Below are 275,477 nucleotides of genomic sequence, written 5' to 3' on the forward strand. Positions count from 1 at the left end.
TTTAAAAAAATTAATAGATTTTAACAAGTAATCTTTAATTAACTTTCCCCACAAACTCCAATCATGAAAAGTAAAACATCAACAATAATAACAACAAAAGTGAATTATCATCATCATCAACAACAATACAGCAAATATCCTCGTTCCAAAAAAAGAATGCAAAGAAAATAAAAGAAGAAAACAATCCCATGTGGAATTCATTGAATTTCATAGACCTTCTCCTTGCTTATTAGAGACCAGAAGTGGCTTGAAAGAGTTTGGTTTTCTAAAGCATGGTTTCGGGATTGTGTAAAAATAATTTTAAAAAAACTGTGATAAATAAATACGAATCCATAGTTTTTTTTTTTCCTGGTGATCTTCCCATCCTATAGGGTTATAACCTTTCGTGAGTAGGAGTTACGCTTCTTCTAGGAATTATGCTCCTACTCGGTGAGTAGGAGTATAATTCCTTCTGCCACAAAAGCTGGAGGCTCGCTGAAATGTCACCAAGGTACTCTTTTTCATCCTTCTTTATTTAAATAATTTCTCAACGATCTCAAATCATATAAATAGTTTTGCTGATGACAGAGCACTCAAGTTTCTTCTTTTTTTATTTCACAGACTTTGTAGTGTCAAAGAATTTGAACATCAGAAGCTTCCATAAACGTTATCTTAAATTTTGATCTATGGCAAGCGTTGGAAGCGTGAAGACAAACTCTCTCTTTCTCCTAAAAACCCTCGCAAGTATGTTTAACAATACTCAGTTTCTCAACAAGATCAATTCGCAATCAGTAATGTACAAAGCACTCAAATATAGATACAGATCAACTCAATGATATGATACTCTACTTCCCAATAAGATCTAATCTGGATTCCCTAGCTGAAAGTTAACCCTTCTCAGCCAAATAGAACTCATTTTTATTGCTTCCACCTCTTCTACCACGCACCTTCTCACCTATACAAATCCGAATGTCATCTAACTTTAGAGTACTTTCCTCACATTTGGAGCTTCAGAAAAAATTCTCCAAATACTAAAATTCTTGATTCGTCCGATTAGAGAAAGTTCACTTAACTTCTCTTCGAATTACTCCAACCACTTTTTCACAGGTAGTCTATTTCTGTCTTATGCTTGTTCTACAGGTATTCTCATGTAACTATTCCACCGAAATAATTCCATTATTTTCCATTTTTCCTTTAAAATAATGACTTTAGTGAAACTACCTAATCAACTTTTCCAACTTCTCTTCCATTCTCTGGAACAGTCTCACCTAGTATTCCAGAGGACTATAATTCAGCTGTTCAAAAATAGCATCAATAGGTTCCGTCTCTCTTTCTAACTTCTAGTCCACACAATGATGTACAGAATTAATGTAATATAGATCTCTCTCTCTCTCTCTTTCTCCCTCTCTCTCTCTCACACACACACACCCACATATACACACGTGCGCGCAATATTGGGACTGGCGTTGGGACCCTCTGCCATATTACCGTAGCACATTTGGATGGGCAAACAACATGTATCATTTGACTAGTAAAAGATCTGGGTTATATTTTCATGCCGACGTAGTAACTTCATTTTGGAATAAAATGACTGTTTGCAACCGAAGGCGAGTTAGTTAATCTCATACGGATATAGCTGGTCTTCCTCTCATAAACAGATGTTGTTGTTTTTTTAATTATGGTCAAAGTAAAGCGTATTATGGGCTGTTAGGATGAAACCCTGCTACTTGAGACTGAATAATTCACCATCAGTTGAAAAGTCTTTACAAGGTCTCGCATTCTAAACGGGACATAAACTGAACTCAGGTCTTTCCAGCTAAAAGACATTTGAGATACGAAGGCTTTCGGCCCGCAAACAGACAATTCACTTGATGTGTATACAATGTATCAGGACATAAGGTGGCTTGAGTGATGGGTACTTGAAGTAGTGTAAAGACCTACATTTTACTCTGGGAGATGCCTACGCAGGATTGGTCGAAGAGTCGACCAATCCTGCGTAGAAGAGTCGGGAATCTGGATTAAAACTCATAACGAGAACCTGAGATAAGAAGGTACCTCGTAACCGATCAGCGAAAGCCTACCCAATGACTACTTCTTCATCAGCATCGCTATCCCAGTACAATACTAATAACAAGTTTATCAACCCAGTATCACATTTATCGTTGAAAATTCAAAACACTATTAGGAAGTAACCAAATGATGGATACTTGAAGTAGTGTAAAGACCTACATTTTACTCTGGGAGATGCCTACGCAGGATTGGAATCAAGGATTGGAGTGTCGGCAACCTGATCGAGGAACATATAATTCACAAATACTGTAAATACGCCATCATACTGGTACGAACCTCAAATATTAAGCATAATCTTGAAGCCGGTGTTCATTATCATATTACCAATGTAGCCAACGAATTCCATTTTCTTACTACTACCATCGTACATATCAGGTATGAAAACCAAATGATCCCAAGGCTTCTCTCCTAGCAATAAAACCAAATCCTTAACGAACATAAAATCATAATCATCAAATGCCTGATATGCCTCGTGGGATGTACAGGTTAATGTCATAGTACTACATGAAATATTACATTATTACTAATTTGCAGGCCTGGTTGGCCGAGTGGTCAGTGTAATCGCTCTCCACCCAAAAGGCTGTAGGTTCGAATCCCGCCGCGGGCATGGATGTTTGTGATTACCTGTGAAAATACTAGTGGTGGTGGTGGACGGTAGATGGCATTGATGTAGATGATAATGGTAATTGCGGTTCGTTGTAGTTGGTGGATTGAATGGTGGAGACAGCTGTAGAGTAGATGCCCTCCCTTGATGAGTCTTTGGACTCCCTGGAGGGTCACGTAATAATAATAATAATAAATACTAAATTCATATCGACAATTTTCCTCCAAATTAATCTATTATCTGTCATAATTCCGATCTTGACAGATCTTATATTTCGTTCTTCTAAGGCACTTACTGTATCCATTCACAATGTCTTGGTCTTCCTCTAGGTCTTTTTCCTGTCATTCTGACAACAGAAAAAAAAACTGTTTTATTAACCTTTCTCTCCCTCTTACGTGACCATACTACTTGACATTAGCTCTGCTAATACATTCCTGAATGCTAACAGCATCAAGTTCTTTCCTAATATCCTCAATTTTTAATATGATTCTGCCGCTGTTCATTTCCTAATATTTCTCAGAAGTCTCATATCTGTGCTGTAGTTTTTTTTATAAAATGCTTTATTTCTAACCCGCTCTCAGATCCAAATATTTTACAGTTGTATAGGTTCACCATGCAGCACGAAGTTGAAGTTTTCAATATTTCTTTCTATTTTTATTGTCTTTGTCTTTTTATTGCTGATATTGCTGATTTACCAAATTTATTACAACAGTTATTCAATTTAGTCAGGGAATCTTGCAAACTTGTATTGGATTTATTAAGGAGTATAACATCACCTGCATAAAGCAAAGAGCTAAGTTTGAAATCTATAATTCTGATATCAGGTCTAATGCCACTTCAAGAATAACATTGGAGATGAAGAATAACATTGGAGACAATGTGCTCCATGTCACATACAACTTATTTACAACTCAAATATAGACTATGTATTACTCGATATAATGTCCTATTTACTCCATATGAAATCAAAAGATCGTTAATTCCCTTGATCAAATTACACCCTTTTCTTTGTTCTGTTTAATCCTAAATCAAAATTATAATATTTACATCGTAATATTAAACCTTTTCAGTGTTGCACATACTTTGGGCAAGCAGAAAAAGGTATTACACAAAGTATCGAAGAGCATGTCAGAGACGCAGATTACCAGAGACTAGATCACATTGCTTTTAAAGACAGGCGCTGCCTTCAGTCAATACAGATAACGAAGCCGAGAGACACGAAGTATTCTGAAATGCTTCAGAAATCCTACACCATTGCTACTATGAAACAGAAAGAAAAATCTTTGAATCTACAGAGGTCATGTTAAATTCCGATCATCTAAACAGAAATCCGAGTAATAATCTTTCCAATTTCTACTCAGCTGCGATTCAACTACATCGCTCACAGGAGAGAGAGAGAGTGCCCGAGCATAACAGACACATGCCTAGAGTCGGGTTAAATGACCCCCATCAAAAACCGTAATTATTGTTATCTAAAACTGTATTTGTGATGTTTATGTGCTGTTTTTTATACACAGTTCTTCGATTACAGAGAAAGTCATTTCGATTACAGAGAAAGTCCTTTGTAGTAAGGATGAAATCAGTGCTGTTTTAAAGATGTACCTACATATTTGATTGTTGTTGCTTCTGTCCAGCATATACATATTCCCAAATCCTTAATTTTGGAGAACTTGGCTATAATAAAAAGATAATGCAGATATATTAATGATTGTTCTCCTATTGATCCTTATTTCCAACGTCTTGCTGTAACACTTGACCATCTGAGAGGGGTCCTTAATCCTCTACGAGGAACTACATGGATCAAATTATGATTTTTCTGACGACTTTGGATTACATTATTCTTAAATGCGAGTCGAATTCCAATTTTCTTAGAATTTTTTTTAATAAATTTATCTAAATGTAAGTAAATTATTAAAAATTCGAACTTAAAACTTGTCTTCTGATTTTGGTTGTGAGCTGTATTAATGTTTGAACCGTATTAAACATTTTCGGTTAAACAAATTTTAATTATAATTATCTTAGCGAAAAGTTTTTGGAGTCAGAAAGGCTTAGTTGTGATTAACAATTCTTGATTGGGAAAATGACAATTGTTTTTCCGTATAAAGTACAGTTTTTTTTCTGCAATATGGTAAGATGCTGTTATACTATAAAAAAATCATTAAAATAATATTTTATATTTATTTTGTGTATTATGTAAGTATTAATGAGGATTAAAAGGAGATAGGGGGCGCGAGTTTATAAATAGGAACATGGCGGCTGTTACGTATAGGTTTGTTGGTACGGTTTTGTGTTTAGACAGACTAAGCTTTGTTGCTATATTAATTAATAATATATAATTATTTTATGAATTTTAAATATATTAAACTGGTTGTAAGAATATGCAGCTATTTTATGTAGAACGAGTATACGTTTTCAGATAGAATGAATGTTATGTATTTATTTTGTGACGCTCTTTATATTAATATCGGATACAAATGCCACTTTAATTATAACGCCAGGTTTTCGTTTCAATGCTGTATACTTGTATTATACCCTACATTTTGCCTTTATCTTTTGCTGTTAACGACATTTTGATTTACCCTTCTACTGCCGGTATAAGGAAAAGTTTGTTAATATGAGGTATATCAATAGATGATCTCATTTAACCTGTTACATGACGGTTCTATCAAGATTTTGTTGTTATCAGCCTTGTTAGTATTCTTCTCTGCTGTTAGTACATCGGAAATGTTTACTTCCCTGGATCACCCACATAATCATTCTCTTTCACTGTTATCTGCATTTCACTATTATCTGCTTGTTCCACAGATCTCATTAGTCCGACTAAGTAGCTTTTATTCCAGTGGACTGAACTAAGTATCCATTTTTAGCGGTCGGCTCGCGACGCTAGTATTGGTTCGTTTGCATGGCAATAGAGTGTCTTTTACTACAGTTAGTGTTTCTAGCAAAGGGCCAATGTTTGTGTAACAAACGTTGTAACTACCAAACCATCGATTATCTCATTAATCCTGTTTATTCTGGGTTAGTCTTCCCTACTCAGTCCCACGATAGACAGTGATGTCCAGATGCAGGTGACGGATAGCCTAATTAAACTGTACTGCCGCTGGCTGAATTAGCTCAAGTTGCAGACCACTGTTAGTTGGGTGGCATTTTCACTTATCGATTGTAGGGGGGTGGGAGGAAGGGAGGGGAGTGCAAACGGTAAAAATAACGGCGTTATTAATCTGTGCGTTACGTCATCGGTAGCGAGATTAATTGAATATGGTAAATAGCCGTTTGGCGAGTAAACATCGTGTAATGGATCGTTCCTGCCACCTGGTTTTCCATGAAAAATAACTTTGGTATACAAATTTTGTGGCCGAAATAATTCGACGTAATTTACTTGGCGATATTAAGTAGCTGCATGAATCGCACGTGCGGCTAAGTAAGCACATCAGCATCCACCAGGTATTAACCCCTTTGCTTAACACCTTACGTATGCAGAAAAATTTCTCAGCGTATCGTCGAATTTTTAAAGATTGAAAAGAAAGCTTAAACCTTTGAGGAACGTAACGAGGAAAAACTTAACCTTCACGATAGCACCAATAAACCAATGAAGTAATATTAGTTGCATTTCTATTTGTAATTCATGTAGTAAAATAAAAAAATAAAGAAACATAAAACAGAATTTTTATATTAACGAGGATAAAAAATATTAATATTAGTCTGCCGCCTTTTTTTTTTTTTTGCTTCAAATGTTTTTATCGTAAATATTTATCTCTGATATAAATATGCGATAACTTCCGTTAGAGGGCACTGCATCAACTTTTAATTATGAAAATATTTTTCGCTTTTGAATACTGTCCATTGTTGTACTTCGATAAAATGAATAAAAAAATACGTATTCAGTATGCTGGTCTCGATTCAGCAGGCTTTTATGTACTACATTTTATGTAAACTTTCCTTGCCTGAATCAAATCTACAATTTGGACTTGGTGAGATTCAAATACTCTGTCGCATTCCCATCGTTGGCACTTCACGGAAGCGTGAAATCCTTAGGCCTAAGCCATATGCATTCTATATCCGTACATAGATCTGCTGACGGGTGGTGTTACTAGAATAACGACCTCCAGTGCGTTCTGTGGTTCCGTCACAGCATGGTTTGGGTATCAACTCTGTGTTGAATAAGTGCAGCCATATTGCTCTTTGATGCGTAGTGTTTCCCAATATGGAACATTGGCGATGCGTAGGGAAGTTTAAGAAGGGATGAAAGGTGTCTCTACGGTAGGGTTCGAGTATGCAGTTAAGAAGCGTGGGGAGAGGGGAAAGAGGACGACTGGTGTAGAGACGATATGGAAAAAAAAAAAAAAAAAAAGGGCGGCTAACAGGGGTGTAAATTGAAAACGTCTGTCAGTAAGCTGGAGGGAAAATTTCATCTAGTTGATTTAAGTCAGTAGACCTGAAGTTTTCTTTTCTGGTTCATTATACTAATCTGCCTTAAAGGCATCTGTTTGCAATGGCTTTACAGTACGAGAGAGATGGGTGGGAGCTGAAGATGAATTAGTAAGAAACGAGACATTTCATGAAAGCAATAACCTAGCGTATAACTCTGGTAGAACAAGAACCGGTCTTTCCGACAGGCCTCCAGGGATGCTGAGTTCACAAACACTAAAGGAAAGAATGCACTGTAGCATTTTTTGCTTGTTTGTTTCTTTATTATAGACGTCACTCCTCTAGTTTTCTGTTATTTACACAAAAGTTTTTCGACATGTAGTTCAGCCTGTAAGTTGCCACGTTTGCAATCCATTTTTCTCTTGTCAACGTCTTTAACCTACAACTTAAGGGTATTTAGGATAAGTTTCTTGCTTGGTTTTACAATTTTTATTTATTTATTCGTATGGAGTTTCCTCCCTTTTTCTCCCCCGTCCCTATTGGGGCGAGTTGAGCTCCCTCATGCGGGGGGTTAAGTATTTATGGTTGTAGATCCGTGTGTGTTCACGGGGCCAATTTGCCTGCTTGCGGGATGAAACACGCCAGATAAACTGGGGAAAAAACTCTGCTGTCCACGCCCAAGACCGGCTAACTTGGCTATGGCTGAGGAAGATCCTCAAATTCCTCTCGTCTTCGACGGGAGTCGAACCTGGGACACTCCTTCCCCAGTCATATGGTTGCGAAGCGCACAGCCACTAGGCTAACCGCGCGGACTTGGTTTTACAGTAACTACCTGTCACACTAACCAGTGTAGAAACGTGAAAGAAATTATCCATATTTATTCCATCGCATCTCATCATTTGGCTAAATGATATAGCCTTAAATCAGTACAAAGGAACAGGGATGCTTTGCTAGTCCCGTTTATCCATATAGATGCAAATATTCTGATTACAGTCGAGCCTTATGGGAGTGGTGTATAGTCAGAATGACGTATAATATTCGCCGTGATACTATTCCATGTTTAAGCTATGGTCGAACGGCCGCACGCCCTGTAGAAAGAGGACCCTACACGTGGTGGCGTTGGTATGTAGGAGCTGACACGTGACGTGATGGTTTTGACAGCTGCCTGACTCTCGCTTTAGTGGAAGATGGGGAAGGAATAGACGAGCAAGCTGACTCCGGAAATGCGGGTGAGTGAAAGGTGAAATTGACTGAGCAGGACTGCCTAATCTTAGGGCCATCACGACGTCTGTGTGAGGGATTTAAAAATCACCTCAGATCCCGTTTCTTACTCGGGAGTCCCGGGGAAAGTAATCTTTATGTGTTTTTATTGCATGTGATGGTGGAGATGGGGCGCTTGGAGTCAAAGAAAAACATTTGCCTTCGCTTTGTCAACCAACGGACACAACCCCCCTCAACCATATGTGGAAGAGAAAGTTATTTTTATCCCCATTTCATTCTTTTTTGCATTTATTTGATTTTTACCGCATTTCCACGGAACCAACAGTAGTAAAAACCATGGCGATTAGTACTTTACACAGTCTTTAAGTTTTCACTAAATACCTAATAAAAATGCAATAATCGTCGCTCAAATACAGTTGTAGTTTACCGCCATCTGCTGATAGACTTTGTAAACACTACAATCGCTCTCACACTAGTGATATTATTGATTTCACTAAGATATTTTGAATTGCAGTTTTGGTATCATAAATTTTGTAGAAACAGTAAACTGCTTTTGATATTATTTTTAATTTTAATTTTAATTAAATTTTTTTAAAGAAGCTTATGCTAATGTAGTAAAGCATTAATTTCAGTTGTATTCGTTAATTGCAGATAAAAAATAATTTACTTGTCTGTATTTATTATTATTATTATTTCGCCATTCTACTTCCTCACTAAGCATTTCTGATTTTGCTTGTCTACTATAAATTCCTTAGATTTACTTATTAAATATATTGCTTTTTACCCCCTTTTGCTTTGACGGTACTTGGATAAGTCGAATCTATATGCCGTCTTTCTCCGATACTTCATCACTGTTGTTTTTTCCTTTATTGGGATTTTACCAGTAATCTCCAAGACCGTAGAATTCGCCGGACTCAAAAGAACCCACGCTGTGATTCCATTAAGACAAGATACCTGATGGACTAAGCAATGTGTACTGTAATTTTTTTGATGTGACCTTTCCATACAAGGAGGTTATCTGATTACGTGCTGCAAAGTGCAATGTCATAAAAAAAAACAGGCAAGGGGCACTACGACTTCAAACCGAGGTTGTAACTTCATTTTTCTTGAACAATTTTATTGTCCGTACTCATCTAAAAGGAATACCATGCACGTCAAGATGTCCCACGGTAAAGCGCCCTCTCAGTATTATTGAATTTAGATATACTGACATAAACAATTAGCCATTGAAGTTGCGTACATTTTAAGCAACTGGGTGATCAGATTGTAGCGCTTTCTTCACAATTTTTGTACTTAATTTCATTTTACTTTTCTTATTAAGATAACATAATGAAATCATCCTGAATTCTACTTCCTTGCCATCGTACCTCATGAAAATAAAATAATTATTAAGCCTATTCTTCTTCTTATTATTAAATCCAGTCATTAGAAAATGACCTTTTTGGACCAATTTCATACTTGTTTATTTTCTTTTTAATCACCCACTATGTAACATAGACATTAAGTATAAATCGATGTATATAATACTATAGAACAATTGCTATATTCAACGCTTGATTTCTACCTTCTCTTTTCTCTCGTTGGTGAATAATGGCAGGAATTGGGCCTATTCTTCGAGGTCGTTCTCTGTTTTCTTCTTTATTTCCATGTGTCCATAGTCTGTTTCTCCCGATATTAATCTTCAGACTTTCTCTTTTCATCTGTTCATCTCTGTAATTCATTCCTCTGAAATCTTTATTGCATCTACTTCAATAAGCAGCTGACAAACAACTCATGAGGAATTTCTTTCTTTGGTCCTTTTTTTCACTGCTATTTCGAGGGCTTTCTTACGCTTGTCTTACTTGAGTTCTTCCATAGATTACATAGCGATCTCGGGGAGGAAAAGGAGTTTATAGTTTTGTAACAGTATGTGACAATAGTGAGTGGGATCGCCGATACATAAAGCAAATTTTTCTTCAAGTTTTCATTTTTTTTATCTTGTTTTGATTTTCTTTTACAGTCTGTGTGCATTTTAAATCCCAGATTACTTAATTCTGAGTTTACATAGAAAACAGAATTTAGTTTGTTTTGAATTTCTAAGTAGTCTAGGATTTCAGATTCACATCCACTTGATAGAGTTTAAAAGCTGAGTATCGAAAAGTTAGTGGTCTTGGTATCTGCCATTGCTATTCCGGTTTGAATGGATAGGGTCTCCGCTTTGCAACCAACAGTTTATAAGTTCAAATCTCATCATAGCATGGATGTTTGGGAAAGACTCAAAATATGCTTTTTTATGCAATATATGTATTTCGATAAAGAAAGATAGCACATGCAATATAATACATTGAAGCCAAAATGTGTGAGAAGTATATGTGTGAAATATTAATATGTTTCGCTTAACCAGTATTTCTTGAAAGTTACATCCGCTTTCTTAAAGTCAATTTCCCCAGAATAAAGTGCACGCATAATGATAAAAGAAGAATTAAAAATCTTATTGTAATTATTAGTTTTAGTATCAGCATTAACGTCAGAACACAGAAAAACGCTCTTTGTGGTTTCATACCCTAATCACTGCCTATTTCTCAGTATATTCATTGCCTGACTATTTCATTCTACTTCTGATGTAATGAATAGGACCAGATAAATTTTTTTTTTTTTTAAAAATCATGATTTTTCACGAACGTTAAAAAAAGCAAAACAGTATCCTATTAAGGGTGCAATTATCGAAGGAAGTAGACTAATTGCGACAGTTTATGACAGAGGAGAAAGGAGAATAAAGTTCTCCTTTAAAAAAACAGCATTACGCAAGTTACGAACAACTCCTTACTAAGGTTTCTAGATAGTCTACTAATACTTAGGGTGAGCGCCAGATGTATCTGAGCGAAAGGACAAGTGCTATTACGGATCAACTGAAAGGATAAATGAGTCAGATTCAGACCTTGATCAGTCTTTTTTTTTTTTTCCATGTTCTTAAATTATATGCACTCGTACGAGCGCGCGCACACACAAGAACCTTAGTACGTACCAATAATTTAAAAGCAACGATAAGAATCGCGATAATAATAAGTATTGAATGGATTTCTTAAGTCATTGAATTATAGATGATCTCTCTCTCTCACACACACACACACGATTCTTAAATTATATGCACTCGTACGAGCGCGCGCACACACAAGAACCTTAGTACGTACCAATAATTTAAAAGCAACGATAAGAATCGCGATAATAATAAGTATTGAATGGATTTCTTAAGTCATTGAATTATAGATGATCTCTCTCTCTCACACACACACACACACGATTCTTAAATTATATGCACTCGTACGCGCGCGCGCACACACAAGAACCTTAGTACGTACCAATAATTTAAAGCAACGATAAGAATCGCAGTAATAAGTATTGAATGGATTTCTTAAGTCAATGAATTATAGATGATCTCTCACACACATACACACACACACACGCTCATCAGGGATGCATGCAACAGTTCTGTTTTAATCGACCTAATAATTTGTAGACAGAAGAGTTAAAAGAAGGATAATCTGGGTTAATAAGTCTTATGCATCGGTGGTTGTTGTTTTGGAATTACGGCCGAAGCCCCCCCCCCTCAGATTTCGTTAAATTATAGAACCACCACGATACCGTAGCACACACACATTATATCCAGTGGTGAGCTATAAGGGGCTCGCGCGAGCCCTTTGTTAAATTTTTCTCAAATTTGCGAGCCCCTTGTTGTTGTTTAATAATCTTGTAGAACTAGAAAATACCACCGCGGAATGTATACATGCTACTATAATTGCTACTTTAAATTAATATGGATTTCTGATAACTATTTAAAAAATCATTTCATTGCATTTGTTCTGATGGAGCTAGTGTAATGTTAGGAAACAAATCAGGTGTTGCAATCAAACTTCTACAAAAATTTCCCAACGTTGTGAGTTGGCATTGCCCTCATCGTTTACACTTAGCAACAGGCAATTCGATAAAAAACATTAAAGAAATAAATTATTTTGAAATATTTATGGAGATAAATTATATGCTTTTTATCATCAATCACCAAAAAATCACCGAGAATTAAATACGATTACAAAAGACCTTGGTATCGAAATTTTAAAGATCGGCCGTGTATTTGGACCACGATGGGCAGCTTGCAGTTTACGAACGGCTCTTGCTTTGTGGAGAAATTATCCAGCTTTATGCAAGCATTTTGCATCGAACGATAAATATAAGGGCTTTTTAAACCGACTTCTCAATTTGAAAATTTTAAAAGATCTAGCATTAATGATGATATCCTACAGGAATTATCATATCTGTCAGAAGCTCTACAAAGTCGCAATATAAGTATTATAAGGGCTAAGTTAGGTTGTTTTTTTTTATTTGCTCGACGATGCGAGCCCTTTGTTAAATTTTCCATAGCTCACCACTGATTATATCTCTTTTTAGACTGAGACCTGCATCTCCAATCTTTCCTGGCACAACCACATTTCAATTATAGCTTCTGCAGCTGCCAAAAAACTTAGTGTACTTTTTCACACAAGACACTACTCCACACCTTCACAGCTGCTAACTCTATACATTCTTTCTTTCTTAAGTAAGGTTCTGGCGCTAGCGTACGGTGCGTGTTCTTTTCTGTCCAAGTTTGTCTGTTTTGTAGGTTGAAAAACCCGACTTTCCAGGAGGAAAAATCTTTCCCACCTTCGTATGCGACACGCTAACTCACCTTCATTTGAAAAGTCTTATGAAGGTTTTTCTTTCTGAAAACTCCAGTTTTTACTTCAGAAAAGAAAATCTGTAAAAACATAGTACTTAACTATGTACACTTCTCTATTAAATGAACATCAACATCATTTGTGTTTAATTTTTTTTTCTTTTTTTTTTTTTTTTTAATTGGTCCAAAACACTTTGCCCACTGAGTTTAACTGAGAGACAGTCGGCAGACACCGAACATTAAGAACTACGTGACTCTTTTAATTCTTTCACTTTTGTTATTCTTTAATTTTCGTATTTATTCTTGTGTTTCACGCGCAACTTATTCCGTCGGCTACGCTTCGGTGATTACATGGAAATCAATAACTTCATTTTTCTACTGCTGAATAATTAAGCTCTTCATGAAGTTATTTTTTGTCCCAGTAATTATTTTTTTATTGTTAAATAGCATTCGAATCTTCTTAATTTTGTTCCTTTGCTGCTGTCATACATATTTTAAAGTAATCTGCTTAATTTCGAAAAGCGTGCTTGTTTGCTAAAAATAATGACGTTATTTTGTGATTACTTGGGAAAATTTTCAACCGAAAAATCAAAAACGAAACGAGTTAACAGTGTGGGGATTATTAAAAATAATGTATGTGCCGCGAAGTTCTCAAAAACAAAATTGTAATTATGATAATAATAGCGGAAGTAAACTAACAATATTTATTTTAGTTACGCGTGATTAATTTCTCCACCAGGGGGAACTACTAATTAATATTTACAAATACTTGTATTAATTGGCGTTAACGGTAAAATTAATATTTGTGAAGCTGAAAAATTTGCAGTTCACTTTCCTAATGAAATGTGATACAGTATAAATGTTCTTTTTTTTTTTTTTTTTTAAACATACTGTGCTTATTTCGAGGTAATGTAAGTTGCAATGATTATGTATAATTTTCGTATTTTCAAAACCTAGAACTTATTATTCCTTTGCCACAAATTTCTCAAAAACAAAATTCCAATTGTGATAATAATAGCGGAAGTAAACTAAAATATTTATTTTAATTATATTTTACGTATAAATAAAAATAAATCGGCTAATGCCTTTACTTGTTAATTTCACCGCTAGGGGGGAAACTACTAATTGATATCGAGTAAGAGTATTATGTGTTTGTGCTTTCTATAAACGATGACAAATTGAAAATGAAATATTTTAACTATCATTGACGATTCATGTTATTCTTCGTATTAAATTGAACACTTCGTGTGGATATTGAGAAGGGTCTGGTATTCTTTAAACAAAGTTGAGTAACCAAAAATAATAAAGTATATTTTCCTCAAATTTGAAGTTTTTTTTTCTTCTAATTTTGTATCAAATTAGATATTTAAATTGATATAATGAGTTTGTCCTGTATTCCTAACAATTTTGATTGTTAACCCTAATGATTTCTATCTATAATATCAACATGTATAATTTTAAGTAATTTACGTCTTTTTACAGTAAGTTTAATAAGACAATGAAACTTTTTTTAAAAAAAATTTAATGCAGTGATATTTTTGTCTTTTAATATTTGACCTTAAATAGTACTTTCAATGTTTGTTGGATTCAAAGACGATTGAAATATTCTCTCACTTTTTGAATAATCGATATTCACATCACCTGATTCCAATCGTTGCTCATGGGATGACTATGGATCTCCTAAATCGGTAGCTTCAAAGTTTCTGAGTTCTCTAATCTCAGATATCAAATTCTGAGCTCTGATAAAAAAAAAAAAAAATATATATATATATATATATTAAAATCGTGATCTGATAAGACTTCAGTACCAGCATTTTGATTAGTAAAATTTTCCCAATTAAGGATATTCGATACTGATTTATTTTTTCAAGAAGAATTTAAAGTTATTTTAAGTTTATTATTATTATTATTATTATTATTATTATTATTATTATTATTTTAATCGGAACCTAAACTTGCTTTTCTTTTTTGGCTTCAAGTACCCTTCATCTTCTGACAGTTTCCTAAGGTGATTCCAGGTATTATTGTGGTACTCTTTTGATAATAATATTTATTTAATCTATCTGAATGTGGGATGAATTTATCATGGCTTAGAAATCGTTAAAAAGACATTCTAAGAGAAGAAAATTGTTATCCAATATTAAAAAAAAAAAAAAAAAAGAAGTTCGTTGACTGATTTTCTCATTCCAGAAAGTTAAGGTAACTTACAACTTCTCCTTTATTTTTTTATTTTTTATTTATTTATTTATTATTATTTTTTAACCTTCTAGTTATATGAATGGGTAACAATATATTCCTGCTCTCTCTCTCTTCTTAGTATAAAGTGTTAAACCGCTTTGGAATATAAACTTTTGTGGTAAATTTAGAATTGACAATGTTACAAGATAAACTTCACGATTTTCAAGAAATAGGGGGGGGAAAACCATGAATACTGATTTTAGGCACTTATCTGAAGCGCAAATCTTTTCAATTTCAATGTGCTAGGTTAGTATGAACTAGCTTTTCCCTTCTATACTTAAAAAACCATCCATCATTTTCTGTACCCGACAGACTCACTAGTTCACTGTACAGTCTAAACGTGTTCTGGAGAAACTCGTGGTTTAGGCTCGATAACTATGCTGTTAAAATATGCATGTAGTAGTTTAAAAAACTGTAACGCGCTTCTATGGAATTAAGCCAGTTGTAGTCTTGATTTTTCCTTTCCAGTTTCAAATCATGCTCTATTTAGTGACTAATTGGTGAAAATAATTAATTATAAAATGTATTCGGTTATATTGGAGCCTGAAATCAAAGGATTACCAGCGAACGAGTCCAAAAAAAAAGGGAGGAAAAAAAGGCATAATTATGAAGTGTTGGCCACCAAGTACTCCCCCCCCCCTTTCACCAAGTGAAAACAATTGAAAATTGCAGCGTAGCTGATAGCTTGACTCAGATAGCGACATAACATATAATTTCCTTACTGAACTCCACGACATAATTTTAAACGATAATGAAGCGGCCAAAAAAAAAAAAAAAAAAAACTTCACAGTTTTAGACTGCGCAATTAGAACTGTGTCAAAAGCTGACGTACTAGGGAAACTTTAACTACTAAATTTAAAGTCATGCTGCTATTTTGATAGGTCCCAATGTTTTATTCAAACGGAATCATACTAGGAAAAAATTCGTTCGGAAACTATATTTTTAAAGGGACACCCGCCATGATAATTCATTTACGGTTTCTGTAATTATTAAGTTGCTCTATTTAGAAACAGGAAGAAGTGTTTTTGTTTTTTAAATCTACAGAGAACTAAGGATTTATGTATATTTATGCCTCCGCTGTGGGTCCGACCGCTCACCCGAACACACTACTAGGAAAGAGACTTTAGCGGTTGTTTATAATCACATATATCAAAGCCGGCTTTACTCAGGAAGACCCCCTATTGGGGTGTGAATGTTGAACAGCAGGAATCCAAGAATCCCCACAGGTCTCTAGGGGATAAACAGACTTATTTATTAAACCGAACGAATTTTAGATGAGTTTTGGAATTTATGCACGAAAAATACGTGGGATTTCTCTTTCACCCAAGAAGTTGGAATATCGATGAACAACGCACAGAATTTCCTTTACAATAGTCCCGAATGTTCTCCAATTCTTGATTTTCACTTTTCCCCAAGTCTGGAGTGCTTCTTAGGGTAGAGCAGATAGTGGTTGAGTGATGCTCGGAGTTACGATCTGTCGAAGCATGCCTAGTCCCTTTCCCACAAAAGTGATAACACCCCCTTGAAGAGGTCCAAACCCAAGTTATCGTTCAACTTTCTAAAGTACACGAAAATCCACTTTCAAGCACTCCCCTTTTACGGGCGAGCTAACAGCTGTCGAAGCGATGGGAAGAGGGGGTCATGACCTTTATTATTTAGCAGTCTAACCACGGAACTAGTACAACGATTGGCTAGTTTACCTGGCTTCGCTATTGTTAATGCGTTTCCGGCAGCTATCTCAGAACTGCATTCCCCACTTCCTGCTGTCTGCGTCACTGAGATAAAGGACATAGTGGGCGGTTAGGACCTGAAAACAATGGGCAAGTCGAGTTTCAGCAGGTTCAATGATTGTCCTCCCCCCCCTCCCCGATTTTTTTCTGCCATAAAAATGTTAATTGTTAACAATTTATGGGGTAGAAATCACAGTTATTAGTATAGCAACAATGGCGGCTATGGCCTCACGTCACATGACTTACAGTAGGGTTAAAGTTGGTGGATTTTGCCCAATTGAGATACTTCATAAATTTTGTTACATTGAAATATATATTTCACTAAGCTTTCTTTAATAATGGGAATGTGATTTTTTTTAAAAGATGGATTATGAGTTTTCATGATTGATCTAAAGTGCGGCAACTTAGAAGTAGGTAACACTCCTTGGAGAGCCACAGCTGCAGACAGAGATAAGCACCACCCGAGGAGGAAATGGTACTAAATTTACAAACATATTTACCGCCGTTAGGAGGGGGCTGTGTAAATTTGATACTTTTACCATCTCTTGCTGCGAACTCCTTTATTAGATGCGCTTTTGGAGGACAGATCGTCCCATGTCAACAACGCGGTTTACCAGCTGCTTCACTGAAGGGACTTAAGCCTAGACGGACTGGTCCGATAAAGATCGTCAAAAAAAAAAAAAAAAAATGGCAGAGGTAAATTAGGTCTAATTGTTAGGCAACTTTGCATAGTATCTCGATACAAGCTATTTCTCGCTGTCTACAATGGCCACGTCAGGAGGAAAAATATAGATAACTATGAAGCGTTCCTATTCAGAAGCAAACTGAACAGAATCACCTGCCACTTCCACGTTCACGCAGCCAGTTAAACTATCTCCGAAAACGTTTTGCAGCTGAACGACACGAGACAGCGTCAGTCGCTCACCACCACGTGCACTTTATCAGCACTTCCGTCGGGGGAGATAAGTCGACCTCTCCCCGCCCAACATTAGCGTTCGGACGCACAGAAGGGCTCGTTTTCTTTCCGTATTACGGACGGAAATGGGCGATTCCTGATGGCGAAGAGGCGTGGGAGAAAAAGAAAGAGCCCACAGTGGCTGGAAACCCTACAGATGGCGCTCACGTCTTAAGAGGGGAGATAACGGCGTAGATAGCCACCCTGCACCTGTTGAGGATATTTTTGCCTCAGAAAGACCAACAGGGCCGTCCATTAAGCAAAAGAGAATGCTTCGGGAGATTGCTGACTTTATCGCACGTCGCCATAGTGCAGATAAGGGGTTCCGCCTGGCGTCAGAAAGGAGCCGTAGGACGAAGTTTCCATCGGAGCGTTACCAACACTAATTCTCTTTTCTACTCTGGGTTCCGTAGTCCTCTAGGAAAGCTGGCAGCAGTGCTTCTTAGAAACCATCCTTTGCCGAGATAATACTGATACGCACTCATGGGTGGCAAGCGACTAATGGTATCTCCGAGTCTGTTTTCTTGAAATCTTTCCAAGAAATCTTTTTTTTTTTTATTATTTCATTTCTGGAAATTATTTCATTAGCAGTTGCCAAATTAGCAGTCGGTGAAGAAATACTGGATAATTATCCGCGAACTGCCCTTAATTCAACCTACTGATCGCTTTTTTTGAAGATTGAACACTGAATGAAAGATTTCGGAATAACATTGGTCGATTATTATTATTATTATTCGTATGATGATATAACGGCCGTGAGGCCCCTTTTACGGGGAAGTACGGCACCATCTCAATCCCCCCCTCAATTTTATCCGGGCTCGGTCCCGGCTTAGCTGACGAATCAGGCCTACGGGGCTGGTTTGCCTGCTTGCGGGAGGAAAAACCGCCGATGAACTGGGAAAAAAAAAAACCTGCTGGCCACGCCTAAGACCGGCTAACTTGGCTATGTCTGGGAAAGACCCTTAGCTCCTCACATCAGACGAAAATCGACCCTACGACACTCTTTTCCCAGGCATAGCCACTGGGCTAACCGCGCGGATCAGCATTGGTCGATACCTTATTAGTAACTGTTGAATTAAGAAATAATAATAATCACGAGTCACATTGTTATTTCGTAGGCCCGAGGAAAGAGGGCGGGACAGTCGATTTTTCTTTTACTGTCGTGAAGACAACTCCTTCCCCTTCTTATCCACACACACACAAAGTTATTTAAGTAATGAAATTTTTCGTCACCGGTGTTAAAAGTTACATGAGTAACATCTGCCTCAGACTGTCAAACATCAGATTTCATAGAGAAATTCTACTATACAAATCAATTAAATAAATTTACTGATCGCCCAAATTTCAGATATATATTTAAATCATTCTTTAAACGTTTTCGACTCCTTTTAACCTTTCAAATTTTTGAGAAAGAAAAGAAAAAAAGTTGCAACCCACAGTTTGTGATCTTTACGCACGCTAAGGATGCACGAATTCTGTCATCAAGACAGCTTTTATTCATATCTTGCAAATACCAGATGTTGCCCGTGGCATCATTGCAGTGAGTTGTTGCGGGTTCAGCCTCGTGTAAAAGACACCTTTCCTGCACAGCGTAACCTCATTACGTAGTTACATAGTTGAAACTAATACTATGCACCATCGGACGGCCTTTTGGTTTGATTCGCTTCGTTCGGCATGCATCTTGACGTTATGCAAAATAGCTCGATAAATGCTGAAAGACTTTATGTAAAGTATAATTAATAGTTGAGTAATATACAAGAGAGGTTCGAGGTTACGTGAAAATATCCGGAACTGGTGAACAACATAGCAACTTGATTTATTCAGAATATTCTGGTGCCTGATAATTAACTCCTGGTGGTAACAAAAAAAAGAGAGAAAAAAAAAGGGGTCGTGTGCATTGTATATTTTGGACTAGACTGAAATAATTTAAACATGCCTCCTGGGCACGAGATTAAAGCATCCGGCTATGCTACTGGAAGATGGCTATTACGGCAGTCACGACATGGTCGCCAGATAGACTGCAGCATTTAGATGACCAGACATCAACCTATTTCGCAAACTGCCATCTGGTGGCACGAAACCGAATCGCAGTCTTTACCAGAATTACGATTAATGTTATGGCTCTTTTAAAATGTTGGTAACGTTGCAGATAAATCAGGGTTGAGTTTAACCGTGTTAATTGGACGCACGGCGGTGGTCTGCCCTTGTTGAAGACTTCTTACTTTTTCTTCTCCTAAGCTGTTTTATTGTCATCGGCGATAAAAAACAGCGGAGAAAAAAAAGTTACAGTTGTGCGTTTCCGTCTGGAGTTTTTCGTTTCCCAGACCCAAGGGAGGTTTTAAGTCTCAGTTCGCGGTGGTAGCCCATGTTTACTGCCCACGATTTCTCTGACTTATCTGGTCTCCATAATTCCTCGAGAACTCACGAACTTCGGGCTTTCGGAACCGGTTCACCCCGCGTCCTCACGACGGAAGGCAATCCCGCAACGTAATGTGAACGGCGGGGGGGGGGGGGGTCATCAAGTGCCGCCGCGGGTTACCGTCTTTCGTGACTCTGACTAGTGTGCAAATCACCGCTCGCAGTGCATAATCCGGGCTGAACGGCTCCTCAGCAGTCGGGTCGGATAATTAGGTAACGTGACCCTCTCGTGCCAGAGGTTAGATGGAAAACCTCGGATACCAAACCGAAGGGGTTTTAGATGTGCTCTGGCTTTTGTCTGTTCCGCTTTCACGACAGCCTTCTACCTGACATTTTTCTCTGACCCGTCGACATACCATCGTAATGAGCAAGGTTTGCTTTCTTTCGTTCCGTAGGTGCTGAGACTACGAATCTCATCGCAACGATAAACTAAAGTAAAACTGGCCTGACAAGGAAAAATCCATTTTGTATTAAGTGGGGGAAGATCTTTTGCTCATCAATACGTGCATCCGTTTGTGGAATGTCCTGGCTCAAGTTCACGGACAAGAAACGGAAATGTTACTTCGATTTCCCCAAATAAAAGAATTACGTACAGTAAAACAAAATATATTTAAGACTAAACACACACACACGTAACCACAGTAATAAGATTTATTAAGAAGTAAATATTTCGTCCTAAGTATCATAGGACATCTTCAATACACTTAATTCAAACAATACTAGGAATTGCATACAGTTAGGGTGAATGCTTACAATGGAATCACTCTACGCGTGCAGTAGCTTGTTTTAGAATTAAATTAAAATATATCTGAAAAAAAGTATGATATTTAGGAGACTTAGGATATGATACTTAGAACATAACATTTATTTATTAAAAAATCTTATTACTGTGGTTACGCGTGTGTGTGTGTGTGTGTTTAGTCATGAATGCTCCACAGGTTTTATTATACAACAAAATATACTTAAATCCTGTGCTTATTTTTTTTTCTTTTGCATAAATGTATGTTTACTATAACTCCAAATCCGTGTTCCGTATTTTGATGCTTCCTGTGTCTGATGTTCATCGCTTTATTTTTCAAATTCTTTTCGTTTTTGCAGATTGACAGAAAGTTACTTACAGTCTGATCATTTTATTTGTTGGAGGCACTTATTATGTCAGAAGTTAAAGAACTTATGTCTGTTTTTATCCTGATCTCCTCCACGATCCCCAACAGATACTGCTTATCAGTTCCATATATGAAAAATAATACAAACGTTTTCAAAGGGATAAGAAACTTTTGAAGGAAGTTCTCGACTTTATAATTTCAGAACATATACAGCCTATACGCACGTGCAGGATGTAACAATATTAAACAAAATTAGGAACTTACGAGTGAGAGAAAAATTGTAAAATACAACCAATAAATGAGTAGATGCAAAAAACGAAAAGCAAACAAAAAAATTTAAAAAACTCTAGCTGGATACCATTGGAGTGGATAGCACTGCCGATCAACAATAGGTCTTGATTTCAAATCCTACCATTGAAGTGGACGTTTGCGAATATCTTTAGATAGTAGATGAGTTTTATCGTCCGATGTGAGACCACTTACCCGCTCATTGAAGGACTCGAGTGACCTGAATAAGTTTAACTTTTCTTTTTTTTTTTTCAAGTGTGATCATATTAAAAAATATATACTCTCGGGGTCGAGTGGATGAAGCCTTTGCAAAATTTATTAGTTGTAAAAAACAAAACAAAAAAAAAGTTTAAATAATAAGATGAATTTCTTCGCCTTGCGTGACACTACCGTCTTGATTAATGGGAATGTGAAGTGGCACAAAGTCACATTTAATATTGCGAGTAAAATTAGATTACCGACGCCTTTTTACTTGTCCAAGATAATCAGGTATCATAAAAGAGACAATGGAACAGAAGCGTTCGAAATAAATAAAAAAAATTATATAAAATGAAACATTCCTATAATTTTCAAGTTTGACTCACATATTTAATATAAAATATCACGATTACATTTTCTTTTATTCAACAAAAAAAATCACAAAATTCATTTCTGAAGGACCCTTGGGTGATTTCCACAATAATCCAAATCAAATCAACAGTTGTGTTGGTTACGCCTGAACATTTTTTTTTTACTTGTTCTCATAAAAAATAATCCCGCGGTGACAAATAAGGATTTTTTTTTTTTTTTTTTTTTTTAAGGGGAAGAGGTCACGAGAATTTATCTCTGTGACTGATGAGGCTGGGAAATCTTTCCCCTCAGTCAAGCGAAACATTAATTAGAGGCGGGTACGCAGTTCCATCTTGTTGAAACCACAGACATTCATTACTTCTTATCCTGTTCGGTGGACAAGTCTTCATCACATGAAGATAATAATCTGATGTCATCATAGTTACTACCACTGCTGCGTTATGAGCTTAAAAAAAAAAAAAAAAAAAAAAAAAAAAAAAAAGTAGAGGGACCGTAGTCTGTCCTTACCCTTTTTCTCTCCTCCAGTCCTTCAGTTTTGTTAATTTATTCTTTTATTAAAATAAATATGACTCTAAAAATTCCCATTTTTCCAGAGTGTTTTGGGAAACACCCGTCCATCTTTAGTAAACCTCAAAAAGAGAAAAATCCAAGTCTTGGAATGGTGCAAGTCGCATTGTTGATTTCCAGGGATTGTTCTGAAGCTGAATGTTGATATTCATCTTCAATAATCTCTAGATATGAATGCTAATACTCCGTATACGGAATAGCAGTCAGTTATTTTGATAACTTGAGACGATACACTAAAATTTTGTCTTTTCTTCAGTATTAAATGAGTCTGTTATGTTGTATAGAACAGCTGTGTGCTAAAGTAACAATTTAACGCGTCGAACCAAAGAAAATAGAAACAAAAAAAGTCGACAAAAAAAGTTACTACTGACAGTCTAAGGAAATCTGTTATTGAATGCTTAATGAAGTAACCAGACTGATTTTATTGGGGATCAACTGCGGCGTTTGTAACATGTTATTTACATTTTCAAATTCTGTTCAACGATAAAGCTAATTTTGATTGTAAAGAATAACATCCCTTTAATTGGTCTCTTTATTTGGCTTGTTGACCAGCAAATAAGTGGAACAGAAAATTAATTTTTAATAAAATCTGGGAGAAAAGGAGACTCCAATAAGACTGCCCTTTTAGAAAAAGTTAATCAAGTTAGTGACTAGAATAATTTAATTTATGTATCAAAGTTACCAAAATTATAACAATAAATTTTTATTTAATATCTTTTATTTATGAAACCTTATTGATCTGTTCACAATTTTAAACGATTATTCAATAAATACAAAAATTTACAAATCACGTGTATATAATTGAAAGGCGACAACCGTTTCATCTCATAGTTCATCAAAGTTCAAAGTTCATCTCGTTAAAAAAGCCATTGTACATTTTCATTTTACTTTTAAATAATAATTACTTTTTTTTTTCTTTTTTTTTTCTTTGGAACAGTGCGGGCGGACTTCATCCTTAGAATCGATTTTAGAAAAATGCAGGTGGATTTTTGGAAGCATAAAGAGCGTCAGAAAAAAGAATAAAAAAAAATAGAAGTAATAAAGAACACACAGAAAAGAATAATATCATATATAGGTCATATTGTGAGACGTGAAAGTCTTTAAAAAAGATTTATTAAGAGGAAGTGAGAAAAAACGAAAATCCATAATAGCCAACCTCCTGCATGGAGATGACACTTGATAGAATAGAACAGGATGGGATGTGGCTTTCGTTCAGTTATTTATTTCTCTTTGTTGTTTATTTTAATGTTCTTTCTTTCATCAGACTTTTTTGTATGGTATCAGTGTATACTGTTTGATAATAAGAATGTACTAATATACGATCTTTAAACTGTTAATCGCTTAAGGATATTTTGATTGTTTTGAATTCAGAATGTACAAAATGAATCTCCAACAAAATTATTAAATTCGGGACCTAAAGAATATATCGTTTCGCGGACTAAAAATATCCGTTTATATAAGATTAAACTATTAAAATCACGAGCATGCACACAGGTATTCAAATACTTAATCACGTGTATATCATGGTTGAACACATACACGTGTGTTAAATGCGTGCATCGTCAGCCAGCAGTTTTGTTTGTGATTTCTATTTTAGATCAAGAGTAGACGCCAAATATTGAAGTGCCGCTGAGTTACTCTCATGACAAAGATCATTAGGGCCCAAATTCGATTTTCTGCAACTCCTGTTCTAAGTTAAATTATCGATCCACTGCTTTGTTGGACAGATATTCAAGAGGACTCATCCTACCGAATTTGAAGCGCTAAATCCAAATAATGAAAGTATTTGAGAGCTTTGAATTTGATGGGAAGAAGTCTCTGTAGCTAGTTGTTAACGATAATGCCCTTTGGCTGAAAAAGATTTGGTTTGGATGCTGTCTACAACCTTTTAAGGGCTATTGAAGACGAGTTAGCGTTGGCACATGGAGGGGTGTTTCTTCCTGAAGCTTTTTCTTCAGACATAATAACAAGAATGGAGTATGGATGACAAACAAAGTCATGCATGTTCCATTCTTGCATTTTGAGATGATACCCAATAATCTGACCAACCTTGCATTCACCTAGACAAACAAGCTAAATAAAAAAAAATAATAATAACTTTCTAAATCAGGTATTATTTCAGCCATTTGAAGACAATGGAACTGACACCACACTGACCTATACTGTTCTGTCCAAAGTTTTTTAACAGGGCGGAGCCTGTTATCCTTGATGCTACACAATTGTAGGAGGCGTAGGGGGTGGTTTGCTGCACCCTAAGTGAGTTAGTTTAATCAGTTGGGAAGAAAATAGCTTGCAACACCCAGAACCTTGGAAATTACGTGACAATAAATTGTCCCGAGAATCGGCCACAGACTGCTCTTAATTTGATATTCTTCCACAACTTTAGAATGAAAGTAATACGAGTATTGAGGTCACCGAGAGAACAATTCCAACCCTATAAACATGTCTTACGAGGCATTGTAGCTTAGGTAATGTATACTCAGCGAACAAGATAAAGTTAGACTCCTGACTTTATCCAAATAATTATTCATTTTGGGTTGTCGTTGATGAAGCCTATTTAATATCACGTGATAAACAGCACACATAAGTGTTTGAATTTTACTCTAGTTTAGCAAACATGGGATGAGATTTAAACATAATTGGTATGATGATTCCCTTTATTAGAAATATCGTTTTACACTATCCGCAAATTTGTTGAGGAAAAAATTACTTTTTTGGTGATATTTGTATTAGTTAGAGAATTAATGTTATTCACAATTAGTGGGATTTAACTTATTAGCTTACTAATCCTCAAGTAGCTAAAAGTCTGAGATCATTGACCCAAAGAGACTGTTTTTTTTTATGTTATTATGGTACTGACTTAATATGACTTTTTTGTATAAGATCTATACTTATTTATATTGAGTGGCACTTTACAGTGGTGTTCAACCTTTTTTACTACGCAAGCTACTTTTCTATAAAAAGTTATTCGGCGATCTGCTCTCTTATATAGATCACGTTCCCACAACCTGATATCTGATTACGCACAAATAAACAACCATATAATCGTTTACAATTGCTTATAATCGTATTCACTCGGCTCGCTGTTTGACTTCCACTGATCCAAATTAATTCATTTACCCGGACTTATAAGAAAATTACTGATTTGACAATTTTAACGAAAAATAAATAAACAATAGCAATACACACTTAAAGCGAATTAAAAATAATACAAAATAATGATAAATAAAATATTATGTTTTCAGTTTTAATTAAATTTGTAAGGAAGGAGGAATACACAAGAGATCGACCAAAAATCGCTCCGCGATTGACGGGTTGAACATCCCTGCTATATGATATATAAAAAACAGGAAGAAAGGCCAAGTGAAAAAGAAAGATAAAAAAACAATACTGCCAGTGGTTCAACGAAATAAGCTAAAAACTGTAAAACTCTCCAGACATAATGTGCTTTTTTTCCGTGGTCTGATGGGAGGTCATTCAAATCTGGCGGCAGTGGAGCCAACAGTTCGAATTAATATATCGGATAGACAAAAAAGCAGGCATTCGTTTTTGTGTATGAAGTTGTGTGGCAAGTGGGATTCCTTATAGATCATTTTGTTGGTCACGAGGCCATGGCTGGCAAGAGTTCGAATCCTGATATCGAAATTAATTAGTCTAGATAACAAATCCTGTCTCCGTGGATTGCACAATATTCAGTTCTCTGTTTAATAGGTAATGGATGCCACTGATTGGCTGCCTTCCTTTTAGTCAGTTATTCCTTCAGTGGCACGTTACTGTTGCTTCGCACAGGGATATTTAGAACGTGCGACACCTAATTTCCAAGTAGCCTTCAACCATTAAATATTCTTATTGAGACTTTTTTTTAATCTTTCACCAGGAAATGTTCTGACTTTAATCCGCAGGTTTTTTTTCTTTTCTTTATGCAATTTGTTCTTTTATCTGATTTCATTTAAACGAGTTTGAAACTGAATAGACGGAAAGATAACACTGTGATCAGTAAATACGACCCACCCTTTCAGTATTGGGCGTATAATAAGAATGACCTCGCTTCTGCCATTTCAACTATTCGTGCTGGAGAGTAGCCTATTTGGTACGTGATGGGTGCTGCTCGCCAGCTGTTCCACATTAGCTGCACATTTGGAATCAATGACCAGAGCAGATTGGTTAGTTTGAACAGAATATCTATGAAGATGGAAGTTCTGGTTGGTCGTTTTAGAAACACAGAATAAGACGAATTCATCCATCTGTTAACTGCGTCTTCTCCAGCATATTTTTATGATTTTTTTTCGGAGGGACAAGTGCCATGTGTGATTAGATGATAGCATTTACTTGTTAGTTCATGCTGTTTACCTTGAGCACCATCTTGAGTTTTGAAATAAGGAAAAAAAAGTCACAGAATCCAAGATCCGGAGTGTAAAAGAGAGTAAGGAATAACAGTTTATAGCGTTCTTGGGCAGAAATGAAAAAGTCAAGTGAGAGGGAGTATTGTTAGTATAACATTGAAATGCTTGACAGATCCTAATGAAATTTCAGACTGATTAGTCAGCTTGCAGTTGGCTAAACGCATCTGTTTCGACAGATGTCCTTTTGAACATGAAAATCAGTCAAATAGTCCAGTTCACCTCACTTTCCTCTCTCTCTCTTTCTCGCTCTCCGAAGATAAGTTTTATCATACACCCTCTGTCCAAAAAGAAACCAAGCTTTTCGAAAATAGAAGAAATCAGTGGCGCTACCTGTTGTATCTTTTTTGTTGTCGAAAGCGGCAACCTTCATTAGTGTTGTATCAACTGTTTATGACACTTGTTTCATCAGAAGCCGAGTTATAGTGCCAAGAGTGACAATGTGTTTTGACGAACGGTCGATCGTCACGATATTCATGCCGTACGCGAATCAATCGCTTCAAAAATTCGAAATAAAACTCACCATTGACCGTTGGCCAGGGGAACGAATTCTTTGTGGATAATGCTCTTGGAATCGTAGAAACAAATCAGCATTGTCTTTACTTTTGACTTCTCCAAGCGACTTTTTTTTCGGATGCCCCTCTTCTGGTGGCCTAAAGTCAATACTCTGGCGCTTTGTTTCGGGCTCATACTCAAAACACTACGTTTCGTCACCAGTAACGATCGTTTTAAGGAAGTTTGAATCCTTACGAGCGGTTTTATTAATGAGGTCCTTGCAGTGTTCAATTCGATAAACTTTTTGGTCTTCGGTCAACTTGTGGGGATTAAATCCCGAATTCAATTTACGAAGGCCCAAACTCTCGTTCAAAATATTGTGCACAGTTGATTTTGCAATTACCAATTCATCTTCAATCAATCTCACGGACGATTTCTGGTTTTCTTTGATGAAATCACGCACTTTTTGGATGTCAACTTCGCTCAGTCCAGTTTTCGGATGGCACGGCTTTTCGGCGTCCTCAAGCGTCTCACGACCTTTGAAATCGCTTAAACCACTCGTAAACTTGAGTACGGGATAAGCATTCATCACCGTATGCTTTTTGAAGCATTTGATGCGTTTCGGTAAAACTTTCACTAAGTTTAACACAAAAGTCAATCGCAGCTCTGTTTGAAACTCATTTTCCGTCAAAACACAGTCATTCTTGGCACTATAACTCGGCTTCTAATGAAACAAATGTCATAAACAGTTGACACAACACTAATGAAGGTTGCGCTTTCGACAACAAAAAGATACAACAGGTGGCGCCACTAGTTCCCTCTATTTTCTAAAAGTTCGGTTTCTTTTTGGACAGAGGGTGTAGCTAAAGTTTCTCTACAATGAGCAGGACACCCAAAACATTGCTTTTAAGTATAGCAATATTTTCTAATAAACAGTGGAATAAACAATGAATGATTCATCTGATTTCATTCTTTCTCCACCTAGCGGAAAAAAACTTTGTGATTACTACAGTAGCGTCATCTGGTGTTCAGTCTGGAAAGTTTTTGATCACAAATCGAAAATCAGCTTACAGTTCCTCCTTAAAAAGCCACATAAATTGTCTTCTTGTGTAATGTTGTTTTTGTCTTATGATACTTTTTAACGTGTTTTGTATTGGTCGAAAGGAGAAAATGTGCGGAATAAAAAAAAAAAAAAGGTTTGTTTTCGTCGAATATTAAAGAATTCTTTCAGTCAATTCCTTATCAGCAATCGTTTGTCCGTATATTGTTTTCTAATACTGATTAAGTACACGGAATGATCCACGATGCCCCCTTTTATGAAGTGCGAAATCTCAACACATTCCTTTCTTGCTGTATTGAGAAGTTCGATAATACGCGGAGCTTTTCTGTAGACTGTGCTTATCTTACAGAATAATCAAGAGTTTCTCCAAGCCTTTTGAAAAAAAAAAAAACTCCATTTCTGTTGAATGACTTTTTACAGCCTCGCATGCCTTCCAGAGAGTCTCTCCCGTTTGCGTTTATGACCGGAGGGTGATCTCGATCCTGGAAGCCGACGCAGGCTAATTATAAAAATTAAACTGTTTGTTTTTGAATCTGGTAGCCTGAGGTGCACGTTCGTCTACTCCGCCCGAGCGATCGCCAACGGTTGTCTCGCCCATGCCATCCGATGGGGAGGAGCTACCTAAATAAGGGACGGAGGTCAGCATCTCACATGGAGCGCGTCTGTTAGAATAAAGGGGGGGGGGAGGTCGTTTGCTTGGCTTTCCTGTCCTGTCTTCGCGTACAGTTTAAGTAAAACAAAACACATATTAAAACACAGATCGAGTGACAGACGTTGTATAATCCTGTATCCATGACGGTGGTAGGTGGCGCTCTCACACTGCTTGCGCTCACAACATCCAAACAGCCAAAAACTCAACAAAAAGTTTAAATTTAATCCAATAAACCAATGTTTTTGGAAAGTCGACCGTTTCCAGCCAATTGCTTGAGTTGTTTCTCAATCAATTAAAGGAGAGATGGTGGAAGTAGATACAGACGAGTACTGCTTATGAACTCTCTGCTCATATCTCCGGTCTTTGCAAAATTCCGGTAGAACATCAATAATTTGTGAACAGCGCCGTTACATTTTCTCAGGATAATATCACTCATGGCGCCTCCTCAATGGGCGGATTTAAACTTAATTCTGGCGGATTTATAAACATTAGGAGTGCAATTGAATCTATTACGATTTTTAGTATGATAAAGCAAATAAATCATAGTATTAGTTTAATTTGTTTTATAATTCGAAATCATAGCTTGGTTTCTATTTTTTTTTCTGTTATTTAAATGAAAGTTTATTATATTATTTTTATTTTTTTGATTTTTGTGTTCTCATCAACTGATTTGTCACTATTTCTACCAGGTTTTAGAAAATACGATTATTATTATTATTATTATTATTATTAAGAGAGACCTCTAGGGAGTCAGAGACTCATCGAGGGAGGCCACATACCACACACACCCTTATCATACTTATTCTTGAATTCATTCACACTGCTTGCGCTCACAACATCCAATGGCAATCCATTCCAATCACGCACCACCCTCTGAGAGAAAAAATCTAGCCCTCACCCCCATCTTGGCGGTCTTCATTCTCAGCTTCCAAGGATGCCTTCTCGTTCTTTTCCCACCCTCCATAAATTGAAAAATTGCATCAATTGAAATCCTATTAAAAATTATCACAAACATATTTTTACAATTTTTCTAAGGTATAATGATAAATATAGTGTTCTGAGCCTCCGTAGCTCAGTCGGTATAGACGAAGCTCTTTGGTCGGAAAGACCTGGGTTCGATGTCAGTGACGTGAGGAACCCTTATCTGGTCTCTTTCGACTAAAGGTGAGTTAGCCGGTCTCATATACGGAGGTAGAGGGATTTTTCCTAGGAAACTCGGGTTTTAAGTCCCTCAGAGTAGGCAAACCGGTCCGGTGAACACACGCATCTACACACACATAGGACATTCCTGGAATAAGGATTAATCGACCTATTCCGTGGGATTTTTGATGCCTACACGGTGGAGTGTGTAGGTCTACGCTTGAGCGTAAATCAGGGATGGATAATGATAATATAATTTTTTTGAATAAAAACATAAAAAAAATCTATATGTGAACAAGAAACGTAAAAATATTTATTAGAAATTTGGGAATCCTAAATCGGGGTGCAGAAAATGTAATCAGGTGAATGCGATCTGCAGTGTAGAAGAGAAAATCTGATGGACACAATTTAATTTACAGATGAGCTACAGTTTTTTTTTTTTTAACTTATTGGGAACAATGAAGTTCCCAATAAGTTAAAAAAAATTAAAAAAAAAAACACTTTGTTTCATCGTTATTGCATCTTACCTATGGACTACTCTCTGAACTGGATGGCCTGCATTTAGTTGACTGCCGTTATACACGAATTATATCATTCGAAAATTCAATGACACGTTTAATGGCTGAAGAAATATGGCGGCCACTAGAAAGTTCTTGTGTGATGAAAAAGCGAATTTTAATTACTATTCAACAAAAAATTATAAGCTTTTATGTGAAAAGGCAGATGCACACCAATCAAAGTTATAAAGTAGAAGCTCAACAAGACAGCGCTACGGGAAAACTGTAAGATGTCAGTGAGGACCCCCCCTCTATTAAACCGACTTTGCCCTACGGTAGTCAAAGACCAAGCATAAGTAAATATTGCAAATTACTGTTGTCACCTTCATCACACACACATAAAGTTGCCATCAGCATAATTGTGTGTGATTATCCTTTCTCGATGTAGCATTTATGAATTTCATACATAAGATGGAGTTAAACGATCTGTTAGTCTAGTAAATTGCTTCCAGGTGTCGCTGATATATTCTTTACTCAATTAGGCATCACGCAGAGAAAAAGACTGTTTTTTAATTGGTACAGAAGATGGAAAGCAAACATGATAATAAGTAGTTTGGATTTACACTGCTGACACATCCCAGATAAGAAAGCAGTGACTGACACGAAGCAGAAAGATTAAAGACAAACTATCGCGTTAGCTGTCAACTCCTTTTAATACGCTGCTAATAAAAACGTGCATAGACTTCGGAACAAGAGAAATCTTAATGGCAATTACTGTGTTTATGGCTTGATAGAGCAGCGACACTTTGGATAAAAGTTATGACATTTGGCGAAAATGAATCCTATCACAACATATTGTACTCTGTAAGTCTTGTCGGCCATTTTGTTCCCACAAATGGAGCACAGAAATCTTGTTCATATGGAATGCGCTTTTAAATAGGCCACAAATTGAAATGAGTTATATAAGCCTATTAAAGATCTTAGAATCATTGATTGAGTATGATTTTTTCTGACTCTTTCTGTTGGTCTATAAATGAATGTTGTTCAATTCCCTACCAAGTTTCTACAGAGATGAGATCTTTATTTGTCCTGAATTTGGCCACGCAAAAACATACTTAGACAGTTACATGTCTTTAGTTGAATTCTTGGATTTCAGTTCATTATCTGACTCACTGCATTACGAGGGTGGTGTGAAAGGTTCTAGGCCTAACGATAAAAAAAAGGAATTTATAATTTCAAAATTATTTATATTTTTCAACATAATCTCCCATAAGACTACGTTTATTCCAGCGATGCTCTAGCGAGATTATCCCGCCCCTGTAGTGGTTCTCAGTAAGATCTGCAAAATACCGTTTTACAGCTACAATCACCTCTTCATTGGAAGAAAAACGCTGACCAGCGAGGAACAGAGTTTTAGTTTGAGGAAGAGATAGAAGTCAAAGGGAGTCAAATCTGGGGAATAGGGTGGATGTTCCATCAATTCATAATGCAGATCCCTTAATTTTCCCATTGCCAAAACACCTTTGTGGGCAAGTGCATTGTCCTGATGAAAGATGATTTTTTTCTTCTGCAAACCGGGTCTTTTCTCACGATTTTTTTCTTCTAGTCTGGTTAAAAGATCGGAATAATATTCCCCGTCGGAATAATAGTCACCCTTTTCAAGATAATCGAAGCATCCCAAAACACCGATGCCATGACCTTTCCTGCTGATGGAGCCGACTTTGTCTTCTTTGGCGCTGAACAACCGGCTTCTGTCCACTGTTTTGACTGCTGTTTGGATTCTCTTGTGTAATGGTGAATCCAAATCTCATCCATAGTGAAAAATCGATGCACAAAATCAGTTTTATTCTTATTAAAACCTCCAAGCAGTGTTCAGAGATTTTCATGCGAGTGCGTTTTTGATCTGCTGTGAGCAAGCGCGGCACCCATCTTGCGCAAATTTTTTTCATATGCAATTCTTCGTGCAAAATGTATTCTACACGTTCGTTTGAAATACCTATAATCTCAGCAATTTCACGCGCTTTGACTCGCCAGTCATCTAATACCATATCATGCACTTGATCACTGATTTCTGGTGTTATTACACTTTTTTGGACGTCTTTCAGGTGGATCATCTTCAAGGCTGGTACGGCCACGTTTAAACTCGGCAGCCATTTCTTAATTGTCGGAAACGAAGGAGAAGAATGCCCATAAATTTCGAATGAATTTCTTTTGGCGTTAAATCTCCTTTTACAAAGAATTTTATAACCGCCCGATACTCAATTTTATGCATTTCAAGGGATACACACAACACTTTGGCTTCCGACAGCTGTATAAAACAAACTACTTGATAGACTGACGTGCAATTTCACATGGATGATTATGACAGATGTACCAACTTAGTAAAAAAAAAAAAAAAATCTTGCCGATTAGTGTTGCCATCTATGGTCGAGGCCGAGAACTTTTCATACCACCCTCGTATATTCGAATGAAAAAAAAAAATATATATAGACGTACGAGTTCTAAAGGTAGCCAATATTTTTCAAAGAATTTTTCCTCCTAATGATATATGGAACATTGAAGTTGTCTTACTATAGTAAGATAACTTTTTTTGTCCGTACGGTAACTTTTTTTTTTTTTTTGCCCATCTCCATTTTTCAATATCGTTTTTATGTGTTCAGTTGGATGTCAGTCTTTCTCACTTATATTCAATGAGTTCTCTTTTTTTTTTTTTTTATTGTCGTAGACATTCCACTAAGACATGTACAAATTATAGGGTTCAAACTTAATAAAGCACGAAGATTGGTAATGGACGGGAAAGTGGAGGTAGGGAAACAAAAAAGCACCTCTCTGACAGAAGCGCTATTGAAGACACTGATGACAAGGACTACCCATCAATTCTGGATGGAATTCGCAGAATGTCTTTCTAACGTCCTAACGGAGAAGGGGAACAATAAAAGCCGAAAGTGTAACATTCGCTCCAAAATAGACAAGGACCAACATAGACAACGCACCACCAATAACAAATATACGTCGAGTCCGATCAAGAAATATCGAGACTGACTTAGTTTCTGATTCGGTATTAAAATTTTCTCTTCGGTACTAAAATTCCACACGAGAAAGGCTTTAAGCCTCTCGTACACTTTGGTGGGTGGGCTAAGGACAGACCAAACATACAAGTTTCTTAAATTGTTTGACATAAGCAAGATTGTTGTGTCACACCCAGCGATGAAAGTCATCTACCATCTGCAAGCCAAAATCAATGTCCAGGGTCGGATTGTAACCCGCAGCCTGTTGGTTGTAGGCGAGGGGGAGGTGCTAACCAAAGGCCTAATACGCTAGCTGTATATTGATTACATCTCGGAGATATTTGCTTATGCAGTGTCGTAAATTTTGAGTCTGGCGCACTTTAAAATTTTGGAGAACCTTGGGAAGTTATTTTGTATTCCTAGGAAATATTAAGATAATCGCATGTATATACCAATAAATTATTCTTTTCCTTATTTTCATCGTAAGGCGCACATTTTGGACATATAAAATCAATAGTGGTTTCCACTTGACAGTTATGCTGTACGAGTTCTCTTGAAATGAAATTCGCTTACGATTATTATTATTATTATTATTATTATTATTATTATTATTATTATTATTATTGTCTCTTTCGGGCTTCCATGCAGTCACATGATTCATCGTGAGAAAGCCATATAAACCGTACTAGTTTCTGCCTTCTTGATCGATCCAGGGGTACGGCAAGGATATTTGCCGCTCGGGTGCAAACTTTTATTGGCCGTCCCTAATACTACGTTGTATAATCCAAATTAGATATTAGCTACATAAAATGTCGCCCTATCAATGTTGACGCCCGGGTACGGTGCACCCCTTGCACCCTTGGGTTGGCGCAGCCCTGGATCCAATGTTTTTCTGCATCCATCGCCTCATTCGCACATGACCAATCAATTCATCATCACAACGCCAATATACCTCAACTTCAACTCCTTCATGTTGGTGCCTTCACTACTCGGCAACACTTTTCACCCTCCCACCACCCTGCATGTATTCCATGCTTTCTCTATGTAGCCCTCCGTACTTTCACTTAATTCCAAACTCAATCCTTTCTCATCAGTTTATATCTCCATCATATCACTTCTTTCCCTGTTCCTGTTCGACCAGCTCTACAATCCACATTCTTTCCCCACAGTCATTGTAGTCAGCATTCCATAATCCAGATATTATTATCCTGGTTATTATTCACCGAACTCTCTCTCTTCGGTATTTCTTTATCTTTCGAAATCTGTTGCAGTTCAAATGTGGACGAATCAAAACCTTCTGCAATTAACAATAACTCCACTTGCAAACGGTGACTGTCATCTTTCCAACAATAAATAAATAGTGGATTTGATAATAATTCATTATTATTACTATCAATATAATACATTATATCCCATCTTCTTCACGGGTGCAGAACCAATTTCATCAATCTTGGAAAAATCCAGCATTATGATTCATACGTCTCTAAATATGCGTTATCAGTCCAACTACGTGCTGCCTAATATCACGCACTTAGTATACTCTTTCAATTTTAGTATTTACTGCTTCGTTTCCATAGCAACATTTATTTGTCCTTTTGCTTACTATAAATTTATAAATGTGTATTCACGATATTTCTGAGAGAACTTAGGCTCGTTCTTAGTTAAACTGTGAGTATACAGCTGTTTTGCTTTGCCCTATTACGTCTTCAATTTTCACGCTTTATGGCTATTTCAATATTTTGTCTACAATCTCAAACAACAGTCACATTTTTCCTATTTTTATTGTATTACTAAATTAGTTACGCAAATGCTTCGGTTAAAGGGGGGGGAATAAAAGGGATGGAGAGGAGAAGAATGGATAAGCATATATAAAAAAGAAAACTGCGTTCACTGCTCTGTGGACAAAGGTTGTTGGCGGGAAGGGGGGGGAGGGTGATAGCGAAGGAACAAAGCAAACAGAGAGCTAGAAGAAGGCCGACTTGCCTTAAGCGTTTTGCAGCGAGGGTTGCTAGAACAAAGAAGCCTTGTTCTGGCAGTCGGCCGTGATTAATACGGCGTTCCTTCCGCCAGCGGTCATTCTGCGAGGTCAAGGCATTGTGACCTTGGTACGGCAAGATAAACCCTATCATTTGATTCGTTTGGAAGCGAAAGGTGAGGTCACATTCTGAGGGTGGGAGATGCGATAAATCTGTTCCCTTCCCCACTCAGCCCCCCCCTCCCTCTCGATCTTCCAGCACGCAACGAATGTGTGTCCAGTAAATAATTAGCGTTATGGCACTAAGACAAAGAGGCGGCCTTCACAGACAGCTCGTGCTGGTCTCGCAGCCTAACAGGATGCCCCCACTTACTTAGCTCCACCCACACAACTCAAATATTATATCAAGCAAACGGGTGTATAAAAAAAAGGGGAGATGCGTGAGGTTTTTTTTTTTTTTCCCTATTAATAATGCAACTCATTTTACAACCACATTAGCTGTTATTGGAAGATTGGTGCACTGAACTCAATTCGCAAAGGAATGTGTCAGAGCATCGAATACCTTGCAGCCATTCACCACCTTTGATCTTCACAAACACAAGAAAGATAATTACTTTCAAGTATTTGATAAGACTAAGGATTATTTGGAAATTACTTCAACCTTATTCTGTCAACTTCAGTTAACCCTAATTTTTATTAATGTGATATAGCGTTCGTTTATGTTTGTTTTTAAGGCAGTTTATTTAAATATATTTTACGTAGGCTACACGTGATTTTGCTAAGCTTTTTTTTAAACCAAGTACACCATTAATATTTAAGGTTCGTTTGTTACTGAAATCAATTGAATCATAGTTAGGTCAAGCGAGATAAGAGGGACCTTCCTCCCTCACACCTGGAGCAGATGGGACCATAGAACACCTGCCTCACTGATTACAGAGCTGTGCACGTGTTGCCCGAATGCTAACAAGAAACGTCAGTTTTCTTTCTAGACTAGGGTGTTCTCGTTTTCGCAGAACAAACAGTGTACAGTTCTAGTGTATGCGCTAAACAAGGAAGAAAACCGGACGAGGGGTGTAGTGACGAAAAGAACGACAGTAAAAATACCCCGAAATGCGCAAGTGTATGTCTTCAATTGTTGCTAATTTGATGTATTGAATGTTTTCTCAGGGTGTCTTGCAATGGGACTGGTTCTTGTTGTCGGTCTATTTCAGTAGTTCTCAGGGCCTTTTAGCTGCTCCCATTACAAAGAAACCACAGGGGATTTCAGGTGGAAAGGGCCATCAGCGTGAAACGCAACACTGCCCGTTTGTTCGAAACTCGGAGATTAAAGCAGAACGAGGGCTCAGACGACATTCTCAAGTGTCCATCTGCCAAGTGTCAAATTTCATCACTTCAACCAACAATGAAGGACAGGAAAAAGACAGGAACTTAGATTGTCCCGAACAGATAGTTGCCCAAGTAGGCCATTTGGATGTCGGACCCACAGGTGAAGATAGCATCTAAGGGGATAAAATGTCTTACGAAATAAGGACGTTTTGTTCGTTGCAGCCAGGCGGGTTTGTATCGGAGGTGGAAAAGAGTTGAGGTCTACTTCTGAGACCTCAGATATTCTTTACACTAATCCTCCACTGTTCTGTAGGGACAAAAAGCGTGTAGCCGTTTGGTGTAACGTAGATGGGGGATGTCGTAAACAACAGACGTTGCTGCGTTATCCTGTCTGTCGTATGTTCACGTAAACAACCAAAAACTTCTCGGATACAGAATGTGATGAAACGAAACTTAGTTTATGTAATACGATATAAATAAAAATGTAATAAGGAGTATTCTTGCATTAAATATTGATAAACTTGTCTGGCTTAAATTAACGTTTTTATTTACTTTTCTATAGCAAATTTTGAAACAGAAATTAAAAAAAAAAGAATTTTTTCTTTAATTCCCTACTTAAATGTGTTTTAAGTTTTGTATGCGCGGTTTATTGAAATTAGAAGAATCGTGTGATATTAGTTTGGCGAGGATGATGATGATGATGATATAATGCAGAGTTCGCGTTAATGGTGATTGAACTGCTAAACGGTGTACGTGGACGTTACGTGCATTTGTTGCTTTCATTGATAGTAACTTATTTAGTTAAGTCCTGCAGTTCTCAATACGATTTGTGTTGCGATAGAAATAAACAGAGCATCCAGTCGATCCTTCTAAATTACACAAAGGATTTCAGAACTTGACTGATCTGGATGGATGGATTGATGAAAGGATAGCACGTGATCGAAACGTGGAGCATCCCTTCTATTGTAGTAAAGTAATGCCAACTGGTGTCAATAAAAGCAGTGAAACAAACGATCGATTTTAGATTACAAACACTAGGATTTACTATTATGTCTTCAACACCCAAAACAAACAGCTATACTAACCACGCAATGGACCGATATAAAACCATCATATTGCTATGATAAGTTAAGCCTATCTACATGGGCTACTATATCTGTCCATTGAGGGTCAAGTAATCTGGCTTCAGTGTGTCTGAAGCCAGGTTATTAGGTCCTGACTTGCCATTGCGCCTAACACGTAAGGAGAAGATGGGATATTTACATATTTGGTGCCGAAACTTGTATTTAGGGAAGTTCAATAGTAAAGGTAGCATCTACTTCAGTCTAAGAGGGTAATCTGGAACTTGCAATTAGTGATGGTTTGAATTGGAAATTAGATTGGGAATGCCTGAGGGTTCCAGTAAATCAAACATCCCCACAACAGTGAGATGGACACTCCAGAAAAGGTTTCGTAGTTACGTTACTATTCCTAAGTGTAGCTTGGTTACAGTGAGTAAATTTCTTTTTCATTTTATTGATATATTACGGACAAATCAACTGTGTGGTCTTCAGCTGCTTTGTATGTTTTTGCATGATGAAAAACCAGTTTTCGAAATCCTTTTTGTATTTCTCGACCTAAAGAAAATTTTGAATAATGTAATCAGATTTATTTGTTTTACGGTAAATGCTGACTTTCATTTATTTTTATCTTTATAAGCGGGGAATTGTTTTATCCAGATTACAGTGGAAATTTCCCAGGGAAAAATCCAAACTCGATCGAACCAAATCTTATAGCATTTCCTTCAAATTATAATCGGAGTGAAAATGTGGCATGCCTACCCTACCAGTTTCTCCTCCCTTAAACAAGGCAAAATCAATGCGATAACAATCCCAGGATTCGACTTCAAAACATAAAAATCTACAACAGCTTGCTGAGAAGTAGCACAGGGTTTAAGTTACCGTTCGGGAAAATATGGCTTCAAGGAAAAGGAATTGATGTTAATCCCGAAAGTAGAATAAATAAATAGCTGCACTGATTTTAGGCGGGGTTGCATCCCGAAATAAAATGGAATGTATATTATATCGTCCTTTCCTATGAAAGTAGATGAGTTTTCCAGATCCATTTAAAGCACTCAACTAAAGTAGCAAATGTGATTTCAATTGAATGCCTTTTTCGTCTGTCTTCTATATGAAATTGAATTCCGTCTCATTAGCCATCCAGTAATCGTTATTGTACCGAGACAGTGAAACAAATACAGAAAAGCTTAGTACTTTGTGCAAGTTCATTTAAGAGTTGATCAGTCACTGGATTTTTTTTTTGTTTGTTTCCAATAATCGAAAGAAATGTCAGAGTGCTCGACTCTCTGACGATCATAAATGTGATTGGATGGGTTTTGACATGAAACAATTCACTTACGTTTTTGATAATGTCATAGGTAGGATGTGCTCTTTGTAATCTGTCATTTCCGATAACTTATCTACTTCCATCGAGAGAGAAATTAAAATGTGAACGAATGCTAAAACATGAAAATAAAGAACTAAATAGAAGAGAGAGAGAAAAAAAAAAGCAAACACGAACTAGATTGATAGTAAAAGGGAATTGCCAGTGGATTTTAAAAATCAAGATTGACTAACTCGGTACTTGGCAAAAATCCTCCTCAAAAAAAGTTCTTATAAAATTTAACTTCAAAGGAAGTTTGTAGTTGGGTTTATGGTATTATACGTCTGTCCTTACACGCGCTTTTTGTGCTGGAAATAATTATCTTTTAAGTTCTATACAAAAACAAACAGTCTGTGTGGAAATCTTTGAAATCTTCGTTAATTTGTACAATTATTGTTACAACAAAGTAACCAGCGCTTATAAAAGTTAACATTATTCTTCGGGGGCTTGAAAACTATAACTCACGCGCACATACACAAATGAGGCAATGAGAGAGAGAGAGAGAGAGAGAGAGACCGAAAGAGAGAGAGGAGCGGCTTCTTTTAAGTCGGCAATGACGAAGAGCCAAGTGGAGACGTGTTTACTCTCCAAGTTGGATTTTTCTTTTCTTCTTTTTAAACCCAAATTTCCGACAATGAGACTCTGGCACAGTTCCAGCCACACGATGGCACAAGAAGAAGAAGAACACATGTGTAAGAAGACCTCTGTTTTTCTGATTCTAATACGAGCCAATTGTAACAGTCACTGTATTATTTTTGTCTGACAATCTTCTTTGTCCATCCATTATACATGTATAAATGTCATACACCATGTATGACAGAGCGAATCTAGGAATGAGAGAGAGAAAATAGAAAGAAAAAAGAAAACAAAGAAACTAATGAAAGAATAAAAGGGAAAAATGCATCGATAGAATCCACACACACACACACACAAGAGACAGTAAGAAAAGATGTAGACTGAAAAAGATACTGTCACAGATATTCTTGAAAAAAGAGATCAAATACAAACAGCTTGCAATCCTACGTTCTTTGCTTAGTGTTATAAAACTTTATTTAATGTTTTTTTATTAAATGTTTATTTATCTAGATGGACAAATTTATTTATGTACATGTACATGTTTATTTATCTAGATATATCTCACATGCACAAATTTATTTATGTACATGTACATGTTTATTTATCTAGATATATCTCAGATGCACGAATTTATTTATGTACATGTACATGTTTATTTATCTAGATATATCTCACATGCACAAATTTATTTATGTACATATTTATTTATTTAGATGTACAAATGACCTTCAAAGGTCATCTGTACATCTTGTAAAATCCTGTCATTTGTAAAATTCCTTTGAGCAATTACGGTAAACATCCGAAATAGCATTAAGACTTCGACCAAAACTGGTTTTCTGTAATTTCGCTCTTCCTTCGTTCTTTTCCCCTAATGACAGCGTTCCAGGGTTGTAAAAAAAAAAAAAAAAAAAAAAAAAAAAGAAACGTCCAAAACAATTTTCTCGAAGCACTGTGTTTTGTCAGTCACAAGGAGGGAAAGACAGTACGGAATGAGAGAAGAAGGAAGATTCTAATTATACGAAGAGCGTAGTACTGGAATTCAGTCATCACTTTGATACTCACGTGACTGGCTAATAACAGGTCTGGTCCCCGTATGCTGCCAGTCAACTGACATTGTTAAATATGCTTTCTCAATACCTGACATCCTTTGGGAGTAGCGCTCGTGTTAAACTAGAAGACGTCCGAAATGATTACAACAAGGGATTTGCGGTGAACCAAGTTTCTGTTTTGACCTGAATGAAGATGTGCTACTGCTAAGGCCGCTGCTTTTATTTTCTTAGTTAAAAAGAAGACAAAAAAAAAAACGTACGTGCGGAACTTTCGCTCTGTACGTTTGTGAACAGCACGTGCATCTGTAACACCCGTCCCCCCCCCACCCCTCTTCTGCTCTCTATCCTTCCTTCTGCCTGAGTGCGGGCATGTTTACATAGACTAATGGAAGTCCATCTAATCCTTCCAGGTCGTCAACTACAACCTCACGCCAACGAATCAAGCAAGGAAAAGCAAAACACTAAAAGCCCCTCAAAATAGAGATTATCTGACAGCAAACCAGTTGAACTGATCACGTGGAACGGATTAGTTACAAATGTACCCTAAATTCGAAATGTTCTCTTTTTTTTTTTTGTTGCAGTGTTAGCTGTGGTGTCACTGCCTTGATACAATAGGAATCTAATGGATACGATGGTCTAATGGCTGGTTGGCTACTAACTTGTAATCTTACCGTTAATCTTCTTGTGCACTCCAAGTGGCTTATAGACCCCACGGTAGACACCCATTAACACTTCTTTCCCCCCACCCTCCATCAAACACACTATTCAACCCTATAGACAAACGGTTATCTGGTCTTTCTGTTACTTAGAGAAAAGAGGCGACTCGGAGTCTGTGTGTGTGTGTGTTGTGTTTAGAAACACAAGAGCCTTCAGATACCGAAGAACCTAAACAATCTTTTCCTTTTGACGCACGGTACGTAAACGTCACTACAACCGATGGCATTGAGGTCGAACAATTAACCTTCTCTGACCTCTGTTGTGTGTTATTTAATTAATAATGTTATCTGTGTCGGACCCGAACGGGACGAGATTGCTACATGATGCTTTTCTCCGTCACTGCGGAAAATGTGATAAACAGAGTAATCATATAAAGTCTCCGGTGACTCTGTGTGTGTGTGTGTGCTCGCGCGCACACTCCCGGCAGCCGCTAGTCGCTTTAATAGAAACTTCTCTGAACCGCAGACATCCGACAAGAGTGGCATCATTAACGTTTTTTTTGCCTCCCGTGCAGTTTTTTTTTTTTTTTATAAACACGCCATTTGTTGTATGTGTCGACTGACCTTTGACCTAACACTGCACGCATTATACCCCAACCCTTCTGATAGAATTAAAAAAAAAAAAAAAGTCTAATTATGTCTCGAGAAATACAGATCACTGACCAGATACTATCGTAAGTAATTTGCTTGTCGGCTAAGTGAATCAAAGTCAAGAATCCGATTTTAGAAATCCTGTACACAGTATTATATCTGATATTGTTTCCACTGTTTTCTCTAAACCCACAAACACGTCTAATTTAATTCTATAGCCGCAAGTCAAATTTCGTCATCTTTCCCCTTGTCTCCATTCGCTTTATAACCTTGCCTCTGACATACAGATAAACCGTGTAACTAGTTCATATCGACATGGGAGAACCAGATCTTCGCATTTACAATTATACGTTGTCATTAGTCCTTGTGTTTGCTTGACCCTCTGACAGTACAAGCCGCTACTGAGTTCGTTAATAGAAATTCAGATTAATTTAGTGTTAAAGTGATGTGTCACCAGTTTAATCTCCGAAGTCCAATTACCTCACAGTATCGCTATTCGCATAAATGCTTTCATCTGCAGCCAAGTCATTCTGATTGTTAGTTCTCTATATTTGGTTGAGTGAGTGTTAATATTCCAGTATACACGGAATTATAAAGGAATGAAAGGAGGAAAATATATTCTATCGCATACATAGAAACGCATAATACTTACTTAATTTTTTCTTATAAGAGAGATTGTTTTTTCACTTCTAAATAACCCGATTAAGATAGACAGGGCTAAAAAATCTAGTTGTTCATCAGAAACTGAATCCTACTTAGATGGATGACAATGATGAACGTATGAGATATCGATTAGTTTCGCATGCGTTATCAGCAAGTAATTCATTTAATTTATAGACACTCATTCATATGATGGGATTGTAACTCCATAATCTTTCATTATTTCAGTAGTAAAAAAAAAAAAAAAAAAAAAAAAAAAACGCCGCTTTTATCTAAGGTTCCCCTCATAGATTTCATATTCACAAATTCAAAGCAGATATTTTGTATAATCCCGGTACTTAAGTGCTGCTTTACCAGTTCAAAGTTTAGGAGATCAAAGTCTCATACACCTCTTATGAGCGAATACTTCCGCTTCGGACTATCCAGTCCTTACTCCTCCATTTTATTTTTTTTTTAAAGGCAACACAACAGCAATAAATAGAACTATGTGCTGACATAAATTGAATTTTCTTAAAACATTATAAATTGTCTGTAAAACTTTAAATGCCTTCGTAGCGCAATCGGTAGCAAAGATGCCCTTTCTTCGATAAGATCCGGGGTTCGATTCCGTAGCTCAGTCAGTATAGACGAAGCCCTTTGGTCAGAAAGACCTGGGTTCGATTCCCGTCAGTGACGGGAGGAACCTTTATCTGGCCTCTTTCGACTAAAGGTGAGTTAGCCAGCCTCAGACGGAGGTAGGGGGTTTTTTCCATCGGGAAACTCAGGCTTTTTTGTCCCTCAGAACAGGCAAACCGGGCCTATGAATACACATGGATTACAATCATGAATACGTTCCAGCCATATGCCGGTCCTGAGTCCGGATAAAATGGGGGGGGGGAAGCAATGGTGAACTTTGTGGGCAATGCCTACAAAGTCACTTACGGTCGGAAACGACTGAAAAGGGAAAATCAGATCAGATCAAGATTTTATTATTTTGAAAGAGACAGGTAACTACTAATTTGTGAAAATGTTTCGACAAGTTTACCCTATTATATTGATTCAATTTCCAAACAAAACGCATTTTAGAGGGAGAGGTATATGGCCGTAAAATATAGGATGTTTGATCAATCTACTCTTGGTACCTTCCCTCTGTTTATTCACATAACTTGGGATTTAAAAAAAAAAAAAAAAAAAAAAATTGGACCGACCCCTTGAAAAGCAAATGCTCTGCTTAGAATCTGGAAAATTAATTCTCTTCAAAGTATGTTTCTTCTACATATATAAGCTTGTTTCTAGCATTGCTGTGATTGCTGGAAATATTTGCAGCGTAGTAGTTTTCTGGAGCCTCCGCAGCTCAGTCGGTTTCTATGATGCCTTTTGGGATAGACCTGGGTTCGAATCCCGTTTAGAACCTTTATCGGGGCTTTTCATCTGAAGGTGAGTTAGCCGGTCTCATACAGGAAAACTGGCTAAAAGAAAACGCGCAATACAGACATAGAAGGCTACGGTAATAAGGATTAACCACCCTGTTCCATCGGATCTGGTTTCGAAAGTCTGCATATTAGTGTGAATCTACGCGTAAGAGCAAAACATAACAGAACAGAAACAATGGTGTTTATTCTACATTGACGTATAGATGCCCTCGTCCTAGGTCCAAAAATGGCAATCCATTGTAATTTATCATCATCATCATCAAGAATATTGTGGTGTGTGTCTCTTTACTCTACAGACCCCAAATAATGTTGCATCTAAAAATCTTTTTGAAAATACAGTGCAAGTTGGTGCCGAATGTGCAGGAGCATTGTCATGAAGTTTCCATTCCATTGCGACGGCGCGCTTTAAAACTTTCCAGCGCGAATGTTCATTAAAGGCGCAGCCGAAATCATCAACTTTTGTTTGTAAGACCACTTGTAAAAAAAGTTCCCCCAATCTATTTCCATAAAAAGGCATTTATTTTACGAAATCTTACACTTAATTATACTCTTTTTTTTTTTTTACAAAAATACAAAAAAAGTTCTGTTCTTAATTCAACACATGCAAAGTTATCAGTTAAATCTGAGAGCACATAATAAACAGCGAGTTTACTTTATCCTCTCTAAGAAGTGATGTTTTAGATTTTTTTTTTTTTCCATTTGATTTAGAACTGAAAAACTTCACTGAGTTGTACAGTTTCTAATTGGCAGTTTAAGCTAAATCCCTAAAGCAACCTCTAAAGTTGGGAAGGTATCTTCCCAAAGCTAGAGCTTTTTTCTTGATGTAAAGAAAAAGCTCATGTTGAGACTAACGTTTTTTAACAAGTCACACACACACCACTGACAACAATTGACATGATACTCACATACGCGCCCTCACTAACAACCCAGTGCTGTTTGACTCACGCTTTTTATACATCAGTAATCTAATGATAGATTTTTAGAAAAAAAAAAATTACTATCGGAATATCGACTTAAAGTGTAAATAGAATTATAGAGTTAACCTTTATAAGGACTTTCAGCGAAGGGTGAGTTGGCCGGTCTCGTACCGAGGTGGAAAGTTTTCATCATGCAAAACAGGCAAAGTGACCAGAAGAACATGCGCAATTAACATAAATACTTTTATCTCATAGCCTTAGTTGCCTGTTGTAATTGCAAATAATCACACTTCACTACAGACAATAAACGCAATGAATCTGATGGATTCAGACATCAGAACAATCCCACGTTTGGCCTTCATAGGTGGAACTATTATAAAAAGTAATTCAATAAAACATTCAGTGCTGTATTTGGAAATTTAACCTAAGTTTAAAAACAATTCAGTTTGCTTCTTCATATGAAAGATCGCATTAATACAGAATTCAATATTTAAATGTAGTAGAAATGGGAGTTTTAAAAGAAAGTTCTTCGTACACATTAACGCGTTTTTCGTTTTGCTTTTATCAGTTTTGTTTAGCATTATCGAAACACCTGTCTATTGTTTCTATTATATGTGGAGGCTTTTTATCTCTTTTTTGGCGTGGTGATTGAATCGCAGTGTACACTCTATTCCAACGTGTTCATCTTTATCCATCGTATCCTTTGTTACCACACGAGTAGCAATTCCTCTTAGGCAGCCTTTTGTTAGACGAGCTACAATCTAAAAAGCCATCAAACAAAATTTCCATGGCTATTTATCCGATAACACTTGTTTCAGTTACAGTCCTGTGATGCAATTCCTGAAATAATTAGCTTGCCCTTTTAATGTTTATTTGTCTTTATTTTATCCACGAACTAATGATTTAAGATAAAAAAGCAGGAAATTTAATACATAAATATATTTTCTTCATTATGAGTATAAATTGTTGTATTTTTGTTTATGCAGCCGTCTTCTGAATTAACTGCGCAGTTAATTTAGTAGACGCATTTAACTGCGCAGTCTCTAATATGACACGTAATAGTAATACTTTTATATAGTTAAATACAGATCATTGCGGCCAGTATTTGCCATTATAATTATTTAGAATACCTCGTAAAGAAATTGAAAACGATACGTTTTATATGCTTAAATGAAAAACGTGTAAAAATGTTTTACACACACACACACACACAAAAAGATCAACATCAGTATATGTTGCTTGCCAATGAAAACAAACGTAGAAGACATTCATAGTACGATTTACGTTTTGGTACCCATAAGCACTTTTTTTTTTTTATTTCAGTTTATTTATTTATTTTTTTTTTAATATAATCATACTAAAATACAAAGCCGATGGCTTCTTTTTGGCATATTTAAGATATCAAAATGGAAGATAGATCCAGCCATAAATTTTTTTTCGGAAGTTTCTTTAGTATCTTTTATTTTTAGCTATAAAATATGGCTGGATATATAATATCCTCCATTACTGTTATCTTTATACCAAGTTTCCTTATTAATAATCAATAGCATTGATTGCTTCGTGTATACAGTAATTTAAAATTATTCTAACATTACCTTATATTTAAAACTATTCAAATTTACGTTAATTTTTTTTTTTTAAAATATTCCTTTTATTTTCACTTGGTATATTCCGGTAATTGGACCACATTTTTTTAAAATAAACTATATAAAACACAGTGAATTAATAAAAGACCCGACAAGTTTCGTAAGTCGTTTGACTTACATCTTCAGGGGTAAAAATTAACTTTAAAACTTTAAGTTAACTTTAAGTTTAAAATACAAAGAAAAGAGAAATTATTAGTAATAGTTCGTGCTATACAGTTGTAGCCGTCTGACTATTCATAAAATTAAAAATCAGAATGCAGATTCAAAGCAGCGCTGAATTTAAACAATGCTGGCTGTTGTTCACGTTCATAATGTCTGAGGTCTGACTGAGGTATATTTTTTATTAAAGCTGACCAAACTTGGTGGAGAATTTTTATTGTATTGTGTTGGTATTTTAATCACGTTTGCAGCTTCTTTAAATTTCATTATGTAACAGTTTTTTCCATATACGACATGTTTGTTTTCTGCCAGAGTACATTGTAGGAAGTGGTATGGAAAGCTAGACCTGATTTGTGTTCTCTTCTGTTTTGCACATCCTATTGGTGTTCGTTCATGCGAATTTCCCCAGATCTTCCTGTCTGTCCTACGTAGCAGATGCCGCAAGAACAATAAATTTTGTAAACACCTGGTTTTTTAAAAGGATGATGAGGAGGTTTTGGGGGATGTAGAAATCTCGAAATTTTTTTCCAGCGGCAGAAAGGCTACTTTGATGTTATATTTGTTAAGTAATTTAGCCATCTTGTCTGTAACATTTTTGATATATGGAAGCGTAATGGCGTTTTGGAAATCTTGTTTCTGAGAGATGCTTGTAGAAGGTGTGTGGAGGAGGATTTTTTTTGATAGTCTTGGTTTCATAACCATTCTTTTGAAAGATCTGTGTTAGATATTCTAATTCTTCATTTGTCTGTGCTGAATATACCATGTGAACTTCTAAACCAGAGAAACCTCTACTTGCAATATTCCTTTTATTGTTATTAACAGGAGGGCCAAAGAGCCGTTCCCCCCCCCCCCAAAAAAAAAGAAAAAGGGAAAAAACACTAGAAAAATTTCCAAAAATCTTTTCCTAATTAATTTTTTTAAATTATTATTTTTAAGTATGTTGCGTCGTGTCTTCTATTTCTATACTACTTATGAATTAGCGATCATTGCAGATGCTCAGTCATAGGTCGTATGCGATGCGTGTATCGTCTGCTCACCTCCGCCCCCCCCCCCCCCCTCCAAGATTAAATCCTGAGTGCGCTACTGGTTATTAATATAGCATCTAATTTATATTGAGTGAGACTTGAACTTATATAATATAAATTAGATGCTATTTGACAGAATACACTTAGTTATTTGACTTTTCATAAGTTGAAACGCTGACATTAACTACTGATATATTAATCATCTTTCTTGTGGTGAATGCCATCTTTAACACTGAACAAACTGAATCTTCTACCTCTTCATGTATGCAGAAATCTCAATTCTCTGAAATCGAAAGTCAAGGAAAAAGACCCATCTATTCGCACGTAGCTTTCTTGGATGGGCCCGACACACTATTTACATTTTACTTTTCTTTCCACATTATTTGATCGGTTTCCAGCTACACGTCATTAGCAAGTAAGTGTCAACTATGACCTTCGGACTAAACGCACTTCATGCATCAGGATAGTGGCTATGAAATGCCCGGCAATTTTAAGAAGATTAGAACCTTAATTCTGCCATTCCAGTTCGGCCACCGAGGCAAGGACACCGCCACATGTCAGCGAGTGGAGAGCTCCGCTACGGAACACACAAGGCGGGGGGGGGGGGAGAGAAAGGTCAACGTAATTATGTGGAATTAATGTCAGTTATGGAAATTCATTTCCTGCAGGTATTTCTCCGTTTGCTCGTCAGAGGAGCCATCAGCACACCACTCGGTCGATGACTCTTCTCGCGCTAATGAAAAGGTAATTTGCAAACAGAACTCCGCGGCGACGCAGTTTTCCATTTGGAAGAGACTTCGAATAATGAGCCCGATGGTTTGTTGGAATTCAATCCTTTATATAATACTTTTGACGTGGAGGTGGCCTTGAACAGCTGCGCACAAAGCGGTTTCCTCACAGTTAACTCTACCCGGTGACGACAGACTTTGGCTTTGATCGAAGATACTTAATCAAAGTTCTCACCTGTGACAGGCCAGGTAAGCCAGAGCTAAATTAATTATCACATGGCACCGGGGAAGAGATAACAAAAGCTGCCGAGGTGAAGATAGGAAGCGGTCGCTTGTCTGTAGATCTTGAGCAGGAAACCATTTAAGACATGTATCGTCCAAGAAACAATCAGTCATTTGCATTTCTCATCGTATGCCTATGCAAAGATCTTTCGCTTTAGCAGTTCATTCTCAGAATGTCCTCGGCTTTCTCAATGAGCGAATGACCTTCCTTACTTCAGCGCCACCTCTGGGTGTAAACAGAAAGTTTTCTTTGGAGATTAATGCACTGAAAAAAATTGCTAAGAGCGTTTGGCACTCTAAAGAGATAGCTTTATTATTAAAGTTGTATGAATTGACAACATATTTATTGATTAATATAAATGAACACTTAAAACAGGTTTGTATTTTGCCAATTATATATTTAGTTTAATCCTTTATCCAAGTGTAAGCAAACAAAGTTTGCACATGAAGTATTTTCAGGACTGGGGAAACTCGTGGCAAAGGTGGTATAAGGAGATACTAAGGCAAGTTCTCATCACTTGCCTTAGTTTCTCCCATAATGCAAAGCACATCTCCTTGCGGACATGTATAATGCTATGCATTAAGAGATGATTCACTACCCAGACCGGTTTCGACCTTTATTGAGGTCTCATCTAAGGTGGAAGTAATGGAGAAGTCATATTTCCATATGCCAGTTCCACATGCACCTTTTTGGCAACTGGCATATGGAAATATGATCTCCCCATTACTTCCACCTTTGTATCACCACCCCTGGGTCTGACTCGCACTGATGAGACCTCAATAAAGGTCGAAACCGGTCTGGGTAGTGAGCCTTCCCTTAATGCATAGCATTATAGATGTCCGCAAGGATATGTGCTTTGCATTATGGGATACTAAGGCAAGTGATGAGAACTTACTCCACCTTTGTCACAAGTTGCCCCAGTCCTGAAAATACTTCAGGTGCAAATTTTGTTTGCTTACATTTGGATAAAGGATTAAACCAAATATATAATTGGTAGCATAACCAAGTGAAAAAAAAACTTCTATCGAGTTTGTATTTTATCTACCTTTTATTTTCTGAAATCCCTCACCATGCCCTTCGGAGACTAATAGAGTTCAAAATTGTTTAACTGACTAAATTTCACGTGCATGTAGATATCCTTAAGCCTTCAGGGCGCAGTTAGAAGAACGTGTCCTTTGGTTAGATTCCTATTAAGGACTCCCAGGAACATTTCTTAGGCTTTCCAACTAATGTTGAGTTTGCTGGTTTCAGTGGGAAATGATGGCGATGGGTTATCTTTTGCAAAACACAAAAGCTAACTAGTAAACACATGTATCTGACAGACATAATCCACTTCTATCTTACTTGATTTTACTTTAATTCTAAGTAACCCATTTCCTTCTTTTATATTGGCCTGCGGATTAACTGTGCATAAAATAAAGGACTACCTAATGTGAAACTAAAAGACAAATTCATAAGGAAGAGGGGGGGGGTATACTGTACACAGATTTCGCTACAAATCTGGTGCACTGCCATTAGAGTCGCGTTTGTAGCTATTCTAATTACCGTATTTTTTAAAATATCTCCTTCGAGATTATATTTATAATACGATACAAAGATATACAGTGGGTGATCATATTATTAGAGCCACCTCCATAAATTACGGTAAGAATTTTACATTTCAGTCAGTTATAATAAACGAAAACCTGGTTACGCGGAGTTCTTTATATATATATTTTTTTATTAAATAATTATGTTTACTGATTTTAAATATACAGTTGACAATACTGTACTGTTGGTTTCATAACCTGTCATACGGACGTCATTTTGTGTTTAGATTCTCAGCCATCTTGTTCAGTTGCGTTTGTTTATAAGTTATTGAGGTTATTCAAGCGTTTCAATTACTTTTGGAGTGTTCTTATAATATGTTGACGGTAAGTAGTTTATTTAGATAAATTTTGTATAAACCATTTGTATATGGTCTATACAAATCTTGAACAGAGTGTATTTTTACCATGAGCAAGGCCAAAGATCTTTCTCCAATGAAAATTTCATTGGAAAATAAAACGCTCTTAATGAATACTGAACATTTTCAAAGGAAGATAGCATCAATTGCTAATGTTTCACGAGCGTCAGTGGGACGAATAAAAAAAAAAAAAAAAAGATGCAAATATTGAATTGGCACCGAAGCTTCGTTTGAAGAAATGTGGCTGAAAAAAAATTATCATCCCACGGGATGAAAGAAAAATTAGAGATATTTGCGTGGAAAACAGGAAGGCACCTCGGAGGGTTCTTACAAAAATGATGCAGGATGCTACCATTAAGATATCTTCAATGACAGCTCGTCGACGCATTATGGACTTGGGCTTGAACAATGAAGCAGGATCAATACATCAAGGTACTGGAAACCAAGATGCTACCCCAGGTACAGGATTGGTTCCCAAATAACGATTTTACATTCACGCATGATTCTGCTCCTTGCCATAACGCAGAAAAAAAAAAAGTAACAAAATTCCTGAATCACAAAAAATTCAAGGTTCTTGACTGGCCCCGAAATTCACCGGATTTCAACCCCATCGAGAACCTTTGGGAACTGATGAAACGGAAATTTTCCAAGGAACTTGTCACCAGCAAACGCTAATTAATAGAGCGTTTGATTGATGTGTGGCACAGGAATGAATCAATAAAATTAAACTGCGCCAAATGCATAGAAAGTATGCCCAAAAGAATCGAAGCAAGTAATTGCAGCAAAAGGCGGCGTTATCAAATATTAACCTCATAATTATTTCTATAGACATTTTTATTTAATTATATAAGCATACTTTACTTTTTTAAGTGTACCATTAGAGGACTAATTTTAATAAAAACAATTTGATGTAAGAACATTGACAATGTGGTTTTAGAAGAACTATTCAGGATGATACTAAGATATAAAAAAATCTCACGGTTGATTGATATCTTCCATATGGTTATACTATAAAAGCTATATTAATAAAGAAAAGGTGTATTTGAACATCTCTCTAGACCATTTGCAAACACTTTAAAATTATTTAATATTTAAATAGGAAAAAACTAGTATTTTAAATGCAACTATATTTTAAACCAAACTTGTGACAGATCTTTTCCCATCTGCTAAGAATTTTATACATGCGCAGCCATCTTATTCTAATCAGCTGGTATTAGAATACCTACCTACCGATTATAGGGTCAATCTGGTTAATCCATCTGATTTTTAGCCTTCCATGGCCGAAAATCAGGTGGATTAGGTTAGATTTCATGATCATCTTGTATTCCTGGCTATTATTTTATGTATTCATTAATTTTTCTACGGTGTTATGCAAAAGTTAAAATGTACATATCAGCGGCTTTGCTACAAGAGTAAAAAGTCCAAAATTGTCATTCGAAATAGTTGTTATTGCTATATTTGTATTTAAATATAGAACTTATTTTTAAATTCTCTGTGTGATATATAAATTCTGAAACATTTTTTTTTTAACACTTACAAAGAGAAAGAGAGAGAGAGACAGATATACTTCGAAGGGAGAGAAAAAAAAATACACACAAAGACTGGCAGAGTTTTGGAATGGCGCCCACATAAAATAGGTTAATTAGAGTCGAAACTGCTGTAGGGTTAAGAATCACATCGGTTGCAATGGCGCTCACGTATTTAAGAAGTGACTTTTAACTCTAACCTTTAATCTATGAAAGGAGTTGAGACAGACCTCCTGTACATCACGCTAATGCAATGTTTACATTTCCCCCAGGAAGACAAACACCCGGCTGATAAGCACACTATCAGGTCTGTGTTTTATCAGGAACAGAAATATAAACGCGAGTCGGTAAACATCCCTGCCGACCTGAGTGAGACAACATAATAAAGACTCACCTTTGCCAGTGAGACGACATGACTTCCGGTGCTATGAAATAGTATTAAACATTGTTTGATTGTTTGATCAGCCTCGGCAATTATCTTATTGTCATGGCTACGGTTCTAGACCCAGATCGTACTTGCACGTTTTGAGTTGTAGTTACTGTAAACTGTTGAAAGTTACGCGGAAAACGGTTCCATCATGAACGCCTAACAGACACTACTAGGAAACGTCAATACCTGTTCCGTGAGTAAAAGAGCAATTAATTAGCACCCTATACCTCTTGAAGTTTGTTTTTTTTTCTCCCCTCCTCCCTCCTTTAGCTTTTGTTTTTCGATACTTTTCTAATTAGCCTTTTGGCAACACACCAAAGTGTGATCAAGGCAACTGCTTGAAACTCCGATCAGTCTACGTTAATTAATCGTAACTTTTTTCTTTTTACGCTCTTTCTAAGAAAGAGTCCTAAGCAAACCTGTGTAAACAGCTATAAAAGGTAGTTTGCAGGTAATAAGCAATTAATAATACAATTTTTCTCTTCTATTGAAAACTTTGGGTAAAGAAAAGTCCATAACAATTGCATTACTTTGTAATTATTTCAAATGTCTGAGAAATTTCTAGCTTCATTTATAAAATGTAATTAACGAAAACACGACGCCCTGACCATTAACCTTTAAGTAAATATTGTATCTTTTCACAGAGTAAGCGATAATCCATAGCTCAAAGCTTTACTTTCGTCTGCTATATTGACAGGTAAACGCCACCTGCGATTTCATACAAAGAAAAAAGTTTTACAAATTGATTTAAAATACAAAATTAAAATAAACGGCATTATATTAATATAGTAATAATTGAGTGAAGTATTAATATATGCATAAAATATATGAATAAATATAAATAAAAGCAATTAACCTTATTATAATTATAATCAATAAATAAAGTTATCCAATAGCCAACAGATTTGCTTTCGTATGCTATATTGACGCAACGCCACCTGCGATTTCAAACAAAGAAAAAAGTTTTCCAAATTGTTTTTGTTTATGCAATTAAATAAAATACAAAATTAAAATAAAACTGCACATTATATTAATATAACAATGACAATAATTGAGTCATATATTAATATGTGCATAACATGTATAAATAAATATAAATAAAAGCAATTAATTTAATTATAATTATATATAATATAATAAATAAGCTGACTAAAAAAATCGTATGTACTTATATGCATGCACAAAACTTGTTTTCATTTATTTTATGCAATATATATTAGCAACAGCCTTCAAATGTCTTATAGAATATGTTTCAAGATCTCCGATGGAACTCACTTAATCAATTCTGCTTTACAATTCATCACTACTAAGTGTAGGTCTGACCCTAGAGTAGTGGACAAGGGGCTGTTCATGCATTCACTAACCGTACACTTAATGACTTGGCAGGTTTCCTAAATTTGGTGTACTGCTTCTCCAGAAATAGAGCAAAATAAACATCACTTTTCTTTAAAGATATACCAGTTAGACGCTGATGTATACACTTGAATGTCATTAACTTAACATTGTACACGATTCCGTTTTTACTCCATGTATTCGTAAATATTTTGGCAAATTAGAAGTACAGTCAAAATAAGATAAAACAAACCATTTAGATTATAAACACATATAAGGAGTAATCATAGATCTCATTAATTGCAAAAAAAAAAAAAAAAAGTTAGTTTTCTTCGGAAAAAATTAGTAGTGTTATAATACTCTGTTGGTCTGAAGAGAAATTACATAATAATAATAATATTATAGTCCTACCTAAACATTTCCGGAAATCAGTAAGTAGCTGGATCCGTCTCCTAGTCGTCGTCGATACTTGAATTCATAGCCACAGTGATTTTGAACACTCTTCGGGACGAGAGTATCTAATAGCTATATATTTGTCTGAGTTCTAAGCTTTTTTTTTTTTTTTTTTTTGAGTTATGCAGGTAAAAGCTTGATTTTTCCTGAGAAAAAACTCGACTTGCTTGTGCAAGAGAAAACGAACTAACTCGGTAACCTGCTTCAAAGGGTTCTTCTAGTCGGCGACTTTCTTTAAAAAATGCATTATCAAAATGAACAAATTCAATTATTGTGTGTGTGTGTGTGTGTGTGTGTGTGTGTGTGTGTGTGTGTGTGTGTGTGTGTGTGTGTGTGTGTGTGTGTGTCATCATCATCATCAACCATTGTCAATCCACTGCTGGATGAAGGCCTTTTCAAGATTACTCCAAAACTGCCTGTTCATGGCTCTCCTTTCCCATGTCACTCCTGAAATTTGATGATGTCATCAGTAGCTACGTTTTCCTCTCATGGAATCCAATCCAGTACTTCTTTTGTCCATCGTTGATCTTGTCTTCGAGCAATATGCTCAGCCCATTGCTACTTCGGATGCTTCACTCTTCTAATATATATATATATATATATATATATATATATATATATATATATAAAATTCATCAAAGCTTGATTTGCTTCCTCAGTCTTAAGAAAAGGCTGGTTATATTCCACTGATTAGAGCCCTACCCAAGGGCCTATGAGTTGTGGAAATACTTTCTGAAAATGAATGCTGTGCCGAACAAAGCGGCCTTTTGCAGCTGCCCAATTTTTAATCCATCTAACTCGAGTGCTTCTAGATGTTTTTTCAATGTTTTAGGGATGGCGCCTAAAGCACCTATTATTATGGGAACAACTTTCGTTTTCTTTTGCCAGATTCATTCAACTTCGACTTGCAAATCGCGATATTTTGTAATTTTTTCATTTTCTTTGTCGTCAATCCGACTATCTCCTGGTACTGATATTTCGATAAACTTAACACCCTTGTTTTCACTTTTTTCAACCACTGTGATATCGGGTGTATTACATTCCAAGCTTTTGTCAGTTTGGATTTTAAAATCCCAGAATATTTTAGCTTTTTCATTCTCAACCACTTTCTGGTGAACTTTATACTTCCAATAGTCTTTAGATACATTAAACCCATAATTTTTACATAAATGCCAGTGGATTATCTTAGCTACGTTATCATGCCTTTTACGGTACTCAATTTGTGCGATTTTGCTGCATCCACTTATAATGTGGTCTACCGTTTCTTCCTTTTCTTTGCACAATCTGCATTTATTGTCTTCTTGAATTTTTTGTATTTTTGCCTTCATAACGTTGGTTTTAATGGTCTGTTCTTGTGCTGCAAAAATTACCGATTCTGTTTCTTTCTTTAGTGCTCCATTTCTCAACCATTGCCAGGTGAAGTTGCTGTCAGTCTTGTCCTCTATGCTGTGAAGGTATTTTCCATCTTTCAGTTCTCACTTTTACTTGGTTGTTTTGTATTCCAGTTTTGTCTCCATGGGTTTAAATAAACCCTCTTTCCTTACCGCAATTAGAAATTTTTCCGTTGTTTGCTGCAGATAATCATTCAAATTTCGCTTTCTTCTTCAATAACTTGCTTCACTTGTAATAATCCTCTACCTCTTTTTTTTGCGTGATAGATAGAGTCTATCAATGTCACTGCGAGGATTGAGGGCATGGTGCACTGTCATTAATTTTCGAGTTTTTTGATCTAAATCTTTCATCTCTGTCCATTCAACAATGCCTGCTGAATATCTCAGAACAGGTATGGCCCAGGTATTAATTGCTTTTATCACATTTCCAGCATTAAGCATTGACTTAAGGAGTTTTCTTAGTCGTCTTATGTATTCAACTCTAGTTCTTTCTTTGATCTTATTGTGCAGAATTTGTGATGCTTCTAAAATTCCCAAATATTTGTAGCTATCTTCGAATTTTATTGCACTGATTATTTAACCATTGAGCCATATATATATATATATATATATATATATATATATATATATATATATATATATATATATATATATATATATATATATATATATATATATATATATATATATATATATATATATATATATACGGGAAAAAGAATAGAAAAATTATATAGGAAGAATGCAGGATAACAGATGGGCAAAGAAAGAAAAGAGAAACTGCTGGATCCAAACGGAAAGAGAAGTAGAGGAATACCCAGGAGAAGATGGCGGGATGCTAGGCTTAACAGCGAAGTATATATTTGTTCAACTCCAAGTCCTCAGTAAATGCACATTGAATGAACATCATATTTTGTTGCATTTCATTAAAACTGCTGTGGAAATATCAAACACTTAAGCGTAATTTCTATTATACACAAGAACTTGAAGTATGTCTCAGAATGGAGTCCACCTCATTTGGAAAGAATGTGTAACTGCACTGATTACTATGGATTTGTGTTATCAGTCAAGTCTTTTGACGAAACCATCTTTAGAACCACCTGTATTCTTCGGTGCACAATCGAATAAATGCTCTTCGTTTGGAAAGACCCCGGTTCGAATCCCGTCTAGAACGAAGAACTTTTTTTTTAAGGGTTTTTGAATTGAAGGTGAGTTAAAAAATCTTATACTTAAGTGGAAGGATTTTATTCTTGCAACTTCTGTTCCAGAAAATCAGACAAACGAGCCTGATTTGTATGAACCTTGGCTGTAACGCTAAACGATCCCAAGCAACTTAGAAACAAAAGATTATCGTGAAGATGCTGAACAAAGATGATTTTAGAACTTAAAAATGTTCGAATTTCCAACAGGATGCAGTATGTGTAATCCCACGGTCCCTATCCAGTTCTGATGAGGGGGACGCCTTATCGGTAAGGGTTCTGACCCCGACAAGAATTTCATTAAACCTGTCCACACACTCCCACTAAGAGGGGGGGGGATTATAGATGATTGTTAACACTGTCATCTCTGCATGCCGCTCTTTCCCCTGTTTCCTTTAGGGGAAAAGGAGGTCGTAAAATTTCGTTAAACGTGCAGTTTTTAAAAGAACCGTAACAATAAAACGTTAATATATTTTGTTTTGTACGGCATTTGGTCTATGACTTATTTATACGAAGTGTTATGAGAAGTTTATTCCGATGGGAGTCGATTAAGACCTCTACTGTGGGACAACATTTTTCGATGGACCTACATAGAATTATTATTATTGTTATTATTTTTATTTATTTATTTTTTAACGACAGGATCGATAGCTACGTTTGTGAAATCTAGAATTCCACTTACCAAACCTTGCACTATTCGCTGAGAGATGAGATGAGACAGCGTGTATAAGACGCATTTAGATACTAGAAGATTTTTCTAAGATATCCTGCAAATCCTAGTGGAGAATGCAGGAATGAATAGTCGACAGGAATACACACACACACACACACACACACACACACACACACACACACACACACACACACACACACACACACACACACACACACTGCTTCGAGTGGGTTACGCACAAATTATGTCTTAAATAATGCTTCGCAGTCTAGTGTTTATTTTCGCACTCGGGCTGCTGTTGATTTTTTTTTTTTTTTTTTTTTTCATGGTCGCAGATTCGTTGTCAGACTTAATGTTATTTTAGTGCCTGGAGAACAGTGAACCCTCAGGCCCACATAGCACAAATTTCTTATATCTCTTTTTAAAGAGAAGTTCATCTACCTCTCGAGACGTTAAGTCTATACAGCAAAAATTTGGAAAATTTTCCCAATTATTTTAAATTATGCTTAAGATTTCACCAAAGGAATTGGGGGGGGGGGTGGTATAAAGAAACAGAACACTTACCTCCTCTTCCCTCTTTCCCTCGTGGTCGATTACAGAGAATGCAGCCTACCTGGAAGATGAGAAAGAAGATCGACAAAGTGGTAAGACACATTTCTTGCTGTAACCCTGGTTACCAATGGTCAACAAACGATGGTGCTTCTCCCTGAAGGTTAAGGACCGTGTAGGTGAAACACTCGGCACCTGGATTCAAACATCTATCGGTAGCAATCCTGGCGTTGCAGTGGCAAATCAACTCCTACACTTCACAGATGACAGCAATCTTCATAGTCAGTCGCTGTACTGCATAACTGATTGATGTGTTTCAGACTTCGTTGAAGATATCCGACACGCTTGTCAAGAAACTTATACGCCCGTAAAAACCACGTCGACACCTCACTCCAGGAGCGCCACCGCTTGCTTTCGTCAGATCTTAAATTTGGTCGATCGGGTTTTAAAGTCCTCCGAGAGTCGAACCAACTTGTGCGAGCGGCTCGCGGGTGTCTCGTGAAAGAAATTTCGTTTCCGTTTCTTCACTGTCCAACGCCATCAACATATTTTCCTGACACCAGCTCTCTCTCTCTCTCTCTTTCTCTCTCTCTCTCTCCTCCGATCTTTCCAATTCACGGCCGTAGGGCCGCCTCGCACGTTCTTCGTAACTGGAGCACCTCGTGCTTGCTGGGAGTAAGCTAACCGTTTGTTACAACTGTTCTAATTGGTCAGCTGCGAAGCCTCTTTTTAGTGGTCTAAAGATAAAGTGACATCGCAACTCCGAATACACCTGCCACGTGTAGTTACCGAAGCTCCTTGAACTGGTGTCGGCTGATAAATTCTCCTACACTCGCTTCCCGCTCATTTATCACCCACGACATCGCAAAAGGTTTTTTTTTTTTTTTAAGTTTATTATTTTTTTTCTGCAACCTCGCAATTCTTCCTGGTGCAAGAGGTGAAATTAAAGTAACTTTTTGATAGACCTCAGAGCTGATTTCTAACATGAACGCAATGCAAAACAATCTTTTGTTATTTTCCTGTTTAGTCTTTCTCTTTTTCTTTTTTGAAACTTTTACTTCTTTATTTATTTTTTCTTTTTTTTTTTTTTAAATTTTCTCTCCCGCTGTCTTCATTCTTGAACTTCCCTCCTTTCGAAACCTGGCTTATTTATCAGTAAAAATTAATGACGGTAGTCGATATTGCTACACTTGCGACATCTACTGGAATTTTACTACTACTATTTGATAGAATAAATTCCTGTGCTTTTCATTGTTAATAGTAAGCATACATCTGTAAGCAAACTACTCAGTATACGCATGCGTACTTGGAAATGTACTGTCAGAGAACAACTCAATGGTTGAAAAAAAGAAAAAAAAGAATTCAAATGTATTTAATTCAAGTCCGTATTCGCTTTACATGCATTTAATTAACGACTTAGTAGTCCGTTAATTAAAAGGCTTTTTAAATCACAGAATGTTCGCTGTATTTTTTTTTTTTTTTTTTTTTTTGGTAACATGTATTATTAAATCGTCTGCTGCTATTTACTTCTTACAAAATGAGGGTTAGAAACATCTGTCTTCCAGAGGCAAAGATTTTCAGTTTACTCTAAAATCAACAGACTTAACGCGTGATTTAAAAAAAAATACGGAAATGGCTTTATTATGTACATTTAACAACAAGACTTAATGTGGATGGATCTCAGTACTCCACGAGAGGTGGGTGGAAGAAGGAGATTGCATTTCTTGATTCATAACTAGAAAATGAATAATTTTCCCCCAAAAAAGAAAAAAAAGTATTCTATGCTATAATTTCTCTGCATCAGTTGCGCATATAAAAAATAATTTTCCTATCGATGTTTCTGACTGCATAAACCTATTACACATTCAGATATAAACAATATCAATGATACCTAACCTCTGGCACGCGTTTCAAATGAGTGATGCGCGAGACAGTATTTGTTGGCACGCGAGATCATGTCTTAAAAGAGAGTATGATGTGCTTTACTGTAGTTAGCGTTTATAAACAAAAAACTGATTTGACAACAATGCGCCTAATACTGTAAAATCTTCACTTCTCTATAAACGTTTTTGTAACAGAAAAAAAAAACACAAACTTTATTATACATAACTTGTGTTGCGTGTACATCAAATTTAATTTTTTTTTTTTTTTTTTTTTTTTTTTTAAATTCCTTGCTTCTCAAAATACGAAATCTTTAAGCGACTCTCGTATTATTCACCGTTCAATATTTTAGCGTGCAGGATCAAACTTGATGGCGTTAACCGTGACAGAATGCGGGAGAAGTCCATTGAAATCTGAAGTGGCAACTGAAATTCATCTCATCTAGGGGTGTTTGTCAGCTCGCTTTTGTATTGTCACTTTCATTTTGGAAAAGAATTACTCACAACTTTTGAAAGCGATGCTATTTTACAGACAAGTGAACGCAATTTTAGAAAAAGTCTCTGTGGGAATGCACAGTTTATAGAATAGCCGAGAGATTTCGCTAAATTTCGATACAGACCTGATTTCACATTGGCGTTGCGTTATAGTCCGGTTTCAAATCTTCGAAATAGTCCGTGCAATTCGAGTTTATGGTTTGTTTTATGTTTCGTCGCAAGTCAAATAAAGTAGGCCTAACTTATTCGTCAAATAGTTTACGGAAAGGCTGTACTGGACTAGTCTGCAGGGTTTGATTTAGCTTCATCGAAAAAAATAAAGCAGATCGGGCCATTTTGACAGTAGGGTTTCATATAAATTTAGTTTTTGAAATGAAAATTAACTTTGTCATTTATTTTTCCACCAGCAACTTAGTCTAGATTTAAATAGGACTTAAATTTTTTTTAAACCTGAATTTAAATTATCTGAATGTATTCTTCAACTGAAAGTATTATGTTCGTATAAAATATCTGGGTAAAATAACGTTTTCTTTTTAGGTTTTGAAATATTGAATTTGTTTAATTTCAAATACGTAATTGATAATACACAGTTGTTCCATTTCTGATATTTCAAAGCAATTTTGAAAATCAAGTATTTATATATTTCTCTCAGAAATGCAACTTGGATACCCCTGATACGTCGCCCACCCTCCCACCAAGCTATCACTGACGCAGGGTGATGATCGCTCTGAATCCTAGGTCCTATGGCACGTGAAGTACGACCATCCACGGCATAAATCTGATTATCTTCCTACCTATTAAGCTGATATCTTTGTGTCTGTTGTTCGCGTACCGCTGGAGAAGTGTCTTTGATTTTTATCACCCTCTGCCTCATAAGTTGTGGTTTTAGGAAGTGTCCAGTAGAACGACAACAGGCTCTCACCCCCCCCCATTCCCAATTAATCAGTTAGTACACGTGACATCGTTCTCTGTGAAACGTTCATCCCTCGTGACATCATTTTCTGCGTTCTCACAGGATTATAACGGAGGTGTGCCTTCACAGCCCTCACAAGCTGTCGTGTCCTAACGCAGAGTGCTCGACCTGTTCTTTGGGGGTCAGATACGTCTTCTGTATCGTTATAACGGTTAATATTCCGATACACAAACATCCTACTGATCCCGAGTGTTTTTAACGTATTGAAAACAACAGATGGCTGCATTCCAACCTCGTGAAATGCATGTTTTTATAATCTCCCACCGCACGTTATCCCGTACAGCTAGACAACTCTTTCTCTATATCTACCGCGAGAGAGTTGTCTCACTTATAATTACTATATCTTATATAGTAATTCATAATCAGGCAATTTTGTTTTGTTTAATTTTTTTCTACTACAAATGCTCCGATCGAAACCAATATTAAGATGACTTGGCAAATATTAATGTCTAAAATATTAACTTTCATTAATCTCTGTCCAGACAATGAGGAATTAATACCATCTGTTAAAACATTGCACTATTTTACCATCGAGAACAGAGTTCTATCTGTCTATATGTTCACTGGGCATCTACAGATACCGTATAATCACTCCAATTCTCAGTGAATGTGCCACACCAGGCTTCGCGATGTAGTCTTGTTGTTTGCTTTTCTGGCAGCTTCAACTCTCTGAAGATCAGTCACTCCACACACGCCATCCATCCATCTCATTGATGGCCTACCCCTGCTTCTTTTTCCAGGAACTTTACCTTCTATTACTGTTCTGAGAAGTCCTCCTTCCATCCTTTCAATGTGTCCAAAATATTTTAACTTTCTTCTGTCAATATCCTTAAGGAGCCTTAAAGTTCTACTGATCTTTTCTAACACCCATTCATTTGTACGCCTTTCAGTATATGATATCCTCAACGCCTTCTGTAACACCACATCTCAAAAGCAGATATCCGTTTCTTATCTGACTTCTTTAGGTTCCAAGTCTCGCATCCATAAGTCGCTGTTGGAAAAACAACTGCATCCAAAATCCTCAAGTTTGTTCCCATGGAGATAGATCCATCCTTCCAGATTTTAGACAAGTCTCAGGCTGTTTTTTTTTTTTTTTTTTACCCATTCCTAACTTTCTTCTGATGAGAACAGAGTTATTGCTGTATAATTTCGACAAGTTTTGTCTTCCTTTTTGTCCCTCTAGTGATCCGATTAAAGCAGCAAGTAGGATGACTCAACCACATTTTTCCACGGATTCCAAATATCAAATTCGAGTAAAATCTCTATTTAGCTAGTGTTCCGGAATAATTTGCACCCTTACTTATAGGAAAAATGAATCTTATAGGTGCTTACTTGTTTTTCAAGACAAATCTAGAATTTTTGACCGTGAAGGAATGAGCTTATCATCTAACGATAAGCCTTGACGATACAATAGGGCGTGTTTCTTCATACGAGCATGAAGGAGCAAGGAGAGGGTAGAAAAGCCAGCTGACACAAGCAGGGCCGTCACCAGATTAGATCGCGCCCTGAGGCAAACAATTAAATATCGTCCCTAATGGATTATACACCCCCTGTCCAAAAAGAAACCGAACTTTTCGAAAACTAGTGGCGCCACCTGTTGTATCTTTTTGTTGTCGAAAACGGCAACCTTCATTAGTGTTGTGTCAACTGTTTATGACATTTGTTTTATCAGAAGCCGGGTTATAGTGTCAAGAATGACAGTGCGTTTTGACGGACGGTCGGTCATCACGATATTCATGCCGTACGCGAGGAATTGTCGCTATCAATCGCTTCAAAACTTCGAGATAAAACTCACCATTGACCGTTTGGCCAGGCGGAACGAATTCCGTGTAGATAATGTCCTTGGAATTGTAGAACAAATCAGCGTTGTCTTTACTTTTGACTTCCCCAAGCGACATTTTTTCGGAAGCCCCTCTTCTGGTGGTCTCCACTCAGCACTCTGGCCCTTTGTTTCAGGCTTATACTCAAAACCCACTTTTCCTCACCAGTAACGATCGTTTCAAGGAAGAGTTTGAGTCCTTACGAGCGGTTTTAATGTGGCCCTTGCAGTGTTCAATTCGATACATTTTTGGTCGTCGGTCAACTTGTGGGGATTAAATCCCGAATTCAATTTACGAAGGCCCCAACTCTCGGTCAAAATGTTGTGCACAGTTGATTTTGAAATCCCCAATTCATCTTCAATCAATCTCACGGACGATTTCGGGTTTTCTTTGATGAAATCACGCATCTTTTGGATGTTAACTTCGCTCAGTCCAGTTTTTGTGCGACCTGGCTTTTCGTCGTCCTCAAGCGTCTCACGACCACTTTGAAATCGCTTAAACCACTCGTAAACTTGAGTACGGGATAAGCATTCATCACCGTGAAGCATTTGATGCGTTTCGGTAAAACTTTTACCATGTTTAACACAAAAGTCAATCGCAGCTCTCTGTTTGAAACTCATTTTCCGACCGTTCGTCAAAACACACTGTCATTCTTGGCGCTATAACTCGGCTTCTAATGTCATAAACAGTTGACACAACACTAATGAAGGTTGCCGCTTTCGACAACAAAATGATACAACAGGTGGCGCCACTAGTTTTTTCTATTTTCGAAAAGTTCGGTTTCTTTTTGAACAGAGGGTGTAAGACAAAAATATAAGAAAATCTCCAATTGCTATTTTGTTTTTGTTACAAGAGAAACATTAATGCAAATCGTTTACATAATAATATTAATTAAATGTGGGGATATCGCAGAATAAAACTGTTTATAAGCTCTTCTAAATTTAAATTATAAGCAATGTCCGTCTCTATCGATGTAGTTGCTAGACCAACCAATCTTTCTTGGATTATTTATTTAATTCTTTTTTTTTTTTTTTTTTTTTCTGAGAAAGAAACCCTTTTGGTTTGTCGGGAGGATGGTTGATTTGAATAATGTGACGATCTGGAGTTTGGAATCCAACAAACTAATGGATTACGCCAGGAAAGCTTATAAAGTAATGTTGTGGTGCTGCCAAGTCTGATTTTTTTTAAGGGTATACGAAAATCATCTTATTTTGGGTTAGGAAAATATTAACACATGAATAATATATATATTGATTATACTTTTACAAACCTAATTATAAATAAAATGTTATTGCTTCATCACATTCTGTTGATAATATTTGATAATACTGCAAGATGATTTGAATAATTTTAATTTGGAAAAGCTCCTGGAAGTACGGGATCATTGAATCCAAGGGATGAATCGGCTTAAGGCCGGCCCTGTTAATGTTGCAAGAGTTCAATTTTGATAATTTTCTATTCTATTTTTTGTAAATACATCCTGTATTTACATATTCGAATAATATTTTAATCTCAATGTCCTTTTGCGAATTGAATTTTGCGTATTTTTTTTTTCTCTCTTTAATATCAATCCTTCGCATGTATTCATCTTCATTTTAATCTTGTTTAGGCAAACAGCCACGTATTTGCTAGCTAACAGCTTAATCATACGTTGACATTCGATTTTGTTTACATTATTACAAATGTTGGAACATCGATAGATTTCTAGTAAGTCTCCGAAACAGCTGGAAGACAATTTTGACTGTTCTCCTAGTATATTTTCAGAATTGAGATGATTACCAATTGTGGTAATCATCTCAATTGTCCACGGTTGCCAGGAGAGCGGTCCACTCACAATAAACATTAAGTTCAACAACCCTTCTACGAGTAGCCAGAGATTTTCCACTAGAAAAACGAATAAATAATGTTTCAAACGCTGATTCACTGAAGGATGGTGATAAATGGATTTCTCTGCACTGTTGTGTTTTTCCTGACATTTCCTATCTTTCAAAGAATGTGCCCCCCCCCATTCCCCCCTAATGCCTATAAAAATACTCTTTTTTTTTTCGCTTACATGTCATCTTTTTTTCCCCCCTCGCCACTGTCGCCAAGCTCTATCTGTCTCGTGAAAGACTAAAATAGCCAACAGTTAAAAAAAAAAAAAAAATCGGCAGTCGCGCGACACGTGATACACGACGCGTCTCAAACGACAATAATCCCGTCATTTACTTCTCGCGCCCCTATAGTTATGTAAAGAGATTGGTTGTCGTGGTTACAATTGTCCCTCATGTCGTCCCGCGGTGAGCAACAATCCAGCGTTGTCTAAGATCACGTGTGGTTAGACGCATGACGAGTCGAAAGTGTACTGCCAGGTTCGGCCGGATATTGTGTTAGGGACAACTGGTTGAGTGGTTGGTCTTTTCGTTAAGCCCTCACTTTTGAGTAATACAAAGAGACCGCAAGAGGGGCTGGACCAGCTGGAAAACGGGTGTAGGACTCAATAGAGTTGTAAAGAGATGTCTTGTGGCGTGCTTAACTGCATATTTAACAGCTAGTGAGTTTCTCCCGTTGAAGATACCCATGCGGGTACCCCGTTTTCACACACACACACACACACACACACACACACACACACACACACACACACACACACACACACACACACACACACACACACACACACACACACACACACACACACACACACACACACACCTGTGAACGTTTAATTCGCCCCACAAACCATTTTACCAATGATTTTACACTCTTATATAAGCAGACGAACGTCATGTACAGTATTATGTTCTTGGCTGTCGTCATGGTGATATGCTATTACCATGACGACACGAGGGAAAGCTTGTAATTGGTCTGTTTACTTTTATAAATACGCCATGTTTTTTAATACAAATATTATTATCTATTTAACATTTTTTTTAGATTTTTGATAAATGTTAGTTGTAGATTTGAACGTAAGTTTCCAAAAAGAAAAAGAAAAAAAATTGCAGCATAAAAAGAATTTCGAAAAAGAAGACTGAAATGTCAGAATGCTATATCTACACGACGTGTTGAAATATAACTAATATAATCGAATAACTTTTAGTAAGAGATAAAGACGAAACAAATATTAGTAATTCGTACTACAAATTTATTCAAATATTAAACATATAACTATATAAAAATTGGAGATAAAATATATAAAAAGTTTTAAAAAAATATCCACACAATCATTATTCTGAACATATCTTCAAGTTTATTGCATAAATCAAATACAATATAATAATTGACAGAAAGTAAAACGTGAATACGTCTGCAATGAATTCCTGCAATGTCACAGAACACAATGGAGGGAAAAAATCCATCTTGTTACACTTAAACCTCTGGAGTCAACTCGAAATAGTGTAAATGTATTACCTCTTAGATATTTATATGCTTACAGTGACTGCTGTTATTTCTAAAAAGAGATAATAAATATTTAAAAGAAAATGTTTGATTGACAAGACAAAATATAGTTCCATGTTAGGCTTAATGGCCTGTCATGACCAAGCAATTTGGCTTCTCGGTAAACTAGCTAATGCTCGGATAAAGCGAGTAATTCTATCGGCATATTGTATTATGTCTGTCTGTCTCACACAAAACTACGTTGAAATAAAATATATCAATCTATAACGCTTTCTATTTCCCAAAGAGAATATTGTAAGGGCATTTAGCCTTTGAGAGGCACTAGCCATCACGGATAGTTGGTCTAAGCCTGTCATTGATTTTATTATGCATATAGGGAGGAGAGTACCACAGACAACAGTCATCTCGGGTTTCCTAACACTGTATATTATTGTCTGAAATAGCGTGAATTCAATAGTTAATTTTTCCGCACATTTAAGTATTTTTTTTTACTTATAGCATTTAATCTATACTATCTTTGAGTAGACTAAACAGTTAATCTCTTTATCAAATAATAGAGTAATGAACCCATACTTTGGAAATGTGTAGAAATTTATCATATAATTATTTACTAGCATTTCAAGATCAAAAATATCATAGTTAGCACACAAACGGTTAATTCTAACTCACATACACATACATACATAGCTCATGGCAAAAACATGATGTTAAAAAAGAGAATCATGATGTCATTATATATTAACGGAATTGAAGAATTTAAAATACTTTAAGTTAAAACTTTGAAGGAAAACACAGATCTAATCCAAGAAGTTGGAAAATTAAAATAAGAGTTAAAAGTAAAAGTCTTAATATGTTATAATAAGGAAAAGAAACATATATATATCATTATAAATTCAGATCTAAGTTCGTAATCCAGGTTACAGCTTCAGGAAGCGCTTGTAAAAAGTCATTCCAGTCATTCTGATAAGCACGGAAGATGCATTTTGTTACAATATGTTGCATAGTCTGTCGTGGAACACCACAGTCACATTCTGGAGATGTTTGTCTGTTCCGTTTATATAGAGTATCTCCACATAGGCCAGGCCATGATTTGTCCGAATTCTATTTAGTACCATCCATATTTTGCGAGGTAGATCTGATCCTGTGATGATTTGATCACCTTTAAAGATGTTATGCAAATGTTCTTTCGTATTTTCCTTCCATGTTTCTTCCCACTTTGATAAAGAATTAAAATTATTTAGCACTAGTTCTTCTGCTGCTCGTAGTGACGGATGGCGAGATTTGAATCTATTGACGTTAAGAGTTGGGAGATCCTGATGAATAGGTAGATTCGGATTACCAACAATTTTTTGGAATTCACGGACTAAAGAATTCAATCTACGTAGTTCTGTAGGAATAATGCCTGCTAAAAGAGGTAACCAATATGTTGGGGTCGATCTAATAGAGCCTGTAATTAATCTTAAGGTATTGTTCAATTGAGAATTGATAATCCTTGTGTGAGGGCTATTTAGCCACACGGAGCACAATCATCAGCACTTGAGAATACCAAAGCAAGGGCTGTTGTCCGAAGAGTAGAGGCTCTAGAACCCCAGGTAGTGCCACAGAGTCTCTGTAGGATATTATTACGTTTCCTTAGTTTATATGCCAAGTTTGAAAGATGTTGCCGGAAAGTGAGAGAACGATCAAGTGTGACTCCCAGGTACTTAGGGAATATATTATATGGAAGTATAATGTTGTTCAATTCAATTTTTAGTTTCACATTTGCGAAGTTATTATTTAGATGAAACCAAGATATTGCCGTTTTGCTCCCATTTAAACAGAGTCTCCATCTTTTAAAATATTCATCCGTGTCTAACTCACATTTCAAATGAGATAGATTAAAATATAGGGATCGTCTGAATAAAATGTCTAGTCTTTTGCCCAGAAATATATCAGAAACACTCAGGACATTGAGGAATTCTTGGTGCACTGTACAAGAGTAGAAGAAGAATGCCAGAGGGCAGTCTTATGTCTGGATGGTGGTACCATCTAGATCAGTTTATTTAGCTTTCACTGCCCATATCAAAATTTTAGTGACATCGGCGCATCACTCTCAGGCAAAAGAAATTTGGGAAAGTTGTGATAATATTCATTCAAACACAAATAATTATAAAAGTATTTATTTTTTAAACATTTACTTTTTAATAAATTACAGACACGTGAAGCATGTTTAATTATTAAATAGATTTTTAATTATACGAATCTAATGTGCACACAGATCTAGCGGAGTTTCGACAATGTGGTTTGAATTTAAACTTTTTTTAATGCAAACGGTTTGAACCAAATGGTTTGAACATGATCGTGCCATCAAATATAGTTGGTACATGCCAAGAAATATTTGTTTAAAACTTAAAAGGGCACCCTCACCACACTTTGAAGCACTGATCTAGATGCAAGGGAAGTGGAAGCATGTAAGAATGCATTTGGGTCCAGTAGCCTTGGCAAGTGATCGGAAGCTTAGACGGCTGTTTAAGTATGGGGAATAATTTTACATTTCTCCATAATTCAAAGAAAAAACTTTGAATTCTACATAATTTAAAGTCCGATTTGAATCTGATGATGACTACTTTACATTAAGCCTAATGCGAGACTCTTCAAGTTTGGCATGCTTTGACTTTGACAGTGGCCCTAATACCCAGGCACTGCCTTTGTGATGGAAAGAATCACGCAGAGTGTAGTTCGGGTAGTTAGGGGGGGGGGGCAATAATTGTTAGGCCCGCAAGTTTCTATGAGAAATATCAGGTGTGGTTTTGATGTCTGTAAGTGGTGTTATACGTTGTTTATATTAAATTAAGAGTGCGAATGTTGGTAAAGTGTACACTTACGGTTTTTTTTTTTTTTTTGGCGTTATTTTCTTGCCGGAGTTTTTTATTTTCTGGTTCACAATCTTACTATCTTAAAATTTAAGGTTAGTAAGGAGGAAGAAAAGTTAATTAAAGAGTTAATTAAAAAGCTAATTAAAGATAAATGGGCTTACAATCTGTGTGTTAGAGTGAAACTCGCAAACATACCTCCTATGCATTCACTATTGATATCCAAAATCTCAACTATGATACTATTCTTCAATTAAGTACCTTCAGATTTTTGTGATCTTGATTCCATTCCTCCTCCAGTTTTTAATGGTTCTGTTGCAGATCGTGAAACTTTACCCAACAAATATCGCTTTGTAATACATATATATAATACATATATATATGTATTATATTTTATATGTTTTCATACACATATATAATACATATATAATACTAAAAAAAAAGATTTGTGAATACTGAATAGTTTTTAATACCATAAGAAACTAAAAAATCGATCATACAAGACGCAGTATACACTCAGTAATACTAGTTAGGATAAGGAATGCAATATGGCTGCAGTTGGATGGAGTGGCCTCGTTGCTTTTAATCTTTCAACTCTTAAAATAGCCAAGATATGACATTTATTAAACTCAACTACAAGATATGTAGTTGAGTTTAAAACACACTCAACTCCAACTAAGGAATTTTCCCTCTTATTTCTCCCGATATTGCCTTCTACTAGGGAATAAAAATTCATTTTCTTTTTGCTAATTTGTAAGTTTTTGATAGTTTTAAGGAGGCAGTACTATTTAGAGGATAAAAAAAAAAATCGATTTTTTAATATTATTTTCTGAAAGTATGTACTTTTAAAAATCTGTTCCTAACCTTTTATCAAGAAATTCGAAAAATTCTCGAAGATATAGCCTGTTATTCAAAGCGGTGCGCAGACCAGAATCGGAGCGCTCACCGCTCTCGCTTGTTAGTTAACGTCCTTTATAAATTGGCACGGCTATTTCATTGGAATGAGCAGCTGGCCCAATTGCTGAGTCGAGATTTGGATACCCAATTTTTTTCTTATTCTTCTTATTATAACCAGAAGACTGATCTAAACAAAAATGGCAATCATCTACGTGATTTTTCGGCTCACGCCAAATCATTGGAATGCCAAAAGCTAATTTTTGGCGTTTTCCCTTGCTCCACTGTCGTCAATTTTCTACACATGACTTACACACTTTATTTGGAGCCCATGACTTGTCCTGATCTGCAATTTTTACGTCAAAGTATGCAAAGTACACTTTCTTAACGAAATCAGTGATATTTGTCCTTTGACTGGGAACAGTAAAGCTGCCACAAATGTAGCAGAAGGAATCTACACTATTGACAAAATATCGAGTAGTAGACATGATGTATCTTCTTCACTGCCGACTAACATGCAATTAACAAGACAAAAAAAACCAGAGACTTTATTGAAACGTTATAAGCGCTCATCATACTTTCATGATCGATTAACGATTGACTGATTTCGATCGTTCTTTGTCCTATGACGCATATAACATTCATTTGTTTTAGGCAGTTGTCATCGCCTACTTTTCATCACCTGAATGTGTTAGGTCGGTTATCGGCCTCTCTCGCATTCAAAGCGCCAGTACATGCCGTTGCAGGTTCTTACTCATTTATTCGTTTACTAACAAGCGAGAGCGGTGAGCGCTCCGATTCTGATCTGCGCACCGCTTTGAATAATAGGCTATATCTTCGGGAATTTTTCGAATTTCTCGATAAAAAGTTAGGAACAGATTTTTAAAAGTACATACTTTCAGAAAATAATATTAAAAAATCAATTTTTTTGATCCTCTAAATAGTACTGCCTCCTTAAAACTATCAAAAACTTACAAATTAGCAAAAAGAAAATGCCATAGAGGGAAAAACTTGACGTGATAGAGAAAAATGGGTTTGATATTTGAAATCAGCGCACCCAAATTAGTAAAAAACAAGTGTCAGATCATAATCAACAGAAAAAAATTTTTTTTTTGTTGGCCAGTGTTATTTAAACATACAATGAACAATTATTATATACACCGTATGCATTGTGCAGAAATGATTACGTTCCAAATATAAAGTACTATTTTAAAATGAAGACAGTTTTATAGCCATTTATCCTTGCAGTATTAATAGTGAATAGAATGCGTGCTTATTTTATTCATCACTGTTAAATATTATAATTTTGTAAATAATCCTTGGTGAAACCATACGTAGGAAAATAAAAAATTCTCTGAGGATAATAACTGAACATTCGTTATTGTTAAGAACATGGATCAAAGTAACAAGGAGATGTTAAATCGTTCTTTATCACAGCCAGCTCTTTTGTATACGGTAATTGTTATGTATGAACAGGTTTAAGACCTTTTCTTTCATATGAAGACATTTTTGCACTCCGCTATGAAACACCAATTTATTCGCAGCGTGAAAAATTTTTCATCCTCTTCGTACAGCAATTCCTGTTTATGCCTTAAAGGTGTTGAATAATTAGAACTAATGGGCAGCTGAGGCCGGCATTAATCATTCTCCAATTTTGCATAATTTCTGTGTTGTGTTTCGCACTATGAATCAAAATAAAAATTACATCGTTTGAAGGCCGGCATTCTGGGACATTGGCTTAAAGTTGGAAATCATTTAAGCCATGTTTCCACGAACTGTTGTGGCCATTAATGGTTCTAAGAATGTAAGATTGAATTTAATATAACTTATTTTACTGGAAAATGATATATTCTTGAATAGAGCCAACTTAATAAAAGCTTCATTGAGTTCGAAAAATCATCTTGGTAACAACAATAACAACGATGTCCTTTAATTGGAAAAACATTGGTTCGAATCCTATCTAGAAGGCGAGGAACTTTTAAAAAGTATTTTTTCAACTGAGGGTGAGTTAGTTGGTCTCATACAAGTGCGGGCGATTTTTTTTTTTTTTTTTTTTTGTCTCAGAAGCTCGGATTTTTCATCCCTCAAAAACAAGCAAATTTGTCTGAAATACACTTCGTGATCATCGTTGGTATTTCGGTCGTTCGAAAAACCTTCATCAGGACTTGTCAATTAAAGATAAGTTATTTGGTATCAGACAGGGATGGAAGGTTTTTTCTTCTAGAAAGTTGGGTTTTTTCTTCCTTCAAAATAGGCACACCGGCTTCAAAAAAAAACTTAAAACCCTAATAACTTAACCCCCCCCCCACACACACAATCTCTACTCACCGTAAATATCAAAGAGAGAGAGAGAGAGAGAGGGAGAGAGAGAGAGAGAGAGAGAGAGAATGGTATTATTTGATACATTACAGCGTAACATTGTTGTAATCATTTATTAAACTTGTGATAGCTTCTGTGCTCCCTCTAGCGTAGAGGAGTGAAAATAACATTTTGAATATTTGCGTAGGGATAGTATACATCTAGGTTAATCCATGTTATTGCTTCTTTAGTGTTCCAAATATCTCCGAAATCCAGAAATTCTCAAGCATACCACAGCCTTCTTTTATCTGCGACCTTCCACCAGTACACGCGACAAATCAACTTATCTTTGACAAGTTTACCAAACAACGGTAACGTTTGACGGTAATCCCACACCACCTAGTTAACGTATCGTTAACCCCTGGGCCCATCTCTTTAATAACTTCCCTCTGTTGCCCACTTATAGTTCAGGGAAAGGGGGGACAAGTGGGATCTACTTACACACCTCTAATCTTTCAAAACATGTGTCTAGTATTGCAAACGTATTTCAAAAGTCGGATGGCTGTTGCCTATTCTTCGACGCATTCTGCGCTTGGTCGACCTTTCACCTTGACGATTTCTACGTTGGGTATTCAATTTAAAAAAAAAATAAAAAACGCAAACTCCGGACAGTTTATCGAGAATTATTTACAGATCCATTTCCGTTTGCTAACTCTTGCTCGGTTATGTTTATATAAAACTATGACATCGGCAATTAGACACTTCGCATTTGGTTGCCGGCTGGCCAAGAGTTGAACGATATCCCCTCTGAGAGTTCGTCCGATTCTGGCTAACGTCAAAGACTAACACTACAAAGAGGGGAGGGGGGAACGCGCAAAGGAAGCGAAGTACGAGATTTTGACGTTTAATGCTCTCTCGCACCTCGGGTGGGTGGCCTGACAAATATTTATCGTAGCTACCACCCCCTACTGGCTATCATACTCTGGAGATAGCCTCCTTCATCTCAAGTTTCCCAGCTTGTCAGTGACCGTTACTGCAGACAGATGACGGACCGAGAAAAATTGACTCCGCTAATGAGGCTAGAGGCTGAAGTTTGTTTGGTTATTCAACTCTCTGTTGTAATCGGTTTTCGGTACACCACCCTGCGTGTGTTTGGGCAATATAAGTTTAAGGCGTCGACGTGAATTGAACGAACGCAGTTGTCGCAGGGAAGTGGAATAATGAAGTATTGAACCCATTTGGAAGAAAGCACAATTATGTTGTTATTATTACTCCAATCGCTTCGCTGTACTCTAAATGACTTATTATTGCAATCTCCGACTGCAGCTAATACTTATATCATGCCATTTCCTCTTGGGAAGCAAACGGGAATACCTATCACTAGCATGTTCATTAATCATAGGTAACTGTTTCTGTGACCCTGACGCTAACCTTCAGGCATGGGTGTTACCTAGGAGTAGGGTTTTCCTCCCTTCTTCCGTCCTCCATACATTTATGTCACGCTTGGGGTTGCGATCTTTCATCAGCACGTCTAAATTCGAGAAGATGAATTTTCCGAGTTAGAAACACAGACTAGTGGATCTTCTAGCGTGTCTGGAACGAATATTCGCTTGTCTTTACATTAACGTTTTGATCATTTGGATACGATAATTTTCGGAAGTAATATTGACGCAACCAGTATCCACAGTATCTTCTCGTTAAGCCTAACGACTGAACCATTAAATTTATTTTAATATCAAACTTTTTTTTTTAAATGTATAAAAACCTATTTATATTTATAAATTATAAATACTTGCTATTGTGCTCTTAGTGAGCAGTTGTAGTTCTATCTAGAATTTTGGTTTTTCACGTCACCAGTTTATTTACTACGTTATTAAAAAATAGTTTTTTTTAATTACATAAAAGCTAAAAAAAAAAAGCTCATAATAGTAGAGGGCGCTCCACATACACTGTAAAACATCGCACTTGATTAGTCAGTTCACATTAACTTTCGTCTGCTAAACCATTGAATTAATTTTAATATTTCTTTAAAAATGTATAAATACCCATTTATGTTTATAAATTATAACTACTTGTTATTGTTCTGTTAGTGAGAAGTTGTAGTTCTATCCAGCATTTTGGTTTTTCACGTGACCAGTTTATTTACTACCTTATTACAAAAAAAATTTTTTTTTTTTAATTACATAAAAGCCAAGAAAGCTCACAATAGCAGAGGGCGCTCCACATACACTGTTAAACATCGCACTTGATTAGTCAGTTCACTTTAACTTTCGTCTGTTAACCATTGAATTAATTTTAATAGCAACTTTTTAAAATGTATAAATACCCATTTATGTTTATAAATTATAACTACTTGCTATTGTTCTGTTAGTGAGCAGTTGTAGTTCTATCTAGCATTTTTGTTTTTCACGTGACCAGTTTATTAACGACATTATTAAAAAAATATTTTTTTAATTACTTAAAAGCTAAAAAAAGCTCACAATAGTAGAGGGCACTCCACATACACTGTAAAACATCGCACTTGATTAGTCAGTTCACTTTAACTTTCGTCTGCTTGCTGCAAAATTTTTTTTTTGACTGCTCATAAAGTCAAAACACCTCTTTCACTGCTAACATTTTATGTACATACTTAAGGACAATTTCCATGTTTATCGTTAAATGTTGTTGATCCGCAGAAACACATTTTCTAAATTTCCCACATATCTGCAGAATCGTAAACTCGGTGCCCATAACGTATGCATTTGTTATTACAGAGAGAACTTGGTAGCAGCTTAGAATTTATATGGTCTTTTGAAGGCGTACAGAAAATTTCAAGCTCAGTACTGTCAAGCAGTCATTCTGTTGGGTTGGGTGTGGGAAAAGTGTTACAGACAAACAAACGAACAGGCGCCAGACAGTAAGGAGGCTGCGACAGTTTTGACATCGGCCTTGGCATGACAGAAAATCGACCTTCCAGAATTTCTGTAGGTATTCATTTAAAGAAGCCAGTCATAGTGCTCTAGAATCTTGGTTAGTTTCGTTCTGTAAGTGTACGCATTAATATAATGGTTCTTTTTTTTTTATTATTATTCTGTAATTCTTAATCTAAAAATCTATATTAAAAGTGGCAAAAAATTTGATGACTTTTTTATTATGGCGTATTTTAAAGAAAGTATTCATTAAAATATAATTTAAAATATCCAATTAAATAATATATTTAAATAACATAAATGTAATTTAAACAATCAGTTAAATAATATATTTAAATATTCAAATAACGTAATTGTTATTTAAATAAAATTCCATTTGTTGTGTACTATCGTTTTGAATTTCTCTTTTTTCCCGTTACTAGCCTAGTATCCATTGGTAGAAAAGCGTGAACTTTTCTACCAATGGTAGCAGATTAAGTCTTGAAACAATACACGTTTCGTCCTTAAGTCCTTAAAAGGACTGGCTTAAAGGGGCGAAGCAAGAATGCTTTTCATCTTCCCCGTTATCTGTAGAGGATAGTGTAGGGATAAAGTGTTATTGAGCTATTAAAGCTCTGATCATGGCAGAAGGATAACAGCAATAGTCGAACCTCAGTTAGAACTTCTTTGGCTACAGCATTGCCATCCATTATCCTCCCTGTTTCGAGCACTTGCAACATATACTTAACAATGGTTCATTTTAAAAATTAAAAGGTGTCGGAAATTTTCTTTATTATTATTATTGCTAAAGCGCTTTTATGTAAAATAAATGTCATTTTATGCAAATTATTTAAATTAATAGTTTAATAATATTAATACACAGAAGTTAAAATATATGTATGTATATTTGATTCGTTTTTTTTTTTTTTTTTTTTTTTTGCTGGCGATGTTTTTCCATCTATATTATTTATATGCTTGAAGTTATTTTAATCAAACTGTTTATGTGATTACACCGAAAGAAGGCGCTGTGATTTCGTAAGTAGAGTACATTGGAAAGTAACAGCAAAGTTATATTAGCGCATAATAAATAGCAGTCAGTGAATTTCCTTAAAAAAATTTGAATTTAATTAAACTATTGTTTAATTAAACACCCAGCAGTGTTTCATATTTTATTTAGTATGTGTCATAAATGTCATACATTTAGTATGTGTCATACATAAATAAATAAGAAAAACACGAAACAAAGACAGAACGTATGCGATAAAAAATAAAGTGTAAATCGATGTTATACAATATTTTTGATTACAACCTTTTGTTAGGGGGAGGGATATCCCGGTTCGAATCCCGTGGAAAGCAAAAAAAAACTTTATAAAGGCTTTTCCTTCCAAAACTTGATTTTTTTTTTTTTAATTCCTCAAAACAGTCCAACTGGCCGAAGACTAAACCAAATAAACACATCTGAAATTAATTTTGTTGGGATAAGCTCTTCATAGAAATAGTTTTTATTAATTTCCATGAAGAAAAAAATCGCGCGCAAAAAAATCACTAAAATTAAAAAAAAATGTATACGGGGTGCTTCTAATCCTACACAAATCATTTTCCCTACTGTAAGATTAGCAAATTTCATCAATTACCTTTTTCAATTTTCGGTTGCAAGCAAACCTCAAGTTCGATCACTATTAATGATGTTCCTACCAGCTCTTCTTTGTGATCTTAGGTAATCTTTAATTAATTTTAACCAGAAAGATGACTTTTCACTACTCACTACAATCAAAGGGAATGATTAGCTGCCGCCTTAATAGCGCTGCCTTTTCGACAACATGATAACACGATTGAAAAGCAGTTCATTCCCTGTTCAAAGCTGTTTGAAATGATTAGCTTGTATTTTTTAACGAGAAATATATATTTATATTTTGAATTTATTTTAACTGATTGCTCAACGCCACATTGCACAATAATGATTATATATTATTAATATATATGTTAAACATACCCAGAAATTTTATACTTGGTTTTAATCCTTTTCCCAAGTAAGCAAAACAATGTTTTGCACGCGAAATATATTCACGTCTGAACTACTTGTATGTAGAGGTTAATGACTTCATATCACTTGCCTTAGTATGCATCCCATAATGCAAAGCACATCCCCTTTCAGGCGTGTATAATGCAATGCATAAGAGGAAGGGTCACTACCCAGAGCACTTTCGACCTTGATTGAGGTCTCTCCATTGGGAGAGACCTCAATGAACTTAGCATGCGTGCTGAGTTACACCAGACCCGGGAGAGATACCAAGGTTTTTTTAAAGTCCTTAAAAGGACTGGCTACATGGTCGAAGCAAAAATGCTTTTCATATTCCCCGTTATCTGAAGAGGACAGTGTAAGGATAGGGTGTTATTGAGCTATTTAAAGCTCTGATCATGGCAGGAGGGTAACAGCAATAGCCGAGCCTTATGTGTAAGTAAAACCGGCTGTAAAAATTCGGACGATCCCTAAGCCACTCAGTTGTGGGCGAAAGACCGTCCATCCCAGCGTTGGCTCCACTCAGTGATGGCCTTCCACCCACCACCACCGAGCAGAACCGTTCATATTCCGAAGAAAAGCATTCACCGACAAAGCCCCTCACCGGGCCGTGCTGGAAAACACTTTCCCCGGAGACTCAAATTGCTGCCTTAAGGCGAAAACCTTACTCTCGAATCTCTGCGTTCCCAGGGGTTAACAGCAATTGCCGAACCTCAGTTAGAACTTCATTGGTGATACGTAAGTAAAGCCAATATCTAAACATTAAGACGATCCCTAGACCACTCAATAGTGGACGAAAGACCGTCCATCTCAGCGTTGGTTCCACTCAGTGATGGCCTTCCACCCACCACCGAGCAGAACCGCTCATATTCCGGAGAAAAGCATTCACCGATAAAGCCCCTCACCGGGCCGTGCCGGAGAACACTTACCCCGGAGACTCAAATTGCTCCCTTAAGACAAAAATCCTTAAGAGAGCGAACTCATATTAGCAATAGCCGAGCCTCAGTTAGAACTTCATTGACTACAGCATTGTCGAGATACCAAGGTTGAAGTAATGCAGAAATCATATATAACTCATATACAAGTAGACAAAAGGTGTTTGACTTTCTTAATAAAAATCTCTAGATGGGAAAAAGATGTAGAAAGTTTTTACCTCGGGTATAACACGTTAAAGATACCAAGAAATTTGCATTATGGGATACATACTAAGGCAAGTGATATGAAGTCATTAGCCTCTATATACATGTAGCTCAAACGTAAATATATTTCTGCTAAACTTCTGCTCAAATAATAGACTAACAATAACCAACACTCTCTTTAAACATCCAAAACCCCAAAGAAAATGGACATGGATATCACCAGACAGACAAACCAAGAATATGATAGACTAGATTATTGTGAACCAAAATGGAAATCAACTATCCTAAACTGCAGATCCTTCTCTGCAGATTGTGGATCAGACCATAAGCCAGGATTAGCAAACCTGAGAAAAAAGTAAAAATCTGGAAGCACTTTCGGAGTCAAAAGGAGTCTGAATGTAAAAAAAATACAAGACAAGAATATTCTAAGAAAATATCAACTAGAACTAGACAAAAAGCTGAAGGAACTACCCAAACAGAATATAAACATCGAAGAACATTGGCGCAAATTATAGGAAATAATATTAAATTCGGCAGAAAAAACAATAGGTTACACAGAAGGAGAAAGTAAAAAGGATTGGACCTCGAATGAAGTAAAAAGGTTAAGCGATCAAAGGAAAAGCATGAAACTAAAACAGAAATATAACAGAAATAAATATAATAGATTAACCAGAGAAATTAGGAAACTAGTTAAAAGAGACAAGAATAACGGGTTAGAAGAAAAATGCCAAATGGCAGAAAAGCTATCAAAAGAAAATAACCTTCATGGATTATGTAAACAAGTAGGCTAAATTAATAAGACAACAAAAATGATAATGATCAAAAACAAAGAGGGACAACTAATTGGAAGTAAAACAAAAAAGAATGGCCAGATGGGAAGAATGCTTCAAAGATTTATATAATAAAAACAGCTCCCAGGATATTACGATTCCAGCCACTGAAATGGAAGAGGAAACAAATATCTTTACCAAGGGAATAATAGCACACAGCATCGAAAAACTCAAAACTAGGAAAGCACCTGGCATTGACCAAATACATGCAGAATTCTTAAAAGCAGGAAAGGAACCATTAAAAACTTTATTTGAATGGATCTACGAAAACGAAGCAGTGCCTACTGATTGGACCAAATCAGGATCTACATAACTCCTATATACAAAAAAAGAGATAAAACGGAATGCAATAATTACAGAGGCATTAGCCTCCTCAGTATTCCAAGTAAGGTTTTTACGAAAGTACTCCAAAAACAAATTAAGCCATATACAGAACTGGCACTAGGAGAAGAACAAGCCGGTTTCAGACCAGGGCGAAGCACAGTTGATCAACTATTCACCTTAAGACAGCTAATAGAAAAGACACTCGAGTACAACCAAAGTTGCTACATACATTTCATAGACTTTCGTCAGGCATTTGATTCAATCCGTAGAAGAGAAATATGGAAAATAATGGAAGAATTTGGAATTCCCAACAAAACCATAAGAATAATAAAGAATCTGTATGAGAAATCTGAAAGTGCAGTAGGAATGGAGGATACCTTAACCAACTGGTTCCACACAAAGAGCGGAGTAAGACAGGGATGAAATCTGTCACCAGACCTGTTCAGTCTTACGCTGGAAGAAGCAACCAATAAGGCCTTAATATATGGGAAATATATGGGGGAATGTAACAAATTTAAAATTTGCAGATGACATTGCATTATTTGCAAGCACAGAAGAAAATCTATTGCGAATTTCTGATAAAATAAAGGAGGAGTGTATAAAATCTGGATTAAACATAAATATAGACAAAACAAAGATTATGCAAATTGAAAAAGAAGCATCAATCTGAAAATTGAAATTGATAGTAAGAATCTAGAACAGGTAGAAAACTTCACCTACCTTGGAGGAGTTATTGAGTACGATGGTGAAATTATAAAAGATATAAACAGACGAATCAGTCAAGCATCCCAAACTTTTGGACGACTTAATAAAATATGGAAGTTGAGAGACATCAAACAAGTAACAGAAGTAAGAATCTATGAAACAATGGTCCTCCCAATACTCCTCTATGGAAGTGAATGCTGGAATCTCAAAAAGACTGAAGAGAAAAAATTATTAGTTACTGAAATGGGTTGGCTAAGAAGATTACTTGGAGTATCTCTGCTGGATCGACTAAGAAACGAAGACATAAGGAAACGACTAAAACAAGAAATAACAATAATAGACAAAATCAAAGAAAGAAGACTGCGATGGTTTGACCATGTAAACAGAAAGACTACCATCTAAAGCCATGAATACAACGATGGAAGGTAAAAGATCCAAAGGGCGGCCCAGAATTAGATGGATAGAGAAAATAAAAGAGGACCTGAAATCCAAATCACAACAAGCGACACCAAACTGGACAGAATTGTTCGGACTCTCCCGGGACAGACAGAAGTGGAAAGAGTTCATTCGGCCTCATCAGATGGAAGAGAGAAGAAGAAGAAGAAGAAATATATTACACGCGCAAAACTTTGTTTTGCTTACTTGGGAAAAGGATTAAAACCAAGTATAAAATTTCTTAGTATCTTTAACGTATTTTACACTCGAAGTAAAACTCTTTCTACACACACACACACACACGCACACACACACATATATATACGAGGGACGTCCAGAAAGTAAGTTCCGTTTTTAAATATTTTCACTGCACCGCTGCGATCGCAATGATGCGCATGCGTGCTGAGTTTGTTGATTCGTTAGCAAAACTTTGGTGCTATTTTCAGACATTCTGACCAAAGTGTGCTCATAATGTCTAAGAAAATCGAATCGCCCGCTGCATGTAAAATCGAATCAAATCCTTAAGCCAAATACTACTTTTCTACAAATTATGTAGAAAAATGTCTACTTTAATTTCCAATAAAGTTTTTCTTTGTAAGCATATTTTTGTTTCTCTGACAGCTTGTTTATTCACTTGTATGAAGTGAATGTTTATTCACTTGTATGAAGGTGAAAGATAATCACAAGGCATCCATGCCCACGGCGGGATTCGACGCAGCCTCTTGGCTGGAGAGCGGACACGCTAACCACTCGGCCAACCAGGCCGGTTCCGTATTTCTGGCAAATGTGTTGGAAATGCAATTCTCCTGTTTGCAAATTATCTTCTTTGCCTGCTTTTATTACGTGTGCACAGCAAATTACATTTATTACATTATCATTAATTATTATCCATCGACTTTCTTATATTTTAGCTCTGTTATCATTTCATTGAGCCTCCGTAGCTCAGTCGATACAGACGAAGCCCTTTAGTCGGAAAAACCTGCGTTCGATTCCCGTTGGTGTCGTGAGGAACCTTTATCTGGTCTCTTTCGAGGAAAAAGTGAGTTAGCTTGTCTCATATGAAGAGAGGGTTTTTTTTTTTTCACCCGGAAACTCGGGTTTTTCGTTCCCCAAAACAGACAAACCGGCTCCATAAACACACACACGGATTACAGTTAGAAATACTGCTCTTTGGGGGATGCAGCAAGGGTGGTGATCCGGCTGCATTAATTACCTGTAAGTCTTTTCCTTAGGGGGGGGGGTGAACTCAACCCGTCACAGTGGGGAGATGATATATTCTTCATCATCATCATCCTGTCTATCAAGGATTTCGGCCTAGCATGGCCTGTTCCGGCCTTAGAAGTCATCGTTGAATCGTTTAAGAGGACGTCCTGGTTTTCTTTTCCCTAATGGCTTGTACTTTAAGGCTTGTTTTGGTAATCTTTCTGTTTTCATTCTTTGAACGTGTTCCATCCATCTATGTTTATATTTTTTAATTTTTTCTATTACTGGTTCTTGGTTTAATTCTTTCATAATATCTTCGTTTCTTTTGTGATCAAATAGGGTATACTTTGCAGTTTTTCTCATAAACTTCATTTCTGCTGTTATTAATCTTCGTTTGTCTTTTTGTTTTATGGTCCAGATTTCGCTTCCATACATTAAGACCGGTAGGGCTAATGTATGTAATGATAATAAGTAATGATCTGATGTAATACTGATATTATTTCGTCCATTAAAATATAAAACAGTAAAGGGCTTAAACGAATCACTTTGTCCAATTTCTTAATTCATCTCAATTTCTTTGGTTTCATTATTGCGGTATCTTATTGATACAGGGTGGCCCACAAGTCGTAGAAAGGACCTTGTGAAGCATAAGTTATTTTAACGTCACCAAATTTTTTTATTAGTTATGAAAAACCAGATGACGTAAATGCATTCCATTTTCAGCTTCGCAAACACTTTCTATGAAAGACGTATGAGCCACCCTGTTCATTTATTATCAATATCCCTGATAAACAATATCTATTTAAAATATATTGGAATTTTATACTATCGAATGCTTTATGTCGATCTACAGGCCGCTGAATTGGAAATTTTATAACCATGTGCGTAAATGTTATTTGCGCAGCGTATATGACTTGGTCACGTGCGTCACCACATGTTCGAGCCAACTATATAATGCTGCTGGTCAGTAACCGTCAATAGTGTTGATCACTTTCGGAGTTCGAAAAAGGGCTTATTGTGGGTACCCGTTTGGTTGGAACCACGATTTTGAAAACAGCAGAGCTCACTGGTTTTCAAAAGGGTGAGTTATTACCCAGGGTGTTTAATCAGTGGAAAAATAACCCACTTTGCTTGTCTAAGAGGCATAACTGTGATCCTAAGACAGTCTGCCAGTAACGAGATTGCGGTCGTCTGAGAAGGTGTTTACGGACAAACAGAACTTCTTATGTGCAACAACTGACCGAAGCATTTAATGAAGACTGTTCCTGAGCAATATCTCACCGTATTATGCGCGGAGAAAAGAAGACGGTATTGGCAGTTGCTGAAACAATTGATTTCTGCGAAGAACCAGAAAATTAGTTTACACTGGTGTCAGGAACACCGTGATTGGACACTGGAAGACTGGAAAAAATTCATATGGTCTGACGAGCCATGGTATACCTTGTTCTGTACGAACGGTAGGCAAAGGCAATAATTTAAAATAATTTGGAGGATCCCATGAAGTAATGAATCCATATTGCCTTGTAAACACAGCTCAAGGGTTTGGAGATGGTGTCATGTTCTACTGGTATGGAACGGTTTCTGATATCGCTGGACGGTCGGGTGTCCCTCAAGGAATATCTGAAATTGTTGCCAATCAAGTCGTTCCTGAAATGTCGACTTTTTTTTTTATCCAGCAGGTAACGGTTTATATAATAATAATAATAATAATAATAATAATAATAATAATAATAATAATAATAATAATAATAATAATAATTAACGATTTTAAGAATAGAATACACAGTCTTTGCTTATAAAGAAGAACAAGTAACAAAAATTCTTTAATGTAAAAAATAAAAAACAAACAACAGACTAATTGAGCCCTCTTGTATTCTAATTTTTTTAGGCGAAATCTCATAAACTGTAAAGATAATTTATGCATTGTCATGTAGTTAACGTAGCTACCAAAAATCAACGTACAGTCAGAAATCCACTTTTTAGGTGAGTACCCGGATGCTTGTTAATATCCTTTTTATGATATAATAATGTGTCTTCAACAAGCGATTGTTGAAAATACAATTGTTTTCAACAATATGAAAATAAATACAGTACGTCTGCTGACTGAAAAATGTAGAAAACCGATACGCTTAACTTGCGGATATATGGTGCTGCTACCTAGTGGTAGTTTTGACTACCCGTATCTCTAAAGAAAACAGTTATTTAAATTGTTTATTTCATGGAAGCAGCGAGGTCTTGAAGTTCATTATTATCAGCAGTTCTATCATAAACATGTCTCACAGGAAAGAACACGCTTGAGTCCCGATGAAGGAGGATTTTGCCACTTCGTCAAGTGTGTATAACAGAAACAAAGACATCTTGTATGCTTAAAAAGCACTCGGTTGAAATTTGAGCAATAACCTCTCGTCTCAAGTGGATAGAGATATTTAGAAAAGCACATTGCCTTTCCTCAGGGTGTCATTTAGACTTGGCGATAACAAAATCTGTCTCTGTGAACGACGTATTGGAAGGGAATTTTGAATGCGAAATCATTCATAACGCCCAACACCCCTTATAGAGTTAAAGAGGTGCTTGTGCGATTTTAAGAGGTGGGCAACACCTGCAAAGTTTATTACTTATTATTTTTTATGATTCTATAGCTCTTTTCACTCTTTGATCTTGAACAGAACTGTCAGTTGCACAACATTTTTAAAAGATGGCGTTGAAATGCATCATCTCTTTTCACTATGAAACGTTAGTCCTTATAAGGACTGTCTTAAAAGGGCAAGGCAAGAATGCTTTTCATCTTCCCCGTTATCTGTAGAGGACAGTGTAGGGATAAGGTGTTATTGAGCTATTAAAGCTCTGATCATGGCAGGAGGGTAACAGCAATAGCCGAGCCTCAGTTAGAACTTCATTGGCGATGTTTAAGTAAAAAAAATAATGGAAATAATAAATTATTAACAATAATAATAATGGAAATAATAATAATAATAACAACTCTAAAAAGTCGGACGATGCCTAGACCACTTCATAGTGGCCGAAAGACCGTCCAACTCAGTGACGGGTTTCCCCACCACCGAGCAGAACCGCTCATATTTCCAGGGAAGGGCATCCACCGACAAATCCCCCCCCCCCCAAGAGACTCAATATGCTCTCAGCAAAACCCTCTCACCGGGAGAAAACCTAAGAGAGCGAAACTCAGCGTCCCAGGGGGGTAACAGCAACAGCCGAGCCTCAATTAGAACTTCATTGGCTACAGCATTGCCATCGATTACCCTCCAAGGGCATTAATTAATCACCGACTGTTTAAGTAAAGGGTAAAATCTCAAAAAATCGGACGATCTCTAGGCCACTCCATAGTGGGCGAAAGACCGTCCTAATCTCAGCGTTGGTTCCACTCAGTGACGGGCTCCCCGACCACCGAGCAGAACCGCTCTAATTCCGAAGAAAATCATTCACCGACAAAGCCCCTCAGTGGGCTGTGCCGGAGAACACCTTCCCCAGAGACTCAAATTGCTCCCTTAGGGCAAAAACCTTAAGAGAGCGAACTCAAATACTCTCGAATCTCAGCGACCCTGGGGGATAACAGCAACAGCCGAACCTCAGTTAAACTTCATTGGTACAGCATTGCCATCCATTACCCTCCAAGGGTAATGAATGAATCAATCACTGCATCTCACGGTCGATTCATCACCCACAATGAAACGTTACATGAAAAATAGATATTATATACGAATGGCATTTAAAAGAAAAATTGGTGTGTTTAGAAAAATTTTATCATTAAACGATAATTATCATTTTTTTTTTCTGTAATGATAAAGTCTAATTTATTAAATATAGTATTTTTTTTTTATATATAATCGAGACAAATAATATCAGACAGTGCAAACTTCAGTTTATGTTTATCTTGGTTAGAAGCAAAAGATTTGGGTGAATTAACGGCCTTATATGGAAGGAGCAGAAAATTTCGTCTTGGAATCTAGGACTTTTCATCCCGGAAACATGCAAACCAACCATAGAACACACATATATTTGCCTTAGATTTCAAATCTAATTCCTTAGATTTGAAATCTAAGGAATTATCAAAGAATTTTTGTACAGCTAAGCCATATTTTAAGCCGATCCAATGCCCTGTCGACCCAAATTTTAAACTATAATTTGGTTTATGTATGACTAGAGCATTAGCTCGCGTAGCCTGTAATTTTTTTTTTTCTTTAATTAATGAATATGAATTTCTTAGGAGTTATGTTTCTTTCCACTTATATTCCCCCCACTGACTCTGACAATAAACACACCGGTGCAAAATTCAAAATTCAACGTGCATTCCAAATTCCAACGCCGAACGTTTGGAATGGGGAACATCTTATCACTAAGCTAGGAACGGATCGTATATTTCGGTCTTGACGACGTAACATTTGTCGTCATGGAAACCCAGATGCTTTAGATTATTATCATATTAAAGTGTCACACCGGGTAATGAAATTCGTATACTACATAAGGATTTTCATAGAAGTCCGATGGCATATCAGAAGTTCTTGAAAATATTTGGTTAGTACACGACAAAAAAAAAAAAAAAAAAAAAAAAAAAAAAAAAAAAAAAACATTGCGTAAATGTTACAGCAATGATTTTGTTCCTATTACTAAATTTGCGTGCTTTATATTTTTGCATTCCATGAAATAAAACAAATGAAGGTTACAAATAAAGATTTATTATTTTTATTAAATAAAATAAATAATTTTAATTCCTTATTATTTCTCAAATTCGATGCATCCACTTCCCAAGTTTGCACGTCAGTTTTAGATTGTTCTAAGTCATATTACGTGTAAGAAACAGAAACGCACTGTTGGAGATTTTCTTCCTTTTAAAAAAACAATACAAAAATGATCGACTGTCAATTTCCCGGATGTGGAAACTCGTTGTTCCAAACGAACATATTTCTCATTGTTATCAAATGAGCGCGCAGCACCAACTATGACACTGCACGCGCGCCTTCAATTGTTTCCAACTTAACGCGTATATATTACACGAAAGTGGGAAGAATGGCATTTTTTTTTAAAACAATGTTGTTTGAATTGAAATGATAAAAATAGATTGAAATAGAACACAGCAAAAGGTTGAATGTGTTACTTTCTGTAGACATTAGGATACACATTAAAATTTCTTGCACAAACATTACACAAACTATCTTTATTTCTTTGCCATTAACACAAGACTAAATTAAGATACTAAAAGAAGAAACCACTCTTTGCGGTGACCTCTAAGTTGAATTGAAGAGTGCATCTTCTTTATGCAGGTATAGAATGGAGTATATTTTTCAAACGGTGCCATTTTTTTCTACGAAAATTTCCCACGAAGATGGATTGGTTGCCAGGGGCATTGAGCGGCTGCCTCACTCATCACATTTAGCACCGCGAGACTTCTATTTTATGGCAAGCAATTAGAGATAAAGTCTGTCCTCACAGACCTAAGACCATTTTATAACTGGAAGAAGCAATCATCGCCGAATTTTAAAGTCTTACAGTAGATTTATGTCATTTACGGATTTTCCAAGTCCCCGTCTCTCTTCCATCCCCCATCCAGCCAATCACATGATTAGGGTTGTATAAAGAATAAAATAAAATAAAAGTGCATATAGAATGCTTTAAGAGAATATTATCATTAAAAAAAAAAAACTCAAACGTAATGTGTTTATTTATTTAATGAAAATTATTTATTTTCGATGTCTTTTTTTTTAATTTCCTTTTTAATTCAATTTGCATGCAAAGATTCGCTGTCAAAACCATAAAAGCCTTGACGTTTGCACATTTTTCAAAGGCTTTATGCAATGGAAAGAAAAAAAAAATGACAGGTTGAAAAAAAGTAATTCAGAATCGCCTCTAGAATCACCAAGGGACTTTTCTTTGTCACCTTTGTTATTAATATTTACAGATCTTTATGAGTTTCAGTCGATTTATTTAAATTTTAATAACATGCAAATACAGATACGCGTTTATAGCCAAAATGCTGGCGACTGTTTCAACAATATAGATGACTACGTAACAATGTATTTAAAGCACGCAAGCGCAGACATTTGCTTGTAAACAAAGCGTTTATTTATTTATTTATTTATTTATTTATTTATATAGTAGTTGATCGGAAACTTAAGGTAGAACAGAAAAGCTTTGAAATCGTAACGCCTTCTGTCAAAGGGTGGTGACAGCTCTCGTGCAGGAGTTAACCAATACAGAACGTCCCAAAGAATACATCTCTTAGGGGGGGGGGGCTGTCGTATATTTAATTTTCGATTTACATAGACCCTATTTTGAAGCTACGTAATAGACAACTTTTGAGTAGCCACGTTACTCTCCGTGTGTGTGTGCGTGCGTGCATATATACCTCCAGCTGGAAGGTTGTCTGAACAACCCTAGAGACGGACGCTTATTGTGATGGATGCAGGTGCACAGTAGGGGGGGGGGGGAGGAGGAGGGTTAAGATCGATTGCTCGCCCGATATTAAAATGAAAAAAGCAAAAGTTGCATGAATAGAACCGTACGTCTTCAATCACGTGATTTCGTATCTGATGGTTAAAAAAAAAAGTAAGAAAGCAAAAAAAAAAAAAAAAAGGAAGGCAAGGCAGATGATTAAATATTTCATTCGTGGACTCTTTAAGAGCGCGTGACGTCACCGAAAAAAGGAATGCACGATTCTCCTCTCTCTCTCTCTCTCGCGAGGATTGCTACGAAGCACGTGGGCCTAAGGAAAGCGGCGTTCCTGTTCGTTTTCAGAAGCGCGACATCATTCTTTGTCCGCACTCCACTCCGATGACATTTATAAAGCGAAGTCGTAAGTGTCCCGAACACAGCGGCTCCTCTTTGGCAAACGGATACTTCGTTGATCCGTCCGCACATAAAAATCCCCCCAAGAGGGAATTAATGAGACAACCATGGTTGCAGCTTACCCGTCCCTAATGAGCTAAGCAAGTAAAACTACTTGTTTGGTTTAAATTAGAAAACAAGAATTAATGCGTGTGTGTGCAGGGGGGTATTATTTTCCCCTTTAACCAGAGGTTACTGGTCATACTATTGGGAAACAAAATTCTTAAGTCATGCACAAACTGCGACCATTTATAATTGCCGCTGTGCAACGCGTGTTTTGGAATTAAGGCTTAGATGACGACATAAATAAAACCCAGATGGCTATTGATTCCCAATGTCGTTAAGGTCCAAGAAGGGTGCAATAGGATCATATAAAGCTCAATTCTACCAGGGTTTAGGTTTTAGTCGTTCATTAAATCCCGCTCCCAGTCTGCAGCGAATTTATGCTGGTTAAAAAAAAAAAAAAAAAAAAATAGCGTGCAGGATCTCTAAATAAAAAAAAAAAAACGCTCATAAAATACGTTGATTCATTAATTTTGTCTTCCTTTTTCCAAACGACTTTTTAGTATTATGCGTTCCATTGTTACTTGATTTTATCTTCAATATTAGCATTCCATTGTTGCGTGATTTTTTTATTTTTTATTTTTTTTTCATTGATCTTTTGGCAAATTCGGTTATTTTGTTGATGAATTGCATGCAAAGAGCTAAATTGCTTTATTTATTTAAAACAATTTAGACGAAAGTCTATCGTTCGTAATCTATTTATTTCTTTATTTTTAAATTTCAGTGAATGCTGATTAAGTTAATGGTTTAAATCTTTTTGGTTAGACGAACATCGGAATAATAAAAAAAAAAAAAAATCACGCCTTATCACACGCCATATTAAATCGAAAAATCACAAAAATAAAAAAGTTCGATACACGTAAAATGAAGTATTACGAAATAAAGAATATAATATATATCTTTTTCAATAATCGGCGAGGACTGTAGCGCCACTCAGATAAAGTGAGCATAATGAGAACTAATGTATATAACTAAGTATGCAGTATACGTAAAACTCATTAAAATTCTGACTGCTGGAAAAATAAAACTAAATCCTCTCAGTGCCCTGCATTTTTCGAAAGAGGTGGGCAAAACTCTTTTAGCCCTAACTAACTATTAAGAAATCGGTATGCAGATAATCTTCATCCTTTGATGGCACTGATAGTTGAACTCATGAGTGCTAATGATTTCGATGACTACGGAAAACAAGTGCTGCCATCTCGTGGCTTTAAATCCTAACACTCACCTTGTTATCTGTAAATAGTAAGAGTTCCACAGTCGAAACACGAAAAAATCAGCCTACAATGGTATTTCTGTAGTCGATGAATAGAATTAACCCTACAGCTGTCTTTCTTCTATCGGTCGTTTTTTTTTTTTTTTTTATACTCACTAATTTCAGTTTTCATTTTAGCTGTCATCCGTTACAGCAGTAGCGACGTCACCTGGCAACCCTCAGCAAGAAAGACGTACTTAAACGATCTCAAAGTGAAGGGGAAAAAAAAAACGTAATTGTTGCATTGCATATACTCTATTCATGCTGTTAATTGTGTTTAGCTTATTATAAAACAACAATACTGATTCCGTCACAGAGCATGCGCAATAGATGCATTCCGAACAATATTATTCAAATGCTTTCTTTGGCTGTACAAATTGAGTTTCATTATTTGCTTACATTTTAACGGTATTTAGGGTGACCCATTTGGACCAATCAGATCCAATCGCGTTTATATATATAGTACTATTATTATTTTTATTTAGTACTTTTTTTTTTTGCTGTAAACACTAAAATGAATTGATTATCAGAAAAAAAAAAAAACTAGTCTACAACATGACAAACTAGTGGAATAAGTTTTTATTCTATTTTTATATTGTGTTTGAAGACCGATTATATTTACACTTGTTTATTTTGCTTCTTTTATTACAGACTCGCTTTCATTCTGCTTCCTTTGTTGACGTTGTAATGATTTGAGTAAGAAAGAAAAGCAGACGAGATATTTTCCACAACAGCGAACAATAATGAAAGCAGTAATTGAATACCATATAAACAAGTAACAATGATTTTACAATTGCTTTTCAGCGTGTAGGAGAATGTGCTGCCATCTATTGTCAATTATGGAAGTCGAGGATTGTATTTTTGTTTAAGGAATTGAATACAGTAATCCCTCGATTAGTGCGTCATTTTTTTTTCGATACCCAAATTCGGTTAGTGCTTCTCTAAAATTCTCTAAAATAATTTAGTTACCGATTTAAACATTTTACAAAGTTATTTTTTAATGGCATACTACACTATTTCCATGTACACTACGTATACTATGTTCTAAATTTTTACTGCCAATATTTATGTCGTCTGCTATAGTACACCCACGGATTCGAGACCCTTCGACACTTCTGCGCATGTCAGAAGAAGGAGAATCCATTCCGATAATAGGGTAATTGATGCGTCTTCTGGGATGAGTTGTTTATTATTACACGTCGGAAAATTAACTTCTCTTTTGTGATCATTGTAGTTTTTAAAGCGGTAACTATTTTGCTTGTATAACAGTTGGGAAATTTTATCTAATAAAGCACGTGATTTTCGCGTGTTGGCGACCAATTCATACGCCCTCCATTTCTTTCTCCCCTTCAATGATAACGTCCAAGAGTTAATTAAATCTCATTCTGAAGAATTGAGTGATTCCGACCTGCTAAATTTAGATGCACAGCGGGAAGATCCCGGAGAATATGAAAACAGTTTACCCACTGATAGTCAGCCAAAAGAGATGTCACAGAAACAATTTGAAAATAGTTTTCGTACAATCGAAGTTCTTAAGCAGCAATGCTTCGAGGCTGACCCTGATGAAAGAGAGAAGCAGCAAAATTTGCAGAAGAGTAGAAGAGGCAACAGGGCCATACCGTCAATTGTATGAAAAAAAAGAAACAGAATGCCCGCCAAACTACGTTAGCTCAATTCTTTGTTAAGAAGCAGAATAATAAATTTATATTCTGAATATGTTTTATTGACTTTCAGCTTCATGGTTTTCCTTTAACTAGGCCCTGAGACATACTCTAATTGTTTTATTTAAAAAAAAAATAATTAAGGGTCAAAAAAGAAATCTGAGGAACGAATTACACATTTTCTCGTGGGTTATATTCGATTAGTGCGTTTTCGATTAATGCGCCTGTTTTAAAGAACGCATTAATCGAGGGATTGCTGTAGTATTAAATGCATTCAGTTATCAATAGTATATTATTTTGTTCTCAAAACTTATTTTATTTATTTATCTATTTGTCATTATTATTATTATTATTTTACTTTATTTATTTATCTATTTGTCATTATTATTATTATTATTTTACTTTATTTATTTATCTATTTGTCATTATTATTATTATTATTTTACTTTATTTATTTATTATTATTATTTTACTTTATTTATTTATTTATTATTATTATTTTACTTTATTTATTATTATTATTTTACTTTATTTATTATTATTATTATTATTATTACTTTACAGACGTAATTTAAGATCTTCCAATATACGCAGACGATACAGGTATAATATGGCAGGCCTGGTTGGCCGAGCGGTTAGCGTATCCGCTCTCCAGCCAAAAGGCTGCGGGTTCGAATCCCGCCGTGGGCATGGATGTTTATGATTGTCTGTGAAAGTACTAGTGATGGTAGTCGGCAGTAGATGGCGTTGATGTTAGATGATGAAGGTTTGTGGAGTAATGAGACGAAGAGTTGTAGAGTAGATGCCCTCCCTCAATGAGTCTTTGGACTTCCTGGAGGTGTGATGTAATAATAATAATATCCATCCATAATAATGCAAGTAAAGCCCAAACAAATATGCCTGTTGTAAATAGGTAATCACAATATTAATGATAATTTTAATAAAAAAAAGAGGATGAAATTTTTTTAAAAGAAAAATATGTAATCAAGTATGTATCATATGCAATAAAAATATTATTACTATTATTATTATTAATAATTTCAGGATTAAAAAACCAATAGCCAAGGATCTGAAAGGAGACCACGACAATACCCCAATATACTTGTCCGAATACCTAACGCCATATTATCAGAAACTATTCTACCAAGCAAGGAAAGTAAAAACAGAAACAAATTACCACTTTATATGGATAAGAGACAGCAAAATATTCCTTAGAAAGACACAAGACGCAAAACCAATCGAAATAAAATCCGTAGAAGACTTCAACAGGCTGCCACATTGAAAGGAATATTGACAACTCTTAAAGAAGGAACAGCACACCAACCTACATGAATGAAGACAATCAAGCAGACTTAATCACCCCGGAACATGATAATTGCCACATTCTGAAATCAATAACAGAATGGAATCAATCCTCAAAAAAGGATATTTTCCACATCAACATCAGAAGCATTCAAAAATACTGGCTGACCCTGCAGGCTTATCTGAAGGAAGATATAGACGACATAGACATTTTATTACTGACTGAAGTATCTACGACAAACGAAGAGGCATCCTCCTACCAAATGCCACACTTACAACACAAACACTGCAGACAAACAAAACGAGGTGGAGGCATAATAATATTTACCAAGCATAAACTAGAAGTAACAGAAATAAACTATGAACTAGAATACGCAGAAAACATATGCATCGAAATTAAAAACATCAAACAAGAAAACTCCCTGATATTAAACGCAATATACAGACCACCCAACTTAAGCACCACAAAATTCCTAGAACAACTAAACAGATGGCTTTCAACCACCGAAGTAGGCTCCTCAGAGTACTTGATAATAATAGGAGACATTAATATAAACATTAGGAACATAAATAACAACACAGAACAATACCTAGACCTATTATCGGCACATAACATAACCCCATCCATACAGTCGTATACACGAGAAGAGATAGTCGGAAACACAACAACCTCAACCTGCATTGATCATATAAATATAAGGGCCCCTCCAAACAGCCACACAGCAGCCGTCATAACATGCAAACTGGCAGACCATTATTTCACAGCATTACAGTTACACACTGAACCAGAACCCATAAAACTCGGTGAGACTACAAAACAGTATCATAGCATTGTAAACGAAGCAATAGTGAACGATGAAATCAGAAAAACAGACCGGATGCAGATAGCAACTTTAGACTCTGCTGAAGCTGTATATAATAATCTTAAACTTGCATTTAACAAAATATATAACAAAGCATTAACAAAAATAAAAATATGCCCCCAAACGAAATAAAATCCATGGATAACAGATAACATACTAACAGACATACAAAGAAAAGATGCCCTATGGAAACAACTTAAGAAGTCGCCAAACAGTATCGCTTTAAAAGCTGAATACAAAAGAAAACGGAATCTCCTAACAACACAGATTAGAACGGCAAAAAGAAACTATTACAGCAACAAATTAACAACAGCTCAGAATGACATAAAGGAAGCCTGGAACCTGATTAATAAAATGCTGCACAATATACACAGAACCACTGCCTCAGAAACAATAAAACACAGCTTTGCCTGCGACCCCAAATCCCTCAAACAGTTGGCAAACAACTTTAATCAGCACTTCGTGCACTCTGTCCAAAAACTACAAGAAACAACCTTTCCTCACACATACGAACATTCTCCACTAGGTCCACGAGCAACCCAGTCGATGTGGTTCCCCACAGTAACAAAAGAAGAACTATCACTGGCAATTCAACAAATTAACCCTAACAAATGACCGGAATCAGACCAAAAGACATCAAGAAACACTCAACCAACCTATTTCCAGTTATACAAAAACTGTTAAATAAAATCTTCGAAACGGGACACATACCTGAAACATTAAAGACTGTATTAATCAACCCATATACAAACAGGGAAAAAGAAACATAAGTAATTACAGACCCACCGCCACGTTGCCTGTAATCAACCAAATCATGGAGCGCATTGTGCATCACAAACTCTCCACATACGTTGAAAAATTTCAAATCATACCCAAAACACAATATGGCTTTCAAAAAAAAATAAATAAATAAAGGAACAGCAACACTCCTGGAAGATTTCACAGACCTAATAAACGCTGCATTGGATAAAAACAGAATAACATTAGTGGTATTCATTGACCTAACAAAAGCATTTGACACACTAACACACAAAACCTTGTTAACGAAACTAACGCATATCGGAATTGGAGGTCGTCTACTCCAGTGGTTTAAAGCATACACGAAAAACAGAAAGCACACCACACGTATAGGATCAGCGTACAGCAAAGAGGTACGGTAATCTGTGGAGTACCGCAAGGAGCTGTCCTATCTCCCATTCTATTTAACATATACACACACGACATAAGCCATGTTCCCTTAAAAAGTAAAATCTTCCAGTACGCAGACGACACGGCCATAGTATCCATTCACAACAACGCAAATATCGCTTACACAAATATGCAACACGAGATCAATCACATAACTAACTGGTTAACCGAAAAAAGGCATATATATAAACCCTGGAAAAACAAAGCTAATGATATTCAAAAACCCTGCCCATAGAAACTAAATATCTCACTATCCGACATTAATCCTCCTATACACAAAGCGCAGAACCTAAAATCACAACCATCACACAGGTGAAAACAACAGGCTATCTCGGACTTCACTTCGATGCTGATCAAAGTTGGAATAGCCATACAAACTACCTTCATACCAAGCTTAGGATAATAGCAAGCAAACTATACGGATTAAAAGACATTGCCCCAACCCACGTAAAAATACTAATCTATAAAGCATTATCTGAAAACATTTTAAGATATGCAATCACATCATACGCATTCTGCGCAGGCTACAGACTTAACAGGCTACAATGGCTGCAAGATAAAATGGTAAAACTGATCTTCTGGGAACAACCCACTCTTATGCAGGAAGCACAGACAAAACATAAAATATTTAAGGTGAAACACTTACGCCACTACACAGTCATGTTAAAACATTACTAAAGCCCAACCTATAGAGTAACCAGAACAACATATCAAATAACAAGCCCACAGTTAACAAGAGCTGAAACAGTCGCTATATCAATATTATAGCGAGAATGAAAATTAGAGCAATTCCTCTTTCTCTCTCCCCCCCCCCCCCCCACAAACCTATGACAAACCCCCTCTCAAAAACCATCACTACAAGAACACAAAGAAACAAACACACCATGTCTAAATCCAACCCTATTTGCAAAAAAAAAAAAAAAAAAAAAAGGAGAAGAAAAAAGTTAAACTGTAATAGCAGTTGAAGTCTTCCAAGCACGTACCAACAAACAGTAAAATCAACACCTGGCTTGCGACCAGTGTGGAAACATAACCATGAAACCACCGCCATCTATCATCTTCCTCAGATAAGCTCTGCTCCCCCCACCCCCCCCCCCCCCCACCCCCCCCCCCCCCCACCCCCCCCCCCCCCCACCCCCCCCCCCCCCCACCCCCCCCCCCCCCCACCCCCCCCCCCCCCCACCCCCCCCCCCCCCCACCCCCCCCCCCCCCCACCCCCCCCCCCCCCCACCCCCCCCCCCCCCCACCCCCCCCCCCCCCCACCCCCCCCCCCCCCCACCCCCCCCCCCCCCCACCCCCCCCCCCCCCCACCCCCCCCCCCCCCCACCCCCCCCCCCCCCCACCCCCCCCCCCCCCCACCCCCCCCCCCCCCCACCCCCCCCCCCCCCCACCCCCCCCCCCCCCCACCCCCCCCCCCCCCCACCCCCCCCCCCCCCCACCCCCCCCCCCCCCCACCCCCCCCCCCCCCCACCCCCCCCCCCCCCCACCCCCCCCCCCCCCCACCCCCCCCCCCCCCCACCCCCCCCCCCCCCCACCCCCCCCCCCCCCCACCCCCCCCCCCCCCCACCCCCCCCCCCCCACCAGCAAAGGTAGTAAATGTTTCACAGAATGAAGAACACTTACCTCTATATATAAATATCCCGTAGATCAAATCGATCTACCAGCATCAGTAGCAAATATTTTACAAAATAAATAAACTTTTCTTCAGAAAATCATAACGACTATTTAAATCACTGATCACATATATAAACACTTGGCAACCGCCATTACGCCCCGCCGTTTATCCTTTCTGCGATAGCTACCGTTAAACTTCGTAAAATGTCAACAGGCCAATAAAGAAATAAAAGTCTCTTAATATAATATTATAATATGAAATATTTAAAGGTGCGTATAATATTTCTATAATTTTAGAAAATATTTTAAAAATATTTAAAAATATTTATATTAGTACTAGGTAGAATATAAGTTGCAGTATTATTACTAATAAAATAAGATAAACTATTAATTATGTATGTGAATGTACTGTTAAACGACTTTACCCCTGTAGTTAGTTATACGCATTCGTGCTCTGAGGTTTTTTAATCCTTGTGTATATGCGGGATGGTGGCTATAAATAAATTACATCATCATCAGTATATGATGAGATTACTGCAGTAATGCAAATGAGACATTTTCTACAAAGGGTTAACTTTTCAAATTGTTCGCTGCTTTTGTGATCATTTATTCAAAACTATCACTACAGATAATCAAAATATATACATTTATATTTATATATGCGTTTATTTATTTTTATTGAGTTTGTCAGGTTCATTTAAACGCAGCTTTAGCTTACTCTTGTGAATCATTTAGTGGATACATCATCAGCAGTGTCAGGGACAAACAGTGCATATATGTGTGGCCTGAAACTGGCAGTTGGTTAGCGGAGTTAATGGACCGTAGCTGAACGGACAGCAGTTTACGGTCATTTCAGCAAACAGTTAATTGGTTCGGACTTTTTTTTTTTTTGAGGGAGGTTATCCCCCCCACAGTATTTAAACAGCCTGAATAGATGTTTGGACATCTGGAAGTATTGACAACCTCTAATGTACCGTGGACATCAACAGAGAGAACTCGTCCCCAGTTGTAAATGGTAGCATTGTATCGTCTGTAGCTAGCTGAAGATCAGATGCGGCCCAATTCCTATCTAAAATTAGTTTAACTCCTTAAATAGAATTAAACTCTATGTGGTCAACGTAAACAAACCAATTGGAAAGTGAGTACGTTATCTACTAGGCTAACCTAACTTGGCCAGCTTTATCAAAACATTCTAATCGAAAAAAAAAAAAAAAAAATTGTTGAATTCAAGTTCATAAAAATACCGAAAAGTTGAAAGGTTTCATGCTCTCCTAAATGAACTCATTTTTATCTGGAATAATCGTGTGGGATCGATTTCGTTGTCAAAAATTCGCAGCTTAATGTAAATGGCACAAGAAGTGAATTAAGTTGTACTACAGGCAGTAATTGGCCGCGTGATCTGGTGGGATGGGAACAAGTTCCTCGTATCTTTAGTCTCAACACGCACACGTGGTATATCAGCAGAAGATAAGCGCACAAGTTAAACGCCAGGGAATTTTGCTTAAGAAAAGCGATTTCCCTACAAACGTAAGATAAGTAAGTGGGTTTGTTGTGATGTAGGCACTTTGTTATCTGCTTGCTGACTGCCTGGATGTCACTATTGCAGCTTTAAGATGTGCTTTGTCTCGTTCGACGACAAACGTTCACTTCATAGGTGGCGTTGATAAAGTTTGATTCACACGTTGAGCAGGAGCTCCCCTGGTGGTGATTACTGTAAACTTTTTTTAAATTCTAAAAAAAAAAAAAAAAAAAAAGTGATCGTTAATGAACTTTTATTTTTTTCTTGTAGGAGGATTACTCCTGGATCCCTTGCCAACAGATGATCCTGAACCGTCCAATGATCCTGCGTTTCTGGAAGAACCTCAGGATACTTACGTCATCAGAAACAAACCGGCTACGCTAACTTGCAAAGCAAGGCACGCGCTCCAAGTGTACTTCGAATGCAATGGAAGAGCGGCCCACCATCGTCACCACAGCCAACAGGAGTTTGTAGATCCCATGACCGGAGTGAGACACTTGGAAGTGTCCGTGGATGTCTCTAGGAACGAAGTGGAGGAGTACTTTGGGTTAGATGGATACGGGTGCGTCTGCTTGGCCTGGTCTTCGATTAGGAAGGTGAAGAGCCGAAGAGCTGGAGTCAAAGTAGCTTGTAAGTATCATCCCTCTTTGGTTTTAATTAAAGAGGGAAAAAAGTCATTCCTTCTGATAGTTTGGTTACTTTTTTTTTTTTTTTTTCTTAAATCCTAAATGGTCCAGTTTGGGCTTTTTACACGTATTCAATGGGAATGGGGGGGGGGTGTAGTTCTTTAATCAAAACTGCGGAACATATTCCGATTCTAATAGATTCGTACCCCCCTGTCATTTTTCTCCACCCCTCCCTGAGTATTTACCATCGCGAAGTGCAAATCTCCCTTCTTCCAGAAAGGTTGATTAAGCCTCGCCACCGAAATGCCTTCGCCATCACCGGAACGAACGAAAATTTAACGTTTCCGCCTTCGAGATCGATATCGCAGGGATGAACAAGTGGGATTAGGTGATAAACCCGTGATTAATCATAGTTCGTAATTGACTGGCTTAAAGTTGGAGAACGCCAGCTCGGGGGCAGCAGCATCCTACCCCCAAAACATGGGGATGCGCCAAGGGGTGAGGAGACGAAGAAAGAAGCGTGCGGAACAGACGCTATTTGGCTAATCAAGTTTTACTGACAACAAGAGAGCCGTAAAATTCGCCCCCCCCCCCTTTCTCTCTCTCCTATCAATCGATTCCACTGACCGCCGTAGAGGACACCGAAGCCTTCGGTTTCCGGAAGTCGAACGAGAAAGACGCAAGGCTCCGGCTCTTTAACCACGGGATTTGGCAGTGTCGTCTAGTCGGGACCTGTGTGCGTGCGAACACATGCACACACACAAAACCCCCTCCGCTCTCGCCTAAGACTTTTGCGGCAATCGAAAATGACACGAACCACGTCCTCGCAGATTGCACGAGACTTCAAATATCCCCCTTCCTTTTTCCTGCCCTCTCCTCTTTCACAAGAGATGATGTCGTTATTCATTTTGTTGCATCAAGAGCTATCGATTTCCGCTGATTTAAGTCTGGCTGTGCTATTGACTTCTCTCCCCTCCTCCTCCTCCTCGATAGGGTGTAGACAAGGCCATTCATCAGGGAAACAACACCTCACTATCTGCGGCGAGAGCGACGGAATGGAGTGCCTGCCTGGCGCACAATATCGGTAACCACACACTTCTCTTTGTCGGCCTGTCTCGCGCGCACGCACGCAAAACTGCTCCTGGAAATAGGGTCAATTTTTTTTTTTTTTTTGTAAACTCGTACTGGAGACTTTCGGCATTCGCTGACTTTATGAAACAATTTCGTTATGGCTACAAATACTTGAATTGCATTTCGTGTTTTAAGTGGGCCACTGCTTTTAATTTTTTTTTCTTTTCTTTGTTCGGACCTTGTAAAGAAGTTTATTTTCTCACAAGCGATTGTTTTGTAACCTTGTACATTTTCATATCTTAGCAACTCTGTGTTTTTTTTTACCCACAATTCCTTTCGGCGCATATCATTAACTCAGATGAATGCTTCTCGTGTGTTCTGAATATCAGAGAACAAGAGCACTTCTGACATCGAAGCCATTACAATCAAACATTAATGTTCTCCGAGTCATTAAGTAAAATGTGTGAGCCATTTAAATTAAAACGAGGGAAAACTCAGATTTGCGTGACTAGCAGATGTCTTCTTATATCAGAAATTTTAATGCGGCCTTTCCATAGATTGTTTTAAGCTCGCTTGGAAAGATAAGTTTCGAAAAACGGTAACTGATCAACGACCATTTTAACTTGAAGATAATTTTTCAGTTTATTTATTATTATTTTATTTATTTATTTATTTTTCATTTTAAAAGTGAAAAAAAACTATCCACTCTTTACGTGTGCTATGTGGTCAATCTCACAAATGATTATAAATTAAATACAGAATAAAATCCTTGCGATTATAAGTAATAAAAAAAGTTCATTATTGTGGCTTCTATTCTACTTGTCATTAAACGTTTTAAAACATTTAATATCAAAATAATGCAGGTAAAATTGAAGCCTACAAGTCATTTGCAAGGTAAAATCGAACCCATTTGATTGCGTGCTGAAACTGACAGAAAGGAATTTTATATTAAAGAAAAAAAAAATCGTTCAAAAATGATTAGGCACACACATACTTTGTTTTGAAAACCGTACATAAGTAAGCACGAGTCTCCACACGCGATTTCTGTATCAAGTGCACGAGAATGCTTTGAAAATAGCTTCATTGTTAGAAGCTGAAAATTATATTGAATAAAGGATTTTTTTAAATTCATTATTACGTTTTGCGTGTAATACGTTATTTTTTTCCCCTGAGAATCAGAAGACTTATTAACAAAGTCTGCTGTATATTAGTTTGTGTATATCACAACAGTAATGCAGAGAAGTTCACTTACAGTAATTGATGTGATATCAAACAATACACGTAGGCTGATTTTTCTTACTTAAAACGACGACGAAAAAAAGACAAAAAAAAAAAAATCGACCACTAGGTGTGTGATCTATGCAGGATCAACAAAGGTCAACGCTTCGCTATCCTTTCAGTATCGTATAACTGTGTGCATTGTAGTGCGTCAATCCCCCCAAGCGAACATGAAACACAATACCTGTCTCGCATTTCAGCGTGACTACAGGATATTAAATCGTAATCACGTGCAGCTGTTTATTTGCCGACTTCCTGTTGTCTTGGAAACACCAGGAGAGCTATAAAGCAATGCCATACGGTGGACTACAAGAAAATGTATTGTCTGCCATCGGGGAAATGGGAAAAACATCAAAGATCGCACGACTTCGGTAAGGGCATGAGTTTCTTAAGCTGCGTTTTAATGGGGTTGAAGGATATTAAGACATTTTTTAAGACATGCCATGACGTCACTGCGTCATTCGACTATAGATCGGCAATTCCATCGTTTACCCCCCCCCTTCGTTTTATGTAATCTATTCTTGGATAAACAGCCGAATTGAAAAGACAATGTGCGCGAGATTTTAAGACTTTTTCCCCCCTTCGAATTTCATTTCAAAGAAAGCGTTTTTCTTTTGCCTCCTTCATCGCCATCTACAACCTTCACTTTAAGGCACTAAAGTTCGATATTTTTCTTTCCGCATCACCGTGAGGCGAGGACAAGCAAAGGGATAGAGGTTGGCGGCGAAGGGGGGGGGAGGAGGAATTGGAATCGCCGGCCTGCTTTTACCTTTCTCGGTCACGTGATGAGTATGTTGACACGAACTCTATACGGAAACATTTCTGCCAATCGATGTTAGTCCGAATCTGAAGGGGGGGGGGGGAGGAATCGTTGTGCGCTAGTGACGGGAAAGGAGAGTTTCTCTACATTTACGGAGGCTAGATACGCTCGCGAGGTAATAATGCGGAAAGCTCACATTTTCAGTTGTTTGAGACTGCCGTAACTTCTACTCTGCCCTCACTGCGAACGAAAAAAAAAAAAAAAGGGGGAATGGGGGGAGGGGTGCGATTTGTTTGACTGTTAGAATGGTGGGAGGGTGCTTTGAAGAAACCTGAAAAATTCCTAACGATTCAGAAAAAAAAAAAAAAAAAAAAGTATGACCGTGCCAAGTTCTTGTACGATGCGAAAGTCAATAACTCGGCACTGTAAAGGTGTTCGAGAAGGGGATGGAAGATAGGTTTAGGCCGCGTGATAGCAACGGCGGCATACACGGCTGTGACACTTCTCTATTGATTGTTCCAAGTTTAATGGAAGCTGGCAAGTGTGGCGTGCAAAAACATGTGTCGAGTTGTACACATATATCAGATAGCATGAGGGATCAGGGCCAGTGCGGACAGTTCCCGACTAATAGTTTCCCGTAGAGTTGGATCTCGTCAAAAACGCTACGGAAGGTCTCGCACACACCAGCCAAGCATTTTAATGAGCTTAGAGCGAGTTGCGATGACAGCTACCATGAATATGCTTACTTTAGAAATGATGACCCTCTCGTCATAAAAATGCCTCATTTCGTAATAACACAGAAAAACGTAATTTAGATCAAAGGGGGGGAAAAAAGTCATTTCGGAAGGTTTTTGGCCCTCGTATGTAATTCTATTTCAAAGAAACATTTCTGCATCTTCAAGCATTTCCGAGTTTGAAGGAAGGCCAAAACTTTTCTCTTTTTTATTTATGAGTAAAGTTGCGTTTCTTCAGAAACAAGTCCAACCGAGGTCCCTGTGGCCTTCAAGATTCTCTAAACAACGGTGTTGGCTACAAGCTTGTAATGCGTTATCACTTCGGGATTGGAGATGACAGTTCCCATGACTTATTTCATAAAGTTAAAAAAAAAAAAATGTCTTTTATTCTGTTTGTTTCTTCTTCCGCCTCTTCTCATCATTTAAATGTAGCATGTTTATTTTACCGCTGCATATTTTGAATAAGAACGAATCATGCAAAAAAAAATTAATAATAATAACTCTTTATTAACGCATAAAATGCATGTTATAACAAAATTTGCATTCTTCCATTTAGAATCCATGCAGCTGCTGTAAATCTTCTGTTTCTGTCTGAAAGAAAAGGCATCTACTTAAAAATATTAAAGTTAATTTTTAAAATTGGTATCTTTATATTTTCAATTTTTCTCTCATTTATTAAGACCCTTACACCGCTATACTCATGTTAAGTGACCTCATAGCCTTTAATTCCTTCCATCTACTTCCTTATAGGCTATAAAACAGTTTAGAGGTGGATTAAATGCTGGAAAGTTAACAGTAGAATCCACCAAAAACTACTCATTCATTTAAAAAAATGTACTAAAATTTCAAATTAAAAAAAAACTTTTCAGAAAAAAAGGTTTCAGCTAAGGGGGGGGGAGAGATAAAACAGAATTTGAGTCGCATCTTAGGAATGGATATCTGGAAACGCTCTTGTAGAAGCTAAAAGTTCAAACAAAAAATTGTACTAAACAAATTACAATTCTTGTTTCAATCTTTTGATGAAGCACGAGCTAAAAGAACTTGCTACAACACTCTCATCCAGAGTAGTCTAATACGATGATACCATTTTCCTACTTGTATATGGGAAAATATTGCTCTGCATTGAGTTAGCTCAGTATCTCCATGGGTCTAGCTTCCACTGATGAGACTTAAATGTCGAAACTACCAGGAGTAATGATCCATCCTATAATTCATGGCATTACACATGTTCGGTTGCATTGTTGGGATACCGAAGCAATTGATATGAAGTCAAGTCTCTGTTATACAAGTAGATTTAGATCTATATGCGTTCAGATCTATTGCACGCATACTTTTTCTTTACTGAACGATTAAAACAACAATATGATTTATTAAGTATAATTATGGGGTCTCCATAAAATAACTTTCCCTCTTTGGAGGCATCTGTAGCTAAAACCAATAAACGGAATGAGACCAAATTTTATATTGAGACTTTGAAGGCATGGGGAGATGATTTCCGCGAAAAAAAGATTTAGTACCAAAAGTCGCCGATAGGGGAAATTTCGACGCTGGCGGAGCCGAAAACAAGCGGATAATTACATTAAAGGCAGATAAAATGGAGTGTAAGCGACAGCCGCGTCTCTCATTCCAGCTGGATATGTGGCGCGTTACAATGATAATAATAATAATAATTAAACTAAAACAGCAACTTGCGAGAGACACAGAAATCAATGTAGTGATTGAACTCGCAGGAAATAATGTTTTATTCATTAGAATCAGGGTCCCCTGGACCACATACACGATTTTCAATGTATTGACCTTTCTTGTGTACAACAAATTGCATCCGGTGTGCGACATGTTCTACGGCTGAGCGTAAGGAGTCGGATTGGATGTTCATAACAGCCCGTTTTATGTTCTCTTTGAAGACATGCAAGTTGGGAACGTCAATAGCATACACAACGGATTTCAAATACCCCTCACAGCCAAAAGTCACATGGAGTGATGCCAGGGGATCGAGGTTGCTATGCCGTCGGAAAGAACTGACCGACAACCCTCTCATTACTGAAATGCTGGAGTAAATGGCCCGCATTTCAATTATCATTATGGCGCGTTACAATGATAATTGTAACGCGCCACATATTCAGCTGGAATGAATGACTTACACCCTCGAAATGTTATTATTCCATTTTATCTGCCTTTAATGTGATTATCCGCTTGTTTTCGGCTCCGCCAGCGTCAAAATTTCCCCTATCGGCGATGTTTGGTAATAAATCTGTTTTTTCGCGCGGAAATCATCCCCCCCCCTCCATGCCTTCAAAAGTCTCAATATAAAATTTGATCTCATTCCGTGTATTGGTTTTAGCTACAGATGCCTCAAAGGGGGGGGGGTATTTTATGGCCACCCTGTACAGTACTTGATTAACTGACAGGTAACAAAAAAAAAAAAAAAAAAAAAAAAAAACATCCAAAATTTAAACGAACAAAACTTGATCTTAACTTGGTTTCCAAGGATGTTTTTTTTTAATTTTTTTTTTTTTATATTATACCCTTTTAAGAATGATTTTATTGGGTATCTTATTACATTTTTTATTCAAAAAGTATACAATATTTAAATATCGGAGATTTTCTTGCCTCAACTCTATTACTAACCGTAATGACAAATTATCAGCAGCTACCAAGCGGTTTTAACACCTAGTATAGACAAACATTAAAAACTTTGTGCGCATCCCTTGCGGTCAAACAACGTAAAAGGGAAATCTTTCATTGAAAGTACCGCTGCACACCACCTGTTATGCTTCGGTGCTTAACATTTACTCGTAAGAAGATGGATAAGACAATTTCCTTACGCTGAAAGCAAGCGAAATATGTTCTTCAAACATCTGGATGATGAAGTGGGGGAATGTGATGCTCTTATTATTTATAACCCTCGGGGGTTGAAATACTTTACAGCGGGGATACGAAAATTGCGGATACTTTATCCTCAAACGTTTTTTGGCAACCCTTTTGAACTCAGTCAGAAGAATCCACTCGAAACCATAAAAAAATTTCATCAATTAATAGATGCAGGAGGATTCAAGCTCAATTCTCTTAGCTTAAAACGTATTTTGGACTCGCTTATAAAAATATTTTTTTTAGAAGCTTTTTTCGATGTACAGGAAAAGCTTTGTTTTACGACTGACAAATCCAAACGGAAGTTTAAAATATATTTGCCGCTTTAGTTTCAAGTGATCTTTACGATTTATTTATCCAATTTATATTTCTCTTAGGCTAATACAAAAGTTTTACGAGTGGCGATGAGCGTCATACGACTGACGTATACAAAACTCGTATATTTCGTTCTTGACAATGCAAGTTATTGATGTCGCTATGGAAACTGAAGCGTTACGTCGCATCCGTTTTGAACCAACGTCAAACTACATTATGTGAGGGTTTAGTCAATCAGGGGCGTAGTAAGTGGAATAACCTTATGAAATTTCGAAGTAGGTAGGCGGATTTACGAGGGAAGTCCGAAAAGTTCTCAGCCTAACAATGAAGAAACGAATTTATAATTTCAAAATTATTTTTATTTTTCAGCAGAATTTCCCTTAAGACCAATACATTCATTCCAGCAATGCTCCAGCGCCATTATCCCGTCCCTGTAAGATTATTATTATTATTATTTATCACCTCCAGGGAGTTCAAAGACTCGTCGAGGGAGGGGCATCCACTCTACAACTCTGCTTCCACCACTCACAATCCACCAACGCCATCTACCGCCGACCACCACCACTGGTATTTCCGCAGACAATCACAAACATCCATGCCAACGGCGGGATTCGAACCCGCAGCCTCTTGGCTGGAGAGCGGACACCCTAACCACTCGGCCAGCCAGGCTGGCCAAGTGGTTAGCGTGTTATATATCCTACATGTTCATTTGAAATGCCTACTTGATAGAATGACTTGGAATTTCATATGGATGCTTATGACAGCTGTACCAACTTAGAAAAAAAAAAAAAAAGATCTTGCCGAAAACTTTTCAGACCATCCTCGTACATGCCGTTAAAAACATCAGAGATAAAGAATCCACATTTTAATTTTTGTAGTGTTCTTTCAGTTAGCTTTTTTGTCCGTGCTTTAAATAATTGTTTGAATATACCATTATATCCTACTACAATTGGCTCTTGTTGAATGCTGTTTCTATGGTTGCAACAATGACGTTCTTTAACAACAATTGAAAACAAAACTGATTGGTAAATCGCAAATAAGATCGCAAATTTTATTGAGTCTGTTTAGCCTGACTATCTCATGCATACTAATGACCAAATAGTTGATGCGAAATACATCAATCACGAGACAGTTGAAATCCTGTTCTCTTGAATTACCGAGTAATTCAAGAGAACAGGATACAGGATTATACGTCGATGTTTTCCGCAAAGGAAACTCACGGAGTCGGCACATTAACCCGCACACCCTTTTTGTGCAAAACAGGATTCGGGAGTGATCAATCCTGTTATGAACCATTTGTCTAAATCTCGCTTTGAAGGTTTCTCGCTATTAATAGCGTGACCTTTTTCGGTCTGTTCGACCTCAGGTACACTTTCGTCGAGCGACTCGTGTCCGTCAATGAAAAATCGCGTAAAAATGAAAAATTAAAATCCCGAAACCTCCTCCCATTTTTCGAAATACGTGATGTTGACTTTATCTGTTACTCGTCTATACCCCGCAGTTTAACCTCTGACCTCTTTTTTTTTTTTTTTTTTTTTCAGACTTGAAGAAGCATTTTGCGAACCAGCCACTGAGCACCAGCGTGGAGATCGAAGGTCAAATTTCCCTGCAGTGTCTACCTCCCGAAGGCGAACCTGTGCCCGAAGTGTTCTGGTTGCGTAACAGCGACGTCGTCGACACGAACAAGGAAACCAATTTCATTATCTCCAATGAGGGCAACCTTCTCATTAGCCAGGCCCGCTTGGCCGACATGGGCAATTACACGTGTGGAGCGAAGAATATTGCCGGACAGAGGTTCAGCGAAACGGCCACGATGACCGTATACGGTGGGTAGTGTCCATTTGATGTTTATTTAGAACTTTTAAACGTCGCCTTAAATTTATTCTGGTATGCAAATTATTTGTTTATAGCTTCCCCTCCATTTCGAGTGAAGGAAGACCATAAAACTGTTTTCCAGGCCTCAAAATGCCACACCATAAACTCAATATCAAACTTCACATCTTAAATCATGGAGATTTCAAGTTTATGTATTTTAAACTATTAAGAAGCTACCCTCCCCCCGTAATGTTGCAGGTAATTAATGTCAGAGGTTCGAACATGCGCAGCACCCAAACTGTGTGCGTGCGTCCTTGAAGTAAATGCATAGAAGATAGATCCACATCATCGTTCTTCCAAAATCCCATGGATTCGCCGTTAAAATATAAAATTGTGTAATAAACTATTTTTTTCGACTTCTCCATCTACTTGAGCCGAAAAAAATAAAGAAAACCTAGCATGGTATGCATAATTTACTGGATTCGACTTGTGGACTTCAAGAAAACTCAGTTTTCAATCTCTCTAAAAGGATTTCTTGTGTTTAAATTCTTTTATCATCATCAACTCATCTTTTAAGATTCAAAAATGAAATTTTAAAAAATGCACGCCTTCCATACTGAATCATCTTATTTGTGGGCCATTGCGTGTCCAAGAATTAGTCAGAATTGAGCTAAATGTGCAGGAGCATTGTCATGGAGGAAGTATCATTTATCAGACGTCCAAGCGTGCAATCATTACGAGCATATATTGTTCCCAAATACAAAAGTTAGCACTAAAGACTTAGGTGCTGATTTCTCATTTGTAATTGTTGCAGGATGTTTCCATTACATCTTTAAAGCGATTGCACTTGCTGTTGCCTCCAAAGGGTATTTGCCTTCATACGTGTTTCTGGTTATCGTCTTTTCTCAGAGATATAAAAAAAAAAATGCGACACTCGGTAATTGACTTTCTAATTAATTTTATTAATTTTTCATGAATACGAGGCCACAATTCACAAAAAATATCGGATTTTATGGAGTATCTATGGCATCCTCGTCCCTCCCGTGGAGTTATGACATGCATCCTTTGGACTTCGATCTCTTTCGTAAATCAAAGAACGTCTGCGAGACGCTTCGCTACCATTGACGACGTTTCTGCTACAATATGACAACAAAAATATTTTTGCTGACAGGAATTCGACTTAAAGCAGAATGGAGATTCATTTGAAAGCCTGTAAATGTATTTTGTTGAACGTTTGGATTAAGAAGAGCAATACAGTGTGTAGGACGTTCTTGAGAGGGACTCCACTGCATCTTAGACACAAAATAATAACACCTTCTCAACTGAAGAGTTGCTAGTCCAAACAATGGATTAGCCAACCACCTGACGAGCTCCTAAAATGGCTAAACATCTTGCTGATCGTTAATATTCAGTTAACGCCTGTCTGAAGATTTCATGACCACTTTTTTTAACGATAGGTCGATACTTAACTTTAATGTACGTCTACAAACTTTGTTTTAAAGAGGAGGGGGGGGAAGAAGTGACCTGTTTGCTAATGAAAGAGGCTAAAAGGAGGCGGAGGAGGGGGGAAAAAAAGAAAAGAAAACGTTGCAAAAGTGTCAAGAAAAGAAGACACTATTGTACTTCACAGAAATTTCGCATTCGCTGTGGTTTTTCTGCCAAACTTGGCGAAGTGGATGTGACATAGTCTCGTTTCCATGGTGATTGATGAAGTTAGACAGTCTCGGAGATGGGTTATCCAGAAAAGATGTTTGGTTTCTGACAAGCGGTGACAGAGCTGTCGACAACGTTTTTGATTCAGACAGTGCGATGTTTGTGTAGCGAGTGGCCCTCAAGTAGCCCATAGATCATCTCATTTACTGACAACCTCGCTTCGAAAACTTTCCAAAGAAAAATATCCTCGACGAAGAGAACTCCCTTTGTCTTTTGCACGCGTCTTTGTGTTCGAGAGCGGAGGGAGGGGGGACGACACAACCAACGACGGAAAGATAGCTGTTTCATTATATAAGTGATTATCTTGTTGTTTATGTAAGACACATGTTTGCTGTCGACCAACCACTCCAATACCCGAAGAGAGATCGTTTGCCAAAAACCCGTGTTTGTATTTAATTTATAACACGTCACAATTACGCAAGCACGTGCATTTGAGAGGTAAAAAAAAAAAAAATTGATTTTTTTTTTCAGGAGAAATTTGATATGCTTATTGATTTTCAGATATCGGGATATTTTACGAAAATCGACAGTGTCAAGACAAGTTAACGTGGTTGGGGGGGGGGGGGGGAATGCTACCTGTATTAACGCAACATATTTCGCCAAACTTAATTTATAAGACTTTTCAAGTAGTTACTAGCCCAACAAAAAGTGACTCCCTACTATTATTATTTTTTTTAAAAATATGCACAGTTGTTGGTTTCCTTAATCGGTATTTCGCACCCCCCCCGCAATTTTTCGTTTCGGTTGATACCTTCTTAGTATCGGCAAATCAAGTAATACGAGGTGTGGCTATTAAATAACGAGACTGGTTGCAAAAATGTGGTTTATTATTACAATTGTACAACTTAATTGTTATCCCCTTCAACATACTCCTCTCCTCTATCTATACACTGTTGCATACGAATTTTCCATTGTTGGAAGCAGTGCTGCAAGTCATCAGGTGTTTTCTCATTTACCTCATCCACTGACTGAAAATGAGTGTCCTTCAATGCGGATTTCAACTTTGGGAAAAAGGTAAAAGTCGCATGGAGCTAAGTCCGACAAGTAAGGTGGATGGTCCGACACTGAGATCTTCTTATCAGCCAGCTTTACATTTTGGATTCTCATCAGCTTGGATTCTCCATCAGGAGAATCCAAGCATTGTTCTTTCACAGATCGGGTCTCTTCTTCCTCATTCGTTCGCTCAGCTTGGCCAGAACCTCAAGATAATAATGTTGGTTAACTACGTGACCCTCTGGCACCCATTCAACCATTACCACGCCATTGATGTATTAAAAAAAAAAAAAAAACGATCAGCATTGCCTTCAGTTTTGATTTATTCATTCTTGCTTTTTTCATTCTCGGTGGCGTGAAAGTTTTCCAGTGCATCAATTGTCTCTTTGTTTCTGGACATAGCTCCATGCGACTTTTACCTTTTTCCAAAGTTGAAATCCGCATTGAAGGGCACCCATTTTCAGTCAGTGGATGAGGTAAAGGAGAAAACAGCAGCGTTACTGAAGCAGATAACACCCGATGACTTGCAGCACTGATTCCAACAGTGGAAAATTCGTATGCAACAGTGTATAGATAGAGGAGAGGAGTATGTTGAAGCGGATAACAATTAAGTTGTGCAAATGTAATAATAAACCACATTTTTGCAACCAGTCTCGTTATTTAATAGCCACCCCTCGTACAAAATACGTAAAAGGATGCCGTTAAATCTACAATTTCCTCATTCTCAACTTCCGCTTTTGACGGTTCACTGAAAATTAACAACAAAAAAAAAAAAAAGAAAAGAAAAACGTCAATGCCCGGATGTACTTGATAAAACGGAAGAAGAAATAGCACGCAGCAACAACAAACCGGAAATGGAATAATAGTTTAACTTCTAGCGAAGAAAACAATCTTAAAAGATTCAGTTATGTTTTCTTTTTGTCCACTTCTCAAGACAAACTTGAAGGATTTCTATCTCCTTAAGAATGTACTCTGGGGTGCAGAAGTTGCTTTCGAGATCTGTAAACGGTGCTTTAAGGGCCGATAATTTCCCCACTTTTTTTTTTTTTTTTAAACCACTTCTGGCGTGCGTATAACCTTCGTAAGTGCGTCCGTAACCGGAAAGGCGGCGGGTGTGACTTAGGAAAGTGGTGATTATGAGATTTTTATCGTCAGCGAGAGCAGGCCGATTAAGTGTGTGTGTCGGCCCATTTTCCCGAATACAAAGTCCTGTTCTGTAGCTCGAACACGTTCATCAATCATATATCATTCGGTTGGATAACATGGTCGGTGCGTTGCTTCTCTGCCTCCTGCACGTATATAAAGGGGATGGGTGGGTGGTGTCTCGTAGATTGGTGAAAATGACCGGGAAGAAGGAAGACGATGTTTCCGATACTTTATTTGTATGTAAATCCCAAGAGAGACGACAAACTATCCCACTTAATTTGTTGTAGCAAAATTAAACTCCAATCAGGTTCGGTGTAGACTGCGCTAAGTAGGCTCTAAGTAAAGTAGGCTCTAAAACTTCAAGTAGGCTCTAAGTAAAGTAGGCTCTAAAACTTCAAGTAGGCTCTAAGTAAAGTAGGCTCTAAAACTTCAAGTAGGCTCTCAACTGCATCGTCACAAGGGTAATCTTGTTCGATAAAATACTCTTGAGATAAGCAATCTAAAACTGTTTAGGTTTAACTAATATTCATTTTTAAGTGAATTCATAACTTAAGCCTACTGACCAGATGCTATTCGGACATCAACCACATGTTTCTTAATTTCGTACTCAACTGGATATTCATCACAGTATTTTTAAAATGTTTTTATACTCCACTCTTTTCTTCGATTCGTGCGACTTGATTTTCAAATTGCGACAAATGGAAGTTCTTTGGTCGGGGAAAAAAAAGCACGGGTTCGAATCCCGTGTATGGCACAAAGAACATAAAAATTATAAACCGAAACTGAATCAGTTACTTTCATAGAGGAGATGGTAAGAGATTTTCTTTTCCTCAAGGAAACTTGAGTTGTTTCGGGAGAGGGCTCGCTAAAGCAGTTAACGCACGCCCCATTAACAAACATATACAACGCGTCGCATTCTTTTACACGGCAACAAACAGAACGAGATTCTTTGACCGTTTGATGTTTAGCAAAACAAGTGTTCTCTGCCAGGTTGGCAGGAAAAAGATACAGATATAGGTGGATGGATACGGTAAAAACTGCCTTAGAAGATAGAAATATAAGATCTGACAATGTTGAAGCCTTTGGAGGAAAATTGTAGATAGGAAGTTAGTAATGATGTAAATTTTTCATGTAGTACTATCATATCCTGTACACCCTTTGAGGGTACACGTCAAGAATTTGATCATGATAACCATTTAATAGCCAAAATTTCGTCTAGGGAAGTTCTTCAGTCTTGCAAGATTTTTCTATACTTTGGTAATGTCTTAAGGTAGGGTTTCTCAAACTTTAGATTGCTGCGTGGGATTGGGAACAGTATTAAAATAAACAACGAAAGAGCACCGATTTGAATGAAATTCGGACGTAACTTCCCCCTTCTAAACTCGATAAAAAATAAACTACTCATCTTAAAGAATATATCAGGGTACATTCCCTCCCCTCATTGTTCAGGAGAAACAGGTGATCGTGTATTGTGAAGTTATCACTTAGTTTTTCATAAGATCCCCCGTGAACTTGCCCGTCATTCTGTGTATCTTCCTTGAACGATCTGTTCCCGACTCCCCCCCCCCCTGCCGCGATGTCAAGTGCTCGTTCATCACGCTAAACAAACTGACTGCCCCTTTGTTGGCCTTCCATTTGGATCGCTGACTGGTTGGTTGGAGCTGCTGGCTGTCTGCGAACCATCACCGTGAGCCGCCCAGAGAGGGGTGGGGGGGGGTCAAAAACAGTTTGGGCTGCATGCATCACCGGAGAAATGAGTGCCGACTAAAGGGGGAATGGGTGGGCTGTGGTGACCCATGTAGACAGATTGAGATGATGTACGGAGCTAGGTTTTAACTAGGTCCCTGGCTACACTCGCTGATGGAGTGAAGCCGTAAATGGCCTCGGGGAATCTTCGTTGTCATGGTGATGTGACAGATAGGAGGACGTTAATGAGCTAGTGTATTGCCGTGTGCCCGCCAGGTGCAACGGGTATGCAGGATGACCTCTATCAGTTAACCCTAAAAATTGCACTACACTCACTCCTTCCATTGTGTGTGTGGCCAGGATTTAGTGCTTAGCGAAGCACTAAATCGTGGCATCAGATGTCTGCTTCCAAACATCAACCTTTCCTTGTAGACAGAATTGCGCGAGGCATCAGTTTAGGTTTATTTTTTTCAAACTTCTCATTCGCTTATGGTCCGAAGAAATTCTAAATGTGGCTTTATACTTTGCAAATTCAGTGGAATAATCATCTCGAGAATATGACGCATGGTTTAAACTGTCTTTTGCAAAACTAAACAGTATTGCTTTGAGTAAGCTAAAAAACCCAATCTCCACACAACTCATCCAGCTTTCCTGAAATAACAAAAGACACGTCTGTACTATGGATATGGAAAATGTGGGATTCATCTGGAAAAGGACGTTGGTATTTTTCGGAGGTGTTGGCTACGGATGCGATGTTTATGCCAGAGAAGGTTAATAGATGAACGTAGTCTTCCTTGCTCGAGACAAGACTCTTTCAGTAACGGAAGTTGACGAGGTCCCGACCTCACTGGAAGGGTTCGTCTGTTTCCTTACGATAAGGAAACAGACGTTTAAAACATTGCTTATGAAAGATCGCTGGAGAATATTCAAGATTTTTTTTCTTGAAAACCAATTCCCTGAATATTTTTATATTTTATTTATATTGAAATTTTATATTAAATTTCACGATGCGTGGCAGCACCGTACGTGTAAAAAATTAAATATTTTAAGCTCAAGTGAAGGTTAATTTTCCGAAGCACAATCTCCTAACGAGACGATGATCGATTAATTACTCCACTAATGAACATTTATAGCCATTTGATTGGTAAGCGATCACCACTGCTAACAGAATTCATTTCTTTGTATGCCGCTTCGCGCATTCTCGCCGAACTTGCTTCGAAAAAACTTGTTTATTTTTATGTTTATCATTCAGCGGAAGCTTCCCGAGTTCTGAGGAGCTACTTTTGGCAACTCGGCATACGTAGTCAAAAATCCAGAAGAAACCACTCGATCAACAATAGGATGAAGATAGCGAAAAACAGTGTTGTTCGTTCCACAGCCGTCGGAAGCGGGAATAACAACAGGTGTACGTGAGGCTGTCGCATCACTAAGTTCAGCTGTTCTCATTTCCACCACGCTCTCTGGATCACTGCAGGACGAAGTGGATAATCTTTCCCGTGTCCCGAATATATCTCCGCACCACCACATGATTTAATGAGCAGGTAGGGGGAGGAGCCGACCTGCGAGGTCTTGGCATCTGTCTTCTCCTGCCGCTAGCAATCAACCCTCGGTCAAGGTCACCGACTGCAACCGAGAGGCCTCACTCACAGCGGAAAAAAAAATAAATAAAAATAAAGCTTCTAATGCTCACGTGTGACGGAGCGGTTAGCTGCGCCATTGCCAACGGTTTTTCCACGACAGGGATTCATTCAGTGCAGGGGGCTGTCAGAGGTCATACTGCAAACGCGCGCGTCTCCTCTGTCAGGTATAAAGTTGTCTTATCGGGAATGGTGAGGTCTTCTTCATTTAGTTGTCAATTGCTTGTTAGAACGAGCTCAGTTTTTTCTTCTTCATCGATATTAAGGTGGAAAGTGTGTTCCAAGAGAACGTGCCCCAAATTGCATTACACTGCCTTCTTGGGTCGATCCATAGCCATCGTCTTGATAGTTATACGATATTAGCATATAACAACTGATACCCTAGATGCATTGTACCAGTTAACGTCTTCCCCCATAACCCCTATACCTAAAACGTTGTTCTTAGTTTTCAGGTTGGGGTCTTGATTATCTTTCATACCCCCCCCCCCGTGAGGTACTGACAATCTCTGGGTCGAAGTTCATGACTTTGGATACAATTTTTATGGCCAAAACTGTCGCTTTTTATTTCTTTATTTATTATCCACAGCACATTGATTAAATTCAGAATTCACAACACAGAATTAAGTCAAAACTTTTAAAAGTAACAAGAAATTCAATTTTTTACAGTAAACTGAATTCTGTTCCTCGTGATGATGAAACTTTCTGGCATCATCACGAGGAACGTGATGATGCCAGAAATTATGAAGTCTCCGATTCTCCTACACCGTAAGGCTGACCTTGATCCATTCTCATTGTAACGCGATTACTGTTATTTATCAATTCGGATCATGCAATTGATAATAATAATAATCGTTAAATCAGGTAGTGTATATTAAATCATCCTTCAGGATGATTTATTCGCCAGTGATGTTTTTACAATTTTAAATTGGTGCCATCTGTTCAAAATTCTAAGTTTTTATCCGTTATCGTAAATAAATCACACAAACTTTCTGTGGTTAACTTATACAGTTGTCTCCCAAAATATTCTATTTAGCGTTTTAAAAAAATAAAATAATAGCCGGCAAGAACAATTTCTGAAAAAAGTAGCCTTGACGTGAAAAGCTAACAATTTATCAGATTCTAACAGATTACTTCATAAAAAAACCATTTTTATATATACAAATCAAAACCCCTAGCGGTGTTTCTACAAAACAATTTTATTCAACAATGAAAACTCGTCCCTGGTGGTGGTTTTGTGCAACAGTTTTAACAATAAGAATTCGTAGGCTGTTTTTGCAGAAGTAAAATTGCATCGCTTCTATAAATTCATTTTTATTTACTTGCAGAAAGGTTACCGAATAGTTTTATACAAATAAATAGAAATCAGTTATTATAGACTGCGACCTTTTTGCAAATCGCAAACGAATAAAATAAACCCCGTCTTCCCAAGACGATTACAATAACGGCTTTAAGTCATGTCGATTCAGTTCTTCCAATTTGCGACAAAGAAGATTTTTTTCTGCGAACTTAATTATTTTTCGTGCTATATATAACTCCTCAAGTTTGAAGCATTTCACGGAGACACAAAACGTTAACGAATCCCATCAGAATAGATACGACACTGTGTCGCCTGCTCCTGCCAGTAGACTACATGATAACCACCATAAAATCAGGCCTTTCAATAAATATGCAAATGATTCCTTTTAAGGTTCATCCGCTGTATTATTCTCAAACTTGCATCCGCCTATCGCGAAGGAGCAATGTCCGTATCATTGCGTTTTCAGAAAAGGCTTTCTCCTTGGTTCAGCTTCGGCACGGAATTCAGTATTGAACTGTGACCAAGGAATTACGATAGATTGCTTGCTGCGGTCATTAAGGATCTTGGAAGAATCTTAACTCACTTTTAAAGGATCTCTCCCACCCCCTTTCCTTCTAAAAACATCAAAGAGTAAAGTCAACTTCCCTTAGATAAAAACAGCAATAAAAAAAAAAAAAAATCGAGGAAAACAAACGAAGTCGTTTAACTTGGCGCCATCTTTATTATGTTGTTTGTTACTTTATGATATCAATAAATCAAGAAAGGAAAGCCTCATAACACAATGTTGGAATTCTTCAAGGACTCAAAAGACAGCGAAATATTTTATTTTATAGAAATATATTTTCTTTTATTAAAACAATTTGCTTGATAAAATATTTTATTTATACACCGTTTGTAATTTCAAATGTATATCATATAAATAAATCCTACCACATGCAATTTTTAATAAGGACAGTGAAATGCGGTGATTAATACCCTTGGAGGGTAATGGATGGCAATGCTATAGTCAATGAAGTTCTGAGGCTAGGCTATTGCTGTTACCCTCCTGCCACGATCAGAGCTTTAATAGCTCATAACACCTTATCCCTACACTGTCTTCTTCAGATAACGGGGAAGATGAAAAGCATTCCTGCTTCGCCCCTTTAAGCCAGTCCTTATAAGGACTTATAAGGAATTTTTAATAAATTATATACACACACACACACACACACACACAGTGGTATCTCGCTAATCCGAACTAATAAATAAATATATATATATACACACAGTGGTATCTCGCTAATCCGAACTAATAAAAACCGTGCTCGTTCGGATTAGCAAATTTCCCCCCAAAAGACAACAATAACTAGCGTTTAAGACAAAAATAATCAGATTCTAATGGTACATCAATGATAGAAACTGATAGAAAAAAAGCTACTGTACTGTAATGTAAAACAAGAAATAATACAGTACACAAGTTTATTTTAGTAAAAAATTTAATTTCTTGTACCTGTATTATTGAGGATTCTGATATATAAAATTGCATAATTTTAAGTTTCACAAAATAACACACAAAAAAGGTTTTTATTTCTTTGTCACTGATTTTCTTTTGTTTCTTCGAAGCTAAATCTTTTCGAATGCTTCTTCTAGGAGCTGCATTAGCAACAAAATTTTGTGGAATGGCGTATCATTTGCTTAGAACATTCTATACACATATTAAACTGTCAGCTGCCTCTTCACGTTTTCCTTTTTTTTTTTTTTTTTTCATTGAGTTCTTCATCATTATCATCGTCTTCTAATTTATTAGAAGATGATGATGATGGTGACTCTACATAATACATCATAAATATGTAGCGTCATATTTCTAATTTCAGCATCTGATTTGATTTCGATTTCACTTTCGGTTCTGCCCGTAATCCATTCCGTAACATCTGTTTGTGAAATTTCAACATCTGGATTTATATTTTTAAGCGCATTATGCACGTTTTGAATTTCCTCTTTTTGTGTATATTTGTGATTCATGCCGACAATACAGTACGTACTGTACAGTATAAAAAAAAGCAAACGTGAACACACAATACATCAAAATAGGCCTCCAGTCGACAGTACGAAACAAATACTGTACTGTAATAATTATTAAATAAAAATAATAGTACACAAAATAATAATACGTAATAAATAACATTTTTTTTTTCTTTCAAACCGCAGTTCGGATTACTGGAGGGTTCGGACTAAAGAGGTTCGGATTATCGAGATACAACTGTGTGTGTGTGTGTATGTATGTATATATATATATATATATTTAAAATAAAATAAAATAAAATTTTATTTTATCATCATCATCATGCATATCAAGGATTTAGGCCTAGTATGGCCTGTTCCGGTCTTAGAGGTCATCGCTTAAGAGGACGTCCTGGTTTTCTTTTCCCCAATGGCTTGTACTTTAAGGCTTGTTTTGGTAATCTCTCTGTTTTCATTCTTTGAACCTGTTCCATCCATTTATGTTTATATTTTTTAATTTTTTTCTATTACTGGTTCTTGGTTTAATTCTTTCATAATTTCTTCGTTTCTTTTGTGATCAAATAGGGTATACTTTGCAGTTTTTCTCATAAACTTCATTTCTGCTGTTCTTAATCTTTGTTTGTCTTTTTGTTTTATTGTCCAGATTTCGCTTCCATACATTAAGACTGGTAGGGCTAATGTATTGTATACTTTTAGCCTGGTTTGTTTTTGAACTAGGTTTGGTTTAAATATAGAGTTAATTACTCCTGTTATTTTTAAATATTTTGCAATTTTTACGTTTATATCTTTTTCATTTTCATATGTGATCATACATCCTAGGTAGTTAAATGAATTCACCTGTTCTAAGATCTTGTTATCTATTACTATTTTAGTTCTTGCTGGATCTTGTCCTTTAAAGGCCATAGTTTTTGATTTTTCTGTTGATATTATCACACCATAATCTTTGGGTATCTCATTTAAATCTAAAATAGCTTTCTGTAAGTTATCTGCAGAATTTGTAATTATTATTTGTTCGTTGGCATATTTTTTATATATATTATACATAAATATTCTCTCTATATATTATATTATTACATTATATATATTATATATTATTATATAAAATAAGTTTTTATTTTAGTTTAGAGTTTTCAGAAGGCCTGTTTGAACATGTTCCTGGCCTATATCGCTCTCGATGAGAAAACATGCACTGATTATGCTTCTAAGTAGAAGCTGCTGTTGTCATGGAAACATGTTCCTTCTTATCGTACGGAAAGGAAACAATTTTATTAAACGTAGAGAAGATAAATTAATAAGAACAGTGATCTGTACGTTGCTTTATTCCTCATAACTGGTCTTAAGCATGTATCATACCACGACTTCTCCCAGATAACTTTTACCTCCCCCCCCCATTATAAGGGTGTCTGAAAGGGTCTCATTCCCTTCGTGGTAAGAAAGAAACAAATTTATGAGACTTTCAAATTAAAGTATTAACCGGTCTTGTACGGAGATGGCTGGGATTTCCTCCCTTAATCTTGAGCGTGTTTGTCTTCTGTGGACTGAAGAATATACGCAGTTTACAAACATGATCCACTCTCCTCAGTGTTATTTGTTTTGGCGTAATCTAAAACTCCAGAAAGGGAGAACGAACCTCTTCCCCCCCCCCCCGGCGGGTGAAGTTGGATACTCCTCAGGAAAGAGAGCTAAGGAATAGCAAACAGGCTATAAGGTTGCAGGTGATTTAACTCGCTGCAGCGGTAACTACGGCTCTTCAGCAGTAATGAGTGTTCGGTTTACTGTGCCAATGAGGTACAGTAAAACGGACCCCAAGAACTGCAACAAGGAAGAGTTCATTATCCTTGACCTGGTTGCGGCCAATAAAAACTGTAATTTCTTCTTGTTAGCACTGCAGAAAATGAAACAATCCGAAATAAAAGCGTACGTTAAAGATGACACTGACGGAGAAAGGCACGTGCGAAATTGTCAGGTCGCAAAGGAATCGAAACGTCTTAAACCAGTATTTAAATTAAGGGGATATTAGATCCCACATTGTTTTAAATCCGAATAAGAAACTTAAAGATTAGAATCGGAGAGTTTCATGCCGAATATAGTATAAAAAAAAAATATATAAAAGTATCGGCGAATTACTAGCGTGAGCTAATGCAAGTAGTCCTAGAACGTAGTCCAAACACTGTTTTTAATTTGACTTTCTTCAATGAATATAAATTTTATATTCCACTTTGTATATTATAAAACATAAATCGAACTGAACTCGGGAAAGTAAAATCCAAGTTAACGCGATCCACGAGCTTGATGTCTGCTTCAAAGAGTTTGAAATCATCTGGATATCACAAACCACGGGGGATCTGAGGTACTAATTTAGTCATTTTCAATCTCAAATCCCCATGGTTTGTGATATCCAGATGATTTCTTTCTTTTTTTTTCGGTAGCAAGTCATTTACAGCACTAAAGCCACATTCAGCTAAATATGACGATGGGAAGGGCAACAGCATTTTTTTTTTTTATTGCAAAACTAGTTGAATTTCGTTTCTGTCTCGTCAGAAAGCCATGCCATTGTTCCTTTTATGTTGAATAAAGTTCTAATAGACTCATCATTTTGCTTTTCTTCTTCTTGATACTGTATTTATGTTGACTGCTGGACTAGAGTAGCCCGTTTTTCTCAGAAAGTCAGGGTTGCAACATCGACAATTCATCGCCGACAATGGTGAGTTTTTTTTTTGAGTATATCGGTGATGAGGTGACCAATGCAACATCATTTTCTAATTGCCCCCCCCAAACTATTCAAATTGCCCCCTACGTTGAGAAACACTGTCTTAAACATATGTTTATTATAAAAAATACGAAACCTAGTGGCCTATGTGCTTCGCAAACATATGCCAGGGGAAGGAGCGTCCTAGGTTCGATTCCCGTCGACGACGTGAGGAGCTTAAGAATCCTTCTCAGACATAGCCAAGTTAGCCGGTCTTGGGAGTGGACAGCAGGGTTTTTTCCACCAGTTTATCAGGGGTTTTTCCTCTAGCAAGCAGGCAGACCGACCCAGTGAACACACACGGCTACAGGCATAAATATACTTACGGCAAGGTAGGCAACGGGAAACCACCTTGCTCATAATCATCTCCCTAGTATGGTAGCATACCCCACCAGCCGTATGGCTGAGGGAATAGAATAAATTTGCATCGTTGTGCAGACAACTTCCAGTAGGTTGGATCTTCCTATTTGACCCTCCCTCTAGTAGTTATTCTTGTATAGTTTTTCGTTTATATTTCGAGATTGGATTTTGAATGACCAACCTTTTTGATCATAAAGAAGTAAGTTCGGAAACAATAGTATTCACCTTTAAGTGTGCTACTGATTTTTTTATTTTTATTTTTTATTCTAAACAATTGAACTACTGTTCAATTGTTTCAATGCGAGTAATTTTTTTTTCTTTCTTTTCATTGTAGTGAATGGAGGTTGGTCGACTTGGAGTCCGTGGAACGAATGCAGTGTTCGCTGTGGTAGGGGTGCCCAGAGTCGAACTCGCCTGTGTACTAATCCAGCTCCTCTTAATGGCGGAGGACAATGCGTTGGCGATGCTATCCAGAGGTCCGATTGTACCAATTTGTGTCCAGGTAAGTTCGGAATGTACTTTTATTAATTATTATTATTTTTTTCGGCTGGTAAACAACGAGTGGGAGGGGAGGAGTCAGTGCCGTAACGAAAGTGAATCTAGGGATGACTTCTATGATTTCTATTTTGTACATATTATAAACAAATAATTGGAAGCGCAAATTTTGAATTCTTTTGCATGACACGCGGTAAGACACTGGGGGTTGCACGCGTGTGTGTGTGTGTGTGTGTTGATGAAAAGCAAGGCAAAGTGTTTACCGAGCCACGACACAGATGTGGCCTTCGTTTCCATTCCACACACCGTTAGACAAACCGTTGTTGACTTTCTTATTCGTAGCGGTACGCAAAACCGCGCGTGCCGATTGTCTGCAGATACATAACGCAACTTTCGTGGCTTATTATTGTTTTTTTCTTTCTTTCTTTTTTTTTTTTTTTTTTTTTTTTTATCTATTTTCCAATCATCCCGAACTGGGACCGGACGCGGTTACCATGACGACACAAGTCCCAGAGGTAGTCGAGTTTTACTTGCAGTTTTTCTTCGCTTCGTCTACGAGGGACAAGTCAGAAAGCCGTCAAGTCGGCGGCCTCGCGAAGCGTACAGCATTCTTCCACCTGTCAATCACCTTGACGATTTATCTTGGCGTTCCACCTTTCCTGCGAGCCAGGAAACAGACTTAACTGAGCAAGATATGTGGCCGCAAAACGTTACCTCAATCGCACGTTACTTGTGCCGTGAGAACAGACTTAATGTAGTGGAAAAATTGCGGTTTTTATCCTATAAATAGAGATGAAGGGGAAGAATTGTAAAAGACGGGAAAACCAGTGGCCTTCTTTCAATCCCTACCGGAGTAAGATTGAATTGATAAACCAAAAAGTTTTTTTTTTTTTATAAACAACACAAAATCCTAATGTGAAAAATCTGAGGTAAATATTTAGAAAATGTTCTGATTTGCTGCATTTCTTTTAATGCTCCGTATGGAAAAAGAAAAATTCATTGTTCACTTCAAAAACATTACATTTACTTTTTTGCTTGCTCGCTAGAGGGCGCAACTAACCGCTCGCTTAAAAGTTCCATCGATTGCCGCGGTGTATACAATTTCTGGTTCAGGTTGCCGTATTGTGCATTAATGATGCCACTACAATGGAACTGTTTATTCAGTCGAAGAACACAGACCAGCATTTTTTTTTTTTTTTTTTAATCCCAAACAGGTTGGCCTGACAAAAGTCCATTACTTCTAGGTGGGCGGTACGCTGGAAGTCTTGTCTACCACGATTTTTTTTTTTTTTTTCCTTCTTGTTTTAAAGGCAGATGTGACAAGAATACAAAACAAAGATGACGCCAGCAGTAAATTAAAACAAAATAATAAATTAAACTAATAGATGGCCTCCAGAGAAAATAGGAAAAATGTCAAATTAAAGCCATGCTACATGACTACATTTTCAAATACAGCATACTCTCGTTGTGCTACCGTGTGAAGCCTTTCAAACGCATTTATACGAAGTAGTTGCTAGGAATCTGCATACACAACAATGAGATCGCTAAAAAAAAAAACAAAAAAAAAACAATTGACTATTTCCTCCACTAGAGGGCGGCTGTACAAACATGTGTAGTACGCATTTAGAAAACTAACAACTGAGTTTTGCGGAATAGAACGTACGGGATATTCGTGTGTCGTGCCCCAGGAAATGTTTCTGCGTCCCCCAATGGGTCGTTATGGAAGATGACAATGTAAACATTGCTCGCCGTCTGTCGAGCCGATAATTGTGTTCCGCCACTCTCGCCTTGCAATCATTAATTACTCTGTCATCTCGTCATTAGCAGGCTCTTCGTTCGGGCCGTGAGCTGCCTGGCTCTACCGAATCTGTCGAATGTTAATTAGTGCTCTGTTCCACCCGGGATTCGATCTCCGGTTTGCTCTCCCCTCCAACCCCCCCCTATTCGGGGTCCCTATCCAGAGCATCCTTTTCTATACGTCCTCAGACCTGGCTATGTTGGAAAAAGGAAATCGCCTTTCTTCTAGAAAAGCGCCAAATCTCCACAGATTGTTTTGTGACAGTCTTTTGCCCCCCCCCTTTTTTTGTTTATTTTGTATTGCTATCCCCCCCCCCCCCCATCTGTAGCTTCCGTACACTTCGGATTAAGTTTCCTTGTCGCTCGTCTGGCTACTACAGCTTTTATAACGAGAGGCCATTGATCGGTGGTTTTTGGGGGCGTTGTTCTCGCTAGGTTTAATAGTGACACCTTTTAATTAGCACCACTGATCCCCACCGAGTCGATGGGAAAAGCGCTTTTTTGTTTTTCCCCTTCTACGCATATACAGCACTGCTGATAATGCCATCAGTTTTTTTTCCCCCCCAGACGCTGAGGTTGTCATTAGTTTAATTACAACTGATAAGTAGCTCCCATAATCACATTCCACAGCCAGATGTCAGCTTTACTTTCCGTAGCCGTTTGTTTTGTTGTTTCCCCGATCGATAAAGCGAGTTTATTTTTATCGACAAATGCAACAAAACGTGGGAATTTTAGTACAAGGAATTGACGGAGCGTAGAAGAATACAATGCGCTCAGTCATAAATCCAATCTTATAAGTATGAGATAATAGTTTAGAAATGATTTCTGCATGGCATCTATTATTCATACCACAATTGACACAATCGAGCACATTTAATGTTTTTTTTTTTTTTTTTTATATAACCGAAATCGTAAATTTTAGTTAGCATAATTTTTAATTACCTTTTTTTTTTTATTTTTTATTTACGTTTTCAATAGTAGCGAAGCGATAGAAACAAGTCTTCTATTTGTAGTCGTATTCCTTTCTTCAATCAGCGTTATTGAAATTTATATCGGTAACATTACTAATTATAAATACATTATATAAAACTGCATATTTCCATAATGCCTATTCTTGTTTAATCACGCGCACTAGCTTGCACGGACTTGCAGTAGCAACTGTTACTATGTCACGTGTCTCGCGCTGAAAGTTTTAGTAGACTTCGTCTATTTTTATCACGTATTTGAGAAGTTATATAATTAGTCGATTATTAACTGGGTAAAAATCTCTAATAATAAGAATTTAACAGAATAAACATCGGATTCTAATTTATTTATTTTTTATTATTTTTTTGAATCGGAAAAGATTTAAACCAAATTGGGACGCATGTATTTTTTAGCAGTCAGACCATTACAAAATATAATCAAAATTCGTCAAGTAATGTAATCTTTGGAAATAAAACGACATAAAACTAACTACACAGCAGTTTTGGTAGAGGCTAATAACTTGGTGCATTAATTTGTAAATGTAAGTCAAGTAAAGGAAAACATACGAAGGGAAAAAAAATTATCCTCGTTAAAAGTTTGCCGATTTATATTTTTTGAGATTCTACCGTAACAGTTATACATTTTCTAAAGATATATTGTGATCGAACTAAATGGTTCAAGTGGAAATATTCCGAAAGAGTAACCCTGACGCGCTCTAAACTTGTTAATTCTGGGGAGATTTTATAGACAGCTGACTTTGTTTATTATGACTAGAATTACTTATGATAGCCGATGTCTAGCAAAATAAATATTCCAACAAGCATAGGGTTGTAATATATTCCGATGAATGGCAGTATTCATCGTTAATGAGGCGGCAAACAGCTGCACCAGCAGTCTTGAGACGTACAAACACTGTAATGAGGTAAAATGCTATTTATTATAAGGAATTACTGCAAACGCTTCCGACACGAGCTCTTTAATCATATAAAGTGTTAAGCAATGGACTGATTTATCTATCTTATGGGGGATGAAAACAAGAATTGCCAACTAAACTAAGATATCCGCATAATCTGAACTCGTATTGAGTGGTAAATTCTACAAATGGATTCTGGCATTAGTTGGAACTGAAAAGGAAAAAAAAAAAAAAAAATGGTAGCCGCTCTTTTAGTAGCTCGCAGAGGAAGCGGGCAGAAACCTCACAACCCCCTCCCCCCCTCACACGAAGAAACGCACACACGGTGCACGTGCTTGTTTTCTCCGCCTAGGCCCATCATTATCTGCTGATAGCTCCTACCTGAGGCTAGGAGGAAGACGGGGCAACCCAGACAACCACTTGTTTCTGTGATTTGCTGCAAGGAACCTTTATGACTACGCGGGCATCTAAACGAAGAACTTCTTTTGAGTGGGCGTTTCCAGTTTGGACATTCGGAAAGGAGTTCGGTGTGCGCACTTTTTAATTACGATATCCGACCTTAGCCAGACGTGCATTACAAAGCCCAGATTCAAGCTCGCTCCTTACTTTAATCGTTCTTTTCCGAGATATCTAAACTCGCTTGTGACTATAATTGGTGTAATCAGAACGATTGCAATAACCGGTTCTTTGTCGGTCCTTCCCTCCCCCCCTCCCCTTAAGTATCATTCCACTCATGTTGTCCGATGCTGGGGGGAAGATGGAGTACTCGCTTTTTCCTCCGGGGTGATTTAATGAGATACTTGGAAGTCTAGAATTGAGTCCAAGATCGGAATTGCCGATGAATGTCAGTTGTTTCTCTTTCAAGTTATTTCGTCTCATTTTCTAATCAATCTAACTCAAACAGTTGAATTTAAGGTGCGGCGAAATCGCATTTAAGAGTGGAAAAATTCCGACGTACAAACCAGGGAAGTGTATGGGACAGTTTCACGTACATGAGAGAAGAATGTACTTTCAAAAGAAAAAAAAAAGTTTTTAATGTGCCTATCAACCAGTGTCGGCTTGGCTTGAAATCGTGGGGGTGCTGCAACTTTCGAAATATACATACACACTGTAAGTACAGTGTATACGTGTTTGGATAAAATATCAAAATTATGGTAAAAATTTAAAAAAAATTAAATATGAAACAATATTGTTTATTATCGATAAAATTATACAGTTTAGTATAATTCAAAATTGCTTACAAATAAAATCCATTATCATAACCCCAATAATGTTCTAAAATAAAAACTATAGCAAATGTTATGCCTTTAATTGTAATGTCCAAATATTTAAAGAGACGGAGTAAACACGATAAGCACCACGACCACTCTACTACTGGCGCAAACTGCATATAAACAACAGTGGAACTGCACGAAGAACAGTGCCGCATTACGCTAATAGCTCGCATTTCAATATGACGTGCATATGCTTGCGCGTGTAGCAATATGACACTGTGGTAAACACAGTGCTACTAGCGCCCTCCTAAGTGCTACAAGATGGATTTTTATTATTTTTTATACAAAATAAGAGAATTGTATAGGATTGTTGACGATAAAATTAAATATTACAAGCAAAGAGAAATAAATTAATAAATATATTTATATATCGAGAAAAATTGGGGGTGCTGCAGTTCCGCAGTGCCTATGCACGAGCCGCCCCTGATATGAACACCAATGACACCACAAATATCAGCCATTATTATGACAATCGGAAAACAAAAACACAGCCAAAGAAATAATAAAGTATTATATATCTATCCAAAATCTTCACTAATATAGTCCCGGATGGATACATATGGCGATAATGAATATTTAGCAAAATAAATAATTAAGTTAAAATTCAACACTCTATTTGACCCCAATCAAGAATTCAGATTCTCAATATTTCCTTTCTAATCATGCGAATGGCTTGAAATGTTTTAAAAATAATCCACAAACCAAACTTCCCTATAGATTTTTCCTACCAATGCCGAATACTACCTCGACAAGACTGCGACATCTTTTATATATCTCGTGCAAGTAAGGACTTGCCATAGAATGCTTTCTGATCTTCACACGCGCATGTTACTGACATCCTTCTTCAAGCAACCGGATGACAAAGTCGACAAAAGCTTTTTTATCAACCACTAATTAGCCACACTACATAGCTATAAGGGGTGGTGAAAGTCACGAGAATCGGTATTGTTGTGTAACAACCTTTTTATGCTCCTACTGACATGCAATTACTAGCGCTAATTAAGTTTTTCTGCTCATTAACGTGCGTTTGATATGCCGAATTAATTTGATGACATAGTGAACTGAGTTTAGTAGATTGCACGAAGTTAAGTAGTTTGAAGAAGATATAGGTGTTGATGGAACGCCGAGGGAAGCATGTGATGGCATTTTCATCCAAGTTGTATTAAGAATTGCTTAAGCCTGCAGGCAAAGTTGTTAAAGCATTTCTATTTACATAAAATTTCGATGTGTACTCTTAAAATATGTTTATTTTCGAAATATTCCTTTTTATTTATATTTAATTTATTATTTTTGATTACAAAAATTAACAATCGCTAATCAGGTTTAATTAAAAATGTCTTACCTTTATATTATTATCAATTTTGAGTTCTGGAAATACAGATCTGATGTTTTTCATGCTTCGTGGAATCATAAACTGCTAAACGTCATTAAATAAAGATTATATATTTAACTATTTAATATTTATCAGTTACTCACTAGAATAAACAACGAAAATACTGTATAAATTAACTGTAAAAACCTTATGCACTAATTCGGTAGCCACAATGTTTGCCAAATGGTATTAAAATCCATTTGTCAAAAACAAAAGGTTAATATATCATCTGCTAATTGTGCGCGTGTAGAACAAAAACAAATTACTAAAAGAAATCGCTGGTTGGCAAATGTCCAAATCACGTGAATAAATTAACGAAAGAAATTAGCCTAGCGGTAAAAAGCTATACTGTCATTTCAAAAACGAAATATATTTCGAAAAGAAAAAGAGCCCAAAAATAGCGTTTAATCATTAAATCCAAGTTTTTTTTTTTTTTAAACGATTGTTCATATTTTCTGCTAACGAAAGTTGATCACAAAAACAAAAATATATCATTAACGTAGAGATTAATAACATTCAAGTCCCAAAGAGGAAAAAAATGATGGAAAACTATATAATAAACATGAATGGAGAAAGCTTTTTTAAAAATGAATAAACATAATTCACAATGACAAGACTACTCTGGGAAATTAAACATTTAATTTTGGTTACAATTTCACCAGTCATTTTATTCATTGAATGCGTAGGTGAGGAAGCATTTCGATAACACACTAGACTTGTCCGAAAAGAAAATAAGAAAAATTTAAATCATCTTGGTTGTTCTAACATCATTTCTTGCTTTAGGGGATCTCGGATTGGAAATGCGCGGAGGATTAATAGTGTAGCGACGTAAATGTACATCAACGAGGACATATATAAATGGAAAATAGGCTCAGAATTACTTCTATAATCACGGGAAGAGAGAAAGAGCGGCGAAGCATCAGACAACAAAGAGTAAATAAGGTTTATTTATTCGAATTGAGAATTATAATCAAGATAGCGCAACGTACAAACAAGATTCCCAGTTGGCCCTTCGCTTAATCAATTATAAATTGCAATAACAATTAAGAATTAACATCTTGAAATTTAAGGGGGGTCTATTTTTATGTTTAATGTTAATTATGCTTTTAAACAAATGGCTTGCTTCCAAGCTGGTTCGCTTCTAATTTGCTTTGAATTATCGGAAAGAGTCTTGCTTTTAGATATTCGCTAAGTTCTTGAACTGGATTTAGATTTGAAATAAGGCAATCTGACACAGTTAATGAGTTGGTGTGCGCACATTGCGATCATTGAACTGGTGATCTTATTGTCCAAAAGATTTATTTTAAAATCTTTATTTTAAAATGATCGAGTCTGAAAGTTTTCAGATATATTGCAGAAGTTTAAATTAAATATATTCGCTGCTCTATTTTGTGTGTGTGTGTGTGTGAGAGAGTCGTGATATTTTCTGTTCGTACTTTGAATCTCATCGATAGACATAAGGGTTTTTGACCTAACAGACAAACCAGCCAGTGAACATATCGTGCAAACGGGACATTGTCTTCGTTGCTCCGAAATTCTTAAATTACTTATTGTATTAATATTCATATAATGGTCTATATTAGAATAACGCAACCCTTCAATTTTTTTCCCCTTTCTTTCTATTTTGTACAGTAATATACTTTATCTTCACACTTTACCCGTCCTTTAACAATAATTGAAACATGAATACACGGTACTAATATATTATAGGTTGATCAACCAATCGCTCGTGTATTGGCTCAACATAAAAAAAAAATAAATAAATAAAATAATAAAATTCTTGAAGGTTTTACATTTTTTAACTTCATCCGTGTGTGTGTAGGGGGGTACATAACTTAGATTTTTAAGGGTTACGAATTTTAACAACAAAAATCATCAAAAATATTGCAGATTGTCCGAATGAAGCTTTGTCCTTGGCTCCTAGTTTCCAAAGGGTTCTCTTCACTGCAAGATCCGACCGAATAGGGTAATTAATCTTTATTCCCCATACTTTTCTATGTATTACCGTGTTCTTGTTGGAGGTAAAATCCCTTGCCACCTTCGTATGAGACCGGTTGCTTTACCTTAAATTAAAAAGCCCAGATTCTTCGCGCGTCGTGGACGGGTTCAAAGCTAAAGGGCATCACCGAAGCGGAGTGAGCTATAGAGGCTCGGGATTGACAAAAAAAAAAAAAAAAAAAAAAATTGACTTACATGTTAGAATAAAAATAGAATTCGTCTCTTGACTATCGATATTCCCTGTTCAATTTTATTATTCACGTTTGCATCGAAATGTGTGCTCTGAATAGCACAAATCTTGGCTATTGATTTTTTTTAAGAAAAAAAATTACTTGTATGTTTAACATGCGTTAATAAGCAACATTTTGCTTGTTTCGTCAATTTTACGATAAAATATCAACTTTCATCGTATTACGGACAGTGTATTCGTAAACCTGTTTTGTATTATTTTTTACAACCCTTTTAAGCTATTAGTGTACTAATAAAAACGACTCTTGTCATTTGCAGAGTTGATATGAGCTACAATAATGAATAAAAACAAATCGAATAAGCCCACAACGGATTTTAAGTTGATTTTCAAACCTATTGTATAGCGACAGAGATGGAATTTCGGATACCACAAGAGCGAACTAATGCAAATCTCGTCATTAAATGCAAAATAATCAGAACTCCTTTTCCATCCTTTCATTTTAAAGCAAATGACATCTCAACAGACACAAAAGGATATTAGGGGTTCGGAGAAACCATCGAATAAGTCTACAATAATTACACGATCTCTCTCTCCGAGAAACGAATTTCGTTTCGAAATCAATATTTACATTAAGATTAAAGTCGGGATAATATCAAATTTTGAACAGATGCCTCTCTTCGGCATGCGAACGCGCCCCCTGACGGCAAGACGTCACATTAATCCCGTACATGTTTTCGATTACAATTAGCATTCGAAACGTGCTATTGATCAGACGACAGAGATATTTAAATTGAGGTTAACCTTTTCAATTATTACATCGACATTCTCCGATGTCTGACCTCGTTCGTTCATCTGATACATTCTTGGACCTCATCACTACCACCTGTCACACCATTCCTTGTTTCACCGCTGGCTGGGTCGTCATTTTCTGGCTTTTTCGTAATGTCAATATTTCCTGCGCGCGCTCTGTGAGAAATCCACTAGCCCGGCAGAGTTCCGCTGTTATTTCTTGTTCCATTGATTTGGACCGTCGTGTGCAGTGATTGTTTCTTGGGGGATGCTGCTTCTTCCGCATCAATTCGTTCTTCGGCCAACGCGATACGGACAAAAAAAAAAAAAAAAAAAAAAAAATTGACCTCCTGTTGGCAGCAACGATAGTAGCAGAATCGTCGGCAAAAGAGACGCAGACATGAGGTTGCTACTATTTAATCGAGGGTGATTGAAAAGAACCCTTGCGAACAGATGCTAAAAGGAGCGTTTCCGATATGGTGACCACAGCCCTGGGTAGTCTTCGTGGAATTTCTGTAGCAATACCACGAGGATGTTTTTGTGCTGTTTTTTTGTTAAGCTATTTTATCCCGGAAAGACGAAGATATTTTCAGTGTAAAGTGCATTTTTTACCGCTCATGCGAGAATAAACTCTTGTCTTCTATTTCAACGCATTGAAGAATTTAACAGAGAAAGGAAACTATTCTTTCTAACATGAACGTCTTAAAAATATTCTGGTAGCTTTGTTTTTATCCGAATTTATTTTAAAGTCAAAACCGAACCACAACAAAATCTGACTTGTAAAATGGACTTGAACCATCTGTTAGGTTTTCCAACAATTCACTTGGAATGTTGAGACAGTAGATAAACCCACAATCTTATCCTTCCCCCCCCCCCATCTTTCTCCAACGATGGCACTCTCATTTTTCCCCTCTTTCTAACAGCTACATGCCAACACACTGTCTTTGGTCTATTCTACAGCAGCGTATTGTGCTCCTGTGTGGCTGAACAGCGCGCGTGCTTCTTTAGTCGACGTCCAGTTGAATCAAACTATGAGGATAATCTCTGGAGTTCTAAGATCTGCTACTGGCTTCCAACTCTCAGTAATATAGCCCCTTCCTCGCTTCGCAGAACCCAAGCTTTAAGCAAATTATGGATAAAAAATAATTGGAATCAGTTCCTTGCCTGTCCACCAAGACATTTCCTTTCACACCTCACAAAGACTGAAATCCACGCACCCTTGGAGGAGGGCAATACAAATGAACGACCAGAACTTCGACCTATGCGAGTCATGGGGAGAGTATTGGTTTCAACGTACCTCCAATCTTCAAATTCCCATTTCAAATCCAATATTTCGTCTGGAGGGCTTCCATCTCCCTAGACATGTATACACCACTTTAAATGGGATCAGAACAGAACATGGAGATTTAAGCATCTCTTGCATAAATGGAACGGGTCCGATACTCCAAACTGTGAATGCCGAAGCGGGATCCAGACTATCGATCGCATTGTGCTTGAGGCTCATTCTCAGTCACTAAAGAGGACATTTTTCAACTGACCCCAGAATCTGTGGAGTGGATCCAGGATTTAAGCATTAAGCTCTAACTCCTGATTCTTACTTTTAATGTTTATTCATATCAACCCTTTTTAATGATTTTTACAATTGTTTTTATGTTGTTTTATGTAATATCCCGAGACCTGTACATCATACGCTAAATAAAAACCGCTACATATTGCCCTAAACTACGCGATATCTTTCCATCCTTGTTTTAAGCTATGGCTCGAGTTCTTTATTGTGCCACGACAAATATTTGCGTTACACAGTAGAACAGTTTAAGACTTACACAGCCATATTAACGTCTGGCTAACAGCAATCTTTTACTCACAAGGCAAAGAAACTCTGATAGACTTTGTTTACATAGTAAAGTGGCTCTTTCCGGAATGCTAACGTACACATTCTTCCGTGTTCGCTAATCATTTCGTTGTCACCTAACTAAACAACGAAATGTGATATTCAGGTACGAACCTCCGGTGGTGTTACGGACAAATTGATGATTCTTCTCCAGATACTTTCGTCTTTGTCAACTTGTGTTAAAGCAAATCAAGTGTTTTGCCACCTAAGCATAAAAGTTTAAATAACTTGACCCTTTAAAGAAAGAGTTTCTGTACGTGTTAGTAAAATGTTTTAACGTTTTTCTTAACCATGTATTATAGTTTAAAGCAATTAAAAAAAAATCCATTTCGTTTTTTTCTGAGTACGCTCGCATTTTCTGGATTATGTTCATTTATAGATAAATCCTATAAAGGCAGCAGGCGGAGATCTTTTATTCCTAACTTGTGGAAATCGGTGGGTAGTCGGTCTCCTCCCTTATCACTTAACGAAAACTGAGCCTATGGCTATCGATGACTTAAGGCATTTGGGTCTTAGGGAGTATTGTTAGGAAAATACTGCCATTTTGTGATCCTAAACCGTAATAACTCTTATTGTTGAAATAGTGCCAGTGCTACCGTTAATTTTTTCTGGATTACAGAATTAGAAATCTGAGTTTTTCCGGAAGAAAAAAAAAGCCCTACTTGCCTACTGCAAGGATCGACTTGGAAACTGAATGAAAAAAAAAGGCCTAGAAAAAAAGTTGGTGACTACAATCGAACTTGAGTCTTTTTTTTCTCGTAAGTTTTAACATTATGAAATCATAAACGTTTTCTAAAGAATGCAGGCCTTTTTTTTGACCATTCTTTAGATAAGTTGGATGAAAATAATTTTGGCTTTTTTTGGGTAAAGTTTTAAGCCTATTTTGCGATCATAAAATTAGCACTATCGCGTAGACACACTTTTTGTGTCTAAAAGAATAATTTTTTTTATTCCACTTAAATATTTAATTTGTGTACAATAAATCCAGGGCAATGCAAAGGTATCTTTAGGAAGAAAGTGCCATCCAGAGACATTTTGGATAATTTTTGTTTCATTGCTATTATTATAATTCAAAACTCGTCCAAATCCCCTATTTTACAATTTTATCCCAAACAGACAAAGATTGTACAAAGTTGTATAAATTGTATGGCTGGAGAATGATAATTTTTGATATCCTGTGCAAGCTTTTACTAAAATCAAAACAAAATTAAATATATGCATAATTGACAATGTTTCCAATACTTATCCGATCCAAACGCTGTTAACAAAATCGAAGTTTTAGAACAAACCAGAAGTTATTCTGAACAACTATCCAAGAAAAATAACTGTATCGGGTTTCCATGTGATAATAGATACATTGATCTCACTTAAAAAAAAAAAAAAAAAAAAAAAAAAAACTATCTTAGCTGCCAAACAGAAAGCTGGGGCGAAATGGCTGTAATAGGCTTCATCTGTTTGTAATCTCTGGGATTGTGCAGGGATAGCTTTGGCTCTCAATTTCTTTTTAAGTTGTGTGTTAAGTTCATGTTGTACAGTATAAGTGCCCGTTACAATAACGGGAATGCAAGGAATAGAGGCCAACACTATACTAAATTGCAGTTGTTCCTTTTTAAGTAGAAAATAATCCCATTTAACTCAACTGACGGTTGTATTTTTTTTTTTTTTTTAACTGTCACTGACAAAATAATTGAAAAATTCTTAATGGTGCTGTTATCATAGAAAGTGTAGAAAATTGCACCAAGGATGAACTCGAAAGGGTTTTGTTTTATCCACTTCCTCCCCACATAAACTAACAACATGATTAAGATGTAACGTAAACCATTTTTTTAAAACGCCTGCTAAGTAATCTGGGTTGCCTCCTCCGCACGTGCACATTAAGGAGCACTTGATCAACAGGTTTCGCGCAAACATTTTGTTCAAATGTTAAACTAATATTTAGTTCTTATTTCAGTATTTTTTTTTAAACATTTTTATTATAACATAATTTTGAATAATATTCTAATTACTAACAATCAAATAAAACAAGTATAGATGGTGGTTCTGTTTTTCATTTTTTCCGACTTTAGCTTCATTTTTTTTTTTTTTTTTTTTTTTTTTTTGTCGTCCTGGTGACACACACGAAAAGGCAGCTTGCGTTATTCACAACCAAGTATTTCATCTCTAATTCGATGAATTCAGCTATCGGCTTGATGTTGTCCGTGGACACATTGAGCATTTGAAATTGTGGTGAGTGAAACTTTAGGCCTTGCTTCATACTTGGTAATTTATTTTGTAAATGTACCACAGTTTCATTATTAAATATAATTATTTGAAATCGGATCATTCTTTTTGAAACATCCTGTATTTTATTTTTTTCGTTACGATATAAGTTTGAGACTTCATATGTAGACATGCACGCATAAAGATAAAATTCTTCAATAAAGCGAACGCCTTTTTAATTTCAATTTGTACCATTTTAGCCCTTCATTTTTGGTCATCGATGTCGAATGTATGACTTAAAGGTAACGAAAATAGGGTAGGTAACTGCCATCATATCGTATTTTTATCTTCCAAATATTGTGTATTGTAAGGTAGGTTTTACTGGATAAAAACTCACTTTATTCAGCACGAGATAAAACTTACAGCATCCAAGATAAACTCACTTCAAGAATTGAGTGAGATAGCAAGTTAAAATTATTTGTTAAATTTTAGCGACGTAATTTTCGTATATTTTTTTAAAAATTTAATATTGTTTTAGGTTCTCTTCATGTTGTTTATGTCGGCAATGCAAGATTTTCCGTTCCCAGTATTTTACTCAACCATCTAAAGGCCAAGTGTCATCCATTGGCTGCGTATCTTAATAAATCTATACGTGGTTCGTGAAGTGATGGCATGTATTGGGTTTCTCTTATAGTACAGAATAAGAGTGCTAAAAGAAACTAGAAACGTACCCTAAATATATTTGAGATGGTTTTAATTCGATAGTGAGAATGGAACCTTAAAATACGTCATGATATAGTTTACAAATAATGCTGTTTTCCAACAGCATTTAAAGATTTCATAAAGCTATCTGTTGCATGAGAACTATAACATCGGAGGCCATTCAAGTTTACAAAAAAAAAAAAAAAAAATCACTGAAAAAAAAAAAAAAAAAAAAAAAAAAAGAAAGTCAAACCAAGTTGTCTGTTGTCAGTTTTATCACTACCGCTTTAAACTTTCCAGAACACTAACGGAGATAGAAAAGCATTAAGAATAGGTTGAAGCCGGCTTAGATGTCGTGCTTATAGAGGATTTTACCTTCGATGGCGGTTTCCAGGCTTTACTAGGAAACGTGACAGTCGAAATTCTCAACGGTCTTGACAGGTTCATGTTCAGAGGGTGATTTAAGAAGCGCTAGTGTCTCTATACTGTCTCCCCAAAAATATACTAAAAATCAAAGAGTTTGTGCCTTCACCGTAGCGATCGGCGCACTGTCTACGGCAATGTCTTTAGCCTTGTCTCGTAAAAATAATTTACTCCGTAGAATACCAAATTCCTTGGATCCTTCATCATCGACCTTCTGTTTGAAGCAAGCTTCTGTGGGACTCACTCAGCAGCAATCACGCACGTGTACGGGGGGGGGACTTCTTCCCCCACCACACAAAAAAAGACTCGATTTAGCCACAAACATTTTCGTTTGAAAACATTTGATCATTACTGTGGAAGTCGGCGATTGAACACGGGAGACCTCAATCTCGAATCGGCTGTTGTCTTTCTCCGTCGACCCCATCACGTATCTCCATTACGGGGCTACATGTGTTGAATTATTGATGTCCCCCAAGCGGCAACTAGCGGAGTGAGGAACTCGACAGACCTGTCTTTTCCTGAGGTTCGATGCTAGAGTTGGAATGACTGCCCTTGTGGAGTACTTTTGAGTTGCAGAGTGCATAAAAAAAAATCAACTTTTCTTGTTGGGCTTCTTTAAGTGTTGTTACTTCGCCTGATAAAGAAAAGGTTTTTTTTTTTAAACCTCCAACATTTCGTGTTTTTTTTACAAGAAACAAGGAAATCTCTTCGATAGAACTAACGTTGATTGACCTACAACACTACATGGTATTACCGCTTTTTATCAAGTAATATTTTTAATCTCATGGCGCTACTTTTTTTAGCAGAAATCCCGTTATTTAAGTTGCCTTTATGATAAAAATACAATTTTATTAATACAGACCATTTTATAATAGAAATACAATTTTATAATTAATAAAATTGTATTTCTATTATGAAACGACCAAATATGTATAATTTAAATTGCCTTTATGATTTTATAGCTGTGCATGCGCTGTTTAGGACTTAATTGTTAAAAACGTCACTTTAATAAAACGCATGCGCAATACGAAACTTGAACGAGTTTCCATAGAAACTCACTGAAATCTAGAGGAATTGTAGTTATAATTTTAAGCATCAACTGCGCACTCAAACTGCCGTTATATTCCTCGACCAATTACAGTATATATAGTATTGTTGGGGAGGGTTATTGATCTACCAACCAAAGGTTTTCGTGTCTCCAAGTATGTTTTTTTTATTCGTTAAGTTTGAAATTCTCTCTGAAAAAAAAATGCTAATTTAAACCTGGATTAATAATTGTTGTTGCTAATGTAACATGCATAATACTAATACTCCGGTCTAGTTGCGACGAAGTGGTATCTCCGCACTCATATCAAACGTTATGGGTATGAATTCCACTACGGCATGGGTGCTTGTGAATTGCCTATCAATTAAATTATAAAGTAAAAATTATCTATAACCTACAAAACTATACACATTTATTATAAAAAAAATTAAAAAAAAACTGTCAATAATTCATGTTTAGTCTGTTTTCTAGAGCGTCTAACCTTTACATAAATGCATAATTATTAAATATTTATCGAATTCGATATAACTGAATTCTGTTCTATGTATAATTCTATTGTATTTATATATAAAATTAAAAAAAAAAACACAAAGAAATACAAATAATTCGCGCTCTTCGTAATTAATAATACTTTAAAAGCCACGTTGGTTGATATAAATCATATATTTATTTAAATTAAATAAAACTGTGGAGAGAAGTTCGAGTTCCAAATTTAATTAAATTAAACTGACGAAAGTCCTTATATAAGGACTGGCTTGAAGGGGCGAAACAAGAATGCTTTTCATCTTCCCCGTTATCTGTAGAGGACAGTGTAGGGATAAGGTGTTATTAGCTATATAAATATAAAGCTCTGATCATGGCAGAAGGATAACAGCAATAACAGACCCTCAGTTAGAACTTCATTGGCTACAGCATTGCCATCCATTACCCTCCAAGAGTACCAATTTTAGTCGCCTCGTACGATACGACATGCATTAGCTACATTGGTGCTATTCTTATCGCGGCAACCACACGGGGAAAACTGACGAAAGTCCTTATATAAGGATTGGCTTAAAGGGGCGAAGCAAGCATGCTTTATCATCTTCCCCGTTATCTGTAGAGGACAGTATAATATAATATATATATAATTTATATATATATAATATAATATATATAATAGGGTGTTATTAATTAAGCTTTTAAAGCTCTGATCATGGCAGGAGGGTAACAGCAATAGCCGAGCCTCTGTTAGAACTTCATTGGCTGCAGCATTGCCATTCATTACCCTCCAAGGGTATTGGATTGAATGAATCAATCATCACCGCATCTCACGATGGATCCTTATAGTCCTTATAATAATAAGGACTGGCTTAAAGGGGCGAAGCAAGAATGCTTTTCATATTCCCCGTTATCTGTAGCGGACAGTGTAGGGATAAAGTTATTGAGCTATTATTAAATTAAAGCTCTGATCATGGCAGGAGGGTAACAGCAATAGCCGAGCCTCAGTTAGAGCTTCATTAGCTACAGCATTGCTATCCATTACCCTCCAAGGGTATTGGATTGAATGAATCAATCACCGCATCTCCTGATCCTACACTCACGATGGATTGTCTCAGAGTTCCGAATAATATTGTGCCCATATTAATAAAGAAAAGGTGTATTTGTAAATCTTATTAAATCATTTAAATTATTAATTTCTTAATTTGAAATTAAGTAACTTTAATTAATATATAACTTTCTTTAAAATAATTTAGGCAATCGATAATCTGTACGGATAAATTGGTTATAATCTATATTAACTATATTACGGATTGACAGTACGCTAAACACTTGGGGGGACGACAACAAAGCAAATTCATCTTCACAGAATATAAAACATTTTCTGTAGGTAGTAATAGAAAAAATAAATTCCAAAATCGATTTGCTATTTAAAACAGAAGTTATTCCTTGAAACTACGAACTGTTTTTTTTTTCTTCTTCTTTTTTTTTTTTTTTTTAAATACCCAAAAGAACTTTCTCCCGTAGTTAACGCCGCTCACGGTCTCGACTTGTACCAACTCTGGAAATATCTTTCATCTGCAGCCTATTAAAGGCTTAGCCAAGCAAATTTTTCAACACAGTTCCTCACATCGTGTAGGAATTAGTTTAAAATATTTGGTCAGCAAAATATGAACGAAGACGCCGTAAATGCCTTACTAACTACGGACATAATGCCGAGGGCTGTCGTCAGCTAACACTAAAATATCCTCTCGATAGCTGATACTTAAATAGCAGTCTTGCCCATCTTCGTTAATCTCCCGGTTGTAGCGAAAAACACGAGCACAACACTACGCTAACACTTCCGGCGAAGGCATCGGCTACCAAATGTTCGTCGACACACCTGCTGCTGCCTGCTTCGAAAAAAAAAGTGGTTATATTTTCGTACAATAACCGTCCATCATTCTTAAGCCCTCTTAGAAGCGTGCACGTGGCGAGAAAAATTTCCATTAATAGCTACTGCAGTGAACTGCTTTAATATTGAAGTCTATGGAAGGAGGAGCGTTTGAAGCGATGCCATTGGATTCGATAAGTAGGTGCGATGTCCCAGTTTTGATTCTTTTCATACTCACATTAAAGATTTTTACGAGTAAGGTTTGCTTAGACTGAAAATTGGGTAAATGTTTGGTAAGTATGGTCTCAATTGTACAAGTTTCACTGGCAAAAGTAGAACAATGTGCATTTATATAAAAATGCAAATACATATTTGCTGTTTAATTGTAAAAACTCTTAAATGCACATTACCACAAATTTCTACGACAGCAACAAATGTTACTGGCTTGCTGGGTGAAGCATAAAATGCTTTTGTTTTACCCTTTGTCTGTGTCGAGAAGCTTATGGGGAGGGGGTTGTGAGCCTTATGCTCGCACATTGTGAGCTATGGGATTAGCTCTGTTCTGCTGAGAGCAGGATTGCCTTGGGTCTTTTATGTTTGTGATAGTCATGTTCACTATAACTGGAAGCTTGTCTGATTAGTGGGTTGGGATGAGAGTGTGCCTTGCCGAAGAACTTTTCCGCATGGTCGTGAAGGAGAGAATGGATGTCTGGGGTTTCGGTTTCTCTGTGGATCTGTGTTTCTGATGAACCATGGGGCGTCCAGGATCATCCGCAAGCACTTGTTTTGTATCCTCTGTGGTTTCAAAATATTGGATTTGGATGTGTGACTCCATGATGGGGATGCATATATGATTACTGATCGTATTACTATGTGATATAGTAGCAGGCTTGTTGCGTGTATCCAATTTGCTGTTGCGGTTGATCAGAGGGTACAGGTGGGCTGTGGTCTGGATGTCTTTGTGCCTATGAGCTTGATGTGGCTGTTGAAATTTAGTTTTTTTTTGTCTAGCTGTACTCCAAGGTATTTGGTTTCTGTCTGCCGTGGTATCTTTTTTCCGAGGAGTTCAATGTCATCTTGGATACATTCAACTCTTCTGGTGAATGTATCCAAGAATTTGCTTTGCGTCTGGTGAATAGTATAGCTGAGCATTTGTGGGGGTTTACTTGTATCCTCTAGTCCAAGAACCATTTCTCTAGTTTTTTGATGGTGTCCTGGAGACGACTGATCGCCAGGTGTGTGCGGAGAGATCTTGTCATTATGGCTGTGATGGTAGTCCTTGGGTTTTGTGGGATGTCGGCCACGTAGATTGTGAAAAGTAGGGGAGCCAGCAGGGATTCCTGTGGTACTCCTGCCAGGATTTTGCGCCTAGTTAAGATGGTACCATTTATTTTTATCTGCATGGAACTGTCAGTGAGGTATGATTTTATTAGCCGGATGAGGTATGTTAGCCTGTATGAGTTTGTAGAGTAGGCCTCGATGTCATACCTTGTCAAAGGCCTTGGCAACATCCAGAAAGACCACAGCTGTGTGCAGGTTCCAGTTGCATCCCTGTGTGATGTGTTCCACTTGTCGGTGTATTTGTTGCGTCGTGCTGTGTACACGGCGGAAGCCAAATTGTTCGTTTGGTATTATTCCTAATTTGTCCGATTTTTCTTGTAGTCTTGAGAGGATTTTCACTGAGTGGAACCAACGCTAAGTTGGACGATCTTTCGGCCTCTATGGAGTGGTCTAGGGATCGTTCTAATTTTTAGAGAGGGCTTTACTTAAAAATCCCCACTGTAGCCCATGCATGTCGTACGAGGCAACTAAAATGGGTACCCAGGGAGGGTAATGGATGGCAATGCTGTAGCCAATGAAGCTGTAACTGAGGCTAGGCTGTTGCTGTTACCCTCCTGCCATGATCAGAGTTTATAGCTCTATATTACCCTATCCATACATTTTCTTCTACAGATAACGGGGAATATGAAAAGCATTTTTGCTTCACCCATCTAGCCCCCCCCCTCAAAAAAAAACATAATTAGTTTGTGATGTTCAAAACGTTTTTCTGAAAAAAAAAAAAGTTCATTTTTAATGACGAACACAGTTTTTAATTTGTATTCCAGAGCATAAACTGAAATTGTTTCATATACTCGGGATTAAGGGTCGCAGTTGAATCTCTTACGCACGAAAAATATCCATTTCTAACCTGGGCTAATTAGGCCTAATTCGAACTATAACCTCCAAGTTGTGTTGACATCGTTTATAGTAAGCGACAAAGCATTTAGGGCTGGCAACAGGTGAACTACCATGTAATATTCTTCGCTTGTCTTTCGGGCTTCCTGTAGGGTGCTGCAAACATCCTTCTCCGGAATCCCCCACGGTAGCATTAAATTTCGTGTTTATAGCTTCCTCGGATCGCGTGAAAACGTGACGCGCCTATGCGTTCCGACCTATAAAGTCGAGGTGTGAGGTGTGACGGTATAATTAACCCATCAGTCACGCCTGGACACTGTGTCGCGCACCTTGTAACAAGCGGTAAGAGCAACCATTAATAACGTTTGAAGCTTGATGAAGCACACGATCGATTATTCATGTCTGGTGATGTCATATGCAGCGCGAACTATTAGGGAACGTACGGATTGAGTAGGAGGGGCTGATCAGAATCCAAAACCGTATAGATAACGTTGAATATTTCCTACTGGGGGATGTACAAGCATCTGTTTAATTTACAAAGTTAACTCGGAGTTCTAAATGTTCTCGTAGGCTCGCGCGCGCGCTTGATATCTCAGTCGGTACATCCCAGAAAACGCGTGTTCTGAGGCATGACTAAGCTATCTGCGGCAGGCAAGTCGATATCCTACAAAATAGGACACGCAATCTTTTTTTTTTTTTTTTTTTTTTTTTTTTTTTTTTTTTTTTTTCGCCAGGGAAGCAGTAATATATTCTGTATAAATCAAGCAATCCAACACATACACGCTGGCATTTCTTTATTAAGAAATCTCGGAGTTGAATAAATCAAATATTTTGTTCTAACACGACTTGGTTACAATTCATCATCCTTATATTTTAGTTCTATAACTAGTTTCCCGTCTGAACTTTGTATTTTACGTATTTCTTTATAGCTGAAGATGGAAGATGGACATCTTGGTCTTCCTGGTCCACGTGTGGTCCGGATTGTAAACACCATCGGCGGAGGACATGCAGCAATCCATCTCCATCTAATGGCGGAAGATATTGTTATGGGAAAGACTTAGCCACTGCCAACTGTACAGGAGGAATGTGTCGAGGTAGGGTTTAATTGTATGTGTAGTGTCATTTGATTTTTTAAGACTGTTCTTGCTTATAAAACGTGAAATGAACAATTGCTTGGATCTTGAAAATGGTCATTATGAAGAGGGGGGGGGAGTCATTGTAATTTTGCTTATTGAGAACAGTTTTATTTTATTTATTATTATTTTTTTTTTTTGTAAATTGTCTGAAATGAATCGTCCCTTTTGCTAGTTTTAAAGGTTTTATCATAACTTGTGTAAATCATTATCTAGAAGTTGCCAAATATCTTCGTCAACGGTATTAGAGATGTCTGTAAAGAACTCATATCAGTCCTAGCATATCATAGTGTTATGAGTTCTTTACAGACATCTCTAATACCGTTGACGAAGATATTTGGCGACTTCTAGATAATGATTTACACCAGTTATGATAGAATGTAACGCGTGTTTCTGCATTTAAAATAATTATTTCAGTTAAATTTTTATTTCTCAGAATTTACAATCGGACATCTGAAATCTTAATTCTCAAATCGCTAGTATGAAACATTACGTCACACAATAAAATTACCGTAAATCATATTTTATAATATTAACCACGTGTATTCAGATGTGTAATATTTAAATTTTTAAACACTTAAAAGATGATGCGTTTGATATTTTAAATGCAATTTTACTAATTGCAATTATTTGTAAAATACGAATCGGTTCAAATATCATCATCAAATTCCTGACATGTACGCTCAAGGTGTGTACAGGATATGATAGTACTACATGAAAAAAATTGCATCATAACTAACTTCCTATCTACAATTTTCCTCCAAATCAGCCTGTTACTTGTCATCACTCCAACATTATCAGATCTTATATTTCTATCGTCTAAGGCACTTTGTACCGAATCAATCCACCTATATCTCGGTCTTCCTCTGGGTCGTATTGCTGCCAACCTGGCAGAGAACACTTGTTGTGCTAATCTTTCTTCGCCCATTCTGTTTAAGTGACCATACCACCTGAGATTAGCTATGCTAATGCATTCCTGGATGCCAACAATGTCAAGTTCTTTCCTAATATCCTCGTTTTTAATATGATATTGCCATTGATGCCATCTGTTCACGCCTCTAATCTGTCTCAGGACTCTCATATCTGCGGTCTCTAGTCTTTGGTCAAGTGTTTTACTTCTGACCCAGCTCTCAGATCCACAAGTTAAAACTGGTTTGATTAGCTGTTGTAATAGATATGGTATGAAGGTCAGCAATAAAAAGACAAAGACAATGAAAATTGGTAGAATTGTTGAAAATGTCAACTGTGTTGTGAACAGAGAACCTGTGGAACAAGTAAAACATTTCAGCTACTTAGGCACGATTTTTACTGAAGATGGTAAATTAAATATAGAAAGAGACAACAGAATCAGCAAAGCTAGTATGGTGGGAAGTCATTGAATAAATTCATATGGAATAAGAGAGAAATTAGTCGGAACACTAAATTAGCTGTATACAAGACAGTGTTCGAACCAGTTTTAACTTATGGATCTGAGAGCTGGGTCAGAAGTAAAACACTTAACCAAAGACTAGAGACTGCAGATAGGAGAGTCCTGAGAAAGATTAGGGGCATGAACAGATGGCATCAATGGCAATATTGTATGATAAACGAGTATATTAGGAAAGAATTTGGCATTGTTGGCACCCAGGAGTGTTCTAGCAGAGCTAATCTCAGGTGGTATGGTCACTTAAACAGAATGGGCGAGGAAAGATTAGCCAGGTTGGCAAGAAAATGACCTAGAGGAAGAGGAAGAATGACCTATTTTAGTCTACAGTTTCCATCTGAGAGCTGCTCAACTTTTATTCACTTTAAATATTAATTTTTAAAATTAATAATGAATCAGTATGAATAATAGTGATTTTTCTATCGGTAGGGTTATACAGGTAATCCTCGTATGACGCGGATGTTAGGTTGCACAGAAATGCCGCGTTGTATAAATCGCGTTATGCGAGACTCAGATCACATAGAAAAAGTAGGGTTATGTTCCGAAATCGGATTTTTTAAAATTATATAAACAACAATGATATATCCAAAAAAAAAAAAAAAAAAAAAAAAAATCATGTAAGTTAAGAAAACATATAAACTATGAAACAAAATACATAGTATAAACTTATAAAAATACAAATTATACGTAAACTTCATTACACATAATACATAAATGTTTTAGCCAAAAAAAAATAAATAAATAAAAATAAATAAATAAAAATAAAGTGCATATTGTAATCGTCATCACTGTCTTCAAAACGAACATTTCGTAGATGGTCTTTATTTACGAGTGGCCGGACGTCGTCATCACTTGAAATATCTTGGACATCATTCGTATAATTCTCATTGCGTACTTCGGCTGGTTTAGTTATCAAGAGGTCAACAATAAGACCTTGCTTACCACTATGCTGCAATTTTTTATTAAGTTCATAATATGGAGCTAAACAAATATCCAATTGTCTCGTGAATTTTCCATTGAGGAGCCGCTCCATTGAGGGATCATTATCCGTAAAATAACTTCCTAACTTTCTTGATAAGTCCAATCCTTCTGCTAATTTCTTTAAACCGAATTTTTTTAACCGATTCATCACAATCAGAATCTTCGACAGAACTTTCCCCACCAATTGGTTCGACCTCATCTATTAATTGTACCAGTTCCTCCTCATTTAAATCTATTTCCCCATCAATTAATTCACTAATTTCGTTTTCAACCAAATCGCAAAAGCCCTCTAAGTGGCAATTACTACAAAAAAATTTTTTTACATAAAAAAAAGCATTACATGTTGTATGTAACTCACCAGAAAATAAAGTGCTCACCTTTAGATTAACACACTTATGATTTGTAATACGCTTTCCTGGCAGAAAACGAAGACAGCTTTCAACACTTTATACGATAAACAATTGACGAACATGAGTGCTAAAGGGAGTTTTCCCTAATATACGAGGGAGGTTCGAGAATTGAAACGTTCTCTGCCTAACAACGAAAAAACAATTTATAATTTCAAAATTATTTTTATTTTTCAACATAATCTCCCTTAAGACTAATCCATTTATTCCAGCGATGTTCAAGCGCCATTATCCCGTCCGTGTAGTGGTTCTCAGTAAGATCTGCAAAATACCCCTCTACAGCTGCAGTCACCTCTTGATTCAAAGAAAAGCGCTGACCAGTGAGGAAGAGTTTTAGTTTTGGGAAGAGATAGAAGTCAGAGGGAGCCAAATCTGGGGAATAGGGTGGATGTTCCAACAATTCATAGTGCAGATCGGAATAATATTCCCCAGTTATCGTTTTACCCTTTTCAAGATAATTAATAAACAAAATGTCTTTTAGCATCCCAAACACCGATGCCATGATCTTGTCTTCTTTGGCGCTAAACAACCGGCTTTTGACTGCTGTTTGGATTTTGGTGTGTAATGGTGAATCCAAGTCTCATCCATAAGACTTGCAATTTCATAGTAATAAATCGACGCCCAAAAGCAGTTTTATTCTTGTTAAAACACTCCGAGCACTGTTCAAAGATTTTCATGCGAGTGCGTTTTTGTGCAAGTGCGGCACCCATCTTGCGCAAAGCTTTTTCATTCGCAATTCTTCATGCGAAATGTATCCTACACGTTCTTTTGAAATGTCTATAGTCTCAACAATTTCACGCATTTTGACTCGCTGGTCATCCAATATCATATCGTGCACTTGATCAATGATTTCTGGTGATGTTACACTTTGGACGTCCTTCACGTGGATCATCTTCAAAGCTGGTACGGCCACGTTTAAACTCGGCAGCCCCTTTCTTAATTGTCGAAAACGAAGGAGAAGAGTGCCCATAAACTTTTATGAACTTCGAATGAATTTCTTTTGGCGTTAAACCTTCTTTTACAAAGAATTTTATAACCGCACGATACTCAATTTTATCCATTTCAAGGGATACAGATAACACTTTGGCTTCCAACAGTTGTGTGTGTGTATATATATATATATATCTATTAAGGAAAAAAAAACTGCTCGATAGAATGACTTGAAATTTCATATGGATGCTTATGACAGATGTACCAACTAAAAAAAAAAAAATCTTGCCGGTAGTGTTGCCATTTATGGTCGAGGCACAGAACTTTTCAGACCACCCACGTAAATTCGCTACGTAGATAAAATTTGACTTTTAAGTCGCGGGATGAAAAATATATGAAAAGATAAAAGGTTACTACTGTAGACCATGTTTTAATCGAAACCGCGTTGAACAAGGGTTACCTGTATATTAATTTTAACGTATTTATAATATCTTGATATTGTCTTAGTTACAATGGCTATTAATTTATTATTTTAGATTAAAAATGATTTTAATAAGATTATTATTTATAAATATTTATTGTAATTAAAAACATTTCTAAGACTAAATGGAGTAATCAATACTTATTTAATAAAATAAAGAATATCGTTAAATCATTTTTGGAAACCACTAATTTATTTGAATGAATTCGATATGCTTGAGCCGAAAAATAGAATGCTTTACATTTTGTGTTGAAATGCAAAGTTCTGTGTTGAAATGCAAAGCATTCTACGCGTTCTGTATTCTGTAAGTCAATTAATTAGATAAAGGAATTCGGATTACTTGTAATTGTTCACGTGAAGTAAGCCTCGCCATCCCCTATCCTTGAAAAAAAAAAAAAAAAGGGTACTTATTTTTTCAACCATGTCAGTGTTTTTTGGATTTTTTTTGTATTACCCTCTTCGATTTCGAAGTTCACTGATTGCATTAATACGTATTTCACTTGCCCTGTAACTATCTTTTTTTTCTTTTTTTTTTTTTGCCCGTCATCTCGCTGACCTCCGTCTTCCAACTGCCCGCCTTTTCCTCATCACGCATCCTGAATCTAATGATTTAAGCCACCACATGGTCGTTTCTCTATTCCCTGCCACTGGCTGCTCCACATCTGGCTGCATGGACGTACGTCTGATGGGCGGACAGTCATGTTGGCTTGGCGGGAAGACGAACATCCCCTCTGAGTGGGGAGGAAGAAGTTCGTGTGTGTCTTGTGTACACGTGCGGGAAAAAAAAAAAAAAAAAAAAAAAAAAAAATCGGCTTTATCTTTCTTGGAAAGTCTATGCGAATGATGCCTAGTAGCCAGAGAGAAATCTATAGCGATTGAAATCAAGAGTTTCAGAACGTTAATTTTTTTTTTTTTTCCCCGAGCCTATATACGAGAGGTGGTTGATCAACCTACAGTACTTTGATGCCGTATATGGGAACTTAGAGAAGTGCTGAATGTGTGGGAGTGAAAAAACAGATAAGGTGTTTGGGAGTGGGATCTTGTCTTCACTCCATGCTGTTTATATTAATTCAGTAAATATTCGCGCATCCAACTTGTAATGTTATCGCACGTCACGTGATAGATATTTTCGTTACTGAATCCATCAGTGAACGCCGATTCAAAAGCTAGTTTTTGCTTAATACCCACACGGTTTTCGAAGGTTGTTGTATTTGTATTTATCCGCATACCTGAACTTAGCTGGTTCAGGTGTGCGGATAGTTCATAGTAATCCGTTTTTTTTTTTTTTTTTTTTTTTTCACGCAAACGAAACGCTACAAGCCCTATAAGAAAATAATTGCCGCGTGAAGACAAAAATTTCAAGAACATTATTTATCCGAAATGATTTCATTTTTCTTAATTTTAAATCCTGTTCTGTAGAGCCTCTACTGTTAATTTCCAGACCATCTTAGTGAAGGTTATTAATACAGGGTCAAAGGTTGGACAAAAATGACGATAGTCTGTTTTAAATGAAGACATAAGCGTTCTCTATTTACTGGCAGTTGCAATACATAAAACCGATTCTTATATCATTTCTAAAGTTTCCCCATTGCATGTAAAGCATCCCAACTACAAGTTAGTATCATTTGTGTTACATCATCAAGATCCAGTGGTTGTTTGCTTACCAAACTCGCCATTAGTCAACATGGGATGATTTAGGTTTATTGACTACAAAGTATTCTTGGTGAGATTTTTACAGGGTAGTTCACCATTGTTTCCCCCCCCCCCCTCAGTTTTATCCGGGCTCGGAACCCGCATATGGCTGGTACGTATTCATGACTGTAATCCGTGTGTGTTCACGGAGCCGATTTGCCTGTTCTGGGGGACGAAAAACCCGAGTTCCGGTGGAAAAAAACCCCTACCCCATTGAGGTAATGCCTTCGGTGACACCTCGCAGTACAACCTTTAGATTTCTTTCGCTGCTTAGTGCGAAGGTGTGGTACTGTAGTTTGTTGTTATCCATCATTTTTGTTATTCCTCGGCTAACCCACCTTTTGTCGAAAGAGACCAGATAAAGGTTCTTCACGTCACTGACGGGAATCGAACCCAGGTCTTTCTGACCATAACTACTACACGTAATACTATTTATAATACGTAAATGTCTTCCATTACTTTAGCAACAACATTATAAAGACCACACAAGAACACTGCTGTTTTGATCAACTTGATTCTCTCTCTCTCTATCCTTCCCCCCCCCCCCCAAAAAAAAAACATGAAGTGTATGCCTGCGCTCAAAGAAAAAATTCTGACTACCAGAAAGTACTGTGTAAAAGACTAATAAGAATCTACTTCAGTTATTAATTGCTACTTTTAAAATACTCCTACGTCACAAACAGATAACCATAGATTTAAATGCCACCAAATAGCCTCTACGTTGCGCAGTCATACCATTAGCTGGAAACCCCTGATTCGAATCTCCTAATGAATGAGGGAAAAAAAAACAAACAAAAAAAACGGGGCTTTCTAGCTATACAGAAATCTTAAAAAGACAATTTTCTTACTTAATAGTTGCTAAACGTTTTTTGTGTGCACGACACGATAGTAATGTAGGATTCTATTCTAAGGTTTGCAACCTTTAAAGTGATAGGTGGACAAGTACAGGGATTCGATGAACACTTCGCTGAATTGAATCTGCAATCATTTATTGCCTTTCTCAACGAAAGAAATGATAGTGTGGCTTTCAATGGATTCCAAAGTAAAAAAAGCAACTTATGAAGTAAAAAAAAAAAAAAAAAAAAAAAAGGCTCTTAAATCAGTCGGTAATTGTTTGGCGTACCAAATTAAATAATTCCGAAGGTTCAGAGCTCATTCTTTAAATGTGATCGGTGAGATAATTCAGCTTAACAACTGAGGTTATTAATCAGAATTAATAAGTGTACTAAAGGAAAGCGTTGCACTGGTTGCAGACGTGTAAATCCTCGGTACCCAGCAAACAAAACATGCGAAAGGAAAATATTTGAAGAGAACCGTGCCTAATCTCCTGAGTACATTTCCGGCAATTTGAAACAGCGTCCCATGGCAGCACGTGGGTGGCTTCCTTTTACTTTAGGTCTGGTAACAGTTGAACAAACTCAACACGTTGGAAACTCGCCAAAGTGATTTCAAAAAATGAAACGAAAACTCTTCATTTAGACTTCATCGCTCATTAGCTCTAAAATCGTTTTTTATTTTTTGCATTTCAGTAATAGATGATAAAACAACTAAAACACAACCAATTAACGGCTTTTATTATCCTTAATACTATACAAAAAAAGGTTTACATACGAGTTACTAATATAAAAATTTTTAAGCCATTTATTCTAAAAATATTTGCAAAAAACTTGAATTTTTAATTACTTACAACATTATAATATACAAATTTTATATTTTCATAAAGTATTTGTTTGTCCTTATATATTGTATTGTTTGAATTTAATATCAGTACTAAACAATCTTTGCAGAATATTACAAGTAAATACACGATTATTATATTAAACTAATATAACAGTATTAAAAGCATGTTACTATAATATAAATAATTGATTATGTTGTTTAAAATAACTGGTACCTTATTTTGCTTAGTAATACCGAAAAGTAAGCTTTCATACACATACACGTCCTTCTATTGAAAAAGGCCTAAGTTCGATTCTCATCGCGACGGGAGGAATCTTTATATGGACGTTTTCAATCGAAGATGAGTTAGCCGATCTCATATGGAGGTAGCAGGGCTTTTTCTCCCGGAAACTCGGGTTTTTCATCCCGTATACAGACAAATCATCCCTTCAGAACACACGCAATTTACAGACAAAAAAATACTAGCTGTGATGGTGGCCAGTAGATGGCGCTGATGTTGATGATTGGTGGTAGAGGTTCGGTGGAGTGGTGAAGACGGAGAGTTGTACAATAGATGTCCTCCCGCGATGAGTCTTCGTGACTCCTTGGAGGTGTCACGAATAATAATACACATATAATCGAAATGTTAAACTGAAATCTCTGGCAAATCCGTAAAAGCTAGGCTAACATAGCAGTTCCCAAACCTTTCAGCTAGCGCCCTCTGCTCAAAGTTGTCTTAATGTTCATGCGCGTAAAGAATTATATAAATAAGAATAAGTTTGTAATAAAAAATTGATACTTGAATATAAAATTTAATTTTTCTAATTAAATTATATAAGTTACAATAAATTTAGAAGTTACTAAATATAGTTAGAAGTTAATAAATATAGAAGTTAAAAGCCAGGCTAATGTAGCAGTTCCTAAACCTTTCAGCTAGCGCCCTCTGCGCAAGTTGTCTCAATTTTCATGCCCGTCAATAATTATATAAATAAGAATAAGTCTAATAAAAATTTGATACGTCCTTATAAGGACTGGCTTAAAGGGGCGAAGCAAGAATGCTTTTCATCTTCCCCGTTATCTGTAGAGGACAGTGTAGGGATAAGGTGTTATTGAGCTATTAAAGCTCTGATCATGGCAGGAGGGTAACAGCAATAGCCGAGCCTCAGTTAGAACTTCATTGGCTACAGCATTGCCATCCATTACCTTCCAAGGGTATTGGATTGAATGAATTAATCACCGCATCTCACGGTCGATTGATCCATTCAATTCATATATATATATATATATATATATATATATAATAATAATAATTTGTGAGTTCATATATATATCAAATTTGATACGTTAATATAAAATTTAATATTTCTATTTAAATTATAGAAGTTACTTTCTGGTTTAAGAATTGATGGAACTGTAGTTTTAAAATTTGGTTTCAAAAACATATAATTATAGTTGGTTATGTCTCGTGGTGTCAGTTATTAATACATTTTATACAGAATTTCTTTTATAATATTTTTAAATTTTATTTAAAAAATTGAAACCATACATGTTGGTAAGAATGCTTTTCCTTTTCAGTAATAGACAAAGAAAAAGATCCGATTGTGCTCTATGGAAGCAGTAGGACAGAAGAAGGTAAGTAGCGCCCTCTAATATCCCTTTGTGTCATTTACACGATAAAGTATTCAAAAGGGAGCAAAATAAGGGACTTGAGCATTAAGTGATTAGCGTCGGTTGTTGATCAAGCAAATCGAGCCTTAATCGTGACCCAAATCACAATGCGAACAGCAGTAATGACAAAATCTTAATGATGGTGCATGTGTGAGACACTAATAACCAGTCATCAAATATAACGCGGCGGTATGATGCGACTTCTTACAGCCTAGCGGCGGAAGGCGACACATGTCATTAAATATGGAAATCTTGATCACTCAGAGCTTTTCTACAGTGATATTAAGTAATTTACATACGCTTCAATATATTTGAATGGCCACGGTAGATAAAAGTGAATTTACTTTCAATATCGATATGATAAAATATCCTCCCGAAGGTTTGACAGTTTAAGTAGCTGCCTGAGTATATTTAATTTACAATGCATTGAATTAATCAAATGCAGGAACTTGAAAGTAAAGAGACAAACAGCTCAATTAAGGAAAACGTTGAATAGCATTATTTAAAAACGTGATCAGAATTCGAAATTCAGATGCTAATTTGTGAATTTTGTTATTCTTGTTACAAAGGGTAAGATAAAGAGTGAAAAGTTTGATTGAGAAAGTATGCTAGTTAACATAACCGATGCGCAAATCTGTTATGACGTTATTTTACCAAACGACAATGACGTCACTTTGTACGTAGGCTTTTGTTTTTCTTTTATGTCATGTATTTCGTCTGTTGCATAATATTCACTAAATATGTAATAGAATTAACTGATTTTACGAACTCGGAAGTATTTTATATTTAGGTTTGCGCGTGAAGTGATGTAGAAATACCTTTTCGGCGTTTTTATTATTAATATGAATTTATTTCAAAATTTTAATTTGCATTTATAATTCGAAATATTGCATAAGATTCTTTTTTGTATTTAACTAAAAATTCATTTTTGCTTTGATTTTTTTATTACAAAAAGTTGCTTTTATTCTTTAACACTCGAAAATATTTTTATTCGCAGCAAAAAAAAAAAAAAAAAAAAAAAAAAAATCCAAGAACTACAAATACGCAAAAAATTTAAATTTTTGAAAATTGAAATCGAGTTCTCTAAATTACAGATTTTATTACTTTTAGTATCCCTTCCACGCCAAAAAATAATAAAACTCAAAACACATTCCCATCTTCCTCAGGTATATCTTGTTTTAAAATCTTGATGGTAACATTAAATAAAAAAAATGATAGAAGGTATAATGTGCAATCGAATTGAATTTTTAACTATAAACAGGCAGATATGACTCCTTTTTAAAAGAATGAAATTGCCATTATCAACCTCCATCTTGAATTTCTTTTTATGTAGTGACAGTTTCCGGACATTTGCAGAACTTCAATAATGTGTCAAGTTTTAGCAGGCAAGGCACAGCCTAAAGAAATTTTTCTATTGAAAACCGCCTCCTCTTCCTTAAGAATGAAGATAAGATCTTTCGTTCTGTTTTTCTCCCTCCAGGATATGCTGGGAAGAAGGCGGAGTTAGAAAACGACACCGAAGAAGCGACTTCCATGACTGGACAGTTTAGAGGTACAATCAGGAATGTCAATCTGCCTGTGGGACTGTTGCTCCTTCTGTCGGCCAAATATATATAACGAGGGGAAAAGCGGAAATAAATTGGACTCGGGTGGGTATATCACTTTATCATGAAGGGGATCGGGGAAAGTAGTCTCTTGAAATGTTCCCAGTTGCAGGAAAAGAGAGATTTAAAACCCGCATGTATAGTAGAATTTCATTAATCAAACTTTATTTATTGTCCTTATAAGGACTGACTTAAAGGGACGAAGCAAGAATGCTTTTCATCTTCCCCGTTATCTGTAGAGGACAGTGTAGGGATAAGGTGTTATTGAGCAATTAAAGCTCTGATCATGGCAGGAGGGTAACAGCAATAGCCGAGCCTTTGTTAGAACTTCATTGGCTACAGCATTACCATCCATTACCCTCCAAGAGTATTAATCACCGCATCTCACGATCGATTGTTCATCGTTCTGCAATAATCACATTTATTGTCCTTATAAGGACTGGCTTAAAAGGGCGAAGCAAGAATGCTATTCATCTTCCCCGTTATCTGTAGAGGACAATGTAGGGATAAGTTGTTATTGAGCTATTAAAGCTCTGATCATGGCAGGAGGGTAACAGCAATAGCCGAGCCTCAGTTAGAACTTCACTGGCTACAGCATTGCCATCCATTACCCTCCCTGAGTACTAATTTTAGTCGCCTCGTACGACATGCATTAGCTACATTGGTGAGTAAAGTAAAGCCAATCTCTAAAAATTCGGACAATCCCTAGCCACTCAATCGTGGGCGAAAGACGGTCCATCTCAGCGTTGGCCTTCCACCCACACGCCGCCACCGATCAGAACCGCTCAAATTCCGAAGAAAAGCATTCGCCGACAAAGCCCGTCAGCGGGCCGTGCGGGAGAAAACTTTCTCCGGAGACTCAAATTGCTCCCTTAAGGCAAAAACCTTAAGAGAGCGAACTCAAACTCTCGAATCTCGGCGTCCAATTAGTCGCCTCTTACGACATGCTTGGATTTGCATTGGTGCTATTCTTATCCCGGCAACCACACAGCGATCACGTTTATTTATTTATTTTTTTATTTGAAGAGGAATTATTAAAGAAACAGTATTCTAAAATAATTTAGGTGTATATTGAAAAGTGAGGACTACACATTGAATTTTCTTTTATTATAAAATATTTTTACATTTTATTGATTATATTTTTAAATAGCAAAAAATATTATAGCATGTAAATGTAATTTGTTTTTTCTTTTGTCCATAATTTCTTTAAAGTGAAGCGAGATACTCGTATGTTAAAGTAGTGATTGCGAATCTATGGAGCAAATTGTGTGCTCTACTTTTGTCTGTCTTTGTAAACAATGGATACCTAAATTAAACGTCAAATGCCAGATGATTTAAAGTTTTTCTGGGAAACATATTTTTAACATTAAATTAAAGAACACAACATACCACATTTTCCAAACATTCAATATTATTCTTATTCGCTATTATTCAAGCAAGTTGAAAATTTCAAGTTTTAGAACTTAATAGTGACGGTTCATTCAGGATATTAAATCAGATCATACTAGTTGATTTGTTTAATTTTTTTATCAAAAATTAAAACTGGCAGTTCCTTTTTGAGCTATACTAACAATGTAAAGTGATCTCGTGCGATGACGTTACGGGACTCCATGGAAGTGTTTAAAAAATGCGAGTAATTTTTCTTCAGTCCTAAATATGAAATTTCATCAAAATCAGTCCATCTATTCTTGAATCATTCCTTACAGACGTACAGATATGAATAAGAAGCTTATGGTTTCTGTTTACTTGCAAAAATGTCTGAAAAACTCATTTTTTAAAAAATTGTATTAATAACAAAAAAATCTGCGTATTATCACCCCCCCCCTATCCCCCAAAATGTAGAAGTTGAAATAATTATTTTCTCCTTATTTACAATTCAAAGTTCTGTGGAGAGACAGTTTAGTTCTAATTTTAGAAACTGGTGGACGACCAATCTTCACCTTTAGCCAATCACTGACAGCCTGCTCATGACTAATAATGATTTTAATTAGTATCCGGGGAAAGAGAGCGGACGACAACTGCCGCCACCAAGCGATTCCTAGCACCATGTTATTCTGAATATAGCGCGAGTTCTAAGGTCGATTTTCTTGAATTGGGGGGGCTGACAACCCAAATTTCTAGAATGAAAATCCCTAATTAGACATGCTAGAAATGGACTAACTTGGGAACTCGGTAAAAGAAAGGCTTAAGAAACTTTAGTATCCATTCCAAATAGTACATTTTTAATTAAAAAAATCATTCAATCAAAAAGGAGGAATGACACGAGTGCGTACGGACAGACAGAAGTAAGACACTGTGCGCTTTGCAAAACATACAAAAAAAAACCAAAAAAAAAAAAAAACCAATTAATACTGAGATAGGTAATAAATACGGAGAGTTGCACTTGTCTATTTTTTAAATTGGATTAATTTCTTACATTTTTAATAACACGGGATTTATCACCAGATAATAATTTCGCACACATTTCAGGATATGTTACACCAACAGCTCCGTGAAATGAATTCAATGCGATTGTTGCATTCGTGATTTTTATTTGGCATTCTCTCTCTCTCTCGATACAGCGAGTTAGTGAAGGAGAAAATTAATCGTATGGTTGATAACCCCCATTCAGTGCATGATCTTGAACCAAGCGAACCGGATCAAGCATCTAGCAGTAGCAAACAACCATCAGATGAAGGAATGGGGGTTATTTCGCCTCTAAATTACAGGCCTACGGACTTATTGCCCACTTGAATCTGTCTCCAAAGATGAAAACCTAAAGATGATAATTCTAACAGGGGTGCACTCCATTTTTAGTAGTCCGAGAGAAGGATAATAAGGCCGGAGTGGTTTATGCTTGTCATTAACGACGCAACCCCATAATTAAGGAATAGTGACCTTGGGAGGGTTACATATGTCGCCAAGAACGAGATAGTTACAGTGATATACCTGGTCGACAGGCGCCTATTCTGCAGTTGGGTGGTCCTTCGCCTCTCTGTCACATCTTATCCCGAGGGGTGGGTGGTAATCGACTGCCCACATTTGCGGATATGCCACTGAACACCATGACTAGTGAAGTTTCATGTTTAAAGCTGTGGCCCACATCCTTTCGATTCAATTGAGTACCCTATCATGAGTGGATGAATTGAGATTGGGTTTCTTAGGATTCTTTATATCAGAACAGGATGGTGAAAGTAATACATTAAAAAAAAAATGCATATAAATGTCTGTAGATTGCTATCCCTCTTAAACTTTTGCGTTTTTTAGTGCATCCTTTCACCAAGTTGAAAAAGACGTCTTCCAGTTTTTATTTATTCTTTGGACCATTCAACTTGATCGCGTCTCATAAAAATTATAACCTGCAGATATTTCACCAATCCTGTAAGCAATGAAAAATTAGTCCCCACCCCCCATAGGTATTTATTTTATTACTTAAATATGTGGTGTGGTATATAAAATAATGTGGGATTTGATATCACCTTAATTTAAATAAATTTATTTTATTATTATTTAATTTCTTGACTGGGGATGATCGTCCCTAAGTTGTATTTATTAAAAGAATTTTAAAGAAATAGAGTTAATAAAAATACTTCATACAACAATTACGGACATTTATTAAACAAAAAAAAAAAAAAATCCAATCAACCATTGAATCAAATTCTCAATCTTAAAAAAATCTGCTTTTTCTGTATGAAATCGACTAACTCGCCTTCAACTGAAAATAGGTCCATATAAAGATTCGTGTCGTCATGACGAAAATCTAATTTCTCTTCTAAAATACTTTGTTTCGAGGTAAACACCCGCTTCTTATAATTATTATAATTGTTCGAAACAGGGATAAATTTCCTGTAAGCTATATGCTTAGCCATCTCAAACGAAACAGTTAAATTGTAGCGATAATACAGTGTTAATTTTATTTAGAGAAAATGATGGAGATTTATATTAAAAATACGTAAACCTCTAAAAATTTAAATAAATCTTAATTTAAAAAAAAGTAAATCTTTTAAATAGAAAGTTTAGAAATGTATACCCCCCCCCACCCTCAAACAAAATATATCATACATTAACTAAATTCTAGATCTGAGATACCAGCGAATTTTTTTTTTTTTTTTTCTCTCCTTACTGATAAAATAATTCGTACAAATACAGGGTGTTCCACATTAAGTAGGCCAAATATCCTTAAACTTGGGTACCCTAACCCTAATTAGATCAAAAACGAAAAAAGATTTTGACAATTAAAGTAGTTCAAAAATGACCGATAGGGGAAATATGGCGCTGTGTGATAGAGAAAAATACATTCTTAATTCACTTTTTTAATGGCAAAAAAATTTTTCCTAAGATCTGGTTAGGGTGCCCGCCAAGTTTGAGGGTATTTTGTCTACTTCGAATAGAGGTACACTTTGAAAAACCCTGTAGAACACGACTTTGAGCTCTACTAGAAGACGTGCAATTTTATGATCTCAAAAATATATGATCCGTGAGTCATCTGATAACTACAGATTAAGAGAAACTCATACATTTCGGGAAAAATAACGACCGTTTCAAAATAGCAATTTAAAATGAACAATTCAGAAGTGTATTGAATTATTTGGTACTATTCAAACAGTAGTTCAGAAATGCATTTATTATTCAAAGAAAGAAAAAAAGTTTTTCATGACAGACGGTTATGTATGTAATATTTCATAATTATTAAGAACCAACTGCAAATATAAAATCTACGTATTTTAATTCCCATTCTAGATAAGTTATGTACAGATATGATTGAGTTATCATACGCGATACAAACTTATTTGGCTTATCTTTAGTACCTTCGCGATCTTTTGCATTTTTTATAAACGCTTTTTTTATAACGTTATATGAATTACAAGAATAACTTATTAGCAATTGCTTTTGACGTCTGCTTTCAAGACGTGCGCGCGCTAGCATATGGAATTCCAGAAAACGTTTTTATCTCGTGCACAATCGTAAAATACATAGTTTATTCTGGACTAGTTTTTATCATTTTGATAGGGCATCTGTAACAAGTTTGCAAAGAAAAGTGGTTGTCAGTTTTCGTTACCGTGTCTAATGGAATATTACTTTGTCATTTTCGCCTCCACCAAGGAAACATTTATTTAATTAGGGCTTCTAACTTTACTTGTAAACTAACTTGGAGAAAGTTTCACTGCGTTAGACACGGATTTACAGAGTAATTTCAGAGACGAAAATAAATTAAAAATGGGAGAGATCTCCCGTGCAAGCTATTTATCGTAATTTGTTTGAAATATGGCTAGAAGCCGCTAGATCCGCAAAACTCTAAAATTATTGCAACCGTAAATAGATCGGACAAGACGCTTAATTATATTTTCTCTTGACGGTATTTGCTTGGCAAAAATAAATGCTGAAATATATGGGCAAAACTTTTGAACTATATGAAAGGAAAAATTCTGATTATCTTTTCTTTTGCTTATACTTTATTATTATTAAAGCTGTTTGATTTCGAAGAAGTAAATAAAAATAAAGTTTAGCACCACAATATCCATTATATCTATTTTTTTTTTCCTGTATTTTATACAGGAAAAAAAAAATCTTTTTGATTTACCACAATGTAATTCTTGCCGTACTGTTAGAGGGCGCTAAAGGTATTGTCTAGTTTATAACCAGACAACAATGTAATTCCTATTTGCGCTGTTAGAGGGCGCTAAAGAGTATTTCAGCCTTTTTGAAACTTTTTGCTACTGTGGGTTATATACATTAAATATATCGTTTTCGTCGAACCTCTTTGAAAATTTTCATAAGAAAATATTGCAAAGGTAATATATAACATATTTAATCAAGAAAACATACTATACATATGACAAATAATAAAGTAATATAAACGTCTTAGAAATAAATCAGTTGAATAAAAAAAAAACACCTTCCAAATGCACAAATCATAACAAAATAAGAAAATATATCCTCATTCTTTTAGGATCTTGGTGTGGATTGATTCATTCAATCCAATACCCTTGGAGGGTAATAGATGGCAATGCTGTAGCCAGTGAAGTTCTAACTGAGGCTCGGCTATTGCTGTTACCCTCCTGCCATGATCAGAGCTTTAATAATAGCTCAATAACCTAGTCCCTACACTGCCCGCTACAGATAACGGGGAATATGAAAAGCATTCTTGCTTCGCCCCTTTAAGCCAGTCCTTATAAGGATATAAGGATTTTAGGATCTTTTTTCAAATTTGTGGCGAGTTAGCCAATCTCATTCAACGAACCTGTTGGAGACGCATACAATACAGGCACATAACAGACTGCCCTCATAGCGTCAGTTGCTATGATGCAAATGTGATTTTGAATCACTAAATTATTTAATAATTTGTGAATTAAACTACTTATTAATGTTTAATGACGTAGTCAATGACAACCAGTTTCACTTCAAAGCTGTCATTGAGGGGAAGGGGTAGATCTACAACCCTCCGGTTTTTAAGAAACATTCACAAATTCCATTTTTTTTTAAATATAATCATTTGCACGCACGAGAGCCTGCGTAGCTTAGTCGTTTTCGACAATGCCCGGGGAAAAGAACCGAATTCGATTCCGGTCTAGGAAGCGAAGAATCTTTGTGGACTTTTCATCTAAAGGTGAGTTAGAAGGTCTCATACGGTGGTGGAGGGTTTTTTATCCCGAAGAACAGACAAACTGGTCACTAGGGCACACAAAATTAACAGACAAACACTGGCCTCAGCCTGAGTTGCTTCTGAATCTGCAATGATTATAATTGATTCACATTTCCGACCATGATGATATTGCAGGGACTCAGACTACAAGAAATCATACGAGTAATGGAATTATATACTAAGCAGAATACTAATATTGAATCAATGTTTGCTTTCAAGAATTTATCACCCGGATGCATTCTAGTTTGAAACGGATAATAAGTGAACTTTAAAAACATTGGAAAAAGCCCTTTCCGTGCACTGCCTTTTCATCTAGAATAGCAAATACCCGTCTTAACGTTCTGATCCAGATTGGAAAGCTTTTTACCGATGTGACCAGACTAACAACGACTATTGATTTGCGAAGACAGTCTAGCCATCTTCACTGTCGCCATACGAAAGCCTAAGATAGCATGAGACGTGGGTGAAAGGTCATAAAATGGATTTCAAGTATACAGCGGTTGGCTTTATAAAATCCGCAGAGTAGGAAGCGAAATATTTTAAGGGTTGAATACTTTTTTTTTCTGTATTAATCACAGTAATATCAAAAATGCCAATTTTTCAATTTGTTTTGACATGTTTCAATAACGTAATATTTAGATAAATATTTCATTTTTTCCCCCTAATTGAATTTACAGCGACACCTGCTGGAGGCACGGACATTTCTTTGTATGTTGGATTGTTTGTGGCCGTAGCAGTTTTCTTGGTGGTGTTGGTTGTCGTGGTGTGGGTTGTTCGTAGAATGAAAGGCCGAGATGCATCTATCTACAGTGTTCCTACCTCAGGTAAATTAATTTATGTTTCCGTTAATCTCTTTCGTAATGATTTACTTTTTTTGCCTGTTTATTTTTGGTACTGTTAATTTTTTCTATAGTTCTTAATATTTGATTACTAAGTAGCGTAAAAAAAGCCAATATTTTGTTCTTTTTCTATAGAGCGCAATATTATCTGTTCTCGGTTTATTGATAATTTCAAAGGATTTTTCAAGAATCAGCAGAGAACGCAAAATGAAAGAGAAGCGGTCATTAATATTGCTAACAAAGTTGTTTCAGATTTAATAAATGCCTGTGTATGCTATCGCGAAATTTATAAAGAAAAATACTGTTGGAAACGACTCATAAGTTGCTTTTAAAGATGTCTTTCATGTTATGAACTTTACTTGGGGGGGGGGGGGGGGATCAAGTTTGCACTTTTGGATAAATAAAATCATTGATTAAGCATAAAATACTGTTTTGTTAATTTTTATTTAACATTTCGATGGTCAAATTTCATTCTTGAGAACGTTGTCCCTATTTTTAACATTGCATCCATAGAGAATACTACAAATTCTTGTTTTATGAGCTCGGAACGAAATTATTGTCAAAGTCGGATACTTCCTGTATTTAATTTAACTCATTAAAAAAAAAAAAAACATCTGCCCTATAAAAACATTCATTTCTGAATAATTGTGTTTGCATTTCATGTTCTCGAAAGTCTAAAATATCTAGAGTAGTGGGGAAAAATTATTGTTTGAGGCTCAAATACCAGCGCCATCTATGAATCATGTAACAAACTATTATACATTTTCTTTTTACGGTGGTAAGTGAAGATACGTAGATAAATGCTAAATGAGACTTGCTATCATAACCTTACGTGAAAACAACCTACTCGTTTTCGTTACATACGGAACTCGAACCCAGATCTCATTAGAGGTATGTCACTAATAGCCAATCGTGCTTTATTCCGAGGCTTAGCTTATGTCAACCAATGGAACGAGTGCACTATAACGTTATATTTGAAGTAATGAGAAGTGCGAAATATTTGATCCTAAGGAGGTATATTATATTTAATTCATTTTAATTCTAAATTAAGCATAAGTAAACAAAATAAAATATAATATTCATTGTAATTCAAAAAAAAAAAAAACTTTTCATAGCTTTCTTTTTCCAGAATATTTAATAACATGATCATACACCATTTTTTTATTTGTTTAACAAGATATGACTCTCATTGAATTAAAGTCAGGTGTTAGCATACATTTTGTTTACTTATGCTTAATTTAGAATTAAAATGAATTAAATATAATATACCTCCTTAGGATCAAATGAAGCTAATGGAACTTGCATATACCTGTACAGTATATAGAAGTAGATTTCTATATATATATATATATATATATATATATACTGTACAGGTAGAGTCGTGAACATTTAGAAACTTTGCTTACGCTGTAGTAAGATTAAAACAAGAATATAACTTCTTGTCAAGTATAATATACTTTGAAACCCAGCGAAAAAACTTTTTTACAACAGTAGAAGTTTTTTAAAGCACGCATATGGTGGTACCATAGCAACCTCTAGTTGTGATGTCATGCTTCGTTAGTACTGGCAAGGTTTACACGAAACTTTGTTTTATTAAGCAAAACTTTTGTTTGCCTTAGCTTGGTTATAAATAAGGGATGCGTATATTATTTTTCTTGAAATATATTACTTTACGCATGGAAGCTTTTGAGACTTTTCTCTTTTAAAGTTGGAGTAGGATGATGGGCTCCCCTAGTAAATGGTATTTCATTTTCTTAAGACAGATGACCTGCTTGCTGCCTTCAGAGGAATGAGCTAATTCGGATCTATCCTGTTAGAATTTGACAATTACAGTGAAAGCTGGATTTACCGAATTCTGCTCATAACAAGGTCTCGTTTGCACGTTAAATGTATAGTCAGTGTTAAATATGAATATCTGTTGGTTGTAGTGAGTCCTGTTTCGTTATAATGAAGCAATTAATTGTTTTATGTAGATAATACATCTGCCAATGTATAATTTTATTTATTTTTTGCTGCGTACTGCAACAAAGATGCCGATTAGCTATTGAAGCTAATGGAACTTGCATTATTTCAGACAATAATATAGTGTTAGGAGACGACGAAATCGCAGCAGTTCTTTGCTGTACTCTCCTCGCTTAATGCCTGTTAATTCATTGATAGTCTTGAGCCAACTATCTGTGATGGCAAGGGCGGGGGATTAGTTGCCGCCATATCGGTTTTCAAAAGTTACGAACTAAACAGCCTCGTTTATCTGTTTTTGGGAGGGAAGTATAAAATGCTTAGCAAATTTTTTTTTTATTTAATAAAACCAGTGGGAGAGTTATGTACCTAAGACGCCCTCGAAATCTCGGAGACTCAAAAAAAAAAAAAAAAAAAAAATTTCCCCCGATCCTCGGTGCTGTAATCGTTAAGGGCAATGCTCTTTGTTGGGGAAGACGTTCGAACCTATATAGGACACAAAGAACCTTTTAGTCTGTCTGACAGGTAAATAGTTATTCACACGTGACGTCACTGGTTACGGACAACACCGCTTTCATGATGGGCTTAGTTTCGTTAGCCATAGTTCTAAACAGGTCCTCTCTCACAGAAAAAAAAAAGGAGTTAGGTGTCGTAATTCCCATTTTTTTTTAATGTCGACACAGTTTTATTACACGATATCTCATAAAGTCCTAAACACTAAACCAGGAAAGCCCATTCTACACTCATTACATAATCCACGTAGCTTTACTTCATCCCCGAAGCATTTTCGTCTGTTAATTGCATGTGTTCTATAGCTAGTTTGTCTGTTTCGTGCGTGAAAGAAAAAAAAAAAATCAGGTCTTCAGATATTTAAATAAGAATAATAAAATACAAATTACCTTATGAGACCCTTTTAACTGTCTTTCCGTTGTGAAAAAATCCTACAAGAATTTTTTTCATCTTATGACAAGAATCAATCCCAGCTCTTTTAAACACCGGAGGCGTTTGAATTAGTTATAACAATGTTGAATGTGAAGAAATAAAAATGTAACTCTTTTTATGTATTTCTAGAACAGTATGGCCTTTCAAGATCTTCAAGCGGTTTTAACGCACGCTAACTTGCCCAATTATTTAAGATGAGGATAAGTATAGCTTACCAGTGCTCATCTGAACAAAAAAAAAAAAAAAAGTCTCAATAAATAAATGAATGTAGCGTTCACTATAATATAAAACAGACGTTTGTTATGGATTAATAAATAATAAAATATTTTACATTTATTATTTTTTTTTCTCTCGTATAACTCTTAATAGTGACCCTGTGTTTCTCATTCTGATTATCTTTCTGATTATCATCTGACCTCCTAACCGTTTTTTGATCGAATTCAACAAAATAACACCAGCACGAGCAGCGAAACTTTGTCCTTATTTCTGTTTCTTTGCTCAAAAGAATAAAACATTCATTCTTTCTAGCGAACTATAACTCAAACTATTCTTAAAATTTCTTGGATTCGTAAAGATTTATTGCAAATTTAGCAGTATGACCTTAACAGCAATTGCTTTTTTTTTTTTTTTAACCTTCTCTACACTTGTAACGTATTAAACGAAGCCATCAAAGATAAACATCTATCTTCAGGCACTACCGAATTCTAACCCCCCCCCCCCCCCCAAAATGCACCTTATTTTCTAGAGACAAATGCCCAGCAGCAAAGTCTGTGCTGTTGTCACTGAAATATCTTTTTTCATGAACATACGAAATGACAAATGGGAACCAAATGACTTCTTCAGAATATAAATTGAAGTGACCCGATTATTTGCGTCTTGCAAAGGGCATTAAAAAAAAAAAAAAAAAACTCCTGTTATCTTGACTTGAAGAAATGACGAAATTTATTCTGAGTTTTTTTATTTTTATTTTATTTTTTTTATAGTATCTTTAGGATTGTCTGAGATACATGCCCCCCCATTATGCTTGTGTTCGGGTTTTTCAGCATTCGTCCTATTAAGGGAATATTGAGTGTTTACCAAAGTGGAGCTTGATTTGTTGATATCTGACACTACAAGAAGTTCGGAACGTTAGTTTATTTTGATTTTTATTATTTTTTTAAATGTATATTCCCTTGTGTGTACCTTGGAGTTTAAGTAGGATTTTTTTCGTGGTACTGGATATAAAAATTTCAGTATTGGTATTTTATTGTATTCGAATAATTAAGCGTGAAAAGCAGATCCTCTATATAGCACAGTGGAGGCTATTCTTATCTCGGCCACCCCAGTATTAGATTTATATATGGTGTATTGAAAACTTCAAAATATTGTAGAAATTCTTAAGTTATTTCATTAATAACTAGTTCATTATATTTTATATAAATAACTGATATAGATTTGCGCGCGGTATATTTATTCGATTGTATTAAACTGACACATCTTTTGATATGGAATAAGCAACACACACTTAAGGCTTATTTCGAAATTTTCAAGGTCACAGCGTGGAACTTGCTCCTAATAAATAATAGCAAATATTTGTGATACTAAAGTAGATACACTTTCAGTCAACTAACCTAAATGATGGGTGGGGGAGGTAATGTAGACGTCAAGATTACGATTTTTACTGCTGATTAGTTTTGTGATAACTAGTAAATTATAAGATATCTTGTATTATTAGGTAATAATATTTTCCGATTATTCTCCTTCCTCTTTTAGATTAAACTATAAAGAATTTTAACCTTTATCTTTTAACCGGATCTTCCCTATAACGCTTTACTTGGCCTTTAGCCGATGCTCGGTACCGCCTAGAATTACGGAGATGGATGCCGGCATTCTATTATTTCCGCAAACTTTCAGAATGCAAATGAAACGGCTTATCCTGAAGTTGGAGGTACGGTTAACAAGCTCGGTGCTTTTACTCCTTACTATGCTAATATTTTTTTTTTTTTTTTTTTTCCGAATTTTGACCAACAGTTCGGCAAATCCGAACCGAAGTCGTCACCCATCTCGCACATAAAATATACATCACGCAGCACATATCAGATTTTTGATGTCCCACGGCGTGGCTATCGATTTCGTAAACTTCACCCCCTCCTCCCCATTCTTTAATATATGCCGTCTTGGGATAGAGCAAAATTGGGGGAAAGAGGATGATGGAAAACTAGGTGGGCGATTCCGGAATAAAATTTTCTATCCCTGCAGAATTATGAGATTTTTTTTTTTTTTTTTTGGGTCACCAAATGTGCATTCGGAGATCTTTAGTGATTTACCTTTTTTCTGAATCAAGACTAGCGCTGTCGTATTATCTTTAAATGTACCCTTCACTGTAAGCATCAGAGCTGAACCAGTCAGTCAAGCGATGTGATTGATTGGCCAATATAAGAATAAGAAAAAGACTGACAACTTAAGGACACTAATAAAATTTCCTCTATTGACTTTTTGATTAGACCGATATGATGGAGATCAAGCCCTTGCTTTTCGCTTCCTTTATCATTAGGGTTCATCAGATAAAGCATTTATTGAACATATAGTTCCCTCTGCGGGCAATGAGGATAGTTATTAGGTCTGATTCAGTAGCATTTAGGACATTTGTGTTTCACAAGAACATGTTCATTATAATCTACAACGAATCTTATTGATTTGGATGGATCTGCCTATGAAAAGTATTTTAAGGCAGTATATTGAAGAAAAGTAAGAATATCTTACTTCGTTGTTGGCTTCTCGATGAAGTTGTGAATTTCTAACAAACCAAGGAGCATCAAATGTCATGCGTAGCCATTTATTTTGGATGGTTTGAGCTGGTGATCCGTATATCATTATTGGTCTGATGATGCTTTTGACTTTGTAAAATGGGATAAGATGGTGGAAGTAACGGAAAAAGATTGGTATAGATTGGAAAGACAGAAGGCTAATTATTTCACTATATATGGGACATACTGCCATGGTGAGAGACATATGGTACAACAGAACGAGGTATCATTGGACGAGGAGTAAGACAAGGCTGTTCTTTGTCACCAATTTTGTTTAACATGTATTCGGAAGCAATGTTAAAATAAGCACTGGATAATTCGGAAGAAGGAATAAAGATTGGAGGTAGACAGATATTTGCAATAAGATACGCAGATGACAAGGCATTAGTATCAAACACTGAAGCAGGACTACATCTGTTGAACAGATTACTGGAATCCTGTATCAATTATGGAATGAAAATTAACATCAGAAAAACAAAGGTGATGAAAATAGCAAGGAAAGAGGAAAATATGGATATCAGAATAAATGGGGGAAAACTGAATCAAGCAAAGACATTTAAATATCTAGGAAGTGTTATTAGCAGTGATGGAAGATGTAAAAGTGATATAAAAGCAAGAATAGCGATGGTAAGAGATGCCTTTAATAGAAAATGGAATTTATTCAGAAGTAAAATGGATAGAAACCTAAAGAAAAGACGAATAAAATGTTATGTGTGGAGTGTTGCCCTCTACGCAGCTGAAACTTGGACATTGAAGAAAGAAGAAATTAAGATTTCGGAAAGCTTTGAAATATGGATTTGGAGAAGGATGGAAAAAATCTAATGGACAGATAAAATAACTAATGAAGAGGTCTTAAAAAGAGCAGATGAAGAAAGAAATCTGTTAAGGAAGATGAAAAGAAGAACGGGAAACTGGATCGGACATATTCTGAGAGGGAATGGAATCATCAGTGATGCCATCGAAGGAAAAATAGACGGAAAAAGACCCAGAGGAAGAGTAAGGAAAACAATGTTAGATGACGTGCTGAATGGAGACAAGTACACAGCCTTGAAAGAGAAGGCTCAGAACAGAAGAGAGTGGAAGGAAAGTTTCTGCTACTAAAAGAAGAACTTGCTCAATTGCAGAATACTAAAGAAGATTGTTTTGTAAATCAGTAATTTATTACCTGTACTTAAACAGCTGCGTCTATTGATCAATGGGTATAGTTGTGCAGTTGTTTTAGTTGACTTGGAGTAAATGTAAGATATATGAGTTTCAAATCGTAGTATTTTTTTCAAGTTGAATTCCCAGATATTTGGTTGCTGTTTTCCATTTGATGGTAGTATGAAATATGCTTACTGAGCTAAGGTAAATTTTTTTCTTGTAAATAGAATCGCCGCACTTTTTTTCTGCGTTTACGTCAATTCTTCATTTCTTAAACCACAATTCAAGATCATTAGCTGCATTTTATAGGCTATTAGTTTTGGACTGAGTGATCTGTTAAGAATGGCTGTGTCAGCTTCATAATAAGCGGTTGTGCTGGGATTAATACGAGGGATATCAGCCCTATAAATGAAGAAAGCAAGGAACCTTGTGGAACGCCTGTTGTAATTTTACGTTTAGAGGACCTACGGCCTTATATTTTAACTTTGAATTTTCTGTCCTTTAGGAAAGATCTGATAAGTAGGATCAAATTTAATTGGAAATTTCGTTGTTATTAGCTTATAGAAGCCTTTAAGCCATACTTTATCAAATGCTTTGGCAATGTCAAGGAAAATTACACAAGTTTGTTTTTTCCAGTTGAATCCGTACGAGATATATTCCACGATTCTCTGGACCTGTACGGTGGTTTGGACGGAATCCAAACTGTTCCTCTGGAAAGATGTTGTTGGATGCTTCTTGCAGTCTTGTTAGAATAATTTTTTCTGATAGCTTTCTGAGACAGGAGAGAGAGAGAGAGAGAGGAGGCTAATTGGTGGGTAGTTTTCAGGAAATTTCAAATCTTTTCCCGGTTTGGGAATTAAAATTATATCTGCTGTTTTCCATCTAGTTGGAAAGTAGCTGAGCATTGCATTTGCAGTAGCAACTATATGCATGATGGCTTTTTTTGAGGGAGACATTGAATAACTTCGTTTATGATTCCATCAGGGCCAGGAGCCTTTTTTATTACTGAATTTTTTGGTGATTCCGCCGACTTCGGCTGGGGAGGTTAGGCGCATGTTCATTTGATGAATACGGTGATCCAGAGTCGACGTACTTGTCGATGCACTTTGGAAATGAAGTCTGCAAAAGTATAGTTGGGGCTGAACTGCATTTCAAGACTGTCTGCGAATGCTTCCGCTTTTTCATCGTCACGATATACAATACCACGCTCGTCATGCATTAGTGGAACATAATTTGGTGTTTTGAGGAAGGATCTGAAAAATTTCCATAGAGATTGGTCATCCGGTTGTATGGATCGGAGCGTGTTGTCCCAGTGTTGGTTGCAGAAGCCTTTGATAGCATAGTGGACTAAATTAGTAGTCCTATTAAGTTCTTGACGACGGTCATGAGAAGCTAGAGTTTTATGATATTGCCGACGCATTTTGTTTTTGGTGCGAACAAGATTTCGATTTTCGAACTGGTTCGGTACGGGTTGCAACAGAACTGACTGCTGCTAGGCCCAATAGAATTTGCTTTTCTAGGTTTAGTACATCAGCTTAGATTTCATCTTTCGATGAAATAGATGGTACTGGACCAATAAGATTTTTATAGGAAGCTGAGTCCAGTTTGTGATGGTTGGATTACTCATAGTTTCTTTTGGTACAACACCAACTGAAGTAGAACTGGGTTGTGGTCCGAGCTAAGAGCATTAATCGTTATCTGATATTGGTAAGGAACATTTTTGAGGATGACAGTCTAGAACATCTGGTCGCTCAATCGCTCCGTAATATTGTGGGTTCGAGCGGACCTGCGACTACAATATTTCTTTTAATAGCAAAATCATTTAGAATTTTACCATTTTGGTCAGTAACTTTGCTGTTCCAAGCCATGCGTTTTGAATTTAAGTCGCCAGCCATTATTACTGCCTCGTTGGTATCCAATAGCTGTGAAAGACCCGAAATAGAACTCTGTTTGTTTAGAGAGATGTACACAGAATGAATTTCGAGACTGCTTGTATTGGTCGAATGAATTTGTAGACCAGTAACCTCTAAGGGTGTGAATGAAGGAATTTTCATTTCATTAAAGCTTAGTTGTCTTTTAATTAATTAATAAAAATGGCTGTTCCTTCACCTGGCATCAGTTCTATCATTTCGAAAAAAATAATTTTTGACTCTTGAATTGTCGGATGGGTGCAGGTGAATTTCGTTTATTAGCAGCATGTCAATATCTAATCGAGAAACAAACTCTTGCAGTTCATACATATGTTAAGAATGCCATTAGTGTTCCAATAAGCAATCTGTAGCGAGTTATTAGTATCAATTGTGTTACTCATAGCTGAGTGTAGAGAAAATAATTTGTGTGTGTTTCATAAATCTGCTTGTCGAATCTTGAGTAGGGTTTGTTTTGCTATTCAATCAGCATTTCACCTAGGATGGCTGTCATCACGGCAGACTATTGGGGTTAGATGGGATATGATGACCAGGGGACACAGGTGTCATATTTACTGCATCAGAAACGGATTTATTCTCGGAGACTGAGGAAGTTCCTGATTGAGATGTAGCTGGTATGGAATTATTTGGTACAGTCAGAGAACTGGAGTCGCTGACCTTCTTTGCTATCTTTTGATTAATTGGGTGTTGCGTACAACCTTTATAATTAGCTGGATAAGGACCGCTACAATTGGCACACTTTGCTGGTGGTGTACGCAGCTTCTCCCAAGAAGCCGGGGGATGTTTATCTCCACACTTGGGGCAGCAGAACTCTGCGCGTGTCCGTATTTTTGACATCGTTGGCATTGACTGATGATGCTTTTCTACGTAGGTATTTTGATCATCAAATCACTGTTTTTAAATTGTATATTTCATGTCTGTCCTTATTAATACTAGAACTAACGGCATTTGACATTTATCTCCCCCCTGTACATTCTTGATAAATCTATGGGTTCAAAGCCCTGTTTCCTCAAACCTGCTGTCACTTCTTCGGTAGTTATGGATTCAATAATTCCTCTTATTACGATCCTTGAGTTTTAATCACTTTTTAGGCAAAATATGCGGTAAGTGATCAAGAATTCATCAAATAGTTTTGTTAATACTCTGACTCCGGCTGAATGCGGACATCCTCTGCCGTGTGTTTTTGCAGTAGTAAATTTGATGTTATTATTTTTCATGATGCAGGCTAGTTCCGGACATTTTTTTTCAGATCTGAGAATAACTAGAGGGATACGCTCTGCTTATGTTAATCGAAGCACCCATTGGTGCAACAGATTCATTGGACCTTTCTTTTTTTCCTATTTACTACTTGAGATTCTTCCGATTTCTCTTCAGAATCTAACTGGAGGTCTTGTAAGGACTGCGGTTGTTGAAAGTCAATGTTAGTAGGACTGTACGTTGTGTCTGCATTAACTGGGGACTTAATGAGTTTCAGTCTGCCTGGGCATCTTGTTTCGAGCCCCAATCCTATCTTTCTGAGCAATGTGAGCAATTGATTATTATGAAGCTTTGCTAATGATAACTCTTCCATTGTTTCCGAAATTTAAACATTTAAATTTAGACAGAAATAAAAGAAGATGAATTAAAGGAAAGGAATACTTACAGCAATCGACTTTCCTTCTATTCATCGATATCATTATATCAGAACCTAGATTCAATTAGCAGGTATCACTATGATACACCAATAAACTTAAAGGCACTCTTCAATCTACCTTCTTCACACCGACTAATGAAACATTCATATCCCATAATCAGAATGTACCTACCATCATCTCCCAGAATCAGGGAAATATGCAACCTTCTCCATTACCGAGATTTTATGTGTTTTAAGTAGTGCATATCTCATAATCAGAACCTACCAACATAATAATTTGTGAGTTCAAGTCTCTCATCATCGGCCTATGGAGTAGAAAAGGTGCTGAGATTCAGCAGATAGTAGACGAGGAAGATAAAAAGATTGGGATGTATAGTAGTAGAGTAGAGAAAGAGTCCTCAGCTGACCAGTTTTGGCTGTTGACTCCCCGGGGGCTTCTAAAATGGTCGTTGACTTTTCACTTTTAAAAAGGACAAATCCTAAAAGGAAAAATAAAAGAGACTAAGCAAAACTTAACAAGAGTAAATATATATCAGAAGGACCATGAGGAGGACATTGCTAGAGAAGAAATAGATTTTCAGAGAAACAAAAAGGAGTGGTAAGACCGGTGAACAAGAAAGGAGATGACCTGGCCCGGAAGACCCCGCCCTGAAAAGGGCTAGGACCACCTCGATGTTGGCCTTCGCAGTCCGGGTTTGTTCAGGTCAACCCCAACCTAGGGAGAGAAAACCTTAAACTGGGAGTAGAGAACTGAAAAAAGCTATGACATAGATGCTGGTTTAGAAGGGGGGCGAAAAGCAGTGGTTATAAGTGTATACACACTTGGATTCCTCCCTGTGTGATCTGGCAAATGGTTGGTGGCCTGCTGCACCATCTCCTTAGGAACCGCTCTTCGCCCAGTAAGTACCTCTCCTGCTCCAAGAAACGGCGGAGAGACAGTTCCTAATTCGGAGATAGATGCGGTCTTCCTCGATAAGATGTTTTTTCCTGATTTTCCAAATGTGATGTTTTATCACATTAATTAGGAAGATCAGGTATTTTTTGTTTTTGGTTACTGGGGGGGGGGGGGGAACTGTAGTAGGACTACTTCAGCGAAAGTGGGTACCGGGATCGCAAGCACCTCAGCCAGCCTTTGCCAAACGTGCACCTCGTTTGTAGAGCATCCTGTAGGGCACCTCGGACGTCGCAAAAGAGATTGCATGGTCGTGAGCGGTAACCTGACTTAACCAATTTCACCGGGAGTCTGCCGTTGGCGATTCTCTGTGCCAGGTCCCGGTGAAATGGTTGTCCCCAGCTGTTTTTAATGTGGGTGAAGAGCACCTCTTCGTTTGTGCCCAGATCGGGCATTTTTTCCCCAGTCAAAAGTATCAAACAGTCTCCAATGTCATCTAGTTAATATTGGGAATATAGTTCCCAATCTCCTAGAATCAGAGAGATATGCTACATTACCTTATAGTCTTTATGAGGACTGGCTTAAACGGGCGAAGCAAGAATGCTTTTCATCTTCCCCGTTATCTGTAGAGGACAGTGTAGGGATAAGTGTTATTGAGCTATTAAAGCTCTGATCATGGCAGGAGGGCAACAGCAATAGCCGAACCTCAGTTAGAACTTCATTGGCTACAGCACTGCCATTCATTCATTTTGGTTGTATAAAGTTGTTGTTCAGGATTAGGATCCATTTCTTGCAAGACTGCTGTAATTGCTGGACAGGTAAAGACGTGAGTGGGTGTCATTTCAGTATTGGGGCAGTTGTTGCAGTTTCTATATGTTCTCGTGTCATCTGTATTGATCTTCATTCCTCTATAACGTCCTGTTCGTAGTCTTGCTATTGTGGTGGAGGTCTTTCTGTCTGCATTCATTTCTCGAATTTGATGTTGTATCACTGATTTCAGTGGAATTAGTTTAGCTTTTGCTAGTGCATTGGCATCGGCAAGAGTTATGTGAGTTTCTTGGTTGAGTTCTCTGGCCTCTTTTGTTAATTAATCAGCTGATTCATTATAATCAATGCCTACATGAGCAGGAATCCATTGTAAAATGCAACTTTTCCCTAAACACTTTAATTGATTTAAAAGTTTATGGATGTCTTGTGTGAGCTTGGTATTGCCATTTTTGATTGCCTCCATAGCTGATCTTGAGTCACTGTAAATTATAATTCCTTCAGATTGTTGAGATGATGATAGTTTTAAGTAGACTACAAGTGCTTTATTTATTGCGTAGAGATTGTTGAGATGATGATAGTTTTAAGTAGACTACAAGTGCTTTATTTATTGCGTAGAGATTGTTGAGATGATGATAGTTTTAAGTAGACTACAAGTGCTTTATTTATTGCGTAGAGATTGTTGAGATGATGATAGTTTTAAGTAGACTACAAGTGCTCTATTTATTGCGTAGAGTTCGCTGGTAAAATTGGAAGCGATTCTCCCAGATCCAACTTTTATTGAAAGTTTTTTTCGGGAGTAGGAGGAGAACACCAGCGCCTCCATTAATCATATTGGTGTCTGACGATCCATCGGTATAACAAATAACCTCTTTGGAGGATGAAAGAAGGTTGATAGTATTTAGGCCTTTTTCTTTGAGCATTTCGTTTGGTTCTTTTTTTGTACAGAGTTTGGTGAGGTTTAGATTTATGGAGGTATTTGAAGGTAAAGGACTGGAAAATAGAGGTTCTTTGTTTATGTGGGCATTTAGCTGATCAAGATCTATTCCTTTCCTGATAGTATCATCATATTGTAAAGCTGATGATCTGTGAAGTCTGCATTTTTGATTCCAATGTTCATAAGTTTTTAGGGAGATATCATCGCTTTGGTAGCTTCCGATATTATTTATGAATTTTATGGTGGCAAATTTTCGTCTGTCCTCCAGCAGGTCAAGCCCACATTCCTGTTGGGCTCTGATGTTGTTAGTGGATGAGACTGCACCAATGATAATCTTGGATGCTTTTGCTTGTATTTTGTCTAATTTTTTCTTTACTGATGAGGCCGAAGGTGACCAGATAGGTGCTGCATATTCCATTATTGGCCTTATTAGTGTGGTGTAAGTAGTTTTGAGGATTTTTGGCTTTGCACCTAAATTTGTTTCACAAAGCCTTTTCAGTATATTTAATTTTTTTAGAGCTCTGTTGGAAGTGTTAAAGATGTGTTGTGCATAATTCCTGATCAAGCGTAATTCCAAGGTATTTTGGATTTGTGACTTTTTCAATTAGCTTGTTGTTGATCATGACTTTGGAATTGTAGGAATGTCTATTTTTCCTGTCTGTACTAAAGGTGCTTAGTTTTGTTTTATCTGGGTTGATTTTGAGTTTAAGTTCATCTGATCATTTTTCTAATCCTCTCATGGATTTGTTTAGAATCTCCTCTGCGCTAGTGTGCCAGATGGCTATATCATCTGCATAGAAAGTTACTTTTGTGTCTTCTGTAAGGTAGGGATGAATGTTAATGCCATATAGAAGGAATAGTAAGGGACTGAGTACCAGCTCATGTTCTCCGCTCTTTTGATATTGCTGCATTGATTCTGACTTGGATCTTTCTTCCTCTAATGAAATCAGCAATCCAGATTAAAGCGTTTCCTCTAATTCCAACATCGTGTACTTTGTATTAATTTTTTGATCCAAACACGATCGAAAGCAGCAGTCATATCAAGGAATATGGGAGTTGTCTTTTTTGTTGGTTTTTCCTGAAATGAGTCTATTATTGTTTGGCAGAAGTAGAATAATTGATCTGTGTTGTCAAATGATGGGCTCTATAGGCAGTTTGGTAGTAGTTAATTTTTGGAAGTTTGCCTGTTCGCCAAGAGGTATTGAGAATGTCCAGAAGTTGTTCTTTGGCATTTTTTCCAAGGTGTTTGACCATATGACCAAAGATAAGATTATTACCAGGAGATTTATTAGGTGCAGTTTTCTCGATTGATGAATTTAGTTAACTTAGTGTAAATTCTTAGGAGAAGATGTCATTAGTTTGGTATGTTTTAGTATTTTCCTTGTGAGTTTATTGAGGGTCTTGTCCTCTCTGTTTTACTGAAGTTTGGAGTTGTTTGAATAGGTTTTTGCCAGTGTGTTTGCAATTTCTTGATCTGTAATAGCTTGTTTCCCAGCATTTACGATGAAGTTTGTTTTCTGTTGGTTCTCTTTTTTGATATTGTTGTCTAGGATTCTAATAATGTTCCAGTGTTGGCTGTCTTTTCTTGGATCCAGGTTACTGCAAAGCTCTACCCATTTCTCTTGTTTGCACTTCCAAATTTCCTGCTCTATTTTGTGTGTTATGTCCATTAATTTCTTTCCGTATTCATCAGTTTTATTAATTCTGAATTTTTTCTTGATATTGTCGCTTTCTGTAATCATTGAATCAATATTGTAATCTTTCCAGTATGGTATCCAGGTATTTTTCCGTTTGCCTCTTGGTATTGTTGCTTTGGCAGCTTTACTGATGTGTGAAGTAAGGATTTGTTATTTTCTGTCGAGGTTTCCAGAGACAGGTTCATCTTGACAGAGGCTCTCCAAGGTTTGAGTAAACCTTGTCTAGTCTGCTTTTCTGAAGTTCCATGTCCTTTTGACTCGCTGTTCTTGATCAATCTTGAAATTTAGTGTTGTTATTATGGGTCTGTGATCACTGATGGCATTTCAAAAATTTTTCATTGTGCATTTGATGCAATGCTATAATTAATAGCTGTGATGTCAATAGCAGATTCAGTTCCCGTAGTTTTAGAGAGATAGGTGCTCTGTCCATTGTTAATTGTTGTGAGTTCCAAATCTGCAAAGAGGTCTTCCAATTGTTGATCTTTATGGTCTAAATCGGGGGAGCCCTACGTTGGGCGTTTTGCATTTAGGTCACCAAGTATAATGGTTGCATTATTTGGAGATAGCAGAATCTTAAATAACAAACTAATGAAATATTCCGAAAACTTTATTCTAGAGGTACAGAATGGATTTAGAAAAGGACGATCATGTATAGACCCAGCCTTTTGCCTAAAATTAATAATAGAGAAAAGAAGAGAATATAATTTAGAAACACATATTGCATTTATTGACTTTGTAAAAGCATCTGACAAAGTTAAAAGAAACATTATTTAACATATTAAAAGAAAGGCAAATACCAAATAATATCCTAAAAGCTATCACAAGTATATATGAAAATAATCAAATACAAATAAGATTAAATCACGAGCTATCATATACAAGAGAGATAAACCAAGGGGTCCGAGAGGGATGTCCCCTCTCAGCAACTCTTTATAATATCTACTTAAATGAAATAATAATAAAATGGAGTAAAAATTTACATCAAGGAATTAAACTTTCACCTACAGTTAACTTAAACACTCTCCTCTTTGCAGACGACCAAATAATAATTACAAATTCTGAAGATAAGTTACAGAAAGTTATTTTAAATCTAAATGAGATATCCAAAGATTATGGTATGATAATATCAACGAAAAAAGCAAAAACTATGGCATTTAAAGGACAAGATCAAGCAAGAACTAAGATAGTAATAGATAACAAGATCTTAGAACAGGTGAATTCATTTAACTACCTAGGATGTATGATCACATACGAAAATGAAAAAGATATAAACGTAAAAATTGCAAAATATTTAAAAATAACAGGTGTAATTAACTCTATATTTAAACCAAACCTAGTTCAAAAACAAACCAGGCTATACAATACATTAGCCTTACCGGTCTTAGATCACAAAAGAAACGAAGATATTATGAAAGAATTAAATCACGTACCAGTAATAGAAAAAAATTAAAATATATAAACATAAATGGATGGAACACGTTCAAAGAATGAAAACAGAAAGATTACCAAAACGAGCCTTAAAGTATAAGCCATTGGGGAAAAGAAAACCAGGACGTCCTCTTCAAGGATTCAACGATGACTTCTAAGGCCGTAACAGGCCATGCTAGGCCTAAATCCTTGATACGTATGATGACGATGACTTAGCTTTTCAATGATGTCTGTATCAATATTTGTATTATCAGGATGGTAGACGTTTATGATTGAAATAGAATGGTTTGGTAGATGTATTTCAACAGCTTGAGCTTCCGTCGAACTGTTATTATTTAAATATTGATTTCTTTGAATTTGATTTCTGGGGTCTTCAAAAGGATAGCAAGCCCGCCACCTGCTCTTTCCTCTCTATTCTTCCTAAGAACTGTGTATCCTTTGTTGAAGTTCAGATTTTTGTTTAGTTTTGTTTCTTGTAGACAAGCTATATGGATATCGTTCTTGTAAAGCATGTATTTAAGTTCATTCATTTTTCTCTGAGTACCGTTGATATTGAGTTGCAAAATGTTAATATGAGCCCTCGTAGCATATTTATCATCAGGAGCCCGGACTGCAGCCCCAGACGCGTCGGCTGCCTCGGACGCAGTAGCATTGGTTGATATATTTTTATCACTCTTCATTAGAAAATGGACCGTTTCCACGTTAGTCACCTTGAAATCGGACCATAAGAAATTTGGTCAAGAGCGTCAGTGGTCCAGGGGGGGGCGCGAGGAGGTGTAGTCGGACTTCTTCCCCCCTTATTAACAGAATATATCGGAGATATATTCTGTTAATATATCGGAAATGTATTAGAAGTGTTGATCCTAGCATACACCAGCAGATTTAGCCAGTCTGTATGCAACTGCATACCGAATGCAATTATTTAAGGTTTATTTTTTAAATATATTTTGATTAAATTTTCCAGTTTGTTCACTGATAAATACACTACTGCGGGCAGAATATAAACTGAAATCGAATTTCTGTGGGATATATATTAAAAAACAAACTGAAATTCCATATAGTTTAACATACAGGGTTTTTATAAAATAACGTCAAGTGTTCAGAGCCCTCTAGCGAGTAATGTATTAGACGAAACACACCGATATTCGGTAGGTGGAACATGGGGATTCGATTTAACGAAAAAAAAGTACCAAAAGTCGTCAACAGGGGAAATTTTGGCGCTGCCAAATTAATTTTAGTAGGTATGGCAAATGAGAGATAGCACACATCAATTTCATGACGTTTATTGTTAATTACAAATGAGGTTCAATATGACCACCATTCTGATGTTCCAGGAACTGCATACGGTGCACGACATTTTCCACAGTGGCTTGCAACATATCGGAATTAATTTGTCTCACGTGTAACGTTATTCGATCTTTCAAAGTTGGAATATCGGGTACATGTCCTTGATACACAATGCTTTTAAGAAATCCCCACAGCCAAAAGTCACAAGAATTGAGATCAGGCGATCTCCGTGGCCATGGCGTGGGAAATCCACGACTAATGATTCTTCAATGAATCATTAGTCGTGAATGAATTCTTCAATGAATCATTTGCGACAACATTTCTCTGAAATGTTGTCGCAAAACACGCTGTACCTGAAGTCCGATATGGGGTGGTGCACCATCTTGCATGAAGATGGTCGAATCGAGACATCCTCTTTGCTGCAGTTGTGGAACCACAAAGTTCTATAGCATATTGGCATACCTGTTAGCATTGACGGAACAGGTCACTGGTCCATTTTGGCGATTTTCCTCATAAAAGTATGAACCGATGATAAAAGATGCCGTAAATCCGCACCACGCTGTGACTTTAGGCGAGTGGATAGGCACATGTGTGGATTAGTTGCAGCCCAAATGCGACAGTTGCGTGTGTTAGTATCGCCGTTCAAATAAAAGTGCGCTTCGTCACTCCATAAAATCTGCCACGGCCATGCATCATCCACTTCCATGCGCGCTAAAAATCTCAAAGATAAGTCGATTCGTGTGGTCGCATCACCAGGGCGCAATTCTTGAACATGACTGATTTTATAGGGGTAAAACTTCAACATCTGATGTAGGATTTTCCACACCCTTGTGTATGCGATATCCGTTTGCCGGGATATTGCTCGTGCACTGCTGGTACCCTGCACATTCGTCATCTCATGTTCCACAATAGCAGTTTCAACTTGTTATTGATTGGTTTGCGTGCCCTGCCTACCTGCACTACTAGAGTTCCAGTAGTTTCAAATCGCCGAATCAGTTTCATAAGTTTGTTACGCTAATCGGTCCTTTTCGTAAATTTTTCATACGCCGAAAATCATGAAGACAAGCACTGGCATTATTGTTCCGCTGATAATACAAAGCACGCTCACGTAATGTAAGGCATCGAAAAGCAGTTCGTCTACCAATGATAAGAAATCTCACAGGCTTTCCTTTTGCTTTCATGATCGCTAACAAGAAACGCGATAATGCAAATGAATGCATTTTTTCGGTAAACAGCGGCAAAATGTTCCCTGTTGGCGAATTTTGGTAGTTTTTTTTCGTTAAATCGAAACCCCATGTTCCACTGTGTACGTCTACTGAATATTGGTGTGTTTCTTCCAATACATTACTCGTTAGAGGGCTCTGAACACTTGACAGTTATTTTATAATCACTGTATTTAGCGCCCTCTATCTCATATCTCGCCTTTCTCTGACAATAATTACTGACCAAATCTGTGTGTAGAACTTTGTTATAGTACTAAAATAAACAGTAATAAAAAATACAGAATTTCCAGCTTAACTCTTTATTCGGCTTATGACGGTACTCGTCCAGATTGATCATTTAATAACTATCAGTAAATCTCAAAGAAATAGCTATTTAGGATATGAAATAACAATCAAACGTTACGAAATCATTTTCTAACAGAGTGTAGCATGTTATAGAGCTTGGTCCACCTTGCTACGAGTTGCCCTGAGTACGAAGGTTTGCATACTTATTATTTTCATTTGTGAGTTAGTTAATTAAAATTTATGCAAAGCAAAATAAAATCATAATTTAAGAATTCCAAGGAAATAAAAGGCTCGATATTTACAAAGATACACAGCGCTAGAATATATTTTATTGCATGATATAACACAGTGTATGAATTCTGGGTCAGTGTTCAGTCTACCACCTTATATCACAAATATATAGGAGTTATCTGCAGTTGTATAGTGATTAGCAATATAATACAATAGAGTGAGTAGGTGTTTACACCGACTTTTTACATATCAAAGGATATTAATAGTCTTCAATCGTAATACTGGTTTGTCTTTGGGAGGGGAAAAATTTTGACAATACAAGATATCCCGGATATCTTGTATTGTCAAACATTTAGCGAAGGAGGAGGGACAATTGGAGTTGGATAATACGTAGCTAACACCAACTTTTATTTGCAGATGTGGTTCCCGTACAGCCAGATTTGACACAGAATGCATTGAACGCTCATCCTCATCTAAACGGCGATTACAATTCAGAGAAGGCTGTTCTTAACGGTTTAGGATCAAGTCATATCACTGCACTGCTTTCTCATCATCCTCCTAGATATCCTCATAACCTACCTCCTAGTCCGGCACAAAGTCGCGTTCCTTTAATTGATCCCCAACGATCCCGCACTCCTAGTTCCTCTGACAAACCTCCCAGATCGGAATCTCCAATGTCTTTAGGAACACCGTCATCTGGTAAGTATTGGCTTTTGTACCAAGATTCACTTTACTGTAATTCTTTAAAGTTATATAGACATGGCTTAGCCTAGTGTAATTTATACGGTTTAAAAATTATCCAAGTGAAAAGCTGATGCAGTTGGTTTTGACATATGCAACCTTCTTTATGAGCTATTTGAAAAGAGGATAAAGGGTTTCCTTAGAAACTAACCCACTAGCCCAAGCGATGTATTTCCAAACTTTTCATTTAGACATTGCTTCTAGTTGATGCATTTCTAAATCTGTTTTTCTGAAAAAGTATAGAAATCATGAAAATTGCTATGTAGTCATTTTTCAGTTGTTTTTTTTATATCACCTAACAGATGAACAGAATACTGTGTTTTGAATATTATGTTAAATAGTGATTAAAATATTAAATGAATCCTAACGCATTTTATTTTGCAAATGGAGTAGGCAGAACTCCTTTAGCCCTAACTTTTATAAATCAATAGACAGCAAGTCTTTCCCCTCATCACCAGTAGTTGAGTTCAGGGCTGTTGATGGTTTTAACTATGCGAGAAACAGAGTGGTAGGCAATGACTGCCATGTCGTGTTCCTAAACCCCAACTGATATTATTGTCTAAACTAGAGTGTGTGTATGCTACGTTCCATTTTTTGGAATTATGCAGTTAAAAACGGAGCTTCTGGGAAAGAGAAATCCTGCTTTCAGTTAAGCATTGATCCTGATTGACTTGACTAACTGGATTAATTAGTCAAACTTTGATCCTGGATCAAAGTTTGACTAACTAGGGAACAGGCAGTTGTGGGAAGAGTAGGTAGAAACTTTTTAGCCAATCTTCATCCTTAGCGGTCACCGATACCTGAGCCCATAGCTACCAACGATTTCAAAGGCAGGAGTACGGCTGACAGCTACCGCCATCTGGCGATCCAGTTGTGTGAAACAGTGAAGTCTATGTTCGATTTTTTGATATGCAGGGTCATAAACTTTTTCATGAAGAGAGAAAAACCTTCTTGCCCATCAAAAATGGATTAATTTGGGAACTGGATGAAGAAGACGGCCATAAATAAAGTTCCTCTATTCAGCGATTATCAAGCAAAACAGTCGGGCAGATGCATTAATGTTAAGAACCTGATAATTGCCTTTCCTTTGAATTTATACTCCATTTTTTTTTCGTAAAAAAAATTTTTTTTAAAAAAATTTAGTTTATCGACAAGTTACTAGTTTATCAAATTACTCTCTCTCCTTTTTTATAGTTTGGTTAAAATTCATGTGAGAGATATGGCATTCATGCATATTGAAAATTCTCTTGGTTTTTTTTATATCAGTAATTTTTATGGTCCTGCGAGTTGGTGTATTTTATGTAAGTTGTTTATTTAAAAACAATAAGTATTCACGAAGTCCGTTTAATACGTTCAGGATTTAATTTTCTAATTCGTCTGTCTCCTTTTTGCTGGTAGTGAGCAGGGGCGAATGCTGGTTTTGAAATTCACGCTTGCTGTAGTTATCATTCAGGGAGTGAAAGGTGTGATTGAAGTCTGATTAGCGCAATAATGAATTACTGACCATTCAAAACTATATATTTAGAAATCTACGTACAGTTTGTCATACAAATGCAACATTTATTTTACAAATGATATTCTATTCTTTTTCAATTTAGTTACTTGAATACAAATTCTACCCTACGGGTCTTCTTTATGAACTGGTCAATAACATCGTCATAAAAAGTTTGTTGTAACTTAATTTTCCCAAGCAACGCGCACACTTGTAAAGGCTGGCTGAAGCTCACTGGCTAGAGCTACTTTGACTTCGTATGGCCTTATGTTTAAGACGACGCGAAGGAAGCGGAATTGGCTATGCGCGCGCATGAAATCACAGTGCTGCTGCGAGGACCTGGAAGCTCCTACAACCGAGCAAGCCAAGGTAGCTTTGACTAGACGAGCAAGCATCGGCCTTCGATGCATAACGCAAAGCTCAATTATCGCCGGGCAAGCTTAAGACGTCTTCTGTCTACAAAATAAAAGCCTAAATAGAATGCTTATAAATGCATGCATTTATTAAGAAATAAATATTATTTCTTTCTCAAGTTATGAGCTTGCATAGCAAGCATGGAGAATTCGCCACCGGTAGTGAGCCGTGACTTGAACATCGTTTCTGCTTCTTGCATTTCATTAATATAAATTTACATTAATTTTTTTCAATCATTTTCATCGATAGAAAACGGCGAATTTGACGATTTGCCCATTTATATTGTTTACACCACACTAACCCATTCATTTTAGTTTTATTAATTGTTCTTTTTGACAATATGCCTTTCCCGTTTAGAAAAACATACAAAACCGTTAGCGAAATGCAAATTTATATTCCTTTTAAAATACTCGTACATCGAGCGCCCTCTTTTATCATTATTTTAGTTTTATGTGTACCACGATATTTTTCCAAATGTTATCAATTAATAAGATTTCAACTGATAACTCTTTTTGAATGTTTAAGTAAATATTCTGAAATTCTTATAAGAAAATATCGAGGTTTATTTCTTTTGATATATTTGTTTCTTTAGTATTAAAATCAACGTTCGGATAAGTGATTTTCTTGCACTAGAGTTGGATAATATACATTGAACTCAAGACAATACGGCAGGGAAATTTACTGGTACAGATTCTGGATTAAAAGATATGTTCCAGACATTAATACCATCACTTAATCTTCTGGTTTGCAGTACATTATACGAGAAAAAAAATAGTAAAACTTGTAAAAAAATAGGCTTATTTATTTGAGGGAAAAATTTTTTGTTAGAATTTTAATTTAATTATAATAAATTAGCTTTCGATAGTAATAGATCAATCGTGGCGTCAGTTCATTTTTTTTATAACGATGACGTCACTATAATAATATCATTGTGAAACGTACTTGATGATTTCCTGGCATTATTTCTACACTTGTCTAAGTCGTCATGGATAACGCAAGACCGGAAGTTTTAAACTTCATTTATAAGAATTTTTATGTAAAAAATTAAAAATAAATAAAAAATGCTTGGATCAATATCGGCATGTTGTATTCATAATACTGATGATGATATTCATAATACTGATGATGATATTCCGCGATGAGTCTTTTGACTCCATGGAGACACCGTTAAAATAATAATAATAATAATAATAATAATTTGACACAGGTCCTTTCAGGTTACGAAGAAAGGTAAGGAGCCAAGAAAAAGTATGGGGGAAAAAGTCAGCTGACCAAGAAGATTATTATAATCATTAAGGAATAAAAAAAAAATCACGAGTTTCCCCTCTTTGATGGGCAATAGATGGCGTTGATGATGATAGTGTTGTAGTTGGAGAATTAATTAGTAGGGGAGAGGATGAGATGTATTAGCGAAGTAGAGGAGTGGGCCCTCTCACGATGAGTCCTTGGACTCCCAGGGGGGGGGTATCACGTAATAATAATATTCAGGCCATTTGACTGAGAAATCACAAAGTTGACAAGTATAAGACAGACATCATGGCTTCCTTCTGTATTTATTCCAATAAAGCCTAATCCTAGGATTATTTCTTTATTATTGGTAGGTGTCTATGTAGCATTGCAACAACGTTCTTGGGACTACAATGCTAGTAGACTGCTAAGAAAGAAATACTGTTGTAGATTCGATTCTAGTCGATGAGTACAAGAGCATCTTCCGGATTTCCAAATTATTCAATTTCTGGTACATGCAGGAACTTTTTTTCTCTCTCCCTGGAAAACCCAGGCTTTTAAACCTGCATCTCAAAATTTGACCACAAAAATCACACTTTTTCAGAAAATATGAGTGTTAGAATTTAGGATCAGAAGATGGTGGTAGTTGTCTGCCATTCTCGCGTTCCGATGACTTTGAAATTATTGATAGCTATAGTCTTAGCTATTGTGACAGCTAAGGTTGGAGATGCTACTAACCAATTTTTCAAATTAAGGCTAAGGAAGCTCCACCCACTCCCTATGGGGGAAATATAAAGGCATTAGGTGTTTTTTTTTCTGTTTTAGTAATAACAGAAAAACTTTCAGAGCAGTTGTAAGTTATTTTATCTCAAATAATGTTGTTTCTAACTTGATACCACTGTTTAGAATAGAAATTCTAAATTAAATATAATTACAAGGAAGTGAATTCTAATCATCATCATCATTATTATTTGGTACATTTCAAACTTTAAAGAGGCCAAAGGAAATAGTCATATGAAAAAAAGCATAGCCAAAGAAGTTCATTAATATCTAATATCCAGGTTTCAGAAAGAAACTTATGAGAATATAGCAAAGATGTTTCCAAAATCTCATAAAAATTCATTGTAAGTCAAGGCCCCTGCTATGTAGATGCGGTATGGAGACAACTGATTCATAAATTTACACAATGAAAATAATTATGGAATGCATTCATTTTACTTTAAAAATAACAGTAATATAATACAATAGACTTGTGTAGTTTAGTGGAGGTGGTGTTTGCATCCTCTGCGTTAGACTGCTCGAAAATAGATCAAGTCTAGTGGCTAGAGGAACTTTTTCTAAGCCTTTTTCCGATTCCCGAGTTAGTCGATCTCTGGCAAGGGCAAGAGGAATTTTTCTTCAAGAAAATTGACTATAGAACTCACCCTATTTCAGATAACAACATATCTTGTTAGGGTTAAGAACCACAAATAGCAGCACTTGTTTTCCTTTCTCTTCATCGGCTATCGCGTATAATTAATGATCATTTTGGATCAGCTATCTCTGATTGGCTACCTGCGGAGTGAACTGCTGACTGTCTCCAAAAGATGGGGCTAAAACGGTCTCGCCTACTTCCTATAAAAGAATAAAAGGCTTCGTGTGATTCTTTTTTTAGTAATGCGGTTTATTAGAAAACTTTAGAGACACATTTGGGCTCTACAATGTTCAGTAATGTACAAAGAATTTTATCAGAGCTAATCCGTCCATAAGCGTAAACAAACATTCGAGTTAAATAAATAATGAGGTTGGAAATGCAATGCGACCTCTTTTGAAATATGAAATTGAAACTCATTACATGGTCATTTTAATCACAAATATTTGTCTTTTGAATAACCAATTCCCAAATGCGTTTTAAGGGGGTGAGATTCTTTGGATTTAACTAGAACAGAAAGTTCCACAAAATTGATTGATTAATATTGAAAATATAAAGAAAATGCGATGAAGTATCATTTCTTTATCGCTTAATACGATGTTGAATTATGTTATGCTTACCCAGTCCTGACATTTTATGCTTACGGAAATGGATGTAATCTAGTCACGGCTGACTTCATCAGATCGCCCATTTCGACTATAGTCAGACCACATAACCCAAAGAAACTGTATACAACCCAAGGACTTTCTTTGATAGAAAGGAGGAACACTTTCCCATCATTTTTCTTGTTAAAAAAACTAACTATTTAATTTTTCTACCAAAGAGACAACATTAGGAAGAGACAAAAAAAAAAAAAGATGCTGTCTCTTCCTAATATGTAATTTTTTGTTGTTGTTGTTGTGATCTCAGTCACTACGATCAAATTAGTTGATCTGTTGAGATAAAACATGAAACAACAGTATTGGGTGAGTGATACAACCACTGACTTCCGTATTAAACGAGAATTCATCCTTTAAATATGCCAGATTGGTCAAAGAATCTTGCGAGGACTGTGCTAGCAAAATCTGAATAAGAATGATTCCAGCAGGGTTCAACTTGTCAAGAATACAAACCGTAATAAAATGATCATGATCGGTTGCATGTCTCTTGAGGTTTCGTACATAAGAAAATGTTATCCGAGGGCTAAACATTTAATGTGTTTTTTAATGCATTTTATATTGCCAGCAAAGGTTGGTCGATTGGTAGCGCCTCTGCTACTAATGGCTCACACAAAAAGTTAAGCAAGTTTCAGCGCGGTTAGTAGTTGGAAGGGATCAATCGTTCGATGCTGTTGGCACACTCTCCCTCGATGAGTCTGTGGACTCCCTGGAGGTGTCACATAATAATAATAATGCGTTAAATTAATGATCTAATCTGATTTAGATTGAATACGAACAGTTTACATGCTAGAGAAATATTTGCCGATAAATCGCTAATAAATTTAAAAGGACAAAACACTATCTTTTTACTATGCTTAAAATTTTCAAGTGACATAGAGGGAGTGAGGGTGGTGGATTGATGACGCTCTGGCACTTGCCAAAACAATCTCTCTGCACAATGTTCAAAACGAGATTTTATGAGATCCACAACTGTTAATGGTAAGTAAACTTAGGAGTTATTCAAGAATGTGATATAATTTCAATTAAATTCAGGCTGGCTGTTAATAATTTAAATGTTGCAATATTTAAAAGTATTTGTATACTTTAATTTTAATAAGCGAGTCCACCAATCTGTTATATCAAGTACTGTAGTATCCAACTTGTTGAATAGTATTGAATTTCTGTTTTAAAAACACGTTTTTTTTTTTTTTTTTTTTTTTTTTTTTCCTTCTTACATGGATTCCTATCACCATAAAATATTACACACACTATGGGAAGTCTGAATACTTCAGGAAATATCGACAAAAATATTTTTCGCTACGGTATGCAAAACTTTATTTTTATCGCTTGCTATAGAAGCCATTTCTGTATCACGTAAATATGACATTCGACAGCGCCATCACAAGAACCGCGTTTCGTTGCTTACTATCATTTTGATAAGATACCCCCACTACACGTTTTGCATGCATTAAATTTTCTTGCAAGTTTTGCCACTTTTTTGCGTGCATTTGCAATATTATTTTCTGACTGACCTTCCCATGTGGTAAGGTTGTCGGTATCTGTGTTTGGAATATGTGAGTAACAAAACACTTCGACATTGAAATGCATTTCCATATTTCATGATGAACAGGTTCACGTCCTGGCTCGGAGTTCGAATCAGAGCTACCCTCAGGGAACAACTCTGCATCGTCTGTAGCAGTGCTGCCAAACCTCGATACGGAATGTGTTGCGTGGGCAACTGTTACTAAGGCTGGAGGACGTGTTTCCGTTCCGTTTTCAGGTATGTAGCGCCATCTAACGGCAAAAGCCATGTTTTAATTTTTTTTTTTTTTTTGAACTGTCGGTTTTGTTATGCATTCTAATTATTTAATGTAATGCAGTTTGCTGTATGGAAATATTCAATAAAATGAGTATTGACCAGTTATCAGTGATCTCAATATTTTTAGATTATTGCAGTCTGGGTTTTCAAAGTTTTTATTTTCACATATGTTTTTTTGGATAATTGGTAGCTAACCAGCAGGGGCGCGCCAGTAGTGTCCGGCGCCTGTGTGCAAAACTTTAGTTGGCGCCCCTATCCCCCCCCTCCAATAAAAAAAGTCACTTTAAAAAAACGTTTTTTTTTTTAAAGTATTTCCTCCTCTGTGGCGCCTTTACTATCCTGGCGCCTGTGTGCGTCGCACACACATTGCACATATGGCCGGCGCGCCCCTGTTAACCAGTGATAGGCGACTATTCAGAGGGATAGCGATCATCCTATACAAAGTCAGAGCAATAATAAAATTACAAATTTTCGGGCAAAAAAAGTATACTTTTCTTGAATTATAACCGTTTAACATTTAAATTTAAAAATGTTTGTTAGTAAAAAGAAAACAAATATTCTGGAGGGTAATAAAAACAAAAGTAATAATTAGATAAAGCATGTCTGTTGTGCGTCAAATGTGTCAGAGCCTACTAAACAGCAAAACAAAACCTGGTGCATCCTCCTTCCTTCCTTCCTTCCATGGAATACAAAAATAAAACTGAAGAGTATTACATGACTATAGTAAAACTTTTTATTTTATTTTTTTTTATGTATTTGTATTATTATTATTATTTTTTTTTATATACTGAACCTGCTTTTCTGTTCTCTGGAACAGCCTTCTCTATAAAGTTATTCTCCAAGAACTCTACCTTCAGATGTTCAAAATGTACGTTTAGAATCCTAAATCTCCTAACTATTCTTTATGTAAACATGTTACTAATTTGCTATAGGTTCTGAAACTTTGTTTGGGGCTGATATTAAAGTTTCTGAGTGAGGGTGAGCAGGCAGCCTGGAGGGAAAGGATCATGTGGAATTGCAAGGCAGGTGATTGATTGATTTTAATCAGTCAGCTAGGAGTTATCATAGACAGATAGACTTGACAAAAGTGAGATCAAGAAATATTGATAACTGTAGTGACCAAATAGATTACTAGGATGAGAAAATAATGAATATATTTGTAGTGAAACAGATGATTATAGGAATTGAATAGAAAATTAAAAATCAACAAGGAAGGAAGGATATAATCCTCTCAGCACTGTAATCGAAGGAAAATTCTTTTATTTATGTGGCCAGTTAGAGGATAAATGATTGCAAAGAGGGATCTTGCTTGGATGGAGAAGATGGTTGGGTGACCAATGCAGATGATAATGGAGTATTTAATGTTCACTTTAACAGGGTATTTCATTCTGGAAAGAACTGTTTTTCTTAGGAAAAAAAAAAAAAAACTGAAGGATTTGAAAGTGAGTGCTTTGGATGTATTTGGAATACTAAGCACTTTCATTTCAACAAAAGGATTGTAGCTGCACTGACTAATTGTTCACTTGAAAGAGTTGCTGAGAAATGGAAAGAAGGTGAAATAGTGCTGTTGTGTAAAAGAGCAGTGGAAAAATGAAAGCATAATTATAAATCAGTTTGCATTTCTTTATAGGATGGTTAAAATGGTTCAGGAAAAGTTTTTATTATTATTATGTAACATCTCTAGTCAAGGGAGGGTACCTACTCTACAACTCTCAACCAACCTCAACTACCTTCATAATCTACACCAATGCCATCTACCGCTGCCCACCACCACTAGGGCAGACCCCCCCCCTCTCCAAGCTATGCCTCTGAGTTTAATGTAGCTATATGTAAAGTATTATCCATAGAAGAAAGGCCATATGGGTAGGAATATGCTGAAGGAAGTTGAGGAGACAAGGGATCTCATGATGGTGGATAGTTTTAAGTTCAAGGAACACATTGCAAAGGTGGATGAAGACAATCTAGAGGAAAACTGTAATAGTGAGAAGATATTAATCAACAGATACAAATGTTGTGGTTTTGATTTATACAATCCTGATCAGACGTTAATATCTGAACTAATATATGAAGATCTTGTTGGCTGGATTTTGTGTAGGAAAATCTGCAGAGGGTATGGGGACAGGTAACCAAGATGAGATTGCAGTATTGGATATAAGGACAGAGAGAAACAGCATCTGATCTGCAGAGTTTGAATTATACCAATTGATATACATGGTGACAAGTATTCTCCAAATGAATAATAGGGGCATTTATCAAAGGTCAGAACAATGTGGAAGCAGCAAACGTTCATTCATGGAAGTTGCACATGAATGGTGAGCAAGGCATGAGAAGTAACGTTTTTTATTTTTTTCTCATGGAAAGTGGCAGGTGCATTGTCAGGGAATGCTGAATGTGGAAATCTTTGTGGCTTCCACCCATAAAGGGTTTTATGTGTGAACCTATAGTACATTCATGCTGTGAGTGGGTTAAAGATACTTTTTTGTATTTTTATTGATTATATATATTTTTTGGTAATTTAATTTATTTTTTACCAGATCCAGAAACCCTACTCTAGAGACCAAACATGGAACTTTTTCAAGCCACTGCAAGCATCCAATAAGTAGAGTGGTGGTTTCACACCAGGCAATGAAATGCATCTTTCACCTAATAACTGAGGAAATGAACAAGTTTTGTATGAGCAAACTCCTCCATAGTCTTCTGACTCAATGCAGTGTCTAGTGATATAAGTTGATTCCAGTTAATGAGACTACCTGTTAATCAGGGCAGCAGTTTATTGGGGACAAGTTTAGAAGAACAAAATGAAAATATAACAAGAATTTGTCTCATTTATTTAGGACATAATGCCATTTAACTGGACCAGCCAGTAATCTCTGACCACATGGAGTGTTAGGTTATGTAATCACTGCATGACTCATTCAATCAGTAGAGTAGGTGTAGCCATATGGTAGCTGATCTTAGTTTTTCAGTGACTTCTCATTTGTGAAGATGAGATTGTTAGTGTAGTATGTGGAGTGATCTTATTTTGTTTTTATAATTTTAGACCCATACAAAGATGCCAAGAAAAGATATAACACTGCTAACAAAATTGATTTATTTAAATTAAAAAAACTGGTATCACCAATTAACTAAGATGACTGGAGTACCAAAATCTGTAATCTCATGCTTGATACAGGAGCAAGAGAAACCTGAATGATAGGTACTGTGAAAAAGATGGGGGGGGCCTGAAAAGTTCTGATAATCACCATGAAAGAATTGAGATAGAACCATGTAACTTACAGCTTCTACATATTCCCCACGAAGTGTTGTACACTTTGCAATGCTGCTGCATCATTTACAATCCTTTGAGGAAAAAAGTTTTTTTTTTCCCTTCTTGCACAAACCATATCATTTTTGTTCTCTGTTTATCAGAACTTTCCAGCCCCCCCATATATATATACACATACTCCTTCCAGAGAAGCCTAAGGTCACAAACAACACTTAAGTAGTTCTTTAATAATTGTTTGTTGTCTATTATGATACCCAGCACAAGATTTAAGATGACTATGGCCCCTTGGCTAACCTTTTAAAGAGGCTTGCTCTTTATTGAGTAAATTTTAGATTATAAGGCAGAGGTCCTAAGCTGTAACTTGTCTGTCTTATGCATAAATTGAAGGCACCACTATATTGCCTTTTGGAAACTTCAAGTGGTAAAAACCATATTTATATTCCAAAACAAAGTTCAGCATGCTTTTCTTGCTTCTTTTACCATATACGAGGGTGGTCTGAAAAGTTCTTGGCCTAACAATGAAAAAAACGAATTTATAATTTCAAAATAATTTTTATTTTTCAACATAATCTCCCTTAAGACTAATACATTTATTCCAGCGATGCTCCAGCGTTATTATCCTGGCCCTGTAGTGGTTCTCAGTAAGATCTGCAAAATACCCCTCTACAGTTGCAATCACCTCTTGATTCAAAGAAAAACGCTGACCAGTGAGGAAGAGTTTTAGTTTTGGGAAGAGATAGAAGTCGGAGGGAGCCAAATCTGGGGAATAGGCGGGGATTGTCCAACAATTCATAGTGGATCCTTTAATTTAACAAATTGCCAACAATAGGACATGATAATGTCCTGCCCACAAATGGTGAAAGATGATTTTTTTTCCATCTGCAAAGCGGGTTTTCTCATGAATTTTTTCATCTAGTCTGGTTAAAAGATCGGAATAATATTCCCTGGTTATTGTTTTAACCTTTTCAAGATAATTAATAAACAAAATGCCTTTAGCATCCCAAAACACTGATGGCATGACCTTTTCTGCTGAATGGAACCAGCTTTGGCGCTGAACAACCGGCTTCTGTCCACTGGTTTGACTGCTGTTTGCATTCTGGTGTGTAATGGTGAATCCAAGTCTCGTTCACAGTAATAAATCGATGCACAAAATCAGTTTTATGCTTGTTAAAACATTCCAAGCACTGTTCAGAGATTTTCGTGTGAGTGCGTTTCTGATCTGCTGTGAGCAAGCACGGCACCCATCTTGCCCAAAGCTTTTTCATATGCAATTCTTCATGCAAAATATATCCTACATGTTCTTTTGAAATGCCTATAGTCTCAGGAATTTCACACACTTTGACTTGCTGGTCATTCAATACCATATTGTGCTCGATGAATGATTTCTGGTGTTGTTACACTTTTTGGACAGCCTTCACGTGAATCATCTTCAAGGTTGGCATGGCCATGTGTAAACTCAGCAGCCCATTTCTTAATTATCGAAATCTATGAACTATGAAATTTATGAACTTCGAACGAATTTCTTTTGGCATTAAATCTTCTTTTACAAAGAATTTTAAACTGCATAATACTCAGTTCTGTTTCAAGGGATACAGACAACACTTTTGCTTCAGACAGCTGTATAAAACAAACTTTCTTGATAGAATGACTTGCTATTTCACATGGATGCTTATGACAGGTGCACCAACTTAGAAAAAAAATCTTGCCGATAGTGTTGCCATCTATTGTCAAGACCGAGAACTTTTCAGACCACCTTCATAAAATGAGGGATATAATTTGATCACTGTATATGTTCACCGTCAGGGAAAGACAAGGATGTAGTCTTAAAATGGACCCGAGAAGATCAAAGTAGTAATTGGGAAGGGAGAAATATTGCAAAGGGATTTACTTTTCCATCTATACATGCAATTACTTCCCACTCTCCCAAATTTTTAAAGATTAATAATACATAATGGAAGATGCTGGAATAAAAAGAAATCGGACCTTCCAGATTCATTTCATTAAATGCATCTAATCCCAACCCTAATCCAGTGAAGTCATTTCCATTTTACAATAAACTAAACTATACTAATGAATTGACTGTCAGATTCCTAATTTTTTTTTTTTTCTATTATTACTTAATGAAGGGCCATAATACTGCTGGTAGTAGCCTAATCACAGGGCCACTAGCAATATGTTTGGGATACTATCTCAACAAAAATTTCAGTCATAACACTCTGCATTTATTAATTTATTTTATTGATTCTTCTCTGTGATCAGTTAAGAGATTGATGAATGATTTCTGATAGACAATGATATAGACAAGGATCATAAAGTATCCACTCCTTATGCTTGAGATACTATCTCAACAAAAATTTCAGTTATAACACTCTGCATTTATTAATTTATTTTATTGATTCTTCTCTGTGATCAGTTAAATTCATATGAATAATCTATACCAGTCAACAATTTAAACACTATTATTACTTGCACAGATAATAATATAATAAATCATAGAGTACCCAACCACTCATTAGTAGCTTAATATTTAGCTCTGTACTTCTTACTGTACTACTGATTTACTGTATTAAAGAAAAATGCATTATGTCTGAACTACTCTGCTAGCCACTACTGCACAGGTTATGGATTTAGAGACAGAAGTCCATTTGATAGCTATTCTAAAACAGTGCACGTTGCTGGACAGTTTTAAGGCTAGATGAATTAGAAATGATATTTAAACCGAACATTTTTGATTGCCATAATTTAAACAAGCTATATGCCACTGCTATGCATTCTTATATACAGCATATAGTAAACTGAAATGTCCTATCATATCCCATGTTTAGGTGTCATGCTACTATGATAGAATGCACCAAAGTGGTAGCATGACATCTAGATTAAATGTTACTTTGTTAGAATAATTATATACCATGTTAAAACCAGTTAAAAATTATCTATTATATTTTTCTTGTAGATGTTTCTATTATGTAGTGAGCCCACATATAATTTTAAGTATCACAAAGTCTTTAAATATTAATCCTACCACTTCTGAAGTGTGGGATTAATATTAAAAAAAGATGAAAAAAGTGCTTACAATGAACACCATAAAAAATTTTATAGACAAAGATGAAAAATCTTAAATGAGTATTTTTAATTAAGTAAAATAATTATTAGTGGTTCCTTATTTTTATGCTAATAATTTGTAACTCAAAGTGATATTAGGGACTTGACATTGCAATAATGCAGTTGTTTACAATCAGAGGATGCTTAACAGAACTTCCTCTTAAATTCCTTCTATACTTTCAAAGAGTAAAATATGGTTTCCTATTTATTCTAGTCTAACAGACTGTCTTGAGTTGTGATAACATGCATCTGCAATGAAGAGTTTTTGATTAAAATTCAATAAATTTTATTGAAAAGCAAATATTTAAATTATATATATATATATATATTTTTAGGAATTATGATAACTGTCCCTCGAGGTGCTCTTAAGAAAGGAAGTGCCAATATTTATGTTGCTGTCTTAAGAGATGACAAGGATCGTCCTAAACTCTCAGGTAATATGAAATTTTCCAGTTGCAGTTAGTATTGTGTAGCTTTTTTGTAACATGGCACAAATGTGTATTGCTTTTTGAATCTATGAAGTTTATCATGGAAATTCTTCCATTCTATCCCCTATAATGGCTATCATATTTCACCTGAATTTTTTCAATGTCAGTGCACTTATTACTCACTCTTGAAATGCAATCCACTCTTTCACCACTCTTTATGCAAAGAATCTACTTCTCATGCTTAATAAATTATATTGCCAAGAAACACTTCTCATCCTCATATATCATCTAGAGATGAACTTTTACTCTCCTATAATTTACTGCTCTGCACAGTGATTTTAATGTGGAGGAACAATTTGGTGCAGTCCTTCAGTCTATCCTCATCTCACAGTCCTAATACAATCTTAGTTACTTACTGAGACCGTCCGGTAAGTAACTAAGATTGTATTAGGACTGACCCTTTCCCCCACTGCTGCACAGATGGTTACAACAATTATCTCAAAGAATATTTATTTACCTCAGCTGATATTGAATCATAAAGAACTGGATTTCAACAATTCCTTCTGTTGCACTTTATACCATTTTTATATTCTTTCCTTTACTTGGCGAGCATTGACCCTGCAGCACAAAAGTAAGCCTAATCAGCTCATTCCAAAATAAAAAAAGATAAATCAACCACTTCCATCAACTGTTATAAGATTTCTGTTCTGTCAAAATTCATAAATAAAAAATAAACCTGCTAATGCCTTTTTATCTCCCAAAGGGAGTAGGTGAGGATGTTCTAACCTTATCAGGAAACTCTTCTCATCCTTATGTACTATCCAGGAATGATCTGTTACTCCATTTACTGCCCTGCACAATGGTTTCAATGTGAAGAACATTCATGGAGGAACAATTAGTGCAGTAATTAGCCAATGTAAGATAGCTGGCCCAAACTATCAATGATTATAAACAACATTTAGGGAAGAGAGTACATCAGTCAACTGTTGCCACCTCGTGGGCACTAACACAATATATTATCATCTGAATTAGTGTGGGTTCTAATAAGGAAGATCATCAAGCCAACTTCTTCACTAGCTTAAGATCAACTGACTAATTAGTGACCAATGTGCATTCTGTTACTCTTGATTCACAGCAGATCTCCTTGTTCTCAATTCACTGCCTTTAGACACAACCCGTGGAAAGGTTTAGAGAAACACAGTAAACTTTCATGTTTCCTGGGCATGTGATCAGTTCTGACATATAAAGGCCTGCTCACCAAATTGCCTTTAACATTTTGCAATTGGACAGCCAGTGTTCTTTCTGGTTTTTTGCTGTGTGTCATAGCGAATTACTTCCTCTCCCCAAGATTCTTCAACAATGCTGGAGCACTCAGGGATCTATATTTCATTAACTTTCCCCCTATATATAAATGACCTCTAAATAACCATAGATCCAGTTGCTGCTGATGATGCTACACTCCATTCCTCTTCATTTGGTATATTAAACCCTGATCTCCATGTTATTCTTAGTAGAGTGAAGATAGAACACTTCATTTTCTCTTACCCTTTCATAATACCTTGGTCTCCAAACAAAATCAGATTTTTCATTCTAGGTGAGTTACTTCTACCCTTTCCTCGCACACATATCATTTTCAACTACAAAAAAAGAAACCTTGGTTCTTTCACTACTGAAGGGTGTGAGCAGAAAAAGTCACCAAGTTTCTCACCTATTTTTGGCTTAAACAACTACTAATACTATAAATCCCAAATCTTCCCAGCACCAGGATATTGGTCTTTTGTTTAAGGTGGTATACCAAAAACCTCCTTAAAAATACTTGATACTATCCAGCAGGACAATTCATTTAATTGATTGATCTCTTCTCTCATGCACAAAGATTAACTCCAATTATTTTTCTCATTGATGTTCTCTATTTCTGCCTCTTACATTCCTTTTCATAGGCAGTGTAGGCCGTGTCCTGTTCAACTTGTAACCATACATTTACTGTTCAGCTTTAGACCCACCAAACCAGCTTCTCTTTATTTCCATCTATATAAGCTCTTTGAGTACTTTTCTCATGCTGTTTTTCTCAAAGACTGAAACCCTCCCCCCCCTCTTCAAAAACACATTAACAGATGTCTACTTTTCCTCGAGCTTTTTTCCTACATAGCATAGATGTGTTATAGGCCATCTTGTGCAGTGAGGGAATTAAGGGAATTATACATAATTAAATGGAATTGTCACTATATTGTCCGGTCCTAATGTTAGCCTTTAAGCATTATGACAAAAGTAATTCTGACAAACTCAACACTAAATTGTCAAGGATACTTTGAAGATATTTCAGAGAGAGAGCTTATTTTCTGTATCATATAGAAGTATATAGTGGCTATGGCTGAAACCAATTCTGTTGCATCACATGTGAGAAAATTGTGGGAAATCAACTATATAACACAGAGTGAAATTTTATCTAGTTTGCTTATACTAAATGTCAGTAAGATTGGGGCCTTACTGACATTTAGTACATGCAATATTTTGAACATATCCTATTCATTCACTTTTAACACTTCTCCATTCCTTATCCCTCTAGAAATAAAGCTTGCTATACCAGAATGGAACACTAATAAAGCGATGATTAAATAGCTAAACTGTGTCATCTGCATTTCACATTAGTCCCATCTCCATCCTGCAAGGTAATTTGCCCACAGTTGTTTTTCCTTCTACTAGCTATATAGTGAAAAAACAAACTCCTTTGGAGCAAGAGCTGGTCTTCTCTCATATTCTAATTTTTTTCTTCATGCAATACTTATCACTTTCATAGTCTGAGCATTATATTAATTCTTCATGCAACTGTTCTCCACCTCTCTTTATGTCTTCTACATTCTTATTTTTTTTATCTACAATTTCTCTTTAAATTTCTCTAGAATCCATTTGACTCCAGATTACTTTTTCTTCATGTGAGGTATACATTCTGCGATTGTATACCTCAATAAAAAAAAAATAAAAAAAGATTGCTGTCAACAATCTTTTCTTAATTATCTCCCATGTACTATTCATCTCTCTTCCTTCAAATTCTTGCATCCATAGTACTGCTGATAGTTGATTTCTAAGTCTATGGTAGTTCTCTGCCTTATAATTCTGCAAATTCTTTCTGCCTTGGTACTTCATCATACCTGTTCATCTTCTCAGTCACAATCAGATCCTCTGATTCTGTGACCAAATGCAAAACTCTTGATTCTCGTGTTCCTTCCATCACATGCTACCTAAGACAGTTGTTCCTCAAGAAATCCAAAAAATCCAGTTCCCTTAGTACTGCATGCAGCCTTCTCTGTCCACCATAATGATTACTGCTTTGCACTTGCAAAACTAATTTGCTTAAACACTTCCTGCTCATCTACGTCGTTCTCTGGTTTATAGAAACATCCCACTAAATATCTTTTCTTATAAATGTTTATCTCACACCATATACTCTCAAAGCCATTAGTGTTATTTCCACTGATTCTCCACCGTGAGAGGGCACAATTCATCTTTTATCACGAGTAACACTCAACCATGTTTACTTTCCATATACCGCCAAAATATGCTTCATCCTTTGATTTCTATCCTTGTTAGAACATATTCATTCCTCAGTTAACCAACTTTCAGTGATACCAACAATTTTTGGAGAGATTGGGTGTCACTGACAAACTGATTCCCTTGATTCCTAATGCTGCTAGCATTTATGCAGAAAAACCAGTGTATTGCTAATATTCTTATAGTCATTACTTCTGGCATATTCAACCTAGCTCTGCAATACAGTGTACACCTTCTCATTTCTCAAGCCACTATCCCTACATTACATGAAGTCATTTCTGCTACATTCCACCACCCATGCAATTCTAGTTTCCATGCCATGACAGGTCTCTCCAAATGCCTGCATCCAAATGTAATCCATTTCTTGCATACAGCTCTTCTATCCTCAAATGTACTCCATTCATCCACATATTGAAGACCTCTCTTACTACACATTCTTGTTATCACTCCATTCATTATCACTGCTCTTCTCCTCCACTCTGTGTTACTATACCAGGGCAACAAACTCGCTATCTTCCTTCTGACACATTTCTGCTGCACTATCAATCTCAAATCTTTCACTACATGATTCATGACACCTTTTAGTTCCTTCAATTTCTGATGTTTCACCTGGCAAGCACTCCTCTGGCACTCTACTCTCACACCCTAAATTATCGAATACATTTGATCTTGGATTTCATTTTATGATCTATCTATCTATTCCCTTCTGCCATACGGCCGGGGGGGGGGTAGCTATATTCTACCATACTAGAGAGATGATTATGAGCAAGGTGGTTTCCCGTTGCCTTCCTTGCCGTAAGTATTTATGACTGTAACCTGTGTGTTCACGGGGCCGGTTTGCCTGCTTGCAGGATGAAAAACCCCAGATAAACTGGCGGAAAAAACCCTACTGTCCACGCCCAAGACCAGCTAACTTGGCTATGGCTGAGGAAGATCCTTAAGCTCCTCACGTCATGGACGGGAATCGAACCTAGGACACTCCTTCCCCAGGCATATGGTTGCGAAGCAGAAAGCCACTAGGCTAACCGCGCGGACTCATTTTATGATAACAAGTGGAAATGATATGACAGTTGCAAAGTCTCATAATGGCATTCTTGTCTATACAATTCATTGATATAATTTATTATTGCAACATTTGAACTGAGATTAAATTATATACTGTTGATACTTTGTATGGTGTAATTTGTAACATAATTTTGCCACTAAAAATCAATCAGCTGAAACCAAGAGATGACTTGAAGTTTTTAGTAAGGATCTCAAATATCAAATTTTGAATAAAATCTTCAGAGAGTCGGGGAAAACTTGTATGGATGGATGCAAAAATAAAAATGCCTTTTGCATACCTGATTGGTGTTACAAGTAATATGCAATGTATCTAAAAACATTCAAAGAAAAGATATTCAAAAATATACTTGTCTTTCTGGCCTGGATGGCCGAGTGGATAGTATATCTGCTCTCCAGCTAATAGGTTGTGGGTTTGGATCTCATTGTGACAGGGATGTTTTTGAATATCTATCAAGTTTTATATATATGAGACATAGGACTAACCACCTTATCCTCAAAATGGTAGTGGTTAAATGTAGAAAAAAAATCCTTGAAACTGCAAGGTAAAAAAAGAGGGATGGAATAAGAATATATATATGTGTGTGTAAACTTGCTCTGGAGACCAAGCAAAGTATTTTTTTCAAACAACAGTGTGATTTGATGTAATATGGGTATCCAGTTAGCAAAAATTTCATTCATATACTTGCAGTTATCTGGAATGCACAATTAAAACACCTGTAATTGATCTTATTCTGCACATGCCTATTTACAAAGCATTAAGTAATTATTGAAGGACAATTTTTATGAATATCTCATTTTCAATAACATTTTATTTTCCAGGATTGTTCTAATTTTCCCTTTGCATATATTTGTCAGATTCGTGAAAATGTGTTTTACACTAATGAAATTAATGCATTTTGGCATATTTAATAATAATAAAAACACATCTCCTAATTATCTCTTTGAGAGATCAAATGCAGTGTAGTTATTACAGCTATAGTTTATCTATGATTTTTAAACGATCCTAACTCCCCCTCCCCCCAACGTTACCGATTCCAATACAGTTGGAATCGGTAACACGTTAATTATACGGATAGGCTAAGGATTAGATGATCAGTAAACTTGCTCTGTAGACCAAACAAGGTATTTTTTTCAAACTTCCTGCTTATAATTAAAAGGGTGGTTGTTTTGTGCTGAATTATGAAAATCACCAATCACCTAAAATAAGCGATGGAAATCAAACATCTTTCTGTTGGTTTCTGGTTTAGCCACTAGTTTTATTTCTAGTAAAAATATTGGAAATAATTTGGGAATAAACCCACCCTAGAAGGGAAGCAGGTATATCCCTTCCTTTGCACAAAGTAGTTTCTAAAGTCTCATTTATAGCAGTTAGCACATAAGACTCCTCTAAGTGTGCATATGGAGAGAGAGAGAGAAAACATAAAAAATATTCATCTTCCATAGATTAAGTACATTTGATAAATTAAGTACTACTATCCTTTTCAGGTTGGGCCACTGAAAAGTATAGTGTCTGTATATACTCTAACAGAATACAATATTTCCCTCCCAGGTGGCAGGAATCATGCTTTCCATTGTGGTGGTATTTTGGACATGTAATGTGATGTTGTCTGGTCTGTTTCTAAAGAAAATCATAAATTGCATTAATCAGTTTGTTTGTATATAGCTGCATATATTGTGGTTAAAACAACCATATAATTTGTGCATTATGATATCTATATATATTAAATATAGCAGTAACAACAAAAAAAAAAGTACACAGTTTGCTTCATACATATTGCCATGCTTATTAACTGATCATTTATTGGTTTAGTTATGTTTTTAGTGCTGGTGATTCAGTGATATTTATTGTATTTTAACTTGATGTTCCTTTAAGCGACATGAATTTTTTTTTTTTTTAGAAAAAGCAAATTATTGATGCTAGTGTTTAAAATCAGCAATTTGATGCAGTTAGAATGTACAGGAATTTCATTTGAGGAATATGTTGAAACAACATGTCTAACTGACAGGTCAATGGAATGTGTACTCTGCAAGTATTCAATCTATTATTCCATAAAGTGCAAACAAGCTGCAAGTCTAAGAAGTTACAGTAGGAAGAAAGAAACAATCTCGGCAGATCATTATCCTATCAAAAACCACAAATGCCACAGTTGGATGCCAGCACATTCAATGTGGCAGAACTTGGAGCCTACAATTTTGGCTATAATTGAATGTTACTGAATTCATCATCTTACTGTTCCTGTTTTTGTTGGGTAATGAAGCAGTTGATATCCTCATTTATTACTATAAATATAAATGAGGGTGGCCCGAAAAGTTCTCGGCCTAACTGAAAAAACGAATTTATAATTTCAAAATTTTTTTTCAACATAATCTCCCTTAAGACTAATACATTTATTCCAGTGATGCTCCAGCATTATTATCCTGGCCCTGTAGTGGTTCTCAGTAAGATCTGCAAAATACCCCTCTACAGCTGCAATCACCTCTTGATTCAAAGAAAAATGCTGACCAGAGAGGAAGAGTTTTAGTTTTGGGAAGAGATAGAAGTCGGAGGGAGCCAAATCTGGGGAATAGGATGGATGTTCCAACAATTCATAGTGAAGATCCCTTAATTTTCCCATTGCCAAAACACGTTTGTGGGAAGGTGCATTGTCCTGATGAAAGATGATTTTTTTTTCTGCAAACCGGGTCTATTCTCACACATTTTTTTGTCTAGTCTGGTTAAAAGATCGGAATAATATTCCCTGGTTATTGTCTTTACTCCTTTCAAGATAATCAATAAACAAAATGCCTTTTAGCATCCCAAAACACCGATGCCATGACCTTTCCTGCTGATGGAACCGACTTTGTCTTCTTTGGTGCTGAACTATTGGCTTCTGTCCACTGTTTGGATTCTGGTGTGTAATGGTGAATCCAAGTCTCATCCATAGTAATAAATTGATGCACAAAATCAGTTTTATTCTTGTTAAAACACTCCAAGCACTGTTCAGAGATTTTCATGTGAGTGCGTTTTTGATCTGCTCTGAGCAAGCGTAGCACCCATCTTCTGCAAAACCTTTTCATTTGCAATTCTTCATGCAAAATATATCCTACACATTCTTTTGAAATGCCTATAGTCTCAGCAATTTCACGCACTTTTACTTCCTGGACTATATCGTGCACTAGATCAATGATTTCTGGTGTTGTACTTTTTGGATGTCTTTCACCTGGATCATCTTCAAGGCTGGTACAGCCACGTTTAAACTCAGCAACCCATTTCTTAATTGTCGAAAACAAAGGAGAAGAGGGCCCATGACTTTGAATGAATTTCGTTTGGCATTAAACCTTCTTTTACAAAGAATTTTATAACTGCACGATACTGAATTTTATCTTTCAAGGGATACAGACAACACTTGCTTCAGATAGTATAAAACAAACTACTTGATAGAATGACTTGCAATTTCACATGGATGCTTATGACAGATGTACTAACTTAGAACGGGGAAATATTAGCTGAATGGGCAGATCAGCACGTCTTCACTTGGTTTTTGATGTCAAGGAAAAAGGCACCTTTAAATCAAGAGCCTGGAATAAGGAATATAACCCAAATTTGACATTCGTCTCTACTGATAGTGAAAATCAGCCTCTACAGACTTCAGACATGTTCTTGAGGTTTTTCCAAATAGCCAGCACTGTCCTCTTTATGGAATTAGGAGCCCAAATTCCAGTGATAACATCATTTCCTAGACCAAGATGGAATTTCCAAAAAACCGACCGGGAAAACTTCACTGCAGATCTAGACGCACGCCTTAGGAGAATTCCCCCAACTTACAAAAACTATACACGGTTCACTGGAGTAGTTATAGTGGTGGCAAAAATACACATTCCTTTAGGCTACCAAAACAAATACGTGCCTGGATGGACCAATGAAAGTGAATCCCTGTATCAGGAATTCCTTGAAAGTAAGGATCCTGAGATAGGAGAAGAACTGCTCCAGTCTCAACGCTGCTCGTAGGGAAAAGTGGATTCAAATAACTGAAAACATAGATTTCAAACACTCTAGTAGAAAAGTCTGGTCGCTATGTAAAAGGTTTGGTTCAAGCCCCTCTGTACCAAAGAAATCTTCTCTTGTCGATCCGAATCAGATAACTGCTCATATTGTTTCGCTTTCTAGAGCTTTGATAGATAAAGAACATACTAAAGAGGTAAAACACAAACTAAGGCTATGAAGTCTGTAACTCAAAAGAATCAACAATTCTCTTTGCCTTTTTCCCGTGAGGAAATATCCTCGGCTCTTCAACATATCAAAATGGGGAAGGCTCCTGGATTTGACAATGTTCATAATGAATTCCTGACGCACTGTGGACCTTATGCAAGATTGTGGCTAGCTAAGTTCTTTAACGATATACTTGAAAGTGGCTGCGTTCCTAAAGAATTTAAAAGGACAAAAATCATTGCTGTGTTAAAACCAGGTAAGCCAGCAGACAGAACTGAAAGCTATCGCTCCATAGCCCTTTTAAGTGCAACCTACAAATTGTTGGAGAGACTAATATTGAACAGGATCAGTGATAAACTTTTGGAATGTGTTCCAATAGAGCAAGCAGGATTCAGAAGAGATCGCAGCTGCAAAGATCAAGTTCTCAGCTTAACAACCTACATTGAAGCAGGATTTCAAAGATGCCTAAAGACTACTGCAGTCTTTATTGACTTAATAGCAGCTTACGATACTGTTTGGAGAGAGGGACTCATATATAAATTTCTTAAGGTCATCCCATGTAAAATATTGGGTCATCTCCTAAACAACTTACTGTGTGATCGATATTTCAGGGTAGTCACCGGAGGAAGCATCAGTAAACAGAGAGTGCTTAAGAATGGATTACCTCAGGGCTCAGTGCTCGCACCACTGCTTTTTAGCCTTTATATTGCAGATATTCCTGAAACAACCAGCAGGAAGTTTTCTTATGCAGGTGATCTAGTTTTGTCGATCAGCGACAAGTGTATCAAAAGAACTGAAGAAATATTGACAAATGATCTGTCGGCTTTATGGTAGTTCTATAAAAAATGGAGATTAACACCAAATTCTGGTAAAACCAAATGTTCTTGCTTTCACCTGAACAATAGTCTTGTAAATCAAAAACCAGAGGTATATGCTGATGGAACATTAATTTCGTTTAATCCGACACCTAAATATCTGGGATTAACTCTGGATAGAACTCTGACATATAAATAGCATATGATTAATATCGCTGCTAAAGTTTGCACCAGAAGCTTTGTGGTACTATCTGGGGCTCATGTGCCACAACTCTGCAGCGCACTGCAATGGATCTAGTTTACAGTGCAGCAGAGTATCGTGCTCCTGTCTGGCTCAATAGTTACCATGTCAATAAACTAAATACTCAACTTAACTCCACTCTGCGTTTAATAACAGGTTGCATTAGGAGTATACCCTTACAATGGCTCCCCACTTTGAGCCATATTGCTTCTCCAGAACTGCGATGACAGGAAGCCTTGCTTCGTGAATATAAAAGAATTTTAAATAACGAAAATCTTCCAATACATGAATTTATTCCAGATGCTTTATCTAATAGACTAAAATCCAGAGGACCTACCATAAAAACCGCCCGTAATCTTCTTAGCCAGAATGACAGTATGGTAAGTAGGTGGGATGTACTGTGGTCCCAAGCTGTATCACCTGAAGTTCGCAATCACATAAACATCTTCCAAAAACCATCTTGATTTCACCTGCCCAGGAATATGTGGACGACAGCTAACAGGATTCCTACAGGCCATGGTGTATGTGGAGACTTACTTTCAAAGCGGGGTAAGATACCAAATTCCCACTGTCCCTATGGAGCCGAGACCCAAACCATTTACCATATAGTACAGGAATGCGAGCTGACAGCATATCCAAGTGACTTTAATGATATTTTTGACCTATCCCCAGAGGCAATCAACTGGATCAAAAACCTAAATGTTAAAATATGAAATCTGATGCTTGTCATAAATTTCATATTTGTATTTGCTTGAATGTAGACTTTTTTATTATTATTATTTTTTTTTATCATATATGTGTATCTTATCTATACTCATGTGTATTATATCTTATTGTCTTTTAACCATGTGTACAATGATAAATAAAATAAATAACTAACTTGGAAAAAAAAAATCTTGCTGATAGTGTTTCCATCTATGGTCGAGGTCGAAAACTTTGCAGACCACCTTCATATTATACTGGATTATTTCTGCTGTGTCATATTGTATATTTTTTCTGTTTGTCTGAACGTGCTCAATCCATTCTTAACAATTCCTCTGCTTAACGTTTTCTGTCATATCATTTTTCAGAAATGAAATACAATGTTTTATATATATATATATATATATATATATCAATATTCTTGTGTATGCATGCAGGTGAGCTGGGGCTGGTTTTTAAACTGGTTGTTTAAGTTTATATATATATATATGTATATATATATATATATATATATATATTATTATTATTATTATTCAGGCCTCCATGGAGTCAAAAAACTCAAGGGAGCGCCCTCCTAGGAAACACAAAGTCTATCATACCACTCCTTAAATGCATTGACCGTTCTCGCTCTCACCACTCCATTAGGTAATGCATTCCATGGTTCAACCACTCTCCATGCAAAGAAACCACTCCTCACCCTCTTTCTCATGGTTTCCTTTCATAACTTCCAGGGATGACCCCTTGTCATGACTCCTTCCCACTGTTCAACCAAGCGAAAGAACTCCCCAGTGTGAACTCTGTAACCACCTCTCAACAGTTTCAATATAAATATAAATTCAATATAAAATTTCAAAAGTTTCAATCATATCACCCCTCCTTCTTCTATCCACCAAACTCCGCAGTCCACACTCCCTCAGCCGATCCTCATAACTAACATTGTACAGTCCCAACACCATCTTTGTTATCCGCCTTTGTACCCTTTCCACAGTTAATATATCCCTTTCAAATCCTGGGGACCAGATCTGAGAACAATAGTCTAAGTGTGGTCTGATCAGAGTCTTATACAGCGGAATGATAACCATTTTATCTCTGCAGGTCAGCATTCCTTCTCATTATTGCAGCAATCCTCTGTGTTACCTTCACTACCTTTGCAATATGTCCCCTAAATTTCAGGTTTCTATCAATCATCAAACCCAGATCTCTTGTCTCTCCTACTTCCTCCAGTTTAACTCCTCTCATAGAGTATGCAGTGTCCCATCGATGTGTCCCAAAACTCAAGACCTTACATTTTTCTGCATTAAATCGCATCCCCCATTCATTTTCCCATCTATCTAGTTTATTCAAATCCTCTTGCAGGGCTACCACATCTGCACTATTACTAATAACCCTTCCCAGCTTCGCATCATCTGCAAACAACCGAATATCCCCTTGCAATTCACGGACAATGTCATTGATATAAAGGTTAAACAATATAGGTCCTAGTACTGAGCCCTGTGGAACCCCACTTGTAACCTTCTGCCTCTTTCATATTGTTCTACCATACACAACTCTCTGATACCTATCAGACAGCCAATCCTGAATCCAGTTGACCAATCTGACATCCAGACCCATGTGCTACAACTTGAATATCAGTTTATCATGTGGCACCCTGTCAAATGCCTTTGCTAAGTCTAGGAAGATGGCAGTATATGCCTTTCCCTCATCTAATGCTCTTGTAACTTTATCATAAAAGGCTAGCAGATATATATATATATATATATATATATATATATATATATATATTATTAATTAGTTTAAATGACTGATACCGAGAGATAAACAGGTGACATGGTTTATTTAAAATATATATATATATAAGTTTTTGTATTCAAAAAATTTAGAGAACCAGATTATATTCAAGAATACAGAGATCTAGTTAACATCTATAACTTAATCAATTCTACTGAACAAAGAAATTAATAACAATTATACATAAATCATGTTTGCCATAACACTGAAATTTAAAATGAAAGCACCCAAGACATGGGTATGATATTTGCAACCGTTTTTTTTTTTTATATTCTCTATTGAGATGCAGCACAAATGAATTATTTTAAAAAGCATGGTTTACAGTTAAGAATAATTTAAAACTCTTAAAATCTTGTAGTTTCATGCTCATTTCAGTTTGCTATAGGCAGTTTTTTTTTTTTTTTTTAGTCTATCATTCTAACAGAAGGTGACTTAAAATTTTCACAATACAAACATTTTACTAAAGTGTTGTCTGTATATAACTTTGTGATTTTAGTTTAATAAGATTTGATAAAATCATCTTGTGAAAAAATTGTGGCTGTGTGAATCAACTCTGAATTGTCTTGATGTTCATTCTTAAATTGTATTTAAAAAAAAACAGCAAAAAATGCCCTTCAATATCACTAAATACACTGCTTGAAAAGAAGTCAGTAGTCACCATAGACACCATGTAATCAGATTCACATTGATTGCTGTCATTCTTCCTGTAGGCATGTAATCAGGTCCTGGACTGTTGTGGGGTGGATGTCCCTTGACCTCACCTGGCACTTTAGTTCATCCCACAGATGTTTAATAGAGTTAAGATCAGTGCTCTGTGGAGGCCAGTCAGTCAGCTAATATATTAGAAGTATTCAGTAATTGTTTATGAATTTCAGTTATCATTGAATAGTAAATTGTGGATGCTTAATGATGGTTTATACAGAGTAAAGTATCATGTCTATCATGTGGAATGGCTTTCTTTTTTGTAGTAAAATAAAAAAATTACAACTTTTTTTTTTTTCTCGCTCACCTGTTGTCCACACACCATTAAAGGTATAGGATTTGCAATCTCATTTGTGGGATTAATACACACACACACACACACACACACACACACACACACACACACACACACACACACACACACACACACACACACACACACACGCATTTATTTATTTATTTAAAAAATGCAGTAAAAAGAATTCATATGATCAGATTAAAGGTAAACATACAGTGCTTGGAAAGAAGTCAGTGGATACCATAGTGACCATAGTGTGAGGAACAAACATAAATAATAAGATGTAGGACCTCGTTTCCCTGTGATGGCTGCAGAAATCCTACAGGGAATACTTTCCACAAGCATATAATACCAATCAATGGGAATTTTGGACCATGTTTCCTGTAGGCATGTAATAAGGTCCTAAACTATTGTGGGATTGACATCCCTTGACCTCACCTGATGCTCCAGTTCATTCCAAAGATGTTCATTAAGGTTGAGATCAGGGCTCTGTGTAGGCCAGTTAAGTATGGTGACATTCATGTCTACAAACCATGCAGTTACAGCAGCAGCCTTATGACACAGTGCATTGTCTTGCTGAAAGAGACAATGGTCAGTTCCGTAGAAATGCCACAAAGTAGGAAGCATTGCATTATGCAGAATATTCAAACTCCTCTCAGAGTTCAGTGTTTGTGGCACCACAAACAGAGGTCTGAGGCCAAATCAGGAAAAATAGGACCATACCATCACACTGCTGCAATCACATCCATCTGCTCAGTAGAGGGCATAGTGTGATTTCTCTCTCCATAACACAGCTTTCCAAGCTTCCACATGCACACTGTACAAACACATTGCACATCATCTTAAGTGGTGCAGTTAAGTTGCACCACTTAAGATGATGTTGCATGTTGGTTCATGTAATGTAGGACTTGCATATTGTAGTCCTGCCATTGAAGCCCATGTTGTGAGCCTCAGTTCTGAATGTTTATGTGCAGATTCATATTCCCGTCAATGCCTGGAACTTTGGAGCATCATATTGCTCCAATTTATACTGGCTACAAACATGTGACTCATTACATGGGATGATGCACCTTGTCCATGGGAGTGTCAGTTGACTTCTTTCCAAGCAGTTTATATTAAACTTTTATTAACATTTTTAGGCATGTTTTAAAGGATATCCCCTTAATCTTTCAGATCGACAAACCATGCTCAGTCCGGTGATTCAGTTAGGTCCTCCTGGAATTTTGTTTAATAAACCGGTAATTGTTAGTTTTCAGCATTGTGCTAGTGTCAAGCAGCCAGAAAATTGGAGTATTAAGGTGTATAACAGTGATAATCCTCTTGAAGATGAAACTCCAGTGTGGAAGGTATGATTCAGTTTTTTTTTTTTTTTTTTTGTTATTTTTCTTCTTTTGTTTAAATGCAGTAATTTTTTATTTAGTAAACTGTGGCATGCTTCGTACTGGATGATGAAATCCATTGTCCATTGTGAGATTGCCACTTAATTTGAAGTCTGAAGTGGCTTATTTAAACCCATAGCCCATCTATATTACTAATATATGATCCTCCTCCTATCCTTCAATGTACTTCAACAAGGTAGTTTCTTGTTATACCTTCCTTGTTTAGCAATAAGTATTTTGTCTGTAGATATATGTTCTGCCACTACCATATGAGACTGGTCTTTTCAACCCAAAGGATTCATCTGTACCAACTGAGCTATGGAGACTTAATGTATGACAGATAATGAAAACCTTTATTACTGTTATTATCTTCATACCTCCATGAAGTCGAGGATTAATATCCGAGGTTCCTCTGCCACACCTATGCATGCACACACATACTTCTTCATACCATGCCTTCAATACATTCACATTCTCTGCAGATTCCACACTCTCAGGCAACACATTCCAATCATTCATCACTCTCCATGCAAAAAACTGCTTCTCACTTCTTTGCGCATAGCTTCCTTGTACTTCTTCAGTGATGTCCTCTTGTTCTCCCCCCCCCCCCCATCTTTCACCACTCTATGAAAAACCTCTTCAGTATTACTATGAGAACCCCTTACCAACTTATACATCTCTCATTTGTGGGTAGAGTCACATAAATAAGATCAATGCTATGAAATTGGTTTTGATACGCTGTCACTTATTTTAATTCAGATTTATTATTAGACCTCTATGGAGTCAATCTCATCATGGGAGGTCCTTCATCTCTTTCTCTCTCACACAGTTCATCATACTGTGACTTGAAGGCATTCACTGTCTCCACACTTACAGGCAATGCATTCCAACTATCCATAACTCTTCATGCAAAAAACCTAGTCATCATCCCTTTGCTCACACCTTTATACAGCTTTCAAGGATGGCCTCTGTTCTTTCCCCTTCTTCACCCATTCCATGAAACATCTAATCCACATGAATCTTGTAATAACCCCTTACAAAAAACTTAAGTCTTAATCATGTCTCACATCATCCTTCTATCTACTAGACTGCAATTTGCACTTTTCCAATCTGCCTTCATACTCTACACTCCAGACCAACTTAGTCGATTGTCTTTGAACCTGTTCCAACGTCTCTTCATTCTTTTGAAAACCTGGTGACCAAATCTGTGTACAGTAATTCATATGTGGTCTGATCAAAGCTTATAACAAACCATATAATGGTTCACTATACCAAAGTAATTCGGTTCTCTGACTTTGCCAAACTCCATGGAGTTTAATTTCTTAAGTGATTATATTAAAAGTTATGTCAAATATGGATCTAATTTTGGAGAAATGAGGAGAGAGAGTAATTTCATTTGGCAGCTGATAACTGCAATGCTGCCTGACTGTGCATATTATTATTAACAGGCCCTCTATGGAGTAAAGAGAGTCATCGTGAGAGGTCCTGCTCTCATATGCACAGCTCATCATACCTTGACTTAAATGCATTTACTCACCACACTCAGGCAATGCATTCCAATCCCACCACTCTGCATGCAAAAAAATCTACTCTCACCCACTTGATCACATCCACGTTATACCCGCTTCCAGGGAAGCAGGTATAAGGCGGATTGTTCTCCCCCTGTCTCCAGATATTTTCTGAAAAATCTCATCCACATTAATCTGTAATTATCCCTTACAAACTTATTTTCTCGATCATGTCTCTCCTCTTCCTTCTGTCCACTAGGCTCTATAATTTGCATTCTCTCAGTCAGACCTCATAGTCCACATTCTAGAGACAAGAAACCAATTCAGTTAAGTCTCTGAACCCTCTCCAACATCTCATCATCCTTTTGAAAACCTGGCAACCAAATTCATACATAATAATCCATATGTGGCCTGATCAAAAACTTACAATGGAATCAAAACATCCTTACTTCTACACGTCAGTGTTCTCTGCATCATTCCCATAATCTGCTGTGTTTTCCTCACAATTTTAGCAAAATGTCCACAAAATTCCAACTCCCTATCCACCATCATCCCCAGATCTTTCATCTCCTCCACCTTCTCTAAAATATCCCATACTCTGCATCCCATCTTTGCTTCCCAAGTTTTAAAACCTTACACTTTGCAACATTAAACTGTTATACCCACACACTTGTCCATTCAATCTATTTAGGACCTCTTGCAAAGCTACAACATCTGCTCTACTTCTCATAACTATCTCCAAGTCTGCATCATCTGCAAACAGCTGTATCACTACTTAAGCCCTTTTCAATGTCATTTGCATACAAAATAAACAACAATGATTCCAAAACAAACCCCTGGGGTACACCACTAGTGACTTTGATCTTCTGGGATATCACACCCACATATACAACCTGTTGATACCTATCAGATAGCCAATCTCCAATCCAATGCACTAATCTACTAACCAACCCCATCTGTTCCAATTTAACTACTAGTTTGTCATGTGGCAATCTATTGCTGAAACAAGATTTCTGTTTAGCAAACCCATGCTGTCCATCAAAGAGAATTCTGCTGCTGTCAAGCCAGTAGAATTCTTGTCCTGAATCATTTTCCTCACTAGCTTCTTTAATACCTTGTCATATATATCACAACTCCAGACAAGCAGATTGGCCTATAATTCGAAGCCTTAGTCTTATTATCCTCTTTATGAAGCAGAGCCATTTTGCCATCTTTCCACTCCTTCAGAAGTTGGCTAATCTAACACTGGTGTTAAAAATGTAAGTTAAAGCTGTTCCCTGGAATGTTCCCTCAAGACATGCGGTAATATACCATCAAGTCCCATGGCCTTGTTGACATCAAGTTTATTCAATTCCTTATATAACTCCTGCTCACTCAACATTATTTACCCCTCCCCCATTCCCACTGCTCTCAAGTTCTGCATTATGTTACAATCACAAGGATAGAATACTTTAATGAAACTGCTCATGAAGCACCTCTACTATATTCTCCTCAGTGTCTATCATTCTCCCATTATCACTGACCAACATCATCCTTCCAGAAATTAAAAATGCCAAGAAATTATATTCTTGATTTTAATCCTTTATCCAAGTAAGCAAGACAATGTTTTATGCATGCGGTATCTTCACATCTGAGCACAGAGACTAATGACTTCACATCCAATTGCCTTTCTATCTATTCCATAATACAAAGCACACCTCCTTTGGGACGTGTATAATGGAAAGGGCCACTACCCAGACCAGTTTCAACCTTTATTTAGGTCTCATCAGTGGGAGCCAGACCTGGAAGTGATACCAAGGTTGAAGTAATGCAAAAGTCATATTTCTCATATACAAGTAGTCAAAAGGTGTCAGACCTTATTAATAAAATACTCTGGATGAAAGATCCTCCCAGAATCATTCTTCTTTCTACTGGCCCCATATTGAAAAAACTCCCTATGATTTCTTTTAGCATCCTTTGCTAACTGCTGCCTTTCTGCTTGTATATCAGATCAGAACAGCCCATTAAAGACAAATAAAGGTGAATTAAATAAATTATATATTAGTCCAGTAAAATAAAAGGCAGTTGAGTGAAAATCATCACTTTAATCAGATTTTAAATTGTATTGGCAGATCTATATACTATCTGCAAATGCTTGCATAACCTTTATGAAAATAGATAGAGAACTAGAAATATTTGTATAATTTGGATTATAAATTTTTAATGCATTTTTAAAATTTTTATGCATAATTTTATAATAGGGTAATTCAGTTTTATGCAATTTACCAAAATGAATATGCAAACAATAAACTGTCGAAAAATTAACATAATGAGATTGAGTAATGCTTTTTGTGCATATGTGTGTGTTTCAGACTCTGCTGACATTGGGAGAAGAAACAATTAATACCCCAGTGTACTGTCAGTTAGATGAACAGTGGTGCCACTTGATTACAGATCAACTGTCTCGTTATGTCCTTGTGGGAGAATCTCAACCAGGATGTAAAGCCATCAAATCTCTCACTCTGGCAGCATTTGCTCCATCTCTTCATTCATCTGTTGACTACAATATTAGACTTTACTGTGTTGAAGGTACCAAAGCAGCATTAGAGGTTAGTATTATTTATTATCATCAGAACCGTCACCTCCATGAAGTTAATATTTATTGTGGACAGTCATCCTTGATTACTATCTATTATTATATAGGCATCTGCAAGCCCTCATAAGTCCACATACTTCTTTTCATCTCTCTCTCTCTCTCCCTCCTTAAAATTATTCATAGCTGATGCACTCACCATTTCCACTGTCAATCTGTTGCTCATCAAAAGAGAAAGTCTTTACATCCTAGATAACTTCTTTTAACATAACTTTTATTAATCTCTCTGTTTACAGTCTGGACTTTGATGGATGGCAATTCTTTATTTAGCCTTTGTATTCTTTTGAATTGATCACTGCCTGTTTTACTAATGTCAGAGGCACCATTTGTAGCTGATTCTTATATACTCCAGAAAAATAAAGGGCTTTGGTCTATCTCTGATCTGTCTCAGATGTTTGAAACTACTCTGTATGTTTGTAGATAAGTCAGACATTATATTGATTAAAATCTTTGGTAATTTTTCACTAGTTCTTTTTAAATAGGATAGTGCTATGGTGTCAACAAACTCTAGGTTTTTATGTGGGTGGCTGAGAGGATTCTGAGTGTAGTTTTTTGTGTTTTCTCCTTTTAATATCAGTTGTTAGTCAAAACCTTTGTATTCAAGGGTGGCAATTTCATCACTATTTGCAAGTGACTTAAAAATGCCATATTTTTATGATATGATGCAGCATGAAGATGCCCCCTCCTCCCATATGAGTGTGTACAGGTTTTCTGTAAATTGAGTGTAAAAAAGCCATTTGGGCTTTTTTTTTTTCCTTTAATAAACAAGATGTCTAAGAACAGGAATGGAAAATAACACTTTAGAACTTGTCACTTCTGGACAAGTTCTAAAGCATTTGAATCAATGGCCAAATGAAGAACATATTGTGAACATGTGAGTCATAATTTGGGTTTTCATGAATTTTTTTTTTTTGAGGACATTTGTCCTGAAAGCTTCCACGTGTAAGTTAGTAACAAAGGCAGAGAGTGGGCAACCCATTGCTACACCTTAAATTTGTTAGTAGAGCAGTTTATTAAATATGGAATAATCTGAAGTTCAGAGGTGAACTGTAGACTCAAATACACAAACATTATTCGAGAAAAAATGAAATCGATTAAAAACAAGAACCAAACCTTAGAGATTCAGTGCAAGACCTGAAGAAAATATTAATTGAATCATCCAGAGAGACATGTCTGCAAGGAGAGAAAAATCAGGCCTTCATTGTGGATGCAGGAAGGTAAAGAAGCAATCAAGGAAAAGAAGAAAGCATACTGCAAGTTCCTGGCAGCAAGTGAGCATGTGCTCTTAGAGAACAAGAATACAGAGAAAAATTTAAGAGGGAAAAGCACTAGCAAACCAAAAGTTAGGGGAAGAGTCTGGTAAGAACATAAATATGGAAGGTGGCAAAATATTCCGGAAGCAAGTGAAAAAGCTTAAGAATGGAAGAAAGAGTACTGACTGTAAAAAAGTATCAGATGGTGAAGGTGACATGAAAACTGAAATCATCTGAATTAAATGAAACAGCCATGACAGCATGGTGGTAGAAAACACTCAGCAGGAAGGCAGTTAGTAATACATATCAGTATTTAAGTAGAGAAAGCAATCAAAAACTTGAAATGTAGAAAGGCAGTTGGAGTAAGTCAAATGCTCAAATATGGAGTTATAAAAGTTTTACATTGGCTACACAGCATAGATCAAGATCTGGTCAGAGGATCAAATTCTGGATGATTGGACTAGAGCATTCATAGTACCCATCTCTAAAAAGGGTAAAAAAATAGAATGTGAGAGGAATTTCTCTATTGTGAGTGTTCCTGGTAAGATTTATGCAAGCATACTTGAGAAAAAGTTAAATTATTAAAGCTTAGAGAAGAACAAGCCGGGTTCAGGCAAATAGAGGTTGTCAGGGTTAGATTTTCACTATCAAGACGAATAGTTGAGAAATCACACGAATATAACAATGATCTGTTAAGTTTTATAGATTCGGAAAGGTCTGTCTATCTAACTTACAGTAGCAACTTTACCTCTGATCAGAGAAAGTGACCATGCAGGGAGGTTGCTCAACATGTAGAATTCCTAGTCCAGTCCCAGTCCTTTCCTATGGACAGGCCAAGTCCCTATACCATACCAAAACTTGGTGTGAAAGAAAATTCAAGGAAGCTCATGAGATGCTGATTCAGCATATTAATTTCAACAAGAATGAGGGATTAGTAATTCCAAGAATCTGGAAGAAAATCCATCTACAACCCACATAGGATCCAGAACTTACAACCAAAGAAAACCTTAAGACAAACAAGACTGTAAAGATGTATTTGATGTAGTTGTGCTAATTTTCTTTAAATCATCTGTATGTTATTACACTTATTCTAAATAAAAATAACATTTATTTTATTTTTTCACCAGAGATCAGGCTATCATAAATGATTAACAAAACAGTTAGATTTGGCTTACTTTTGTGTAGTGTATTGTAGCTTATGTCTTGTTCATATGATGTATGTTTTGTTGAGTGTTTATTTCTTAATTATAAGTAAAGTAATTACTCTAAAGGGTGTGTCTTTTTTTTGTCTCCATAAATTGTACACAATGAAAGTTGGATTTAAAATTATATAAAAGTTATGATACTTTTATCCAAAAAAAAATTTTATATATATATATATATATGAGAACAATGATTGGTTCAGAAATCAAGACAAAAAGATTTGGACTATCACAAATAATAACTGCAAATAAATGACATTTTATCAGTGTATGTGATTTTTAATTAAAAAGATCAAACTAAAGTTGTTTAGAGCAAGCTTGTAAAGTCAGCAGTGAGCAAGCAGTGGTTTTCAATATCTGTGAGCTACCAAGGCATGGAGACAAAGGTAATTTTCTAACAGTAATTAGAAAATTACACTTTTGCAGGGAGTCTATCAGACTTGATAAAATTCTACCAAGATTTTGTTTATGAAGAAATTTTTCTAGTTAATTGCTATAATATGCTTTGTTCTGTCTCTAGAATTATTTAAAATTTTGGCTTTGAATAAATTAAAATTTTTTGTAATGAATAATTATAGTATTCATTCCAGTTATTATAATTATTTCTAATTTATTAAAATGTTAATTATGCTATAATGCTCATGAAAGTTTTTGTAGCTCAATTGATAAAGAATGCTCTTTGGTTAGAAAGGTTGGGGTTTAAATCCTGTTTAGGACTCAGTCTTTATAAAGGGTATTTCAACTGAAGGCGAGTTTGCCAATCTAGTACAGAAGTGGTAGGGTTTTATTTTTCCTCCCAGAAAACAGGATTTTTCATCCTGCAAGACAGATGAGCTAGCCAGAGTATACATGCAATTCACAAATGCAAACTTATGATTAATGGCCCTATCATAGCATTAATTAAGTTTCTAGAAAGCCAAATTACATGGCCAAGAGAGAGAGACCATTGAGCCTCATATTTCAGGGGAAGGTAAAATGAGATAGATGAGATAATACTCAATCTTTTTAATAAATGAATATAAGCATCAATCTGATGCATCAAATGCTTTAAATAAAGCAGTGAATTTATTATTATTATTATTATTATTATTATTACCCAAAACCCCATGGAGTTAAAGACTCATCTAGGAGGTCCTTTTATCATACACACACTCATCATACTTTAAACACACTCAAATTCTCTGCAGACACCACACTCTCAGGCAAGGCATTCCCAACTCTGCATGCAAAAAACACCTGCTTCTCACTCCCCTGCCCACACCCTCTTTATACAGTTTCCAGGGATGACCTCTGGTTATCCCCTGATCTCCCACTGTTTTCTATAGAATCTTTCCAACATTGATCCTATGACAATCCCTTACTAACTTGTCGGTCTATCATATCTCCCCTCTTCCTCCTATCCACTAGACTGTAAATTGCATCTTCTTAATCTTTCCTCATATTCAAAATCCGGAGGTCAGAAACTACCTTAGTCAGTCACCTCTGGACCCTTTCCAATATCTCTTCGTCCTTTTGAAAACCAGGTGACCAAATCTAGGCACAGTAGTCCATGTGTGGCCTTATACAATGGAACAAGAATCTCCCTACTTCTACAAGTCAGTGTCCTCCGCATCATTCCCAGAAGTCTCCGTGTTTTCTTCACAATTTTGACAATGTGACCTAAATCTAAATTTCAGAATCCTTATCCACTATCACCCCAAGATCTCTTATTTCCTCCACCTCTGACAATATATCCCCACCAAGCATAAATTTTGCATCCTCATTCCTGTGCCTAATCACTCAATTTATTCAAGAGTTTTCTTGTAAGGCCACGACATCTTCTCTACTCTTCATAGTTTGTCCCAGATTTGGATGGAGATATTCAGTTGTTTGCAGATGATGTAAAATTAAAATACAAGTTAAACAGTAATGACCCTAAAACAGATCCCTGAGGCACACCACTAGTGACCTTCCTTTTCTGGGATATTGCTCTCCCGTACACAACTTGCTGATACCTATCAGATAGCCAGTCTCCAATCCAATGCACTAATCTAATATCCAACACCATCCATTCATTTATATGAGGAAGAAGGGCAATGTTTGAGGAAAACTGTACTTTTGCAAAAAACCTACCATCCTCCCCGACTTAAATAAATAAAAATGATTTTTTTAATATAGTGGTTCAAGATAAGAGGTAGGAATAGGATGGTGATCTTTGTTGCCAACAACATCAATTATTTCTAATCAATCACTTGTACTTTGATTGTAATGTACATAAAAACAAATTATAATTTTTTGAAAAAGAATTATATAGAATATCTATACTAATTAGAAAATTACTTTTGCAGGGAGTCTACCAGGTAGAACAGAAGCTAGGAGGTGCTCTTCTCGACCAGCCAAAATCCATGATAATTCAGGATGGTGGTGCTAATCTTTGTTTATGTTTAGAAGACATGGGACCTGGATGGCGTTGTAAACCTGGTGCTAATTATCAGGTATAAATTCATAATTATATACATTTTTAAAATATAATGCACTGCACAACATAATATCATTAGACTTTGAAATCAAGAGTCATCATGGGATGTCTTCACTATCAAGCAAAATGCCAGTCAAAAGTGATTTAAACTCATTATTTCTGAAGAAGCAAGAGGTGTTTCAGATGAGCAGGAGAGTAAGGTGGGCAAATTTGTGAATGTAGAGGTCAGTGGCACGAGTGAAGAGAATGAACACAAAGTAGACAGGGGAAATAAAGGAAGTCATGGTGGTCAAGGAGACACTGTGTAAAAAGTGAGATGATGGCAAGAAAGGATTAAGATAGTCAAGGATGTAGGGATGACATTTAGGTCTGGGGAGGGGTGTAATATCAGTAATGATGGACAGGAATGGATGAGGGGAGTGTGGAGGAGTCATATCTGAGAAGTGGGGTCGGTGGAACTTGAAACAGAAATGAACTAGTGTATATGTCTACAAATGCTAGAAGTATCTGAAACAAGGGGAATGAAATTGTAGCATTGATAGAATTCATTCACCCAAAAATTGTTGGTATAAATGAGACTTGGTTGAATGAGGATAACATTCTGACAGGAATAGATGGAGGGATACATAGTCTTTCGTGAAGACAGACAAGGCAAAAAGAAAGGAGGAGTGCTATTGATGACGGCAGAGTTGTGCCCATCTAGAGTGTAGATGCAAGGAGAAATTACTTATAGTGGTTTTGAAGCAGAATAGTGTGAAGTGGAGGTGGATGGGATGAAATGTTTAGTAGGGTGTTGCTATAGACCTAGTAATATGAAAGGTAGTGAGAAGGAAATGTTTAGACCAATTGGTCTGGCTAATAAGAAAAGGGTGATTATTATGAACAATTTCAATTATAGTAATATAGTGTGGAATACAGAGACATCATCAGGAACCAAATAAAATGAATTTCTTGAGTTTTTAAGGGATAACTACCTTTAAACAGTATATAACAGAAGCCACATGTGGATCAGTGGTCTTGCAATTGATTATTTCATCAGAAGATATTGCTGTAAATGAAGTGTTACATACTTTCTCCAGTTGGTGAAAGTGATCATGAAGTGATCACTTTGTGATGGCCAACCATATCAAAATTTTGATATGGTTGGCCATCACAAAGTGAATGTGGAACTATAAGGTAGGTGATTATGATAAACTCAAGAGGCAGCTTGCAGCAATATCATGGAATGAAGAATTGGATGAGAAGGAAATCAATGCTCCTTATTCTCTGCCAGATACTCGGGAAGTATCTGGCAGATGCAATGACTGAATGTATTCCAAAGGTCAGGAGATTCAATAAGGTAGGTTTAAAATGGATGATTGAAGAAGTGAAGCATGCAATGGAAGAAAAAGTATTCTGGAGGCTGCACAAAATGAGTGGCAATAATCAGTTACATGAGGAATACAAAGAGCGAGAAAGGAGGGTGACTCAGTAAGGGCAAAATTTCAGTATGAGCAGCAGTTAGCAAATAATACTAAAAGAAATCCATTATCGCTGACCAACACCCAAATGATGTGCGAGAATTGGAGAATGATAAACACTGAGGAAGATATAGCAGAGGTGTTTAATGAACACTTGATTAAAGTACTCAATCCTTGTAATTGTAACATAATGCAGAACTAGAGAGCAGTGGGAATGGGGAAGGAACCAATAATATTGAGTGAGAAAGAGGTATATGAGGAATTGAGTAAACTTGATGGTATAGCACTGCATTTATTGAGGGAATATTCCAGGGAGTTAACAATAGCTTTAACTTGAATTTTAAGCATGAATTTTAAATTGGCCCAAGTTCCAAAGGAGTGGAAAGAGGGAAAAATGAATAATATCCAGAGTTGTGGTCAAGGTGTTGCAGAAGCTAGTGAGAACAAGGATTCAGGACATATACAGTAGCAGTTCAGATGGGATTGGATAATAGATTAGTACATTTGGTTGGAGATTGGCTGTCTGATAGATATCATAGAGTTGTGACATCCAAGAAGAGGAAAGTCACTAGTGGTTGTGTCTGACGTGTCTGTTTTGGTGCCATTATTTTTTAATTTGTATGTAAATTACATTTGAAAGGGCTAAAATAGTTATTTGCAGATGATGCAAACTTGGGGAGAGTTATGAGAAGTTGAGTAGATGTAGCTTTGCAAGAGGACCTAAACAGACCATCCAAATGGGTGAGTGTGGGTATCAGTTTAATGTAGAAAATAGTATATGGTTTTAAAATTTTGAAAGCAAAGATGGGATGCAGAGTATAGAATTGGTGGGGGATATTCTAGAGGAGGTGGAAGAGATGAAAGATATGGGGATGATGGTCGATAGGGACTTGAAATTTCGTGGACATTTTGCTAAAATTGTGAGGACAACACAGCAAATTATGGGAATGATGCAGAGAACACTGATGTTTTGATTCCATTGTACAAGGTTTTGATCAGCCCACATGAATTACTATGCACAGATTTAATCACCTGGGTTTTCAAAAGGATGATGAGATGTTGGAGAGGGTTCAGAGATGATTGACTAAGTTGGTTTCTAGTCTATGGAATGTGGAATATAAGAACAGATTGAGGGAATTCAAATTATAGAGCCTAGTGGATAGAAGGAAGAGGGGAGACAATGATCGAGATGTATAAGTTGTTAATCTGATAATTATCCCTTACCGTGGATGAGATTAGATTTTTCATAGAATATTTGGAGATGTGGAGAATGAGAGGACATTCTCGTCATGATGAGAGGAATCTTTAGATGGGAATTTTTCAATTGAAGGTGAGTTAGCTGATCTCATACTGATGCTGATTTGCCCCCCCTCCCCCAGTAACTCAGGTTTTTCATCCCACATACAGACAAATCAGCCTTTAGGACACATGCAATTTACAGACAAAAAAATACTAGTGGTGATTGTGGGTAGTGGTGTTGGTGTTGATGATGGTAGTGGTAGTTGGTGTATTAAGTGGTGGAGACAGAGTTGTTGGGTATGTGCCCTCCCTCACTGAGTCTTTGGATTCCTTGGAGGTGTCACAAAATAATAATAATAATCCTTGGATGCTATAAGGTAGGGGGTGAGGAGCAGATTTTTTCCCCATGGAGGAATGGTGGGTGATTGGAATGCATTTCCTGTTAGTGTGAGCATAGGGACAGGTGCATGCATTTAAGCTAAAAGGTATGATTAGCTGTACACGTGAGAGTGGAATCTCCCAATGAGTCTCTAGACTCCATGGAGATCTGTCTGTTGATAACAATAAATAAATAATTGATACTATACAGAAGTTGGCGAGAGAAGTTTACACAATTATTATATATGGGATTGTATGTAGAGAAAGAAAGAAAAAACTGAAAGAGCATATGTGGAAGTTGTATAAGGATACAGTGAAGAAGAAAGTGAGAAATAATTTTTTAAGTGCAGAGTGGTGGGTGGGTGAGTCACTGGAGGCAGGTGAATGTTAGGGATGTGAATAAGTTTAAGGTTCAATATATGTTGTTGCTAGTTCAGTGATACTTGCAATGAATCTGCTGATCTGGAAGTTTGTTAATAATTTGGAAAGCCTTACAAATAATAATTTGTGAACAAAGAAAAGTTCAACATACTGAAATTTCATTGTTCACAGTTAGGCATTATCTGACAGGTTATCAGAAATAGATAGCACGGTTTTTTCTCTTGGAAAGTCTAGGTTTTCATCCTGCATACAGACAAATCAGCCTGGAGAACACATGCAATTTACAGGCAAAAATACTAGTGGTGGTTGGCAGTAGATGGCATTGGCGTAGGAAATGATGGTAGTGGTTGTTCATTGTAGTTGGAGGATTAAGTTGTGGAGACGTAGAGTTGTGGAGTAGGTGCCCTCCCTCGATGAGTCTTTGGATTCCTTGGAGGTGTCACATATTAATAACACTTATAATAAAACTAACCATAAATGGCCTATCCAGTCTAGAAGAAGAGTACATTTTCCATTATGTTTATTAAAAAAAAAAAAAAAGGTGAAGCTTGATTGCAAGTTCATTACTCTCTTCATAAACTGACCTTAGTGATAAGTAGACGTCATGCTTGAAGTGACTTGGAATCTCTAGAATAAGATTTCCAAATTATCTAATCCTTGATCCCATCCATAGCAATAGCATATTATTTGTTTACGTTTGTGAGTGGAATTGAAAAAAAAAAAAAAATTATAAAGGAACACAACCATCTAGACTTGATTCCTTTAAGGAGTTATTTGACTCAAATATTAATTTGTAATTGACAATAATAATAATAGACATTATTAATGGTACACATGTTTATTCTTTGATGCCACTATTAATAGAATTATTATATATTTTAGGAAATTCCATTCCAACATTTGTGGAGTGGTCGTCAGAATAATCTTCATTGCTCCTTTACTTTGGAACATGTAGATAGAACATTACAGACTATTCGTTGCCATATCCTTGTTTATCAGCGGGGTGTTCAAGCCCATCGCCAGTTACTCAGGATTAATACAGACCTTAGAGAGGTGAGTGAATGGTTTTGATTGAATTTTACTTTTTTCTGTATACTACTTTGTGTGTGTGTATATTTTAATATCATTTGTGGATAGCTTTACTATATATGGTCACTGTTTTTAGATATTTCACTGTATTTTAACTGCATTTATTCTGTTACTATATTTTTAAATTGTGTAAATTGCTTATAAATTAAGCTGTTAAAAAATTGAAAATATTCAGGGGTAATTAATATCTTATTATCCAGGGGGCTTTGTGAAACAATATTTATTATCCTTTAAACTGAGTAATAAAATTTTAGGAAGTATGATGGTATTTATGTATGTGTGTAATCCTAAATAATAAGATACTGTTGGAATTCTCTGTATTAGCAACAATGTAGAAAGTTATTTTTCATTTCTCTAAGCCTGAAAATGATTGTCATTATTCAAGCATAGAATAGCTCTCTTACCTTTGATAATACAGTTGACTCATATCAACTGTATTATCCAATCTACATATAGCAGTGTTATACTAAAGGAAATTCATTGTAGCAAACTATTTCTTTAGTCTCTATGACATTTGCTATAGCAAGAGTTAACTATATTCACATCTCAGAAAAGATGCTCTTTCTCAACATTTAGTTAACTGCTGATTAATCTTTTACCTACTCAGTCACAGTTAATCACACAGATTATCTATTAAATACATGGTCAAGAAAATAATAAAACTTAAATTATGAAATTTGATATTCCACTTTGTAATTTAAATTAATGATATATAAGTAATCCAAAAGTTTGCAATTCTGTTAATATTTTAGCACTTCATAAACACATTTTAATATGAATCCCACCCATGAGAGGTCGTCCACCCAGAGTGTTACAAGTTAAGTATGGGTTAAAACAATCCTGAAATCCAGCTCTAGACTACATATGAACATTTTTCTACTTCAGGCCTCTAGTAAGCAAAAATTTAGTCTCACAGGGGTGATGATAGTAATTTGTCATTAAAAATATTCAACAAAATATAAGCAGTTACATTCTCTGTTCCTGATTTATCTCTCTGCAAATAATTTCATTCCTCCACAACATTAAAATTTTTAAATTTTCAAAAAATGTAACAAATTTACAGTCAAGACTAAATTTTTTTACATTTCTTGCATCTTGAGGACCAGCCAGGCAAAGCACCATCCTTACAAGAATTGTGCTGTTAATTAGAACAAATGATAGATAGCACCAAGTCTGGACTATAATCGATGCAAGAGAATATCCAGTTCTTTGACTTTTCTTATATCTGACTTGTGTGCACAGTCTGGTGTTGTCTTTTAAGAATACCCACTTTGATTAACCAGTACCAGAAGCAGAATACATTTTCTGCGGCTGTTGAGAACAGAATTTGATGCAAATGGCTTTAGAATAAGTTCAAAGTAAGGACCAATTCCTCAGAATTCTGTTCAATGCAAAACATGACTTTCTTCTTACCAGTCAGCTTCTTAGAAGTGTAGCTTTGCCTTTGATCCATTGATTTTCTGTTCATATTGTTGAGGTGAATCCATTTTTCATTGCAAGTAACACGTTATTTGATGGAGTTTGTTCTGAGAACTGATTAGAAATTCTCTACCAACATCATCTGAGCTTGTGGTGTCCATTCATGGAGTGTGTATGGTGTCAATGCATTTCGATAGTCCTTTCCCTTGACTTTGTCAAGGTAGCGAAGAAAATGTTGCAAGTTTCTTGTGATGTAAAGAGATTTAGCCAGCCTGGTTGGCCAAGTGGTCAGCGTATCCACTCTCCAGCCAAAAGGCTGCGGGTTCGAATCCTGTCGTCGTGGGCCTGGATGTTTGTGATTGTCTGTGAAAATATTAGTGGTGATGGTGGCAAATGGTAGTTGCCATTCGTTGTAGTTGGTGGATTGAATGGTGGAGAAAGAGAATTGTAGAGTAGGTGCCCTCCCTCGATGAGTCTTTGAACTCCCTGGAGGTGTTACATAATAATGATAATAAATAATAATAATTCAGTTTACAAGTGCTTGTGGCTGGATTGGTTCTGACAGCTTGTTGAAGTAGCATCTTGAAAGTGACTGTCAAGAACAGTTGCTCTTGTCAGAACTTCAGTACTGTTCTTCACAGAATTTAGATCTTTCGCTCTGCAGGTGTTTTAGACAGTCTTAACTTCAATCTGTTCATGCTTGAATTCATAAAATCAAAAATTGTAAGTAGGCTCTTTATTTTGATAACACAGAACACATATAATTAATTTTTTTAATGTTAAGAAATAAAGTGCAATCTAAAGATATTATATTCCTAAAACTTTTGAGCCATCTTTGTAAGATTTTTTATATGAAAAGTTTGAAGGATACTTACCATCATTTTGATTCACCAGCTTTTGTGTTATGTTGAGTCATTAATGAGACTTTTTTTTTTCTCAGTTGTAGCAATCTTTATTCATGGGTTATACTTATAACTAATTTCTTTTGTCACTAATCAAGATGCAAATTAGTTTAAATATCTTGGCAAACTAAAGTACTGATGGAATAAGATGGCTCCTAGTCCTTGGTTGAGAAAGCTTAAATGTAATGAGTAACATCTTAACCTAGATCCATCTATGGGCTGCTGTGGATGTTAGTTGCTTAGAGAGGCTGTGTGACCAGCTTATACTATTAAAAAAAAAACAGTATTTAAAAATTTTCATATTTTTAATTAAGTGAATGAAGGAGACTATATTAAAAAATAACTATATTGTGTAATGATGTGCAAATAATCGCAACAAATAAATGGAGGAAATTATTTATGTATCCCAACTGCTTAAAGGTTGATCCTCTTGTAAGTTGATTAATTCTACCGTATTCATCCTTGATGCTGTGAAATGTTTGTTACATATTGCATATTATATTACATATGAGAAGTTTGATGTGAATCTAAAGATGGTGACAGCAATGGTAGGGGGAAACAAAACTATTATACTATAACAGTTTTTATAGTATATACAAACATGGAAATTGTTACAATATAAGACTTTCATTTCAGTATGATTGATTGCAAATGAATACTGAAAGTCCTTATCATCAAATTCCTGACATGTATCCTCAAGGGGTGTACAGGATATGATAGTACTACATGAAAAATTTACATCATTACTAACTTCCTATCTACAATTTTCCTCCAAATCAGTCTGTTACTTGTCAAGACTCAACATTATCAGATCTTATATTTCTATCGTCTAAGGCACTTTGTACCGTATCAATCCACCTATATCTTGGTCTTCCTCTGGGTCGTTTTCCTGCCAACCTGGTAGAGAACACTTGTTTTGCTAATCTTTCCTCGCCCATTCTGTTTAAGTGACCATACCACCTGAGATTAGTCCTGGTAACGCATTCCTGGATGCTGACAATGTCAAGTTCTTTCCTAATATCCTCGTTTTTAATATGATATTGCCATTGATGCCATCTGTTCATGCCTCTAATCTTTCTCAGGACTCTCATATCTGCAGTCTCTAGTCTTTGGTCAAGTGTTTTACTTTTGACCCAGCTCTCAGATCCATAAGTTATAACTGGTTTGAACACTGTCTTGTATACAGCTAATTTAGTGTTCCAACTAATTTCTCTCTTATTCCACATGAATTTATTCATTTGACTGCCTACCATACCACCTTTGTTGATTCCGTTGTCTATTTCCATATTTAATTTACCATCTTCACTAAAAATCGTGCCTAAGTAGCTGAAATGTTTTACTCTTGTTCCACAGGTTCCCCGTTCACAACAGAGTTGACATTTTCAACAATTCTACCTATTTTCATTGTCTTTGTCTTTTTAATGCTGACCTTCATACCATATCTATTACAACAGTTATTCAATTTAGTCAGGGAATCTTGCAGACTTGTAGTGGATTTATTTAGAAGTATAACATCGTCTGCATAAAGCAAAGAGCTAACATTAACATCTCCAATTTTGATATCATGTTTTATACCACTTTCCTTCATAATGTGATCCATATAGATAATTAATAACAGAGGGGATAATGTACATCCTTGTCTCACACCAGATTTAACATTAAACTATCTTCCTGTACTTCCATCAATTCTAGCTGCTGACTTACAACTCAAATAAAGACTAAGTATTGCTTGATATAATGCCCCATTGACACCATATAACTGTAGCATATTGAATAACTTCTCTCTTGGCACCTTGTCATATGCCTTTTCCAGATTGACAAAACTTAAATACAGATCTTTGTTATATTCCCATGCTTTTTCCCATCAACTATTTGTTATAGTCCCATCAACTATTTTTCGTAAAGTGAAGATATGATCCTGACAGCCTCTATTTGGCCTGAATCCAGCTTGTTCTTCACCAAGCTTTTCTTCCACAATTCTTCTCAACCATTTCTCAAGTATACTTGCATAGATCTTGCCAGGAACACTCAGTAGGGAAATACCTCTGTAATTCTCACATTCAGTTTTATTTCCCTTTTTATATATGGATACTATTAGAGCACTACTCCAATCATCGGGAATTCGTCCCTCTGTCCTGGCTTTCTGGCCTATGCAGTGCAGCCACTGTAAGACTTTTATACCACCATACTTCAGCATTTCTGGTCAAATATCATCTATTCCTGCTGCCTTTCCACATTTCAAGCCTTTGATGGCTTTTTCTACTTCAAGTATGGATATGTATTCCTGACTGTATGCCTGTTGAGTGTTTTTTACCACTGTGCTATTTAACACAGTGGTAAAATTGTTTCATTTAGCAATTTTTCAAAGTAATTATTCCATACTTCAAGGATATCTTTTTCTCATGTTTTCATGTCACTTTTATCATCTCTAACTCCTTTTACAGTACTCTTTCCTCCATTTCTAAACTTCTTCAATAACCTCCAGAATACCTTCTTGATATTTATTTTCTATGTTCTTGCCAAAGTCCTCCCATGACTTTTGTTTAGCTAGTTTTACACAGTGTTTCGCTTTCTTACATTTGTCTCTGTATTCTCTAAAAGCAAAAGCTGACTTATTAGTTGGCAATATTATATTATGCCAAAAGGAATCAGTCCTCCAGATTTCTCTGCCTTTGGAATTGTCTGCATTATTCCCATGGTGGATAAGGGCCCATTTCCAGTTATGGCAGTTACTCAGCGAGTTATTTATTTATTTATCTGTTCTAGATTACCTTCAAAGTGATAGTAGCCTGCGTGTTTTTAACTATTTTGTAACATAACCAAAGCTTTAATCTTTTAGCAAAACAACTTTGATTTAAACAAAATATTAAAAAAAAAAAATAGTAAACAGTTCAGTAAAAATCTTGGTAATAACGACTGAATTCTATCAACAGAAGATTGCTACCAGTTCAACACCAGGGCAGCCTGTCAGTTCCACTGTGTCAAAAGGAGAAGGAGATACAAATGGTGCAACAGTGGCAGTCGATACTCCGGCTTTCAGGTATGTTACCTGGAATAGAAGACATCTTTAGCTTTCATATTACATCGCACTCTTTATATAATTTATTTTTATATTTAGCTTTTTTTTTATTGCAGATTTAGGATCTACATTTTATCAAATGTAGGTTCTAAACCTGCAGCAATGTTTAATGGGACATGTCCAAAGGCATAACTATATTTTTTTTATAATTAGTGGTGTTCTGGTTTCATCCCCAATACATACACACATAATGTGAAGGCATGATAAGTGTTCCTTCACATTGTATTTCTCAGATATTTTTCCATTTATGACTGAAGCTATTTAAATGGAATTGAGAATATATTATTATTGTTATTATTATTACGCAATGCCTCCAGGGAGTCCAAAGACTCATCGAGGGAGGGGGCACCTACTCTAAAACTCTGTCTTCACCTACAACAAACCGCAACTACACCGCCACCATCTACCGCCAATCATCACCACTAGTATTTTCATAGACAATCACAAACATCCATGTCCATGGTGGGATTCGAACCCATAGCCTTTTGGCTGGAGAGCAGATATGCTAACCACTCGGCCGACCAGGTCAACATTACGGTGGTATGAATTTTAATAGCAGATGAAGCATTTAGCCTCTTTAACTCAGTTGATATAGATGAAGCCTTTTGGTTAGAAAAACTGGGGTTTGAATCCAATCCTATCTAGGATGCAAAGATCCTTAATCATGGCTTTTTGACTGAATATGAGTTAGTATCATATGGAAGCAGAGGGTTTTCCTCCCAGAAATGCAAGTTTTTTCATCTTGCAATCAGACCAACTGACCAGAAGAACACATACAATTTATATACAAAGAATATTTATAAGCATAGAACTAATACCTATCTTAGAATTCCAGTTATTAACACTAGACCTCCTTGGAATCCAAAGACTCGCTGTGGGAGGCAAACACTGTTACACATAAAGCCCATCAAACCGTGCTTTAAAGTAATTCAATGTATCTGCATTCACCATAATGTCAGGCAAAGCATTCCACTGACCAACTACTCTCCATGCAAAGAACCTGCTTCTTATGCATCTGCATCTTCTCATACCCTCCTTACACAACTTCTAGGCATGTCCTTGTTCTACTCCCTACTCCCCATTCCTTGAAAAATTTCTTCCACATTAACTTGGTAACAATCCTTTACCAACTTGTCTTGTGATTGTCTGTGAAAATACTAGTGGTGGTAGGCAGTAGATGGCGCTGGTGTAGATGATGACAGAGATGTAGAGCAGGTGCCCTCCCTCGATAAGTCTTAGGACTCCCTGGAGGTGTCGTGCAATAATAATAATAACAACTTAAATGTCTCAGTTATATCTCTTCTATTCCTCCTATTTACAAGGCTTTGCAAACTACATTCTCTCACTCTATCCTCATATGCCACATCTCAAAGACCAGTTACCACCTTAGTCAGTCTTCTCTGGACCCTTTCTGACATATCCTCATCACCATGAAAACCAGGAGACCAAATCTGTGCACAGTAATCCATATGAAGCCTGATCACGACCTTATACAGTGGAACCAAGAATCTGTTTATTTCTACATCATTGCTATGATCTGATGTGATGTTTCACAACTTGTGAAGTGGGACCTCTGAATTTCAGATCCTTGTCTTCCACCACCACTCAGAGGTCTCTTATCTCAATTTTTTCCAAAATTTTTCTGCCAAGTGTATACTTTGCATCCCATTGTTGCCTACCAAATTTCAGAACCTTACACTTGATAACATTGAATTGACAGTTCCATACTGTTACATACTCATATAATCTATTCAAGTCCTCCTGTAAGGCCAGAATGTCTGCTTGATTTCTCATCACTCTCTCCAGTTTCGCATCATGGTGAGATGTATTCTGTGAAGGAGGATGTAAAGAAGCTGTTGGAAGAAGCAAAACTGAAGAGTGAGAAGGTGAAGATCATAAGCTGTCTGCCACACTATGATAGAGACAAACTGAGGAGGAGGGCAGTGTCAGCAAATGAATCAGTATTGTTGTGTCGGAAAAAGTGATGAGTCATCCCTTTTTCCCACCCAACGTTATGTTACCTCAGAAGGAAGGGATAAGGACATGCTTATGCCTTCTGATGGGAAATGTACCGAATAATGTCCCAGGAAAATGTAAATAAGCAGATGTGTAAATTCTAAACACTGTTAAGATAGCCCATATGTTTATTGAGATAGTAATTGTGAATGAATTATAGTAGAAAGTCATGTAGTATTAACAAATAAATGTGTATAAGCTAAGTACAAGTTTAAGGCATGTAAAGACGGTTCGTAGCCACGCCGTCCAATCGGCTGCCGCCGTATGCGTGACGACACCGCCGAGTGAGGGAGCTGTTTCGGAGTATAAAAGTTTCAGCGGGAGTTTGAATCGCTCTCTTTTCTCTTATCTCTTACCTCCGATTGCTTGTGTCTTGTGTCCGAGGTTCGTTGGCACCTAGTTTCCCGTAGGAGAGCTATGTAGAGCTTGCCGCCACGTGTAGCAAGAATCTCCACTTGCTATGCATGTTACATCGGTCAAAGCTGCAACTACAATGTGTTCAACACATTAGGAGAAAGAGCCGCTGATGAAATCCACGTCAGCATACAGATCTGTGCATGAGTGTTTTCGGTTCGTGTAGAACAAAGGAACAAAGCCCGCCATCAGAGGAGGTACAGTGAACAGATCAGAATACCTAGTCAAAGCAAGAACGGTAAGCGAAGATTTTCTTATATTAATGTAGGATTAAAGTATCCGTGGAATAAAGAAACAGAAGTTAAGAACGCACGCTATTTACGTGTTGTACCACAGGAACAGTCTGCAATTTGGACACTTTTGTCTACTGCTAAGAGGAAAACATATTAGGCTCCAGCCGAACAGGAGGCCAAGCTCCGAACTGTTTAAGTGATTTAAGAAAAGTAATGTCATATGATCAGAAAGTGATTAAGTGTTGACAGATATTTTGGGGGAGAGAATTAAGTAGAAATAAGTACTATTGTCCTAGAGAATTACATGTCAGATTTATTGAATTGTCTAATGTTTATATGTAATGTTTCATGTATGATATTATCAGGTAACTTAATTGTGAGAGTCTGAAGACAGATATATGTATAGAAGTGAGGATCTTATGTCCAGTAATATAGTACAGAAGTTTTGAATTGTGATTTATTAAGAAAAAGGAACCCAGACTCTTTTAAGGTTAAGAATTTAAATAACATGTATACTTGTCTTTGTGAAATAATAAATGTGTTTCTTTTTACATAATCAATTGAGTTTGTCATATCTTCTGCAGATTTGAATTACTGTTTGGAAAATTTCGTACCATGCATTTAAAGGGGAAACCAATAGTGATATGAGAATAGGGACCACGACTGCATATATCTTGATCCCTACACTTTCCTTTAGTATTGTTGAATAATGTATCAGAATTTAGTTGCCGGCTGGTGCAGTCTATAATCTACACAAATTTGTCAGTAACCGAAGTCTGATAGTAGGAGATACAAAAAAGTTAAAGGTTAAAGTAAGAAAAAAGACAATTAAAGATATTAAAGATAAAACAAGAAAAATGGGGATATAACAGTATGTAGGTTGTGCAGTAGGAATGATGTAGGATTTGTGGATCTGTTTGACAAAAAAAAAAGGATTTGTATAATGCTGATGGATTGCATCTAAATAGTTTTGGTGTTATGTGTCTAGAGTGAGTTTTGTTCACCAAGCATGCTGAAGTACAAATTCAGGAAAACTTGGGCAATTAGGGTAGAAGCAGGTGAGTTTGTATGAAAGCAGTCATGAGGTGAGTGAGTGTGAGAATGACCAAGTGCAGAATCTAATTTCTCAAGGAAAAATATTGAATAGGGCAGTTAATTCAGGAAGTAAATATGAGTGGGGGGGCCTAAAGGGGTGCTGCAGTTTCTATATAGTAATGCCAGAAGTATCAGGAACAAGAGGGAGGAGTTTTTGGTATTGGTTGGTGCAATCTCGGCAAAAGTTATTGCATTAGCAAGACTTGGTTAACAGAAGATGACGTAGTTACAGGGATAGAATGTTGAAGGGCTTAGTATTTTCAGAGAAGATAGAAAAAATAGGATTGGGGGGGGGGGGCTACTGCTGATGATAGCAGATGAATTGCAGCCAAAAAGAATAAGAGATAAGCTTGGATAGTGGCTGTTCATTTAAAGCAACCTGGTGTGAAATCAAGATCAGTAAGACAAAAAAAAAATTGTAGTTTAGGTTATTGTAGACAATGGTTCCATGGATGATCCGGAAGACATTCATCGGCAAATTAGTACAATGAGTACAGGTTGAGTGATTATTCTATGGCGATATTGATTGGAAGGAAGAAAGATCAATCACATGGCAGGAAGAAATGGAAATTATACATCTACTGTGTAATAATTACTTGAGGCAACATGTGATGGAGGAGAATATGGGTGTGAGAGTATGAGTATTGGATTTGGTCATAGGATCAGAAGAGCTATCCATACCTAAGGTGGCCACATTGCTTCTGACTGATGAAAGTGATCATATGGTCTTGACTTGGGAGATTGTAAAACATGAGGGATATTCTGTCAAGAAGGTATATATGAGGTGTATTCAAAAAAATGCTGAACTTTTTAAATAGCACACTTTTGACAACAAACTGACATTTGCCTCCCTCTGCTATGAGCATTAGTTGTCGAGTTACATCTGCTGAAATAAGCACGTGCACAAACTGTTCGTCAGATTAGTGACAATGAAAGAGCTTGAAGAATAATGTGTGTGTGTGTGTGTGTGTGTGTGTGAAAGTTTGCTGCAAACTTGGTACAAATTTTACAAAGACATTTCAATTGCTTAACCAAGCATTCGGGAAGAACTGTATGAGCCGAATGCAGTGCTATGAGTGGTTTAAGCATTGATGGATGAGTCGGTCAAAGATCAAGGTGATGCTAGTTGTGTTTTTTGATTGGAAAGGCATTGTCCATTATGAATTTGTGAATTTATGCCACGTGGTCAGATGGTAAACACAGAGTTGTACCAGGAAGTTTTAGTGCATACTGTGTGCAGGAAGAGGCCAGAATTGTGGGAAAACCAGACTTGAATGTTGCACCACGACAATGCACAGTCATCCTTATGGCAAAACATCAGACATCCATTGTGTCCCATCCACCCTATTCTGTGGACTTAGTCCCAGCAAACATTTTCCTGTTTTCCAAACTTAAAACCACATTGAAAGGATGTCGTTTCCAAACCATAGAGAAGATTCAGAAAAATGCGATAGGAAATTGTGTGCCATCACAGAAAGTGCATTCCAACAATGGAACAAAGTTTGAGAACAGTGCATTGCCAGTAGTGGGGTCTACTTTGAAGGGGAAGTGCCTAAAATGTTGTAAAGTGAGCAATAAAGTTTTTATGGCAAAAGTTCGCTCTTTTTTTGAACATGGCTTATATGTGGAACAACAAGACAGGTGATTATGACAAGCTTAGGAGGAAGCTTAAATCTGTGCCATGGCATAAAACAGTGCATGGGAGATAGTTAAAGGTCATCTAGAGGAAGTAGTATTAAATTGTATACCTAATTAAATTGTATATAGGAGATTGATATACTAGAGTTTTATTCCTCCACAAGCTTAAGGAATAAAGATATGAAGCTATTCCTGAAAACTGCAAAACAAAGCAGTGTAAGAAGGTTTTTGCATGGAGTGGCATTGGAATGGAATGAATGCACTGGCTGAGTGTGAGATAGTGAATGAGGAGTGGTATGATGAACTGTTATCTAAGGCAAACTTCCTAATGAGTCTTATGAATCCATGGAAGTTTTAAACAGTAATAATATTCTATTATTACTTGCAAAATCACTTGCAAGCATTTTTCAAAGGACAAATGTCAATCTGTGTGTGAAAGAAGATATTTCTTATTAGGTTTCTTTGGATTTTGTATATCTAATTCAATCAGTTCAATAAATATATATTCTCTTAAGATTGTAAGTGTCTACAAATCTTATGTAGTAAATACTGATCTAACATCTTTTGTACTTGTGATTATATACAAGGAAATGATAAGGAAATGAAATATGTTTTGAAAATGTATATTTAATGTAAAAAATTTAAAAATATATTGACTATTTTAGTTGATTATTAATGGATTTAAGAATAAATGAGATATGAAATATATATTATGAATACTGATGTATTCAAAGCATGTAACAGGAATGAAGTAGGTGAGAAATTTGTTTGCCTGATACTGTACAATAATCATGACTGATTTAATTTGCATAACATAAAATAATTATCTTAATTTTATCCCCCCCCTCCCCATTTAGATTGACAACGGAAGTTCGAAGACAGCTATGTGCCTGCCTTGATCCACCCAACAGCCGAGGGAATGACTGGAGAAGGTTGGCAAATGAGCTTGGTGTAGACAGGTGAGTTATATAACCAAAAATTTTTTTCTTGACAAAAGGCCATTCCTGAAAATTATGTAAAAGCATGGTAAAGATAGAGAAGAAGTTTTTACATGGAGAGCAGTGGATGGAATGCATTGCTGGGATATGTTGTGAATGCTAGATGTGTAAATGAGTAAGGTTCATACTGAACCTTACTCATTTACACATCTAGCATTTACATGTTGCATTACACATGTTGCTTGCTGAATGAGTCCACAATGTCCTTTCACAATGAGCCCAACTCCAGTGAGGTTTGTTATAATAATTAATTATTATTTTATAATGGCATTCATTATATTGACAGTGCACAACACTTCTTATAATCTTAAATTTTAAATCCCTAGATTAAATCACATAACTATATTTGACTCTTATTTAATGATAAATAAACCTATGTCTAATCTTGAAAGTGAGGGGGGGGGATAATCTAATACATAACCAATGAAAAAGAAATATCAGTAGCTTGAATCAAGTTTTTCTATTCACCATAGAAATTGTTGACAGATAACTTACAATTATTATAACTTATCTTGCTTATTTTGTTATTTTTTATGTATATTTATAAAATGGAATGAAGGTCATCATCAAATTTCTGCTGTGTATCCACAAAGGATATATCAGATACTGCATGATTTAGTTTACATTATTACTATTAAGAATTTTCCTCCAAATTTATCTCTAATTTGTTAGGCCTCCAATATTGTGAGATCTTACATATTGCTTTTCTAAGGCACTTGTAACTGCATCAATCCACCTAGATCGAAGTCTTCCGCTAGGTTTTTTCCTACCATACTAGCATCACACATGCTAACTTTTCCTCTCCCATTCTGTTCAAGTGACCATGCTACCTGAGATTCTGCTCACACATTCTTGAATGCTAATAATATCAAGTTTCTTTTTAATATGATTCTGCCACTGATGCCATCTGCTCACTGCCCTAATCTTTCCTAGAACTCTATCTGTGGTCTCTAGTCTTTGATCAAGTATTTGCTTGTAACCCAGCTCTGACATCCATAAGTTAAAATTGGTTTCTTAGCCTTGTTTCCTATCTTGCATATAGCTAGTTTAGTGTTTGACTAATTTCTCTCGTAATCATATAAATTTATTCAGTTACTTCCTACCATACATGCTTTGCTAATTCTGTTATCTATTTCTGTATTTGATTTGCTGTCTTCACTAAAAGTTGTGCCTAAAATAGAACAGGTGAAATGTTTTACTTGTTCTCTGTTCAGCAAGCAGCTGAAGTTTTCTGTGTTCCTGCCAATGAGAAAAGGCTGGTTTGCATTTTTTTTTGTGGGATGAAAAATTCTAATTTCTGGAAGGAAAAAATTCTGCCATCTCCATATGAGACCAGCTACTCACCTTCACTTGAAAATCCCTGATAAAGGTTCTTTGCATTAGATTGGATTCAAGCCCACATCTTTCCAACCAAAGGAATCATCAAAACTGACTGAACTATGAAGGCTTACCAAATTTATTATTATTATTGCTAGTATTAACATTTGACCTCCATGGAGTCAGAGACTCATCGTAGGAGGTACACAATATTGCACACAGTGCTCATCTCTGCTTTAAACTGATTCACTGTGTCTACACCCACAAAACACTCAGGCAATGCATTCCACTCACCTACTACTCTCCATGCAAAGAACCTACTCCTCTTCTCACACCCTCCTTATACAGTTTCCAGCGATGGCCTCTTGTTTTACTTCCCCCCCCTCTATGCAAAGTATTCTTTGATTATAAATTGTGTGTGTGTGTTCTCCTGTTCAATTTGCCTGATTGTGGGCGAAAAAGCTGAGGGAAAACCCCACCACCACCACCACCACCATCATCATGTAAGATCAGCTAACTCACTTTTGGTTGAAAAGTGCTGATAAAGGTTCTACACATCATAGATGGGATTCAAACCTAGATCTTTACAACTAAACTTTCATCTATACCAACTGAACTACGCAGGCTGTATTTATTAATGTTATCCTACTTAATTATTCTGTTACTTTTCACATAGTAAAATAACTCTAGGATTCCCTTTGGTCTGTTCAGCTAATTTCCTCTTATAATCTAAGTTTATAAATTAAAGATGCCAAGAAATTATATTCTTAATTTTTTGTCATATTTAATTTATAGTATAACTGAGTGAAAAAAAAAAAACTTTCTACATCTATCTCTAATCCAGAGTATTTTAGTAATAAGGTGTGACACTTTTTGGCTACTTGTATATGGAAATATGACTTCTGCATTACTTTAACCTTGGTATCACTTCTGGGTCTGGCTCCCACTGATGAGACCTCAATAAGGTCTCATCGGTGGGAGAGGCAATTGATGTGAAGTCATTGGCCTCTATATACAAGTAGCCCAGTCATGAAGTGACATCATGTGCAAACTTTGCATGCTTATATTTGGATAAAGGATGAATTAAGAATATAATTTCTTGGCATCTTTAATTTATAGTACAATCAAGTGAAAAAACTTTCAAAATCTAAGTTTACCTTCTCTGCAATGGTTGTTTATCTTATAACTTGTAGTGCATGAGTTTACCTTTTACATTTGTCCTGCTACATTTTGTTTATATAGCTCCTGTTAATGGTTTTATTGAAGTATCTTCCTAACTCTGAAAATGGAGTCTGACTCAGCTTCTTTCAAATAATTCTTGATTGTTTCCCCATGCACTTTATTGGTTTCTCTTGCCATTTCTGATGCAATTGCACTGAGTTATATACTGCTACTAAGTTTGATAATTACCTGATCTGTAGTTCTACATACATTCCTTTTTAACTAAAATCTCTAACCTAAATGCATGGTCACTCAGACTAGAAGCAGAATGGCCCTCTTCGTTACAAGCAAATCTTGTACTGTGGCAACTCGTGGTAAAGGTGGATCAAGCTTCAAATCACTTGCCTTAGTATCCTATGATGCAAAGCATATCTCCTTGCAGCAAGTGATGCGAAGCTTGATCTGCCTTTAAATATTCTCACTTCAGTTTGTGTATTACAGCAGATTAGTTATGTAATCTGAACCAAAATGGAATCAGTTTGATATTTTGGCCTTAGAGCCCTTACATCAAAAGTAATCAATCTACTTATTAGAAGTGGCTCAAAAAAAAATGTTCCATGTTTGGTCTCAAAAGCAGAATTTCCAAACTATGTAAAAATTTAATTTAAAAAATACAGGAAAGTATAACATTAATAAAAAAAAAAAAAAAAAAAAAAAATCCTTTGCCCACTCATGGTGCTAATGTACCCTAAGTTCACAATCTTTGTTGAGTGCAAGTTGCATAAAATGAATATCAGCAGCAGCAACAACAACAAAAAAAGTGGCATATCAAAAGCAGTGAAATAGTTTATGGTTTCCCGAAAAGGATACTCCTTTTTCATTACACACAATGATGTGAAATACATTACAGGGTCATCCACTCATGGTTAAGAATAATAAGACAATAAATTATATACTTCACAAGAAATAATATTTTAGTAATTATTTTATATATTCATTTTTTGTCTGCTTGATTTTAATATTTAATATAGTGTTTTGTTTGTTACTTTCCAGGTATATAAATTACTTTGCTACAAAGAACAGCCCTACAGACAATATTTTAGATCTCTGGGAGGCCAGGCATCATGAAACAAATGCCCTTGCGAACTTACTAAATATTTTGCGTGTGATGGGAAGGAGTGATGCAGTTTCTGCTGTGGAAAAAGAAGTTGGTTCTTGGATCTGAAAAAATACGTGTTCATATGTGAATGAAGAAAGCAACATGTAGCATAAGAACAACTACTTCACTGCCTCTTTACATCAGGAAGAGGAACTGTTATCCTACTAGATCCTCTTTGAACAAATTCAGTGCTCAATAAACACAAAACAATATAATGTTGTATAAAGTTATTCTTTCAGGGGTTGGCCTATCTAGGACCTTATTAATAGGCCATAACTAAGTCTTCCTGACATTAAACAGAGTTAATGACTGATGGTGTTTGTGTTTGCAGCTGTTTCCTGTTGATGGTGCTGTTGGAGGGGTTTAGCCCAATGATTGTTAGGTTTCCGTAGGAGATAAAGGACTGTCTGTTGTAAGTCTGTAGTTATAGAACTGTTGAAGGTTGTACTGAACAAAATACTTCAGTAATGCTGTCAGATGTGAAGGTTGCTGTTGAAGAGAACCGAAGTGATATGCAAGGTGTCCCGTCTTTTTGTCGTAATGGTTGTTACCCTGAGATATGCAACTTGCCACCTGACCTGCTGTGGCACACACAGCCATGTTATCTTTGTACACTGTTGTACAGTGCTTAAGTTAGAGTAATATAAAAAATGCTGCACTGTCTTTGTATTTGGTCTCATAACTGTTTTGCAGATTTATTACATTTTAGAAAACAAATTTTGCATATGAGGATTGCAACTGTATAATGTTTTGAAGAAAACATAATTTAAAACAATGGCCTTTTGTCCATATTTTTCACTTTTTTCTTAAACTGGAATTATCAAACCAAAATCATGTAAATTATATAAAATATATATATATATATATAACTTGAAAGTAGTAAGCTCTAGTACAGCAAAATTACTGTCAAAGCAATGTTAGGCACTATTTGTTTGCTAATAGCTAATATGTCTGGGAATTTTAGAATATTTCTTAGGTCAACAACCTAACCATAAGTGTGTTTACGTTGTTGGGATTTCATTATAAAGATAATTAGACATTAAAGAACAAGGATATTAGTGATATTGATTCTTAATAAAGAATTGAGAAGACTACTAAAATTAATCAACTTCATTAATGAATGAATTCTTTGGTTTGATTCTTGTTCTGCATTTTATTGAGGGAATCAAAATATTGCCGAAGGATGCATAGACCATATCTGTCGAAGAGACATATTAGTTATTTGCCCTGAACTATGCAATATCTTGAGCAACTGCTTTCTCATTAAATACAAAGAAAAAAAATTTTTACCTCTCTAGTATAGTGTAATTGTTTTTAACTTTCTATATTTACTCATATTCCAATTATGGCTTGCAACTGCTACTTCTATATTATTATTTTTTTTTTTTTTAATTTATTTTCACAAAAAAAAAAAGTGAGAATTCATTTATTATATAAAAATTGTTTAAACATGAATTTATTCGCCAGATTAATAGAAAAAAAAATTTAATTTAACTTAGACATTCCATGTCAATTTTGAATAGTACAACCTATGTCGCAGGCACTCTTTATACAGATTTTTGAAATTTGTTTATATGCAGCTGAAAAAACATGTTGAGACCTAATAGCAATTTTGACATCTTAATAAAAGTTTCTCAATTCATAGCCAAGTGTAATGATTTCCTTTAATAATACATCAGGTATTTTTGTAAGAAAAGCTGAGTTAACTGAAACAGTGATTTTAACCAAATTCTGCAATTACAAAATTGAGTTATTATATTTAAAACTCAAAAATACTCCCAGCAAATTAAATTTTTGATGTACAAGTTATTTCAACAATCAGTACAAGAAGTTGTTCAATTATTTCTACTCTTCTGATAAATATTAAAATCATGCATAAGGAATTATTTTAATATAAATATTGTATGAAAATAAAATTTTATTATTATATGGTATCTCAGAGTCTGGAGACTCATCACTTGAGACCCACGTTAATATTTGTACACACAAAACATATCATGCCTCTCTTTAAACTTGTTCATTGTAAGTGTAATCAAAACTAATTCTGGCAGCTCATTTCACTCATTCACCACTCTCTCTACACAAAATATCTAGTCTGCACAGCTTCCATGGATAACTCCTAGTACTCGATTTGTCCTATATTAAAAATTTTCTTTTGTGTCAATTTAAAAAAAAAACTCTTTGATATCTTATAAATTTCTATTATGTTCCCTCTTTTCTTTCTATCAACTAACTTTGTAACTACACACCTTTAATGTAACCTCATAGAGCATGCCAAAAACCTATCGCAAGTTTCGTCACTCATCTCTGAATCCTGCCTACCACCTTTTGATCCCCCAAGAAACCCATATGGCTAAACCTGTTGAAAAACAGAATGCAATTAATAGAAAGCAGGGTTGATGGAAAACAAGCTTGTGTGACTAATTACAGACAGTGAGAGTGAATGACATTGAAAAACTTTTCTTTTAAGGTTACAAAGTGGTCAGCATTCGTTGTGAAGAATTTATCGAAAAAAAAAAACACGTGTTGGAGTAATTATTTCTAATTATGAAAATAACACAACATTTCAAGTCATGGAAAACATATACATATGTACAGGACACAAGCTGCATGACACTATACAAAAGTAAGATAAATCTAAATGCTTTAATCATTTACCCTAGCCTCCTCTGGTGAAAAAAAAAAAAAGAAAAGAAATTAACAAATTAATTGAATTTAATGTAGACGTGAATCAGATGATTTGAGTACATCAGTACTGGCTGTTGACATCCACCCAACAGTTGAATGGGTGGATGTACTTCCTTCAGTGGTGTTTGTACTCCAGAGGAGCGTTCACACAGGTATCTGTGTCCATGTTAGGAGTGGCCTTTTAAAAGGCAAGCAGAAAAATGCATTTTCCAAGATGTCTGGTCAATGCTGGAAATTAGACCATCAATCTCCCAAATGTCACAAAGAACCTGAGAACAGAGCAAGACTGTTCAACCAATGTGTGTTGTCTGTTAACATATGGAGCAGAAACCTGACCAATAAAAAAGGAAATAACAGATAAAATGCAAAAAACGAAGAATGGAAAGATGTCTGCTAAACATAAGACTCAAAGATAAAATCAAAAATGATTAAATAAGAGCTAAAACATTGTGGAGAAAACACTGAAAATAATTGAAATGGGCAGGACACACATGACCCAAGGAACAATAGATGGAGAAAAGTTATTATGATTAGAGACCTCCAGGTAGTCAAGGACTCATTGAGGGAGTCTATAAATCACCCAGACCAGCTGTCATACATTCACACTAGATGCATTCACCAGTGGTGCACCCAGAGGGGGAGCCAAGTACACCCCCCTTCCCCAAAGAAAAAGGAAAAAAAAACTAGAAAAATTTCAAAATCTTTTCCTAATTAATAAAATTCATTTTTTTAAAATTTATGTTGTGTCATGTCTTCTATTTCTATACTACTTATGAATTAGCGATCATTAATGATGCTCAGTCATAGGTCGTATGCAATGCATAGTGTGTATTCTCAAATCATCTACTCAACTCCCCCCCCCCCCCCAGATTAAACCCTGAATGCATTACTGGCACTCACTTGTTGCTCTCTCTGGGTGAAAAACCTATTACCCCTTTCTTGAAACCTATTTATTACCCCTTACATGCAAATAAATTTAACTTCCGTTTAACGTCCTTGTTCTCTCTCCACCTTTCATATAACAAAAAATTTCATCAGATATCCTATAACAGCATTCAAAAGTTTATATAGACCTCTATCATATCACTGCTCTTTCTCCTGTTAACCAGTCTGTAATCCACATACTTGCACAATCTATTACAATCTATCGTCATAATCTAAATCCCATAATCCGGATATAATCTTTGTAACTCTTCTTTGCACCCTTTCCTTTCAAAATGACTTCCTTATCCTTACATGTCAAGGTTCATTATTTTTATATATATAATTTTTTCATGTTAAATTTGAAATGTATACCATAATTTTGATATTTTATCCAAACACACATACACTGTACTTACAGTGAATATGTATTAGTGGCGACCGGTGAAAATTTTAAGTGGGGGGGGGGGGGGTGCTGCATATACAAAAAAAAAAAAAAAAAAAACTTTTTTCCCTAATCAGTAATGAATTTATTAATAAATAAATATACATATTAAAAATTGCTTTATTAAAAATATTTCATCCTCACCACGAACAAACACCAATAATAAAAATTTCGTATGAATAGCAATGACAAGCTACATTGCAGTGCATTTGTTTCATGTAACAATAATTGAAAAATATTCTTTTCATATTTTCAACAGTGACACTCGTCATAATTCAGCCGTGTATCTATAATAAATATGTTATTTTAACAAAACAAAATTTACAAAAAATAGTTCACCACGGACACGCATCGATAATAAACGTTTCATATTTCATTTCACAGAAATAAGGCGCTTAAGCTAACTAAAAATACAATGCTGTTTGAGCAGTTACAGTTGAGAATGAGGTTACGTGCAATCAGAGCCGGCGCTAGTCTTTGCCGCCCGCATGCAATTCCGATATAAGCGTCCCGTAACGATCCTGGCGTGTGTGGTTCTTTACGATAATAAAAATTGAAATTATTTCAAATTTCTTAAATAAATTTTGGCAGAACAGCCACACGTTGGTTCTCTAAATGTAACGAACCGGGGGTGTTGGCCAAGCAGGATAATCGTTAAAAACCCGAATATTCAAAAAATTCTCAAAAGTTAAAGCAAATTTTGATAAAGCCACTTCACTTTAATCGCTGAATATAATGATACAGGGATTATAGCCTTCTCACCGACTCGAATCGCTAACAAAATTAAAATGAATTTTAATTAACGTTAAAATTTATTTGAACTAAAGTTTAAAAAATTCTTGCATTTTACAAGTTACTAAATTCTTGTAACTTGTAAAAAGTTTTTAAAAATTTTTATAAGTGGAACTATCTTCTAGGAAAATAAAAGAAACTCAAGATAGATGAGAAAATAAGAAAAGAATTCAGAACTAATTAGAACATTTAATATAAGTATTCAAAAAATAACATCTTTACAGAATAACAGAAAATAAATTAAATTACATAAATATACTTTATGTTTTTAATTAAAATTTTACGGTTTTTGATTTCATATTCATAAAATTAGAAATAATGGTCTTAATGTCTAATTCCGCACATATATCATTTTCAATAGCTATTAACGCCAAACTAGCAAGCCTTTGTGACATACTTGTTCTTAAGTAGGTTTTAATCAATTTCAACTTGGAAAAGGAATGTTCACCGCTCACTACACTAACAAGTAAGGTTAATAGTATTCTTAAAGCAATTGAAAAGTTAGGCAAAGATAAATTATTGGACACAATAAAATTAAGAATATCGAAAGGGTTTTGAATATTTAAATTATCCTTCCAAAAAATATCCCGGAAAGCGCACAACACGTCATATAGTTCTGTTGCATTTACGTCTTTATTGTCGCCGTCCTTCAAGAGAATCTCTAAATCGTCACAATGTTTTCGTAAATCTTCGTTATTAATTTGTAGTAATCTATACAAGAAATTGAAATTATCATAATATGTTTTTAGTTGTTCAAAACGTTCTATTAACGACACATTGCAACGTCTAGAAGTGTATAAAACACATTCACTCTAAATTTATCTTCTGGCGATTGTGGCTTTTCGTCATGACGCTCGTAGTCAAATTGTCGTGTCTTGTCTTCTTTTGTCGTCGAACTTCCGTATAACAGTTTTAAATTCTTGTTCTCCATCCACCTCTTCACTCAGTTCTTTTGAGTTTTTAGAACTTCTTTAAAATTTATATCTGATCGATACTCTTTTAAGAATATTTTTAAGTTTTCGATAGATTCTAAAGCAAGTGTAATGTTCATGTTTTTGTCTTGAAGCATTTTACTCATGGTGGTGGTTCTGTTAAATCATGCCCAGTTATAAGAGAGCAAATAAATTTGTAGTCCTTTATTTTAGCACATAATGTTTGTGCTTCATGCTGAGTTTCTTTATTAAAATTATCATTTAAATTTCAAAAAGTGGATCGTAAATATCTCGTAACTGATATCGTAGAGGGCGGATTGCATTAATTTTACTTTCCCATCGCGTATCTGATGGCTGTTTCAATGTTAATTTTTTTACGAACTTTAAAAGGATTGCCCAACGTTTGTAAGAGAATGAAAAGAAATTGTATATTTCTTGAATAATTGCAAAGAAACTAATTGTATCTGCATTCACTTTGGCTGCATCGTTAATGATTAAATTTATAGTATGAGCAGCACATGGCACGTAAAAAGCTGGAGGATTTTTGTTCAAAAGCAAATTTTGGAGCTCATATTTTTTCCCTTTCATATTTTCCCCATTGCCATACCCTTGACTTCGCATGTCTTTAATGGGAATGTTCCATTTTTCCATTTGTTCCATTATTGTTACACGTAAACCACGTCTCCTGTGGAATCTGATATATCTGCAAAACCTAAAATGTTTTCCATGATCTTAACAATTCCATTGTCACAGGAAACAAAGAGAATAATAATGGTCATTTGTTCTGTTTTACTTGCATCAGGTGTGCAGTCTAAAATTATTGAATAATATTTAGATTTTCGAATTGATAATAAAATTGTATCCCTGATTGCGTTACTTAAACTTTCCAATATTTCATTTTGACTGTCTTTACTCAAATAGTGTACTCTATTGTTTCGTTGTAGGGCCCTTTCAACATGATTTTCCAAACTTCGCAAACATTTCGACTAATTTTTAAAAAATGCCGTTATTCCTTTCATATAATTTATCAGGTGATCCGCGAAAAGCTAAATTTTGACTACCAAGGAATTTTATAATTTCAATCAAGCGTTCTAAAGTTCTAAAACACTCGTCCAATGTTTCTTTTCCATTTCATACATGCTTTGAGTCTGGCAATCAATAGTAGTTTTGTGTTTTACATTTTTATCAAGTTCCTTCCATTTTAAGAAATTTTTCATGTGAGTTAAATTAGTCTCACGTCTATGCAAAGTTGTACTTACATTTCTCCAATCGTTATAACCTTCTACAAGACTACTTCATTCAGTAGGTGCGAAAAATTTACAACAAAAGCAAAAAACGGAAATTAAAGTTTCGGAATAAATGAGCCATGTTCTTGGCACAAGCTCCCCATTTTCCATTTTTCAATTATAATACGTGTCGTCAAATTTACCACCATATGTATCTTTGGGATATATTATACTTTTCTTTTGAACAGATCCCATTTCAATTAAAACCACTCGTAATTTTTCATCAATATTTCCCCATTCACCTGGATCTTCTACATTTACAGAGACTAACAATGTGTTAGTTTCTTGGTCAACTACAATTAAATCTTCTCCTGTTTTTCACTTAAATTATGCGTCTTGTTATCTTGTTCAATAGTTGTAATAGTACTTTCATGGAAACTGGATAATGTGCACAGTTCTTCAACTCTGATTTCTGATGTATCGAGCTGGTTACAATCTGCTTCAGCATATTTTAAAACATTAAGAGACTCAGTTTGTTTCTTAATATCATCTTTCGCAGCATGACGCTTACGATTTTGTGCACTGGATGACTTTTTTAAAATTTTTGATTCCATTTCTATTTTATACCAACAAGAAATTATTACACAACACGACACAGAGACGAAATAATAGTCCGTACTGCGCTACTGTCAGTAGCCTACTGACATGCGTATATATGACTGGTATATATGACATGCGTATATATACCTAGCAAAAATGTTTTGTACGAAAATTTGTTGCTGTGCATAAAGCCGCCCACCGTTTCACTTTATATGGACTGCAGTAGACACAACATTCTGCAGCCAAGCATTTAGCTCTAGCTGCAAAATTGTAAACAGCCGGCTGATCAAAGAGGCGGCAATATACAATTTTTTTAAATTTTTCTTCGGTGTATCCGGCCTTATTTATTTTAACATTGATCATTCTAAGAATTTTTTGTTTTTATGATAAAAATTTTGTTTCTTAAAAATGAAATAAAATATGCCCTGGCGGCGGGGCCCCCTTCGTGGCGGCGTCCGCATGCACTGCATGCCCGCTTCCACCGGCCCTGCGTGTAATGACAAGAGCAAACGAATATCGGCGTTAGATCGCAGTGCATTTGTTTCGTAATCTAAAGCGTTAATCGAACAATTCCAATTAACTGTTCAATCGCTGTCGAAACATAAGCTGTAACCTTCAACATGTTGTACTGCATTTATATAATGTTGTAAGCATTGTTATTATTTATATACTGCAGTATATAATATAATATAATAATATAATAAATATATTATTTATATACGACACTGCAGAAAAATTCACAGCAGTATTACAATAATTGGAACTGAGTTCTCGAGAGTGTATTTTAGAATTAACTGCAAAAGTTCAAAAAGGTTGAAAGTGCCGCCCGAGGCGGACCGTCCCCCCCTCCCCCCAGCTACGCCACTGCATCCGTCTTATACAAGTCTTTTCTGCCATCAAACTCGCTCTACACACATACCTACAAACTCGCATCTTCTACACAGCCTGCACGAGAAATCATTTTCTATCATCGCCCTTCTTCCTACGGTTCTTTCTTTCTCGCTTCTTCCAACAGCCCTTTCATATCTTCTCTCATACTATATTTGTCATTGCTTAAATTACCTACCAGAATTACCATTGCTTTTACTTTTCTTTTTTCCTTTTCAATTACGTTTGTCATATTTTAAATTTTCGCTCCCGCGAAACTAGAAGTGGTGACTCCCTCGGCAAGCGCAATTTTTAAGATTGAGTCACCTCTTTTTTTTCTTAGATTTTAACGGACTTACCTTGTTGTTATTAATATTATGATTACCAAGTTCAGTACTTTCCTGCTTGTTCTGATCGTTTTTCTTATCCTGTCTAAGTTTAGTCAAACGTTTTTCCACTTTTTCTAATTATCGTGTCGATTTTCTAATAATTTCTTTTAATGAAGATATTTCTAATGTCAACTTATCCTCAGATAAATTATCATCATCACTGCAGTTTTGTTCATGAGGACAAACGCTCTCCTCAGTAACAACTTGAGCTTCAGACGAAGCGCTCTTTGTATGAAAACTCTTCCGTGTTACGAAGAGTTTTCAGTGCCATTCTTTAAAAAAAAATCAGCTAACACCTTTTTATTCCCGTATGGGGAGTAGGCGAGGCCGTTTTAGCCCTATGTAACTTTTGGAGACTGAGTGGGCAGTTCAATCTCCACTGGCAGCCAATCAGAGATAGCTGGCCCAAGGCTATCACTAATTAAGCGGTACTCAGTGAAGAGAGACGGCTCAAATGTGCCGCCATCTCATGGTCCCTAACCCTAACACAATATATTTAATGTCTGAAATAATGTGGGTTCTACGGTCGATTTTCTTGAGTTTATGGGACGAAAAACCCGAGTTTCCTGGAGAAAAAAACTCGCTTGCCCATCCCAGATATCAACTAACTCGGGAACCGGTCGAAAAAAGCTTAGAAAAATTTCCTCTAGTCGACGACTAGATTCGAAACCAAGTCTTCCTTCCTGCGATCAAGCGCCGTGGCATGCAAATGCCACATCCACTGAGCTACACATCGCGCCATTCTTAAGAATAGTAAAAACTAATAATATTCCTGCAATTATATTATATAAATATTTATGAAGAAAGTTTCTTCTTTCTTAAATATATTTTAAACATATAAAATAATTTTAAATTTTCAAACATGATTATAAATATTTGTTTTCTTAGAAAGATTAAATTAAAATATTTGTATTTAAATCTATTAAGTCTGAACATCAGTGCAAAGACTGAAAAATTCAATTAATTCAGTGGCGTCTATAACTTTAGGCATTGTAAGATTATCTGTTGTTTTGCAGTAAAATTCCTAACACCAGAGGGAGACAAAATAAGTAAGATATTTATTTATTTAGCTGCTTATATTTATTACCATTTTCTGGAATGCTAAGTGAACTTTAAGAAATCAAAATGTATAATTTTGATTTCTTAAAGTAAAATAACGGCGTGTTAAAATAGCCAACAATTAAATAGTTAATATCAGTAAGACAAAGGTATTAAGGGTTAAAACCTAAATGTAACTAATAATGTAATTAGCGTCATGTAACTATTCACTGTTAATGACTATGAGAAGTAAATTCACAAAATGAATTACTTGCAACAAATAGTAATATCCTTAAGGAGATTAAAGCATGTGTAAATATATGATGTTTCTATTTTTACTAATATGTACATAGGACTAACCACCTTATCCATGGTTACGAAATCCAAGAACACCTTGGATGGTTATGAATGCTTAAGGGTTTGTTAACGAGAACAAGATTCTTCTGACTATAATATATTTGTCAGAATACATAAACACTACCAGTTAATTGTGCAAACAATTCAAATTCTAACAAGCCAACAAAATAACTCATCCTAATTTAACGCCTTGGAATGCCGTAGAAGAAAACGTTATGGGTTTACAACAGCTACTGACTACAGAGGCAGATGATAAGAGATCTTATCATCCTGCTAATCCATAATAAGCTACTTTAAAGGCAGAAGACACTTCATACATTCAAGGATGTGAGCATGGACGATGTCTGCGACTAAATGAACGGATGAGGATCGGTAGTTAGATTCGATATCTGGGGTAGAGATATTTACTAAGCACTTTAGCTATCTTTCGTATCCCTGAATATACGAGATGGATCCGTTTACTGTCGAACTGCTATTGTGTTCAATGAAGCACCCCAATACTCTATTCTTCATTTAGAGCAGTACGTAACAGTAACTATTATTAATTTTAATTGTCATCCATGTTAGCCGTCAAGAGACGGCTAACAGTTGTGCCCATCTCGTGGTCCCGAATCCTAACATAATATTTTTAATGTCTGAAATAGTGTGGCTTTTAGGGTCAATTTTCTTGAGTTTATGGGACATAAACCCAGAAGAAAAATTCTGCTTACCCGTGCCAGAGATCGACTAATTCGGGACCGGTCAAAAGAATGCTTAAAAACGTTTCTCTAGTCGGCTATTAGATTCCAACTTAAGTCTATCTTCGGGAGGTTTAGCGCCGAGGAGTGCACACATATATATATGAGCCTTGAGAATTCAACATTACGAACATAGGTAGGATACACCGAGACATAGGGCTGACCATCTTATCCTGTGAACGGTTTGAGGTCCGATGATTAATAAACCCTCGACACCACATGGTAAAAGAGGGTAAAAGGAAGATGAGATGATATATATATATATATATATAAAGTAACAAAAGTCTACTTTTGTAATACAGAATGTGATATTCTCGCCCCTTCCACACCTAACACACCTAGTTCTCTCCATGCTGCCTTAAACATAAAAAAAAAAACACACCATGCTGGCAGTCCGTCCATTGGATTTTCCAAATTTTATTCCCTTCATTAGACCCACTTCCGAAATCGAACCTCGGCAATGATGGGTGACTTCTACCTTCCACGTACCTCTTCATGACTATACGCACTCTACTATGAGTGTAATTTAATTTGTACTTCTCTAAGCTGAGAGTAGCATAAAATATACAAATGCAATTCAAAGTGAGATAATGCACCCACTACCTCTTCCGTTCCAGAATTGCCTTGAGGAAATACAGTCTTTTGTTTTTAAACTAATTAACCTTATGCTATGACCTCATGTTGATTCACCAACTTGGCATTCTTCGATAAAATTTTGAATAAATCTGTTCCACATAGCGGTATATTGAAGTCCATGTTATTTGTAGAATTCCATCCAGGTTGAGCATCCTGCAAACGTTAAAGCAATTCCAAAATTCTAGAATTTAGCTCTAAAGTGTGTATTTTCATCCTATTGTTATCTAACATGCCTAAGCTACTTAAAAGCCATCCGAATTGTGCATTATTTTTCATTGTGGTTCATTTTTTTTTGTTTACAAATCTCATTACTCTTCCTTTGAGGACAAACTAATAAATTCATATATGCAAGATGACACTTCAGCTACGATGAAATTCAAGAGAGAGAAACTGTTTCCATGAGGGATTCAATGCCATGGATAGGGAATCGTGCAATGTCTATCCTTCTCCAAACACATTTCAGGAACCTATAAGTATTGTTCAGTTGAGATCCACAAAGCAGTACCTTATAGCAAGGGCATGATGATTTGCCGTATTCGCAAACTGGAGGTCTCCATCTGGGGAACAGGCCGAACATGGCAATATGCTTTTCAATATCTAATAGTCATAATTCTGACCAACAAACGTATCTGGTACTATGACATTACTTCAAAACAGGAAGCCACGAACGAGAGTTCCATCAATTAGGATCGTTCGGACCATATGAGAAACCCTCCATCAAAAACTATGAGTTGGGCAATTGTCCGTTTTTACCCCTCTACTGTACGGCGTGTCCACATTGCAACAGCCACTACTGACATCTCACTATCGCCCTATGAGAAGAGTATATTTTAGCATTCAGCTCTAGAACACACTTGGTTCGAATCCGTCTAGAATGCGTCGAAGCTTTGGGCTTTTCATCCAAAGCTTGTGCTTAAATCTCAGACCAGACCTTTCATAAGATTACTTCTAAACATTTAATAGTTGGTCCAGTGGCGACCAGTGAAAATTTTAAGTGGGGGCGCTGCATATACAAAATAAAATTTTAAAAAAAATTATTTTTTTTTCTAATCAGTAACCAATTTATTAATAAATAAATATACATGTTAAAAATTGCTTTATTAAAAATATTTCACCCTCACCACTTACAAACACCAATAATAAAAGTTTCATATCTCACAGAAATAACGCGCATCGAATACACTGCCCAAACGAGCAGTGTCAAGCATAAACGAATATGGGCGAGTCTAGTTGCCATTGCCGCGATCATTCTGGCGTTAGATCGCAGTGCATTTGTTTCGTGTAACGATAATTGAAAAAATATAATTCTTTTTATATTTTCAACAGTGACACTCGTCATAATTCAGCCTTGTATCTATAATAAATAAATAATTATATGTTATTTTAACAGAATAAAATAAGATTTACAAAAAATAGTTCACCCTCACCACGAACAACCATCAATAAAGAATAACGCGCGGAAGCATACACTGCCCAAAGAGCAGTGTCAGATTCACTAGTTACGTGCAATGAGAAGCGCAAACGCATATCGGCGAGTCTGACTGCTATTGGTCGAAAGTAATAATTCTGACACTGCGTTAGATCGCAGTGCATTTGTTTCGTAATCTAAAGCGTTAATCGGACAATTCCAATTATTAACTATTCAATCAATATCGAAACGTAAGCTGTAACCTTTAACATGTTGTATTGCATTTATATAATGTTGTCAGCATTGTGATTATTTATAAACACAAACAAAATTTAAAATTTTCATTTTTTCCTTGGGGGCGCTGCAGTGTCGCAGTGCGTATGTACGGGCCGCCACTGAGTTGGTCTAATTCTATTTCTTTATATGCTATTCCTCTTACATTCCAGTTTGCTATGTGTATTATATTTTGTCGTTTCCATAAAACAAAATGAAGAAATAGAAATAGAATGGCTTAATATAAAAACGATAATAAATGCAGCAGCAAATGAAAGCTTAGGAAAGACCAAAAAATTCAATAAAAGGAAAAAAAAAACTGAAGATCTGGGATGATACAATCAAAGAATTAATCAAAAAGAAAAAAGAAGCCTATCACAAATGGTTAAGCAGTAAAAGATTAGAAGATGAAATAGAATATAAAAGAATAAGAGCCATATAGCTAAAAGAGAAGTCAGAAAAAGACATAGAGAATCATGGAACAAATCTGTTTCTAATTTAGATCATGATTTATATAAAATAAGATCCAATGTATATAAAATTTTGAAACACTTAAATGCAGATACCAAAGAAAACATAAAATTAAACACTGAATTGAAATTAGAAGAATTTCCAACTTATTACATAGAATTGTGGACAGACAAATATTTTAAAAAATACAACTGGCAAACAATTAGGTTCAGAACTATATAAATACGCAGGAACAACACTCAAAGAAAGACTCTTGTTATTTTTAAATAAAATTCATTCAACTGGTATCCCCCCTCCCCAATAGAATGGAAAAAAGCAATTGTGATTCCTATCTTTAAAAAAGATAATAGAGATGACCCTAAAAACTATAGAGGTATCAGTACACTACTAAATTCCTGTTACAAAATATATAGCAGAATCTTAAATATCAAACTAATGAAATATTCCGAAAACTTTATTTTAGAAGTACAGAATGGATTTAGAAAAGGACGATCATGTATAGACCCGGCCTTTTGCCTAAAATTAATAATAGAGAAAAGAAGAGCATACAATTTAGAAACACATATGGCATTTATTGACTTTGAAAAAGTATTTGACAAAGTTTCTCCTACAGTGAACTTAAACACTCTTTTTTCCGACGACCAAATAATAATTACAAATTCTGAAGATAACTTACAGAAAGCTATTTTAGATCTAATGAGATATCCAAAGATTATGGTATGATAATATCAACAGAAAAATCAAAAACTATGGCCTTTAAAGGACAAGATCCAGCAAGAACTAAAATAGTAATAGATAACAAGATCTTAGAACAGGTGAATTCATTTAACTACTTAGGATGTATGATCACATATGAAAATGAAAAAGATATAAAAATTGCAAAATATTTAAAAATAACAGGTGTAATTAACTCTATATTTAAACCAAACCTAGTTCAAAAACAAACCAGGCTAAAAGTATACAATACATTAGCCCTACCGGTCTTAATGTACGGAAGCGAAATCTGGACAATAAAACAAAAAGACAAACAAAGATTAACAACAGCAGAAATGAAGTTTATAAGAAAAACTGCAAAGTATACCCTATTTGATCACAAAAGAAACGAAGAAATTATGAAAGAATTAAACCAAGAACCAGTAATTGAAAAAATTAAAAAATATAAACATAGATGGATGGAACACGTTCAAAGAATGAAAACAGAAAGATTACCAAAACGAGCCTTAAAGTACAAGCCATTAGGAAAAAGAAAACCAGGACGTCCTCTTAAAAGATTCAACGATGACTTCTAATGGTAGAAGTCATCGTTGAATCAACGATGAACAGGCCATGGTAGGGCTAAATCCTTGATATGCATGATGATGATGATGATGATGACTGCTAAACATGTGTAGTTACAAAAAAGGAACTAGTAAACATGTAATTAATTCTGTCTTTTTTTACAGAGATACGGTTATACATGTTGCATAGGAGAAGGTAATATTACAGCATACATATAAAGGCATCAACAATGTAAGTACAAAAAAGTTGCATAGTATTCAATTTGACAATACTGTTTGCTGTTTCTCATATAGGTATATGCTACGTAACTTTAAAAAATGCATCGTAATAAATTTGAGGTAATTACGTTACTAACTTTCGGAGACTAAGAGGACAGTTCAATCTCCACAGATAGCCAATCAAAGTTAGCTGGTCGAAGGTGAAGAGAGGACTGACAAGTTGATAAGTGTCGCCATCTCGTGGTCTCTAATTTTAGATTCTTGCTGTATATTTATTGTCGAAATAACAGAACAACAATATGATATTTCTGTTTCAGCGTTTATTGTCTCATCGCTGTTTTGCTCAACAATGGGATGGGAGTATAAATTTTGGAGACAAATCCTAGAATGTTTGGAATTGTTTTGATGTTTGCAGGAAGCTAAACTTGGATTGAATTCGATACAGTATGTAACAGATTTATTGTGAAGTCCTGTAAGTCCTGTATTTCCTCAAGGCAGTTCTGGAGTGGAGTGGAGTGGGAGTGCACGAGGCCGTGTTGAATTTAATTTGTAATGTCACTGTTCTATGCGGAGAAATGCAAATTAAATTACACTTAGTATAAGTGTGCATATAGTCATGATGAGGGATTAGGTACGGAGGAGGCACCCCATGACGCCGATTTTCGATTACTTGAGGAGGGTTCATTGGAGGGGAATAGTATCGAAAGTCAACGGATAACGCTGCCTACTTGTCGATGTGACAGATGTCGCGTTATGAAATTTCACGTTTTTTTTTTTTTTTTTTTTGGATGTTTGTTGCAAACACAGAGGACAGCGGTGCACTAGGTGTGGCAGGGGAGGGCACCACAAAACTTAATATTAAAATAAGACAAAGAATAAATCTGTTTTTCACAATAAATCTGTTTTTGTTTTTTAAATTATGTTTTTTACCATTTAAATATACTGTTTGCAGTAGCTTACAAAATGAAGTCAGTCGCCATCTTTAAGCTATCAGTGACGGTTTTCAGCTGAGCTCAAGTGAGATTATAACATCTAATGTTTTAATCTCGTGGTTCTAAATCCTAGCAGTATATGTTAAGTCTGAAATAGTGGTTTATGGCTATATTTTTTTCTTTTGGGATGAGGGATTAAACAGAGGACATCCCTAAAGGAAAATCCTTGCTCGATTGTGCTAAAAGTTATTCAGGAACAGACCAAAATCATAGCATTTTATCGTACTATAAAATATACTATATAATAATAAAAAATATATTATTTACAATAATAATGATTTGGTCTTTTAAATTATGTTTACGAATTAGTCTTAAATTGATGCATACAAATACATATTTTTTTGCAAGTGGTGTGGCTCTACTTGCAAGAGTTGCCTCGGTCTTGCACTACGTGCAGACGCAAACTTGACATACTTGTCTGTTTGCTTACTTGGGAAAAAGGATTACAAAGGTAGCTTATAAAATTGCTTGGTATCTTTCATATATATATATATCGTCGGTATCCACTTATAAGCAGATTTTTTTTTCAATGAATATGCTTGAAAATGTTTGGGAGATTTACGACAATTTGAAAAACTTGCAGATTCGCGCAGCCTAGAAATATCGAAAAAATTAAGCACGGAGTACCAGGTGATCCAAAAGTTACAGAAAAAGTAAAAATTCAATAATTCGAAAAGTATAGACAGTAGCAATATGCCGTTATTACAGAAATGCACAGAAAGACATGTTTTTTTTTTTTTTTTTTAATAACGAAAAATTTTATTGCCAGAATAGTTACACTTGTCACCGATAGGTGGCGCTGCAGCGGTCCAGGAGCTGCTGCTTGTCACTATGAGGTACGTAAATTTCAGATGTAGTGAATACTGAAGGTAAACGTTCAGAATTTAACGTTTATTACTGAAGTTAAACGTTCTGAGAAGGTGAGGCATGTTATCGTTACGAGATAAAGCACTTTTAGTTAAGCTGTATTATCAGAACTCCGAATGTACAAGTGCGGCTTTGCGCACCTATCGTTCGATGCGGAGTATTAGGAGTGGAAAGGGACCGATGTCTTGTTCCTCACTGATAGCTATGATGAAAAGGTTTGAGGACACAGGCAGTTTGGAAGCACGTGCAAGAAGCGGGAGACCCTAAAAAACTATTGCAGTTGTGCACGGGGTTGAACACGAGACCGACACACCATCGGCAGCTTCCACGCATGGGGAATGCAGTGCGCGTGAAATTTCAAGATGAAGTGGCATTTCGTACGGGGGACTACGTGGATCACTGACGATCATCCTCAAGAGGTATCCTTACAAAATCCAACACGTACGGGAACTGAAACCAACCGATTTCGAAAGACGTCGTGAATTTGCAAATTGGGCTTTTCAACAGATGGAAAACAATGCGGACTGGCTGTCAAATGTTCTGTGGACCGACGAGGCGCACTTTTCGCTTAATGAAAATGTAAATGCACACAACTGCCGCATCTGAGAACCCACACGCGATAGTGGAAACCCCTTTGCATCAGTCAAAGGTGACAGCATGGTGTGGGTTCACTGCGTCATTAATTATAGGTCCCTTTTTCTTTGAGGAAGTCCACAGCGGTACATTTCGAACTGTTTCTGTCACAGGCGAGCGTTATGGAGTGCTTTTAAGAGACAGCATTTGCAACAGAGGCAAGCGCTCCATAGTTTAACATTCAGGCAAGATGGAGCACCTCCGCACATCACAGGTCCTGTCCAGTACCTGCTGCGATCGACATTTGGTGATGACCGTGTCCTCAGTCGCTCTTTCCCGCACAAATGCCCACCAAGATCTCCAGACCTTACACCTTGTGACTTTTGGTTATGGGGCTACTTGAAGTCACGGGTGTACAGAGGTCGGCCGACGTCATTGGCCATGCGGAAAGAAGCTATTGGCCATCATGTGACAGGAATTACCGCTGAAACCCTCTTCGATGCTGTGCAGTTGTCGTGCCACGTCTGACGTCCATTCTCATGAATGACGACCGTCACATTGAACATTTTGTAATCCTAGTGCGTTGCGAACTGTGCTGCGCCACTGCACAAACTACTGATACAAGCGAAGCGCCACCTGTCGGTGGAAAATATAACTATTCTGGTAATAAAATGTTTCGTTATTAAAAAAAATCCCATGTGTCTTTCTGTGCATTTCTGTGAAAACCGCATCGTTCTACTGTCCATACTTTTCGAATTATTGAATTTTTCCTTTTTCTGTTACTTTTCGATCACCCGGTATAAGTATGTAATGAATTCATGAAATATATGTAGATACTAGTCTATTTTATCATTTACTACCATAAAATAGACACAAATCTGTTATAAAAGTTAAGAAAACACACGCAATTTACAGACCAAAAACACTAGCTGTGGTGGTTATGGGCAGTAGATGGCGTTGATGTAGGTGATTGGTAGTAGAGGTTCTGTGTAGTTGTGGAGACGAAGAGTTGTACAGTGGGTGTCCTTCCGCGATGAGTCTTCGGACTCCTTGGAGGTGTGACGAATAATAATAAAAATAATGTATTTTCACTTCCTTATGATTTTCTTCAATAGCATTTTCCTTTTATAGGTTACTTTATTGTAAGAATGTATATAATACATACATATTATATACACATACACATACGTCGATTAACGCATACAAAATATGCTCTCAATAGCATCCCAGTTAAATAAGTCTATCGGCCGCAGGCTTCAAGGAAAGCCATCTAATCCAAACATGCCTCAGAACTTCTTGGTTGATTTAGAATGCTAAATCAACAAACTCAAAGTAACTCTGCAACTCTTCTCTCCTTTTGGCAGAACAAGAAAAGTGGTTGTAAACTTTGAGAACAACGGTTTCTATATCTATATTTAGTGCATCACATGCTTGCTTAGACGTGTTATGTATGATGTGGACTGAAGAATTGGCTTTTCTGATGCACGGAATGTTTCTTCCTAAAATTAACAATGGCATTGTTTGCGCTATAGCTTTGTGACATTGTCTAGGCTCAGGGAATGTTCTTGAAGCCTACTTTTGATATTTAAAAAATCTGAATCTAAAGTCTCTTCTGGACCCTCATAAAAATCAAGAACCTTACATTCAATGCCTTTTTTACCTGTAAAATATCTTACACACAAAGGCCACAGATTTCTGTTTCTTTCTGTTACATCAGTAGCTACAGAAAAGTAACCTATTTTTTTTTTAGATCTCCGGTAACTTCGGAGACTGATTCAGGGGCCATTACATTGCAGACAAGCATTTCAGAGTCCTTAAATACAACAGTACACATTTTATTGGCACAGTCCATACTTGAATATGATAAATTACACAGGCCAACAAAAAAAAAAATTGTTTTCTGCTGATTATGATCTGACACTTGTTTTTTACTAATTTGGGTGCGCTGATTTCAAATATCAAACCCATTTTTCTCTATCACGTCAAGTTTTTCCCTCTATGGCATTTTCTTTTTGCTAATTTGTAAGTTTTTGATAGTTTTAAGGAGGCAGTACTATTTAGAGGATCAAAAAAATTGATTTTTTAATATTATTTTCTGAAAGTATGTACTTTTAAAAATCTGTTCCTAACTTTTTATCAAGACATTCGAAAAATTCCCGAAGATATAGCCTGTTATTCAAAGCGGTGCGCAGATCAGAATCGGAGCGCTCACCGCTCTCGCTTGTCAGTAAACGAATAAATGCGTAAGAACCTGCAACGGTACGTACTGGCGCTGTGAATGCGAGAGAGGCCGATAACCGATCTAATACATTTAGGTGATGAAAAGTAGGCGATGACAACTGCCTAAAACAAATGAATGCTATGTGCGTCATAGCGGACAAAGAACGATCGAAATCAGTTAATCGATCGTGAAAGTATGATGAGCGCTTATAACGTTTCAATAAAGTCTCTGTTTTTTTTTTTTTTTTTGTCTTGTTAATTGCATGTTAGTCGGCAGTGAAGAAAATACATCATGTCTACTACCGAAATTGTGTCAATAGTGTAGATTCCTTCTGCTACATTTGTGGCAGCTTTACTGTTCCCAGTTAAAGGACAAATATCACCGATTTCGTTAAGAAAGTGTACTTTGCATACATTGACGTAAAAATTGCAGATCAGGACAAGTCATGGGCTCCAAATAAAGTGTGTAAGTCATGTGTAGAAAATTTACGACAGTGGAGCAAGGGAAACGCCAAAAATTAGCTTTTGGCATTCCAATGATTTGGCGTGAACCGAAAAATCACGTAGATGATTGCTATTTTTGTTTAGTTCAGACTTCTGGTTATAATAAGAAGAATAAGAAAAAAATTGTGTATCCAAATCTCGACTCAGCAATTCGGCCAGTTGCTCATTCCAATGAAATAGCCGTGCCAATTTATAAAGGACTTCCTTTACTTGAGAACGAGCATGATCGGGAAATGCCAGATGTTCTTGAGGAGCAAGACCCGGATGTTGATTTAGACACTGAAAATTTAATTTCGAGTTCTGGACCGCAACGTTTTACTCAAGTGGAATTGAATGACTTAGTAAGAGATTTGGGCCTATCAAAGGAATCATCGGAATTGTTAGCTTCAAGATTAAATGAAAAAAACTTACTGGAGCAAGATACGAAGATAACTTTTTATCGTAGCAGGGAAAGTAATCTTGTACAATATTTTAAACACGAGTGTGGGTTTGTTTACTGTAACAATGTGTCAGGTTTACTAACTGAAATGAGTGTTGTACAATATCATCCAAATGAGTGGCGTTTATTTATCGACAGTTCAAACAGAAGTCTCAAGTGTGTCTTACTACACAATGGGAATGTATATGGCTCAATTCCTATTGGCTATTCAGTCCACTTAAAGGAAACATATGAGGACATTAAAAAGGTTCTGAAGTTATTAAAATATACAGACCATAACTGGATCATCTGTGTGGATCTTAAAATGGTGAACTTTTTACTTGGCTTTCAAAGAGGATATACAAAGTTTCCGTGTTTTCTATGCTTCTGGGATAGTCGAGCTAGAAACCAACACTGGAGTCAGAAACATTGGCCTCTTAGAATATCCTTAAATGTTGGAGAACAGAATGTTATAAATCAACCTTTAATCGACAGAGAAAAAATCATTTTCCCACCTCTACACATCAAACTAGGTCTTATGAAGCAGTATGTTAAAGCTTTAGATTTACAAGGTGACTGTTTCCAATACATATGTGAAAAATTTCCACGACTTCGTTATGAAAAAATTAAAGCCGGTGTATTTGATGGACCGCAAATTAGAACTTTAATGAGAGACCCAAATTTCATCAACTCTATGAACGAAATTGAGAAAGAGGCCTGGACTTCATTTACGATGGTTGCGAATAATTTTCTTGGAAACAAAAAAGCGTGCAATTTACAAAGATCTAGTGGAAACAATGCTTGAAAATTTCCAGCGCCTAGGTTGCAACATGAGCATAAAGCTTCATTTCCTATACAGTCATCTTGATATATTTCCCGAGAATTTAGGGGCTGTAAGCGATGAACAAGGCGAAAGATTTCATCAAGACTTAAAAACTATGGAAGATCGGTACCAAGGAAGATGGGATTCTCACATGATGGCCGACTACTGTTGGAGTATTCAAAGGGATTGCCAAAACAGAACACAGCAGAAATTGCTACAAACAAAAATTTATTCCCTGAAACTCATGTGTAAGTAAAATTGTTATTTTTTTTATAAATATTCTTGTAATTTTTAATGAATATTGTTAAGTAGTTATGTATCTAATTATCGGCCTCTCTCGTATTCAAAGCGCCAGTACGTGCCGTTGCAGGTTCTTACGCATTTATTCGTTTACTAACAAGCGAGAGCGGTGAGCGCTCCGATTCTGATCTGCGCACCGCTTTGAATAATAGGCTATATCTTCGGGAATTTTTCGAATTTCTTGATAAAAAGTTAGGAACAGATTTTTAAAAGTACATACTTTCAGAAAATAATATTAAAAAATCGATTTTTTTGATCCTCTAAATAGTACTGCCTCCTTAAAACTATCAAAAACTTACAAATTAGCAAAAAGAGAATGCCATAGAGGAAAAATCTGACGTGATAGAGAAAAATGGGTTTGATATTTGAAATCAGCGCACCCAAATTAGTAAAAACAAGTCTCATATAAAAGTCAGCAAAAATTGTGTTGGACTGTGTTATTCTTCACTGTGTGATAAATGAAACCTAATTTTGCGTCTGTTACTGATTTTCTTTCAGTTTCGGATGTTACGAAAAAACTTTATAATTTCATTCCCTGTTTGCTACTGTTCTTCTCTTTCTTTGTGTGGATATCACTGTTTTAATCTTTTTTAATGTCATTTTCTCCGCCATGTGCAATACCGAATTCACGGAAGCAAATATCACAGAATGCTTTAAAAGAGTTTGTTCCACATGGCATCAACTAAGGATATTTCCATTCCCAAGCACTTCTGTACACGCATAAACGCTCCATTTTTTTTTTTTTTTTTTTGCTTTTCTTCTCTTTTTCACTGTCACTTGAGGAACTAGACATCGTGAAACTAATGTTGTGCAATACTCCAGTTCACTCTCGGTGACTAAAGTTGTGCCGAAAGCAATTCTGAAAACATAAACGAAAAACAATAGTAGTATTTTACAAAACTTAAGGACACGCTACTTCTTAATCATCGATCATAATAATAACTTACCCGTTCCTCTGAAAAAAATGCTACTTCTCCTTTAAACATGAAAATTCAAGTCAAACTCGACGTAAAAAACAACCAACTCGTAGCGTTCATTCGTTGACGTCGAGCAAAGTCATATGAGTCATATATCTAGATCAGTGGCGGCCAGTGAAAATTTTAAGTGGGGGTGCTGCATATACAAAAATAATATAATAATATAATATAATAATATAATATAATATAATATAATATAATATAATATAATATAATATAATATAATATAATATAATATAATATAATATAATATAATATAATATAATATAATATAATATAATATAATATAATATAATATAATATAATATAATATAATATAATATAATATAATATAATATAATATAATATAATATAATAATGCTTATGTACGGACCGCCACTGATCTAGATTCTAGGCTAGGATAACGTACAACATTACTGGAAGTGATTTCACTGCTGCCGACATAACACACAATAATTATGATGATAATACATAAACACATTACGTAGGCCATGAACGCGCTTATTTCATATTACAAGTAGAGATTATAAGTTAATCGAATCACAACGCGCATTACAATCTACGGGAATCAACGTCATCTGAGCAGAATTTGACCAATGAGATCCCCCAAAACACAGATATTTTTGCACGGTACACATTATGGATATAAATTTACAAATATCGCTGACACTAAGAATTTCTTTCGCATATTTTGTAAGCCTTTGCGATAATTTGGCGTTTCGCCATATAAGTTGTCTCCCTTAGGTGTAATTCGGGAAGCTGAAAATTTTCTTAAAATTCGGGATGTCCCGCATAATTCGGGACAGGCCCTAGAATCATATACACTGAAAAAATTATATTATTCAAAACATGTATTTCTAGTACTTACTATTACTAGGAATGCAAATGCAATTTGAACTACGATAGTTCTGAAGTATCAGAGAAAAACTATGTGGTGGCGTTGCGTAGCTCCTGCAAACAAAACAAAATGATAGTTGGAAAATTAGTGCTAAAAAATCACTCAATTAAAGCAACATCGCCACCGACTTTACTTTTGTCTGCTACGTACTTTTTTCATACTTCAGGATAATCGTAATGCAAATTGCCTTTGTATTCATAGTAGAAATACGTTTTGAAGAATATACAGGGTGGCTATAAAATAACTTTCCCTCTTTGGAAGCATCTGTAGCTAAAACCAATAAAAGGAATGAGACCAAATTTTAAATTAAGATGGGAAGATGATTTCCGCGAAAAAAAAAAAAAAAATTTAGTACCCAAAGTCGCCGATAGGGGAAATTTTGACTATATTGTGGATAATTACATTAACGGCAGATAAAATGGAATAATAACATTTCGACGGTGTAAGCGACAGCCGCGTCACTCATTCCAGCTGGACATGTGGCGCATTACAATGATAATAAGAATAATAATTAAACTAAAACAGCAACTTGCGAGAGACAAAAATTAATGTAGTGATTGAACTCACAGGAAATAATGTTTTATTCATCAGAATCAGGGTCCCCTGGACCACATACACGATTTTCAATGTGCTGACCTCTCTTGTGTACAACAAATTGCATCCGGTGTGCCACATACTCTACAGCTGAGCGTAAGGAGTCGAAGTTCATACAAATTTATGGGCTCTCTTCTCCTTCATTTTCGACAATTAAGAAATGGGCTGCCGAATTTAAATGTGGCCATACCAGCCTTGAAGATGACCCACGTGAAGGACGTCCAAAAAGTGAAACAACACCAGAAATCATTGATCAAGTGCACGATATGTCATTGGATGACCGGCGAGTCAAAGTACGTGAAATTGCTGAGATTATAGGCATTTCAAAAGAACGTGTAGGATATATTTTGCATGAAGAATTGCAAATGAAAAAGCTTTGCGCAAAATGGATGCCGCGCTTGGTCACAGCAGATCAAAAACGCACTCGCATGAAAATCTCTGAACAGTGCTTGGAGCGTTTTAACAAGAATAAAACTGATTTTGTGCGTTGATTTATTACTATGGATGAGACTTGGATTCACCGTTACATTCCAAAATCCAAACAGCAGTCAAAACAGTGGACAGAAGCCGGTTCTTCAGTGCAAAAGAAGCAAAGTCGGTTCCATCAGCAGGAAAGGTCACGGCATCGGCGTTTTGGGATGCTAAAGGCGTTTTGTTTATTAATTATCGTAAAAAGGGTAAAACAATAACTAGTGAATATTATTCCAATCTTTTAACAAGACTAGATGAAAATATTCGTGAGAAAAGACCCGGTTTGCAGAAGAAAAAATCATCTTTCATCAAGACAATGCACCTGCCACACAAAGGTGTTTTGGCAATGGAAAAATTAAGGGATCTGCACTATGGATTGTTGGAACATCCACCCTATTCCCCAGATTTGGCTCCCTCTGACTTCTGTCTCTTCCGAAAACTAAAGACTAATAAATAAGACTACTAAATGTATTAGTAATAAATGTATTAATAAAAAAATAATAAATAAATAAATAATAAATGTATTAATAATAATTTTGAAATTATAAATTCGTTTTTTCATTGTTAGACCGAGAACGTTTCACACCACTCTAGTATACACTAGTTATAAAACAAATATATAAAATCCTATAAAATAAATCCTAGAATGCAATTATTTATTTTCTTGATTGTTTTCCAATGTAGCAAGGCTTTTTAGAGTCCTTGTTACCGCTTACCCATGCCAGAGATCGATTAATTCGGGAACCGGACGAAGATAAGCTTAAAAAAATTTCCTCCAGTCAACAACTAGACTTGAACCTAAGTCTAACTTTGAGCGAGACCGAGCACATAGGACGAAAGCGGCCTACACAGGCCTAATAAAAATTTATTATTATCATTATCATACTAAGACCATCTGGAGTCAGAGATTCATCTAGCAGGCCTTTTGTCATACACACAGGTCATAAGCACAGTTCGTCACATGTTGCTTTAATTGCCTTAAAAACATTTAAATTTTCTGCAGACACTACACACTCAGGCAATGCATTGCAATCATTCACAACTCTTGTTCTTCCCCAATCTCCAGACATTTTTTGACGAACCTCTTGAACGTTAATCTTATAACTATCCTTTAGTAACTTGTCTCTAGAAGGGGGTGATATGATAGAGACATCATATCACTCCCTTCCTCCTATCCACCAGAAAAATAAAACTTTTTTCTTTATATTCAACATTCCAGAGATCAGAAACTATTTTGGTCAATTGCCTCTGGACCCGCTCCAACATTTCTTCATCATTTTGAAAACCAGTTGACCAAATCTGGGCACATGTGTCCTAATCAGAGCCTTATACAATGGAACAGAATCTCCTTACTTCTACAAATCATCCTTTGGATCATTCCCAGAATTCATTGTATTGCCTTCAATATTATGGCAATATGTCCTCTAAATTTTAGTTCCTTATCCAGCATCAACCCAAGATCTTTTATTTCCTCTACCTCCAACAATACATCCCAACCAAGCATAAATTCTACATCCCATCTTTGTTTTCCAAATTTTAAAACCTTATATTTTGCAACATTGAACTGCTGTCACCACCCATTCCCATCTCGATTCACTTAGTCCACTCAAGTCTTCTAGTAAGGCCAGAACATCTTCTCTAATCCTCATGGTTCACCCCAACTTTGCATGATCTGAAAACAACTGAATATCCAATTCCCTCCCAAGAGAAGTCATAAGACTATTGGGAGAGAGAGTCATATGACTCCCTCCCAAGAGAAGTCATAAGCATATAATGCATTAGTATTGCTAATGGGTCAAGGTGTTTTATTTTATTTATTTATTTGCATATGTTTAAATCTAAATAAAATATCTAAATATCTAAAATCTAAATAAAATGAAAAATCAGTGATTTTTCTAGTATAGAGAGACATATAATACTACTACTAATAATACTAATAATAATAATAATAATCAGTTAATGCCTTTTATTCCCTTATAGGGAATAAAAGGCGTTAGCTTATTTATGAGCCTCAATTTCTACCAGTAGCCAAGCAGAGATAGCTGGCCTATGACTATCACTAATTATAAGCTGCAACCGGTGAAGAGATGGGCAACTAACTGCTGCCATCTCTTGGTACCTAACCCTAACCGGATGTGTTACTATCTGAAATAACGTGGGTTCTATGATCGATTTTCTTGAATTTACGAGACATAAACACCTGCTTGTTCAGACTAGAGATCGACTAACTCAGGACATGTTATTATCATCATCATTATAAACCACAGTCATCACCTGTTGTTACAAAATAGCATAGCAATGCACGCATGTACTTTTATGTGTGTGTGGTTATATTCAATATGTATTTTGCGAGTGTATTTCATGATGGGAGTTAGGGTAATACTGAATAAATATATTACTGTTCTACTGCATCAGTTTAGGCATGAACAACAAATAATTTAATAAGACAGTGAGATTGAATGGGACATCACCATGTATATTAAAAAATGTGCAAAGGAACTGACTTTGTTATTTGACAATAATCTGGCAAAAGGAACAGTTTCCGAAAAATGGAAGAAAGAAAAAATGAAAAACATGCCATTAGATAAGGGAGAATAGAAGTCACGAGTGGCAAATTATAGGCTACCTTTTGTACTAGCTGTGGCGCAAGTGTTAGAAGTTTTAATTAGATACCCAAACTACGATTAATGAGAACAGCAATTTTTCCAGAGTGCAGTATGAATTTATTAGATATAGCTGCTGCTACAGTAATTTAGTTACATTTTATAAGGGCATCTACATGGAGTGCAATGACTCATTCTATATGTCCACACTAACTATTAATGATGATCCAACCATTCAGTTGTGTCCAACACTTGGTAACTTTGTAGGCAAGTATTTCTAGCCACAAAGTGTTCTGGTGATATTATTTTTACAGAGCGGTTCACCATTGCTTTCCTTAACACTCCCTGTTTTTATCCAGGCTTGGGACCAGCATATAGCTGACAAATCAGGCATATAGCTGATGGCTGGGTCATAGGTATTCATGGCTGTAGATTCGTGTGTGTGTTCATGGGTTCTGCCTGTTCTGAAGGATTAAATACCAGTTTCTGGGAGAAAAAACTCTCTACCTCCATATGAGACTGGCTAACTCACGTTTAGTTGAAAGAGACCGGATAAACGTTCCTCACATCATGGAAAGGAATTGAACCCAGGTCTTTCGGACCAAAAGACTTCTATACTGGTTGAGCTACGGAGGCTCTACACCAACTATTACTGACCCAATAAATATAATTTTATAACAGGGTAGCAACTGTATTTTCTAGATTTTGCAAAGGCATTTGGTAGAATACCACATAATCTGCCATTAAAAATAAGAGGATGGGTAGTCATCTACAGCTATGGTTGGCTGATAGATGCCAATGAGTTATATGTAGAGTGCAATGTCTGTAATGAGAAAGGTGACGAGTGATCTACTACACAATTCTCTTTTGGAAGACTGTAGTTATTTTATATAGTTCACAGTTTAACAGGTGCTATTGCATTATTTACAGCTGATTCCTAGATTGAGGGAAGAGTAATGTCAGACAGCTCTAATGTAATGATATTACAAGAGGATTTGAACAGGTTAGTGCTTTGGTTAGATGAATGGGGATTTCAATTCAGTGTTGCGATGAGTGAAGTGTACCGTATTAGTGGAAATTCACTTCTCTAATAGGCAATGGATCTGTGGATGATAGCTTATAGGGTGTTGAACTTATGGGGACATACTGCAAAAGTTGAAAGGCTACCCAGAAAACTGCTGCCATTATTTGGAGGATACTTACAAATAGGGATAAGGAGAGCCACTGTATAAGGCAGGTATCAAGTCATATCTATTTTTGTGTACAGATCTGTTCATCCAGATAGATAGATGGATGATCAGAAAACATGAGAGAGAGAGAGAGAGAGAGAGAGAGAGAGGAAGAGGAGTAATAACTGACTGTCTGAAGACTATGAAATGTTGAATACAAGGACTGGTTGAGGCAAAATGCTGTTCAAAATTTAGCCGATAAGAAGAGAAGATTTGAGACATATAAGCAAGGGCGGCTCGTGCAGAGGCATTGAGGAACTGCAGCACCCCCAGTTTTTCTCGATATATAAATATATTTATTAATTCATTTATATTTGCTTGTAATATTTAATTTTATCATCAACAATCCTATACAATTCTCTTATTTTGTATAAAAAATAATAAAAATCCATCTTGTAGCAATTAGGAGGGCGAAAGACGCTGGCAGCACTGTGTTGACCACAGTGTCACATTGCTACACGCGCAAGCATATGCATGTCATAGTGAGATGCTATTAGCGTAATGCGGCACTGTCCGTCGCGCAGTTCCACTGTTGTTATGCAGTTTGTGCCAGTAGTAGAGTGTTCGTAGTGCTTATCGTGGTTACTCCGTCTCTTTAAATATTTGGACATTACAATTAAAGACATAACATTAGTTATAGTAATTTTTAAGTAATTTTGAATTATACTAAACTATATAATTTTATCGATAATAAACAACATTTTTTCATGTTTAGTTTTTTTTTTTAATTTTTACCCATAATTTTGATATTTTATCCAAACACGTATACACTGTACGTACAGTGTGTATGTATATTTCGAAAGTTGCAACAACCCCACGATTTCAAGCCACGAGCAGTCACTGCATATAAGTAAGAGGTGTTTTTTTTTTTTTTTTTTTTATTATTATTATTATTTATATCAAGACAGGAAAATAATGCTTAGAATAATAAAACAGTAGAATTTCAGGAAACACACTGCAGAAGATTATTACAATCCTGGAAACTGTAATAATAGTTATCTGAATGTCTCCGAATCAAAGTATGATGTGTATCCAGGATAGATACAGATTTAATTGCAATACGAGAATAACATTTATAAGGACATTCTGACCTTATAAATAATTTGAAATAGATTTGAAATTAATTTGTTATTATTATTATTTGTCAGTTCTTGTCTGGGATAAATTTGATGGGTCAGAAGTGGCTTTAAAAACAGATTCATCATTTTCTTGTGAATATGTATTTCGAATGGATCAGATGTAGTTGTGATGTTGTTGGCTAGGGATAGAATATAAAACTGGAAAGATAAGAATACAAATCTTTCTAGAAGACAGCATGGATTTATAAAGGGTCATCTTCTTTCAGCAATGTAATTACATTTTATAACTGGATGAATAGTGGATAGAGTTGATGTGCATACAATAATTTTACTAGATTTTGCAAATGCATTGGATAAAGAAACACCTGTTCGGATTGAGAGAGATAGAAAGTCAAAATTTGTACTCTGGATACAAGGATGATGGTCTGATAGAAACCAGCAAACTGTGATGTCTTGAAGGAAAAGGGTGAGAAGCAGCATATTCCAGAATTCTGTTTTGGACCTACAGTAGTCCTCCCCCTCCACTTATCTGCAGGGGATACATTCCAAGACCCGCAGGATATCTGAAACCGCATATAGTACTGAACCTTATATATACTATGTTCTTAGGCCTAAGTTCGATTCTCGTCGCGACGGAAGGAATCTTTATCTGGACGATTCCAATCGAAGGTGAGTTAGCCGATCTCATACGGAGGTAGCAGGGTTTTTTCTCCCGGAAACTTGGGGTTTTCATCCCGAATACAGACAAATCGGCCCTTCAGAACACACGCAATTTACAGACAAAAAATACTAGTTGTGGTGGTGGCGGTAGATGGCGTTGATCGAGATGATTCGTAGTAGAGGTTCGGTGTAGTAGCTGAGACAGTTGCAGGTGTCCTCCCGCGATGAGTCTTCGGACTCCTTGGAGGTGTCACGAATAATTTTTTTTTTTTTTTTTTGAAATTTTAAAGTTTTTTTTTTTCAAAGTTTGACAAAATATGACATACATACATAATATGATCATTCATATGAATAATATATAAATATGTTTAATATCAATAATTTTTTTAACTGTAATAACATTTTGTTTATCATCATACAGGGTATTTACATATATACAATAAAGCATACTATTACAATTGCATTCAGTACAAAATGTAGAGTACAGTGATTTTTTTTTTAAATCTAAATGTACATTTTTTCCCGTATCAATATCATAGCTTATTTTGATACATCCTATTTACATATACACAATTAATAATAATAATAATAATATTTTTTTCACGTTTAAACATTTTATTATGTCTCAGATAAATTACATACATACATCAGTAATAATTATAATACATTACAATTTTTTTTTTTTAAACATTTTATTATGTCTCGGTATAAATTACATACAATAATAATATTTACAATATTTACAATAAGGATTATACAGAATTTTTGAATTTAGAATATACATAATAATAATAATAATAATAATAATAATAATAATTATTATTTATTTATTTTATTTATTTATTTATTATTATTTTTTTTTTATGTCTCAGATGAATTGCATACATAGTTGCTGTAGTAATTATATATATAATATTTATAACGCATTACAAGTGTGTATAACAGATACTTGCAAGTTAGTCATTTTCTTCCTCGAAGCTTAGCTGAGCTTATCTGAGGAAGATAATAGATGACAGAGGGTGATGGTTTCATGGTTGTGTTCCTATACTGGTCACAAGCCAGGTGTTGATTTTACTGTTTGTTGGTACGTGCTTGGAAGATTTCGACTGCTATTACAGTTTAACTTTTTTTTTCTTTTTTTCTATTTTTTTGCGCAAATAGGGTTTGATTTAGACATGGTGTGTTTGTTTCTTTGTGTTCTTGTAGTGATAGTTTTTGAGAGGGGGGGTTGTCATAGGTTTGTGTGTGTGTGTGTGCATGTGTGGTGGGGGAGAGAGAAACAGGAATTGCTCTAATTTTCATTCTCGCTATAATATTTATATAGTGCCTGTTTCAGCTCTCTGTATGTTCCTAGGTTTCTGTTGTCGAACGGCAGTTTGTTTATCATGTCAGGTACGTAGAAGTTTCGGGTGGCTTTGCCGCAGTGATTGTTGTGCTTATATGTTATGTAGTTTGTTGACTGTGGTCTTGTTATTTGATATGTTGTTCTGGTTACTCTATATGTTGGCTGTAGTAGTGTTTTAACATGACTGTGTAGTGGCATAAGTGTTTCATCTTAAATATTTTGTGTTTTGTCCGTGCTTCCTGCATAAGAGTGGGTTGTTCCCAGAATATCAGTTTTATCATTTTATCTTGTAACCATTGTAGCCTGTTAAGTCTGTAGTCTGCGCAGAATGCGTATGATGTGATTGCATATCTTAAAATGTTTTCACATAATGCTTTATAGATTAGCAATAATAATAATAATAATAATAATAATAATAATAATAATAATAATAATAATAATAATAATAATAATAATAATAATAATAATACTTATGATAAAGTTTAATTTATAAATTATGCACAATAAGAGATTAACAACAATAACTAATAATAAAATAGAATAATTATAACAACATACTGTCATAAAAGTTATGTGAATGGAATCTTAGCAACCTCAGCATACGATTTTTTTTCGTTTCCTTATGAAGTCGAGAACTTTTACCTTTACACTTAAAGAAAGCACTTCTTTAAGTGTAAAGGTAAAATGGCTTCTCTTCTCTTTATGGCTTCTCTTTGGCATGTCCGAATTGCCAGCATCATTCCTCTTGAGCTTTGAGGCCATTATTAAGTAAAATAAGGGTAACTTGAACACGAAGCACTTTATTTATTTATTCGTGTGAGATTCCCCCTTTCCTCCACTATCTCTTAGGACTGGTTGAGCCCCCCCCCCAATACGGGATTAAGTATGTATTTTATGACTGTAGATCCATGTGTGTTCATGGGCTAGTTTGCCAACACAAGCACTATGAGACAGATACTTAGTAACTAACAGGCAGGTAGCATATACAGTATAGCATGGATATGCTGGACAAAGGGATGATTCACATGAATCATCCCTTTGGAAGGATATATTAAATTATTTGCAGGTTAAATTGGATGTAATGTCACTCTTCTGGCAATAGCTTGGTGTTTTTGATTTTCATTTATGGTGCTGAATCTTGAACCCTCAGCAAGAAAGATATGAACAAGATAAACAGCTTTGAGATCTGGTGCTGGAGAAGGATGTTGAGAGTCTCTGAATGGCTAAAAGGGTTAATGAAAGTATAACAAGTCAACTAAAAATCAAGAGGTGACTATGTGACATTGTAATTGAAAGAATTTTCAAGTATTTCAGTCACATTTCAAGAAGTGGAAATGAAAACCTGGAAAAATTGATCATCCAGGTCAAAGTGGAAGGACAAAGAAAAAAGAGGATGCCCAAGACCAAGATGGTTGGACCAGATTAAAAAGATCACTGGACTTACTTTGGAGTTGGCCACTGCTGCAAACAAATGAGAGAAATAAATGGAGAGACATTGTGGCTAGGTTCACGAGTCATCAACAAGAAGCATACAGTTGGATGGAAATTCACTTTAAGAGGTAAAGTAGGTGAGAAATGTGGGTAATGGTAAATAGAGAGATGAAGTTCAAGAGATTTATTTCAAAAGTTGTGAAATGAACTTACTCATAAAATTGTTGCATAATCTAAACATTTTTAATCAATAGGGATAAAGAGGCAAGAGTACCACATCTTACATCTTGATTTCTTCCCACATTGCACAGATTCAGTTAAATATGCGCTTAGATCTTGTCATCTGAGTGATAAAAAAATATTAGAGAAAGGGTTCAGAGGTGAGTGGTTATCTTGGGATGAGGACTTAGGACAATGTGCCCTGTAGATCTTGGTGAAGAAGATAGGAGGATAAAAGGTGATGTGATTGAAGTTGATGATTGGGTCTGTTAGTTAGATGTAAGGAAAATATTGCATAGGAGGTTACCTGTGGAAGGTCAAGGTTGTAAGAGTAATTACTACATTTTTGTATGGAGAGTAGTTAATGAGTGAAATGTATTTTCAGAGTGGTTAGTGATTGCTAAATGTGAATATGGAATAATGAAACTTGAGACTGGAAATAATACTATTATACTAGCATATATCACTCATAATCTCTTTATGTGTTAAGGGCTCAATAGTCAGTCATGACCAAGTAATTTGGCTTCTTAGAAATCTAATTAATGCTACAATATTGTTGTTAATCCTATCTGCACTATCTCCTGTCTGTCAATTATATATATGTTGTATGTATTTTATAACCAGTCTATCTGTTTTAACCAGCCTATCATGTTGAATGGGGAAAAAAACCGGGTGTTTAGGAGGAAAAAACCCTGCTGCCTCCATACAAAACTGGCTAACTCACAATCTTTTGAATAGTCCTAATAAAGGTAATTCACATCCTAGACCCATGTTTTTTCCAATATATCCAGTATGCTAACCTTATTGGCCGAGTGGTTAGCATATTCACTCTCCAGTCATAAGCTGTGGGTTTGAAACACACCATGGGCATGGATGTTTAATTGTCTCTTACTAATATCATACATGCATACATACAAATATACACTCTCCGAAGAGGGACTGGTGTCACCATGGCAGAAGTAGACCAAACCCTCCCACATAAGAGAGAGGTCTTTGCTAAGCAGTGGAATTCTACAGGCTGGAATTCATCATCATCATCATTGTTAAACAATTTCAGATGGAGATTAGATCCCTGTTTGAGAAATTCACTCAATTCCTCCTAATCAGAAACTTTTTTATCCCTTGAAACAGATAATCTTTATAATTCAGTGTTTCTCAACATGGGGCATACGCCCCACAGGGGGGGCAATTTGAATATTTTTTGGGGGGGAAATTAGAAAATGTACATGTACATATTTATACATATTTATATTATACTTTTTCAGAACATGGCTGACTATTATGCTAGAAGTGGGGTATCAAGATCTTTGAGACGTTGAGGTGGGGTATCAAGATCTTTGAGACGTTGAGGTGGGGCATGATCCAAAAAACGTTGAGAAACACTGTTATAATTTAACAGATGTGGTAGGAGCTCAGTTAGCACAGTACTACCAAATAAATCAAATCTCACTGTGTATATATTATTATTATAATTATTAATAACCATGGAAGGTGTAATCATTATTACACCATCCATGGAGTCAGCAGACTCATTGTGAGAGGTTCATTCAACTGACAACATATTTATCATATGATTGATTCTCTTCTGTCAAAATGGGTTGAGTACTTCATGAGTTCATCTTCTCCACTCTTCTCTTAATAAAGTGTTTCTTGAAAGATCTTCAAGGCTGTTGATCTTAGCAGATTTCTTAATATTAGTGATCCAGCTTATCCTTGGTCTGCCCCTTGTCCATTTGGTGGTTTTCTGTTCCTGTCGTTAACTCCTTGCATTAACAACACATTCTGGTAATGCATTCCATTCACTGAAAATCTCCATATAAAAAATCTACTCCTCACATCCCTCTTCACCACACTCTTACATAACTTCCAGGAATGACATCTGGTTCTTCTCCTGTCACCTTCTACTCTTTTTATAATCCAATTTGGATTACTCTGATACAATCCTCTCAGTAACTTAAATGTCTCTATCATATCACTTCTCTTCCTCCTATCCACCACCAAACTTTGCAATCCACATCTCCTCAACCTCTC

The 275,477-nt window shown here is 36.2% G+C and overlaps 1 protein-coding gene across 1 annotated transcript; it reads left to right on the top strand.

Annotated features, from left to right (window-relative positions):
• The first annotated feature begins 51,817 nt into the window (after positions 1–51,817).
• Positions 51,818–241,611, top strand: LOC150099279 (netrin receptor UNC5C-like). The gene is made up of 17 exons (XM_090404301.1): positions 51,818–51,941; positions 99,739–100,098; positions 108,662–108,946; positions 122,852–123,019; positions 144,026–144,190; positions 153,378–153,434; positions 162,374–162,520; positions 182,089–182,370; positions 189,225–189,374; positions 196,116–196,214; positions 210,731–210,903; positions 214,796–215,032; positions 219,859–220,005; positions 224,330–224,500; positions 229,791–229,897; positions 236,190–236,291; positions 239,862–241,611. Exons 1-17 carry the CDS (start codon positions 51,818–51,820, stop codon positions 240,031–240,033), a joined length of 2,946 nt encoding a protein of 981 aa, XP_090260427.1. The 3' UTR covers positions 240,034–241,611.
• Positions 241,612–275,477: the final 33,866 nt, after the last annotated feature.

This window comes from Typopeltis vanoorti, chromosome 14 (genome assembly GCF_054136105.1).
Source record: "Typopeltis vanoorti isolate ZY-2024b chromosome 14, IOZ_Tvanoo_1.0, whole genome shotgun sequence".
NCBI lineage: Eukaryota > Metazoa > Arthropoda > Arachnida > Uropygi > Thelyphonidae > Typopeltis > Typopeltis vanoorti.

What these genes read in the sequence shown, in the direction of transcription:
- LOC150099279 (XM_090404301.1), top strand. Translation starts at nt 51,818, where the DNA reads ATGATGCAGGATGCTACCATTAAGATATCTTCAATGACAGCTCGTCGA. An exon ending in GGATCGTCCTAAACTCTCAG is followed by an intron (nt 196,215 to 210,730) that starts GTAATATGAAAT and finishes TTAATCTTTCAG; the next exon opens with ATCGACAAACCATGCTCAGT. An exon ending in AACCTGGTGCTAATTATCAG is followed by an intron (nt 220,006 to 224,329) that starts GTATAAATTCAT and finishes TATATATTTTAG; the next exon opens with GAAATTCCATTCCAACATTT.